This window comes from Enoplosus armatus, chromosome 11 (genome assembly GCF_043641665.1).
Source record: "Enoplosus armatus isolate fEnoArm2 chromosome 11, fEnoArm2.hap1, whole genome shotgun sequence".
Taxonomy (NCBI): domain Eukaryota; kingdom Metazoa; phylum Chordata; class Actinopteri; order Centrarchiformes; family Enoplosidae; genus Enoplosus; species Enoplosus armatus.
In genome coordinates, this window is record NC_092190.1 from 9,212,732 (window position 1) to 9,441,322 (window position 228,591).

The 228,591-nt window shown below is 41.4% G+C and overlaps 15 protein-coding genes across 21 annotated transcripts; 10 read left to right on the forward strand and 5 right to left on the reverse strand.

The window, feature by feature from the left end:
• Positions 1-51,666: 51,666 nt before the first annotated feature.
• Positions 51,667-74,857, reverse strand: arhgef7a (Rho guanine nucleotide exchange factor (GEF) 7a). 5 transcript variants are annotated; one of them, XM_070914084.1, is made up of 23 exons: positions 74,693-74,857; positions 70,906-70,989; positions 66,351-66,435; positions 66,053-66,186; positions 64,958-65,156; positions 64,585-64,590; positions 63,511-63,599; positions 62,433-62,527; positions 62,247-62,342; positions 61,864-61,986; positions 61,144-61,282; positions 61,011-61,070; positions 60,751-60,897; positions 60,214-60,300; positions 60,006-60,084; positions 59,784-59,923; positions 58,769-58,990; positions 58,576-58,669; positions 58,129-58,218; positions 57,481-57,660; positions 53,575-53,674; positions 52,795-52,849; positions 51,667-52,660 (listed from the first exon to the last, which is right to left on the reverse strand). In XM_070914084.1, the coding sequence occupies exons 1-23, from the start codon at positions 74,855-74,857 to the stop codon at positions 52,538-52,540; spliced, it is 2,592 nt and encodes an 863-aa protein (XP_070770185.1). In that variant the 3' UTR covers positions 51,667-52,537. The 5 variants fall into 5 exon arrangements, with proteins under 5 accessions (XP_070770185.1, XP_070770184.1, XP_070770188.1 ...); XM_070914083.1 differs by lacking the exon at positions 64,585-64,590; XM_070914087.1 differs by lacking the exons at positions 57,481-57,660; positions 64,585-64,590.
• A 6,037-nt stretch (positions 74,858-80,894) lies between these two features.
• aff3 (AF4/FMR2 family, member 3) lies at positions 80,895-97,432 on the forward strand. Its single transcript, XM_070915271.1, has 19 exons — positions 80,895-80,966; positions 82,951-82,995; positions 86,599-86,673; positions 87,116-87,149; positions 87,265-87,322; positions 88,310-88,361; positions 88,979-89,013; positions 89,187-89,379; positions 91,448-93,439; positions 93,555-93,682; positions 93,825-93,987; positions 94,081-94,184; positions 94,305-94,368; positions 95,198-95,334; positions 95,455-95,526; positions 95,644-95,737; positions 95,852-95,901; positions 96,407-96,609; positions 96,747-97,432. Exons 1-19 carry the CDS (start codon positions 80,895-80,897, stop codon positions 96,866-96,868), a joined length of 3,693 nt encoding a protein of 1,230 aa, XP_070771372.1. The 3' UTR covers positions 96,869-97,432.
• Positions 97,433-100,659: 3,227 nt separating this feature from the next.
• rev1 (REV1 DNA directed polymerase) lies at positions 100,660-109,886 on the forward strand. The gene is made up of 22 exons (XM_070914828.1): positions 100,660-100,752; positions 101,555-101,630; positions 102,609-102,741; positions 103,439-103,607; positions 103,687-104,238; positions 104,381-105,201; positions 105,315-105,413; positions 105,518-105,634; positions 105,748-105,874; positions 105,980-106,108; positions 106,194-106,348; positions 106,440-106,559; positions 106,659-106,879; positions 106,985-107,157; positions 107,258-107,487; positions 107,570-107,766; positions 107,856-108,140; positions 108,807-108,918; positions 109,016-109,218; positions 109,329-109,479; positions 109,573-109,675; positions 109,775-109,886. Exons 2-22 carry the CDS (start codon positions 101,565-101,567, stop codon positions 109,884-109,886), a joined length of 4,275 nt encoding a protein of 1,424 aa, XP_070770929.1. The 5' UTR covers positions 100,660-100,752; positions 101,555-101,564.
• A 2,571-nt stretch (positions 109,887-112,457) lies between these two features.
• txndc9 (thioredoxin domain containing 9) lies at positions 112,458-115,560 on the forward strand. Its single transcript, XM_070914803.1, has 5 exons — positions 112,458-112,501; positions 113,277-113,487; positions 113,801-113,919; positions 114,497-114,751; positions 114,864-115,560. Exons 2-5 carry the CDS (start codon positions 113,314-113,316, stop codon positions 114,982-114,984), a joined length of 669 nt encoding a protein of 222 aa, XP_070770904.1. The 5' UTR covers positions 112,458-112,501; positions 113,277-113,313; the 3' UTR covers positions 114,985-115,560.
• A 924-nt stretch (positions 115,561-116,484) lies between these two features.
• On the reverse strand, positions 116,485-118,488 carry mrpl30 (mitochondrial ribosomal protein L30). 2 transcript variants are annotated; one of them, XM_070915097.1, is made up of 6 exons: positions 118,447-118,488; positions 118,167-118,297; positions 117,613-117,699; positions 117,296-117,442; positions 117,135-117,208; positions 116,485-116,897 (listed from the first exon to the last, which is right to left on the reverse strand). In XM_070915097.1, the coding sequence occupies exons 2-6, from the start codon at positions 118,206-118,208 to the stop codon at positions 116,765-116,767; spliced, it is 483 nt and encodes a 160-aa protein (XP_070771198.1). In that variant the 5' UTR covers positions 118,209-118,297; positions 118,447-118,488; the 3' UTR covers positions 116,485-116,764. The 2 variants fall into 2 exon arrangements, with proteins under 2 accessions (XP_070771198.1, XP_070771197.1); XM_070915096.1 differs by having other exon boundaries at positions 118,167-118,478.
• Positions 118,489-118,862: 374 nt separating this feature from the next.
• Positions 118,863-121,853, forward strand: mitd1 (MIT, microtubule interacting and transport, domain containing 1). Its single transcript, XM_070915090.1, has 7 exons — positions 118,863-119,007; positions 119,114-119,215; positions 119,803-119,939; positions 120,718-120,804; positions 120,917-121,029; positions 121,237-121,297; positions 121,418-121,853. The coding sequence occupies exons 1-7, from the start codon at positions 118,863-118,865 to the stop codon at positions 121,511-121,513; spliced, it is 741 nt and encodes a 246-aa protein (XP_070771191.1). The 3' UTR covers positions 121,514-121,853.
• Positions 121,854-125,445: 3,592 nt separating this feature from the next.
• cracdla (cracd like a) lies at positions 125,446-131,326 on the forward strand. Its single transcript, XM_070915311.1, has 9 exons — positions 125,446-125,497; positions 125,804-125,948; positions 126,066-126,201; positions 126,306-126,467; positions 127,653-127,901; positions 128,002-129,118; positions 129,384-130,363; positions 130,916-131,036; positions 131,130-131,326. Exons 1-9 carry the CDS (start codon positions 125,449-125,451, stop codon positions 131,324-131,326), a joined length of 3,156 nt encoding a protein of 1,051 aa, XP_070771412.1. The 5' UTR covers positions 125,446-125,448.
• A 1,420-nt stretch (positions 131,327-132,746) lies between these two features.
• creg2 (cellular repressor of E1A-stimulated genes 2) lies at positions 132,747-135,600 on the forward strand. The gene is made up of 4 exons (XM_070914787.1): positions 132,747-133,233; positions 134,121-134,290; positions 134,833-134,946; positions 135,064-135,600. Exons 1-4 carry the CDS (start codon positions 132,823-132,825, stop codon positions 135,203-135,205), a joined length of 837 nt encoding a protein of 278 aa, XP_070770888.1. The 5' UTR covers positions 132,747-132,822; the 3' UTR covers positions 135,206-135,600.
• A 2,018-nt stretch (positions 135,601-137,618) lies between these two features.
• mgat4a (alpha-1,3-mannosyl-glycoprotein 4-beta-N-acetylglucosaminyltransferase A) lies at positions 137,619-164,911 on the forward strand. The gene is made up of 16 exons (XM_070914728.1): positions 137,619-137,712; positions 149,771-149,938; positions 151,063-151,203; positions 158,826-158,959; positions 159,077-159,123; positions 159,268-159,381; positions 160,438-160,513; positions 161,147-161,261; positions 161,746-161,876; positions 161,964-162,071; positions 162,167-162,241; positions 162,391-162,509; positions 163,655-163,733; positions 164,033-164,093; positions 164,571-164,683; positions 164,812-164,911. The coding sequence occupies exons 1-16, from the start codon at positions 137,619-137,621 to the stop codon at positions 164,836-164,838; spliced, it is 1,602 nt and encodes a 533-aa protein (XP_070770829.1). The 3' UTR covers positions 164,839-164,911.
• Positions 164,912-167,617: 2,706 nt separating this feature from the next.
• On the forward strand, positions 167,618-169,646 carry coa5 (cytochrome C oxidase assembly factor 5). The gene is made up of 3 exons (XM_070914464.1): positions 167,618-167,833; positions 168,967-169,050; positions 169,313-169,646. The coding sequence occupies exons 1-3, from the start codon at positions 167,732-167,734 to the stop codon at positions 169,352-169,354; spliced, it is 228 nt and encodes a 75-aa protein (XP_070770565.1). The 5' UTR covers positions 167,618-167,731; the 3' UTR covers positions 169,355-169,646.
• Positions 169,647-169,665: 19 nt separating this feature from the next.
• Positions 169,666-174,149, reverse strand: LOC139292223 (inosine-uridine preferring nucleoside hydrolase). Its single transcript, XM_070914465.1, has 7 exons — positions 174,079-174,149; positions 172,606-172,703; positions 172,196-172,383; positions 171,218-171,397; positions 171,019-171,130; positions 170,413-170,549; positions 169,666-170,287 (listed from the first exon to the last, which is right to left on the reverse strand). The coding sequence occupies exons 1-7, from the start codon at positions 174,138-174,140 to the stop codon at positions 169,940-169,942; spliced, it is 1,125 nt and encodes a 374-aa protein (XP_070770566.1). The 5' UTR covers positions 174,141-174,149; the 3' UTR covers positions 169,666-169,939.
• Positions 174,150-177,371: 3,222 nt separating this feature from the next.
• Positions 177,372-186,900, reverse strand: inpp4aa (inositol polyphosphate-4-phosphatase type I Aa). 2 transcript variants are annotated; one of them, XM_070914170.1, is made up of 23 exons: positions 186,801-186,900; positions 186,665-186,709; positions 185,277-185,395; positions 185,067-185,183; positions 184,838-184,917; positions 184,601-184,718; positions 184,296-184,386; positions 184,015-184,162; positions 182,864-182,994; positions 182,350-182,454; positions 182,126-182,234; positions 182,018-182,035; positions 181,703-181,889; positions 180,715-180,996; positions 180,473-180,620; positions 180,044-180,076; positions 179,753-179,925; positions 179,513-179,636; positions 179,033-179,300; positions 178,077-178,174; positions 177,851-177,963; positions 177,606-177,760; positions 177,372-177,504 (listed from the first exon to the last, which is right to left on the reverse strand). In XM_070914170.1, exons 1-23 carry the CDS (start codon positions 186,898-186,900, stop codon positions 177,372-177,374), a joined length of 2,895 nt encoding a protein of 964 aa, XP_070770271.1. The 2 variants fall into 2 exon arrangements, with proteins under 2 accessions (XP_070770271.1, XP_070770272.1); XM_070914171.1 differs by lacking the exons at positions 180,044-180,076; positions 182,018-182,035 and having other exon boundaries at positions 180,715-180,788; positions 180,852-180,996.
• A 5,945-nt stretch (positions 186,901-192,845) lies between these two features.
• Positions 192,846-204,299, forward strand: slc9a2 (solute carrier family 9 member 2). The gene is made up of 13 exons (XM_070914077.1): positions 192,846-193,281; positions 193,460-193,674; positions 193,772-194,020; positions 195,913-196,163; positions 196,253-196,470; positions 196,701-196,900; positions 197,450-197,539; positions 197,624-197,694; positions 199,640-199,807; positions 199,935-200,040; positions 202,192-202,308; positions 202,587-202,674; positions 203,264-204,299. The coding sequence occupies exons 1-13, from the start codon at positions 193,017-193,019 to the stop codon at positions 203,692-203,694; spliced, it is 2,469 nt and encodes an 822-aa protein (XP_070770178.1). The 5' UTR covers positions 192,846-193,016; the 3' UTR covers positions 203,695-204,299.
• A 126-nt stretch (positions 204,300-204,425) lies between these two features.
• On the reverse strand, positions 204,426-211,093 carry mfsd9 (major facilitator superfamily domain containing 9). Its single transcript, XM_070914078.1, has 6 exons — positions 210,807-211,093; positions 209,403-209,490; positions 208,641-208,684; positions 207,563-207,692; positions 206,273-206,482; positions 204,426-206,195 (listed from the first exon to the last, which is right to left on the reverse strand). The coding sequence occupies exons 1-6, from the start codon at positions 210,891-210,893 to the stop codon at positions 205,321-205,323; spliced, it is 1,434 nt and encodes a 477-aa protein (XP_070770179.1). The 5' UTR covers positions 210,894-211,093; the 3' UTR covers positions 204,426-205,320.
• Positions 211,094-213,528: 2,435 nt separating this feature from the next.
• On the forward strand, positions 213,529-217,703 carry tmem182a (transmembrane protein 182a). Its single transcript, XM_070915216.1, has 5 exons — positions 213,529-213,687; positions 215,255-215,378; positions 216,683-216,781; positions 216,871-217,008; positions 217,477-217,703. Exons 1-5 carry the CDS (start codon positions 213,529-213,531, stop codon positions 217,701-217,703), a joined length of 747 nt encoding a protein of 248 aa, XP_070771317.1.
• The last annotated feature ends 10,888 nt before the right edge of the window (positions 217,704-228,591 follow it).

Genomic DNA, 228,591 nt, shown 5'->3' on the forward strand with positions numbered 1-228,591 from the left:
CAGAAGGACACGGTAATTACAAGATACAGAGTTTAAGGTAGACAGCAGTGGTTAACTCAAGGACTGTCCTATTCCTGAAGCCGTAGTCATTAGGGCTGGATCATTATATGATAGATTTCAGGGCTATTTGCCTGGTTTTGTTCCCAGAGACAGTATTACGAGAGACACCCTGGGAATGGGACATACTACACCAATAGCTACCTCCGTGAGAAAAACATGGCAAATATCAATGCTCTGTGCCGAGCTGTGGGTGACACTGATGTTTTTACTCGCTTGCTTTCATACCACATTGTTAGAGATCAGAACACAGATTAATACAGCAAAAGAAAAGTGTTTACAGTATATGCCCAAAATTTTCAAAAGTTTTGTCTTTTGTTGGTAGCGTTTGAAATTACCCTGTTCCTTTTACCTTTATTACAGCTTATTATTATGTTACGATAACATTGTGCTCAACAGGTTCATTTACCTGAGATCTAGAAACACAGGGAAATTGCCGCAAATACATCCAAAGGGGCAAGAAACACGAGTGGTCAGACGACCATTCAGGTTGTAAACAAACCAATAGTTTAGCCAGATTATCTAAACCTCTTCATTTGGAGGTAAAACTAAAAGTAATGTCATTGCACAGGAACATTGGAGACTGTCCTTCGAAGAAAAATGACAGCATCAGCACGTCATAAACTTATGTTTTTCTATTCAAAAGATGAAGCCCTCTAGCAGCTGTTGTCATTATGACCGTCAGGAGCGAAGGCGGAAGTCGTTATTATAGAGCCACAAAGTCCGCAAAGGGAGGTGGCTGGTGCCGATCGATTGGTCAACAGAACGTGGGATTTTTCTACCCACAGTCAACAGTCAGTTTAACCATGACCATGATCATCTTGAACCTTAACCAAGTGGCTATTATTGTAACCATGACAACATAACTCCACTGACCTTAGCGAAGGACTAATTTTTACCCAAACCATGCTACTCTTTTCCTAACCAAGCCGTTTTTGTTCCTAAACTCACCGAAATCTTAACCACAGAGTTCAGTATCGGATCATTATTTTTAACGATGTTGCAGTGGTCCCGGATCTCAGTAATTAACTCTTAGATTATAATGTTATCATAATCAAAAGAATGAATGGCAAAAATGGCAGAAATATGATCCAAGCTGTACAGCCAGCATCGCTTTTTAGTCTCATCAGATTAAAGAATTTGTTTGAAATTACAGTTTGATTAATACACATTGATAATACCACGAATAAAGCTGCAAAATGGCTTGAGCACACACAAAAAAACTGTACACACACACACACACAATCAGGCAAGAGTAATAAGCTAATAATGCGATTAATTCCACTGATTACAAAATCAGCCTGCTTGAGACAACTGTGTTTCCATTTGTGGGTTTCTGATTGTGTGTGTGTGTGCGTGTGCGTCTATGTCGCTTTTTGCCGGGAAAGAAAAGAATACAGTAGTAGCCCTTGTAACCCTGCCCTGCCCTCCACCCCCAGCCCCTCTCGCTGTCACTGGCCATGTGTAGTGTGTAATAGGCACTGACAGTCGTTGTGCAGGTCAGTAACCCTGTGGCCCTGTCTAATTGAGGCTAAGGATCCCGGCTTGTCCTGCCATCTATAATTAACCACATCATCTGCAGCCGTATGAAAGATTCAGCTGGACTGGGAGTGTCCGACACATGATCCTGCTGTTGGTGTTTACTGCTTGTGTGTATAAATGTGTGTGTGTGTTAGTTAATGCGTTGTAGCTACAGTGACTCAGAAGAATCTTCTGATTTTGCCAACAGGTGTTTATATATCAAGGTGTGAAATAATAAGCATGAATGTGCTCTATTTAATTTACACGTGTGCATTTAACCCAAAAACTGTCATTTATGTCACCTCATGAATATTGCATTTGAATCAAGTTTGCAGCCAATCTTATCGTACTGCAGTCTGTTATGTTATTGCTAAATGAAAGCCACCTGCACAAACCCCCATGTATCCTTTCTACCCCCCCGTTCTTTCCCCCCTCACCAGCTTGATCTTTGGCGTGACAGAAACTTGAAATGTACTCTGCCCCTTCAAACACCTTGGCTCTGCCTTCCCCTGCCCTCACCTCACCTCACCTCCTCCTCCTCCTCCTCCTCCTCCTCCACCTCCACCTCCACCTCCTCCACCTCCTCCATCTCCTCCTGTTCGCTCAGGCTCACCCTACCCCACTCAGCTCCTCTCTCTTTCCTGTCGAAGCCTTTGAAATACGGCTTTCAAAAATGCTGCTTTTTGAATTAATGAATCATTTTTCGCCAGGTGTCGTTGGGGGAGGAGGGGGAGAAGAGGTTGGGTGGGGGCAAAGGGGAGGGAGAGGGGGCTAATAAATACAGAGTGGAGAGAGTCTCACCACTACCAATTCCCTCCCCTCCCTCCCTCACTCGACGCACCCCCATCCAACACACACACACACACGCCTTTGCTTTCCTCCCACAGCCCTCCACCCCCAGCCCTAGATGAAAGGCCTGGCTCGTTCCTGTACCTTTAATTTAAAGCTGAAAAGGAAAACGAGAGCGGGGGTGCGAAACACGCTTATGAATATGGAGAAAATTGAATGAGAACCGTCCCTTTGAATAAATCAGTATGAATGTCCCTTGGCCTTGTTGGGAGGAAGGTCGCAAGAGACCCTTGGATATACAGATGGAGAGGAGCTTGATGTACCAATGTGTGTATGTGCGCCTTTGTCATGCACTATATGTGTGTCCTTGTTAAGTGTATGCAGATGTTTTGAGAAGATTGGACCACACGTGATGTTTTTAACGTCCAAAACAAAAAACATTTGTTGATTCAACAGAGAAAGTGATCATTACACTCTCAGCCAGATGATTTGAATTACTGATCATATGGCGGCTGTAATGGCATATTGCGACTGTGCCCATGTCCAGATGCATATTGCAGATGGGATGCGAGTTCAGCCCAAGTGGCACATGAATATTACGATATTAATGATGTTGCGTCATGTCAACTTATTTCTGTCATGACAGGTAACTTCAGTAACGTGCAGGAGGTTTAATAACATGAACTTTCAAAGAAAAAGAGCAGAGGAGCTACATCCCACAACAAAGACCTTAGACCATAATCTCTACATTATCTGCGCGACGAGACATATCAGGATCTGATTCAGCTCAGGTGACAGTGATCTGATCGATCACATCGTATGTTTGCTTTGCAGTAAATGATCAGAACAGCGCGCGGCACCGCTGGGGAGCGAGCTTTTATAAGAAAGGAAAAGTACAGACAAACGTGAATCAGTCACAGTCAGGTGGGGATGCGAGTAGAGCTAAAAAGAATCCATCGACAGAAAATGAATCAGCAACCCTTTTTTGATAATTTTCAAGAAACAATGGCAAACATTTTGATGGTTCCAGCTTCTCAGATATTGAATGATTGATGACTGATGATCAGATGATTGAATGTCATCTCTGTGACGGTCAAATTACGCACAAAAAAGTGGAACGTTTCTTGAAAGAAACTGTAATGTTGTTCTGCTCATTAAGCCAATGATGCATTGAATTTAGGGCTGCAACGATTATCTTCTTAATTAATCAATGAATCATTTTCTTCATAAAATGTCAGAAAATTATAATTCCCCAGAACCCAAGGTGACATCTTAAAATGTTAATTTTATTTTAACTAGTCCAAAACCCTAAAATATTAGGCTTCAAATCCTCACATGTAAGAAAACAGATGTTTAGCATTAAACAATGAATCAAATTGTCAAATTGAGTCGCTGATGGACTAATTGATTCGTCGACTAATAATTTCAGCTCTAATTGATTTGTTTACCCGAAGCCAGTAATCTTCTAAAACACAGGTCATGCTGAAGTGTGTCTGTTTTCTTACTGCCGCCCTTTTCCTACATAAAAAAAATGAACAGCCTTGCTTATTTATCACCACAGATTATCTAAATCAAATCGTTATATTTGCTTCAACAGCTCAATGAGTAAAGCTGTGAATAAAAATAGTCGCCACAGTAGAGACAGAGAGAGAGAGAGAGAGAGAGAGAGATGGAGGACGGAGGGAGACTGAGGGGGAGCAGATGATTGTAAGGACACAGAGAAATTGAATTCCAAGCTACTTTGGTGGACAAGGAGACACTGACTGACACTCATGAGTTAAATGCTAATTGAAGGCAGCAGAGGTTTGGAGTTCTGAGAGCCCAGCCTGAATGGCACACGGCCTTGGACTGACAACACCACAATAGAAGGAGCTAAAAACGGTGTGTATACGCTTGCAACTAGTGGGTATATGGACACTCGTTTTTTTGTAAACAGAGACTTAGAGATGGATTCTATATATGTACAAAGATACACAGATGCACATAGATACTGGCAAAATCAATCAACCAATCAGTGTTAGTACAATGATCTGATAAATTCAAGCAAATAAACAAATGATTTATTATTTGGTTTGGGAGTGCATGTGTGGTGAGGTAATGAATGAGTATGAGAAGGACAGTTGTATAAATAAAATGAGATAAGATTTATAAATGCTTCCTACAACACCTTTTTTTTGTGTGTTTTTAGCCTTTAACTACTATTTTAATTCCTATATGTTGTATTGTTGATTTGTCTGCCACTGACCAACACAAACGAGTACTAAAGGTACTTAAAAAGTTTTAGTACTTGGAAATAATTGTAGAACTTTGAGTGTCAGGGACAAACATAAATATGGGCCTCATTTCCACTTTGGTTCCAACAAAAGTTGTCACCCTGAACACCTGCTGTTAATAACTATTATTTAGAGACATATCTAAATATGACACAATCCACAAATTCAGGTGTTGTAGGCAAGTCAGGTGACTTAATATAGAGCAACAAAGTTCATGTCGGGAGGTGGTTGGGGTGGATGGATGGGTCAACAAAACATCAGACCTTTCCACGGAGACAGCTGTTCGTATCTTGCTCCCAACTGTCAATGCTGGTTTCTTTTCACCGTGACCACAATCTTTTTCTAGCCATAACCACGACGTAGGTCCCTTTACAAAGTAGCCATTTTTAACTCAAACGATCTTTCCCTAAACCTGACCAAGTTGAATCTGTGCTTAAACCTAACCCACATCATGTCACATCATTTTGACAGTAATTTGAAACAGTTTTGAAGGAGCAGACAAATGATGTCGTCCTGCGAATAGGGGCGTCAAATCAGAAAACACTTCCATGTGTCATTCTAGAGGGCATGGACTAACAACGTATTTTATCATTTCATTTGGTGGCAGGTGGGAGGTGTTATACCAGTCATGTCTATTTTCTACTTTATAGACTGAAGCAAATAACAGACAGCGACTGATTATGCCACTTGTTGATTTTCTGCTTGCTTGTTAAAACCCCGTGAGAGTGGTTTCTAAGCACCGGCTTGTGTAGCTGAGTAAAAGGTTGGAGGAGTCTGAAGCCAGACGATGTAGAAGACAACGGCTCATATATTGCCTCAAATTTTCTTCAAATATGTTTGCAAGGAAACCCAAAGATAGCAGTGTGCAGATTAGACACTCCCACCCACAAGACATTACCTTAAACTGGCTATCATAACTTTGTCCCATGGGGATGAAATTTGATTATTCTTAACAATTTAATGCTCCCTTGAGCAACATTCATGAAACACATTGAATCTGTTTCATGTAAAAAGATGCCACAGACATTAAACCCCCCCCCCAGTATTTTACACTATATAGCTCTATGCATCCGAGATACTCTCCTAAAGAGTTGGAAACACACAGCGACAGAAATGTCCAACAAAAATAAACTTTAGGAGACTGGAAACAGGAGAAACATCTAGCCTGGCTCTGTCCAAAGTTCCAAAATCTGCTGGTAGGTCTAGATATGTGTTAGTTATGCAAGTTTGGATTTGTAACTCTTACATTTCTTGAGCTTTACAGAAATGGGGTAGGGTTTGTTTACTCGCACAACAGTTAAAAAAATCTCCCAGCGTGTGAATTCTTGTTTGAACACTTTACACTGATATGTTTCAGACTTTAGGTTAATATGTAGAATTTAAATGGTTCAGTGTTGAAGGATAAATCTGGAAGAAATACTCACTTTTGTGAGATAATGTGTAGATTTGTTCTACTTGTTGCTTTGACCATTTGCTCTAATGTGAAGTGATCCTGTAGCGGCATAAAAAGAGGATTTAAGGACTAAATTTCTGTGAAAAGAAACAAAACATGGAAAATATGCAGTTGCACTGGAAAAGGAAAGTCGTATTGTATATTTTCTTTCAACCTTAAATGTACGCTCCATAAATATGTGTCTACATATCTTTATTGATTCTCTCCTTTGTCAGGATGTAACACATACAGAGGTCTACTGGTATGTTGTTACAGCTAATGTCTGCACACTGTCAACTGTTCGTTTAACAGGACTTCTTACATTATAGCGGACCGAACTCCTGGGAGATATGCTGTTCATGTCATTTTAACGAGCCTCCGTGGAATTGTGTTGCATCTCATTGATTTGTCAGTGGCCCAGTGTTCATTCAATACACCTAATCTCTGTCCGAAATCTAATTCACTGTACTGTATTTCACTACTGAATTAGGGAGCAATTGTATACACTCACAGTATATCCGTTTATATGGATACTAGAAACCCGGTTACTGGGAGAAATTAGGTTACAGCAGGAAATTAAGGAACATGTATACATGTAATGCAGTAACCTGGTAACTGTAAAATCTGCATTTACATGCAGCAGGTCAGTAATCATATTTCAAGTGTAGTATACAGTAGTACACAACTTATTTTTAGTATAGTGTGATAGCGCATAGTTTTTTCTTTACATTGTGAATGTGTCTAAATCTTACAAACAGTTACGGACTTATTTAGACTTCTAGACGCTTCTGTCTTCATCAGATATATTGGTTCGTCTGATTTATCTGTCTGGCTCTTGTAAAGATTGGGAACATTTATTTCTCTGTGCTGTTGCAGCAGCATCTCAAGTGTTCCAGCCTTGAAGGCCGACCTGCACAAATCAATTCTCAACCTGTGGGGAAACGCATCTGACAAACTTTTTCTCCTGCAGTAGGTGACTAACATTAAGTAGTTTTGTTGTACAGTGCCCCCTGAAACTTTTGGAACAGCAGGTCCTTTATATTTGTACACTGAAAGCATTTCGGTTTGACATCCAGAGATGAATATGAAATAAGAGATCAGCATTTCAGCTTTTATTTCCAGTTATTTATATCTAGTTCTGTCAAACAATTTAGAAGATAGCACCTTTTGTTTGAACCCACCCATTTTTCACGTGAGCAAAACAATTGGAACATGTGACTGACACGTGTTTCTTGTCAGCCTGTGCAGACTGCATTTAGTTAAAAAGTTGTAACCAACATGAACACCTGAGAGCTGTCTGTGGGAGAAAAGAACGCAATTTTGAGGGTGAGAGAAGACAGAAAATCAATCAGAGCCATTGCACAAACATTGGCCATAGTCAGTACAACCATTTGGAATGTCAAAGGATTTGCAACTAAAAAATAAAGTCATTTTGTTCTTTTGCTCATCTCTTGTCTCACATTCCTCTCTCCCTCTTTTGATGCCAAATACAAATGTTTTGATTATCCATGTTGGATTTGTCGGGATCCTGAAAAACTATTAAAGTGCCATCAATAGTATGACACTGCAAAGTCACACTATGTGCAGATTTCTTGGTAATTCTTGCTGTTCACTGTTTATATTTGAGTTCACACTAAAGGCTACTTGCAACTTTCTGCACTCTTCAAACCTAACCCTCACATTTGGAACTTTTTAAATAGTTGTGTAGAATCGGATTATTATTGTTTGTGTAAAGTTACTTTACTCTGCCCCGCTCAACCCATGTGAACAGCAAGCAGTGGTTCAACTTAGCTGTCATAATAAAATACCAGTCAGACTCAGCGGCCTCTAGGTCAATTCATGGTCTTTTGTTAATTTATCCAACCTAATGCTACATGCCAGTTGAGAACCAGGTGAAAATAGTGAAAATTTAAACCACGTTACTGCCTGAACATTACTCCCTCAATAGCAGATTCTTCTTCTAAAGATTTGCCTACCCTTGGATTCACTTAACTTTCACCTGCCCTTTACAGGAACCTGATCCTATCTTTAGCTGCTCCCTCCTCTTGCCCAGACTAAAAGACTGATATTTTTCACGTTTTAGCTGCCACATTTCCATGGGACCTCAGGGGCAGTGAATGTGAGCGCAAGATAAAATGGGTTCTTAACTGCGTCCACTTTGCTGTGCTTATAAAAATGGATGCTATGTAGACCGTCGAAGACCAGTTAAGTGAAAGGTGAAACTGGAGGTCTACAACCAGCATTAGGGTTACAGCATTCATTAAAGTTTGTGCAACAAAATGTGAAAATTTTCCAACAACATGAGATACCACTTAAAGCTGATTCCACCTTAGCCGTTGTAAATGCTGTATACGTATCAGCTAGTCAAAGAAGCTGTGCACAGCCATGAAAGGGACAACGTGGCTCAGTATTTCTCTGTTTATTTCTATGTCACGCACAATATCTTGGTTACTGCTGAAACTGACATGATGCATCTCATTAAGTTTACCATTTCAACTAGGCACTGGCAGCACTCAGCTCAGTTTAAAACTGGCATATCAGTGATCTTTTATTAAGTGTCAAATTTTGACTTTCTGAACAGCAACATAGCCGTCTAATTTTTGAGGCTAATGGCCCTGATCACACAAATGTCTTGGTGTTGCCATGTAGAATCATGCAGTTATGCAGTAAAAGCACACCTTGAGCACTACACACACAGTCCACATACATCTCTACATACTGTGTGTGTGATGGTAGGGGTCGAGTGCTGCTACGCTAATTAGTTTTCTTGCAGAGTATAAATGAGACTATTTTACAGCAGAATGTTTTTAGCTGCGGGTTCAGGGCCATGGCCTTAATGTGGAGAGGAACAAGTCATTTCTTCCACCTCTCACTTCTCTGTCTTTCACACTGCTAAAAATTCATATCGACCTACCTTTCTCCTTCTGTTTAGTTGAAACTATGTCAAAGAGACACGGCAGTATGTTCACAAAGTACACTACTAATCACATAACAGTTGCTGACAAGGACACAAGAGAACTGAAATCAATTTCCCTTTGCTATAGGCACAAACGTTAGGCAAGCATTCAGTCGCGTTGAAGTCCAGGTAGAGAATCTGTGCCACATGTAAGTGCACACTTACATACACAGGTTACAGGGGAAAATGTACATTGATTCTGAGTGAAGCTGTACTTGCTTAAAAATGAGTAGGATTTTTTTACTGAGAAGCTCATCTCAGGGTCATGCAGCTCTCACTGCTTTGCTAAATACAACCTTATTAGCCAGGAAGGACTCAGGTGCTGCAGAATCCTTCAGTGAGGGACATCTGTGGCTGACAGTGCCTGGAAGGCCGTGTCATCCAGCCTCAATGGCTAATGAACAAACACAAGGATTTTCTCTCAGATTCATTATCGTCACAATGAATGATTTCCAAGTCCTTTTGATTGTTGTTCTCAGCATATTATCTTCCCATCAGCCTGTCAATCACCCTCAGCCCACAAACAAACCCCTATCTGCTGACACAAACATAGATGCACACTGTCAAACACATAGATACACCCAAACAGGCACAAAAGGCACACACACACCAACACAGAAAATCAGATCAGCTAATTAAGATGTGGCGGCTGAGTGGGAAGTAAACTCAAACAGGGCTGGACAGATGTCTCACTCTGGTGACTTCAAAAGGGAAATAAAGAACACAGGGCCATGTAATGTGATTTAGATATAATGCTTCCAGGTCAGGGGTGATGGCTAGCCCGCTGGGCAGTGGGAGAGCAGCTGACAAGCGTGTAACTAACCATGACGGATGGGAATTCAATGGACTGCCTACACTACACACTTTGAGCTAGACGGGAACAAATTACACGGCTGACCACCTTGTCGGCTTCAGCAGAGGAGAAGATTCATTCGTTCCCAGGATATTTCTTTTGACACGAGTATGGACTATAATCAAGTCAGACAAGACACTATTCTGAGGGAAATCCTCCTCTCTGACCCTGCAATAGTAATGTCCAGTCACAACAGAGTGATATAATGATTAATGAGAAAATAAATGCTCTTCTGTTCTTCCCGCATTCAAAATATGTGACAATAATGAGGCAGTTCACTGGTGAGTTGAATGCTGAACTCTAAAGCTGGTGTGTTTTAGTAAATGTGAAACTGAAATTTAAATTTGCTAATAAATCGGTATATATCCTTGGTGTTTGTTTTGACTTATTCAGTCAAAACTTTAATTACCAAAAAAAAGAAAAGATTCCGTGATAGCGCCCCATACATCAGTGTTTTCCAGTTGGTCTCCAAATTTGATTGGTGCAATATGCTGCGTGTCATGATTCAAATCACAGAGTAACAGGTTACAGAAGTTGTCTTTGCTATGAGCTTTGACCTGTCAGTCGCCATCACCATAACTGGACTCATGAGAGATATACATTTAACACTAGCTAGACCCCCCTCCTTTGTATAATGAACAGCACTGATGCTGCGTTCACGTCATATGGGATGGATGGTCATCATCAAGAGATATGATGAGTTGGTCGGGTGAGGATTTAAATACTGAGCATTGACAATATAACACTATATCCATTAAATTAGAGTTTCCCAGTAGTAATTACAACTTGGAGGTTGACACAAGCGCTATTTACATGTTGGAACTCGTAATTACGATAACTCCGACGTCACATGAATGCGGCATGAGTGTCCAGGAGGAGCTGAAATAACAAGAACAAAAAGTAATGCTAGTCAGTCTGACTTGCAAGTTAGTAAGCTAGTTAGCCAGCTTGTTAGCTTCCACTTTCCGCGTGGTCTACAATTACAATGAGTCCTTCCAAATGTTGAATGTTGTAAATACATCTTACATCCCTATTTATACATAACTAGCGCTATGCAAGCTTGTTGAAAAAAGTATTCACAGTAGCATTTTAGTAAACCTGTTAAACCACGATCAAAATAAACTATTATCCATGTTTCAATCGTCATTTCTCACAAACTGCCAGTATGAAAAAAGTATTTGGGAATCCTCGGGTTGTGGAGAAAAGCAAAAGACAAAGACATTTTTGAAGCTCAAGAGAAAATCAGAGGTGAGAACATAAGGGGTTGAGAGCTGAGATGAGCTACTAAAATACAAGGAGAGAATGCAGATGTCAGCAGGGAGGAGGTGAGAGAAGGAGTTAAGGCAATGAAGGGTTAAAACATTTTGCCTATTATGTTCCCACTCTTTCGTATGTGAAAAATTAATAGGAGAAATTAGCAAAGCAATTACCACTTTTAATTGGACTAATTCTTCTGGTCCTGTCACAGCTGCATCCAGAGGTACACTTCCTCGTACATGTCTTTTTCACCCTTTCACAAACACTGTTATTAATTTCACAAATTTCCGTGGACCGCTTTTAGCCTTTGACACCTGAGCCATCGAGGGTGAACTGCTGACAGCCTCCCCTCGATGATTATCTCGCGTTGGTATCTCTCTCTCTCACACAGACGCTCTACGCCCTCCGTGCTCCATCACTTCTTCTCCTCGGGTTATTGAAGGAAGGAAACAATGGTGCAGTTATTTGTGATGGAGGAAGGTGGTTGCAATTAACAAACGAGCTTTAATGTTGTGTACAAAATCTTTTGGACAAACAACCGCGTCACTCATCAACCTCATCGGCACATATGTTTGACCTTTTAAGTGCGACTCAATCTGCCTGAGCCACGTGAACATCAGAAGCTCATTTGTCTGTTGTAGCAATTTTTTTTGCACTGGACACACACTGACATAGATTCCATAATAAATTAATACAGGCGATTTCATTTTTCAATAATACACATTTTGGGTGCAAAAAATGCTTTCGTTGCTCAAAACTAGCCAGCCGAAACTGTGGCCCTTCTTCAACCATGACGAAATAGCCATAACTCTGAGGTCTATTTCCTTCATTGAACATGACTTGCTCTTCCGGAAAGCTAAAACCAAAATATTTTTGGAAGTGAGTTGAATTGAAAATGTATTAGTGGCTAATTACTAAGCTAAGGAAAACCAACACTAGCTAATGTTAGCTTTGTACCATTATGTGACATCTCCTTGGATCTCCATGGACTCTCAGCTACTGGGTCCAGGAGGTGCTGCAGACCCAACCGGAGGTTCAAACTGGACACAACAGTCCACACACAGCTGTTTGCTCCCACCTAGCCCCCACATCGCATTTTTAAAATATTCTGGTTGAGAGGAGCCAGGCAGAAATCAAAACCCTTTAAAGCTGGATTTATACTTAAGTGTTAAGAGGTTATACCTGCGGTGGCTACGAACTTAGTGTCCGAAGTGTGACTGGTGAGTGTGGGCTGCTTGTGTTACTCGCTGCAGAGAGTGTTCAGAGGGAATACAACATGAAGCATGTTAAAAGTTATTTTCTACTTTTCAGTAAAACACAAATAGCAAAGTCATTTCCAAACTTGCAAACCTGCTAATCGCTACTCACTGTCACAATGAATTAAACTTTCAGCAACTGCACAGAATAGTCTCACATATGAAACGAGGCGGACCTTCCCACTGTCGCTCATATCACAAGGTAAATGAAAAAATGCAAACATACTGTAGTTACTGTGGGGAATATACTGTAATTAAAGCACAATAAGGCCCAATCACATATGATATACCTGTTTAGTGTTTTGGTGGATGCTGATTATCAACTCTACAAATCAAAACCTACGCTGTGGGAAGCTATGGCGGGAATCCTGTTAACCCCTTGTATCAACTATAAATCCATCTTGTTAACAAACTGTGACATGCAAGCATGAAAGATTTGGGCAAGAGTAAGACATTATGCCACTGATTTCATTGTTTAATTTGACAAAAAAAATGTACCACAGGAGAGGAAGGAATGCCCCGTCCTACGCAGTGTCAGGAGAGACTCAGTTGCTGTTGCTCAACACTACCGTCGTAGTGATTCATTGATTAGATTGATCCTTTAGTGTTTCTCTTGAGACGGAGTCAAACTATTTTTCACACAGGAAGGAGAGACGGGAGCATCTGTTGCCCCTGATAGCTTTGACTTATTTGACTTTTCCTGACACAGAAAGATGGTTACCTGCTTTGAAGCCTCTCGGATACGTTAGCCACAATACGTTAACTCAGGCCCACAGCAGCGATTCCCACTGGGGCCACTCAGAATGTCCTGCCCTGATGGGCTGATGGGAATCAGAGGAAATCAATAAGCAATGATAGACTTCTGCTGTCCACTCAGCTAATCCTGTCAGTGATAGCTGTGGATTTAATCGAATGGTTGCACACACTACAGACACTCAGACACGAAGGCAAGTGTATGTGCGCGCACACACCTCCAAGTACACTTAACCCCATAACAATTCTTATGGATAAGATCTGTAGATCTTCCACACACTCTCTCCGCTGTCATTTTGTTGAGACAAGCAGCAATTTGTGAGACAATTCATTCGGCGGTTAGAGGAGAATCAGTCAATTTAATAAATCCTTTGCTCATAGTCCAAGTTGGACTAGATTGCGGGAACATTTTCATTGGAGCTGAAGACGTGGAATAAAGACACATTTTGTCCCTATGATCGTTCGATAAAGGATCTCTTTTTTGATATGGAGATCAGTATAATGCATGGCAGTGTATGGGAAGCCGAGCAGGAATGGACTTCCTTTGACAAAGACGATCTCTCCACATGCCGTATACATATCAAAGTGACATAAACCCTGATAACTACTCTCAATACATGAGCCACACATATGTTGCAAAGTATTTCTGGGTTAATACTTTAACCCCCTCCCCTCCCATGAGTGAATAGACATTATAAAAGCAGGCCCCAGTGGCACATGTTTAAAGGTACATTAAGAGAGCACATCAATTGTAGATGACATAATCCCCAGCCCTCTTTTCAGTCGCACTCTCACTTCCTTAATCTCTCCGTTCTTTAACCCTCATCTTCTAAGAGGCTGAAAGCTCCCTTCATCTTCTCCTCAAGCTAGCAGAGAAACCGCAAGCTGCCTGGGGAGAGAGGAGAAGAGGCATTACTGAAGTCTGATTAAATTAACACTGTGATGCAGATTTCTTGCCTTTTCCTCTCTCTCTCTCTCTCCCTCTCTCCTTGCCTTATCCGACTGTGTGGCGTCTTTGAAAATCAGATGAACTTGTTACACGAGGGTTTGCACATGTATAATGTGTGCGCTTGTGTGTATATGTGCATCTGCTTTTAATTAATTACTCTTGTCTGCGTCATTAGCAAGATCCATGACTTGGGATCCTGATTTGCATAGGTGTCTTTGATAAATAAATAAATAAATATATATAAGATAATGCGAGCTAATAAAAGACGAGAGTGTTCTTTCCACTCGTGCTCATCCACCCTCTCTAACCCTCTGTAACCTTCAGCCCGGCCCGGCTCTCCTCGAGGCAGAAAGCGGAACCATCCCCTGTAGAAGTACTTTAATTACAAGGTTCCTACATCCAAATAACAAGAGGTTTACATAACTCCCGCATGAGCTGCTCATTATTCAGAAACTATTCTTGCTCTCCTTGTCTGCCCCCTCTAATACTAATGGTTTACAACAATATGTGAGCTCCCACAATGCACATCCTATAAGTTAAAAGGAAAATTAAGAAAAGTTCACCTACTGTCTAACCTTACATCCAATTTACCTCCTTACATGTGAACTGAATTCCAGCTCGAGACACTGATTAAATTAAATCTATCTGAAGCTAATTAATCATTTCCATTGTGACTAATATTGTCATAAGAAAGGTGCTTAGTTGACACTCTAATTCACAGAATATGGCACCTCTCGTCTAGTGTGATCAGTACAAAATGCCAACAGTAGCAAGAAATAGAATTTAGCTCTTCGGAGAGTATTAATTATATTCAATATAGACATTGACCAAGACAGTTTATATGAAGATGATGGTGTGAAAAGGAACTAGCTTTAAATATAATATCACTTAACATTAAAGATGGTAGACGGGTTGGGAGTGTTCGTCAAAAATCTACCAGAGGAAGTCACCTTTTTCAAGTCCGTAACAATCAATGCTGTCAGTCGCAAATGTGGTCCTCCATGTACACATATGTGTGCTACAAACTTGTGACAAGCTGAATATAATTCCCACATCACCATGAAACCTTTCCTCCCCTCACAGAATTCTGCAGCATCTCCTTATATCACATTTGATCCTAATTTATCCCCCCCAATTTTATTACTTCTGGCCATTCAGTGCCTGAACCAGGGCCATTGTCCTGCTTCTTCTTCATTGACCCCATCCTGCCTCCGCCCATCTGCTCCAACAAGGTGATGTTTATCTCCAGCAGGAGGAAATTAAAGCCTTGCTTCATGAGCTGCAGATAATATGCAAATCGTATACAGTGCAAATAGATTGCGGAGCTCACACAGTGGACGGTGTGTATTGGGCCGCCCCATTGAGGCCCACTGATTTGAAATCCAAATCAAGACACGTGGAAGTCACACACATGTGGCTTCCTAAAAAAATCTGGACTTTATTTATTTTCCTTAATATCTCAAAGAGGAGAGAAGATGAAGAATTAATGGCAGACCTAGAAATTAAAAAACAGATTATTTATTCAGCTGGTCCATCAGGGTAGATATGGTTTAATAACTCTTGTTCGACCACAGGTGAACGCTTATCTGTAGCTCTGACATGCACAGCATGGAAATAAGTTCCTCTGATATCACCATTACATTGGATATGTATTTTCTTGAACTCACAAAATTGGAAAGTAATAGTGGCCATGCAAAATGCCTTGCAGTTGTCGAGTATGTAATTTTGATATGCATTAGTGTTATTGTCAGGAGGGGTGTATGGGCCGCTTCCTTGTATGATTGCAGGTCTGGCTTGTATTGTGGGAGGGAGGCACACAGGAGAAAATAGTATTAAACCTGTCCTTGCCATTCCAATCTGTCTGCATGTTTCTCTTTATCATTCTGCAGTTTCTATCCACTTACGCTATAATTAAGTTTCCTGACCCCTGCCTTGCAGCCTTAACTAGGCATTGGGAAATATACAGCCACTGCAGATCTCTTAGCCTGATGTGCTCTCCCTCTCCCTCTCTCTCTCCCTCTCTCTCTCGTCTACTTCCCTGTTTCTGAAAATCTCTCTCTCCCACCGTCTCTCTCTTTCTTTCTGAGTCTCCATGGCACAGTAATGGAATAAGAATTATTAATCGAGTAATTGTGTGGAACACATTAGTTTGCATTGAATTTCTCTCTCTCATTTTCGATGCTTGATTATCAGGCTGTTGGGCAGACTCTGCCCCCCCCCCTCACCTCTCTACCCACCACACTCCAAACACATAACACATGCCCGCCCACACACACACACACACACACACACACACACACAGTGCTAGATCACACTTCCCTAAATGGCACAATCTCCCCCTCTTTCTCTGTGCACGTGTGGACACACACATACAAACTCACACATACAAACTCACACTTGCGCACACACAATGGGTTGAAGTGTGTGTTTGCATCACACCTGATGCTTGATGTGTGTGTGTGTGTGTGTGTGTGTGTGTGTGTGTGTGTGAGAGAGAGAGAGGTGCTGGAGGAAAAGGCTACTGGCGATAGGAGATTTTTGTAATGTCCCTTTAACCCCAAACCTGTCTGATTTACAAAAAAAAAAAAAAAAAAAGACACGCAGAAAACAACCTCCAGCATATGTACAAACATGAATTACAAAAATAGAAAAAAAACCTAAAACCCTAAAGACACAGACGCACTGGCACTGACATTCATCATAAAAAAATCCCTCTTCAATCATAATTAGTCTAATTAATTTAAATCAGTGTTGGATGCCTATCTAAATACAGTGACAACACAAAATGAACATCCACCCTGCAGCACATAGCCTCAGCCCATACGTTCCCATAGTGAAACACACCCTCGTAGGATTAGAGCAGAAGAATAGGGGGATTATTATTTCATGACCTTTCAATCCGCTGCCTGTCAGGTTGAACTAAAGCCATATATGCTGCTGGAGGACTAATCTCCTTCTCCCTTTGTGTCCGCAAGGGATGTGTCATTTCTTTATCCCCTCTATACAGATTTACTCCATAAAATAAACTTCCTAGCCTGATCTGATAAGAAGCCATCTCCTTACCGGGATAAGGCTGTGGTGCCTCGTCTCCCTGCTTCCCCGTAGCCGTATTTTTGGGTGTCAGATAACTCAGACGGGGATGGGAACAGTCAGGAAATGCCACTTTGTCTGTCTGGAAGCAGGTGACAACAAAACGACAGTGACTCTGATTAGAAAACACCCTCCTTCTCTCTTCCACCACCACCACCATTCTCTCTTTCTTTCTCTTTCTAAAACCACCAAAATCACATATTATCAACACTTGCCAGGTAGTGTATAAACACAAATACATTATTTGCAGGCACACAGACAGACATGCAAAACTTGCCGCATCACAGACACACACTCATGTTGCTTTTGTTATCTTCTCATCTTAATTACTGGTAAGATATCACTGCTCCAGCTGTCAGTGTTGATCTGCTGATCTGACCGCTGCTGTCTGACTGTCCTGTTTCCCAGCCTCACTGTCTGTGTTTTGTTTTTTCTTCTTCTCTTGTATTATTTAATGGACATGACTCATATTTTAGCTGCTCCCTTAAAACCACCAGTCAGGCTCTGACTATTTGGCTGGATTTGAGATTTGATGCACACAAATATTTCAGGCATTTTTACAAAGTGTACACTCCTCCTGTTGCCTAAAGGTCACAGCCTACAGGTGGTAGAAATGAGTATTATGGATTGCAGAAGCAGAGGTTTGCAGCAGCCAGTGTAGTCAGCAATAAAGCACTGCTGTAAAAACACTGAAGGGAAAAATTGAAATGTATACCTGAAAAATTAAAAACATGGAAGCCACAATGACTGAAAAGGTACTTGGTGCTTCAAGGACTGCTGGATCAGAAGGTACTGAACCGATTTTGTTGATTAAGAAAAAGTTTTCTTTTAAATCTTTTAAATGACCATGCCTAATCACCGACTACACAGAGCCATTATTAGTCCACACTCCACAGCCTGAACAATAACAACAGAGGGGAAACACGTTCACCAAAAATAAAATAAATGCTTGCAGACAAAAATTCATGACATGCTGTGCAACAATCAGCAGCAGAGTCGATTTTCAGCAATTAAACATCAGTAAACAGGGACAGAGGTTTGGAGCTGTAGCAAGAATATATATTTTAGTGGCTATTTAAGTAGTGAAACAAAAAAAGGTGATGGAGGATATTGCATTAGGCCTGATCAAATCAAACCACCACTATATTCCTTTAACAGGAACTTACTGTCTATTCATTTGGGGTTTACAGAGACCATCTTGTTCTTCAGAATTTTTTTTTTTTGTATTATGATATTCGAGTTTGTATTATTTTTTGCTGTCGTACAGTTGCGTTCATGTAGTTTGTTTCTCCTGTAAGAGAGACTGTGGAGATTATTACCACCACTCAAATGTACCAATTTACCCCAAGTGCAAGTGTTGCAATTCATTGAGAGCCATGCAGGCGCTGAATTATCCTCCTGCTCCGGACCTTAAAGCAGCCATTCATGTGCTCCTTTTGATTTTTTTCAGGCTACTGTTCCTCCTTCGCTCGTTCCTCACCTCCCCAACTCTGCACGGCATTATTGCTCTGATTGGCACGGTGCAACATTTCTGCTCGTCTGCAAAACAGGATCCCCACACAGGCAGCAACGCCGTCGGTTTTTTTCTTCTTCTCCTCTCTCTCCCCTCCAGCACGACACAATTGAAAGGCAGGCTCATTTTCGGGAAGCAGTGGCTATTTACGCGCATACTGTATCACCAAATTGCTTTAAAAAAATAAGCGAATGCGACAGAATAAAAAAAAAAACTCAGGCTATCATAAAAGAGACAAAAATGTCTCTTTTAAAATGTCAGAGTTATGGTGATAAGAATCTGAGGATGCAGGGAGGACTTTGGTGAGAAGTGACTAATTACCCTGTGGACCGTCCTGATAGTGGAGAATAATTAGATTCACACAAAAGACCCTAAACCAGCATCTGAATAACAAGAGCAACATTTTCAATGGAAATTTTAATTTGATTTTGTTGCGAGTTTCCTCCGTGCACTCGAAAGGGAAAGTGAGAGAAAAGCATTATAAGGACAAATTAAAAAAAAAAAAGTCTTCCCGGGACGGTTTCATGCCTGATTTGGTTGGAAAAAAAGCTGACAAAACCCACGGTAATCAAAAGAGGAGAGTACGGCCTACACGGTAGCATATATATTCACAATTAGAGAGCGATTAGATAGCAAGACATATTGACTAAACATGGATGAAATTAAATAGCCTGGCTTATTATGAAAGCAATGACTTAAAGTTTTGTTATCGTTTGTTCTCAATTCATAAGAAAATTGGGTCACAATAAAAATAAAAATGTTATTAATTACAGAAAATAATTAGTGTCTTTAATGGATCTGACATTAAAAATATTAAGATTTAAAGCCAGTTCAGAAAAGGCAAAAATTGGACAGGAAGTGTTATTTGTGAAATAAAACTTAATAATTCACAAATATAAATTTGAAAATAATTCTACTGATCCGAAGGCCACAAAAAAGGAACATTAAACTGGATTTAACATATTAGATGTAAACGTTTAAAAAAAACCTTGTTCAGAACAGAAGTTGCATTACAATTTAAAATTCAATTTAAAACAGCCTCCAGTGGACAATTTGTAATCTAGATAGTGAGGTAGAAATATAACAAAAACAGGGTGAAATTGATGACAATATCACACAAGAAAATTCTTCTTCTTTGTGTAAAAGATCCGTTTTTATCACAGCCTATATAGACGGGCATATGCGAACTATGTAGGCCATGCTACATGCAAATGGTGTAAGAGTGCTTTAGAAGATTAGAAGATAGACACCCGGCCCACAGTGGGCTGAGAGGAGTGGGCTCTCTTCCAAGACTGTGTCCTATCTCCTCAGGACTGGAAAAAGCATCCTAATCCTTTACCTTTCATAGTGATCTAAAGCCGATTTAAAACTGTCACTACCCTAGTTTGTGTTTATTTCATGTTCATCTCCAGCTCAAGGCAATACTCTGCACACCCACTTATGACATGAGCAAAAAGATGTGTGTGTGTGTGTGTGTGTCTGAGGGAGATGGTGAGCAAGACTGAATAAAAAGAGAAAGAGAGAGAGGAAGGGTGCATGCAGCTACCTGACCAGCAGATGCAGGAATACCCAGTGTGTGTGTGTGTGTGTGTGTGTGTGATCTGACTCTACTAATTGTCATATTTTTCCTTTTTGTGTGTTCAGACTTTGTGCTTAGAGTCTCAGACATCCACCTCTTATTTCATGTCGTCTAACAAAACCAAGTAACTCAGCTTGAATTCACTTCCAAAAATACACACTCCCACACAAACAGATAATCCAGAAGACCGATGAGCAAACGCAGTCGCTCTCACACACATACACACAAACGCAGACCTATGCAGACCACCTTCCTCTCTCCCTCTTGCTCCTCAAGGCCTTACTGTATTATTCTGTAAGCAGCAAGAGCCCAGCATTGACAGAGCTAATCACTGGAGGCAAGGGCTCTCTCTCTTGCGCGCACACACACACACACACACACACACACACACACACACACACACACACACACAATGATTGACACACAATGGCAGTGAATCTATGCAGTGCCCCCCTGTCTTGCTTTTTGCTTTCTCTCTGCCGGCTGAAAAGACAAGGGGGGAGGTTAGTGTGCGGTGTGTGTGTGTGTGTGTGTGTGTGTGTGTGTGTGTGTGTATGTGTGTGTGTGTGTGTGTGTGTGTCTCTCGGTGGTGGGTGGTGGTGGGTGGTGGGGGGGGGGGGGGGGGTTACAAGGAGTGATGTCCAACAAACTGAGGCAGATCCAGAAGAGAAGTGAAGACGGCGAAAAGATGAGCTCGTGACTGACGCTGTTGCCATCCCTACTCCTAATCCCCCCCCCCCCACTCTGTCAGGTGCAGCAGCCAATCTGGAGAGAGTCTCAACCCCTCTCATATGAATATGATCCCTGTGCTGGCTGAAGCCCAGTGAACCACTGATCCTGTTATCATCTCACCGGGGAGAGGAAAGAGAGAAGGAGAGACAGGGAGAAAGAGAAAGGGAAGGAGGGATGTGTGCTGTTTATTCTTTACTCAGGCCTCCCGTGTCCTCCGCCAGCACTATACTCCTAAAGGGACCTCTTTTAATATGTAATTTATATTAGTAGCTCTGGGTGCAGCGTATCTTGCTACTAATTATAAAAGGTTGGTGGTTCGATCCCCTCAAGGTGTCTTTGAGCCAATATGAAATAAAAACTTTTCTGCTGAGGTTAAATGTTTATTTCATTTTATTTGTTTATTTAGCAGGGACCATGGACAAAAATGATGGCATCAAATGTTATAATTCAGACAGGAGGTACAGAGAATAAAACATTGCATCATGCAAAAACTAAAAGCACTTTCCATTTAAAACATTACATCATATAAAAAAATGAAGGGGAATACTCTATGTTTAGTACTTTAATGGTCACATGATTGGTTGTGTTTCAGCCATGATTTCAATTGTGATTTAAAACTAGAGAAGGTGGAGCAGTGTCTGGGTATTCTGGTCCAAAAGTTTGCAGCTCTAATGGAGAAAGCTGACTGTACTGTGCCGTACTACACAGTTGCAAAGAAATTCCCTGACCTTCTAACTAAATGTACAGCTGGGCAACACCGTTAAGACAGCGAGTAAAATCACTGGTGAGCAGCAGCTTTCTTTGTCAGACACTTTTAGCTGGAAATTGACACAGAAAGCTAATCTTTCATAGCAAATCTGGTCCATTCTCTCTTTGAGGAATTTGACATCCTCCCGTCTTGTCAGAGATTCAGATTTCCAAAAACTAGGTGCAACAGGTTCAAGTTTTTATTCACCACGTGTGCAATAAACGCTCTTAATTCTAATACACCATAAACTGGCTCTTGGCTGCTCATACAGCAGAGCACTTTATCTTTATCCCTATTCTTATTATTGCCGTTTGTCTTTGATTTTAACACATTAACCTTTATTTGTATTCTGTATCGTCAGTGCACCAACACTTCTATTGTTTTCAATTGTCTTATCATCTCATTGTGTTTGTGTTTACATTTTAAAGTTTATATGCTGACTTGCTTACACAAGAATTTGCTCTTGTGGGTTAAAAGATCTGAACTGAAATTGCTCCCCTTGTGAGTGTTTGGGGGGGGGGGCATCCATTAGGGTTGGGTGATAATTCAATATTATAGTTTATTGACTCAGAGCAGAATGATATCATGAGCAGAGCAGATACACATGAGCAATTTGTAACGCATAACAGTCAACATTAGTTTGATTTTGCATATTTGCCTAACAGTGATACATATAAATATTGGAAAATATCCTCATTGTTATGGTGATAATGACTTCAACCACTTCACCCAGCCCCAGCATCTGCCAGACTTAATGTAATGTAATCTTGATTTATTTATTATTGTTTTGACATTGTGAGGCCCGTCGTTTTCTGGCCGCCATGTGCTGGTTGCCCAAGGTGACAGGAAGCGGCGTTGTTAATTAAAGAGTGGACAGCACTCCAGACTCCACTCACACGCTCCTGGTATTGTCATAAGCACCACTCCTACAACACACTTCCTCAAGAGTCATTTCCCTCTGTTTCTTAGGACATGGAGGGCTGTGCCGCACACGCTGTGGTTGAGTCTCCCGTGGACACGTGCATGCATGGATGTGCACACAGCCGCCATTTCTGCATAGACTCATCCAGATAGCCAACGGATAACACTTTCAATTCAGCTTGATGTTATCGTTTTTCCTTTCTTAGAGAAATATGAACCTGTCACATGGGGGCGCCTTACAGATTTATTACATAGTTCCATGGTAGATAAATCCAACAATAGAGGCCAAGGCCTTGCCCCCTCTACATGCCCAGTTAGCAGGACAGCAGCACTAATCAGTGGGAGAGGATCACATCTGGCCTGACAGCAGCTGCATCACTGTTTAGAGGAGCTGCCAGTGTGAGAAACACACAGGTCGATTCCCTTTTCTCCCTGGACAGAGTGGGTGTTCTTCTCATTCATTTCTTCTTTCTCAGTCCTTTTCTTTGAGCTAGCCAATTAACCTGGGAGCAGTGCACTAATGAGTTCCCTCTGGTGGCTCTGCACCGCTCAATGGAGAAGAGGAAAGAGCAGGGTGAGCAGAGAGGAGAGGGGTCAGGGAGGGATAGCACAGGGCGGCAGGGGTGGAGAGGTGCAGGCATGGCAAAGGCAAAGAGGGGTAAGAGAGTTTTGAGAAAAGGGTGAAGAAGGGTTGATAAAGGGGTGAGGAGAGAGGAGGGGCGAGGACACGGGGGTCCAGGGCACGGAAATATGGGATGGGTTGATGCAGGAGGAGAGGGGACAGAGCACCATCCAGTTGGCCACTACGGGCCTATCACCAAGACATTGTCAACCAGACAATGGGCTTATCAGCCTCCCTTTCACACCAGTCTGATTAACTGGGAGGAATGGAAGGAAGAGGAGGGGAAGGGAAAGGGTACGTCCTTGTACCAGCCCAGTAAATGTCAGAGAATGGGCCAGGCACCCGGACTAGCCTCATGGTTTGAGTATACATCACTGAGAAAATGGGGACAAGCTTTAAAACCCACATCCTCCCCATATGCGTGTTAGCTGTGTTAGCATTGGAGGGAGGCTCTGACACAATTAATCTACAACCTTTGTCAATGTATCTCACCAACCAGATTAGCAAGAAAGTGATAAGCACCTTTAAGCGTCATTAGCTAAATCTGCGTGTTATCAGTCACAGAAACACCATAAAGCGCAGTAAGCGTAGATGCCAAGTATAGAGAGGATAGAAATAAAATGAGTACTTCTCAAAAGAATCAGCAATGCACATATTTTCACTTTTGTCTGAGCTGTCATTTTTCCAGCAAATAACGAAGGAAGCAGTAAAAGCATACATATTTAAAAGTCATTAAATAATAATGTTACCCCCTCTGCCCCAAATCTTACATTTAATACTCAAAATAAATCAAGTCACACCTGTGAAAAGGAAAAAAGCTAAAACATTAACAAAGGGATAAGAAAAAAAACAAAATTAAAAACTTACCTGATTTGTATTCCTCTTTTGGTGCTTTTCTAGAAATGATTAATTATGTATGAATTAGTATTGTGAATTGCAATAACATTACTTGTGAGTGACGCTGCTTTGTAGCTGCTAACACATATTTGATCAAATTGGCCTTGCCTGCCAGCCGCACTTTTCAAGCTTTTCAAGCCGTATAGACCAACAAATGACTAAGAGCAGGCTTCAGCAAAATTGTTTGTGTCATTGTTCAATTAGTCTCCCATATTGATCCCGGCTTGTTTGTTTACTTGCATACTGCTTTCTATTTGTACGGCCTTGACAGCCATCTGTCTCACAGAAAGACAGTGAGAGAGGGGAGGCAGGAGGTGACAGGAGGAGTGGGAGGGAGAGTGATTTACAATATGAGTTCTGAGATAAAGGTGGACGGAAAAACTTCCAATAGGTTACGAGGGGAGACTTAATATAATATAGGGGGAAATAAGGATGACAATGAGATCCTTTTAGATACAGAGCTTGAAATCTTTTTCAAAGTAAAGCTTTTTTGGGAATATAAATTCCTAATCCAATAAATCCATTAAAGCTTGCGTTCTTGTTGCTCAATGATGCCAATTCAATGGTGAGTGTTATAAAAGCAATACTTGGAGCAACAAGTGGTTGTACTCTTCTTTTCTCAAAAGAAAGGATGCAGTAATTAGAGGGTAGACCAGGTGGAAGTACACAACTCAAGAGCCCGGCGCTAGCTCGCCCTTTCCTCCACAGGAAGAGGGGAAGAGGGAAATGCAGAGGTGGGTAGAAGAGGGTGAACATGACTGGAGAGGAGAAAGTGGCAGAAGAATACGTCTAGGTAAAACGGGGGAGAGGGGGAGCAGCAGCAGGGCTTGGGAGCATATTGGGTCAAAGAAAATAAAACGTGTCATTTAGCCAAAGAAAGAAGATGAGAGCAGTGTGCACCACGAGGGGGGCTGGAGCTGGGACGGCTGGGCGAGGTGAAGGGGAGGTGGAGGCGAGGTTAGCTGTTAAATAAGGTGGGGGTCATAAAAGAGGGGGTGGATGCCCACCGTGATACAAATGAGGGTCTGCAGGCAGGGGGGCCACCCACAGTACAACTTGGCCAACAAAGCTGCTTCTGTCTTGGCCTCCCTCCTCCACAGACCTCCTTGAGTGGGCAGGATTCCATTAGCAAGCTGCAGAACCTGGGGTCTATTCAGCCGGCCGTCCGTGAGCACACGCAGACACACATGCGCATGCACACGTACATGATGACCCACACACGTGCTCACGAGCACACATGCATGCACTCATTCACAGTCACTCACTCACACACATACACAACACCGCTAATTAATCCTCAGATTACCCAGCCAATTATTACCACACTTGTACTAATTAGAAATTATTTAAAGCATTTCCCAATTAGGGTTTACATGCTCAGTTGGGCAGGAGTCTGCCTCGATAAACCAACTGGTTTTATAGTAGGGGAAAACGGCAAGCTCATTCATATACACATGCATGCGCGCACACGCATTTCTGGATCTGACTGTGGTAATCAGGCCGTCTCAACGAGTCCCTCTGTTAGGACGAGGGGGATGAGGACAGACAAGAGGAAGAAAGAGAAAGAAATAAAACAACAAAAGACATGCTCCTTCAGTGCAGCAGCAATACTGTAGGTCGCTCTTGTTAGGGCTGGGGACAGTGATTAGGAGAGGCCACAATAAGACCTGCCAGGAAACACATGCCAATTAGGTTACCAGGAGAACCGCAGGCCCTCATCGCTATGGGAAACCCACTAGTCTCTGCACCACACGGCCCCCTCACACACACACACACACACACACACACACACGCACACACGCACACACGCACTACCTTTTTCAACCCTTTGATTACATTATGACATGGATAAGGGGAGGCCAAGGGAAAAAAGAGAAGAAGATGGACAAAATTATTGTGGTGAGAGCTAAGGTTGAGGCAAAAAGGAAAAACAGAAGTTGATGTTAGAGATCAAAAGTTGGTTGCTAAGAGGGATAGAACTTTGAAAATCTCCCTGAGGATTAAAAGTGTGCCTTGTGGTCAGCCCAGCCTTCACAGACAATGATGCCGGGAGAGAAAACAAGAGAGGCAGAAACGGAAAAAGCAACAAAACAGACTGTGGTGGGATAACAGGGGCGGGACTCCAGGGAGAATTATTAGCGGAGAGAATTACAGGCTCATCCATGGGTGACATGTAAGCCTCAGCTACACACTCAAATGTTTACAACGCTGATATTTGTTCAACCGCGATGTTATCAGGCCTCGATGTAATACTCAAAGCTTTTGTTCTGACTTGCACGGCGACACTCACACTCATGTCTACAGATGCAATAACCAAGAAAGCAGATAGCAGCTCAATGTTTGCCAGCAATGTTGTCCTGAGAAGCTGTGACATGACCCAGGCAGAACAGAGAGAAAACTCACTCTGGAATATTTGCGCTGATGTGATGATGGCTGAGATGTTGATTAATGTGCCACGGTCCCCGTTATTAAATAAACAGGGTGAATACACAAAATATATTGAATAAATTAGAGCGTGAACCGATCTCCTCCGCAACATCCAGCTCATTAGAATGCATGAGGAAACGATGTTCTGATTGCAACAAGAGTCACTCATTAAGCCATGTTTGTCCCCTGCCAGAGCACCACTCCCTGCACGCTACCCCCCCCACCCCCCACCCCCGCCCCAAAACACTTACCCCTCATGCCTGCCACACACTCCACACCAAATCCCTCCCTACTGCACACTCTCCTGCTAAAAGCTCCCTGACCCCTTCCCAGTGGACGTCACCAACAAACCACTAACCCTCTTTTCACCTCGTCCCACCCTCCCCTACCCCCTGCACATATCCTTCATTTTCCTCCACACCTCCTCCTCGTCCTCCTCCTCTGCTGGGATCTGTGTCATCATTTTAATTAATTTCTAATCAGGCGAGAGTAAACTAATCAGGGGAGGCGTTAAACAATGACAGCTCTGCCTGCTCAGCCTCACACTGGGGGCCGCCAGGCTGCTCTGCATGCCGAGGGGAACTGCACATTGATAAACAACTGTAGACGGGGCTATCTACACCCATCTCCTCTCCCATACATGTTAATATGGACCACAACGCAATGCATATGTGGCCTATTTGCATTTGCAGATTGGACACATGGAGAGCTGTTGATTGGTACAAGATTAAATTACCACTATTTCACTATATCACTTTTATATGCAATGTAAAAATATTTGGATTTGTGACTGAATAAACATATCGGTTCATGGACATATGATGGAAATGCATGTAAATGATCAGAATGGACAAATAAATAACCTAACCCTGTCTGAATGGTACAGTATGTATCTGCTTAGAATGGGTTGCACAAAGACTGCAGTTATCTGTAGGCGGCCAGATCCCACCAAGGCTGAGCCATTGTGAAAAACAGACAGAGAGAGGGAGAGGGAGAGAGAGGAGAGAGAGCACTTTTGGGCAATACATTAACTGAGACAATGTAACAAGAGAGCGTTGATTAACCTCTTCCAGGCTTACCCTGTGCCTAAAATACCTTAAACCAACATAAGTGAATCATAATTGGCAAATTCTAACTATATGATTGCATGACAATGAAGCTGATGACAAAAAATTAGTTCATGACCACCATCACACCGGTTGGTGAAGTGACATATTAAAAAGGTGCATTTTGAATCTGGCGTAAGGGTGTGATTGGCATCAACGTGAGCGTTTAGCCTCAGCTACATGCAAACTGAGGCCGGCTTCACCGCAGGCTCTGACGGAAACAGCCTAGTTACAACTCTTGTGGTTTGTCTCGGTGTTATGAGGAAAGAGGCTTTCATGCCTCTCTCATCAAAGCTTTGTAACTGGACCTGATTTCTCCTACTGCCAGCGCCATGGCAACGGATGACCATCGACCTAAGGGCCAAAAGGACCATTGGCATAGTTACATGACAGAATCAGAGACATAGAAATAATCACTCACAGAGACACAATCTTTACTTTTTAACTTTGTGTGAAGTTGCAGCAAACTCAACACTACAGAAAAAGAAAGCTACAGTGAAATCAAAGTTTAAAATCAGATGCATTGCTGGAAATGACGAGGATATCCGAGTGAGAAAAACTACGCAGAGATGGAGTGTGCTTAAAAAGATTTATTTTTTTAAATATCACCCCCTCCCCTCCATCACCACCTTCTTCCTTGCCCTCTTTGCCAAGTATTAGATTCCCATGCCAACCGCTTCCCTGGGATAGAATAAGGATTGCGGAGGTGGGAAGCTGAAACCCTTCCATAACATGTCAAACAACGCTGGAATCCAAAACGCAAGAGGGAGAGAAAAAGGGTTAGAGGCAGATTTTCTACGGGGAGAAAGAAACTGTCACATCATCAGATTGGTTATTCTAAGTGGAGGGATGTGGGTATGGGGGCGGGGAGGGAGGGGCGGGGTGGCAGAGGCTTGGGCTGGCAGAATCTGGCAGCGATACACGATGGCGGTATTTCCACTAAAATAATCAGCCCCCAGGCAACGGAAGGGGGTGGGGGGTGTGGAGGGGGGGATGTAGGGAAGAGAGACACAGAGAGGTTAGGGATTGTAGGGGTAGGAGAAGGAGACGGGGTGGGTGAGGGAGAGGGAGGATATAAGGGAGGGAAATAGCAAGATGGAGAGAAAGAAAATCTGGGAAGCTAACCAAGGAAATCCTGCTTCTCAGATATGCAGCTGTGGAATTAAAATTGGTATAAAAACACGAGAACAAAAATATACTTCACACTTCACAAGCCTATTGAAGGGTGGGGGTGGGGTAGGGTGGGTGGGGGGGTGTGCCACTCTATGCTGGCACTGATACCTCAGGCACAAGGGGTAAACAGCTATTCTCCTCACTTCACTTCGTCTGGTGCAGTGGGTTCAGGGTGTGAGTAAGTGTGGGGTGGGGGGGTAGAGTTTGGTGCCTGCAGGGGTCTCATCAGGCTACAGGGCGAGCTCAAGAGAGAAGACAAGAGCCCCTCAAAGACCAAGAAACGCAAAATGCCCCATGAAACAATTTCTACACTTCTGCGTCCCCTCAAGCACATCGCAACGAACAGCGAGGCATTGATTCATGATCAAACGACCGTGATCGTCACTCAAATTCAATAATAACAACCTTCACAATCAAAAGCGCTCTAAATATACTGTACCTCCACTTCAGGCCAGGATTAGGCCTTTCTGTGCGCACATTTGTGTTGATGTGCTGCATTACGGAACAAAGAACTATCAGAATCGAAAACAACCATGCAAACACACAGATAAACGACAAATCAATTAATTTTAAACGTGGTGAAATAAACTGTACAAACAACACTGTGTTTGATTGCTGAAATATGAATGGTTATTATAAAGAAATTCTGCACAGGAGAGTAAGATTCCCCACTGTGGACAATACACACGAATACAGGCCAAACACAAAAACCAGGAGGTATCTGTACATATGCACGCACTCTCTCATACATTAACTGAAACATCAAAGGACTTTTTAAGTTGCATTTCACTCAGCAAGACCAAGCAGCTTCTTTCATGATAGAAAAAGAAAAAAAAAACAATTAATGACTGCGAGCTCTGAGAGTCATGTTATCAAATCCAGCCTATTGGAGTGTGACGCCACTAAAATAATACAATCATCAAGCATAATGAGTGAGTTAAGAACTTTCTCGTAATGCATCTATCGGAGAAAATGGTTGCAGCCGAGCATTGTGTTATTTCATCACTGTAGAGACTTGATCTTAATAAAAATCTCTATGTAATACAGGCCTATTCATGCAGCCCGCCTTTCCCCTCTAGTTCAATTAGCATGTGCTCTTTTGCAGAGATATTCAATTAAAAAAAGGCTCCTTCTTTAGTTTTATCAGAAAATAAATTTGGCAAAATATAAATAATAATGTCTAAACGCTGTGTGCATGCCGGCTCGGGCACGAGAGTTTGACTGTTTGACTTTGTCAAAGTAGAAGAAAGCTGGAAAGTGACAACCATTTATTTTTTGAAAAGATCAAATCAAATTATCAAGTAAAAGAGAAATTGGATATTTTGTATTTTATACTGTATTTATTCCTACAGGTTTTTGTTTTAATTAAGATATTCAATGAGAAGAACTCTCAATTACAAGATGAGAGAGGAATAATGGAAAAGGAAGGACAATTTAGCGACCATGAAATCATGAAAAGAAAAAGGCAAAAGGCAGACAGAGAAGCAAATCTACCTTATTCAGTAAGCAGTGTTTTTGTTGGAGTATTCTCTACTGAATTTGTTGGCTTTCATTTCATTTCTCTGACATTCTCTCTGTCTGACCATCCAAGTCCTCTCCTGAGACAGATGAGTGGAAGCAGAGTTCCAGAGAGAGCTATCAGGATTAGGATAATTAATATCATCTCATTTCACTGTGATCCTCTCCGCGGCCCACTGCACACACAAGGACAGGATGCAGCGAATATTGTGGCAAGAGTATCCAGTCGGCTGTCAATCTAGGCCGCAGCCCCCCCCCCTCACACACACCCCAACTCACACACATACACACCCTCCTCAGCGGCTAAATTGCAGTTTGAGAGACGACAGGGGAGAGGCAGCAGTGGCAGCGGTAGTGGGGGGGGGGGGGCTGCCGGGCCCGAGGGACGCCATACAATGGAGCGTGCTGCTGACCAACGTTCAGGTGAAATTGAATTGGAAATCTTCCACGGCTGGTTAGCATAACAAAGGGCCTCGTGGCTTTAGACAAAGGCTGCTTCTCTAATGCACAAAATCAATCTCTCTACGGGCTCGGTGCATTGTTCCCTCCCGCCATACAGGTGTTCCTTCAATGGTCCTTAATCAAAAGTGTCAAAACAAAGTTAAGAGTTATCTCTGCTCCTCCGCAGCTGCTTCTGCAGAGCAGAAAGAGGGAAAGAGACCAGACACTCAGGATAGAAAACAGCTGAGTGAGTGTGTGTATATAGGATGCTGAATGCATTCAGTACATTCTTCGCCATGGTCTGTTGGTGCTAAAGTTGAGCCACTGAGGAAGACTAATCTCATTTTTACCTGAGCTCGCTGAACAAATCCAGTCACGAAAAGGAGGCAGAAGTTTGTCTTGTGTGCTTATTTCAAAGAAGAGGAAGACAAGAAAGAGGATGTAAGCAACGATACAAGGAAGAAATCATTTTTGCAACATCTCATTTGTTACAGATACAGCCTCTGGTCTCCACCATCCATCTGAAGGCCTGGTTGGTAATATTGGTAGTCGCTGCCTTTCTCCCTTAAGGTTGTTTAACAATGGGAAAACACAAGTACAGCTCTTATGAGTGCCCCCCCCCCCCCACACCACCCAACTCCCTCATGCTCCAATACTATAACACTCGACCTGCTCTCGCTCCATTTCTCTGTAGGCCCAAGACCTTGACTTATTCAGGGTAGATTGAATGAAATAAGACGAGTTAAAACACTGAATAGCGACCTCAGCCTCTTTCTCTTTCGCTCTGTGTGTGGGCTAACTGATTCATCCACTAAGAGACGGTAAGTGTTGTTATCCCTCCCTTGCTTTATGTACTCTCTGTCCTGCTCCATGGCTTGTAACGTGATATTTATACACCTGAACTTTAAGTATTTTATATGACACTGTGGTAGCCATACAGAAAAAGAATGCACAAGGAAACAGATCCAGTATTAAATGCTATTCGTCCTTCAACTTGTGTTTCCTCCATTTTGTTCACGTTAGGCTCCTTCAAGCAATCCAGGATAGAGAGAGGGCTGTATGCATTATGCTGCGTGTATCATCTGTTCTATATGGCGAGTGGATGCATTTGATGGTCGTTTGTTTTGATAAGGTTAGAATCTCTGTCGCTGCTCTGTCTGTGGATTACCACGTAAATAATAACATAAATAATCTGTAGACTAATCCCATCGTCTAATAAGTAGCATCATAGACTCAACGCCTCCACTTTGACAGCCGCCAGACGACAACCCATCAGTACGCGCTCCCTTCAACATTATACTGTACCACGTGGTTTAAAATGTCAGCTGAGTGGCAGGGAAATCTTTATATAATACACTTTAAACTGACATTTTCATGATTGTATCAAGGGGGCATAATGTGGATAAAATCGTCTATCATGGTAGATGTAATTTAATATCAACAATAGCCATATATGTTGTGACATACTCTACTATTTTCTGGAAATAAATCAAATGTAAATGTCTGTTTTCAGCTAATACGTGAAAAATTAAATAATTGATTTGCAAAATCTCCTGCAATGACCTCATACAAGCAGAGATGCCAGAAGGGATAGTTATCTCAATCAAAGCAGTATAACAAAAAGCAGTCGACAAATCTATATAATGTCATGGCCCAACCCTAACTGTGACTTTTGATAGGGAGTTAGAAAAGTGATTTCTCAATGACGACAGTAGCAGCTTCCTAATCTTGCAGTAAAAACCTCAAGGTCAATCTGCTGTCTTCAACCATTGTTGAAAGTGTGTACACAATAAAACAAAGTGTAGGTAATCGCAGTCCGAAGGACGGGACAGAACAAAGGTTTACCAAGCTGAGACTCAGCAATGTAACCGGACTGCGTCTGTTCGGTTACGAAAAAGGACAAAAAAAGAAAGAGATTTAGCTTTTTCTTGTTGTTCAGGCACTTTAGCATGGACAGAGATCCAGACAACAACGGCCTGAAAACGCTAGTGTGGACATATAAACATAAATAGCTTTTTAAAAATTAGCCAGCTAACCCTGGACATAGTCTGCTTCTCTTCTCACCTCCACTATCTCCAGCCAGCCATCCACCAGCCCTCAGCTCAATCTCTCACAGCCTCTGCTGCTCCGGCCCTTGGGAGGACTCATGCGGACCAGTTGATTAAAAATCACTTAGTGGAGAACACAAACAAAGCTGTCAGGCTTTGGCTTGCCCTTGGGATTGAAGTGAGGGGCACAGAGGAGGGGTAGAATGAACAAGAAGCGATGAAGGGGAGGAAGAGGAAAAGAGACACTTAGTGGGTTGAGTTACATTTAAAAATATTAATAACTCACATTAGCCTATTACTGCATTAACATATACTGCACATTTCCAAATCTTTTGTAAGCAGCAGAAAGGGGTCACTCTAAGGTTTCAGTCACAGCCCTGATGTTTTCTTATTTGAAATCCAATCATATTTGCCTCTTTATGTGAAGGATGCTCGACTCAGTAGACTGACATAGAAATTGTAAGTAAAGGGTGATTAGGGGGCGTGGATGGGTTTTAATGTACTTTCAAATCCAATGACCCCTCATTTCCCAACTCATGCAAAGAATATTTGGTTGGATATTATTAGGTTGGATTCTTCCCCCGGATTTAATCATAACCATCAATTCAACTAGCTTGAAGTTACAACTGCCTAACCCTCATCTTAAACCCATTGAACGTTTTTCAGCTTGTTTTACGTAAGCCAGTAAAGTAAGAAGGAAGTCCTTGTTATTAATGACACCGGTGGCCCTTAAGTGAACGGCTGTCAGGATCCTGTCGCTCTCTGTTGGAATGAGCAAGCATCCTGGGCATCGGCCAAAACAGTGATATGACATACACCAGACTGATTTACTGGGATTTATAATCATATTTAGAATAACGTTACTATCTGTAATGGTACCAACTAGCTTGCCATTTGCAAGTTACTTCATCGGCTAGATCCATGCTGTATAACTAAGTTACAGCTAGCTGGCTAAACTTAACATTATCTTAGCTTAGGTTAGCTAATTGTCCACCCCTGCCTTGTTTCACTCTTGGCTAGCAGACAGCCATTGTCAGTTATACAGTAGGGTTGGGCAATGATGAATTTTTCCAACCGGCCACAGTCAGCCCAACAACCGGCGATTGCTGATATTTTCGCACAGGTGTGCATGTTAGATGCGAAAATATTCTGGCTCACACCGTTTCCCCCCCGCTGCCTCTCTCTGCCATTGCTGGCCTCTCTGGGTTAGCTTGCTGGACTCAACCAATCACCGATGTATTTGTCCAATCCTATTATTCACCTTTGCTTTGTACCATTACATCAGTTATTGCTAGCTAAAATCAACACTGTTTATCATAATCAGTTAGTATCATGGACCAACAGATCCACTAAAACAGTATTTTGTTAGCCATAATGTTAGCGAGCAAGCAAGCTAAGGTTAGCCAGCTAGCTGGATGGATCTAGCGTTGGTTGCTTCGTATCGTTAGCTGATAAAGTGATTTGCAAACGGCAAGTTAGCCAATTTTCCAGCCAGATTAGCCCTGGGAGTCTGGATGAATTAGCTGTCATTATCCACTCAAGACAGTGTTTTGCTATGTAATGTTCATCCGCGTTAGCAAGCAAGCATTGTTAGACTCAATGTTGTCAAATGTTGATGTTAGCGGACTCCATTTCTAAGCTAAAATCAGCTAGTGTTGCACACAGTTTGCGCTGTAGGGGAGCTGAACATTGAGCTGGAGAGGGGCTAAGCACTCGGGAGCAGGCATATAAGAAAGTCTGGGAGGGTCTCGTTTTTTAAGTGACATTACAATCCATTCACACATTGGCAATAAGAAGCGATTAATGCATGTAAATTGTTACATAAAGAACCTCTAAACTACTCCATTGTAGGAATGTTATTACAAGTGGGAACACCCTTGAGAGTTGGCTGTGCAGTGGCATTGCGGTTATGAGTTATGAAGACAGTAAACTTGGGCTCATATCGCGGCATCCATAAATGCACCAACAGGAAATGCTTTCAAAAGCGTTTCTGCTCACAACGACAAAATAAAGTGGACTGAATATTTGCTGAGATGGATTACTAATCACAGGAAACATTGACATCTCTGTCAATGTGCTTATTTATTTGTTTAATGAAATTAAAGGACATTTTCTAGATGTGGGGCAGTCCACTCATCCTAGCCTTTTTTCATGCCTCAATTTAACCATTGACTAACTTTTTGAAGTTGAAAATACGTGGCAGGGACACATCCAATTTGTGCTCACACAATCAGTCACACAATCCAGTACCCTACAAAATGTCGGCAAATAGGGGAAAATGCCCATCACATCATGCCCAAGGTGACATATTCAAACAGCTTGTTTTGTTCAACTAATCAATTAGTAGAGCAGCAGAAAATTAATTGACAGCTATTTTGATAATTGATTAATTGTAATTTTTAGAGCCAAAGTGCCAAACATTCTGTACTTCCAGCTTTTCAATTGTGAGGATTTGTTGCTTTACCTGACGTGATAGTAAGCAGGTTTTGGACTGTTGATTGGACAAAAGCTATTTGACATCACCTTGGGTGTCAAACTGGATGGGCTATTTTATAGACCAAATGATTCGTAGCCATAAATTAAATCAATTTTTATTTAAAATGCAAAAAAACCCCACACACAACTGAGCTGATAAGTTCTGTCACGTCATACAGAAAACTGAGCATTACACACAAGCGAAACATCAAGTTATGGCCGCTCCACAGCAATTACTGTACGAGTCAGTCAGAGGTTCACTGCTGCAGAACCACAGGAGGCAGGAACGGATCAGCTGGTTAGAAACTACATGTGTCAACACATGATGACCGTTACTGGTCTGATCGTATTGTGACACCCATTACAGCCTTAATTAGTGAGCACATGTGAGGGCGCACACACACACACACAGCTGCCACTGACAAGGGTAGGGCAGCACGGCTCCAACGGTCTACTGGCCTTCACTACCAGATGGTAGTTCCCACTGGTTCTCCTGACACACACACACACACACACACACACACACACACCACACACACACACACACACACACACAGGGTGTCCTTACACATTTAAAGGCCGTGAAGTGATGATATTTGTTATGTGCAAGTCCTCAATAATAACAGTCACATTGCTCATAATATTCTGGGTTAAAGGACTTCATGTTTAATAAGCTCTTCAGCACAAACTGATGCCAACTGCAACCTCCACAGTCCACACTTTGCTGACATTACTGAAGGAAAAGCAAAAACCATAAAGGCTTAGCACTTGATTGATTTGTATTATACCCCAATATGGACAGGGCCACACAAGAATACCTCACACCGACCTGTATAAACATCCTCAGCATATAGAAGCAAGGTGAGAAGTGTCCCTGAGGAAGAAAGTTGAAAGACAAATTGAGAGTACATAGTAAAAAGGCAGAAGTACAGACAGACAATGAAAGAGAGATAACGGGTATATGAAGAGAGGAAAAAAGGAAACAATGAATATGGAAGTCTCCCAGGCTGCAGGAGCAAAGTCACCCACTCGTTATCCCCACTGGGGCCTTTAAGGGTCAACTGAGAAGAGGCACATTGGTGTCCAGTACATTGCCTGTACAGGCGACTGGAGAATGAAAGAGACAAAACCTTGTTTGGTGAATTATACATACATTCAGGTTATACCCTCTCTCACGTCAACCCTTCTCCCCGCTGTTGTGAGTCTCCATCTTATTTTTGCTGACCTGTATGTGGAGGGGTTGACAGAGGTGAGCACACAATCTCCCGTTGCCCAAACACAGAGAATTGGATCACCCCTGGGCTGACCTCCTCTGAGCAACGCCTCGCCTATCTGCACCCCGTGCTGTCGGGGGGGACAGTTTAGGGCAGACGGTGACCTCAGCTTGGCCCCCGGGTCCGTGGCTCCTCTGCCTCGGCTGCCGGGCAACATGACAACCTATACAAGGCCTTGTCAAACACATGATTGACACGTCCCCGCCCATCTCGACCAACATTCACACTTGCGCCGGCAAATTACCCCAAAACCCAGACAGACAACCATATCTTGCTACCTATTTGCTCTCGTCATCTCCCATATGTTGCACACACACACACACACACACATATATATATACACTCCATTCTGTTATGGATTCATTGTGTCAAACAATGTAAAGCTGGCTGATACTGCAGGTAATAAGAATGAATGAATAAGATGAGTTTTATTTTCTGCATCAAGTTAATGCGAGCTGAACCAAGGCCACAGGACTGGCTCAGTTTAAATGGAAGAACAGGTTATGTGGTGACTAAATCAGAACAAATACGCTACATGTTATTTAGTCACTTTTACTTTTTCCATCCTATTGTGATTGATTTCGTTACTGCTGCAGGGGAGTCTGATCACGCACTGTTCTCCATAAACCACAATGTCTCCCATGCCTTTGCCGTACCTGCGGTGGAGATTGGCGCACACACAAACACTAAAAAATTGCAGGCGCACATACAGAAAACCCACACACACAAACACAAAGAAAGAAAAAGAGCTACAGTACCCCCTACATCAACAGTGGCCTAGATAAACACAATACACACAAAAGAGTCACCCCATGAAAATAACCCTCCATCTAAGCATCACTGCACTTATCTACTCATAAACATAGGGATAAATCAATTCAGTGAGAAACATATTTTTTTCTCTCATTTGAAATTACAGCTGCGGGACTAAAGCTAGCATGATAGCATAGGTCAAATTCACTAACCTCTTCTCTCCATGGCAACAGTCTACCTCTTCCAAAAAAAAAAGAAAAAAAAAAAAAAAAGAAAGGCTCAGTGTGGTTTGGTGAAGTCATTGTGAGATGTTTTTCCATGACCTGCGAATGTGTGTGTCATGAGTGTTTTGGTGTGTCTTCGCATGTGTTCTCACAAGGACACAGGAAGAATGCGTACATGTAGATGTGTATGTGCACATGTATATGAGTTCACACGTAGGTATATCTATCTGTGTCTGAGAGCGCATGTGTGTGTGTGTGTGTGTGATGACAACCCTGTTATCACGGCGTCTGTATTAGCATTGCAGCGTCTCACCGCTTTGTTTTACTCTGACCTGTATAATCAGTGTCACATTAGCAACACAACAAATCAAACGCTGCGAGTTTCCCCCGCAACCTCTCACACACACACACAAACACGCACAAACACACACACACACACTCACTCAGATGCACACCGCATGTCCTCCTTCATGCTCCCAGCTGGCCACCATACTGTGTCAAACAGTTGCTAATTAATATGATAACTAATGCCTATTACACAACATACAAAGCTCCAAAACCACTAATTTAATTTCTTCTTATTCAAAAGCAGAGAAAATCTCTACTTCCTGTTCATATACAGTTAATACAGCAAATATCTGAGTAGATAGTTAGACTTAAGTATACTTGAGGATTTACTACATTATAAAATTTAAAATTTCTATTATAAAAGGTTTCTCCTTTAACTACTATACTTGTCCTACTTGACAAATAAAACAACGTAATATGGTACAACTGAAATGATTAGTCAATTTCTTGATTAGTCAATCAACAGAAAAACAATCTGCTACTATTTTGATAATGGATTAATTGTTTAAGCTTCTAAATTATGAGGATTTGCTGGTTTTCTTTGTGTTATGTGATTTTATGTGTGTTATGAGGTTTTGGAGCGCATTTTAATGATGTCACCTTGGGCTTTAAGAAAGTGTAAAAGGCATTTTTCCACTACTTTCTGACATTTAATATAAAAAGGGATTAATCAAGAAAATAATCTGCAGATTAATAATCGAAATAATAGCTAGTTGCAGCCCAATAATATACTGATAATTAAAATTTTCTGAAAGCAAGTGACATTTTGTTAATTACTTGTAGAAAGGAACAAATACATTTTCGCTCATAAACGTACTGTTGTTTTGTCTCTTTGCCCAGTTCCATGTGAAGCCAAAGTCTTAAAATTTACTTAGATTTGGGATGTGGCACTTCACAGACATCAGGTTTTGTTTTTGTAACAACCCCACTTGATATATTTTCTTGCCGTTTTGACCTAAAATGACAAAATTCAATAAAAACAAGGTAATTAAACAATTAACACAGTTTTGGATGGCTGAAAGTGAAAGGTATTTTCTGTGCGTTTATTTCTCTTGTTGAAGATGGACTTTTAACAGACGTCAGAAACTGAGAAACATGAAAAGCTGCTTTTGCCAGCATTGGTGAAAAGTACAGTAAAAGCTCTACGTGGAGTGGACAATTAAATTTAAAAAGTACATATTGCCTTTATGTATCAGCAGCAATGCAGACTCTTGTTCTCCTTTCCTGATGTACGCGGAGGAAAGTCAGCATCCGCTCAGCTCCTTCTACTGTAAACCCTCCAGTGTTGAAAAAAAAAAGCAGAAGAAAGAAGAAGAGAGGAAGGAAGAAATTGAGAAGAGGGGAGAAAAACAGAGGAAGGAAGGGAGAGAAGACAGACGGAGACAGATGGGCAAAAAGACAAGTGCGGAAAGACAGACGGGAAGAGGGAGCTGAAAGGAGAAGGAGAGGAGATGGATGGATAGATTGAGCGAGGAGTTCTAAGGAGGCGTACTGTAGGAGATCCAGCTGACATTAGCGGGTGAGTTTATGAGATGTGATGATTAGCCAAATCCTGCTAATCAATGACACATTCACATGGGTTCCTGCTCTGTTGCTAAACACTAATTGCTCTATTCTGCGGCAAATAGGGAAATGCTGTTTCCCACTTCACTGTAAGCAATGCGAGATGACACGGGGGCACATATGGGCACACACACACACACACACACACACACACACACACACACACACGTGTCAAACGTTACTTGCATGCACATACTGTACATCTGTAGCAGATTCTGGTACATAAAAGGTCAAATTGAGACTGATTCAATTTGAGAGGGGATGAGGAGCAGAGGATCCTGCTCGACTCGCTCTAACAATAAGGAGAGAATGGGATCCTAGAGTGGGCCAGTTGAACTAGAAGGGGTGGGGGAGAAAGAGCCCTAAATTAAATTTCATTTTGTTGAGTATTTAGATAATGTCCCCTAATGTAATGCCGGGGCCGTGAGTGGATCCACAGTATAGCAGCGGCAGTCAGTAATCACAATGCAGCAGCAGCGCCACCACTGTCCGAGGACAAGCACTGCATCACTGAGCTGCTGGCTGAAATCACTCACCTGAAGACTGGATACAGGGGATGTACCTGGAGTACAGCTCTTGGAGGCACATGTGTCTAAATATTAACTTTATGTTTTTCTATTAAGATCATCTACTGAATCTACAAATTATACATATAAATTACAGTTGAATGTACAGATTTTGCAATAACATGTATTTAATATCCATCACTGTCAAATGTAAATCTAAGTAGATATTGCACATAGGTGTGTGTAGTACATGTAAGTACTATACATAAAACACTGTATAAACTACATATACATACACTACATTACATTACTGGAACAAAATGAATTCCTGCAGTCTTTGAACTTACACAATTTGACCTGTATATAGAAATTATATGATGTTTTTATTTATGTTAAGTTTCTCACTTGTCTGTATAGAATAGTATATATGTTTATCTTCCCTCAGCTTTGTTGTCCTTGTTTTGGCTGTATGTTAATGTGTATAAGTACATTGACAGCCACCAGACAAATTCTTCGTTTGTGTAACTATACTTGGCCTATGAAGCTGATCCTGATTTTTGAGCAGAAGTAAGCTCATAAAACCTGAATTTGTGGAGTTAAGTACAGATTGGCTGACTCCATTTTATGAAGCACTGACAGAATAATTTAGCAGTATGGTACTAAAAATTATCACAACCAGCCAAAAAAAACAACATACATATGTATTACTATTACTATTATTAGTGCATTGATTAGTCAGAAAAATAATCTATAACAATTTTGGCAATCAATTCATTGTTTAAGTAATTTTTCAAGAAAAAATGCCAAAGATTCTGTGGTTCCAGCTTCAACAGTGCTGTTATTTTCTGTTTTATCTCATTGTAAACTGAATATCCTTTGGTTTTCAACTGTTAGTCAGACAAAACAAACAGCTTTGGGAAATAGAACAGTAATTTCTGACATTTTATAGATAATAATCAATAATGAAAATAATCGTTAGTTGCAGTCCTATTATTCTCAGTATTTTCATAAATTACAAATATACATCACCTACTACAAAGCCTGGTATTTTCATAGTTTTCACATACACATCTCTCAGTCTCTCTCATACAGTACACACACATGCAGCACACCCACACCCACAACATGATGAGTAGACGGTCAATGTGGGGTGTATTCCTCTCTCAGTGAGTGCCGGTGGTTAACAGTGCTTTTCGGTGAAGAGGAGGACAAGAGGAGGGTTCACTCAAACACATGACTGTTACTACCTAAATATTAGTGCAGGGACTCTCCCTCTCCCTCTCTTTCTCTCTCTCTCTCTCTCTCTCTCTCTCCGAGTGAGCCTCAGTATGTGATAGTGTGTCTGTGTGCATGTGTGTGTGTGTGGATGTAATTATGTGCAGAGGAGAGGCTGTTTGGGGTAAATAGAGTTGCAATTATTCTTTTAACCTGTTAGATTGTAAGCTCCACTAACACACAGGGCCAGGAGGAGACAGAAAACAGACAGAGACAGACAGATAAGTACTGCATTTAGCGACAAACAGTGGCACACATTTAACTCAAAACGAAATGCCTAAATTTCTCTATGACATGCATTATCAGAAATGTGATTTTGTTTTTCAGTCAGAATGAATGGATTTTAATGATTATATGTCTGCAAAAAGAGACACCAACGTATGCAATTCAATATGTTTTTGTTGTTGTTTTTTTTACGACTCAAATGACAATAATTGTAGCACCTGTGAACAGATTAAAGTGAAAAGCAATGAATGGATGTATGTGAACATATTTTTTGTTGTTGTTACTTTTTGTCCGTATTTCAAAACCCAGGAGTGTTTAAAGCAGGTGTTAATATTACTGCTACAAAGTGATTTGATTGCTGTGTGTCAAGACATGATATTATTGAATTGATTTAATTTGCGATACACTTGCCGTTGACAGCTGTTTGACTGAACTGAAGTGTAATGCTCCATCAGCAGCAAATGGAGTAACCCATTCAGCACCAATACTGCCACATTAGAGACAGGAAGTACATTTTATTTTCCCTCAATACTTTCTAAATGGCCTAACAGAAAAACTGATGACTAGCTTTTGAATTATTACATTTTGCTGCAAAGTATTCAGGTGGGAGGAGAGTGTAATTCAGACCGTATGTTGGATATACTCTGCATTTAGCACACATAATGTCATTTTATCTAGTAAATAAATTAGACACTTCTTAACCAGATATTTTATAACATACAGATCACAGAGGAATCAAAGAAAAGCACATTCACTATCAACTGTTCAATTCTGGGTGATGCCTTATGATCACAAATGCATTTTCAAGACATATTCCAGCATTTTTCTCTCTCACTCTCTTGCTATATTTTGCACACACACACACCACAGGCTAATAATGTTATCTGCTCAGATCACCAACTCAGCAGATCTCAACCGCATGTCACCTACGATAACTCAAAGCATGCATGCACACACACACAGACACACACACAGAGACACACACAGAGACACACACACACACACACACAGAGTTCGGTGCCCCTTGTCAATAGGACGTTAAGGGTTTTGGCACTAATGACCAGTGTAGAGATAAGAGAGGAGAGGTTAATGTGTTGCTGTGGGTGATCAAGATAAGACCGATCCCTTTAAGCCTGTGGACAATGAGACAGTGAGAAAGTGAGAGAGCACACAAAAACCAGGAGGTACAGGCGGGGAAAAAAATAAAAAATACAGAAATAAGCAAAAGCCTTCTGGACAACATGGAACTTTTGGTGTAAGACTCTGTAAACTACTGTTTATCATATGTATGTATGAAAAAGTGGATTCATGCAGATTCTGTCCATCAGGGCTGTGCACATAAATATGCACACAGCACAGCAGAGCACTAAAAACTCAATTGCCACCACCGTCCAATCCAGCTTTTCACTGAATGGGTTATCAGTGCAGCTCAAAAAAAAAGCCAAATATACGACCCTGTCTCGCATTCAAAAGGGCTTCATTTGGAGGCTTTCTTTGTGCATGTCATGTGTGGACATGTCAATACAACATCTACTGTATGTATGTGTATCTCTGGTGATTTGTTTGTTCAGTGTGTTCTTAACAGGAGGAGGGGGTAGACACAATTTATTGTGATTGCTACTTAAGTACTTTTTTCAGCCTTAACAGACACTCAATGCATATATATATATACACATATACACACACACATATATATATACATATATACATACATACATACATACATACATATGTATGTATATACACACATACACACACACACACACACACACACACACACACCTTCCTCCCTGTGAGTGAAAGTAACATAAAATGGCTTCCCCCCCCACCCACCCCCCCTATCTGTGTGGCCGGCTGGGTTGGCTGACATTTGGACACTTGTCAATCATCTCTTTCAATAGCCAAGCGGCAGGAAAAATGGAGTCGGGGGGTCAGCAACTCAGTGCATCGTCATGGCAACAACTGCACTGAAGTTCATAGCCTGCTGGGACTGTAGTTCTAAGTGCGTGCGTGTTTGTGTGCAAGTGTGTGTGTGAGAATGTCCATTTTTGTTTCTGGTTCGAGTGCGTTTGCGTGCCTCCTTGTGTGTCCAATTGTTCCCCATCAGCCAGAGGCAAATACTCCTCCCATTTTAGCTCTTCCACCTCTCACCTTGCAACCTCACATGCAGCTTTAGCCTTTTCTCCCTCCTTCCCTCTCTCCTGATTTTTTTTTTTACCTCCCTCCTCTAACCAGCGGGTCAAGGAACAAGGCCCTGCAGGAAGTACAGCATCCAAAAAAAAAGTACTTAACCTTTAACCACCTTGGCCTCTCCCTCTCTTTGCCCTTCTGCCTCTCACCGTTTTCCTCTCCCTTGCTGGTCTGTGTTTCATTGTGATTTTGCACTTGCATCCATTCTACATCAAATTGTTTTCTCATCTTCAACAGTTGTGCTTTCTTCTGTTCGCTAGTGCTGCATTTGGACTTCATGTTGAGTGGGTGAGAAACGTGCATGTGTTATCCCATACTGTGGTTCACATGTACAAGCAGTGCTGTGCTCAGCCAAAGCACAAGAAAACAGGGTGACTGAGTGTGCAAACACAGCCACAACAAAACTATGTGTGAGTCTACGCCACTGGTGGTCTGTTTATGGGATGAATACGAAGGATAATTTGTGTTCTCAGTCAGGGAAAATAGCTCAGATTGAGCCTCGGAGGACAATCCACTGACCCGTTTACCGAACACTTATCGCAGAGAGGTTCACCAGCACTATTCATCTCCTGGGGCTCCAATAGCCACACTCAAGCAGGCAACTAGTCCCTCCTATCTACCCAGACTTTAATGACAGCACAATGTGCAGTGGCCGCAGCCACACAGAAATGAATTTAATACAATGCTCCAAATGGCATTAAAACCTGTAGCTCTGGGAATAAATACCTCTCATGAAAATGTTGACATACACAACATTCACGTAGCAGTTTGCTGCAGATTTTAGGGATTTGATGATAGTTTAGTTGGAGGGCTGGACGCCAAACTTCTGTTGCATTAGATTTGAGCGCAATTGTTTCTTTTTGGCACAACAAAAAATGCCTCTTGGAAAAACAAAGCACTGGCCGACTAAGAGTAAATAAATAAATAAATAAGTTCACCGGTTGCTAGATGTATGTTAATTTTGTGTCCTTCCTCTTACTGTAACTAGTGACTTTTATGAGTAAAATCTGCTGCTAATAGCTGTTTGATGTGGATTAACATGCTCCATTACCCCAATGTACCAACACTGCCAGAATCATTACAGAGCACACACACACACAGAAATACACGCTGCATGACACAGACACCAACACTGCTCCATCCAAATCTCCCCCTGACAACACGTGCAACACACACACTTCTTCATCCAACACTCTCCCTCTTCCCAGTCCCATCAATGGACAAGGCCTGACTGGAATGGCGTAATTCTGGGGGATAATTCATGGATAATTTTGGGATAATCTCCAGAAAACCATTCGGAGCACTGCCACCCAGTTTGCCCGCAGCCTGATTACCAGGCTCCGAATGCCAGCCACTTGTAGTGACCAGCACCGCCAGCAACCACTTTGCTGCATGCAAATGAACAAAACAAACAAGGACCTCCAGCAGGGAAACATCCAGCTCCGCTCGGACAGATATTCACATACTCACATCAATACTGCCGCTTAATGAAAAGACACACGTAGGATAGAGACAAACAAATCCAAAACACTAATGTAAAGACGTCTCGTTATATGCAAAAGCATATGCGTGTGGAGAGCATACACACCCGGACCCTTCCATGCCCCTGACACACACACACACACACACACACACACACACACACACACACACACACACACACACACACACACACACACACACACACACACACACAGACAGCTGAGAGGATTTTCATTATGTGTGATTGCCATCTCGTGGTAGGAGTAACTATATGATTAAGAATAAATGCATAACCTTTACTGTGAGATGCAATTAAATATTCATTGTTACAGTCTCACATTCTTGGCAAAGGCCAAAAAATAAAGGCAATTGTTCCGTTTTTCTTTCGAGGACTAATCCTCCTGCTGACATGAGGCCAGTGAAAGTAGTGTTATCATTTAGAATATTTAAACACTGCTAAAGCATTAACAACAGAGCATGAATATAAACTTAACATTAAAGGTATCATGCCACAGTATACAGTATATCTTCCTATTGTTAAGATCTATAATAATCTGTATAAACACCATGTGTACACACAGGCAAGTCAACTGAAAGAACATAAGCACATACCTTCAGCTTTATGCTGAATTTTGGTGTAATGTTGGAAATGCAAGAGGTGCTGCAACTGGCTCATATGCTGATAAATACTGACATCTAGTGGCTAACCTAAAACCTCACGGTGTCAGATGCCCAAGGATCACACATGTTTGGATTTAAGTAAATACTACCACCCCTTGGCCAATACACCCACGTAACAACAAAATGAGGACTAATTAAATGTTTTACAGAAGGTTTTGGTTAATAAATAATCAGTACATAATATAAAGTTACTCTAAGAACATTTACATTTTCCCATATTAATGGTAAGCTTGAAAAGAACCTAAGTCTTGTGCATTCTTAACAGTAAACAAGTGATATGTTAACTCTCTATATAACAAGTTATTCCCCACTGAACTTAATTTTCCATATTCGGCAATGCATTCACAGTGAGGCAGAAGGCTTCAAACAAAAAGCTGTGTGCAGTTTAAATATGTTAGTATATGTATTTAAAAATGCAAAGACACAACTGCACTGTTAAAAAAAATGTTCACTATTATCATATAAAGCCTGCCATTTTTAGTTCTCAGTCTTGTTCCGTTTCTGCATACCTTAGTGACTCCTTCACTGCTGAGAAGTTGCACATAGTGTTAACAAAATAACTTTTGGCGGGGACTTTGGACCACAACTAAACCAACTCACACATCACACTTAAATATTGTATTTTCCTCCATACTGTGTGCACATGCAGATCAAATCCTTCCTGTCTGAGCAGGAGCATGCAAACACCCCTGACACACTGAGTCCAAACAAGTCCACCGAAAAAGTGCCATTTCAGGTTTACTCACCATTAGTTAAGACCTGTATCTCTTTGAAATCAAATGGTGTTTACACTTTCAGTTTTGCATTCATATCCTCAACATGCTCTCCCTCCACTGTCACAAAACTCTGTCCAGGATATGCTGTTGGTCAAAATATTAAAAAAAAAAAAAAAAAAAAAGGATAAAAATTGGAAGACAAGGTTGCAGCACAGAGGAAGTGTTTTCCCGAAGCATCCAAAGGAATGGGTGTCTCCAGTCCTACAGTTTGTAAGAAGCGCTCCCCAATAAAATGGTAAAAAGCCTGTAAAATGAACTGTAACAGCTGCTAGGAGCAGATACAGGAAGCAGGGTCCCCCCTCAGTGAGTCCATCACTCCACAGAGCAGTTATGTCCAGCACTTTTTTGGTCCTGCTGATCGAGCATGTCAAAACAGAAAAAGTGACTTCTTTAAGAGTGCGTAGACTCAAGCTGAGGATCACCTCACAGAAGCAGCTTTGACCTGTACGATTACAGATGATAACAGTGAGAGATAATCCAGATAGGCTGATGCATCAAAGTGGCATGAAAGCTCACCTATTTTTCTCAGCCACCCATCGTCTCTCCAGGCGGTGAAAGCCCTCCTGTCAGTTTTATTCCACCGCAGACACACTGGTCTCCTCTCTCCTCTTCCCACCTCGCCTGTTAGACACTGACTGCTCTGCTCTGCTCTATCTCTGCACTTGACCAATCCACTCTATCAGCTCCACCACCACTCTCAACTCCACGCAGATCTGCACTGTGCAACCTACTCCATTTGTATGATACTCTCACTCACTTGCCTTCTCCCCCCACTGCTGCCAAACCAGTCACCTGTAGGCTTAGAGGCACTCAAAACCATTTCCCAATCTCCCGCCCTCCTCGCCTCATTCTTATCTCGTCTATCTCTCCTCTTCCTGTCACTTTCACCTAACTCCCACTCAGTTTTCACTCCTAGCCACTTTTAGTCCTTTCACTTCCTCTAATAAGTCCTCTGCCGCTACCCAACCATTACCAATTTTCTCTGACCCACTGTTTGCTATTAGCCCCTAGTCTTCCTCCTCCCCTTCCTCTTGTCCCTCCACTCTCCATCCCTGTCTCTGCCTATCCTCCTTATATATCCTCAGCCTTCGCTTTGCCTTCTCCCCATCTCCAGCAGCATGAATATATTATTATCTACACAATGGGGCCCTGCTTATTGTTTATGAATTACCAGCCTTGCGGCCAAACAAAGCCTATTTTCATAAGAAACCTCCATTTCATTTCAGCTCCAATTAGATTGGGGGCTAAAGAATAGGAGTCCTCAGGCCTCAGCCCCTAAGGATGGCAGGTCCATTCAGCTTCATTCAATGGGGCCTTATTGCTTTCCCATACAAAAGAGCACGTGGACGGGCTTTCAGACTGAAACACCAACCAAAAATGACTGGGAGACAGTACTGTACAATAACAAATCTTTAAAGAAAGGACACTGAGTGCTTATCCTCCCATCCATCAATTCATCCCTCACTCTTCGCTTTCTTCTTCTCCTCTGTTCGTATATTGTAAGACCTGGACATTAATGACAGACAGTTGAAAGAGAAAGGGAGTGAAAGAAAGAGAAGAAGAAAGAGGCAGAGCAGCTCAGTTTTTCACAATACATGTCAAGTCTAAATGATCACTGGCTGCTGAATAGACAGATGGAAGGGAAAAGAAGTGAGTCGTGTGTATGTATGTGTGTGTATGTGTGTGTGTGTGTGTGTGTGTGTACAGCTGATTGATTCTCTGCTTTGAAAAGAGAGAGAAAAGAGTGAACGAAAGAGAGAGGAAGACCTTGATGCTTATTCTGAGCTCCACAATAGTCGGGGGGTCTGAGCCGTATTGTGGAGCACCCACAGTGACAGGCTGTCACTCCATCCTGGTAGGAAGAAAGAGGCAGAGAGAGTGAAGACGGGCTGAGGCAGGTCAGAGCCCCGATAATACACGTCTGCCTCTTCAGTTCACAAGTTTCTCACCCACCAGACACTTGACAGGAAGAAGGCGGCTCTTAAAAGTTTGTTCTGGCAAAGTGGGAGTAGAAACAAAGGAAAGTATTACACCAATGTGCCTCCACCTGGAGAGAAGGTAACATCCGCTAAGAGATCCAGGTAAACTTCCCAGCAGCAAGGCAGTTGCTCTTTTCATGCATTATTGGGGGCTGAGTGGCAGTCGGCCAGCGAAACACTATGAGAGAGTCAGGCCAACAAGGTCAGAGCGCGGCAGGGCTGGCCCGGCTTTATCTGCAGAGATCTGCTTTGCAGGATGAATGGGAATCGTGCCTTTGTTACTATGAAGGAATATTCAACGGGAAACAAAAGGCAACTGTTTTCATTACTAATGAGTGGACAAGGTGAGAGTCACAGTGAAAAGGTTGACATCTGTGCTTATTCATCCAACAGCAGCAGGATGGGATCATCTCCCCCCACAAAGCTTGTCACAATTGTCAGCATGCAATCAATATCATTGCCATACAAACCTATCTCCTGCACTTTCGTATGGCTTTCATTTAACTCAAAATGCCACTATGTGTCATTTTCATTTCAACAGATTTCAACTTTCATTTTCAAAACTTCAGTTCAGTCAGCCGACTCATGTGGTCCAGATTTCTGAACACAGAACATGTATCCACATAAGTGATGTGAAACACTTAAAGTGAGAAACTCAGAGGCTCACAGGGAGATACTGGGGCCAAGATGGGACTTATGAAATGCTATATGAGCAACAGCAGCAGTACTGTAGGAGAGCTAAACAGACAGTAGGCAGACTTTTAAATAGACGACTTATGGCAAAGGCTGCATTGTTGCATCACATACATACAGAGATGACACCCAACAGCAAACACCAAGCTCAGCACAGCAGAGACAGAGTGCCAATAATAACTTCCACAACAAAACCATTTTAAATGACACTAGTCATAATGTGGAGCCACAGCAGCCACTGCCATCAGGCCCAGACACTGTTGGGCACCTCAGACCACCAGGGGAATATGATATCTGGAGAAATTAGAAGGATAAATCTAAATGCAGCAATCGGCTGACGTGCAACAGCAGGCTAAGACGTGTCAATTATGCAGCAGATAATCCAGGCCATGCATACCCACACAGGTGTTTTTAGTTACGAACAGCGTGTTCAGTTGCAAAAGTGGCCAAAAGTTCAGTTTAAGTTTAAACTTAAACGTTAATGCTTAAGTTTAAAGTTTAGTTGGACCTTTTTTTCCCACAGCAGACATTTTTTCTTGTCATAGTAGAAAAGGCCACAGCTGTAACTGATCACGTTAACAATGCCTCGGCTCCATTAAGTAAGCCATGACAGTGAGATAACATTCACATTACCAGGACCGTAGAACTGACACACCTAGATGGAATGCAGCTGTCATTTATATTATTAATTACACCTCTGCTTCACCTGCTAGGATATCAATATATCAAAATGACAGCTATGAAAAAGGTTCATTAAACTGACAATACTTCATGGTTTGATTAGCAGCAGTAGAGCAGTGTAAAGCCTCAGCCTCTTACTGGTATACAAGTACAAAATATAAGAAGTACAAAATATGAGAAGTACAAAAACTGTACAGAACCAAGATATACAGTTATCTGTTTGCACAAGCAGCACATACTTAGCTTGGGGAAGTGAAGCAGTTATCACAGTTTGGGAGTAGGTGGTGAAAGTCTCTTCTTCCAGCTTTGACTGACAGCTCACATGACAAATGTCTGAATCCGGAAATACCAACAACAGCAGGGAATGAACACACCTGTTCGTTAACAGGCATGCTTGTTTGTGAAATGCTACTTTAGCAGCAGCAGTGGTGTTAGCAAATAAACAGTGTAGCAGCAACATGGCAGACACAAACAGTTCAAGGAGGCCGCCTTTCGCGAAGGGTGCGTTGGATTTTCGTTGCAGTGAGTTCAATGGATCACGTGCGGGCAGAGTAGCACAATATGAGTTGTTCGGTCTGAACTAGTTCACCACCTGCTGGGTAAAACCTAAGGTAGGGTCAGTTTCAGCCAAACACTTTCTGAACAGTGCCTGATAAAGTCACTTGGCTATATTTTTTGTTCTATATTTGGACCTAGTTTAGATCAATTTGTTTGCAAGTTGACACTAGTCTTTTTCAGTTTAATTTGCAGTGATTTAGTGTTGTAAAATAATAAGATAGGCCTATTACAAAGGTCTAAGAGCAGGGTCAACACTAAAGACATGTATGACCAAATCTCGGGCGGTCACTCATATTCCTCGTTATATAATGTACACATTAATGGACCACATAGTTCCAAATATGGGGGTTAGGATCTCCAAGGGGTAAATCTGTGGGGTCACAAGATGATTAAAGGAGAAGGAAAAAAGATCTGCTACACACAATGTATTTTAGCAGGCTATTTGAAGTATTTCTTTTCTGTAATATTGCTTTTTTCTATAAAATACAGGAGACTCATGTATAAAGGGGTCACAGGCCAAAAAAGGTTTGGAACCACTGCACAAAGCCATCTAGTTTGGGAGGTGCTTTTCATGGCTGGATTAACCTGTTAGAGGACCTTGATGCATTAAATTGAAAAAAAATGTCTGGCCACTGTTGAGCACACAGAGACCAAGAAACACAATCCAAGTACTCCCAGGATGGTGTACTGCCTGGTTCTCTGTGCGTCAGTTAGTTTGATTGAACACAACATATTTAGGCACAAACTCCATGTGAGTACAATATAAACTAAGATAAATTCTAGATTTTGACACAGGGCCTCAACACATTTGCAATAAATCAAATTATGTACCACAAATTCATAGTACATATACAAAGGGGGGTCTGAGACCCCAGAGCCTGCTAGGCCAAGTTGGTAATCCAGCCTTGGTGCTTTTGTGTCTCTTTGAGTGTGTGTGTGTGTGTGTGTGTGTGTGTGTGTGTGTGTGTGTGTGTGTGTGTGTGTGTGTGTGTGTGTAACTGAGAGACAAAGACAGCAGAGTTTCCTTGTTCCCTAGTGGTGTTGGAAAAGATTTAGCACCAACTCAAAGTCATTCTTTGAAAACACATTTATTTCTCCCAAAGGACAAAGGCTCATCTTTTAGCAGTATTTACATTATACAGTACACGTTCCATATCTGTACAATTCCCTAGGATGCCTAGAAAGAACGTCAAACCGCAAAGTGGTCACAACAATAACAAAAAGGACAAAAAAGGCAAAAAAAATTAAACACGCAAAAGATGAGTTTCCTGGCACAAGCTTCACTTCAGGCTAAAAACACCAGGCTAAACACGTGTCAGGAAAGGAGAAAGAACATAAATCAATTTATAAAAAATTAAATAACATAAGAGAGGTTATGAAATGGCATGGTTTAAGTTCAGACTTTGTGAGCATGGACACCATTAAAGTACCATTTATGTACCATTGGACAACATACTGTTTAATGATTGTAAACAGAGGGAGAGGACTTCTCTCGACTTGTCTTCCAGCCACGCTGAACACTGATGATGGATGCCGAAGTGATGGTCACACCGAGGGTTAATAGTCCTCCTGTTATCATGGAATAGATGGCCAAGCCTGTTCAGCATCACACCACAGTGATTCCTGTCTTTTCACCAGAGGCGTAGTAATGACACTCCTCTTAGAGCAAACACACACATTCATCTCAAACAAGCACACAGAGTCACTCTAGTTCTCTCACTCACACACCCAACCTTAAATTATGTGTCATTGTGTGCATTTCACACACACACACACACACACACACACACACACACACACACACACACACACACACACACACACACACACACACACACACACACACACACACACACACACACACACAGTGCAAGCAAGTCCACACATACCATGCTCTCTCTTTCTCTTTTCAAAGCTTCAGGTGGAGATGGTGCGCAAGATCCTCAAAGGTTCGTCTCATCCCATGTTGGGTCATTCATGCTCTTTAACACTCTCCTCACAACCTTCTCCAGATCCTTCCGTGCTCTCTGCTCCTCCTCCAGTGACCTCTTTATCTTCTTGTTATCCTGGCAGGTAAAACATTACAAATATATTTAATTCCAACATTATGCCTACACTTACCTGAGAGTCAAACTAGCTAATTCTAACTGAAATTAGATAAATCAAACCATCATGCTCTTTCATAGAACACTTCATTCACCTGTTTCAGCTCTTGAACCTCATCCCTCAGGGCGTACACCACATCCACCAGGCTCCTTTAAGATGTTAACATTTACAGGTCAACATATCAGTGATGCCCACAACACTGGTTATTAAAGGATATGTTCACATCTTAAAACAACACTCACATGCCTATATGTACATTGCAACAGTTTTAGTTCGCGGACACATGAAACACTGTACTTAAAGTCTGGCGATATTTTATACTTTCTTTTTGTTAAGAAATCCCATGAAAAGAGCAAAACCAACAATTGATCGTACTAACAACTTGTCAGAGCCTAATAGAGCCTATTCCACTGTGTAATAGACCGTTGTTGTCCAAAGACTATTAAAAGCACATCAATGTGTCACACTGTTGCACTTAGTGACATGTTCCTTCATAACAATGAACGTGGGCTCTGTAGTGTATTTTGAGTCAGTCCAACATAAACTGTCCTTCTGTCGTAAACACTCATTAGAGCACCACATGTGTATTAATCCGCAGCTGAAAATAGTCCCAAACAAATGCACTATTTACTCCTGTTCGAGTAATGCCAGCAACAATATAAAGTGCCCAGCTGACATTTGTGGTACATACATTTGTGACCAATTTTTTCAGATTTATGTCTTCAGTAGGAACGAATGGGCTTCGGGCTAAGTGTCGCAGACAGGATATTAAAGTGTATTAACACATTGTTGGTTATGGTCTTTACATGGGGTTTACAATATGTAAAGACAGTCAATCAAGGCAAAGAAAAAGAAAGAGATTTGACAATCTTACTTTTCTTCCATTGCACTTTGTCCGTTGCGACTGGGATCCTCTGACAAGATTTTCTTCTCACCAGGGATGATCACATGCAGCCCTGTTTCCCTTCGCGGTCCTGTTTCAAAAAAGAAGAGCACTCAACAATTGGTACTTTGCTTTGGCTCATGTTGTAATCTAGTAAGGTCAGTCAGTACTGAGTCATCTTCAGTAAATTACTGAACGTCTTTCCTGGAACGAGTGACGGCATCGAAGAGAACCAAACATACACCACGATCTGTAGTAGCAGTGTGTTAGTCATGCACAGACCAGATATCAGACGAGAGCCAGAGGAAAGTGAAAGGAAATGAGAAGCTGTGGAGGTATCTGGCCAAAAACACACACACACACATTTATATTACATTTCTCTATCAATGTGAAATGAATGAGAACTCCACCATGTTCCCCAAATGACAACACACATCAAACACAACCAGATTTGCCGTTGTAACAAATCACCAGAATGCCAGCGTCTACCAAATGACAGATTTATTCAAAACTCATAATACAGCGTTTGGGACTTGGAACACTTCAGCAGTGTTGAACAAATACACCGAAGGCGCTGTTTGCTGATAAGACATGGTCACGTGTGTGAACTTAATACAGCGTTAGAGCACACAGAGGACAACGTTGGTCAAAGACAGTTGGTCTCTTCGCCCTGCCTGTCCCACATTTTGACTTAGTTTCTTAAACCACAGAATACACCTGTCACAAAGTATAGCACATGATATAAGGACAGTGATATTCTTAGATCAAATACTCATAGAAGGTAGAATGGATTTTTTTTTCTTGCTTCAGGACAACTAGTATTTACAGAAAGGGAAACTATGTGCTCTTATATTTCAAGTCCACTCTGACAGTATTCTGAGGTTGAATGAGTAGTTCACTAAGAAATGTTCCTGTATAATCACGATCTCGTTTTCTTTTTTTACCCTCAATGCTTTCAAAACACAGAAGGTGAGCATTTACACTACGAATGAGCATTTACTTTACAGTAACACTGAATACTCAAGTCTACCTGTAGGACTATATCATACACACTCTAGGTAGACAACAAAAAGTACAGAATTTAACAGATTCTATCCCCCACACCCACTGGCCCGTTACATGATTGTGCAAAATAATTCAAACACTTCATGTTATAATTTTCAGTGTAAACTTTGATACAGAGCAATAAATTGTAAAAAAGAAAACAAATGATTCTTCCAGGGATCATTTTGTAAACATTGACATACAGAATAAAATATAAATTAAAAAACGCCTGTATACAAAATAATGAATACAATAAAGAAATCATTTCAGACACAGTAAATAGTACTGTAACATGGACCAATATATTCCATATGTCGCTCACATTGCTAGCCGGAAGAGGAGATAGACTCTTAGAGGATGCCAACCTGTACTTTTAATACCAACACTGGAAAAATACTTCTTCATAAAAATAGTCATTAATGCAAGAGATAGCATGGGGAACCTTGCAAGCCAGACAACACAAAGGCATGTCTGGCTTATGAGGCCGTAGCATAGGTGCTAGTTTGTTGTTTTTGACAGTAAGCTAACCTGGTCACATTGTCAGACCCTGGTAACAGCTACACCTTAAAGGAAAAGTTCAACATTTTGAAAATTAGGCTTATTCGCTTTCTCGCCGAGAGTTTGATGACAAGATTGATACCACTCTCATGTCTATACAGTAAATATGAAGCTAGAACATGCAGCTGGTTAGCTTAGCTTAGCATAAAGACTGGACGCTGCTAGCCTAGCTAGTTTAAAGTGATGAGTTGTTATCTGTTCTCTTGGCACATAACTAGGAGACTGGATTAGGTGAAATTAGATTATGCTTTTTTGTTTTCTTTATATGAGTGAGACAAGAAAAACAATATCAATCTCATGTTTGTGTGTGAGGTATAGAGCGGGGTCGGGACATGTTTGGCCTAGCTTAGCAGGGAAACTGCTAGCCTGGCTCTGTCCAAAGGTTAAAATAATGCACCCATGAGCACCTCTAAAGCTCACTAATTAACATAATATAACTAGTTTGTTTAATTAATTCAAATAGTGAACTTTGGAGGTGATGGTAGCTGGATTTTGTTACTTTTGGACAGAGCCAGGCTAGCCGTTTACCCCTGCTTCCAGTCTGTATGCTAAGCTAAGCAGCTTCATTTTGAACAGACAGATCTGAAAGTGGTATCGATCTTAACACTCATGAAGAAAGAAAACTAGCATATTTCCCAAAATGAACTATTCCTTTAACTAGCAGAAGACATTAAACAAAAGCATCTGATTTGTATTACAGGTCTGTAGCTGTGTTAGGCTGTAGTTATAATAGTTTATAAGGGTTGGGCTGGTATGCTATGCCTGGTTTAAATTAATCTTTTTGTTTTGTTAATGCACTAACTCGAGGTTTAAAACAATATGAGTATAAATGCAACCCTGTAGAACCACTGACAGACAGCAACATTACTGGATGGAAGATCAGGTTTTAAAGGATGATGCTTAGGAGACTACACAATACAGTAAGATTATTCAGATTAATGACTTTAAGGGCCAGTTCCCCAAAAATACAAAAACATATATTTTTCACTTAACTCACTTAGAGATGGTATCTAGTGATGCAGAAAATTATCCAGATTTCCACAACATTACAATGTAGTTAACTGGAATTTAGTCTGTGGTGCTCACAGGATTTAAAAAAATAAATTGAACAGTTTCCATAGTGACACTTTAGCATGAAGTGGTTTGAATTAAACAGTTGACAGTGCAGTCTTTGGATTATCCAGAGTAATGGGGACACTGATCCTAGAAAGACACACTGGTGTTGAATTTTAAATAAATGTCTTTTTTCAAAGTTGCGAGCACCACAAGTAAAATCCTCATCACTTTGACTGTATTGGAGTTGAGGCAGAAATCTAAGAGAACAATATCTCAAAACGTAGGCAAAGAAAACTGTAAATATCTGCGTGGCTGGGTACAGCTAGAGGCAAGTGTGAAAATACATTTTTGTAAGTTGGGGTGAGCCGACCATTTAAATCAACTGCTCTTAGTGCACTAGCTTTTATCCAGCTGGAGAAAGCTTGACTAGAGATTGAAGTGTATGTGATAATCTCCTCTTTCTGTAGCAGTTATATTAAATAATAAACTGTGTTTCACAAGCTATTAAATTTAGCAAGGCTTTTGGTCATGTTGTATGTTAAATTCAATCCTGCTTAGCACTGGGAACATCATAAAAGATTCAAATTAAGAAAACAGCAAAATGTTTGGATATTTCCTTTGCATGCTGCTATATTATCAGGCAGCAGGGGCACATGTGCCTGAACCTGTGCGTGTGTGTATGGCATCTGTGCTATGTTTGAGCATACATACTCTAGAAACACATACCGGAGAGTAGTAGTACATGGTAAATAGAATACACTCGTTCCTGAATTACATCTGAATATCAGACAGGAAAAGCTCAGTCCCCATCTCTCCCTCCCCTGGTTATCCCTCCCCTATATTCCACTCCAACATCCCTGCACTCCCTGCGGAGAGGGTCCGCCACATTTATGGTCAAACAAGGGGAGTGGTCACATTCAAGATAAATAAACAAGAATTACCAAACACTTACTGCATGACAACTACACATAGAGAGGAGGCACATAAAAGGGAAAGTGGCAAAGGCAACAGGGAGATGCTTAAAACATCTTAAAACAAACAGCCTAAAAATAAATAAACCAAATAAGTTAACAAAAGAAATGAACAAATATATAATAGAAAATAAATAGATAAATTAAAAAAATCTAGTTTCTTTTAATACATTGAAGGTAAAAGAGGTAAGCGCGCTGTACGTTACATTGCAGCACAGCGTGGCAGTACTGTACGTTCTTTAGTTCTGGTGAGAGATGCAGCTCTTGCGCGGCACTGAACCCATCCTGTAACTGTGGGTGGTCCAGATGGAGTCATAGTCAGAGTCCTCCGAAAGGTCAGAGGACAATTCTGGCCGTGACACGCTGCTACGGCGGCCCGGCGAGTCCATACAGGACCGGTCCACGTCGGCCAGCACGTGGTTGTGCATCAGGTCGGTGCCCTGCCAGGCTGGACGGGCGAGCCAAGTTTGGCGGTGACGTTGCGAATGTAGAGGGAGGAAATGGTGGGCGAAAAAAAGGAGTGACGGGGGGCAGAAGGAGGAGGAGGTAGCATATGCAGCACGCAACAAATGGTAAATCATAACAACCAATGAGAGATGCAGGGTGGGATGATGGAGCAAACCAGATTATATGGAGAAAAAAATTGTAGTACAGTATGGAGGAAACAAAAATGGATGAAAAAGGAGAAAATGAAGGAACTCGAAGTAAACCAGAGCAATGCCAGAAGGTGAGGAGTGGAGGACAGACAGACAGAAGGAGAAGATACTGTTAGAAAGATCAGTTCAGAATACCAGTGTTAAAGAAAGGCATTGAGTAACAGAATACAGGTATAGCAGTAACAGCAAGCTCCAGTATGAACCTCTCTTCTTTTGGGCATGCACATGTACAGCGTAAGTGAGATTTTTGGTTTTCTTACTGGAGTTAAGAGTCTGCCTGGTTTTGGCACTGGTGCAGTATGCCTCAATAACTTTCAGGATCTGGGCATCTTCTTCCAGAGCAGCTGTACCTGAGAGAGAGAAGGAAAAAGGTACAAAAATAATTAATTTACATGCTCATCAGATGTCTGGTCACTGTTGCCCAACGCACAAATTACAGCATCTGCAAACATTAAAAGGACAGTGCAACATTTTGGGATGTACTCTTATTCGCTTTCTTGCCAAGAGTGAGATGATGAGATCGATACCACTCTCACAGCTGTTCGTTAAGTATGAAGGTAGATCCAGCAAACGTTCAGCTAGCCTGGCTCTGTCTAAAGTTTGTCACACTTACAGAAACAGAAATGTAAAAAACGACAATATGTGGTTTGGTGTATGTTGAGTTCATCACAAACTCTGGACGTAAATGGGAAAGATTTGAAACATACTCTTCCTCAAGGCAAATTCCTCTTCAGACTGTTTCCTCTCAGGCTTGCGCTTGGGAAGGAGTTTCTTCACACTCTTAGGACTTTTACTAAGATCCTGTAGATGGGGGGGCAGAAAAAAGAAGTGACAATTAGAAAAGCAACATAACAAAAACACATGGAGAAGTCTTAACTACATAAAAACATGGTCCCTCACCTCCTTGTAGCAGAGGGCTGCGGAGGGTCGTAAAGGGGGTGCGGGCCGCAGACAGCTCAGACTCCAGGGTTTGGGGGTGTTGGGTGGCTCCAGTGGGCCCCACATCAGGGTGCTGTGAGACGTTCCATGGGAGGAGGGGTGAGGCAGGGTGTGGTAGGTGGGAGCCACGGTCATGGCCCTCCCCTCAGCATGCCGGGATGGGGTGAGAGGGTGAGAAGGGAGCTGAGGAACAAAACAAAAAGAGCCAATGTAATAAGATTCATCATAAAACAGACAATTCTGCTCCTCCACTTAACTTCCTGATAAACACTCAGTAGATGCACCAACATATTCTGTTTAGTATGTTTTGATCAGAAAGAAACGATAGTCTTTGCTTACTTTGTAAAGCCGCTCTAATCAATATTTTTACAATTAATGAAATTGTTTTGGTTACTTTTGGGTAACTTTACTGTTTTGGTCGGAAATAGGCTGAATAGGTTGTGTTTACAGCTTGTTCCGCTGCCCCCTTGTGGCCAAAAATATTTAAGAACTATATCATTTGGCTGAACAAGGAGTGGGATAGATTGGAAAGATTTTTATGTAAAATACATTGAACACTTATTTTACATCTATTAAACCTAACTGATTCATAGATTTTAAAATTACTTTTCCGACAGTTACCTCTTGCCATGAAGCAGCCACCAACATGCAAATGGCCTATTGTAAATAAAGATATCATTATTGCTGATTGTTTATTCAAGGGATAAGGCTGAATGCTGATTGTTATGCATTTGTATTCATTTCATTGCAATGCAATCATGCATTATTCTACAAGAGAAATAAGCCACTTCACACAGGGCTACATAGTAATTTTAAATGATTGGTAGGCATTATGTGATCTGGCCTCTAATGACATATTGATTTTAGGGTTCACATGATAAAATGAACATATATATTTACAATGTTTACACCACATTAGGTATAAATGAATTGCAAGAAAATCATCTGTAAGTGGGTGTAATCATTAGCTCCTGACCGTGTGGCAGGGAACAGTGAGTGGTTTGTGGCTGGGTGCTGTGGCTGCAGTGTGTTTGATCTGTCTGGTCAGGTGCTCCACCCAGTCCTGCAGGTCCTGCTGGTTGGTGCACACCACCTGGAGACGGTCAAACATTGTGCCTGCAGGGATAGAGACAATGTTCTTGAAGGCGTTATGCGCAAATTAATTAATTACTCATCTCAGCATCTTATGTAGCCTTACCATTGAGCTCGAAGGCGTTTTTATGGGCTTCACAGTCTTCTAGTTTGGTCACTGTCATGCTGGCCAGGGGCAGTTTTCCCTGCAGAGGGAAATCATCACCTCAGAATCAAGACGCAACAGAGAGATTACCCTTCATCCACTCCATTAAGGTTAAACACTAGAGGGGGAATCGTACAGAGACTGATCTGGGGAAATGTTTATTACTGACCTGGAATATGAAGCCACTCATCCTGGGGCTGGCCGACAACATGAGGAGGACGTGAGGGAAGAGCATGAGGTAACGCTCACTCTTCTCCTGACAAATAGGAAGAGGTTCAAGAACGAGAGAAAAATAGAGAGGGAATGCAAGAGATGAGATCTAATCCAGTTTGTATACCAACAGTTCAGATCACAGATTCACAACGACATAAAAACCATTTCAGACAATCTCAGAGAAAAGTTACATTAGTGTGTGCATTATCTGGTGAGGAGAAATTGGCTGCTGACAACCATGCATCATCTTTACATTCATCTTGTTTGATGAACTTGAATTAAATACTAATGATGGTACCTATGGTTTTAACCCAAATGTGCTACAACGTTAATTTACTGTTGTAATCAAATAACTTTAGTTAAATGACAATAAAATGACTCATTTATACATTGTGATATTACATTCACAGCTTAAGTTAAGCAAAATGTAGTGTAGAAGCAATAATGATAGCAGTTTATAGGGGTTTATAGAGCAGGTAGATGGTGCTGGTACCTCTGAGCCAGGACTCTGGACTAAGACCTGGCTCATGTACAGCACAGAGCCCAGGGTCTTAATGTCATCCCCCTCCCACAGCCGGATGGACTCTGTGAGGATCTGCAGCTCCAGCTCCTTACGCTTCCGCACCTCCTGGCACTGAGCCTGACACAATGGAGACAAACACCTGCTTAAAGACCTGCTATGAATTTATTTCATTTCATATGAAGTCTGGTTACATGCTACGTCCGACAGGAGAGGAAGTGAGGTCAGCTTACAGACAGATTCTTGAAAGACGCCATGCACTTCAGGATGTCTGGCCGGTCAGGATGACTCTCCTGAAACAAACATGTCGATTAATAGACACACATCTTAACACAAGTGGCTCGAGACAGATGTTTAGATACACACCTCCATGTGCCTCTCCAGCTCTTTGAGTAAGTTGGGGTATTTGTCGAGTCTCATAAAGGGTTTACTGAGGCCTGTGGTCAGGGTGAGGATCCCAGGACTGACCGCACCCCTCCCCTCCATAAACTCCCCCAACACTTCACTGCAAGACGAGGAAAAGAGAGACAGACCGGGAGACAAAATAAATTATTCATTTAGCTCATTATGTAACCTCGACGACATACAATGATTTTTTCCTACCAACATCACGACCAGTTACTTCACAGCATTTTCAACCAACACACTGTTCAAAGAGAGACTAGCTGGCCTCTGTTTGACACACACTGCTAACTCTCTTTGTCATTAGGAAGGAAAATAACTTTGAAGTAAGTAAACAAAGTTATAAAAGACCAAATATACCAAAAGCTGTAAAACAACACTGAATGAAAGACCCTCAGTTGCCAGTTTATTAGGTACACCGAGCTAAAGCTAATGCAGTCTAATACAACAGCCCTGCAATAAATCCTCCTTTCATGAAGGGATAATGTTCCTTTTTTGTTTTAACTGTTTTAGAGAGTTGTTGCTTCAACTTTATGATCATTTTGGTGGCTGTTTGTGGTGTTGTTGTGAAATAACAGAAACACTTCTCCTTGAAAACAGGCTGAAAACACTTTAAAATTAGACTAAATGTAGTTGTTAGATCAGAAAATCAGAATCAGAATCAGATCAGATGTGTAAACGTACCCGTGCTGGGTTAGCACATTAACTGCAGAGGGGTGGTTGGAGCAGTAACCGGCATAAAGAGCCTTCATCTGTGGCATGAGGTTGAGGAAGAAGCCTCCCACCTTCTGCTGGCTCTCTGGAAGCCTGAAGAAAAACAAAAGATCACACACTGATAAAATGCTTTCTATGCAAACTCTTGTGCACAGATAAGAAGACAGGCCGGAGCAGAAGTATATGGAATGTGTGTTATCAGCTAAAAGCACAATATGTGATATATTCCCTCATCAATGGTTAAATCCAACCTCCCTGTAGTACAGTCTGTCCAACACTAGATGTCCCTCTGCTTATTATGAAACAGTGAGGATGCTGCTGCAGTGGGGCCGTGTGTGCGGGGAGGGACTAACTTGGTGCACTCCTCCAGCGATTGGACGAGCATCTGCTGGAAGGTGCTGATCTCCTCAAGGTTTCCCAGAATCAGAGCCACATCTGAGCTGCTCAGTCTGGAGGAAAAGACAGGACAGGTAAAGCAAAATGGTGACATGCAAAAAAGGTTCTGGTGTCATCGAGCTTTATTTGTGAAAGAGTCGTACTTGTCAACGCTCTGAAGAGGTCGCAGGTAATTCGTCAGGAGGCTCTGAAGGTCCTTGGAATATTCTGTCTCTGTTTCTAAAATGTTCTGCAACACCTGCAATAGAAAGTGAAAAAACAGTTTCAACTTAGAAAGTGTCCCTGTCTCAAGATTTGGAAGATCACAGTTTCTTTGTAGTTTATTTAATCAGTTAGTGCCACAAATCTTTAGAGTTAGAAATCCATAAAAAACATTATAACACGAAAATGTTAAAATGTAAACTTTAACTCAAACACCTAAAGAAACTACATAAACATAAGTTTTCACATATAGTGAAAACAAAATCAAAATATCAAAGTATAGCAAAGTCTAAGTTATGGGTTCCCCACTGATAAGAGTGACATCAACTACTGTGATAAACTTAAATCGTAACAAAGCATATTGCATTATATATTTCATATCAGAGGATGAGACTTGCTGGCTAATTGACAATGTTACATTTTGAAAAAAGGATCAACAAACCAAATATTTTATTTATTTAACAGTGACCTAGAGTCAGCCAAGAGAAGCCAATAAACAGACCAAAATAAATTTCCAAATAACAGTAATCATCCCACATGTTCCAGAGCAACCTACAAGATGCATCCTGCACTGTGTGTGTGTGTGTGTGTGTGTGTGTGTGTGTGTGACTATGTTTGAACTATATAAAATAATGAATTCACTTTGCTCATCATGCAGCTGTGATGACAGTCTTACAAACCACACCTGCGCTCAGCTGCAGTAACATTTTCAAGGCTATTCACAGAGCATTTTAGACAAGAGGAGATAAAGTATGTTAATGAGTTGTGTAGACGGAGCTGCGGTTGAAGAGGTCAACTCGATTTTATCCTGTTACTCTGTGTTATGTTCCAGCAAGAGAACAAATACTGAATGGAAAACGCATGGATACAGGCACAGATAAAAAACAGGCACCAATAAAAAACACAGACACAATCCTTTAATTTCAACATGTTGTTGTAGAGAAAGGAGAGACAGAGTAAGAAAGCAAAAAATGGGAAAAAAAGACTGATTTCAAATAAGTGGTTGAATTGCGTCCTTACCAAGTTATAGTACGTCTTGCTGATTGCAGAAGTGTCAAGGCCTTTAGGCGGGCTCTTCAGAGTGCCAGACTTGGGGGACACCTGTTTGTCTGTGGCCAGAGGCAAAATAAATATATTAGTGTTTAATATATTAAATGTATTTCTACCACGCATTATATCTAGTGTGACATGAAAATACTTTCAATAAGCACAATAGGTCATTTATGCAAGAAATATTATTATCATCATATAAAAGCGGACCAATAGGCAGCATTTGCTCTAGGACTGCCTCCCACTCACTTAACACTGCCACACCACTGCACATACATTGCTCTCACATAAATCACATTCATATCCAGCTGTTAATTCTGTACTTACACCTGCACTGTATATTTACACTTATACCTGCAATGCCTACTGCTGCACAGGCTGCATATATATGCAGCGAAGTGAAATGAGTATATTATATCTGTTAATACTGTTCATACTGTATATATCTTAGTGTATTCACATCTTCACTCCCAAATTAAGAAATTAGAAATATAATTGGCTGCATAAAAATATGCTATTGGCTGTAAACAACAGCAAACTCCCTGTCAAAAAAAGCGTTTTACAGCACATCTAAAGCACAAAACATCTTTACACTGCCATATCCACAGTAAATGCACATAAACGTATCATTTATCCCATGTGCAACAAGTGCTCTTCATTCTAATACGCCACAAACTGCCTCTTGTGTCCTCACATTGCTTAGCACTTCTTCATCTTGTTTTTATTCTTATTCATATCACTGTTTTCTTGCTTTTCTCAAATGAACCTTTATTGTATTCTATATTTCTTGTGTACTACCAACACTTTTATTGTCTTCAATGGTCTTATGTTTTTATTGTATTGCCTTTCTGCAAAAAATAATTTCCTCTTGTAGGACCATAAATATCCGACATGAACTAAAAGAAATATATCTATGTCGGTTGGGTGCTGATCAGAATCACAGATATCTTGATCATTGCTCCTTTTACTCACCAAAAATGATCATTAAATTGGTGGGTTGAGTAAATAAATGTCAGTGAAACAGAGGATCAGACTTTAAGCTGCCACCTCCTGCCACATGGCATCTCAACCTGTTTCACAAAAGGAAAAACAACAGACCACAGCAGGCCTGGAGAAGCAACAGATGTGGGGCTGTGTTGCTGTCACGAGGCCAGATGGAAAGGCAATGACAAAGGCAACTGTGATGTAGTGTGCTGGTTGGCAGTTTTTGCCTGAGAGGGATGTGAAAACGTCTGTTTAGCAAATTACTTAATCTTTCAAGCTGCTCTGTGATCATTAACAGACACGTGCAGGAGAGGAAGACCTATTTCAGATTATGTAGTTTGAAGGATCAAACTGACTATTTTGGAGGTTGAAACAAATACGCAATACTATAAATCAATACACTCCTGCATCGATGTTGTAATGAGGTACCTACCAGAGCCTTTGACCTCGCGGACATAGTTGCTAGGAAACCACCCAGTCCTGCCATTGAGCATCCCCTCCCACCAGCCGCCGTCCTCCTGACGAGTCACGCTGATGATGTCACCCTTTGTAAAGGTGAGCTCATCCTCGTTGGTCTGCTGGAAGGTGAAACGTGCCTTCACCAGCTGCTGTCCACTGTTTTCTGACATGTCCTGACAAACGAGGGACGGACGTCACGAGGAGGGAGAGAAGCGAAAGGGAAAGTGAGCAGAAACAGACATCAGGAGATGAACAGGTAGGAAGGTAGATGGTAGGAAGACAAGTGTCAACAAGAAGAGTTTTGCTACCAAACATCCGTTCATCAATCTTGTGAAACAAAGCTAACACTTATTGTGTAACATTTATTACTCATCATACTCTTTCCATCCCTCACAGATCTGACTATGTTGCAAACAAAACCTTTAAAGTACAATGCCACTGTGACTGCAGTTTTTGCTCCCTTTCTGCAGTGTTTACCATAACAAGCTTTATTTTCTTGTACATTTTACCATCTATAACTAGCTCTTGCTTTGACTGACTGAGTTGTGTCCGTAGTACTGTAGTGTATTTTATTGTGAGTGTTTACACAAAGCTTCCATGAAAATGCAAGTCTAAAGTGGGCGTCCTGATGTCCTTCGTGGTTAAGATGCATACCATACAATTGCAAAGTCTCAAACCTTTAACTAAGATGCCACGTTAACATTCTGCTAATTTCATTAGAGAAATTATATGTACATTAAGTGTACTATCCTGCAAGAAGAACTAAATTATAAACAGTTCTTGCTGACTTTAACTAAAGTAATTTCACACCCATGGTACACCCACAAAGGTATTTCAATTTATTGTGCCTGATTAGACCTCTTCTCAGGACCGTGTGGGCGTTGCTCTGCCAACCTTCAACATGAGCAGAAATCTAACCAGCAGGAATAACTGAAAACTAAATCTAATACATATAAACTTGGAAACAGTACTTGATTGTTACTACGTGTTAATGTTATTGTGTCTATCTTTTCAGTGACTCAGACTCATTGTGTTTTTAAACTATGCTGTTAGTGAGTGTTGACCTTACCAGACTGCGAAACTGGTTCTGCATCAGCTTGGAGGACCGGCCCAGTGAAGCCTGAGAGGACAGCGACTCAAACGACTTGATGCGAAGGGCTGAAGAGTGTCGGGCGCACACTGAATCACTGCCCACGCCGATATCTGGACAGAAAGGGCAAAATATAAATACACCAGACCTGATATCTGCAGTCAGCGCCCACACACTCTGTCATGACTGTCTTTCATAAAAAAAGAAAAGAGAAAAAAACAAAAAAAAAACACCCACAGGCATCATGTACACACACATTGCACACATTTTGACTAACCTGCAGTCACTTTATTCAGAGAAACCAGACTGCTCAGCACCTTTGAGAAGTTCAGTCCCAGCAGCAGATCACTGGCCTCAAACGGCTGTGGGTGAGAGAGGACAGAGAGAGGGAGAGCTTCAGCTTACGAGCCAGAGCGTCATCAGCAAGTGCATTTCCCTTTTAAAGCTAATCGCTTATCCCGGCGCAGTAGGCCTGTGTCACACTGCCAGCATTGAGCAGTCAATCGATAACTCTTGTTATCTTTGACAGAAGATGTGGGCGAAACACACGAGCTCAGCAGACACACATATATCTACAGCAGCTACAAACAGACACTATTTACAGCGTTCCTCCATAGTGGTTGAATTATGTGCATTACAAAAGATACTGACACAAGCTGAGTTCCCATGTCTACTTCATGAAGAGCATCGAAGGATAAGGTTGGCTATATTCTATATTTTTGACTTTATCCTACTAACAAGCCTTTGCTGTGTGGTCTGATATATAGGGTTAATTTGCGTGTTGCAATCCAATCATAATGCGGCCAGAATCAAGATAACAAGAACTCTCATCAATACCAAGTGTAAATGCAAAGGTTGATCAGATGTCATTTATCCAGACAACGGATACAGAAACATGCATTTTAACACCAAGTGTAAAATGGTGTGAAAGATCTAGGCTTGCAACTGACAATTATTTTTGTTACTGATTCATCTCTCTATTATTTGTTTGATTAGTCAAATTAATCATTCCATGAATAATAATGCCAGAAAATTGTGGAAAATGTCCATCCATCAAATGTACCTGTTTGAGTGGGGCTGAATGTGACCAAAGTAACTGTCAAGTACCACACGATGGCGTCATTGTCTGTTCAGGTGGGTAATCTTGTCTACTTATCATTTAGGTAGATAGTTCCTACTTGTTCTTCCTATATGACATTTGACGTTTGAGACGTTTGGTTATCTTTTGTTGAACGGGACAAAGGGTACGAAGTAAAAAGACATGTTTATATTTCTCAATGTAACGTCTCATTCTGGTATCGGTACAGAAACTCGGCAAGACTACTTAAAAAACATTTCAAAACGATACCCAGCCCTATGTTTGAGTTTCCTACTACAGTAACCAGCTGTTTTAGAGGAAATATGTTGCCCTTTTAAAAATGATAAACTGTTTATTTGTTATCTGTTTTTTAAGATTTATGTCATCATTTGGGACGAATGCTGCGTTTGCGTCATATGGGATGTATGGTAAAGATCAGACAACTTAAAAGGGATGATTGTAGGGTTGGTCGAGTGAGGGATAAAATTACTTGCATTGACAATATAAAGACTATATTCATTACAATTAATCACACTGAACGACGGACTCTAGCTGAAATAAGGCATCCCTGTTTGCTTGGCTTCAGGCACTTCCCGTATTATTAAGTCGGATATATTGGAGCTTTCAGAAAAGTAAAAAGTCTTTCCACAACTTGGATGTTGACGTGAACGCTATTTACAAGTCGGGGTAGGGACGTCATGAAGTGTCAACAAACAGACTAACGCAAGGAAGGCTTTGCTTTTTTCCACGGAATTTGTTGACAATAAGAAAAATGTAAAATAACACCAGCCTGATCCTAACTGCAGTAAAGAGTGTGAGCACGGTCTGTATCACTATCAGTGCGACTCTCACAGGCCTCAGTATGAATGGCAGTGATTGTATCTCTGTTGATGACTGTAGTTGTCCTCTCTCTTCCTGTGTAACGGCTTCATGTGATTAGTTACTCTCGCTTCAGTTATATTGAGGGTGAGTGACTGTGAGATATGAGTCTCTTTCATCTTCCGCTCTGATTGCAGATATGTCCTGAGGGAATATGTGAATGGCTGTGTTTGCAAGTATGTGTGTGTGTGTACAAGCTACTGAAAGACTTGCTGTCCTTAAGGAACATTCATGTGAAGGCACCCTCTTCCTCACCCGTCTACACTGGGACTGAAACTACAACTAACAGTCAGTGTTTGTACTTAACTTTTCTTTCCCACGAAAACTGCAAAAATGCTGGATCTTCCTCCATCTTAAAAAGTCATTTCAACAGATCCTCCATTAGGAAAAAAAAAAGCTACCAGCCTTCACAGCGAAACATTATGTAAATCAAAACATTCGTGCATGGAGATAATGAACATGACTAACATGACAAGCTTCGACACGTCCGCTCAGCCTCAGCATCACAGTCAGGTAATGACCCGTCAGAGCACGCTGAGTGCAACACCCCTCTGTGACTCAGCAAGCTGCAACAACGTGGTGAAACGCTCCCACACTTGACGTGATCAAGGAAATGAGTGTTTACCTGCACGGGGCATTACAACCAACTACTCCACGTACACTACAGTTAATGGGATATGGTTACAGATCACATTTCTTCATAAGAGAGTACTTAAATATACAAAATGATATTGAAATATTAATGCTTCTTCCCCTTACAGTTAGCATCCAGAGTAGTACAACTGACTACAGTGAGGACATGCAGTATGTAACGATACGGTTTAAGTGCTGACTTTCAGTTTTAAGGGTGATTGAGGGTGTTCACATCCATATTGGGTGGACACCATTGGACCTCTCTTTTTTTACAAATGGTCCTCCAATTTTAGGACAATATAACAGGACAATGGTCCTAAACATACAGACAAGGCAGCCAAGCATTTCTCTTTAAGGCCTAACAGAGGAATATTCTTCAACGGCCAAGTTAGTCACCAGACCTCAATCCAACTGATCATGTGTTTTAGTCCCTGAAGACAGAAAGCCCCAGAAACGAACAAGAAGTCAAGATCATAGCCCGACTGATGCTGGATTTTTGAGGCCAATATCGATATTTGAGAATTTGCAAAATCTGATTTGATGTATTGGCGCAGCCAATTAATTGATTATTTTGGTGGTAATGGATTAAGAGTCTCCTGTGAGTCGAGACAGATGGATCCGTGATTATTCTCAGGGTAGACGCAGGGTGAGGTTACTATTCCAGAGGGACCAGTGGGGTCATGGGAATGGGTAATGATCACTTCCTGTGGTCAAAGACATTAGGGGTTAAGGGTCAGCAATAGCAGCTGCCTAAGCGTCAGACGTGGTCTTGAATCTGCAAGAGGTATCCAACTCAGATCTAAAAAGATGAATCCTGCTGAAATATCCCCATTGGACGTGGAAACACAGCAAGGCTAACATGTTGATGCTCAGCCAAACATGCAGCTTAACTCCATTAAAAAGAGGTAGGTCAGGACTGCAAAAACAGAGCGACTATCTGTCTGTCTTTCTTGTGTAAGCGGCCACTGCTCTAATCTGCAGCCGCAGCTACCTGGGGTCAGAGCCAGCAGTGCTCTGGGCTTTGGAGAAGATCCATCTTTTGCTCTGCAGATGGTGAGCGGGAGGACTGCCATGTCCTTAACTACTTTAATCCTGCTCTGTCCGGTTCACTCAAAAAAAAAAGGTCACATATATTTGAACACACTCTTGCACGCAAGGAACACAGTGTAAAATAAATGGTGACGGTACTGAGTGCAGTATCTCCGCCAGTGAAGGCACAAATCAGCAAGACATAAAGGAGTAGTTATGATGGGGAACTTGACTATTTGTTACCAATAAAACAGCAGATTATTGCTAAACGCTGCTGCCAGAACCCGTCCCTGTAGTGAGCCAAAACAAACAGAGGCCTTTTCCAATAAAATCATGATGGATGCATTTTGTTTCCCTGGCGTTTCTGCAACGACTGACGGGCATGTTTCACACACTTCATATGACAACACTCTGTCTCACCCCATCTCCACCTCTTGTTCGGAGGCTGGAGACTCAGTCGGGTGAGGCAACACTGAGGAACACTGAGTTGTATTGTCAAACTAGGGTGGTTCAATGACCCTTCTATGCACTGGCCAACACACAGCCTTAAACAGCACACTGTCCTCCATTTGCTTGACATTATGGAGGTATTTTCACCAGCCATAACTACAACATAACCAAATACTTCTACATAGGCCTGCAAGGGTGAGGTGCTTAATCTAAGGACATGTTTAGACTTTACACCTTATAATAATAAGACTGTCATGACCTTGTTAGGACCTACTTACATAACCATGGTCCTATATTGTTCATAGCTGCAGTGGCAATTTGTTCTTGACGGCAAAATGTTTATATACGGGTTAGTGTGATGTGGTGGTGACAATAAAGCCACGAGGACAAAGCTCTGCATTAATTAGACAGCCTGCACATCACGCAGGCGCTTCTGAACGTCAGTGGGGAAACGTGAACAAGCTACAATATAATATCTTCATCACTTAGAGTTGCTTGAAGTTGCCAAAATGTGGCAAATGTATCGCCACTGGACGGACAGGGCGATCTCTCTCGGCCGGGCGATGGGTGATTGTTCCCGGCTTGCAGTTCACTCCTCCTCCCTCTGTCAGGGGCTCCATGAACCCATTGTTTATTGTACCAGTGAGTCCTCTTAAACACGCTAACTCCACATTTCAAACAGCACCTCCGGCTGTTAAAACAGCGTGGCAGAAACGCAAGGCAAGCCCAAATCTGGAAGAAGAAAAAAAAAAAAGGTACTTACCTCGACGCGAAACGATGTGCAGCCCTTGAGAAACTCCTTTATGTTGTTCAGGCACTCGCCGTCGTTTTTCGGTTCTTGGTAAATCTGGAGAGACGGAAACGCAGGTTAGAGATACACTCCCAGTTCACGCTGCGGGTTTGTGGCTTTTCACACTGCGGTTTTCCGAGAGTTCATTAGCCCTAAAAAAAAACGTATCTTCTTCAAATCTACACGCACTCTGTGTTTTGCACCGGGCCTGACCCTCCGGGAGGCTGAACGCAGATCCCGCAGCGGGGAAGTGGAGGAGGCTGGAGTGCTGGGTGGAGGGAAATGACGTTGACAAATAAGGATCCCCACTGATGCTGTTGCAGCCTATGGGTGCTTTGGTGTTTGATAATAACCTACTTCGACAAAGTGCTGAAGAAGAATTCATTCTACCCTCATTGATGCAGATAGGGTGGACAAAATATTAGAAACACCTCTCAGTATGAGGCGATACAAGTCAACAGCAGCACAATGCAGACTCCAGAGTTACCACACTGATCTTTTTGCCGATCTGTTGTATTGGACTTCATTAGTTTTAGCTAGGTGTAGGCCTACCTAATAAACTGGCAACTGAGTGTATTTCATGATTTAATACAGTATGACTGATACATCATTTGATTGATTTAGATTCTTTTTAACCAAAACATAACATAAACATTCTTAATAAGGATCCCTTACATTTGATCATTAAAGAATTGTGACTAAGATATGTACTGATCAAGATATTTTATAATTGAAAAATAAACTTGTCAATTCTCCCTGGTGGACAAACCTTTTATCTGCAATATCTGCAATAAGTTAACACTGGCTGATTCATCAGTAGCACTCTAAATACTACTACTACCTCTACTATTACTCCTACTAATAATACATAACAGGTTCCACATACCATGTGCCCCACTTTTTCCCCATTTCAGTGTTGCACTTATATAATAATGTGTATGGTGTCTCTAACATCCCTGGGCGAGTCATTCATTGGCTGGTCACATCGAGCCACTGTCTGGCCCAGATGTGGCCCTCATCTGGTTCTGTTTTGAGTTCCCATGGCCACACTTCAGTCACCACTCTGTGTGCACAGTAGAAGAAAGTAGATTCCTCCCAGTTCCATTTTGATAGAGAGATGCAAGGCCTTGATGTGAGGATGGTGGACCTGAGGAAACTGGTATGAATGCCTCAATTTCACCAGTATTGTTATTATTTTGTTTTTTTTACCAATGACAAACTCTTTTGGGGGCCAATATATAATTCCTAATGGGTTCATACAAAATATGGTACATAAAGCATGAAGTAATACTCCTCTAAACAGATGAAAAAATATCTGTCCTCCATTTAACTTACTGCACAGCTGTTTTTCCCTTCTCCACATTCCCACGTTCTCAAATCTAGGCTCAAGCACTTGTGAATTTTACTATGTTGTTAATATTTTCCAATTTTTCTCATATTTTGCATTTCCTCACACTTTCTTCTTCCATTTTCCTCAAAACATTTTGCTCGTATTTTCCTCCACTGTACTCACAATATTATCCATTCTCCAGCCTACACATTTCCCATGTTTCTCAATTTCAGTATTTCTTATATTTCCCAATTTACCTCTTGCTACTGAGAAGAGCTTGTTGTCTAAGTGTGTCCAGGGCAGAGGTTAGTCTAGGAAGCGTGCATGTAAGATTTAGAGATTTATACAGACTAGAACAATCAAAAGAGTGTGTCGTCCACCATCCTCACATCATGGCCTTGCATCTCTCCATCAAAACGGAACTGGGAGGAATCTAAAAGGCGAAGAGACCTGTTATAGCGAATTGTTAAGAACCGTGATACAGTATACACCATCTTTGGTCTATATAGCACTGATATCTACTCTGATAGCAACCGAGATCTGACCCAGCCGTGGTCCACATCTCCAACTTACTTCTACTGTGCACACAGAGTGGTGACTGAAGTGTGGCCATGGGAACTCAAAACAGAACCAGATGAGGGCCACATCTGGGCCAGACAGTGGCTCGACGTGACCAGCCAATGAATGACTCGCCCAGGGATGTTAGAGACACCATACACATTATTATATAAGCGCAACATTTAAATGGGGAAAAAGTGGGAAGCACGGCATGTGGAAAATGTTATGTATAATTATTAGTAGTAATGACAGAAGTAATGGTAGTAGTAGTATTTTGAGCACGACTGATAAATCAGCCAGGCCGAGATATCCAAAATACTCTAGGTTAATTAAAAAAGTGTCATCATTACATAGTTTGTCCACCAGAGAGCGGATACTTGGAAGCAAATTAATGGGATCCTTATGAAAAATGTGTGTTTATTGACCGGTATATCACTTTTGGACTTTTTAAACTCTCAAATATCAATATCTTTATCAACCTCAAAAATCCAGCATCTCACTGGCTGTAGTATTACCATTGTAATCAACTCATTTTGTTTAGTTTTGTCTCTTCAGATCTATTAGAGACATTGTTTTGCCTCTGGGGCTCCATTGAAGTGGCCACTGGTCTTAAGAGTTAACTTCAGAGTTACAGTCTTCTCTGACCAGGAAGGGAAAATATTTGTATTGTAATTAGATTTTTGCTATTTCATACTATTTGGATTAATGTATCATAACAATAGTTAGTGTGATAACATGGACATATTGTTATGGGGCAGGGCAGATGCATTAAACCCATGACAGTTTTACCAGTTATATGTCAATAAAACATATTAAATCCTCCCAGAATGAGATGGCAGCATATTTAACTGAATTCAGATCAGCAATATATTTATTGTCTGATTATGCCACACAGGATGAGGCACCTATTTCCTAGTTGTTTCCCCCCATGAGAGTACTTCAAATACAGCAATTTAGAGAGGCTGTCTTTTAACCTACATGAAATCCTCTCATGTGCACAAAATGGTGAAACATCATTTGGTCATGTCACGGAAATTAAACAACACCCCATTGTCAACGGGGGGGGGGGGGGGGGGGTAAAACCTGTTTTGCCATTGAACAGGCAAATGTCTCACACTTGTTGTGGAGGTGCAGGCAGCCCCGAGCAGAACATCCTCTTTTCAGGAAAACATTGCCTCCCTTAGGTGGCTGCCTACACTGGCTGACGCTATACATTGACAGGCACAAACACTGCGCTGTTTCTTTAAATGGGGAGAGGGTCCATCTCTCTGTCTGTGCGCCTTTGCAGTCAATGGCGGCCCACTCTTATTGCTGTGGTCTCTGTGTACAGATAGCTAGTCACCCCTGGCTGATCACACAGTGTGCATCAAAACACACGGACATACAAGCCACATCGCCCCTGGATTAGAGAGGAATTTAAAACGGGGGCTTGAAACGGTAACGCAGATCTGCTGAGTGTTCAGACACAGCATTGGAAGCATATTAAAGGAGGCCTTCATTATTAACACCATAGCATTAGTGGGTCTAATAGCTCCCTGATACATTAGATCAATTTTCTGTTTGCCGTGATGCCGCCGTCTTTAGAGCAGATCAATACGCAGTGGAAACATCGGCCTTTCTCTTTACGCACGCTGACAGTCGTGTGTGCCACCATATAGGCTGGTGCTGTTTTCGCAGACAATAACCCGGGCCGCCGTGACCTACAAAAGAAATCGCCTCATGGACCACTGGGCAGAAAGAGAAGCCAGACAACAAACCGCGTCGGTTTCACGGATCTGGGCAGCACACAGACACGCCGACGGGGCGGGCGGTTGGTTATGCGGAGGAGAGCGGGTGAGGGGTGGGGAGGGGGTGGGGGTGTATTGCCCTTACTTTCTCCGTGGACCCCGGGCTGAGCCGCTCCAGCAGCCTACACAAGACCACCCCATCTTTCAGGGAGGTCTGCAGAAAAGCTTCAGGATCCGAGATGGTCTTCTTCGGCGATTCCAGCACCCCGAGCGTAATCAACCACGTAACCGTCTGTTCCGCCGAATTCATGTCCAGTCACAACAGATCCTATTCAACAAAGCGGCTGTGTTTGGGTATCTTAACAGCTTGCTGCCCCGGTTACGCTGTCATCTGTGCGTTAGAACAGAAACACAATTAATCCCCCCCCCCCAAAAAAAGAAAATGATGCAGGAGATGTCGATGGGAGTAGAAACCCTCTACCTCGGGTGGATGCGGATGACGGCTGGCTGGTGGATATTCAGCAGGTCTGGTTTCCTCCCTTGAATGGTGTGTTTTTTTTCCCCCCTCTAACCTGGCAAGCTGTCAAGAGCGGTTCGCTGTGATGCGTTGAGGCAGTGGACTGCATACATGCGCATCGCAGCCGCCAGCCACTCATCCATTGGATGACATCACACAAGAGGGACAAGCCAGTCCAAGCAGTTGTTAGGGCACTTCAGCGTGACATGAAAAGGCTTTCTCTGCGTGGCTTTGCATATCCTGCTCTTTTTATCCGTTTATTATGACCGCGCCACAGGCTGTCTGTTGTTGTCTGCTGTAAACTGTGGTGTTTCGGACAGGCCGATTCAAAAGGGGAAGTCAGATAGATATAGAGCACCAGCTGCAATAATGGCCCTATATTTACATTTGGCTACATAATAAAGACATCATTTATCAAATGGTGACAAAAAAAACAGGCAGAACATTTAGTCAAGACCGCTGGATTTGAGCTGATTATGAGTAATTCTTTCTCATGGTTTTCAATCTGCCCCAAGAGAAGTGATTCCCAACCTGATAAATCTGAGGGGCCACAATATCTTTTAATTATGATCAACAAAATCATGTTCGTTTTTGACTTTTCTCTAATTGTTTGTTTCTTCTTCTTGTGAAATACTGGATACTTTCACATCTTCAGGCATCTAAATCCTTCAAATGAAACAATCGAAGGAAAAATGTGTCCATGCTGAGGCTATAACCATTATTTTTTCATGAGAAATATCATAGCATTCATTCTTTTTATGTATCTGATATCTCAGCCTGCCCCAGCTTCTGAGTCTGCATAGGATGAAAGCCACAGAAACACTCTGCTTTTCTTCGTCTTATATGATTATAAACTGGATATCTTTGGGTTGTGGACTAATAGCTGGACAAAACAAGCAAATGAAAAAAGAAAATAATCAGCAGATTAATCAATAATGAAAATAATCGTAAATTGGAGCACTAAGACATATTATATCACATCATATCATCATAGTCACACAGCCGAAATCAAGGGGGGCATTGTTTGTGTACGTGTGTGTGTGTGTGTGTGTGTGTGTTGAGGAGGTGTTATTAAACGAGCACATTATCAAGCCCTCTCACTGTGTTTGTCCTGAGGAAAAAGGAAAAATAAAACATTTATACATGAAACTGTAATGCAGGAACTGGCAGTGTAGCTTCACTCCTCACTTTGGCCACATGGCAGCGCTCTCTGCTCACTGTATACTGATCTGATCATCTACTCATCCTGTGTTGCATGGATGCTGCCAGGGTCATAAGGCACCTCTAGGTGGCCTTTAACTATATACAAACTGATCAAACTGCAAAGACAGCAACAAGCCAGTTATCTCCTGTAATAATCTCTATCACCTTTATACGAATGGTTGCTTAGCATTCAATGCATTTACCAGAGGTAACAGGAGCCTTTGGTTGCAAAATTCAGAATCAGAAATACTTTATTGATCCCCCAGGGGAAATATATTAAGAAGGCTAATACTAATGAGACAAAGAAATATCCCTAAAAGTCATATTTCAAAAGTACTTTTGCATATAAAGGTTTTTGCAGTTTATATTTAGGCTCTGCTACCACTTTCTAATAAGGCACTATTATTATAACCCTACTATAAAGGGTTTATTGCTGGCTTATTTATTTACTGATGCTATATAAATCACGTATAAACTGTCAATAAGAACACATTTTGGGTTGTCAGGTTGTGGCCATGCGGTGTTTATCCTCCCCTTCAATAGACGACCACTTAAAATACGTGAAAAGGCTGCAGAACATCGGAACCAAAATACATTAATAACAACTTATTAATATTTAGATTGATGTAAAAATTCTGTAGTAATGACTTATTAACATTTATAATTCCAGATGGCTCACTAAAATTTGCTTTGGGCTCATTAGAAAGAGAAAAACCTTTATTAACCTTTATTAAACCTATTATTAATGACTTTATTCACATTTATAACTGCAGACGTGTTGGATTAGATAGTAAGAGTGTTTTTGAGTGTTTTACCAACATTTGTTTTAGTACCAGCCTAATTTTTCACAACCTGACGACCCAAAAGTATTCCATATCTATACAGCATTCATATATGATTAAAAAAGTTACATTAGAGCTTATGTAGGCCTTTATAAAGGGTGTCTTACTAGAAAGTGGTACCAAATTGTCTTCCACTCTACCTGCAGGAATCTGGCATACCCACAGGATCTCCATGGCAACCAAAGCAAGCTGCAGGGACAGACAACTTAGCTCAGGCCCACCCGTTCTCTCCCAACACGTCTCCATCTCCATCTTCCTCGTTTAGGCTGCATGTGAGACAGAGAAAGAGGAAGAGAGTGAGTGTGTGTGTGTTGTCAGGAAGGCTGACTCTTGAGGCCAGTATGTTCTAAACTGGCAGCGTCGAGGGATGCCATAGTGCCTTTGAGGTCCTGTCGCCATGGGTCTGTAACCAAGGGTGCTACTGTGTGGCTGTGGAGACTGGCCCCAGGCATTTCTTATCCCTCCATTCCCAGTTCATCCCTATGTTTTTTTTCCACTCTGCTCCACAGGAAAATGCTGTTGTTTCTCTTTGCTTCCTAGTTTTGTGGGGATGCATTAGAAAACTGAAAGATTCAGAGAAAGAATGAGAGTTTGTGTAACATCAGGACCACATGCTGTGAGTCAATCCAATCCAAAGAAAAGAGCAGACAGAAAGCCATTTACACTCTGTGGCCACTTTATTAGGTACACCTGTACAACCTAATGCAGCAGTTCTGCCCTAAACTTTACTTTAATGATGCCTATAATGTTATAAAGGTGTTAATCAATGAGGTCGTAGTTAGTGGTGGTGTTGTACTGGACTGCATTATTTTTATGTATGTAAATAGAGAAACACCTGTCTTACTATCATGTATGACAGAAAAGCATCAAATCCTCACATTTGAGAAGCTGGAACCAGCAAACGTTTGTGTGTGTGTGTGTGTGTGTGTGTGTGTGTGTGCAGATGTAGGCCAAGTAAAGATGTGTTCCTTTTTTTCATCGTCATTGGTGCATGAAGACAGAAATATTCAAATTGTGCTGACACATCTAACATCTTCCTCCATATCTCTCCTCAGCTAGAGCATGTTCCTAAAACAACATTTACTGATTTTTTATTACTACTATTGCTCTAAGGATTTATCATAATGCCTCAAACCTGTGAGATAATTGATGCTGAGTTCCTGCTGTTTCATCAATGCCTTGTGTTGTTCTTGTATTGACTTTAATGCTGTGTGGTGAGACTAACTAACTGCCTAACTACATAACTAACTAACAAACTAATTCCAGTATCTAAATTGTGAGAATTTCACAGTTTGTCACCAGTCAAAGAGAAAGCTTTACCCAGCAAGAACGTCAGGGTCACTTATTGCCAATGTCAACACCCAAAAATGCAAAATATGTCCGTTTTTATCTTTCTGGTAAGTGCAGGGCTCATCTTAACTAAACACTTCCACAAGTCAATGCACATGAAACAAAAGACACATACTGTAAAGAGTATATGAAACTTCCCTTTGAAACACGGAAACGCAAAAGCCACAGACGACAATATGTGCGCCTACACAAACACATACTAGTCTTAGATGGACGAAGAAGAATTAATTAATGCCGTGAAGTTAGGTTTAATTATCTCCAACAAAAAGATAAAGGAGGTCACAAAATCTCCCGTTATTAAAGTATGTGAGCATACTCCTCTGATCTCTTTCGTGAGGATGTCAAACCCATGAAAACTTTCATTGAATAAATGAGTTTCTACATCAGGACTAGCAGCCATCCACATGGGCAAAACTCAGAGTGTCACACGGTTATCTGGGGCTGCCCCTGTGCTCAATCTTTGACAGGTGTCATAAACAAATAAGGGGCACTGTGGTCTCAGGGGTGTGCAGCACAGAACCAAATGACAGATATAATCAATTGAAAATGATGCTTCTGTTTTAGAGGGGGAAGATGGTGCCCTTCAAATCAATGCAGTCAATGCTCGTGTTCGTCTTTCTCTCTTCTCTCACCCTCCTCCCCGAGCCATCAGAGCCAGCGAGACAGCTCATATTTTATCATGACAAGGCAAAATCCACGCAACCCAGAGCCACTTCACAGGCCAGAATGCATTACGCAGAATAATGGGTGGACTAGACAAGCACGCAAGGCCAAGATTTAGGAAGGAGAGATGATCGGACAAACATTTTCTGAAGAGGGACGTGGCCCAGGAGCAAACAACCTTAATAACATCATGAGAGGGGCACAATACAAACAGTGAACAAACAAAATAGTCACCAATAACTGGTGTTTGGAGCTTTTGGGCCTATCAAGCAGTCCTCATGAGCGCTGAGTTTGCTCACTTGCCTTGAACCACACAAACAAAACAAAATCAATCCAAGGTCCACTTACTGGCTTGTTCTGCAAACCTGATTTAAATGTGGATTTTGTAAAACAGTTTTTTTTTTTTTGTAAAAAAGTCCCATGCTGGGTCCTGGACCTCATTGGGAACCGCCGACTTAAAAAGAGCAAAGCAAAACTCAAGATTAGATTAGAATTACACAGCTGATCAAGTTGTGAACAAAAGTCCCTTTGTGAGCCTAACAGATATTTGTAACAAGGCACACAGGGTGTTTGACTTGGCTCAATACCATCAATATATGTGAGCCCTGTATGTTTGCTTTGTTAAGTTTTTACCTGATATAGTATGTTGACATATGACGCGTTCAGATACAGTACCAGAGAATATGTTTGCCCACTTTTCATTGTGTTTTCTCTTGCCTCTGTATGTAACGTAAATAGTGTCTCGTGGGCTACTCCCCCTTGGATGTATGACGCTTGAAAAGTATGTAAAAAGTGCAAAGATGTATTTCTAAACCACGTTTTACAACATTGTTTACATTATAAAATGTGTTTTATTTGCAGAATAAAGAGCGGCTGACATGCAGGCTAAATAATGATATTTAAATAGTATGAAGATGCAATTCCTTGTTCCTTTCCACACATCTCAATGGGTGTTAAAGCTGCTCTAATCATTTTTTTTTTCATATTAACAATGTGTCGAGCGTCAAAAAGTAATGTGAACGGTGTTGCTCATAGTTTTTCACTCTCACTGATCTCATCGTGTCGTTTCCAGCAACAACAGGCAGTTGTTTTCTGCAAAAAGCTCTGATAAACTCTACCAGCCCGACACCAGACGACGTTAGTGATTAGCTGTTAGCTGGTTAACATGGTGGATACATTTAGCTAGCCAAAAAGACCAAAAAGGAAAATGAATATAGGAAGTGAATGAACATGAATCTTGATATGTGGTAACGTAGCTCAGCGTCTTTTAGATGTGAAGGCAACTGTTTGCTAACACGTTAGTCATATCAAGAATATAAGGAGATGCTAGGCTACGTCAAATGTTGTTTACAGCTTGTTGGATGCCCCCAAGTGGCCAAAAAACTAACTAATGAATGCAGGTTTAAAGACTCCACAATTCCCAGCTTCGCCCCTGTAAGTTGGACTGGATGTCTTAAAACTCTCCTTGTATTTAGCAGCTCTGAACAAATGTGACATCCTAATTACGCGTTTGAAAAAAATAGCACCGGTGTCGAACATCCACTCTCTGAGTCGTGATCTCCTTGCGTGAGCTGCGTGTGTGTCATCTCTGACGTTACCGGCCCGCCCACATCGCCCTGTGTCTCTCCCGCTGTGTCACACAGACGCTCCCGCAGCTGCACGGCGGATCCACGAGAGGAGAGCCGGGTCGACCACCGCATCCGCTGCTCTGAACGCGAGTCGTCGCTCGCTGGCATGGACACCGCAGGAGAGCACTGACCAAGCCAGGAACCATGCCTACTGTCCTCGGTGGCAAAGGGAAACTTTCCGCTGTCTGTTTTCCACTCCGATGCGCATATTCTCAGGTGAGAGGCTGCACGGAGTATGTATGTAAATATAGCCTGCTTGTAACAAGACTGAAGAGTTGTGGTCATGTTTGGCAGTATAGAGAGCCATAGATGGATCACTGACAGCTTGAGTGAGTCTGTGATTGTTGTTCTTGCAGAAGACTAGTGCAGCATGCTTCAAGTAACCGCTTCGTACACAGAGTACCTGCAGGTTATTTGTAAAGAATGACACTTCTCTTATTATGAAATAAGGGGAAGAGTTTTATGATCCTATCTTCATTAAGATTCAGTTTGCAGATTAAAACTCCTTTCAGGTTTTGCTTAAAGGCACTCAGCACAGACGGAAGTGCTGAATAGAAACTGAAAATGAGCATAACTTCAGTAATTGCCGATACTTTAAGAATGTAACAGGTGTACCAGGTGGTTAAGAGTCTAGTTGGCTTGCTGCTTATTGCAGGTGTTGTGATGGGTTGTGGTTTGTTTGGCCCCGGGGGATTTCACTCATCAGGGTATTGCACCAGTACTGTAGCCTGTGATGCTAATGGTTATGGATGTGTGAAACACATGATAATATCCATACTAAAGGACCTGTTAGTGTAAACTGAGGAAGCAGACCTGGCTTATGCTTGTCCGCCACAGGGAGATAAAATACCGTCTGTATGTGTTTATGTTTTTCATGTAGTGCCTACGGCCTCATAACTGCCTTGTGGCTGTAATAATCAGACGGATTTCACACATACTGTTTTCCATCCGCAGGCTTAGAGTCCAGCCACTCAGACACTGACCTTAGTGAGTCATGCATGCAAGAAGAGACTGTTTCGCACACACGCTTGCACGCTGCACTACACACACATTTTCTACTGTGCATACTTATGCTGCGCAGATGGCACAGAAGACAGAGTGGGGCATGGAAGTAAGAAGCAAATCAGGAAAGGAAAGGAAATGTTAAAGAGATTAAATGTATATAACCAAGTAGGAAGACAGTATAAGTGTTCAGCAGACGAGGTCCACAAAGAAATTCAGAACGATGAAAAAGTGAAACAAACACCAAACCTGACAAATATAATGAGTTTGATATCTATTATAAATGACAAACTAAAGGAAGCAATATTTTTTTAGGCAGCGGGATCATCTGTTTTCAATCAAAAGTCACAATCAGAATGACACACACTCCCACATAAATAGAAAGCACCTACACACACTTGCACAGACGGGGAGGAGCGAGTAATGTTCAGTATTTGTGCTTTATCTTAACGTTTGAGCAACATGGTTCTCGTCTCTCACGCCGACAAGTTGAATTTGAATTGTGAGCTGGATTGTGAAAAGGGAAGAAACGTGGGGGAGAGAGAGAGAGAGAGAGAGAGAGAGAGAGAGAGAGAGAGGGGTTGCCTAACATGGATGGAAACAGAAAGTTGCTTGCAACAGAATCAGCATCCGTCTGATCATCTGCACCTGTGATATCTAAGATATGAGTCATCAACAAGCCTCCTCTCAACTCTCACTATTACTGTGTGTGTGTGTGTGTGTGTGTGTGTGTGTATGTGACTGTATGACTGTAAGGGTTACAGTAAAGGGCTGCACTGTGTTGTGAATGTTACGGCAAAAAGGCGGGACGCAGAGTGCAGAAGGTGATTTATCTTAGTGTGTATGTATTTGTGTGATGGAGATATTAATGTTCACATCTTGAGCAATGACTGGTGAAAGAAATCAATCTATGTAGTGAGTCTATGTAGTGGATGTGTGAGTACATGAGCACGGCTATATTTGTTGTTGAACTTGCGGAAGTGTGTACTCAGTTTGAATTTGAAAACACACTGCACTTTACTGTAGTTTAGATGCCCAAATATGGTTTGTGTGCACAGTCAACAACAGCTCTTTCTCCGTGCGCTTGTCTACTTGATAACTGGACTTGTGTCTGTTGTTCTGAAGTGTTACAAAACTCCCTCTGATTATCTGTCTGTCTTAACTTCCTGTTACTTCCTCCTCTTTTCTGTTTGCACAGGTAACAAGAAGCCAACACAACAGCTGTGCCAAAGATATTCTGGAGGTAAGGAATTACTTTAGATAACGGTAGCAGTAATTAACTTTGAGCTTGTGCAATAAGTCAGACTCATGTCTTATTGTGGGTGTTATTTTCTTTCTTTTTTTCCAGGTTTGAGCCATTTGAAACAGTCTTTAGATGAATAGAATAATTGTTTCTTAGAGGATGAAACAAAGCAATACATAAGACATAGGGCTGCAACTAATGATTATATTCATTATTGATTCATCCTTTTAATTTTTTCTAATTATTCGATTAGTCCTATACACTATAAAATGTCAGAAAATTGTGAAAAATGTCCATTAAGTTTCCCAGAATCCATCTGAACAACATCTTCATTTTGAAATAATATAAAACAAAGAAAAGTGGCTAATCTTAACATCTGAGATGCAGGAATCTAATAATGTTTGGAATTTTGCTTGAAAAAATTGCTTAAACTTGATCACTTAATTGACTAATCTTTTCAGCTCTAATCTCACTCAGTCTGTGCTCAGTTGGTGTGAGGTTTCTACCTATTTTTGGTGTTTTAGGTTTTACAATTCAGATGCTCCCTGTGTCCTGCTACCATTGTGGGACAGATAGGAGGAGCGCAGGAGAAGAAGAGGGATGCAGAGCATGGGGTGGGGAAGGGTGGGAGGAAGATAGCAACACATAATGCTCCACCTGGGAGACCTTGTTGTTGTTGGTGGAGGAGAGGGGTGAGGACTGGTGCTGTGTCCTTGGTGACTGAGGGAGGAGAGATAATGAAGTGGAAGGATTTGCAGAGAGACGAAACACTTGCCCACCAGGGTTTACTGTAGAGGGTGGGAGGAGGGAAGAGGAAGAGCAAAGCTTTAGAGTCTCCTGCCAGGTTAATAAAAATGTGTCATCTCGTGTCTTCGGATTTGAATGAATGAAACTGGGAACATTCTTTCCAGCAGCCTCCCATCAGGGATAAACAAATAGTTTGACATTTTGGGAAATACGCTTATTTGCTTTCTTGCTGATGGTTAGATGAGAATGTCAATACCACTTTCATGTCTATACGCTAAATATGAAGCTACAGCCTAGAGGCTGGTTAGCTTAGCTTAGCATAAAGACTTGAAACAGGGAACAGCTAGCCTAGCTTTGTCATAAGGTAACACAATCTGCCTATTACTGTAGCACCTCTAAAACTCACCAATTCACATGTTATATTTAGTTGTTTTTTTTATGCGTACAAAAACAGAAGTGTAAAAAGTGACTTTGCTTAGCTAAGCTACGCTAACCTGCTACTGGCGGTAGCTTCATATTTAGCGTACAGGCATGAGAGTGGTATTGATCTATTCCTTTAGACCTCGACAGCTCTAGTTGAGTTCGGTGTCTGTTACATCTGTTAGATCCTGATCTGCACTCAGCCCACCGACACACAAACCAATCCTCAGACATCCAAGCTGATAAAACGTGGCCTTTTCCAGAGCTTGCTCACTGTTTCAGCAGTCAAGCAAATGCGTACATTACACACTGAACCCTAGTGCTTCCACATTATGACACAGCTGAGGAACCAGATCATGCTAAAATGATAAATGAATGGTACAAAATCAGGCAATTTTGTCAGCATCCATGAGGTCTTGTTTGTCTGAGTGTGACTGCGGGCAATCTAATCAGCAGAGATTATAATCAGAGCAGGAGCAAAGACTGTACTGTGGATGCAGAGCTCTCTGTGGCTGGTTTCCTCTCGAGCGCCGTGCTGAGAGAACAAATAAGAAATGGAGTACATTTTCATAATAGTCCAGGTGTATAATCATGTGTAATCATCACAGACTCTTCCATCTTCCCTCAGGGTGAGCAGCGACCCGTGCACACATGCACAAACACTGAGCTGTGGGCATCTACCACATGAATTTTGAAATATGTGAAATATGGAATAATTACCTGTGACTAATTTGTAATTTTTTATTTATCATGATCATCTCAACTCAAAAGCACTCAGATCATACACACCTCTACCTACATTATCCTCACATTATTTCACAGCAGGATTTAATCTGTATCAAACAACACAAAGTAATAGACAATCATACTGATTGGAAGATGGCTGACTGGGAGAACTGTGTGAGGGAATATTAGGCATTTGTTAAAGGATGGAGTGTGCAGAACAGAGAGTTAGACTAATGACTAGAGAGTTATGGCCATAGAAATGTATCAGGTTGCTATAGCGCCACCTATAGGTGGAATACCATCAACTTGGCTGTAATCATACAATTCGTTCAAGAGTTGAATAACTGTATTTTGGGGTGGTTATGGTTGCAGATAACAATAATGTTCACAATAAATGAATGTATTTTATTGAGGATTCAAATAAAAACTAATCTTTTAGTCTGTAAAATGTCAAAAAGCGCAAATGTCCATCACAAGTTAACTGAGCATGAAGTGATGTCTGCCTAAATGTATTCAATTAACATTCATAGGAAATCAAGAAAATCTTCACATTCAAGAGACTGCAAACAACAAATTATCTGTATTTGTCTTTTATAAATGGAGAAAATTTATAATCAGTTACCAAATATGTCTTGAATAATTTTCTGTTAAAAGATGTCTTAGTTTAGTTGACAAATCATATCAGCACTATCAGTGGCCTGTAGTATATACACCCATGTTCAGTCCCCATTGGACAACTTCTTAACCATCATAACCAGTGACTCAACAAAGGACCTGTAGACATTTCATTTCCTTCCATCCGAGTTCTTCTTAAAAATGATCAAACAATTTAACTCTGCAAAGTGATTCGTAATTTCCACCTATATTGTGCAGTTTTCAGTTGGCCATTGTACCCCACAACTGTGCTGTGATTTTAACTGTTGCACTGATGATTACTTGTTGTGGCCTGAGCCACCTGACGTCTTTTACGTTCATATCCCCGGGGGCTGCCTTACAACCAACAAATGTTTTGATGAGCTGTCTTGTGTTCTGGTTTAATGATTGCACGCCTTTGAGATTGCCTCTTATGAAAAGCTAAGAAACTTTTCAGTCTAGTCGTACTCAGACTAGAAAGTTTATTAGATCACATTTTCTGCCTTTTCTGTGTAATTGGTTCACAAACAAAACAAATGGAGCTGCTGTTGCATGCGCCAGAGCAGTTGCTGTAGCGATGCATGAGCTGGAGAGCCAGGGTCTTTAATTTGCTCACTGAGTGAACACAGCTGTAAACAAATTCACTTTCCAAAAGAGAAAAAAACATAAACCCCCCCCTCCAAAAAAACCCAAAACAGATCAAAACTTTAGCGGATACTTATAATGCCTGGAGAAAGATGCAGCTGGAGATCAATCAAAAAGAAACAGAATTATTGCACAGAAATCTTGACAAGACTTCAAAGTGCAGCCAACACTGAGACTAACTCATATTTACACCCAGTCACACTCCCCCTGCTGGGGAGGAACAGTGCTGATAACAAGAGTCAGCTGTGATATGAGGCTCTCTGCACTGTATGTGTGGAAATGGGAGAGATAAGTTACTCCTAAATGAAAGAAAAAGGCAGAAAGTTCGAATGACAGATTTAGGATGTCTGGAGTTTCTGTGTGTGAAGACCGTCAATCACAATGGCGTCTCACAATTCACCTCTGACCCCCCCACCCCCTTCTGTTGCACAGGACATGACTCAGTCCTGGACGTCACAGCAAGCCTTAGGGGGTGACCAGGCCCAACGAATCCTCTACAACCCTAAGGTATGTGTGTGTTGTACATGTGTTTGTTGTTTATCTTTGTAATTAAAGGGGAACGCCACCAATTTTGTATGTTGTATAAGGCCTTTTGCAGCTCTGAAGAGGTTTGAAAATGACTAAAATCTGGGAATGTGGAGTTAGAAAGACATGTACTTACCAGACCTCTGTAGCTCGAGGCTACATTAGGCGCTACTAGCTAACACACCTGAATCTCTAAAGCAAACTGTCTGCGGTTTCGTTGCATTGTGGGTAATGTAGGCGCCAGGTTTTGACAAGGAAGAGGAATGCGTGGAGTAAAAAGGAAGATATCTCTCCTGCATCTATAAACTGTCCATCATGAATCTGACAGTTATTTTGTAGTGAAGTGCAAAATCTCTGGAGTGCTCTTTTACCCGTATAAATACAGATTTTTGCTCACTATCTTTTGTTCTCCCTCCTTCCCAAGGAAGCAAAACTACCGACCACACAACAAAGGCAAAGTACGTGTTCACTGACTAATAAGATTGCTTATCTGATGTGTGCAATCACTTACACTTGGTTCTCTATTAAAAGATGGGGTTTATTGCCTGGTTTTAAATATCTTTTCTCTTTAAGGTCGGGGGGATGTTCAGCTGCGAATGACCCGTCACCCTCGCATGGCACCTCACAAATCGTAAGTGGGACATGAGGAAACCTGATCCACCGAAGGTCATCAAACCTGACCTGCCGCTGTGGCACGCACACAGATGATATAATATATCACATGCACGTAATTTATGTTTTCTTCTCAGCAACTTTTGTAAAATTAGATCCAAAACCATGAACATGACTGTCTGCACAGCCACAGGGAAAAGCATTAATGATAGAGAAAGAGAGTGAAAGGAAGTAGACAGAGTCAGTCAACAGTGTTTCAGGACACATAACAAAGGTCAGGTCAAAGGTCAGTTAACATTCTTGAAAGTTGTCAGTGGAGACCGATGTGCTCCTGTTCGTTACCTCTTTGCATCCTCTTTTTAGTGTTAAACACATGTTCAGTGTTGTAAGCCAACTGCATGTTCCACATTATCATGCAGCCTTTGTTATGTAACACAGTAGTTTTATGACAGATCACATTTCCAAAACATTTGGAAGAAGTCAGACAGCAAGCACAGTTTTCCACAATAAATCTGTAAGGTACATTAAGAGTCTTAATCCATACAAGATACTGAGATTTGAATAAACTTATACTATTTATTTAAAAAATGATTGCCAGTATGAATCTTCATTGGCTATTTTTGTTATAGGTCATCTTAACACCCGAGATGCAAAATTTGTTAGGCTTTGAGAATTGAAATATGTCTGTTTTTGAAAGATAACTGGTTTACAAGTTTTATTTGAGGTTCAAAACAACCATGTTTTACTGGTGGAATAGGGCTATATAGGAACAGTTTCTTGGTTTGATATTATCACATTTTCAGTCACCTACAGAAGCATACTGTGTGGAGGCTGACCAAGTTGAAAACACTTATTTGTTATTTTAGTGTGTTTGATTTTGATGAAAAGGAATATTTTCAGGAAGACTTAAAAGTGTTGAAAACTAGGGATGCATCTCTAGCTAGCCCTAGCGATTAAATGCACACCAGTGTGTGATTTTTCTGACTGTGTGTTTCTTTGCGTTCAGCATGCTTGCTGATGACCTGAAGTTAAGCAGTGATGATGATGACACTCAGAGGGTAGGTGATACTCAGATAACATTTCCATATTGCTTACCTTGTCTTTATTATTAATAGTTAATAATAATAATAACATTAGTATTATAAAAACTGTTTGTAAATATGGCCGATGCACAAAGACTGAGTTGGCTGTCCACAAATTAACATTAAAAGTATCCAGTTATAAATAGATCTAAATATGTTAAAGATGTCTTTTGAAAGTATATAGAAGTACTTATAATGTTGTAACTGAAGATATCAGTGTCTCGTATGTTTGTTGTAGTGTCTTGTTTGGCATGACACAGAAATAAAAACTAACTAGTTAAGTTGTAGTTTTGACCTAAGCTCTACATGTCTTCATTGTGTATGTTTGAGGAGGCAGACAGACAGCGAGAGAGAACGTGAGAAAACAGAGAGAGAAAGTTTAAGGAAAATCAAAACTATGATTATGATTGGACTGTTTGGCAGCTCCTGCTGAGGGATGCCTGTTTTTCTGGTAGTGTTTAATGGTGTACACACACACACACCCATATTCAGTTTTGCACAACTGGCTCTCAGTCAAGAACTGTGTCAGAGTTGTTCACTATGCTACTTCTGTGGATGATAAGTTTCAGTTTTTTTGTTTTGTGTCCCTGAAGGCAACTCATGAGTCAGCTTCCTGGGATGGACACAGGTACTCGATTACAAATGTGTGCATATTGTGGATATGAGCTTTGGATGTTTGAGTGTTTGTCTGTTAAACTGTGTGAATGTCAACAGTATCTGTCTGCCTGTGTATGTGTGTGCGCTCCACTCGGCCATGTACGTCTGCTGACCCCTCTCTGATGTTTGTGTGTGTGTTGGCAGCCTGTCAGCACAGCGAGCGCACACACATGGCAGGCGGGTGAGACATTCCAGCTCGGACTCGTCAGGCTCAGACTCCACTGCTGAGTCGGACAGCAGTAGCCTTCACTCCCGGAGCCCCAGCCGGAGCCCAGAAGTTCACCCAGATCCCGCGTCGCCTGCTGCCAACACACAGCCACCATGCAGCAGCAAGGAGGTACCAAAACGCTGGAGCCACAGTCCCCTGTTCCGCTCTCTGTCTTCGCTGTCCATGTCTCGCTTGTCTGTCTCTTCCTCTGGCTGTGTGCCTTCGGGTGAATTCTGTACAGGGAGTGGTGGCCTCGGGGCAGTTGATGGCAGGTGTGGGGAGGGAGAGAGGAATGAGGAATGCATGTGAGTTGGAGAGGAGGAGGAGGAGGATGGGGGATTGGTGGTGGAGGGGAAGAGGTAGCTTTGGGAATTAGTGCCTGGGTGTCATGTCAACAGGCCCAGTCTTAAAGAGGAAAGCCCTCAGGACGTGGAAGTCATCAAGACTTGAGTTCATGTTGACATCTGCAACGAGAGTCACCATCTCTTTCAAAACAACAGTGCACGCAGAAAATGTGGACTACTTGCATGTCATTATGTCAGATGAATATTGAATGGGTGCTGAGGTGTAGAGCGTGGTAGGTATGATGGGCTTTTGGAGGTGTGGGGCATTGTGGGGGTTGGTTTGAGACGGCTGCTATGTGGGGAATGAAGGGGAAACCTGCTCCTCTTTTATGAATGGAAAGCCCTGTACGACATAGTGGACTGTATTACTAAACATGCACTACATTGGGCCCCTATAGAGAGGGAGGGAGTGGAGTTTGTGTTTGGGGGGGGGGGGGGTGCACACCATGTGTTTTTCATTTACGTGGACTGTTTAAATGTCTCCCAAGGAAGAGATGGGGGTTGGAGTTCTGGAAGCAGCGAATCCAGAGTTCCAGGTAGTGAGAGAAAGAGGGAGGGACAGAAAAGAAGGAGGGAGGGCAGCCGAGACGATACAAGAGATGCAGTGTCTTCTCTGGAAAAGAGGGCGAGGGATGTGGGGAGGGGGATCACTGTTTGACTTGAGGAGTAGAGGTTTAATTTAGCTCCTGGTCAGCGAAAAGAGAACGTGAGAGAAAGCAGTTTGCTCTTCAGCCGTGAGTATCCTCTTCGTTTTTTAAAAATTTTTTTACTTGAGTAAAAACTCTCTCTGTCTCTGGTGTTCTTCTCATTCTTCACGGTTACCAAGCCAGTTGTTAAGCAAACATTCAGTGAGTCATTTGGCATAATTGGATGGGGGTTGAGCTACTGTAAGCACAGATGTGGACTGTGAGACCAAGTAGGCTGTTGAAAGGAGGTTATAATGTCAGCTGGAATTTTTATTGAACTAACACTTTTTAGGCATGGTTCATGAAACAGATTTGCCTTTTGGAGTTTAAATTATTTTAATAGCAGCTGAGTCAGTGAGGTATTTGTTATGTGCAGTGAATGTGGAGCATTCTAGGTGGTTCTATTGCAACATGAGAATGTTGTGGTATGTGCACACTTGTTTGGGTATATGTGTCATTCCTCACATGGTTAAATGTAACGCTAAGTGATCCTGTATTCTCTGTTTGCATGAAGTTATCTCTTGACTAGTACCTAAAAAGACATGTACGGTGGTGGAATTCAACAACGTACATTTACTCACGTATTGTACTTAAGTACAATTTTTAAGTACTTTTATTTCCATTTTCTGCTACTTCATACTTCTACTTCTCTACATTTATATTTAGATTACTCGTTAGTCTACTAACTGAGATTTCTCAACTTTCAAGTGATCACCTTTTAAATTATGATGGATATGTTCCTGGCAAAAATGTCCTTCTTATCAAGTCATTTTAGTCTATAATTGAGTTCTAACCCCATATTTCCAAAAAACAGGTGGAAAAATGTTTTCGCCTGTTTTCAATACTAAAAGACTCACCTTCTACTTTCTTGTTTCAAGACACAGTTAGTTCTTTAGACAGGTTCATTCAAAAAAAAAACTGGTTGGCATAGGAACCAATTATAGCCAGAATTGTCTTCGATTGACCAGTTGCAGCAATAAAATGCTACATACACATTAATACATAAGTAATGCTAGTCCAATAATATGATATATATATATATTTATGACATGGAACATTCTTCATCCGCTGCATGTGTATGTGTAAAGACTCACTATTAGCAAAGATTCATTTTGAATGGATCTAGTTTATCATTAATATTTGACATCTGTTTCTCTCTTTCTTAAGACTGATCACCCCTCTGCTGCCCAGTGGCAGTTGGATAAATGGCTGAAGAAGTCCCAGAAAAAATCTGCCAGCAGTGAACAGGACCCCTCCCAGAGCATTCCAGGACGCCTTCCCTCTCCCCACACCCAAAGAGCCCCATCTCCAGCCAGATCCTGGGACAGCAATCAGGAATACAGCCCTAGCCAGAGCCCTATTCCCAGCCCGCAATTCAGTTACAGCCACAACAGCCCCCTACCTAGCCCTGGTTATAGCTTCTGCCCTAGTCCCAGCCCATTCCCCAGCACCTGCCCAAGTCCCAGTCCTAGCCCGAGGCACAGCCCGATCCCCAGTCCGGTTCCAAGTGTTTGCCCCAGTCCATGTGGGAGCCCGAGAGCCAGCCGTAGCCCTAGCCCTATACCTAGAGACCCTCCAAGAAGCCCTAGTCCTAGCCTACCTACTCCTTCCAGGGTTCGTCACTACTCTGAGGTTCAGAGTCAGAACCAAACACAACCTAGCATAACAACCAATCCCCACAGGACAAAAATTAGGTCATGGACTGCTCCATTGCCTAATGCCGACACCAAGAGCAAGCCCACAAACAGTACTAATTTTCAGCCAGCTCATCAGCACAGGCCCAAGACTCGGCCCACACAGGACCAAGACCAAAGCCAAAGCAAATCCAAGGCTTCTGCTGTTTTAAACTCCAACCAGAGTCACAGCCACAAATCTAGACCCAAGGCTAACATTCATCCAAGTTTTAAACAGCTCGCTGAGGCTCCCAAAGCCAAACACACATCACATTTTGAGCAAATCCAGAGCAGGAGATCTAACCACAACTCCAACCACAAGCCCAGACCTCCGTTTCAAGCTAGTGCAGAACATAGCCCCTCAACAGCAAAGCACTTGGTTCCCACTAGTCGTGAAACAAACACTGGTCATTCCCAATCTACCTCTAAAGCTGCTACTAATGCTAATAGTGGGTTGAACTCTAGATCAAACCCCAGTCAAAAACCTAGAGCTACAGCCCCCACTCCTGTGCATGTTAACCAAACAAAAACAATACAGAGGAAACCCCAGTCCAAGGAACAGGAGGTGGAACACAGAGGAGATCATCTGACCCAAGCAAAGGGGAGAAAACACGAGAGAAAAGAGGGCAGACATAAGGAAAAACAACAAGGCAAACAGGAGAGAAAGGAAGACAGGAGGCTGGCGGAGGAGCAGCTACTGAGACGTCCCTGGATCCAGAGTTCGGCAGAAGAAGAGGACGAGGAAGAGGAGGAGGAGGAGGGAGTGATAGAGAGGCAGAGGAGGAGAGAGGAGACAGCAAGAGGGGAAAACAGGAGGAGGAGGGAGCAGCAACATAGCCACGAATGGCAAACGGTCCAGGCCAAACAGAGACTGCCTACCAACACCGAGCGGCACAGCCTTCAGCACGACTCACACCACCAGGAGAGGACAAAAAAGGGAGGGAGAAGTGAGGAGGAGAAGGAGTTACAGCCAGACCCATCACCTCCCTCGCCACGTTCCCCAACTCCTCGTAGACCGTTCTCTTCAACCTCTGCCTCCTCCTCTTCACTGTCAGATTCGGAATCTGAATATCAGGCTCCGATCACCACCAAAGTTCCAGCAGACTCTACCTCTCACAAGAGACCCACCAACAGAGGCCCAGGCAGACCTGACGCCAACAGGCCGAAGGTGGTGCACCCCAAAGGACCCACCTCATGTAATCCAAGCGAGGGGCAGCAAAGTGAGGGGAAGCAAAAACTCTACACCCTGGTCCCGTTCGGGCGAGGTGACAAGGCTACAGCGTCTTCCCAGCGAGGGCTTAGAAATCTGGTGGTGCAGATAGACCTCTGTCTTCTCAAAAGAGTCCCAGACAGCACTACTGGTTCCCCTGTTAAAAAAACCTCCTCTTCCTCCTCCTCTTCATCAACCAAGGACAAGCAAAGAGAGGCTATGAAACACCTGCATGTCCCTGAGACTGTGACGAAAGACAGCAAGAGGAAGCGCAAGGTAGACAACATGTGTATTTACTTTTCTTCTCTGATGTGTGTCTGTACACCATTTTTTTAGCATCGATATAGGCTTGTTGTTCAAAGCACGAATGTGTGTGTTTGTGTGTGACCAGTTGGAGAATGGTGTGTCACACAGAGAAAGCAAGAGGAGTATTCCTTTTTCAAATGACCTCTCAGGCGGCACAGAGTCCTCAACTCACACAGCTGAGCTCAACTTTGTGACTGAGACCACACACAACGGGTAAGAAAACACCAAACATACCACTTTCTCTCTTGTATGCTTTTACAATCATACTGTGGGTACAAATACAACAAGTGTATTTATATTTACATCTAGTATTGTGCGTGTCAATGTACATATATGTGGGTGTGTGTACTTGCAGGTATTTGGAGGAGTACTTGGACAGCAAGAGGCCATTGTCTCCCCTGTCTCCACTGTCCGACAGCCCCGAGTCCACCAAGCCTCCCCCCAAAACAAAGACCTCAGAGCAGCATCACGTCCATGTCCACAAGAACAGAGACAAGAATAGAGATCCTGCTCTAAAGGTAATACAAAAAAAGTACTTATTTAAATCATCAGCATCTCCATTGCTTGCAGCCTTTCGGTGTATTTCACCTCTTTTTGACCTGTACTCTCAGCCTAAGATGGAGGTGGAGTGTGTAAAAGTGTCAAGACAGCCCCAGCCGCCATCTGAGTCCTGGGGCCCTGCAGGACACAGGGGGACCGTGCCAAACCATGAAATGTGAGCAATCATCGGAAGTCCACACAGTGCATCACTGCATAGCACTGCTGCATGTTTGTCAGATACAGACTCGACCGAGACACACACACACACTTTCTTTCTTTCTTTCTTTCTTCCCAGTCCACACCATGCTGAGTACTACTTACATGAAGCTAAAAGGATGAAGCACCGTGCCGATGCAATGGTGAGTCCTTCGATTGAATATTAATTGCAGACAGTGAAGCTGAATTGGGATGTTGAACAATCATTGAAGAAATACTCTGACCTTTTGGGGAATACAACCATTTGCTTTCTTACTTAATCTCTCTGTGCAAGTAAACAAAACTTTATCTGAGTGAAGATACAAACTGCTTCACAGAGAATCACTATGTACTGTATATACATTATATCTACACATTGTGCCTTGGTCAACCAGAGGGCCTGTGTCAAATGGCCTACATTTTTGATTGGTTAATATTGGATAAGCAAGTGAGAGAGGTGTTGTGGAGCAAGGCCTAAAAACGTAATACTTACTAATAAAAGTAAGCCAAGTAGTCGACCCACAGACGGGAGGATGCTGTATTAGTCTAACAAACACAAGATAAATGTATGTATACGTTTTGTGCATCTTCTTGAGACAAGAACTCCCTTATTGTAGATTTATTTGTTATGTTGGTGCAGAGCCCTGGAACGTAAAGACAGAATAAATGATAACACGCAGAATTCTTGACCTTTGTGGTATTTTTCAGGGAGAGAGAGGCTGGCATAGACTAGACTTACCATACGTGAACGAAGAAGAGAAGAGCCACACCGTTGTTAGAAAGCACTTTTGATGGAGCTAGGTTAGCTGTTTCCCCGTGTGCAGTCTTTGTGCAAAGTTAGGCTAAAAAGGTCCTGGATAAATCTCTCTACTATAAGAGTTGAAGACCTTCTCAGCTCATTCCTACTTGTTTTAGACACTAAAGACTAAAATGTTAAACTATTCCTTTAATATTTTCTCCCGTCTTTACCTACGTTGGATGTCTTTTTTCCAGGTGGACAAGCTGGGGAAGGCTGTGAATTACATTGACGCTGCTCTCTCCTTCATGGAATGTGGGAAAGCGATGGAGGAAGGGCCACTGGAGGCAAAGTCTCCTTATACCATGTACTCAGAGACAGTGGAGCTTATTAGGTGAATTACACATTCATGCAAAAACAGATACAAGTCGTTTGGATGTGGACATCCAGGCAGACACTCACACATAAATATACATGAACTGCAGCTCCATTGTTAACAGTCCTGTGTCTTAAGGTACGCGATGAGGCTGAAGAGCCACTCTGGCCCTGGGGCGAGACAGGAAGACAAACAGCTGGCGGTTCTGTGGTGCGTATGTCATCTCCTCTGTTTATGCCACATCTATCATCACACTGAAGGACCTGCATTTTGAGGATGATTTGTGGTCCGTCTGGGTCTATTTGACTTCCGCTTGTGTGTCCACAGTTTCCGATGTCTTGCCCTACTTTACTGGCAAATGTTTCGTTTAAAGAAGGACCATGCACTGAAATACTCCAAAGTTCTGCTGGACTACTTTAAGGTACATCTAAAAACTGATTTTCCATTTACATAGAGGATGAATGTAATTGTTTTTGGTATGATGTAAACATTTGGGTTTGGATGACCGTTAGTCTTATTTATTGTTTCATTACAGAGTTCTCCCAAAGCGCCTTCTACACCACCCTGTTGGAATGACTCTGGGAAGTAGGTGGCTACACTGGATACACGTAACACTAAAACATCCACTTCCCTACGAATTATAAATTATATATTTACACTTTAAAACATACACTGCGTTTTAACATGTACGTATCACCCATATTTAAATCCTGCACACTGTATATACTGTATATAGACATGTAAACCTGCATATACTGTACACTATTACCTGTTTGTATTTGTTTACAACCTACAGAACACTTGACTTATATATAGACATTGTATGTTGCTGTTCATTGTTGCTTTTCATATATATATTTATAGAAACACCTATGTTTCGCTTACTTGTAAGTATATAATAGTTCTATGTTTGGTTTAACTTAAAACCGGAGTCATATTCCTTGTATGTGTGCACATACTTGGCCAATAAAACTGATTCTGATAATAACTTTATATTACAGGCTCTCTGTTTAATTAATTTGCCTTCTCTCCTGCCACTGAGCTGTCATTGATCACCGTCACTCTTTTGTACATGTGTTGTCACTCCCAGGGGTACAGGAGGACCCCCTTCTTCGCTCTCACCCAATGCCAAACACCTCGGACGGGGTTCACACGGGGCCGCCTTCTCCTCTCTCATAAGCATTCCACAACGTATCCACCAGATGGCAGCAAACCACCTGAACATCACCAACAGCGTCCTGTACAGCTACGAGTACTGGGAGGTGGCAGACAACCTCGCAAAGGAGAATAAAGGTATGGAAGCTCCTCTGAGCCGTACAGACACCCCCAATGTATATAAAAACATTTGTTTACAGATTTACATGAAAATGAGCCACATGTGTCCAATGAAACAGAGGTTTTAAGAGCACTGTCTTCCTTTTTCATTACAGAGTTCTTCAACTACTTGAATACTTTGTCTGGACCACTGACTCTTCACAGTAGCATCGCTCACGCAGTCCAATACACCAGACAGGCTCTTCAGTGGATACGCATCAGTGCCAAACTTAACTAGCAAGGAGAGGATTTACTTTAACCTGCCCACTGGATCTTGGAAGAGACAAAACTCTGGATCTCTATGCAGCTGACAGGACAGCACTGATTCCTACTGAGCTGTGTGAAATGGAGCTGGATGAAATCCCATGGAGCCTGATCGTCCTCATAGGATGCTGGAGGTGTTCACCGTCCGGGTCTTACTCTGTGCAAAGCCTTCTGAGGGAGCAGTCTTTTAACTTCTCACAGATGAACTACATGCACCTTCTTCTTCATCATTGGATTAAACTGAGTTGCGCGTGCGATGGATTTGAAGTCTTTAATCATTTGCCAAATGTCCGATGGTGACAGAAACAGGACTCTCATACAGTTGTGTGTGAAATTTCACGTGTGAAGCCTTTTTTATTCTTTGAAATTGATCATTATACAGTGGACTGTTTCTCTGGGGCCAAAACAGGAGAAGATGTTAAAAAAAGAAAAATCATATACCACTTTCTGCAAAGTAGACAACCTGTCTGCATCGTTTTATAATGAAGGTTTTAATGACTCCTCTTTTTAAATCTCTGATATTTTCACTTTTATGTGTTTTTACTGTGCAATATTTGATGGATTATCTGTTTTTAGAAAAAAAAAGAAAAACAAGAGAATAAAATGTTGATGAGTCTAGTTGCCAACATCCCTTTCATGCTAAATGTATTTTTGTCCCTGTTTTGAATATGGGATTATGTAATTGAATGAATAATGAAGTTGAAGAGGTCACTCTTGGTAAATTCACTGTCTTGGGTCTGGTTCAGGAGTATGCATTTTCAATTCCCAGCTTTCTTACAGCATGGGCGACACAGATAACATAGCATCACTGTCAAGGTGATTATGTTTTAACTTCAACTGAAGGATTACTTACTGTCGTCTGAGGGCCAAAACATTCTTCAAATCATTAGCCTGTGAAACCCTCTAGATGATGGCAATAAACTAAAAAAGTGTGTTTTGTTTTACCCCATGAAAGGATTAGTCTGACAACCAAACTGAATTATATTCATGTTTTAAAATATTTGAATTGCTCAACAAATAACATATGTGGGCAGTGATTCAGAGCTATGAACATTTTGCAGATACAGACATACACATACAGTAAGCTACTCTGGTGATTTTTGCATTATTTGTCTGTAATTATTTATGAACAAGGATGCTTCAAATACACAAAGTGATCCTGTGTCCTCCGATGCCTGTAGCAAACCTGGTCTTTACATCACAATGCAGATTTCTCCCTGAGGCTGGAAACAATTAACAATACTCACCCATCAATGTTTGTGAGAAGCTCCCGAGCATCTCACTGAACATCCTGCTCTTATTGTCTCACAGCGTCTTTTTTATTTCACTGATCGTAACGGTGTTCAATCATTCACGTGTTAATGTATTGATGCATTTGTCTTGGAAAGGAAGAGGACCCTAGAGGTTGTTCCTCTCTTTCTCTGGCTTTCTAGCTCTCACTGACACACAAACACAAACACACTCTGTAGGCGTGAGAGAGTGTGAGTCAGACTCATTAGTCAGTCTAGTTGTGCAGAGTTGTCCCTCTCTCTACACACTCACACATCACTCTGACTCTCAACATCATAACTACTTCCTGCTGCACCAACGCAGAAGTCGCGCGTGAAACTTAAGCATCTGATGTCTGGTGCCATAGCAACAGAGGACAACCAATAGGGGAGCTCCTCGGGACACGACAAGCCTTGGGTCAATAGCATTCTGGTTTCTTTGATTCTGTGAAATGTGGTATGTTGCAAACAAATCCAATTTTCTTTCCCTGGACTATGACCCACTTTATTCCACTGTCCTTAACTTGAAGGTGACTGTTATTTATATTTAAGTAGGTCAATAGATTTGAAGTCAAGTTAATCAATCTGTTGGTGCTCTTTTATAATATTTACCCATTGCTGCCTTAATTGATCTCAGTACGCTATTAGATCACGTGTCTGTTAGTCAAAATCAAAACAGACAGTGAGGACATAGATAATAAGAGATAATTATACTGACACTTTGCTCTCATTGTACCTTTTTTGCAGGTATTCTTTTCTGATGCTGGATCAGTGTCTGTCTGACCTTATTTCACTCCATGATAATCCATTCATTGACCTGGAAATGCACAGCAGGCGTGACATCAGGTACAAATGTGCTATTTTTATTCTTGTACAGGGTTATTATTATTGCCTCCATGTGAGGCTGTCGGAGCGGACCACCATGTTCACAGGCTGCCGTTACGCTGCTGGCTCGCTCAATCCGCACGTGCCTCTGCGTCACTGTCGTTAGTGGCTGTGTGCCGGGCCGTCTGAGGACATCCGTGCCCGGAGCCAGACAGTACACACACACCGAGAAAAAAAAAACCTAGACTGCTCTGGATCGACAGTCTACCGCAGGAAAGCATGCGGTGTGGGCGCTTTAGCCAGTGCACACAACCCGTCCTGATTCAAACCATAGAGACACATTTCAGAGGTGAACAATCTGTCAGAGTGCGATAACCAACGGCTACTGTATCAAACAGCTTCGCACCAACGGTTCTCCTGCTTATGCAGAGCCCATTGGTGTGAAAGTATCAGAGTGGGTGGTTTAAAACTGTACAGAGCGTCCAAAAGCGATTGTACGGTCATTTCAGGTGACATGCACTCGGTTGCCCGCATAGTGGCAGCATTACAACACAACTTGAGGCTAAAAACAAGAAGCCGGGGATGAGCTGGATCAAGCTAGCTAAGAAAAGCTGCGAGGAACCGGAAGTGGTGCATATTTTGTTTTTGAAAATAAAAGACAGTTTGAGTTACTTTTCATAAGTTGACTAGCCGAGGGGAAGTGTAAGGCCAAACTGGTGTGAGGATAGATACAAAAATATACATAATATAAGTCATGTATTTTATTATAATTTCAAACACAAATAGTTAAAGTTAAGTATGACGAGGTCTCACTTGTATTATGTAGAAACAAGAATTTAGCAATGTAAATAATACATTTAAATGAGAAAGTAAAGAGAAGACAGAAGCTGAATCTAGAAGAGGACTCTTTCTGACTATCCTGGAATGTCACAAGGTTAAAATCCCACATTCAGATAAATACCCCATGCATTCCCACATCCATAAAAGACTGTTAAGATTAGCATTTTGTTGTGACATGTAATTTTGTGACAGAAAATGCAAAGAATAATTGAAAGATTCATAATGAATTGAAGTTGAAGAAATAAATTGAATAAACTGTCAACATCCTCTAATGTATGTATAAAGACACTGAAATTCTCTAACAAATCTTCTAAATCTTTCCAGTTTATGAACAAGTGCTGTCAAGACTCAGTTTTTACATCACAAGAAGTACATCTTGTTCTGGCATCAGCAATATTTAGAAACTACGTCATTACAGAGGTGACACCTCTTCTATTTTATTGGTTATTAAAGCTGTGACTTCAATATGCTTAGTGCTGACTGGGTAGAAGGAAGCTACAAAAGCACATTTATTGTGGCTTACTGCCTCTGTTCACGCACCTCTACAACATGTTCCCTTGTCATCGAATGTTTTATTTTGAAAATGTTCTCCGGAACTACCTGTCTTGCTCGCTTCAGTCTCTCTGAGAAGGGAAAGCAAAGAGATCAGGCGGTAGAAATGGAGAGCAAAAGGACTGGGAGGGTGAGCGAAAATGTTGAAGAGACATGGCGTGGCAGTGTGACAAAATAAGGGGATCTCAGTTCACCAACAGGACTTCTCTGAAGAATAAAGTCAAGGTAGAGGAGTCGAGCTAACTGTCAGGAGGATTTTCTTTTCGCTTTGCTTTTGGTCTTACCTCGTAACCAGTGCGCACACAACGTTTGTGTTGGGCAGTATCTGCAGAGAGAAGTCTGTGGCGAACAACCCAGTCTGACAGGATAAAAGGTAAAAAGCAAGTGACTTCTGTTAGCGAACAGTCACTCAGGACTGTAGTTTGTTTACAACCGTGATTACCCCTGAAGTTACGTAGTCATATACCTTATCCATTGTTTGGTAGCTCATTCTGCCAGCATTGTTAGCGAGTGCAGGCAACACACTTATACTCGTATTTTTGCTTGCTTGGACTGACATGATGTTACAGCCGTGTCGTGGCGCAGCGACATGCATGATTAACTAGCTAAGCATCGCTTAGAGTGGCTAGGCTAATGTTAGCTGCTTACATGAAAAATGTGACAAAAGTGCCACATGGGGCTCTGTTGTAGCCTACCTGTCAATAGCAGAAGACCTGCCCGGGCATGCCCTTGGCCACAAAGCTCTTTCCCTGAGCATTTATGCTGAATTGACATCAAACCCCAATAATAAATTCACAACACAAAAGCTTTAACTGTCAGTTGTTGACAGTGTCCTTTGGTCCTGACAAAGCTTTGTAAACTAGCAACAAAGCATCACTCAGGAATTGTTGACTTCTCCAAAATGTTATAATTTAATCTTATTCACCTGATCAATAAGCTGGCTATTAAAATGATTGACACACTTATCTGATTATTGTTTTCAAGTAGTATTGATTTCAAGATGTCTGGTAAACGATTTGTGTGCATCATAAACACATTAGTCCATTTCTCCTCTAAATATTTTTATAAATAACTTAATCAATACCTAAACACTAAACTGTGTACAGTCTGGTGTCTGAATCCAGCTTAGACTTGCATGACCCGGTATTGATGAATTGCTCCTCTTGTGCTTTCAGGTAGCTCAGTATGAGTCGAGATGCTTGGACAAAGAAGAAAGCCAATGCCAGTGGTGACAATGGTTGGGCTGAAAGGGTGAGTATCATTTCATCATAATCAACTAAATGTGTAAAATACAGATATTACCCCAGTATGAGGACATGCCCATCCTAAAAAGGGTTAGGGTTAACAGTAACAGTAGGCAATATGTCTGTCTGAGAAGTGTAAAAATGATGTAGTTGGTTAAAAGGTATGACATGGTTTATGCATACTGAGTTTCACATTATTACAGGTAAACTGGAAGCCAACCACCCTGTTCTCCTTTACTCCCTGCAATTTCATTATAACATTTAAGAGCCTGCAGCACATCACTAGTCACTATCTAATTAGGTAAAGGCTAGACTGCCAGGCAAAACTTTAACACAACCGCAAGAGCTGCATGTAGCCCGTAACGTCCCATAATAACAGTAGTGTCACCGTACAGGCAAGACAGTAATTTGACAGTAAGTGAACAATATGTAATATTTGTGTAGCTGAAGAGGAAAGATGACTCCAAAATGGCAAAGTATTTTTTAATCTATAGCAACATGTACATTCCTTTTATTTAAATGTCATACACACTGATAAGGTATGTAGTCTATGAAGGACAATGCACATGGTAATTCAGCTTTGTAATCTGTGCACATGAAGCATGTTAGAAAAGAAAGTAACAATTTATTTTTAAAAAATGCATACATATATTGTAAAGTCTATTCTTTATACATGTAATTAAAACAGTGTTGTGTGAGTGTATATATAGATACTGTGCCCTATCATACTCTTACTAGCATATCAAGACTATACATACATATATGTATCATTTATAGATATATTGTAGCCACCCATCACTTTTTGGGGGTTAGTATATAAACCACAATAAAACTTGCATACCATGCTTATGTGTCAGACACATGACACAATATGTACAAATTCCCATGGTGGCCATTTCAGCACTGCGACTCACAGGCACAGTTGTTGTGAATGATTTTCCAACTGTGATTCACCTTGTTCTGTCACTGCTCTCCTTGTCTGCAGGGCGGCTATATGGCTGCCAAAGTGTCGAAGCTGGACGAGCAGTTTAAACTTGATGCCCCCAGAGAAAAACAGAAGGAAGGTGCATGCTCCAACATTTTTAGAGGAGTGTCCATCTATGTCAATGGATACACAGGTAACACTATGCTACAGTACATCCACAATTTTACATATCACTAGTTTGTCTCTCGTCTCCCCCTCACAGTTTCTTCAGTCGGTCTTTAACAGTTGGAAGAACAGAATGGTAATGTAAATGTTCTGCAGCAATGTCCCAGAGGAGTGAGGGAGAAAAACAAGCAATCTGCATGCAATTCTTTCCTCTGCTTTTTGACTTGTATTTCTTTTCCTCTCACATGAACTAATAACTTCATTTTCATTAAGATAAAGCTCTAGCTGTACAGAACCTTATTATAATGCTCTGGTTTCTCTAATGTTTTTAACAACATTGTCTTGGAAATACAGATCATGGCTTAATTTGGGCAATACCAGTAAAAAAAAAAATCCAAATGAGCCCAACGTAAGTGCAGATTCTTTCACATCTTGTACTCATGTATATGTTTCCTGTGTTTGTGATGTTTTGTGCAGATGTGTAAGTAGGACTTTTGTCTTTTATAGATTACTTGATTGACTATTGAGAACAGGTAACTGGTCAGGTGGCCGACTGCTCAGTTTTCAATAGAGTTGGCATTGTTTTATTTTGCCACTGTCAAGCTACAGCTAAATATTTTACAGAAAGATGATTCATAAAATAAATCAACTCAATGGGGGGGTTCTCAGTAAACTGACTCTATCATTTTTGTTCATTTTTGGTTTACCGTTTTAATTTTTTGCAGAGCCAAGTGCAGATGAGCTACGCAGACTGATGATGCTGCATGGTGGCCAGTTCCACATCTACTACTCTCGCTCCAAGACCACCCACATTATCGCCAATAACTTGCCCAACTGCAAAATTCAGGAGCTCAAAGGGGAAAAGGTCATCAGTCCAGAGTGGATCACTGACAGGTGTGTTCAGCATTTAATATGGTATTGTGAAATATTAGCTGAAAATCTCTGTGTTTACTTTATCATTTGTTTAAAACAGTATCAAGGCTGGGCGTCTCCTGCCTTACCTACAGTACCAGCTGTATGCCAAACAGAAAGGCCCACTCTTCCCTGGCATGACTCTGCGGCAGACGTCAGAGATCGCCGGACCCAGCCACGGGCTGCTTCAGCCAAGCGTCCATCAAAAGCTTCATCTGCCACAGCGCAGCATTCAGCACTCCGTCCTCAACCATGAGCAGCCCTCATCCAGCTGCCAGAATAACTCCACCCCTAACCCCAGCCACAGTCGACTTTACCAAGGCAACATCCAACCTCAGTCCATCCAGCACAACTCTGCTGCTCACTTCATTAACCCCCAACCAAGTCACTTAGCATCCAGTCACCTCAATACAGATCCCAGGCACAGAAGTCCTTTACACACCTTCCCGCTGTCTAACCCAAGCCCCACAAAGCACCCACACAAGCCCCCACAGTCTAGTCTTCATACACCTCATCCTAATCTCCTGCACCAGAGAGCTGGCCAACCACAACCTCAGATCAACTCCTCTTGCAACAGTGCCCGCAGTGGCTACAAGGAAGTGGAATTAAAAATGTGAGTATGCAAAGCTCATAAGTTGTTTTTATTTTATTTTTTTTCTTTTAAATTAGAACATTTTTGCATGCACAGTTTAAACATCATGTTACATTCATTTTTAATAGATAAGACATCTCTTCTTGATCTCTTTTTCTCACAGAAACGGATTATTGCAGACCTCAATGGATTTGATGAGCCATTCAAAAATGAATGAAATGCAAGAGTGTGGCAAAGAAGATCCTTTCCTGCAGGTGGTGAAGGAAGTCCCCCTGACCAACGGACACACTCACCTTGCTAATGGTGCCTTAAAGCCAGAGGATCTGTCCCCTGTTACAGATGGACCCTCTGTTGACAAGGAATGCAGAGTCAAGAGTCCAGAGGATAAACCTCCAAGTTCTCCAGTGCAGTTTCAGACCAAACCCGACCCGTATGAATTTCCCCACAGTCCTCCAAAGCAATCTCCTGTTTTTCTGGAGCAATCCATCTCACAAGGAGCCAATGAGGAGAGACCTAAACCTCCACCCCCCAGCTACCAGGAGGCTATAAAAGCCACAGAAAGCCACCTACTCCCAAAACGGCTCCAGCCATCCTGTCAAGTTGATTCAAATACTGAAAAGACTCCTCTTTCACCTGCATCACGCTGTCTTTCACATTCTCCAATTCGACTTAACGGAAGTCACCACAATGCCTTTTCATCTGACTCTGCCTTTCCAAACACAACCAACGTAACAGCCAAACCTCATCCTCCCACTGAAAAGTCACCGTCATGTAAGTCTTCAGCGCAGCTGCTGGCACAGACAGGAGGTTTGATCTCTGAGTTCTACTCTCACTCGCGTTTACACCAGATCTCCACATGGAGGTCCTGCTTTTCTGAGTATGTCAACGAACTGCACAGCAAACGAAAAGCAGCGGGTGGAGCCTCCTTTCCTGGGAAAGACCGACTGAGAAAATCTGTGGCCCAGCGTTTTACAGACAGTCGAGGTAGGAAAGGTGTTTTTATTTTGTCAAAGAAGAGTGTATTTGGGTGTCATCGTGGCTCAGTGTCCAAGAAGCAACTTTCCTCTGATCTGGTATGTATTTATTTGTGTGGTCAGGCACGTCGGCACCCGCAAGTGTTAAATCTTGTATTCTTCATGTGGACATGGACTGTTTCTTTGTGTCTGTGGGGATTCGACATCGACCAGAGCTCAAAGGTAAGGCACCTTTTGTCTGCCAGTGAAACATGTTCATATGTAACGTTCATAGGATAGTCTACATTCAGTCAGTGCTCCTGGTTGAGTTCATGGTATTCTTGCAGGTAAGCCTGTAGCTGTGACCAGTAACCGTGGACAGGGCAGAGTGCCCCTGAGGCCCGGGGCCCACCCTCAGCTGGAGCTGCAGTACTACCAGAGGAAACAAACTCATCCTCCAACCGGTGAGATTGTCATGCCCAGCCTGTTTTCCTGGCTCAGTGTATTTCCTGTATTTTCCTGTACATGTCTTACTTTATTGTAGCATGCTTGACTAAGCCATTGTTCTGCCTCTCAGAGAGGGCAGATGAGGATCTACACAGAACTCCTTCACAAGAGAGTCCTGAGTCCCATGCCAACGGAGTGGACCAGGATGCTGCTACTCTCTCAATGGCAGAGATTGCATCCTGCAGTTATGAGGCTAGGTAAGATATACACACACACACTCATGGACATTTCATTTATATTAAACGGCACAGATCAGTATTTTGCTCTAACCGCAATGTCAATAAATCTGTTGTCTCTCACAGGCAGGTGGGCGTGAGGAACGGGATGTTTTTTGGCAAAGCAAAACAGCTGTGTCCTTCCCTGCAGTCAGTCCCATATGATTTTGAGGCCTATAAAGAGGTGGCTCTCACCATGTATGAGACTCTGGCAGGGTAAGAAGAACTACCTGGTCACTTCCCTGTCCTTTACATGCAAAATGACCTAAAGCACATTTTCTCATTGATTTCTTCTTTGCAGTTATACCCATGACATTGAGGCTCTGAGCTGTGATGAAGTGTTGATAGACGGCTCGGCTCTGCTAGCTGAGTTGGGCATCAACCCAGAAGATCTGGCCAAAGCAATCAGAGCAGACATCAAGGAGAAAACAGGATGCTGTGCGTCAGTGGGCATGGGTGAGTTTATGTTTGTTTTATACTGTAAAATAGATCAAGACAGTGTTCCTATTTTACAAACTCATCTGCATCAAACTGCCCATCTATTCAGGGTCCAACATCCTTTTGGCCCGGCTGGCAACCCGTAAGGCCAAGCCAGATGGGCAATATTTCTTGAAGTCTGAAGAAGTGGATGATTTCATCAGGGACCTGCCGGTGACCAGCTTACCAGGTAGATACAGCACCACCTGCTGGTCATGGCCTGCAGTCTTTAGTCTTTCAGCTTTTTTCTGCTAAATATTTTGATTGTCTCTTTTTTTTTTTTTTCTAGGCGTTGGGCCTGTTATGGGCAGAAAGCTGGCTGCTATGGGTGTGAGGTCATGTGGGGACCTTCAACAGATGTCTCTGTCTCAGCTGCAAAAGAAGTTTGGACCCCGGACTGGACAAACCCTGTTCCGCTTCTGTAGGGGTCTAGATGACCGGCCTGTCCGCTACGAAAAGGAAAGGAAGTCTGTCTCAGCTGAGATGAACTACAACATTCGCTTTACTAAGGTTAGACCTACTTTCTTTCTCCTGTGTCACCTCTTCTTTTGCGTTTCCCACCTATCTCTCTCATAGCTAATAACTCTCTAACTCTCTTGTTACCTCTGTGACCAGGTTGATGAGGCAGAGTGTTTCCTGACTAACTTGTCCATGGAGGTGCAAAAACGTTTACAAGAAGCAGGGCTGCGGGGCCGCAGAGTTACCCTTAAGGTCATGGTTCGCAAGGTCGGAGCTCCACTGGAATCTGCTAAATACGGTGGTCATGGCATATGTGATAACCTAGCCAGGTAAGAATGTTACCAGTGATTGATAATGTTTTCTTTCCGTTGCTTATGCATGTCATTGTCTCTCTGTAGACTAATTTTTATCGGTCTCTGTTTCTCTCAGGACTGTGATGCTCGCTCAGTCCACTGACAGCGGTCAGCTGATTGCTGCTGCAGTCATCAAGCTGTTCCATGCCATGAAGCTGCAGGTTCAGGACCTCAGAGGAGTCGGCATCCAGGTTCAGCTTCTTGAAGGAAATCACACTGTCCCCCAGGACTCCATGGGCTCCCGGAAGCGCTCCATCAAAGAGATGTTGCTAGACCAGGCATTAAGTGCGAGATCTAGTAACAGAGGTTTGTGTAAAGTCTTTGTGTTTCAATTTATGTCTTTTGTTGTCGTCTGTGAAATCAATTGAGTTCAAGATTAATGTTACAGATGCTGCTGACAACAACAAACAGGAAAAGGAAAAGACTTCCTCAACCGCAGCCACATCATCTGGCTCCTCTCCACATCTTCTGTCTCCTCCCGAGCCAGTCCCAGGGACAAGCAGAGACCAGCAGGCATGCGGACAAACTCCAAAACATTCTCGATCACGTCTGAACTTCAGTATTGAGGTCCCCTCCCCTTCACAGGTGAAGACTTGAAGAAAAATCAGATTGATTACAGAAGAGCTGAACAACAAAAATTTTTCAACAACTTGTGTTTCTTTATGATATCCAAGGTGGATCGTTCTGTGTTGGAGGCCTTGCCCGCAGAGCTGAGAGAACAAGTGGAGCAGTCGTGGACTAATCGGGATGGGAGACCAAGTAACCCTCAGTCACCCAGTCCACAGCCCCCTGCTCCTCTTCCACAGCCTCCCTCTCTGAAGTCTCATCCAACCTCCCCTCCTTGTCATCCCACCCCTGGTCCTGCACTGTACACTCCACCTGTTGGCACGTTGGTTTTACAGATCCCAGACCAGCCAGACAGTCTGGGAATTGTACTGGAACTACCAAACTTCTCACAGGTAAGGATGCAACAGTTTAAGATTTTGCTATTTGATTTTTACAATTATTAACTGGTAATTTAATTATACAACACAAACATCTGTCCTTTGTTTTTCTACCTGAGTTTTCTTCACTTTTTTCACCGTTAAAGGTTTTTTTTGGGGGGAGTTTTTCCTCATCCAAATCGAGGGTCTAAAGATAGAGGGTGTCGTATGCTGTACAGATTGTAAAGCCCCTTGAGGCAAATTTGTGATTTGTGATATTGGGCTATATGAATAATATTGACTCGACTAGATATCTATATTTCCCTGGTTATGTCCTCCCGCTCCAAAGCCAACACATGGATGCATCTGAAGGCATTAAACAGCAAAGAATCATAGTCAAAAGACTGTACTGCTTTTAAAATGCTTCCAGTTTGAAAACTGTACCTTTTGTAAATAATCCATAAGTCTGTCAGAAGCCAGAAGTTGTCACAGATGATAATGTTCATGTGGATATATTTTCTATGATTTTTCTATGTTAAAATACATAAATATATATTCCTCAAGAGGCACCTTTTTATTTGAAGGTCAAAAGCTTTTCTCCAAATGTGCATGTTAGTCCCCAATTGTACAAAGCTGATTTCATTTAATTCATTTGTAACTAGACGTTCAACGTCATTCAGTCTCTCGGCTTTCTGACTGCAGGTTGACCCGGATGTATTTGCTGCTCTTCCCAAAGAGCTCCAGGAAGAACTGAAGTCTGCTTACAACCGCGTAACAAATGTCCAGGTCCCGGCAAAAATGTCCAAGACCCCAGGTGAATTAGTTGTAAAGGAATGCGTTTTGCTTTTTTAAAATACTACTATCAGCATGCATATTGTCTTTAGCTCATGCTTTTCCTCTTGGCCTCTCAGCAGTGGAACAGAAGAATCCACTGTTGCAGCTAAAACAGTCAGGAATTGGCATTGGTCGGTTGAAGCGGCGCTACAAGAGAAAAAATGCAGTGAGCCCTGTTAAAAAAGGTCCTTCCCCTGTGAAGAGGCGTCACACGACGAACAGCCCTGCCAAAAACGTACCATCTCCTATAAAATCTCGGGAACCAATGAACATACTGAAGGTGAGCCAATAAACAGTTTCATACATGAAGAGGAAGGTCTTTTTTGTATGGTGGCAGTATGAGAAGGTAGACAATTTATGGCACAGTTCTCACCCGTTTTCCCTTCCCAGACTGAAAACGTTCCCTCCACATCGACCTCAAAACCGGACATCCCAGAGTCTCTGTCCAAATTCATTCCTCGCCCTGCTCCAGCGCTGGCCGGAGCCTGTGACCTGACGGACATTAAAACACTCCTACGGGAATGGGTCACCACCATAACAGGTATACAGTGTCATAGTGCAAGATCCTTACATTGCCTATTTTGTTGTGTGTGGGGTTGCAAAAATGTTTTAATCACTTCTTACTTTTTGTTAGAACCCATGGAGGAGGACATCCTGCAGGTGGTGAAGTACTGCACTGATCTGATTGAGGATAAAGATCTGGAGAGACTCGATTTGATTATAAAATATATGAAAAGGTAAGTAGTATAGAGTTTAGCCTCCTCCATTCCTCTATTCGTCCTCTTTCTTTTTTTGTTTTCATTTATTCACGTTGCCTGTTGATCTTTCATCTGCAGACTCATGCAGCAGTCCGTGGAGTCTGTTTGGTGTATGGCTTTCGACTTCATCCTAGACAATGTGCAGGTGGTTGTGCAGCAAGCTTACGGTAGCACCCTGAAGATACCATGAAGAAGGAGGGTTTTCACTGTGTGTCACCATTACACCGCCACTTCTTGTTTTGCTACTTTCACAAGGTCATCTGCAATACAAATTATGACAATGAAGTGATGATTTTCCTCCTTCTCAACTGTGACACCACTCCAGTATCTACCAGAATGCTCTCAGTGACCTCCTGAGAGTGAGACACAAATTAATGACTTCACCACTACACCTCAGAGTACGTTATTTTCTGTACTTGCTCTTTAAGGGACAAGTAACACTAATTGAATGGCAGGAAATGTACTTAGAATCTACTCACCAAAACTCAAAACAGTGATAATCGTAGCAGCTTTTTGCAAATTCATCCAATTTTTCATATGGAGTTCTTTTCTAAGTAATGAAGACTCATTTTCAAACGTATGTGAAATTTTATATAAAGCTTTTTGCAGGCAGTGTGTAACTATTTCTTATATATCCAGTCTAAGCCAGGCCTTATAAGATTTAAAATTTACCTCCTCCTGGTGAGCGTTTTCCATCTGATAAAGCAGTTGACTTCCCTTATGTGTTCCTAAGGTTTAAATAGTGTTACACGGGCACATTTTTATGTTTTATTAATTTATGCGGTTAAATCAGTCCAGGTTTAAAATAATGACTGACCTTAAACACAATCATCATATTCAAACGCCAAGCATCTTTTAGCGGTTTTAGAAGCAGTCAGTCTTGTAGCACTCCTCAGACATCAGACTTATAATAATCCCAGAAATAGGATATCTTATTTTTCATCAGTGTTTTGTTGGTGCTCCATGCCACTTTTTACTGACCTGTGAAATATCTAACTAACTGCTGTGTCACAAAAAAAGCGAACTAAACATAGTCTGCTGCATACAGTAGTATCTTTTTTTTTCCCTGTCTCTTGCAAAAAAAAGTGCCAAAACTTGTTATTATAGTATGTAAATAATGTTTTTAAAGACACTTCTTCAAAGTTTTAAAAGAAAAGATGTATGTGGAGGGTTTACCTCTTGTATTGTTTACATGTAGTGAATTCTTAGTAACTGTCTTTAAATTGTAAATCTTCTCACTCTTTAATTGTTTGTAAGTGTTCCAACATGAAAATCAGAAGCTGGCCAAAGCACTTCATGTGAGGTTAACTGTTGATTCTCAGTAGCACTCTGACTTGGGAGGAGGTTCACAGGGGTTATGGCAATCAATAAGTAGCCTATGCATTTCTTTTTTTTTTCACTAACAAGTGAGATGTTCCTTCAAGATAATGTAACACTTCATAGAGCCTTTGTGTCTGGAGTAAATCTTGGTTTTCTAGTGTGTTTCCAGCCTAGTTACCCGTTTCACAAATCTTAATATTGAAATAATGCTGGATTAGCATAGGAACAGGTGACCTGATTTTTAACTCTGAAACCCGTTGTATGTACTTGTGTACATACATTTGTATGGCTTGTGGCTACATCCTTGTATTTCTGTGAAGTTGACTTTTATGATTGGTGATTAGAAGTACTCAGCAGATGCGGCTGGCTGGCTGGCTTGTGATCTCACCATGCAAGACATTATGTGTGTGGTTGAAAAGTTTGTTTAAAAACGGTATCCCTATATGCAAACCAAATCAATCTGTCCATTTACTAAACTTGTTGAAATGAATGTAATTCAGAATGTGCAAGTCTCCACTCACTTTCAAGATGTTTGCTTATCTTCAACTGTCTTATCTTTCTAGAAGGGAATGGCCAGAAGTCAAAATTGGCCAGTCTTGTTTTCTCTAAACTGGCTTGTGCCTGAAGACCTGAAGCTGTGAACTTGTTTGTAAGTTTTCTAAATCTTGGTAATAAACTGTAAACTCTGTATTAATTCATTTGTTTTTGTCATTTTTTATACTTACAACCTGTAAAAACACTATAAAGGTGTCCCATCAAGATAATGTTGGTTCTGAAAATAATCTTTGAATGGGGAAAATTGCATTTTTCCCCTTCTGATATATATTACAAACTGGAAGTAGTGAAGGATGTCTAATCTTGACTGATCAGGGCTGACAGACCGCGAGGAGCAAATAAATACAGTATTATTCAGTACTCCAATACTCAAGACCTTTCTTTTTTTTATTGTGTTTGCAGTGTGCTTGCAGGCATGAAATTCACTACTTTGCAAACATGCTGAAATATTGCCTGTTTGTGCCAATAACCATACTGTGGGGTCAACAATTCTCTTCCATGTAATATGTATAAGTGTAGAATGTTATATTTCTGGTAAGCCAAGTTGTTAATATAATTTTGTTAGTTATTACTATATACAAACACACACATATATATATATATATATATATAATAACACATTATATTGTGCAGGGTTTACATACAGAAAGGTCAGGGTTTACTCATCCTAATTTCGTTTGAGATTTTGAGGTCTAAATAATCAATAAAATAATAATTAGAAAAATTACTACAGCCTAAAATGATTGTTTACTTTTAATTTAGCTAAAAATGTAGCCTTCTTAAAGATATCACAAGTTTTTAATTTCTGAATTGCCCGGATGTAGGTTGTTAAACCCGCCTACTGTGACGTTACATCCGCAGCATCTACGCGCAGCCTCCGTTTACATTTCGCGCACCATCTGAGTTGACGAGCGTCTGTAACCCTATCAGGTAACCCAATAACTTAACGGCAGTGTGGTTATGAATTAGCACATGTTTATTTTAACGCCACACATCATTGATGTTTATTATCATTATCTCACATATTGATGAATTCTTTTTCCGTATCTGTGTTAACATCTATGAAACTCCCAGGGCTAACGTTAGCTAGCTTAGCAGGTTAACATAAGCCCTAGCTAGTATTGTCTAGATCCCTTGATTACTGGCAAACGTTAGTACCTGCCTACATTTCTCGATTAACTGGCGTGTATTGACTACGGAGGGAAAATGGAAATGTCGAACAAACCGACAACCATAACCACGTACGTTAACGCAGCTAGGCTAACGCTAGCTAACAATCTGCGGCAACAAGGTGTGCCCAGTTGTCACCATGGCTTTGTCTCTAACGTTACCTAGCTAATAGACGCTGCTTTTGGCGTAACGTTTTTCTCAGTGACTTGACAGTAACGCCAGGGCCTTCCTTACACACTTGATTATGCACACAAGTGGTTGCTGCGTAACAATAACTCATGTTTGGGCAAGTGGCAGCCATGCATTGATTACAGATAACAGTTACGTTGAGTTGCCAGTTTATTAGACCCTGCTAAATCTAATGCAGTCTAATACAACTTCCCTGAAATAAACTCTACTTTCATGAGTGTTATAATGTTCAGCATTGAAAAGTTATTGATGATGTGGCTGTTATTATATCAATGTTCAGGCAGCTGTAGACAGTGTTATCGGGTGTCATGTCTCAGCTTACATTATCTGTTCTTTACCTCCTCAGATTCAGAGAGAGAGAGTTTCACACTGAGCAGGCAACCATGGCCAACCAATCAATTGATATCATAACAAAGGTTTTGGAGCAGTCAGCCAAGCTGGTGGAGGATAAGGTGGATGCACAGTTGAGCAAACTGAATGAAATGGATGAAGATGATTTGGAAAGACTGAAGGAGAGGCGATTAGAGGCACTTAAAAAAGCCCAGAAACAGAAGCAGGTATGTGGGACGTTTTCTTTTAACAGTTTTATGCTTTTGTCTGATACAGTAAATTGTACTATTTTACTGCATAATACTCCTAAAGTAGATGGAATTATCTGGGTCATTTAGTAAATTTACTTGTTACAGCAAGTGCAACATTTATATCACAACATCAGCACCCTCTGTTCATGAGGAAAATGGCTTGATGTTGTTCACATCCTAAATCAGCCAACAAAATAGACTGCATGTTGTCATTGTGAATGTAAACTCCAGTTTTTCTACTTTTTGAGATTCATTGTTCTGGTACTCACCCGAGTTCTCTGTTTTTAAGGAGTGGTTGTCTAAAGGCCACGGAGAGTACAGAGAAGTCCCAAGTGAGAAAGACTTTTTTGGCGAGGTCAAGGATAGCAAGAATGTTGTCTGCCACTTCTACAGAAATTCCACATTCAGGTGAGTCCATTGCTGCTATTTATTTATATCCATAAAGACCCAAAGTGATAGAGCGACAGGTTGAGATGTTGAATCTAGTGCTAAAAAGATTAGTCAATTAATTCAGTCAGTCAACAGAATATTAATCTGCAATAATACTGAGAATCGATTAATCGTTTCAGAAATTTTCAGGCAAAAATGATAAACATTCCCTGGTTTCAGCTTCTCAGATGTGAAGGGTTTTTATAATTGTACATCTTAGAGTTTTTACATCTTTGTTGACCAAAACAAGCAATTTGTAGACTTTTTTTTTTACTATTTTCTGACGTATACTATGATGAAAAAAAAAGAATCCATAATGAAATCTTTAGTTGCAGCCCAAATTTAGTCACTTTTATGCATAAGCATTCCACTTCCAGGAGTCAGTGCAGTAACTTACTAGCACTCAGTTTTTGGTTCATTGTGTTATTTTAGTATTGTTAACATGATCTTTCTTTTTAATGTTAGATCTCTTCTACAAGTTCATTACTTTGTTTTTTAATTTGAGTGTCATCAGGCTGCTGAATGTGTAATTTTATCTTTTATCCTCTACGTATAGATGTAAGATCCTCGATAAACACTTGGCCATCTTGGCAAAGAAGCATGTTGAGACCAAATTCATCAAACTGAATGTGGAAAAGGCCCCATTTCTGACAGAGAGGCTGCGGATCAAGGTTATTCCCACGCTGGCCCTGCTATTAGACGGAAAAACAAAGGACTACGTGGTTGGATTCAGTGACCTGGGAAACACAGACGAGTTTCCCACAGAGATGCTTGAATGGAGACTCGGCTGTGCGGATGTTATTAACTACAGGTGAGACAGACAGTAGACTCCCTCCTTTACCTTTTAGGCTTTAGTAATGTGCTGATGAAAACAATATGTAAATTCAACCTGATTTTAACATCATCCTTTTTCCCTGTTGTAGTGGTAACCTGATGGAGCCTCCTACAGTGACGCAGAGGTCAGGCACAAAGTTCACGAAGGTGGAGAAGAAAACCATCAGAGGGCGAGCTTACGACTCAGACTCTGATTCTGGAGATGACTGAAAACCACTGACAGTCGTCTGGTTTTCTCTCTCAGGGCTACCTCATTAAAAAAGCCTAGCAGACAGCCCGCATTCATTTTTCCATCTCCCCTTCTCTATGTGACTTACCCATTCATTACAATTTTGCATATTTTAATTTACAATATCTTAAATCAAATTACTTTATAAAAGCAGTTAGCCTTATTTAATGAATTGTCTGTCATGTTTTGTATTTGACTACAAAGTACTTCAAGAACAAGGAAACATTACACGTCAAATTGTAGAGGATACAGTATGTGTCACTGAGCCACTCATGTATGAACTATGTAACTTGTATTGTTGTTGATTTGGTCTCTTAATTGGCTGAAACCTTGAAGATTTGTTTTTGAATTACAGGCGTGCTCATTTAGGTATTTCTGTTTATTTCATGTGTTCCCTTGTAACTGCGTGAGTCTAATGTTAGAACAGAAACCATGATGCATGAGTGCCAAGATCATCTTTTAGCATCAGAAGACATTTTTACATGATATTTCCTTGTAGCAAGAGTTTGACTTGACTAATGCAGACTTAATAAAAAACTATAAAAGGATTTGAAGAATGTGTGCTCCTGTGATTTTTGTATAGCTACTTGTGAGAGACGAATGAAAATAATAGATGTATCCTGAGTTATAGTCGCTAGTATGGGTGAAAACGCTGGTTACTACAATTCCCATAATGCGACGTGCTCGTCAAGTGCCCCTTGATATTTGGTTCCGACTTTCATCACAGAGACTTGAGAAAGCCATGTGTAAATCTGAATTGCTTTATTGAGGAGTCAAAGGCCCTGTACACGTACAGGTGTCTTCAGTTATTCTGGCTGATTAGAGCTCTGCTCTGCAGATAAAAGTTGGCTGGGAGATAAGTGAGGTGACCAAATTCAACATACCAATAATAATAATAATAAAGTTGTTTGACAGGTGCAACAGACAGTGAGGCATGTGTGGATCAAAAGCAGCCTGTACACGCCAACTTAAGCGAACTCCCAAATCCATAGTACCCTAAAAAATAAACCAGATTTTTGGGTGTACTGTTGATACAATATTCTCATACAATGAACAAAGGAAATTACTTGGAAGTTTTTTTTTTTACATAATTTCCACTTAGTCAAGAACAGTGTACATTGGGGCAGATTAATAGTAAAAGGGTTCTGGGTCCAAACCTGCTGGGGCCTTTCTGTATTACATGCCAGTTAATTGGTGACTCTAAATTGCCCATGGGTGTGAATGGCTGTCTTTCCTTTTGTGTCATCCCTGTGATTGACGATTGGCGATCTCTCCAGGGTGTACCCTGCCTCCTCGCCCAGCTGGGCTCGCCTCCAGCCCCACCACGACCCTCTAAAGGATAAGCGGAGAGTGCTGATGGGTGTATACAATTAGCATGCATGGAATTATAATAAAACCACAGTCCTGTGAGGTGTAATCGTTAAAAAAAATAACACTTAAATGAAAATGGATTACGATTTTTAAATTTAAATTGACATTTATTGATGGACACACAAAATAAACCCACTTGTCTGGATAACTTCACTGAGTAAACCCAGAAACCATTCAAACCTGGAACACAGACGGTTTTTACTCAGATAAACTGGTAATGCTGACAACATTTCTCACATTCATCTGGACTCTAAAGTCAAATTACTCAAAACGCACACTGTGTCAGGCTAAATTGAAGTCCGGCTAATGCCACAGCAGTTCCTCAGTGTAGTGGAATCAGAACAGGAAGCCAAGGAGCAGAAGTTTCTCCATGATATTTGTAAAGCACAGCTAAGATTCGATAGCCTTGGGGTCTACAGGTTGGAGGAGGCGACGAACAATCAACTCTCCTTTGCTGTTAATGTAGGTGTCGGCCATGTCCTGTTCAGCAGGGAGTCCATAGGGAATCCTCAGCGGCTCAATCCTGAATGATCCAGGAAAGAGCAAGAAATCATACAAACAGTCTCTTTAAATGTCCCTTCAATGACCCGACAAATAGCTTTAATAGGTATTTATTGAAAGTTCTTAAAAAAGATAACTCCTCGTGTCACTCAAATCGTAAATCTACTTCTGCTGTCATCAGATTTTTAGCCCATGCTTTAATGATTTGCAGAGACCATCATTTAATATATGTTACCCCCTTTTTGTACATTAATCTTACCTTACAAGGTGCTTGACAAATTTCAGTTGGCTGTTGACTGCAGGTGTATTTTTATGAATCACAGGTACATGTGCCTAAATGCAAGACAAAGAGAGAACAGAGTTGGTGCAAAAAGACTGTGAGCGTTACAAGTCCAGAAGAGAAGGGAACAACATCCTTACCTTTTCAAGCCCAAGGTGTTTCACCGTCTCTTTCTCCCAGTACGGTCTTCGCATCACACTTTTGACTCGTGTCACTATATGCAGTTTATGAGGTTGGTCTGGATCACCGCCATATTTTTTATGTTCTTTTGATCTCTCTGCAAAAAGCTGTGAAGAAAATCACAGCGCCTTTGAACACTGACAACGGAGCAAATGAGCTGAAGTAATCATGACATTGTCCTTTAGTGTTGTGAATTCCATGACAAATGTGCAACTTATTAAATTACGTCCAACTAACTGGCCTACAGTGCACCTGAGGCTTTTGCCTTGATTCTTACCTCTTTTGGGATTCTTGCTTTCGTAAATTTGCTGCGTGCCGACACAAACCACGGGCAAGGTGACAGAATTGTAGCTTCTGTCAGGATCTGTAAACATACACAAATAGTGAAGTTAAAACCAAAGCGTGGTAATACACCATAGGCCAAGAGGCAGATTTGTTTAATAGGAGCACACAAATACAGTGTGCTGCAGGGTTAGACCATATGACGTTTGTCAACCATCAGACTTTGCCATAATGTTCATATTGTGGTGGCTATCACTTAATACTTCTGGTTTTATTCAGCCATTGAGGGAAATATTTTAAGTCAATGAGCAGGACCCAGTCGTGTCCTCTATCAACAATTTAATGAAATTAAATGTAAATTATTCTGGTGCAAGTCAGATTTCCAGTCGAGTCTGAACTTTCAACATAGCCAAAGTTTTGGCAGGTAGAATTGAAAAATGTATGGAACAAGACAAAAATATTGTGAGATCACATCGTTTTTTTAATTTAATTTAATTTTATCAGACAGTTCAAGTTTGAAACATGAAAAATATGGAGTGATGTTCTTACCTTGACTGATAGAGAGCTCAAACCGCGACAGACACCTGACATGTTGTATTTTTCAGTGAGATTACCGTTAACAGCCAATAGCTCCTCTTCAGTTATAAAAAACTACAGTCATTCACGCCAAGGTTACAGCCCTGCTAACCGCAAAATAAGCGCGTGGGTCAAACGTAACTAACCGTTATGAAAAAAAAACACAAACTACTACAAACTACATTCATATCATATTCACCAAATGTACACGAGCAACATTAATTCAACAGCTGAAAAACAACGGCATACGGACCGACACGTTAGTATCATGACAGTTTAGTTTCCTCCATGTATGCTTCCACCGGAAGCTTGGAGGAGTTACCTTGAAACTGCACCGATGTGACAAACGTTCCTTGAACAAGGTTCCGAGAGTTACTTTTGAAGTTTATTTGAGATTTTAAAAAGAAAATAATATTCTGTTTAAATTTAATGAGATGTGATTAAAGTATAGGCGTTGTAGCTGTATGTTTTTGTTAAAACTGCACCCGCCTTGGAACCGTGGACAATTATTCCATCATTTCTCGGGGAATTATTTTTGTGGCGTACTTGTGTATCTGTGAAGTTGGGAAGGTGGTACGACTCTTTTCAGTGACTTTCCTGACGGTAGACAAGCATGAATACCCTGTTGTTTTTCTAAAAGTACTAAAAAGACGAAGGATAGGCAGAACAATGACACAAAATCATGTGTCAGGGATAGAGACTTCCGCCATCTCCGTCCTGAAGCGGGCAGTGGAGCTCGACCAGGGCGGCCGCTTCCAGGAGTCTCTTGTCTGCTACCAGGAGGGCATCCAGCTGCTTATAGACGTGTTGAAAGGTCTCTATCTCCCTCTTTCAGACATATACACAGCAGGGGCAACATGATGAGGACAAAATGAACCATAATGTCTTCTTGTTTCCTGTCTCCTGTCTCCTGCATGCAGCTGTGAAAGATGACTCAAAGAGAGGGCACTACAGGGATAAGATCAAGGGCTACATGGACAGAGCAGAGCAGATCAAAGTTCACGTGAACCAGATGAAAGAAGGTAACTAACACAATCCCTAAAGACTGAATAAGGAACCGGGCAAAGTGGTAATTTGGCAACAGACTTAATTTAGGAATATATGAACCATGTACAATTTAGACACAGGGCCACTGTGTCAACAAGCAGGTAATAATGTAGAATCTGCTTAAAGGCCCTCAACAAATAAGCTGATAATGTGCTTTAGTGGTGCATATTTCCCCCCAAAGAAATCTGGTTAATTAGATTGCCCCACAAACCAATTGACTCACACAAGCACAATTAAAAACTAAAAATAGTAAAGACATTTTTACCAAGAATGAATACCTTTTATTATTTCAGTTGTACCCATGTTATAACGTTAAACAAATTTGTGTTTTATCAAATTATCACAAACTACGTGACATAAAGAAAACGTGGGGCAGCGTTGTATTTTAGGGTAGAAATGCTGATTGTTTTTTGGGATTTAGAGTAAAATAGGTGTAATATAATATAATATAATATAAATGTAATGTGCGTGTGTGTGCGTGTGTGTGTGTGTGTGTGTGTGTGTGTGTGCGCCACCTCAAACATCAATTTCTTGTCTCTTTCTGTGTTCCCTTTCTTGTCAGATGGGAAATACCATGAGCAGATTAGAATAGCAGAGGATGCTACTGGTTACAGCTATGATGCTCTGTTCAAGCCATACATCAGCAGTTTACTCACAGAGGTCTGGGTAGAGGACCCATACATACGGCACACCCACCAAGTAAGATCTTTATTTTCATCAATGTTTTATTTTGTGGGTTTTTCCCTTTTTGTTTCAAGCTGGATTTGGCTTATTTTATTTTGCTTTGTTTAGGGGTTCAACTGATTATGTTTATTATCAATCAGTCTATCACTTAAAAAGCCCCAGTTTTACTATGTGGAAGTTGTTAAGTATGATTAATTGTAACTTCATTTGGGTAAATGGGAATATGCACTACTAAAACACAATATCAACTGTCATGAGAAGAGCCTTGAGGTAGGTTGTGCTTTATTACCGTATCTTATAGGGTCTCTGTGTCAAAATGTATTTTTAAGATCATCATTATTTCAACTGATATGTTGCTTAAATGCTGCACATTCCTAAATTAATTTATGTTTAACCAGGTTACATAAGTGATGTCTTCAAATTGATAACTTTGTCTGACCAACATTAAAAATGCCAAAACTATCACATTTACAATGATATGCAACATAGGAGCCAATCCTCATATTTGAAAAGCTGGAACCAGCAAGTATTTGGTATTTGTTTTACATCTTAAATGATTAATCAGAATCATTATCAGAATTTAGCCTATTCAACTTACTTATCAGTGAATAGGCATTAATGGAAAACTTTATTGCCTTAAATTTTGAATTTTCTCTCTTGTTTCCATTTTCACAATGTGCAAAGCACTCTGTACCTTTTTATAGCGTAACACAAAATTTTAATCTCAACATAAAACTGTACCAAACTCACCCTACCATGTCAAACAAACTCTCCCTCCTTCTCTCCACTACAGTTGTACAACTTCCTGCGTTTCTGTGAGATGCTGCTAAAAGCGTCCTGCAAGGTGAAAAACATCCATCTCCTCACTACACAGGATGAAGTAGGTTATTTAACTAACGAGGTCACGCTATGTAGTGAATGCACGGCAGCCATAGCAGTCTCTTCTGTAAAGTTTGAGCTGTTGTTTCACTGCCGTTCGTCCTGTCCTGCAGGCGGACAGTCGCCAACAGAGCAGCGCTCTGGCTGAGGTGAAAGAGAGTCTCAGTGCTCAGGGAGTGACTCTGGATCTGCAGTACTCCTCCACTATACATGACAGGGAGATCAGGTACAGCTGCAGCTCACATCTGAAGGATATCAAAACATTACACTGTATAGCCTAAAAATAGTTTTCAAATGGTGGTTTCTTTTTTTGGTTTGTTTTAAAGACGTTCTTGCTGCAGTACGTAGTATTAACTTTCACATTAGAGTGGAGTGCTCTCTGTGATTGCAGCTTTATTTTATGGCAGTAATCCAAAATGAATTGTGTTTTTAGGTTTGACAATGGTTGGATCATCAAGATAGGAAGAGGGCTGGATTACTTCAAGAGACCTAAAGTGAGACTTCATACTAATTAATATTCATCCTTTTCTATTGCTGCCAGTGTCAGAGTTACTGTCTATGAATCAGCATTTCGAGTTCTGGTTGTAAGAAGTGTTATTTTATTTATCTTCCAGGGACGATTCTCTATTGGATATTGTGACTATGACCTCAGGCAGTGCCAGGAGACCAACGTAGACATTTTTCACACCAAACACACAAAAACACTATGAGATTCATAAAGCTTGAATTTCTCTCTTTTTTTTTTTTTTTTTACATCTTAATATACTTACCTGCCCTCAAAACACACAGGCACATCTGTGTGTTGTTGGATTTGCCTTAACATACAGGTGCATGTGATCAGCCTTAAAACAATTTTGTAACTGACCAATTTTACAACAAGCTTTCTTTCACACTGTATGATTCTGCGCTGTATAATGATTTCTACATTTCTGTGGGATATTTATTGGACATTTCTTCAGTCTTATGTGGAGTTTATGCAAAGGATTTTTTTTCTAGTAAGGGTTCTTTTCTATCACCTTTTGTTACTTTTCTGTTATAAATTGTTGATTTATAATTGTTTACAGGAAATATGCTTTTTTTCATGCCACCATCAGATGGGGAACAAAAAGAAATTAAAAGTTTTAAAATTGTATTAAAAGTGCTTTATAATATCCTACAATGTCTCTGTGATTTATTATGTGATTTTAATCACATTTCAAGCACTCACATTTAAAATATACAATTCAAAATAAATAAATAATTAATTAAATTATTTTATTCTGTAAAGTTTTATTCTGCTGCTGCTACTGGCTCCAGGCACACTGTGTGTAAAGGGTTGAAACTGCCTTGGGATATTTGGCAACTAGCAATGGATTCCACAATGACATATAGTCAATGGTTAGTGTTAAAATCTAAATTATTAAAATATGATATCTGTAATGTTACGTGAATCTAAAGCTTTGTGGATTTGGCTGTATGAGAAAACTCAGGCTGTGGTGGCAGTGATTTGGTGTATCTCACAGGGGTTCACATATTGGTCAATATGTCAGATGTGCTGGGATGAGTCCAATACAAGTCCAATGAAAATTTAATGACAAAAGTATTTTCCTCATAAAAAAGCAATCATGGGAAAAAAATCTCCCTCATTTAAATGTTCATGGGAAACTTGTTTGTTTGAATGAATGGCAACCCGCATGAGTTCAAACAGCGCCGTGGTGTGATCGGATTATCTATCGGCCTTAATCTCGATATGCACAGTCCTCATCTGGGCTCTGAGGGGAAGAAATTATAATCCATCAGGAAACCACATGAACCAGAGATGACCGTGACAGAAACAAACGTCGGTACCTTGGTTTCCCATGAGCGGAGAGGAAAAAGGCTGCAGTGCAAGAAGAAGTGAGCGCTGTAAACATGCAGTTTCAATATGTGCATGACTACACATCAGCTGTAATCACATTGTCAGATAAGATAATCTTGCATACATATTGTCCCTTATGTGCAGATGACAGACAATAAATCCATGAATGGGGGACTTCAATAAAACCACATCCCAGACTCTTACGTCACTGTGGTCTGTTAACATGCGGCTTGTGGTTGGTTGCATGTAATCCAGATGTCACCGGCTGGGTTTATATTCTGGTGGAAAGAGATAAGGATTTGTGTGATGAGGAGCCTCATCAGAGGAGCTGTTCAGCCACACACCCAGACACAAAACAAATGTGGATGCAAAGGTTTGCTTTGCACTTCCTGCTGCCCTCCCTCTCGCTGATTGTAGCCCAGTGGCCTAGATAGTGCTCCCGTCCCTGAATACTATCCTAACGTGTGTGGGAGAGATATCTTTGTCTCTTTTACTAGTGTCACTGAAGGAGTCACTTTTTTATTCTTTTAACATTATATTTGGACTTCATTAGACAATTTACAGTGGAGATATAGAGGAAAAATGCAAGAAATGTTCACAGCTGGATTCAAACCATGGACATTGCAGTTATATGGTAAACACCTCAACCACAACGCCGTACTATTTGTTTAGTATTTATTGAATATGAGCAATCATTTGTCCATTGTATGCATGCAAACATGATTGACTAGTAGTGTGTGGACATGCAAATGCATGTATGCATAAAAGCACAAATATCTCTATGTAACTACTGAAGAACACTATAAAAGATTATTTTAGCTCCAATGTCTGGTACATTTGGAGTAGAAGTCTGGATCTCACCAGGGATTTTTAATTTTTAACTTTCTAAGACACACCCATACATAGTGTGAATGCCCCTCTGTGATTGTCCGGGGGGGTAAGCAACCCGGTGTAATGAGTAAACAGTCCTATGAGCCGTAATTTATGTATGCCTGTCCTCTTTCCAACTGGAGCTTTATTTTTTTCCCTCTACTCTCATTTCTGGGCCTAAAATCAGGTTAGCGTTTTATAAGAAGCTTAGCGCAGAGGGCCACAGTGTGCCACTAATGTAATAGAGTATCTCTCTCTCTCTCTCTCTCTCTCTCTCTCCCTCTCTCTCTCTCTATCTCTCTCTATCTCTCTCTCTCTTTCTCTCTCATTCTCTTCTGTCCTCTTTTCTCTTTGTGCATTCGCTCACTCTGTCATGGAGTGTCCTTCTCTCTCTCTCTCTTTCTCCCTGCCTGTTTTTCTCTCTCCTTCCACTCCCCTCGCTCCCTTCCCTCTGCATCTCCCTCTGTCTGCAGTTCTGGACGACGCAATCCTGAGGTTTAAACATTAGGACATAAGTGACACAGCCGAGATAAGACAACTTGGCGTAGAGAGGAGGACAAAGAGGTGGAAGAAAAGCAGAGGTGCCGCTGTTAGACGTCGGGTAAATTCACTAATTTTTGCACTGAACGGCATGTGAATGTGTGTGTGTTTGAACAGGTTTTCACACTGAGAAGAAGTACTTCTTCTCAATGTGAAAACCTGCCCTGTGAATGTCAGGTGAATGTTGTGCTGCAGTAGGTGGCATGAGAAGTTGTGATTAAACTGTTGTTGTGGATTATGGTGCTGTGGAATCTTACATGGATCCCTCTGCAATGTCAATAATCCACAGGATTATCCTCTGTTTCTGTTGGGACCATAGCTTGGCTCACTGGGTGACAAAACTCTGAGGTATCGCCTAATTCATGAGCACTTCACTTTCATTCAGGGCTGTAGTGGTAAATCCAGACAAGTTGAAATGTATTTGTAGGGCAAAAATGTTAAAATGTTGTGTGAGTCAAACGTGACATCTCATGCAACTTTTCTTGTGTCCTAGGTTATTCATACGCTTATATCATTTTCAATAGGGTGTGCTGGTCTTCTGAGAGCAGGCTGGGCGATATAAGAGGTGCAGTGTGGACTTTGCATGTTTATAACCTGACACATGCCGTCTTATCAGGCACTCGTACTGCACTACATTGTGCTCTGTGGACAACAGTTCCTAGGCTACGCAGGGAGAACAGCACAATTCACAGGAAATGGTGTATGCATATCTCAGAACAGAACAACAGCTTCAGGGCAGGGTACAAAATAGAGTCTGGGAAACAAAGGAAACAAGCACTCTGCACTGAATCTTACATCCAGTGACACATCAACCCAATCCGGAGGTTTGTCAGTCAAGTGTTGCATAAGTACAGCTGCCTGAGAGCAAGATTTTAGCTTTGACATCCAGGCCACACTGCTTTGTGACAGCGTGGTATTCATGTATACTCCTTCTAGTGCAATGTCATATTAGAAATCGTAATCCCTCCTCTGTAACCTACATGGTGTGTTTCTTTCTTGATGACACTGCATTTGTTTGCATGTGTTTTCTTCAGAATATGGTCCTCTTGTAAAAGCTTCTTATTTTGTTGATCATAAGGACAGAGTTTTCTCAGCACGCCCCACCTAGCTCTAGTAAAGGTTTGTACCATTCCTGATAATGCCAATAAACCTTTGAACCTCAAGTCCGGTGTTCCATCTTCAGGCTATCACACATGTGCATTAAGTGCATATGTGTGCCTGCCAGAGAACACACCACCGGAGTATTCACACCACGTTGGATGCCCGCCGACATGCGACAACAGCCTCTAAAAACTGAATGCCTGAGGTTTTCGTTGTGACACTTGCTTCTCATTATCGGTGTCTTTCTTTACACACTTTCCTGTCGTCTGTTCTGCACTTCTTTCAGGGATCAGACCGATGGAGTCTTTCTCTGGAGATACAGAAGAAAACACTGAGGACATTCCAGGTGAGATTGTCGTGTAGTTTTACATAAGTGAGTGTTTTGGTGAAGAGAAATCAAGTCTTTGACAAAAATTTGCTATCAAAATAAAGGACTTTGTCAGCATAACATTGAAGTACAAGACCAGCACACACCATTGACCATTTATTGCCAATGACATGTCATAATCTACAGCACGGGTTGGCATATGTCTGATGTAACAATAATCATCAGGGAATATATTGGGTGTACAGAGGAGACTATGTGAGTTCTGCGCATGTGTGTGTGTGTGTGTGAGCTGCTGTGACCTGGATCCATCTCAATCTCTGTTAGGACGTAAAAAGTCCAAGCTCAAGTCTCTGAAAACTCGACTCTTCGGGAGGAGTAAGAGAGCAGGTGGAGAGGGAAACGCCAAGCTCAGTCAGTCAGAAAGTGACATTACAGCAGGAAAGGCCCTCGGATCAGATGAAGACTTGTCGTAAGTGTCTACATGAGAATAAACCTTGCAAATGTTTGCTTTACAGCTCAGTTTCTGTTCTGATTTCTAGTCTATGCCTTAACCCTGTTGTCTGTTTTCCCCGTCCCGCTACCACAGATGCTCCCAAGGGATGATGGGATCACGGGCATTGTCCCATGACAGCATTTTTCTGGCTGATGAGGTCCTGACAGATGCTGAACCAGCCAGGGTCTTATCCCAGGAAAATGTTCACAGCAAGATCAAAGCTCTGCAGGTATAGTCTTTTATTCTACACATTTAGTTGGGAACTGGGCCATTATAAATGTAGTTATTTAAAAAAAAACAAAAAAAACACACACCTGTGCTCTGGTGTCATAGATGAAGCTTCAGCAGCAGAAGATGCATTTGGGGCCGCCACCTCTGGTTCTGCCAATCAGACGACCAGAGGATCTGGGAAGCCGCTCCGAGGATGACGGTCTTCCCCATAGCCCCTCTGAGATCTTAGGAGCTGACGTCACAAACCAGGGAGCCCTCAGCAAGGTGATTTATTATCCAGCTTAAGTGAGTCAGTTATCGGCCAATTTGATCAGTTTGTTCAATTTAGGAATATTTGAGGGTACGTTTTTATGATTTTGAGAGTTCCTCCTGAGGGGATTTATCAAAACTCTAGATGCATAGCCTGAATGAATTGGCTTTACTTCTCAACAAACCATTTGGGCTCCAGGAGCCATAGCACTTTTAGTTTAGCAGGGACAGGAAGTGAAGAGGAGGAACAAGAAGGATCCTCTCAGTGTGTAGCAACCTTCATGCACACATTTTGCCTCTGCCTGCTTAGCAGGGCAAAGTTCAATACTTGTGTGAATGTGTCCATTTGTGTATCTTTGTGTGCATTTCTGTCTGTAGTTATGTAAACCCAACACCCTGCAAGGAAGGAATTCCTCTAAATTGTGGACATTTTGCCAATCCTAACTTCTTGGGGGGTTCAAGTCTTAGATTAGATTTGGGATTCAGTTTACTTTAAGGTTGTAATGGTTAAACAAATCCCATGAATAGGCCAAAACCAACAATACTTTAGTCTGTCTCTCAATATTTTCCCTACCCTGTTTGCTGCCCCAACCAAGCTCATTTATTCCTACTTAAAGAGTAAATCTTAAAAAAAATGGGTCACAAATACATAGAATCATTTTAAAAAAGGCACAATAATCCCTAAACAGCTGGGCACTGCAGTTTTTGGTAAACATTACTAAATAGTAAATAGTGCATTTGTTGGGGACTATTTTCAGAAACAGATTAACACGCACTCGTGAGTATTTACGGCAGCAGGACAGTGTAGGTGGGATTATAAACTGGAGTACCCGTGTTCATGGTACCCATGTCACCCAGTGATGGTGCTGCTCATTGCTGTGTATTTAATAGTTTTTGTACAACAATGGAGCTCTATGTTACAGAGGAATAAACTATATCAGGCTTTGGCAACACAGGAAATACTTGTTTGTAACATAGTTGGTGTTGGTCTTTTCAGGGGATTTGTTTACTATAAATGCAGGATATAAGCCACCCTTATCTTTTAAAGTCAGGGATGTAGGAGATGGTCATCTTGGGGTTAGGTATTAGGGAAAGTACCATTAATAAATGATACAAAAATTATATATTGTGTGATCATTTTGTGATTTTTATGTCTTCATGTTCACCCTTTGTAATAATATGATTTTCCTTTCTTTTCAGACCATATCCCAGCCACCCTCTTGTCCACTCTCACCCATTCCCAAACCTGTACCTACCAAAACTGTGCCCCAGACTCCATCCCTCCCTTTGCCTCTTTCTGTCACCTCCAAGTCTTCTGTTGTTGAGCCCCCGTTGGACTTCAGTTCTCCAGCCCAGTTCACCCCCTGCCTGGATACCTCTGCTGCACGCCACCGAATGTCCGTCAAGCCCAGAAACCAGAGGGCCAGCACCAAGAAGAGACCCGCTGCAGTGAGTGAACATACTAATTTTTTCACTTTATATATTGTTTGTGAAGACAAACACACTTCATGCGCTTCCATTACCTTCTTTCTATCTCCTTCTTTCACAGGATGACTCTAGGTCTCACTTACACACCCTGAACAACATCAACCACCCTGAATCTGTGAGAGAAGATGAGCGACGTCTTAGTACACAAGAGGAGGTGACATTGGAAACAGAACAAGGAGGCTCTGTCACTCCTATTACAGCTCAATGTCTTCTGGCAAAATCCCCAGAGGTGGCACCAATCACATCAGAGGCAGCATCCAAATCATCCAGCCTAACTTTTTCCCAACAGGACCAAGCTCTTCCTGAGAGAGTGCCCTCTGTCCCCTCTCAGGTACTTAGAGTTAAGCCTCACAGACCAGCAGATGTAATGTCCAGCGAACGGCCACGTTCATCCTTTATACAGTCAGAACTGAAGGACAAACGAGAGGGGGACTTTGAGATACAAGTAATGCCCCATGACAAGAAAAATACCCTAAACAAGGCTGGAATGGCTGAAGTGTCGTTGGCGTTCAGGTCTTCCTCTGTTCACCAGCAGATTGAAGGTGAGACAGAAAGCACACGAGGAATAAAGAGACCCCCTCCAGGATCTGGATCCTTCCATTTCTCCATTACCACTGCCAAAAACCGAGATGAAGAAAGACCCCGATCAGGCAGTTTTGTGGGAGTGCTGGAACAAACTGAAGCCAGGCACCAAACAGAGGATAAACCCTTTTCAAAGGAAGAACTTAGAGACTTACCGCCAAGAGGGGGTCCCTTTGCTGTGGGAAGACTTAGACAGGAGGGAGCTCTACATAAAATTCCAGTTCTTCCATGGGACAGGAGGGACAGCCTAAAAAAGGTGGAATCAGTGACACCATCTACAAGTGTAACCACAGATACAGGCACTGCAGAGGTGGTGAGCAGCCAGGAGGTGGTGGAAGAGGCAGTGGAAGCACAGGAGGTCGAGGAGGAGGGAGACGGAAAGACAGCGTTTGGTATTAAACTGCGTTCCACATCTCAGTCCACAAGATTTCGTTCTGATGCCTCTTCTAACCATAACCCAAAGCCACCAGTGCGTGAGGAGCAAGGTGACAAACAAAAAGGACAGGAAATAAGCAATAATGCCAGTTACATGTCAAAAAAACTGTCAACAAGCATCCCTTGTACGCCACCCACCTCTGTAGACCTCCGACTGACTGGTGAGTCTCTGAGAAATCTTATTAATTTCACCATGTAGAAGATGTTTAATCTCTCATCTTTTCTTACTCCATACTGTGCTATTATCTTTTCCAGTTCCCTATAGGGTTAAACATTGCACAGATACACACTGTAGTTTTGGCAATAATCACTCTAGAGTGATAAGATTTTTACTGATCACAGGGGACCTTTGTACTTTAAAATACCACCCAGGCTAACTTTAACAGTGCTGCCAAGTGTGTCTAACTGAACTGTGTCACTCTTTAGATCCAACCACATGCGGCCTCTCTCTTCCACTGAAGCATAACCTGCCATCTACCGGCAATCCTTACATAATGCCAACAGAAGTCCAAACAACCTCCTCAAACCCCAAAGAAGTTGAAACTGCCCTAGTAGCGCCTCAAGATCCCCAGCCTGCCCCCCAAACAGCCTCATCTGAGATGTCCTGGATGAGCTTGGCGATGGAAAAGACCAGAAGCTTCCAACAGCTTTTTACCAGTAAATTTCCCAGAGATTTTACAGGCGGGCAGACAGCAGCTCGACCACAAGCACAAGTGCAGACTACGAATCAAACAGAGACACCGACTGGGACAATAATACAGACACAGACTGTAAAAATACAACAAAGTGCAACACCACTAGAAGCTGCAAACCAACCATCAACTGATGCAGTCATAGCAGAAACAGTACAAAGTAGAAGCCAAGCACAGGCTGCCAAACCATCACTAATGGCAGTGCAACAGAAGACATCAACGGCATCTCCTGCTCAGTCAATCATCTATAGAGAACAACAAACATCAAAACAAACCAATGAACCCCAGTCACACCCATATTCAACTCAGTCTGCGGCTATACAGGCCGACGCACGGACAACCCAGTCTCCCTTGTACTCTTCTACACAAACAGAGACCTCATCTCAGTTTGCACAAGGGAGCGTCACACAGTCTCTTGCACAATCTTACCTTGCCTCGGGCCAGCAGCAACCCCCCTGGAGCAATCGAGGTCTTCCCTCCACCACCCAGCTCAAATCCACAACTTCAGCTCTAACTTCTGTCTCTACCACCTCATCAGCTACAGCTCCTGCTCCAGTTTCTGCCTCGGGAAGAGGGGAAAGAGAAGCCACCATGCAGGAAAAAGAGGGTGCATCACTGTCAGGAAGACGAACAGTTTGGGCTGGGTCAATAAGCGAGAAGGCTGCTTTTTTGGAGAAACGGGCAGAGTGGACCACTCCACCTGGAACCAAGGGGGTTTGTGGTACTTCTTTGTAACTGTCTTTCATACCGCGTTTGACTGTTAATCAAGCTGGTGATGTTCTATATTTTTCTTATTGGCAACAAATCCCATGAAAAGTAAAAAACCAAGAGTGTGAGTCTGTCTCTCAATACTTTCCTGCCTAGAGTAGGCAAGTCACAAAGTCCTTCTGAGGACGTATATCTTATATATCAGGTCACCGGTATGTTTTCATGTTTTAAAAGGGCTCCGTAACTGTAGTTTGTAGCAAATATTACTCAAACAGAAGTAAATAGTGCATTTGTGGAGACACTTTGAGTTTAGTCTGCTAGTATTTACAATAGCAGGACGTTGTGTGTGGGGTTGAGTAAAAAAAACCCAACTACATTGTGACATCATCATCAACTATGTTGAGGCTCACTGATGTGTTTTTAATAGACAACAATGGAGGTCTATGGTGCAAAGGGAATAAGTTATATCAGGCTTTGGCAACACAGATAATTCTTGTTATTTATTCTCCAACAACTTTTTTTCAGACAGCAGAAGGTCTAACTCACAGTTTTTCTCAGGTGGAATTGAAGAAAGCTCAAAGAGAAGCACAGACATCAGGTGAATCCCCTGACTCAGCCAAAACCACGCCTTTAAGCAAAGACACAAAACAAGAGGGAAGACAAGGGGTAAAACCTGCAGGTGTGTTGACACACATCAATTACCACTGTAGAAATAGTAAATTAGGATTCAGTGTCCCCATGTGCAGCAACATGATACAGTTTTTTCTTTCAGAGTCAAGTCCCTACAAAGTTCCAGACAGGCCTCGTGACGACAAATGGCTGCGGAAAAATGTGCCGTCATCTTCATCACCCTCATCGTCACCTACAATGCCATCAGTGCTGCAATCCACATCTGACAACGGGCAGCCGTCATGGATGGAACTGGCAAAAAGAAAATCAATGGCCTGGAGTGATAAGTCCATGGAGTGAGACAGAAAACAGACAGACATGTTGATATGAACATACAACAGCCAGGCAGACAAAAGTTATGTTGAACTTTTGGTGAGTCTGTCAGAAAGGTGTTGATTCAACTATGTTTATATATTGAATTGTAAAGTGTTAATGTTATATTGACAGAGAGGGAGTAAATATTGAAAAGGCTCAACTTTGTTATAATCCCTCTCCACCACAAGCACTTCAAGATAAATGGTATTTCTGAATAATGTTTTATGTGATTCAGTATGTCACTGCTGTTAATAGTTTGTTAAGTAATAAAAATTCTAATGTTACGTTAATGTGTCATTTGTGCATTAATGAGAGATGGCTAAGGAGAAGATAAATGACTTAATTAAAGTATACAGTAATTGACTTCATGCTCCCTCAACATCAGATATGAACATAAAAATGTTTTTACTAAAACAACTTTTTAACTAGTTGTGATGAGGCAATAAAGAGTGAATGTGGAACAAGACCAAAATATAATTGTAGCATTTATTCAAGACCTTATGTGGAGAGTGTGGGTCGAGACTGAAGTAAGTGCAGGGACGTTTAAGTCTGTGACTGTTGTCCCAGCCTTTCCTTGTGGGGTAAACGTAGCACTAATGTACCAGTTTAACATGTGACATCTCACTAATTTACCTCCTGCTGGCCTGATGTTGACCCTGTCCCAAGCTGTACATCATTACTGGACCTCTTGCCTGAAACTGTAAGGTCTTTACGTGGTAGGTTACACTGCATATGATTAATGTAGTTTTTAGCTTGAAACCAGAGCATGTATTGAACACATTACCAGTACTTAATTGTTTGGGTGCATAACCACACAAAAAAATCCGGAGGGAAATTGTAGTGCAGCAGTTGCAGCACAAAGTAGGAAAGAGTGCAAATATAAAATATCAATAAGATGCAAATCCATAATATACACAATGCCAAATATAGCTATGTATGCACACTATCAAATCTGCAGTACAGGAAAGTGTATATGGTTAATTCATTTAATTTAATAACTACATGTGTGACCTTGGAGGTCCTGACCCTCAGGTTAGGAACCACTGGTTGACCTTGCAATGCATAAACTCATCATTAGGTTTTTCATGTAAAAACAAAATAAAGTGACCCTAGATGGGAAATAAACTGCAACATTTCCCTCTAAAATCTAGTAGAGCAGAAGTATATAACACGTAGGTAGCCTACTCATACTTGCATAAATACTTTACTAAGTATTCAAACTTGTACTTGAGTAAATGTACTTTTACTTTCCACCGCTATTTAAACATACGACCTTTCAGTGTCAACGTCAGGAAGTTTAATGAGTAAGGCAGGTATACAAAGTGGATTCATTATAAAATGAATTTCCGTGTTTGGTCAGTAGGGGTCGCTGTGAGGCTGCCTTCTGTTACAGAACCTCCTCGTGTTACGACAGCGCACACACGTGAGGTTGTCAACAACAGAGTGGATGAGGAGGGCGGCCATTCTCCAGACTCAATGATATGAGGGGGGCCCGTTACTTTCCCCTGGCGCTGCTTGCCAATGTCCTCTGCCTGTGTCAAAGTTACACCCTGAGGAGCTCGGTGTCCTGGGTCGTCTCCTCCAACGATGTGGTGGAGGACGCGGACCTGTCGGAGGAGGTCGCCCCGGCGTTGCTGGTGGACGGTGCGGGGCTGTGGAAGCAGGCTTACCCGTCCTCCAACGTCCTCGGAGACGGCGTGGAGAGCCCCGGAGACCTAGTCAAGCCGGAGAGCGACAATGTGGCGCAGCTGTCCTCTCGCCTGTTTTCATATCGGCTGGAGAAGGTGAGCAGCAGCGGCCCCCCCCCGCACCAGGAGACCGCCAGGACTGCCAGATACATAGCTCACTACAGTGACTGGGGACATCTGGCCACCATTTCAACTCAAGACAAGGTAACACACACAGGGGGTGTGGTCCTCATGTAATATGTAAGTCTTCTCGGGTCTGGGACATCCTAACATTATTACTATGTGAACACAGTCAGTGCATTTCAGTGTTTTAAACAGGACTAGCCAAGTAACAAGCTTCTCATAATGAACTAAATGGACAGTGAGAGGACCTCAGTAGAGCCATTTACTCAAGAGTAAGTACATTTACTCAAACACTGTACTGTTCAAGTGTGAAGTACATGTACCTGTACTATTTCTGTTTTAATCTACTTTACTCTTCCACTCCACTACATTTGAGAGGGAAATATTGTAACCCCCCCCCCCCCCCCCCCCCATTTGACAACTGTAGTTACTAGCTACTTTGCAGATTCAGATTATTAATACAAAATATAATTAACAAACGAATTACTATGTATTATTATAGATTAAGCAACTATGCAGTATATCAATTTGTTAAAATTAGCTCCACCTTAACCAGCTGCAACAAAAAGCTTTGTTGGGATTTATGCAAGGTCAGCATGTACCAATGAGAATGATGTAACTGGTCCCACAACAAAACTGACAAGAAAGTTGTACTTGTTGCACATGATAATAACATATTATTATCTTGTGCATAAGATTAAAAAAAACTTGGGGGCTGCATAATTTAACACTCTGAAAGGGACCATTCTGCATAATGAGACTTCTCTGTCAAGGCAGGTCTCAGCTTTCATTTCATAGCTTTAACAATCTACCACTTTGAGATATTTGCATGTTGAAAATCTTTCAGTTTGTTATTAACATTGAAAGAGAAAGATTCACACCAAGTTAGACTCTTCTGAAAACTCATGTGCATCACTGACTTTTCTCTGTAACAAGATGTCCTTGGTAATATCCTACTTCTCACACAGATCAAGGGTCTCCCCTTTGGGAACATCTTCTCGGTCAGTGATGGACCGCTGGACAACAGCACTGGAATCATCTATTTTTATGTGACTCCGATGGACAACACCGTCTCAGACCTGAAAAGCAACCCCTATGCCTCTCTCACATTCTCAGAGGCTGAGGGAGAATTCTGCAGGTAAGCCCCAACTTTTAATGAAACTCCCCTGAACTCATGACCAGATTCACCAGAGTCCCAAGGTAAACAATTGACTACTGGGTCCCCATTAACCCCCAGTTCTTCCCACACTGTAGGCAATATGTACAGTTTTTCTCTGTTGAAATACTACCTGGCCCTAAGGTTAGCTGTGTGGTAATTTGACTAAAGAAAAATTATTTGAGGAAAATGTAACAAATCACAAAACTTAAATAAATAAGGTCTTTAAACTAACTAACTTAAAACAAGGGTCCTCTCAGCACGGGCCTCATGATCAGGTAATAAAGCAGGACCCACCTTTAGGACTTTATCATGTCAGTTGATGTTGTGCTTTAGTAGTGCTTATTTTCAAACAACATATCAATATAATGAGTACAAACCAGTTGACACAGTAAGCCTGGAGCTTTTGGGGCTGGTGTTCCAGTCGTGACTGAATTAAATGACTGCATGGTACTGAGAGGCTCAGAAAAGCTAGTGTGTGTGTGTGTGTGTTACAATGGTAACATGGTCTTCTGTGTTTCAAGGCAAATGGTGTACGATCCAGAGGATCCAAGATGTGCTCGACTCACACTAACAGGCAAGATGGTGGAGGTGGCCCCAGAGGAGCTTGTGTTTGCAAAGGAGGCATTGTTCTCAAGGTACTTCAGCTAATGGAAGATGCAGTAGCGTATGAATACTTGTTGGCTTCCTTCAACTCTGAGGGAAACAACAATATCTGGCACACGTATCTTCATGTATTGCTCTTGTTTTTGTAGACATCCTGTGATGGCAAAGTGGCCAGTGGGACACAAGTGGTTCTTTATGAAGCTGGAGTTGATCCAGGTCTGGCTGCAGGACTGGATCGGTGGCATATCACTCATTCCACTGGAGGACTACTTTAAAGCTACGCCTTTCTGAGAACATCCCTCCCTCTGCAACATGTCTGCCTATACAGATCAATTCAGCTGTCTACACCACAGATGTCACTCGAATAAGGGGCAAGAATTCCCAAAGCAGCAATGTGCAAAGAATACTTTCAAAATATTTTTCAAATACTGATGCTATTTTAATTTGTGGAAGTGAATATTCCTCACCTTTTCTCTTTTGTCCTTCAACTTGGCTTGTCACACAAAATCAGTTTCCTATGTTTGGTGTGTGAATGTATTTAAAGTCAATAAGCTAGTTAAATTTAATGGTCACAGTCATCACAGCTGGCATAGGAAATTCTATGTCATTTAATATATTCTCTATAAACATTGATTTCTATTTAATGGGTTTGCATTAAAACGTGTGCTGTTTGAAAAATAAATGAATGTCAGAACACAATTATTGTGCATACTTTTTAAAGAAAATATTTATTTGTTGTGTTCAGTTAGCATTTAAACCTTCAAAGTTGCTTTTCAATTTGAGACAAAAATGTGTGGTTTTTAAGAATCTAGTACCTGTAAAAAACGGAGGTTGACATCAGTTGATATTAGTTAGACTGTATGCTTGATGACTGTTCTCAAGGTCAAGAATGAAATCTAATCATAAATTAGCAATATGCTTTGATACGGTGTGCATACAGCTGCTCAAACAAAGCATCATAGCCTATCTATAGTGTTTCCATGAATCATAACTTGAAGCATAGTTTTGCATGCATGCATAGTACAAGCCAAACTCCAATACAAAAGTACCATTGGTAACAAATATTGAGTTTTAAAGTTTTAGTTTTACCAACTAGACCTATAAGAATTGATAGGAATTAGTACTACTCTCTTTCCACATTTGTTATCGGGAGTGGCCCTTATAACTGACATTTAAACGTGATATCTTATCTTCAAATGTGATAATGTTTGTGTTTAAAGGCTTATCGAATGGTGAGGGCGGGCTGTGTTCTTGTTATCTATTAGGAAGTGCTACTGGTTTTAAACAAGTAGATAATGCAAATATTATGTACTTAACGCAGTGAAGGACAAGGCCGCTAGATGGCGCGCTTTCTACTTGTAAAATGAATAGTTGCTGCATGGTGGTCTACAGAAAGTGTTCATTCTAGAGGCTTCTGGTGATTTCATGGTATTGCCACCTCGAAACTTACTTAGAAAAGTAAAATTACTGAGAATGGCCCATTTCAGAATAATATAAATGATATCACTTGATTATAATGAGTGATGCATTAATGTCTAAGCATCACTAATGTTGCAGCTGGTAAAGTAGCATAAAATGAAAATACTCAAAGTAGAAGTACCTCAAAATTTTACTTAAATACAGTACTTGAGTATATGTACTTAGTTACATTCCACCACTGCATACAGCATGTGAGCTAATAGGAAATAAACGAGAATCCCAATTTAACGTCCTGTTATTCTGTGCGTGTGATGTGTTAAAACAGGCAGTAGAATTAGCTCTTTAATATCATTAAATGGTTAAACTGATGTGAAAATGTTGCCTAAGTCTTCAATGGCAAAATTACAAGTAACCACTAACCCGCCGTGATACAGGCTGTGAGAGAACAGAAAAAAACTTATTTCTCACTATCATTACTTTCTTGAACTCATCGCTGTTTTCTCTATTTCTCTGCTCCCTTTCGCGCACCAGGTGCCAAATATCGCGGGAGCACGCAGCTCGTTCCGTTGCAGTTCTGTTTGAATGAAGCCATTACGTTAACGTGAAAGTTACCTGCGTATCAACGACAAAATCTCGTTACTTTAACAGATAGAAGAAGCCAGTAGTTTTACATATTCCACGTCTGAAAATGGCGTTAGTGACAACGTTGAAGAGAACGGCAGGTTAGTTAGCAACACGCTGCTTTTATTTTATTTTTAAAATTCATCTGTTGCCAGTTGGGTTAACGTCATTTGAGGCGTTGCCTTTCGGCCACCGTCATAGACCCAGCAGCCTATCCCAGAGGATCAACCGTTACACACTCGAAATGCCTCCTACTTGTAACTTGTAGCTAACGACTGCCTGCACAAATTACAATGGATTGTATCGGCAGCTAGCTTGTTCTACCTTCACCGGCCATGTAAGCTGTCTTGTCACGGAAGGCAGTTGACTCGTGACTGATCGCCGTAGGACGGTACAGGAGGAGCCAGTTACAGCCCTCCTAACAACGACAAGGAAAGACGCACCGAGATTGTGAGGGTACATCCGAGCACTCACCTCCCAGCGCAGAAGTCCGTGTTCACAGTCCCGTTAACTAGAGCGTTTTTATTTTTTCACCGTCTGACGCCCCCATATGCCTGCGCCTACACCCGTCTCAACACCCTGAAGGCAGAGAGAGGAGGGAGGGAGGCAACGGCAGTTCCGGGGTCCCCGACACTCAGCCGACGGGAGGCATCGCTGAAATGAGATGAGGTTCAGAAATGGAACTGTGGCCACTGCGATTATTTTCTTCACCTCTTTCCTCAGCCTGTCCTGGTACACAGCGTGGCAGAATGGCAAAGGTAGGTTGGACATTTTTTGTCATCATACCAATATAAGATGCGACTGGCTTTTAGAAGAAGCGACTGTTGGAGGGCCTGCTTGGCAAGCTAGCAGACATCAAGCTGACATGGGTCAAGCGGCATGTCGTAGGACGGCAGGTGTTGCCGTTCACTTGGGACCCCATCCTGTTTCTATCCAGTAGATTGATATTAACAGGCAACCTGTCATTCCTTACATCGTCGTGGTGCATCGTACATTAAACAAGGGACTCCTATTGTAATAATTAGCCTTTCTAAACTCGTTCGTGTGTTTTTGTTTTTGAAGTATTACTACTGATGAATGCGTTTTCACAGTTTGACAGCATGGCAGATCTGTAGTCAGCCCTCACAGCTCATTTCTCATCTCCACACTGCTCTGTTTCCATCCAACCTCAATCAGCTAGGAATCATTTAGTATGAATTTAAAGCACCAGGCTTCTTGATGATCTAAAACCATTCAATGCCATTTCCCTTCCTGCAAAGACATGAAGACATCTTTCATCTGGACCATATTTTATATGTCCTGTCAAACATCTGGGCAAGGGCCGAGTGCTTACTTGCCATGGTGAACCCAATCCATGTGGGGAGGGTTGTGTGGGCCTTAGTGACTTATTATCAGCAGAGTGTAAATAATTGCAGCCTTTAGATACATTCCAAGCCAAGGGTTCATGTTGTGATTACTGTGGGGCTTATCAGCTTGATGAAATATTTTCCTTTCAATGGAGTCCAGTGAGTACCACTACTGGAGCAGGCCTGAGACTGGTCCATGGGTTGATGAAAGTGCGGGGGTGATAAGCAAAGGTTAAGTGACTGTGACCTTTGTTGTGTCTGCTACACTTGTTGATACAATCCAGTAGGTCTGTAGTCAGAACAGGGATATTGAGAGCAGACCCCTTCTGTTGAATTTCACACAATTGTTACAAGATACGAGCATGATAACATTGGCTAGTAGTTTTCTGTAAGTTGGAAACAAACACCCTTTTATCTGAAGGCCTACCTCACACTTGTCTCTACAGTTGATGATATTGGCATACGTTCAAATGTAAAACATTTGAAGCATTAAAACATGCAGTGAAACACGTTTGATCCACTGATCATGAAGGAGAAAACAGTTTGACCTTAAATTGCACTGTATATCAGGATTTAGAAGATGTTTTCCTCCTAACACCTAAGCAACCTGAATTCTCAAGGATGGTCAATAGGCCATTTTTACAGCAGACATTTTGACTTATCATAGAAGGATAAGCACATGTATTACTAATAACATTAATGATGGCTCAGTTCTATTCAAGTGTGACAGTGGGTCAGTATGCAGAATACCAGGACCCTGAAACTGAAGCAAAAAAAATTGAAATCAGCCACCATCAATTTTATTAAAATGTTTGTGCTTTTCCTTCTGTGACATGTCAAAATAACTTAATTGAAAAAGGCCAATGAGCTTGCCTGTACGGTGGCCGAGAGAGCTCAACGCACTGCAACTAAACTAAAAAAATTACTAAAGAAAACATTGTGCTTTGCATGCTGCCTATATGTGGTCACTTTTGACGTCCCATATCATTTCTCCCTACGTCGATAGATGGCCTCTCTTGATGCTGCTCAGCGTGGGTATTTTAGAGAGTACTTGGCCTCAGACATTGAGACGTTCTGAACATCTTCAAAGCCTGTTGTGCACAGGAAACAGGCTCATGGCTGTGTTGTATGATACAATTTTTAAACAGCACATTTTCCAATCTGACCACGCATGTGCAGCATAAAGAAATATGCTGCAAATACAGTCTGCAAGTCATACACAACAACAGAACCAACAGCACAATAGGAATTTACAAGGGATGCTAAAAGACTAGCAGTGGCAAAGGGCAAACAATGGCAGGCATATAGACACTATCTCCAAACTAAAAACTAAAATAAACATTTGCAAAATTTTCGAACACCATAGACAAGTGGTCAACATATTCATCATTTTTAGAGTAGTGTGATGTAGAGTTGGACTTTATGCCACGTAGGTGTTGACCAATTTGAGAATGTGCTCCTTAATTTGATTGTATTTTGCTTATTTGCAGCATTTCTTTCCTACATGCTGCCTATGTATTGTCAAAGATGTTTGTTTATGTTTTGTGTATTTGTTTTGTCTATGTTTTGTCTATGAGCGGCATAGTATTGCAAACAGCAAGCCTATTTGTTTGAATCAAAGGTTCATTTCAGTTTGGACCACAAAATGTGTCAAATGTTCATGTTCTGGGGGTAAACAGGGTGCGAGCAGTAATGAAGATCTCTTTTTGGCCTTGTAGTGAAAGCAAGAGTATTGATTTATACCATAAACTCTGGGCAGCATTAGTTTATGTGAAGGCCACTGACACAAATAGCTCTCATTCTTTGCTGAAAAGTTGCATTCTTTGTGCACAACGCTGGGGTTTCTTTTTGTGACAAAGATCAAACATAACACTAAGTATCCTAGCTGAGGGAGGAGGACAAACGAAAGAGGTGCAGTTGGATCTAGACACCAAATGCATCTTTCGAAGGTACCAAATAAAATGCGACATACTCCCATGCACACTTGAATTCTTGCAGGAAATGGTTTTGTCACTTCAAGATGCCTGAAAATGATTATTTATAAGAGTATCAATTATATTTTCAGTTTATATTTCAGTATATTAATCCCAGGGTACATAAAACTCTGATTAGTGTATTGATTTCAAGTGCAGGCTTTACCTGCATCAGTAACATCACAAGCTTTATTCATGTACTTTACCTTGTATTGCACTGGCTTCCCACATTTTGTTTTAATACAGCTTTTCTTTCTTTTCTTTTCTTTCTTTCTTTCTTTCTTTCTTTCTTTTTTCATACACATGAGCCTCTTTGATGTTCCATATCATTTCTCCCTACGATGATAGATTCCCTCTCTTGATGCTGCCCAGCATAGGTATTTCAGATGGTACTTGGCCTCAGGCATTGAGACATTCCGAACAATTTCAAAACCTGTTATAGTAGTTGTACACAGGAAACAGGCTCATGGCTGTGTTGTATGATACAATTTTTGTAGTCTTTAAGACACAGTTGGTGGTTTTGTTTGGGGGGCTACTGGGGCAGAGAGGTAATCTTAGGTAAAGTTTTTACTTTTATTCTTTTGCCTAACCCTTCGCTTCCGACAGCCTGTCTTGTTCTTGGTCACTTGACTGCTGTGAATGAGAACTGTGGCAGTCAGCTGTCCAAACACTCCATGTTGAATGACTCTCCAGAATGTGTACTTCCCTGTCAGAGTCTGCCCCACCCCCTAGTGAGAGACTGCTCTCTGGTATCTCTGTGGTTACATCTCCGATAATTAGCAGAGCTTTTCTTCTTGATGTCTTCTCGTATTTGCGTTTACCATATTAATAATAGTAGAGTGTAAATGTAGCCTACTTGTGGTGCACAATTAAAACAGATGAGTGGGTAGCAGGGAAAAGCAGATTAGAGAAGTACAGTCTCAATATCACCTCTCACAAGCTTGATAAAGACTACACAATGTACAAGAGCAGCCTCCTGACGGAAAAGTACACTGGTGGCAAAGCAAGCATGCATTAGTGACCTTGTTTGTTGTCAACCTTAGGTGAAGAAATTAGCACTGACACACAAAATGTGTTTTATTTCTGCTTCAGGCATAGTTAGTTACGTACTTAGCTTGTTTTATTCAGTAAGTCTCATGGCAATGAAGATGTCTTTTACTTATTATGTTTGTACAGTATCACAACAAGACGAGTCAGTCACACAAAGCAGTCATCACACGCACACTAAAACAGTCACAAATATTAAAATATCAGTAAGGATGACTTTGAGTGTCCCTGACTTCAGTTTGTTTTGCAGTTCATTACAGTGGTAAGTTTAGAGCTGGTATGAAGAACTTTTAAAGCAAACCTAAACTGTGCTCTGGTGTTGTGGTTGTTCCCTTTCAACTTAACGAAGCGACTTTTCACATAACTCACAGTGGTGTGTGCTATAAATATCTTGAGTAATTAATCGAATGGCATGTCATGTGTGTTTTCCAGTTATCGTGTTAGAGTAATTATGAGTTTGTATTTTGATAATGCTATAGTTGTGAGCACCATATTAATACTTTCTCTGTGATTCCCTGCCATGGTCTGAGACAGCTCTAAGGTGCTTATGGTTTCAGCAGATTTGCTGAGATTTAACAGTTACCAAGCACTGTACACTCTTCGCTTTTGCAAATGCAACTTCCTCCTTGCCTTCCTTGAACCCATGCACTCCCCTTCCTCTGTGTTTTTTTTTTTTAAGGAATCGTTTTCCATCATCACATTTCTACAAACACAATGGGCCAAAAATAGCACAAGGGATTGTACTGAAGGGGGTAAATGAGCCGGCAGATGAGGAGGGTGGTAGGCCAGATATATAGTTTATTAGTTGGAATGGGAGAGAATATGGCTTGTACATTGTGTTTTCTCATTTGTAGTGTCAGGTTATATGTGTGTGTATACATTTAGCTTGTGTGCACTCACTGTGAGGTAGGGCAGTCTGCCAGACAAATCCTAAGTGGCCTGGAAGGAAGAAGAGAGTATAAAGGCCAAATCTTAAAAGAGAGAGGATGAGAAGAGCCTGAGGTGGGCAGTATGATGGAGAGAAAGGATGAGAGTGCTGACAAAGCAGTGGGACAGTAGGATTAGTTATTTTTTCTGTGTTTTGTGCCCTACTTAGTCACACACGCATACCAACAGCCTTACTCTGTCTAAACAGGAACAGGCGTCTTCAGCCGTTGACATTCATCGTTGTTTCCCTCCTCGTGCTTCAGCTCCCTTCCTGTATCCCACACTGCTATTCATTCATTCAGGTTCCTTCTCTGCTTCTGGACAGAATTCCCTGATGGCACACAATTTCTCCTCCAGTGTGAGGGAGGAGAGATGGTGGTTGTTGGGTGTTAACATGTTGCTATTTCTGAATAAAAACCCGTAGACAAGCTGTCCAAGAGTCAGGACTGAGGTAGGCCTGGCCTGTTTATTTTATTTCAGGACTATTAGAGGCCTGAAAAATGCGACTACAAGTTTCCGTTTTGTTAACCTGTCGGCTGTTTTTGATCAGTAATTAGCATATTACAAAAGTCTGGCTCCTGTTTGCTAGGCTATTTATTTTAATAAGTTATAAAATATTTTTCTACATGGGAGATCTAGGCTGTTATGCCTACTAAATGTTCTGTATAGCGGTCTCAGCAATGTGAGAATCCTCATGTTCTGTTGTTGTTTGTGCTGCTATTGCACCCTTATGGGAAAAAAAGGTGTTTTTAATGGGTCACAGACATTCGTCCAATCTAAATAGTACATTTAAATCTTGTCAGTTAAGGGTTAATGATCAGTTAATCCCTAGTGGTGATGCATACCTACTAGCATCATGATGGCTGTGCTCAAGGTCTTTGTCATTTTCCAAAAACGAGAACCAGCTATACTTCAAAGGAATTCATAAACTCTGTGCTGTACACAGCAGTGCAGACAGCAGCCCACGCATAACCTCACTGACATGGGGAGATGACGACATTTTTATCATGCAAATCCTCGTGGCCACGCAGATTTGGAAAGTGTACTCTGGGGCTTTAGATTTTAGTTTATGGGCAAATGTCCCCCAGTTTTTTAGAGCTGCTGTAAAAAAGGGTGAGACGTTATGAATGACAGCTGTGATTGACTGTGGTGTGCTCACGGCTCCACCCCCAATCGCTACTGCGCTGGCTCTGGCTCCAAATGACATCACCAGCGCAAGATGGCAACAGCTTCATTTTTGTACAGTCGTCCATCTTTATATACAGTCTATGCTCTGAAATCATTTCAGACAGCCACATCAATGTAATGCACTGTCACCAAGAAAGAAGACAAATATATTAAGGTTTTGGTAAATTTTGACAGAAAGTATTGAAGGCTCCAACTGTGTTGACTATTTTCTCGATTAATTTATTAATTGTTTTGCTTATAAAATGACAGACTGTAGTGTAAAATTCTCATTGTAATTTCACAGAGCCTAAGGCAACATTTACCGATTGCTCATCTTTTTCTAACCAACTGTGCAAAACTCCAAGATATTCAGTTTGCTATTATATTGACAAAGAAAAGCATCAAATCCTCACTTTTGAGAAGGTTGAAACAGAAAATGTTTGATGTTTTTGCTTTAAAAAATTACTGATGATTATCAAAATAGTTGCTGATTATGTCATTTAACTAATTGTTAAATCAACTAATCGTTTCAGTTCTGAAATTAGTTTTTGTAGTGGACTCTGGATCTCGTTGGATATCATTAAGCAATTGATTGGTGACATCCCTGAAAGTGGAGTTTCCAAAAAAAGAGCGATAGCCCTGGCTGATCGTAGCCTTACAGGAGCCAAGTGGAGCCAGAGGAGTGAAGGTAAGCAGAGCGGGGCCACGCGCTCAGCATAGTGCTTTCAGACAGCATGCCCTGCCACAAAGAGAGACAACGGGCTGCAGGAGCTTATCGTGACTTACAGCACAGGAGAGGAAGAAGAGTGGGTGGAGGTCAGTTGAAACAATGCGCCCATGGTGAGGAGGCAAAATTGGGAAAGTTGCCAAGGGGGCAAATGGAAGACTGGCTTCTTCTTCTTCTCAACCCCAAGTCAAGAAGTGACAAGAAGTGTCTCTTTCTGCAAACTACATGGAGCCGTTCAGGGAGTATCACTCGCCTACTCATGGATCGACCTGCACTTCTCTTCAGGGGAATACCACCAAAAAAAAAAAATCAATACTACTACTACTCTGTGCGTGTGCAGTATTATTTATCTGTGTTGGGGGTGTGCTTGATTTTTTTTTTTTTTCTGTGTGAAGATAAGTGTTGCATGATTTATATCTAATGAGACTGTTTAACCAAACAAGTTAAATGTGTATCACTTAAGAGTAACACATGGATCTGATCTTTTCTGCCCAATGGATATGAGGTGTCACAGTACAGTATGATTCTTCATATGGTCAAAAAGAAGTATCTTCTGAGTTTTCGTATGACTTATGGATTTAAACAGACATGTTAGATCAATGTTGGAGCATCTGTGAACTTTTAGATCTGCCCCCTATTTGAGAGCAAAACCAACATCTTATAACTATTCCTGTTTTATCCTATTAATCTCAAGTTTATGTTTTGCACCATCTGTCCTACTTATGAGATAACAGCTTTGTTAAATACCTTGTTTTGCACATAGCAGCTGCAGTGTAGAACCACATGGCTAGCAGGTGCACCACTTGAGGGTGTTCATACACGCATAATGCATGTGGACATGTTTTGCATGCTTCTTATTCCTATGTCTGGCAAGTGGAATCTGTAGCTGCAATTCCGTAAGAAATGGCACAAAACAAGGGCTATTAAATGACTCAATGAGTTTAAGGACTGTTAAATTTGTTAAGGTTGCAGATTTTACAGTGTAATGTGAATAAAAGCTGAAGTGCTTTTGAGGTAAATTGGCTTTCAGAGACACTCTGCTGAGATTGAAATTAGAGGGGAAAATCATTTTGATAAATGGGACTTCTGGCAAAGTGCCTGATTCACAGTTTAAAAAGGGTTCATTAAAAGGAGGAATGACAAAGAGTTTGAGTTAACATGCTTCACATGATTTTAGCTGAACATCTAGTAACTGACTTTGTATAAATAGAAAATCAAAGTGAATGTTGCCATGTGCACAGTGGTACCTTCACCAGCCTTACAAATGCAAGGCCTGTGGTACATGGTGGTAATGGTTTGCTTTTCTTTAACTATTTTATCCAGTCCTTGCCAGGTTTTGTGTTACTGAAGTCTGGGCACTACAGGAAAACTCCATAGGTTAAAGGAAAAGTTCAATATTCTGGGAGATGTGCTTTCTTGTTGAGAGTTAGATGAGAGGATTGATACCACTCTCATGTCTGCACAGTAAATATGAAGCTGCCGCCAGCAGCTGGCTAACTTAGCTTCGCTCCAGGACTGGAAACGGGTGAATAGCTAGCCTGGCTCTGTTCAAAGGTAACAAAATCCTCCTCCCAGCATGAGTGTTAAAAACGACATATTGACATTTTACGGGGAGTTGTGTGCCCTGGAGACTTCAGGATGAATGGAATTTATGTTTGAAAAATCTGATTTGGAAAAACTCAACATTTCGTCTTACCAGAAACGGTGTATTAGGATAGTTCAGCTCAAATCAGTTCATGATAATCACAATGAAAATATTTTCAAGGGGACTGTTGTTTCTGTAGAAAGTAGTTATAATTTTTCAGTGAAAATTGTGGTCTATTTTTTGTAAAGGCACATTGTTGTAGAATTCTTCAAATGTCAGTTTTCAGTGAGCACCACAAACAAAAATGTTATTTATTTCCCTTGTGTCAGGATGGCAGCAGAAATCTCAAAGAGGGATATCTCCAAACCTCAGCATATAAAACCAAATCCATGGCTAGAGTGGGGTTTTTTTTCATAGTGTTAGTTTTTGTGTGTGTTGTAACTTGGGTTAACTGACCGTTTTAAACACAATTTCCTCCGAACAGCTGGTGTTGAATCATCTGTACTTACTGACTTGTATTCGAAGGAGAATTCACCACCACTTTTTTCTCAAAACAGGTAGTTAACAGTGATTATGTTGTAAGAACAAACTCCTTCGAAATATATAGGTGAGGTTTGATTTCTTTTTCCATCTAGAAACTAAATGTTTTGAGTACAGTAGACCAGGGGTCAGCAAATTTAGTTGACAGACTGTTAAGTTTTTTTCAGCGCTGCTCGTTGGCCAGCATATAGCCTACTGTGTGTATGGATTTCCTGGTTATTTGTTCAGACATCATTTGTAATTTGATTGTTAATTCAGGCAGTTGTGTATTTCAAAGTGAAAATGTGTTGGAAAAGTGAAACATTGCTTCAACAAGGACATCTTCATATTATGTGCTGCAACTCTCTCACTCATGCAAACATAAACTGCACAAGTCCCTTATCAGCACTCATGAACTGGCAGTCAGCAGCATGCATCAGCAAGGGAGAGTGAGGTCAAGGACAAGATCACTGAGAGGGCTTTTGATGAGCTAACGGACTGACTTAACACTTTCTGTAAAGTATTTCCCAGCACTAAGATCATCCTTGTCCTCTCTTTAACTATGAAGTTCGGTAGTTTGAAGATCTATGTCTGTCTGTCAGCTCTCTCTCTCTTCCTGACATCCCGTCTTTAGATACAATTACTGAGGTCAAAGTGAGTAAGCACAGTGTCACAACAAGTGCAACTGTCATGTTGTGACTATGACTCAATAAGTGCCTTTAAACATTGTTTACAAAGGAGAGCTTTGAGTTTTCAAAGGATGAACTAGATGTTTAATGTAACTCTTCTGATGTTGGATCCCATACATTTGTGATACATCCAACAGTCAGTTCATGAACACTTTTACATTTGATGTTCTTAACACCTATGTTCCTCTTGAATATGTTGAAACGTCAGCTTGAAACAGATGCAGTCATTACATGCAAGCTACTTGCTAAATAGGATTGAAATATTTTTCGTCATATATGCCCATGTCAACGTTTATTCATTTGCCTCCGTTTTTTTTTCTGAATGGCAAATTAAAGGACGTCCAATAAGCTTATTTAATCGATTGTAGCATCAATACCCAAAACTAAACTTTTGGTAGATGACAATGAACATAGTAACTTCAAATTTGCTGAATGAAAGATTTTATAAGGAACAGCATATTTTTGGCCAGAAGTGTGTGCGCGCTTGTCTGTGAGTGAGTGTGAGGCCTTGAGTCTGTTCATTTTAAAGGCTAGTTGTTGAGCGTTCAGCATATATCCAACTCCCCATTCCTCCCATGTATCTCATTAATAAATCGCATAAACTGAGCAAATGAATAAACGATGACCTGTCAAGGCAAAATATCATCGGAGAGGAGGGGCGATTGGTACAAGGAAACCAGGAGAGGAAGGAGGAGGGAAAAGACAAAAGTGTATACCAGGATGGAAGTGCAGATAGTGTGGATAGCTAGACAAATATGGGACTCTAAAAAACATTGAAATGTGAAAAATTGTATGATATTAGGAGGAAGGGATGAGGGTTAAGAAAAGAGGTTGGATGCAAACAGGAGGAAGGAGAGGAGAGGTTGTTGAGCTCGGAGGCAGAGCATTGCCACTTAGCCCTTCCCCCACTACTCCTGGTTCTAGAGAGTGAAGAGAAGAATAATGAGATTGTATGGATGTACTCCAGACCTCATGTAGGTCTAATTGTTTAATGCATTTTGTTTACCCATTCAGTCATCCAGTGGCTGTATACCAGTAGAGTGGGTTCACCGTTCACCCTATTACTTGAAAGTTATGTTGAAACCACTTGATTTGTTAAAAATGATAATAATTAGAACAATAAGGTTCTCTGGGGGTTTTTTTCAGATCAAGCAATGTTCTTATGTGAAGTCAAGGTCAAACGTGGTTTTACAGTAATGAAAGTATATCAAGAGTGACATTTCAACTGAAATGTCAGGAGACTTGTGTAAACACTGCTCAAGGTTTGGGCATCGACACTGCTCACATTCTCAAAAGAGAAGGTGTTATTATAGTTTCACCACCTAATACATCAGTGCATGGGTAACGTTTAGCGAAATAGAAACCCTATCTACTTATTGTTTCTGTTTCTGTGGTGCTCTATGTGCCTTTGTTTCTTTGCACAGTGGGATTACAGGTGTGGTTTCACCTCAACGGGCCTGGAGTCCTACAAAGGACTGATGTGAAGATGAAAGTCTGTTTTTAGTTTGAAGCTGCCCTTTTTCATGAGGTTTGGGCCAAATGACAGCATCTGTCTGTGTGTCTTAGAGATCAACATTCAGGAGGAACAACATGGTTCTGTGAGGAAGAGGAGTCAGGGCCGAGTGGACAGACAATAGCTCAGCCAGAGAGAGAGAGTGATGGAGAAGGGAAGATAAAGGGAGTCTGGGTTTTGTTGTAGTGAAGGGCTCTCCGAAAGGGCACAATAAATATCCCCACAGAGGGAGATCAGAGACTGGCCAAACCCATAACCTCACCTAACACACACACACACACACGCATACACACACACACACACACACATACACACATACACACATACACACATACACACACGCACACCTGAGATGTTCTTTGTGCTCTCCCTGTAACCTCATGCATTTTGGAACCAAATCAAGTCTGTACATTAACACTTGCTTTTTAGGGATGTCAATGAATGCCACATGTGCTTTCTTTGCTTTTGCTTTCTCTTACCTTTGTTCAGCTTTGTTGTCCTTGTTTTTAGCTGTATTTCTATTCTGTGAAAGTACATTGAGAATCAAATTCCTTGTATCTGTACACATACTAGGCCAATAAAGATGATTCTGATTCATCATCATCCATTCCCACAACTTATACAAAACCAAAGCAATAAAACAGTCAGGTAAAAGACAAAACAAAAAATACTAAAATAGAAAAGAAACAGAATTTAACACCAAAACAACTGAAATAAGATAAGCAGGAAGACTGACTCACTGTGCGTGCCCAGTTTATTTGATACATCTATGATCTCAGTCACAGAACAACAGACCATAGCTACTCCCCTTTTCATAGAATTTCACAGCCTCCTACACCAACTGCTAAACTTACGTTTCCTGATAAGAGCTCACCACAGACAGGTTTCTTCACATGGCGGCCACTAAACCTCAAAAGTATTTCCAGTGAAAACATGCAGCAAGTATTGCCAGTAAATGGCTGCTCCAGAGTGCTGTGTCATTATTGACAATGTCATCTTGTGGGTCTGATTTGAATAGCAGGTTTGCAACAGTGCTGTCAGTCCTTGTCCAATCTTAGAAATCCTGGGCAGGAAATTGAAAAAGTCACTCTCTCCCTTCCCTCAGCAGCTTGTCTGGAAGTACTCTACAGATCTCAGAATTAAGAAAACTGTATCCCTTATGAGGTTATTAGGGATATTTAGGCCAATGTCCAAGTGACAACTGAGTTTTTGGTGTGGATCCGAATAGGGAAAAACATTTTTTTTCAATTCCTGGAACTTCACACAGTGCCTGTTGTCACCAGCTAATACGTCCTGCTTTGCATCCTCTTTTTTCCTTTATAGAGAAGCTGATAGCTTACCAGCGGGAGTTCCATGCCTTGAAAGAGCGCCTTCGTGTGGCGGAGCACAGGACGCTGCAGCGCTCGTCTGAACTCAACAACATTCTCGAGCAGTTCAGGCGCGCCATCGCTGAGACGAACAGCAGCAAAGATGCCCTCACAAACTTCTCAGGTAGGTGACACATACGAAGATTCATTAGCTCCCACTGAGCTTCTACACTGTTAAGTAAAGACGTTTTTCAGTCATTTGTGGACAACAGATGTCGTAGTGCTGTCTGTGAATTCTGGAATATTCTAATTTTCATCTAATGGCATGCATTGGCTCTGTATCACCTGTTGCATAGGTTAAAATCACAAACATGCAGGGCTCCTAGATGTAACAAAGGCGTTAAGATTTCTAGACATTTTAACACAGCGTTCTAAAGAAGGCTCCCATTCTTATTAGTTCAAAGAAAATGCTCAGGGGCAGTACCTTTCCAAGAGCTAGCTAATTTCTAATGAAAGTGAAATCAAACAAGTTTTTTCCATGGTCATTTTCAGACTGGCAGGATTCTCACAGGTTTCTGTTGTTAAATCTCTGTCAGTCAACCCTCAAAACCACTGGGTTCTGGTTATAGAATCCAGTTGGCTGGAACACACCAACCACAAGACCATTTCACTGCTTAACACAGCTCCTAATTCAAATAAACCTTTACAAATCTGGTTAATAAGTCTAGTTTAGTTTTTAAGCTTATGTTGCACATTGTCTGCCTATTTAAAAATGAAATAGTACATTTCATGTTCAGTTTCATTATCAAAATGGCAGTGTTGTGCTTTTGAAATTGAACATTAACCATCCATTTTATTGTATTTGAATTTCAGTTATGGCTGTTATTGTTATTATTGTCATGCATCATGTAAACACAAATGGAAAATGAAAATTGAATTTGATTATATGATTTTGTCTTATTATTGGCTGCAGCGGACAAGTACAAAACATCAAGAGTCCTGCAAAAGGGAAATACAGTATAAACCTGTACACCATGTAGTATGGTATAAGTCATAGCATAGACAGGGCCCTGTAGCCAGTGAGTATTCATATATTTGGAATGATGAAAGCTTTTCTACTGTGAGTAAGTCGGTGTATAGTTGAATATTATATTCAATGATTCAGTAGTTCTAGCATCTCTGTTCTACCACAGCACTTCAGTGTTAACAGGTGGTGCTTTAAAAGTCGGCATAATTTCACTCCTGTCATCATTTGGTGAAGCTGAGAGGAGGATCCCATTTAACGTGTTTCTCTGTGCCTGCTTTCAGATGAGACACAGAAACTACTGAAGGAGCTGACTAATAGGAAACCTCTCCAGGTGCCAAATATCTACCACCACCTGCCTCATCTGCTCAACAATGAGGGCAGCCTGCAACCTGCTGTGCAAGTTGGGCTCGGCCGCACAGGAGGTGAGAAGTGAATGTGCAGGCTGCAAATTCCGTACGACAGTAACTTCCCTGATTAATGAGGCTATTTTTCTCCAGAGTATGCACGCTGGTCCTACACAAACACAGTAAAACCTCCAGAGATCCTCATAACACCAGGGAGAGAATCAAGTCTCAACAAGTTTTCAGTTGATGCCTAGTTCACAACAAGTATCCCCTCTGGACTGAGCCTTGCAAGTGTAGCGTATGTTGCGGTGTATGTGCAGTATAATTCCCTGTTCACTTTACAAGTTATATATCCTACCTCTTAGCTTTATCAAACAGGGATTTCCCTCTTCCTTTCCTTTTCCTTTTTCTATCTGACATCTACTTGAACTTTATGTGGTCAAGTGCTTTTCTGTTGAACTTTCTTCTTCCCTTTATTGAAACTGAGAGGTACACTTTTTGAAAAATGCAATACAAAGAAAGTTTACATTGGGAACATAAACTGAAGACTCTGACATGTTCTGTCAAAGCTGCTGTCTGTCATTAGCTTCCCCTTTCATATGGATTATTCCTCTTTCACCCTACAAGCAGCAGCAATACAGCATGACCTCTACTATATCAAGTTCTCTCTTAGACGATTACTTATCTGGCATTGCAAATGTGATAGGTGGAGTGAATTTAGGGCACAAGTTTAGGGGCTGAACAGCTCAGATGATGTTTCCAGACTCCTAATGACAGTGACGGAGGGGAAGAACAGAGGCCCTAGACGAATTAGAGGAAAGGAAGGAGGGACAAGTCGGGAACAAACAGGGGTTTCTTGTCCCTGGCCCCCATAGTCTGTTTGATCAATGAGTACAAGGTATTCCCTCAGGAACCAAGAAAAAATACAAGGCCTCATTGCCACCTGTGAGTCACTGCCAGTCTGTCTGGTTTCACGACAGGTGGGCAGGTATCTGTTGCCTCCAGACAAGACTTTAAGACTGTTTTTGACTTTCTCTTAGAACTCTTGGAGAGAATGCCTAGCCACTGATAATGCAGAGTTTGTCTCTGCCTACTGCCTTCTTCTTGACAGCTTCCCACCCTAAAACACTATCAGTTGTGTTCAGTAGAATGCACAACAATGCTGCAACTATTGCTACTGGGAGGTGATCTCTGTGGTGGTGGGTCACACGACTGCCTCAGAGAAGTTTACATGCCCCAGTAATGCCTTTAACCTCCCTTTTTTCTATCCTATCGTTACTTTACTGTTTTTCTTGGCCTACCCCTGTGTCTTTTTTACTTCACCCCTTGTTTCTCTGCTCGTCTAAGCATATCTGACATTGGGATATTAATAGCTGTCCAAATTAGGACATCATCCCACTTTAAATTGAACAAGAATTATGGGAAGAAACCGTTCAGAGAACCTCTGATACTGAAATGGTTGGAGTCGGGCCTCACTGAAGCCTCTTTCAGACAGAAACCAACAAAAGAGCATTATTGTAAATACAGCCTTGCTTGTTCCATGCTTGCCAACTTTTGCCCTTTTACACACAGTCAGATTATTGCCAAACACTGTCCAGCTATTAAACTTGCTAGAAGCTACAGTTGAAGATCTCTTTTACCCCCCCCCATTTTCTTCCCAATTTTGAATTCCTTGTACTTTGTCGATGCTGACTCTCTTGTTGGCCCGAGGAGAGTGAAGTCAGTCATGTGTCTGCTCTAATACATGCGGTGCCAGCTGCTTCTTTTCTTCCAATTGCAAAGAACCTCACTGCAAGGGCTGAACACGCGTAAAGGTTCACACAGTCTCCACCAGATCCCACTGCTCTCCCTGCAGGGGGGCCGACTAACCAGTAGCAATCGCCAGTGCAGTGACAAGAATATGATCCCTCACCGACTTCCCACTCACTGCTGCTAATTGCACTGCCAATTGTATTCGGTATGATGCAACACTGGTTTTTGCCTCTGTGTGAAAGAGGCATGAACATCAGAATTAACAATTGATATTAATATAAACCTAATTTTTGCATATTTTGTTGCTTGTTTCTTTGCTGGCGAACCTGTATTATATTTCTTTGAAATTTGTTATGCAGCGAGGGTTCACATAATGACAGAATACAACATAAACAATAAATCACATCAGTTCAGGGAAATGAAAATTCATACCAAGTACAAATGTGCAAGTGTGCCAGGGTAGTGCAAGGAATTCAACCAGAGTGCTAATTGCTATTAAGCATATTGATAATCCCCTAATACACCAAGGACTTGTCTGACCTGTGGTAGAATATTGTATATCAAACTTCACCCTATGGGCAGACATTTTGGCTGAAGCACCAAACATGAGCCAAAGCCTTCAACCACCACCGTTTTCTCTTGAATCTCAAAAACGACACTCTTATTTTGTTTCAGTGTGGGCCCTGATTGGTTGGCTGCAACGCTGTAATGCAACACTGAGGGAAAAAAATAGGACATGGCTCTGTTTTCCAGCTGCAAGCAGTAACTCATGTTATACCAGCTGAGCTTTGCACGACGTTTCACCTGATATGCCTGCACCTAGGGTGATGATCAGACCTGATGCCCACATGTTGCCGACATTGGAATATAATGATCAGGTTCGTTGTTTTCCCATGCCTAAGATGTGGGCGTTTTGGGATGCTTTTCAGACAGTGTGTCACATACATGTGTGACCTCTATATTCACCCTACACCTACAGGCTGGGCAGCTTGCACCTCTGAATATTTTGAATTTCTTCATTTAATTGGTGAAACAGTATTGTGAAGTATTAAATTGCACATGAACAGAACCAAAACAACAAGGAGTATAATTACTGTTTCTGCAAAGGTCTATAAAGCCATACATTGCTGGTTGGATAATGCAACCTACAGTGCATCCGGAAAGTATTCACGGCGCGTCACTTTTTCCACATTTTGTTATGTTACACCCTTATTCCAAAATGAATTAAATTAATTTTTTTCCTCATAATTCTACACACAACACCCCATAATGACAATGTGAAAAAAGTTTTTTTGAAATTTTTGCAAATTTATTAAAAATAAAAAACTAAGAAATCACATGTACATAAGTATTCACAGCCTTTGCCATGAAGCTCAAAATTGAGCTCAGGTGCATCCTGTTTCCACTGATCATCCTTGAGATGTTTCTGCAGCTTAATTGGAGTCCACCTGTGGTAAATTCAGTTGATTGGACATGATTTGGAAAGGCACACACCTGTCTATATAAGGTCCCACAGTTGACAGTGCATGTCAGAGCACAAACCAAGCATGAAGTCAAAGGAATTGTCTGTAGACCTCAGAGACAGGATTGTCTCGAGGCACAAATCTGGGGAAGGTTACAGAAAAATTTCTGCTGCTTTGAAGGTCCCAATGAGCACAGTGGCCTCCATCATCCGTAAGTGGAAGAAGTTCGGAACCACCAGGACTCTTCCTAGAGCTGGCCGGCCATCTAAACTGAGTAATCGGGGGAGAAGGGCCTTAGTCAGGGAGGTGACCAAGAACCCGATGGTCACTCTGTCAGAGCTCCAGAGTTCCTCTGTGGAGAGAGGAGAACCTTCCAGAAGGACAACCATCTCTGCAGCAATCCACCAATCAGGCCTGTATGGTAGAGTGGCCAGACGGAAGCCACTCCTTAGTAAAAGGCACATAGCAGCCTGCCTGGAGTTTGCCAAAAGGCACCTGAAGGACTCTCAGACCATGAGAAACAAAATTCTCTGGTCTGATGAGACAAAGATTGAACTCTTTGGTGTGAATGCCAGGCGTCACGTTTGGAGGAAACCAGGCACCGCTCATCACCAGGCCAATACCATCCCTACAGTGAAGCATGGTGGTGGCAGCATCATGCTGTGGGGATGTTTTTCAGCGGCAGGAACTGGGAGACTAGTCAGGATAGAGGGAAAGATGAATGCAGCAAAGTACAGAGACATCCTGGATGAAAACCTGCTCCAGAGCGCTCTTGACCTCAGACTGGGGCGACGGTTTATCTTTCAACAGGACAACGACCCTAAGCACACAGCCAAGATATCAAAGGAGTGGCTTCAGGACAACTCTGTGAATGTCCTTGAGTGGCCCAGCCAGAGCCCAGACTTGAATCCGATTGAACATCTCTGGAGAGATCTGAAAATGACTGTGCACCGACGCTTCCCATCCAACCTGATGGAGCTTGAGAGGTGCTGCAAAGAGGAATGGGTGAAACTGCCCAAAGATAGGTGTGCCAAGCTTGTGGCATCATATTCAAAAAGACTTGAGGCTGTAATTGCTGCCAAAGGTGCATCAACAAAGTATTGAGCAAAGGCTGTGAATACTTATGTACATGTGATTTCTCAGGTTTTTTATTTTTAATAAATTTGCAAAAATCTCAAAAAAACTTTTTTCACGTTGTCATTATGGGGTGTTGTGTGTAGAATTTTGAGGAAAAAAATGAATTTAATCCATTTTGGTATAAGGCTGCAACATAACAAAATGTGGAAAAAGTGAAGCGCTGTGAATACTTTCCGGATGCACTGTATATAACAGGTAGTAGGATTTATGATGGCTCTGACTGGTTGTTGATGATAAGACTTTTTTTTTTTTTACCAGGCCCCTTGTATTATAGATAAAAAGTATTGAACGAACCACTTAAGTAACAAGATGCTATAAATTTAGAGTGTGAGAGATGGGAAGGATTTTTAATAGGTGGTCTTGGTTTAAAAGGGGTATGACTCACTTGGGCGCGCACCCACATGCACGCACGCACGCACGCACACATACATAGTGTCTTAGGCTTTGTCAGACCTTGAAAGCTTAAAAATCTTATAGAAGGTTCAGTTTTTGTCATTAATATATTGCCCCCAGACAACTTAGGATGCCTCTCATCCCTGGCAGCAACACTTCTCTTCCTGAGGAAAACACTGTTAGTATTTACTTTGATACAGAAGCAGTTGTAAAAATGATAATAACAATGAGACCTGTTGCCTGAATTACCCCAAAGTTGTGATTTTCTTGAATTTTGCCGAACAAGATTTTGATTCTTTTTTTAATTAGTTCATGTAATATCAAAAACAAACATATGTTACAGTATAGATACAAACAAAAGAACCAGGACATAAAAGCTCCCAGCTTCAAACAAAACTAAAACAAACTCCCCACCCTGTTGTTGAGAACAGAGCAGATGGACAGCCATATGCAAACGCCACTATGACCACATTTGTTTGTTTCCCTTCATCGTATTTGTATTTTATTTCACTATACTTATATATTATTTAATTCATGATTTTTTTTTATTCCAAAAGCAATATGATAAATAACATATATTCTCTCTAAGTATAAGAAATATATTTAAAAATGTGTGGTTCTTTTTATTAACATGTACTTGTTCTTAATAACATTTGAAAAATCACATAATTGACTTAAACCTAAAACATACTGATGAGTCCTCAAGTAAAAGTGAGTGTGAGTATTTGCTCGAACACACATGCTTGCGTGATTATTCACACTCTAAGCAATGATCCAATGATGTCTGTTCCTTCATTACCCTTAGCCCTAAATAATGTATAGCTGTGGTCCCTCGTCAGTCAAATAAAAACATTTACATGCTACGTTTAAGCCAAAGATCAAGCGTCATTTTGCTGGACATTACAAACACAGCCGAACACCAGCTCCTTTTATGTACATGGCATGCCAAATCAGTCCTTTTCACTGATGTGACAGAGAAGCGGACAGAAATCTAGATTGTTTTGCTTTTCCTGAAGGAGATGAAAGGATGTCAGCGTGAAGCGGGCAGGCTGATCAAGGGACGTGGGGAGGGGCAGTCTTGGAGTCGGTCCTGCTCACGCTGCACTTGCCTGCATTATCACTCATTCACTGTCTGCCACCCTCCCTTATTCTGTCACTCTCTGTCTCTTTTCCTTCCTCCCACATTCTCTTTTCATCCTCGACCTACTTTCTTGGTGGTGGTGGGTGTCGCTATACGACACGGAGCTCAGTGTGAGAAACACAAAGCAAAACTGGGACAGATTCTCCACGCTGCACAGATCACTCTGTAGGATTGCACCCTTTCTCAAGTCCACTGTGCTGCTCACTCATTCTGCACCTCAAGTTTGTTTTGTGCCTTTGTTGGGGCCCCCTGTGCCCCCACATCAGCTCCGTTAGCATGCTTCCCCTTTTTAAACTGAACACACACATGCAAACACGTGCATGCATTAGCCTGGGTACATGTACTTCACAATCCTTACTGGCTTTATAGGACAAGTTGTTTGTAACTTCCATTAAGACAACACTTTAACTTGTTTTACTTTTCCCTGGGAATGCTGCTGTCTTGACTTATTTCCTTTTAGCATGAGGAAAACACTGATTCAGTGTCAGATAACCGGCCTGATAACTTGTTCATCCTCGTATTTGCTGTCACACCAGTGTGGGCTTGCTGTATCCTCTCCGCTCTCTCATTCCCTCGCTCTCTCTTTCTCTAGTGAAAGTGATCCTTGTATCCTCGCAAATAAAATGAACTGGTTTTATGTCCGTAACAGGTTTTTCTTTCAGTCTGGTGTACTGTTAAGGGACCCTCTCCATACTAAAGAAGAGGCCGTCTGTTTAGCCACAATCACTCCAAGCCTCACACAATAGGAGCAATAAAGAGATGACAATAGCCACTGTCTTTTCCTCTCTTCCATGTCTTACTGTTGTCTCACTCCATCAGCCTGTCCTCAGCTGACTGTAATATCTGCTCCTACTTGTAACCTTTGTTAGCTCAGAGATGATTATCAGCTTCATGTTTGCGATCAGCGGGTGTTGCTGACATGATTAATCGCTTAGTTGATTGACAAAATTAGTTGATGACAATTAAGGTTGATTAATCGTTTGTATCAAGATAAAAACTTCAGCTATTTTCAGCTTCTCAAACTCTAGGATTTGCTGTTTTCTCTGTTTTTATAACAGCGTCATATTGTTGGGATTTTGGACCATTAGTCAGACAAAACAAGCAGGTTGAAAATATTTGTAGGGGGTCTGGTAACCTTTTGATATTCTATAGATTCATTTTCAATAAATTGATTGGAAAGAAATGACAGATTCATCAGTAATAACATTTCAGCCCCTCTCTGAAACTCAGTTCTGCTCTCTAGTTTTTCTTTCTCACTGCTGTTGCATGGCTTTGTTTGTTTTAGTGGGTAGGAAAAGCTCATAAATTAATTGATCTACACTTGCTGATCTCTGGAGAAAGAATGATGTTGAGTAAATGCCAGCTATGATAAATATTTGTTACTTCTGTCTTAAGTCCAAACATTGTTTCTTCTTGATGTTGAGTGTTCAGTGACTCTCTAATCAAGTTTTAAATTCAAATGTTGTATGTTTTGGAATAAATTACTTACATTGTGTAAGATTGTCGTTTGAAGAGACATTTCTTTAATAACATGCAGCATGGTAGTGCAGATGCATTACAAACTACCTCCATCAGTCATCCCTCCCACTGCCATCTGTCATTCTGGGCATGGATTTCTGTTCTTGTGGATTTAGACGATGTAATCTGTCGTTGTCGAACAGCAAAGATTATTTGATTGATTAAATTGCCACCCCCGCAACCTTAGACACTTTCTGTTCTCACCTCACACTTCTTCTTCTTCTTCTTCGTCATTTTCTTCTTCTTCTTCGTCATCTTCTTCATCTTCTTCATCTTCTTCTTCTTCTTCTTCTCAGTTACCATGGTGATGGGGATCCCCACGGTAAAGCGGAAGGTGAAATCTTACCTGTCAGAGACGCTGCGTTCCCTAATAGACAAGCTGTCACCAGAGGAGAAACTTGACTGTGTCATTATTGTCTTTGTTGGGGAGGTGAGATCTCACATTCATACATTATGAGTCATTGCTTGATGCTTCTGCACACTAAACTCAAAAATGTTGCGAAAGAGTCTGTGTGTCTAACATGTCTTCCTCGTTTGACCTCTTCAGACTGACGTGGACTATGTTCACAGCGTGGTTGCTGGCTTGGAGAAAGAGTGAGTATACTTCTCTGCCTCCTGACAGACGCATAAAAAGGTGGAAATATTGTGAAGGAGTGAAAAGAGGCTGTTAACCCAGAGAAAAAGTGTGTGTGTATGTGTGTCACACTGTCGACTTCACCAATGACCTTCTTTCTTCAGGTTTTCTATAGAGCTGAGTTCAGGCTTGCTGGAGGTGATCTCCCCACCAGCCACATATTACCCAGAGCTCACCAACCTCAAAGAGACATTTGGAGACTCCAGAGAGAGAGTCAGGTAAGCAGTTCACATAGGCAATGACATCTGTGTTATCTGTGTGTTCAGTGCTCTGACATTTGATTATGAAAAATGTGATCATTATCATTATGTATCATTATGTAAATCATGGAGAAACCAGCCCCAAGAAAAATGAAATGGGAAAGCTGTGATGAGGATTGCAGAAAAAGTAGAAGGATGAGTCAGGGGGAAGGTGGGAGGGAGGGAGGGAGCGAGTGAGAGCTTTTAGGTAGGCTGCTGAGGTACTTGGTATTCCACAGGCATTTCTCAAAGTCAGATCAAGGTCATCACCAGCAGCACCCTCTATCTCTATCTCTCTGTAGTGCTCCCTCGTATTATCCTCTGTACTTATCTTCTCTTTGTAGTCCGCTAACAACTGGACTCATTAGAAATCTGTTTATGGTGCAGTTTGTGCCAGCTACTTACAGCTTGTCCTCGGATAATAGCCTATAGGTCCAGAGGGCTATGTGTTGTGTGATGTTTGTACGTGGGTGTTTGTGAGCACAGATGCTTCTGATGGCAATCTGAACAGTTAGTATCTTGTTCAACACGGGCCATGGTGTAAAAGTGTTATATTTTAGACACTTGTTTTGTGGGTGTGTGTGCGTGGATCCAAGTGAATGTCATATTACATTCCCTCACTGTTGAAGCTGCAGCAACACTCAACCACCTGGCTGAGTTTAAGTGGATCGTGCATCCACACCCACATATTTATGGTGCTGAGTGTTACAAGTTTGTGTATTCTTGTGTGTGTGTGCCACCTGCCCTGTGGAACACCTGTTTCCCTTGGTGAACAGCCATGAATCAGACTGCAACAAGGGCAGATCATTCAGGTCCAACAAGTGTGACAGCACTGGTTTATAAATAATTCAAATAGAGTCAGCTGTTGTCACATTCAGTATACCTGGAAGCACAGTTGCACAGTTTTACCTGTGAGGCTGTGTGTTCCACAGGTAAAATTTCCCTGAGCGTCCTTTAAAAATACAGAAAGATGGATTCACTTTTCGTGTGTGTGTGTATAGTTTTATTATGTGTGTTGATTTCTGCTTTGTTTAGATGGAGAACCAAGCAGAATCTGGACTATTCCTTCCTCATGATGTATGCTGTGAGCAAAGGAGTTTATTATGTCCAGGTATGTCCTATAAATACATAAGAATAAATAAATAAACAAATAAATGTTCCAGCGTGAAAGCCTGTTTCTAGGCTAACACTGGGTTGCTTTTAGTTTGGAGCATGTCATACCAAATTAAAACATGGCCACAACTTAAAGCAAATGTGTGTTGTTGCAGTTGTTCGTCAGAGCCAGTGTTGTTTTTTCAGACCGGAGCCAGTTTCATTTATTCTTAGCCTAATCCTCTTAAACTTCCACAGCACTTATCTGTTTCTTGGCTAAACTAGGCGTCCAATTTGGGAATGTTTATATAAATGTTTACTCTTAGCAGATTTGAAGTGCTAACACCAGCAGTGCACGGTTTAGTTTCATTGTGTTGTTAATCTCTCATCTTTCTGTCTTATGCATGCGGTGTGTCATTTCCATTCTCTGCTCTCACCTGGAGGGAAGAGGTATTGCCTGTCCAACATCTACTGCTACTCTAGTTTAGTGTAGTGACGCAGAAGTGTTTGTTAGCTCAGTTCAGAGTGTTGTTCTTGTGTGAACTTGAGTCGCCCTCCTGCTTCTCACTCTTTCCATCAACAATAAACCCCAACTCGTAGAGTGGTTTCTTCCTTCCTACATTTTGTTCTTTCTGTTCCTCTGTTCCTCCAGCTGGAGGATGACATTGTGGCCAAGCCCAACTACTTTTCCACTATGAAGAACTTTGCCCTTCAGCTCTCGTCAGAGGACTGGATGATCCTGGAGTTCTCTCAGCTTGGCTTCATTGGTACGATCCATTAGGCATGTGATCAAGACTCTGCATCCACCAGGGGTCTGTCAAATGAAGCAAAATCTGCATAGTCAGCTGATTGCAAAGACATTCTTGGCTTAATTGTCTCTCTAAAATGGGTATTAACTCATTCTCTTAACTCAGGATTTTAAAATCCACTTGGCAAGACACTCACATAGTGTCAGACTTGTAGGGTTTTTATATAACAGTCAAATCCACCGTGGATGGATCCGGAGCAGCCAGTTGAGAAAAAAATGTAAATTAAATTGATTGGTGTTGAAATTGAGTCATTGTATAGTAATATGATTTGGCAGGGGAAAGCAATATGTCCTACAATATGTAAATGAGGAATGGGTATATTTTTAGTCCCAGTGAAACAGTTTTTTCCTGTTTTGCTTTTGTTCAGATTAATGGTTTAATCATCTTGTTGCAAATAATGCTTAATGATGCTGAATGCTTCTCTCTCTTTCTGTCACTATAGGAAAAATGTTCCAGGCTCCAGACCTAAACCTCATTGTTGAGTTCATCTTCATGTTCTACAAGGAGAAGCCCATCGACTGGCTGCTGGACCACATTCTCTGGGTCAAAGTCTGTAATCCTGAGAAAGATGCGGTATGCACTGTGATTACTGTAGAGATATGAGGGTCAATGTACGGGGAATGAGTCTCCTCATTCTTCCTCTTTTCTCTTTTTTTAAAGAAACACTGCGAGCGGCAGAAGTCCAGCCTACGTGTACGGTTCAGACCCTCCCTGTTTCAACATGTGGGACTCCATTCTTCTCTCGCTGGAAAGATCCAAAAACTCACAGTGAGTCTCACCCCCTCACAGTAATTTATTTAATATAACAGTAGAGGCTTCTTCCTGCGTTGAAATGTTGGCTTCCCCTCTGTCTGTTTCTGTAGGACAAGGACTTCCTGAAGCCACTGCTCCACAAGATGCATGTCAACCCCCCAGCTGAGGTTTCCACTTCAGTGAAGGTATCATGCCAGGGTTTCAGGATCTTTACATTGAAGTTATATATAATCTGGTTCATACAAACAACTATGAAATTACTTTAATGCAACACCCCCAAACATCAAAATTAGTGATCAAGGTGGTACAAAAACATGTGTATTGTGTCACACAGGTGTATCAGGGTCACACACTCGAGAAGACGTACCTAGGAGAGGATTTCTTCTGGGCCATCACTCCTACTGCAGGAGACTACGTCCTCTTCAAATTTGACAGACCTGTTAGCATAGAGAGGTACGTATGAAAGGCGTTGACTGTTAATGATGTGACCATAACATTTGCAGATACAGGCGTATGTATCTTCCTGCTGCCTTTCAGGTTTAGTTTCTGTGTGTGTGTGTGTGTGTGTGTGTGTGTGTGTGTGTGTGTGTGTGTGTGTGTGTGTGTGTTTGTCTGTCTGTCTGTCTCGGGGGATCGGGGTGAGCTAATGAGAGTGCTCTAAAATAAGCATTCTCAGGCCAGCCTCCTACTCTCTGTGGAGCCGAGGTAGAGAGGGAGCAAGACGGTGAATATAAAGAGAGCTGATAGCGAGACTGACAGCTTGAATCAGAGCAGACCTGAAAAGGATTTTAACATTTGGTCATGTGGAGACTCATTTTGTAGTGATGAATGTATCCACTGCTCTTGTAAAGATGATGTTGGGAGATCGAGACAAGTGTGTGACTGTCAGTCACTCGGCAAGTAAGTGGCAGTGAGTGGGAAAAGGGCCATTTAGTGTTCCACTGTCTGAAGTGTTTTGTCTGCTTTTCAATGACACCAATTACACTGGCTCAGGCTCTTTTTCCGTGCCGATTATACAACATCTCATCAGCAGTTGGTCAAGAGATACAGCATTCTTTATGATCTGTCACTGCCTCTGCCTCTGGCTATTAAACATTTAATACAAGTTAATACAGTGGCACCCACTAACTTAAGTGAAAGCAACCTTGTTTCAGATAAAGTAAAAAGGAGCATTGTTTACTTCTGCTTTGAATTTTGCCAGCCTTGAACCCCAAAGCCACAAGTGAAGCTCATATTCCACACTGTGCCCATGCTTTGTGAATTCAAATCATCCTGCAGTTGCTCTGAAATCTACTGAGATTGCTCAAAAATTTTGAAGTTCAAAACCTGTAGCTCTGGCCTGAATATGAGATCTAAGAAGCATAAGCTTTTTGATCAATTATATCCCACTGACAGTTGAGACCTGATGACACAAGGGGTGTATATTCTTGTGCATACCCATTCTTTCATTTCATGGACCTAACTTACCTAACTAACCTAATATCCACAAGTCACTTGATGGACTGTGTGTATCTGTGTGGCTGCGACCCAGGGGAAAAGTGCAAGACTGCTTATCTGTGGATAGAAGTATTAAAATGAATGCTTGCTTTGGTTGGCAGGTTCCTGTTTCGCAGTGGTAACCAGGAGCACCCAGGGGACAAGATCGAGAACACCACAGTGGAAATACTGCCTGTCTCGGTAGAGAAACATTCCCCCACACACACACACACGCGCACGCACGCAGTCTGTCACCCTTCTGTGGTGTGATGTGCAAACGCTTTTGATTAGATTACATTGAGTGGTTGCTCTTAGGGACGTAGCATATTGATTATTGACAGGAATGTGAGCGTGACAGAACCGTTCGCTCTGCCAGAGGTGATACATTCTGACATTGTGATTCACACTTCCTGTGTAGGCACAGATGCTAGCATCTGTTCAAGTGCTGCTCAAATGAGAAATCATTAACATTTTCATCTTTGACTGCGTTCACATGTTAGGAACCTGGACTGCAGACCAAAGAGAAGTACAAGCGAACTGAAGACCGCTTTTACAGGATCGGTAAGTGGATTTGACGGTCTCCCAGTGCTATATGTGTGTGAGTGCATACAAACACACTGAAACATCGTGATCAGATTACACACTCACACTGATGGTGCCTACAGTGATAGCGTAAAAAAAAGTGTGTGAAAATTCTCAGTCACAGCCTTTTTCTCTTTTTATCACTTCTAATTCTCTTCTGAAGTTTTCTGCTCCTCCTGTAGCCATTTACTCTTTATTCGTTTGCTGACATTTTTTCTAATTTAGCTTTTTGTTATATGGAAAAAAAGAGAAAAAACCTGTTGAGGGCCTCGTGTGAAACATGATGATTGAATAAAGTCCATGTTCTTCCAGTGAGTCAGTTAATGTTGCCACGTTATGTTTCACAGCTTTTATTTTTCTTATTTGGGCACTGAGTTATTGGCAGTGCACATTCCCTACAAATATGATTTAATATAGTACTTCACATGTTCTTTTGTGTGTGCTTAACAAACAAAGGTCAGTTTGAGAAGGGTGTGGCAGAAGGAGCTGTAGATCCTTCCTTCAATCCTGTCCTGGCACTTCGGCTTTCAGTCCTCAAAGACTCAGCTGTGTGGGCGATCCTCAGTGAAGTAAGCCAGTCACACACCACACCTGTTAATCTCCTGTCCAAACTCATGATAAATACCACTTGCTCCAGATGCCTATTGCGTCCCTGTTTTTATCCAATAACACATGTAATGCTCTGCTCCTCTTGCAGATACATATAAAGAGGATAGCTGGCTGACTCTTCTGGAAGCAGGCACATGAATCATGTCCCCAGAGGGACCAAAATCTCCTAGACTGCTTACGCAGGGCCTCTGGCACCTAGCAACCAGCAGTGAAGTCATTAGAGCCCACTAGAGTTGCTCGTCTGAGCTTGTCTGAGGAACGCCACCTCTCTGTCCCCGCTCTTCCTAATGTACTTTATTTTGCTTCCCATCGGTCAATTTCTCACTTTCTTTCTGCATCTTTCCGTCACTCTTGTGCTCTTAATTCATTTGTGAGAATGTCAATACTACTGTGTAAAGAACAACAGTGGAGTGTGTGAAGACATCTGTTCTCAGCTCTGGCTGTCAAAGTGATTGTGTTGTTCAGCAGCTTTGAACACAATCAGAAAACGCTCGGACAAATGCGGACAAATCATCACATCTGGGGAGAACCAGTCCCCTGGCCACTGGTGTAGATGCTGCCAAATCCTTGTCTGTTACTCAATGCTGCCACCTTTGGGCAAGCTGGGGCATTGCACTGTCACTACCGCCTCAGTAAAGCCCGTGATGATCAAGAATGTCATCACTAATGGCCAGTTGCTCTCTGTTCTCGACAGAGATGACGGAGCTATAGATCAACACCAGCCCAAACAAAAAATGTTTCCCTCACTCCCTGAGTATTGTCAGTCACACTCAAATACTCCACTAGTCCTGAAACACAAACTCAGGATGATCTTGCTGTTCTAAAATCCTGCCGGTAGCCAGTCAGTAACAACGTTGACCGTAGGTCGTGTGCCGTGGTAACAACCCCGATCCATCAAGAAAATAAGTACCATGACACCATATCTCTCTCACCTCCTGTCTGACAGGCTGTGTATGACCTCAGTGTCCATTTATAGTAAACTAATCAGACATTGCCTTGGCGTCATTTTCCCGAAGGAATATATTGTTATATTGATATATTATTACAGCTATGACGATCTATGAAGGTGACTTAATTTATTTGAAATAAATCTTTAATTTGTACAAGAGGTAAAATATATTTTTATTCTATTAAGAGATGTTTATGGTAGTTCAGAGTCTGTTTTTATTTGTGTACTTTGTTATGTTTTTCTTTTTTGTTTTTCTAAATTGCTATTGTACATTTTATTTTCATTATTACAGCTACTTGCGAAGTTGCTTAGTCTGCTGGTGCAAGTAGCTCGGTTATGTCTGTACCACTTTCTTTTCACTTGAAGCGAAGTATTACAACTAAAACGATTAATTTTTACTGCTTAAAAACTGAATGGTAGGAGAGATGTGAATAGATTCTATTGAAGTAGTTGGGGGGGGGTCAAAATTGGAAAATTGTGCCTTATGTCCAGGTCCCTTGAAACAACATTATTCCAATCTGTTCCCTCTCACTTTTGCCTACACTTTGATTGCTGGATATACTAATATTTTTAAAATAACACACACTATCCAATTAGTGATTGGATGTTAAGAACAATATCTCTGTGTTATGCTAAGTGAAAGTGGTAAAAAAAAAAAAAGGGGGGGGTACCAGATTACCATCTGAAACAGCCTGATTTGCACTGCTTTTTCCACTATTTTTTTGTTACCATCACACCCTTCACCTTCCTTAAATTTTCCATCTTCCCAATCCATGATACGATTTATTTTGTCCAATCAAGTACGTTTTTTTGATTGAACAGAATATTATGACTACTGATCATTGCAGGATGCGCCTTTGTTGTATGATTTGGCTGAGGTTGTGTAGTACTTTCACTGATTTGTAAATATATATAAAAAAGCAATGAACATTATTTCTCTCTTTCCCTCACTCCCTCTCTCTTCTGCCTCACTTTGTCATCTATTGAAATTCACTTGACATGTTTTGCATTTGTGTGTGTGGCCAATGTTTTTTGAGTGGAAGCTATTTTTAAGTGAAACGTCACTCATTTTACATTGTAGTGGTTTATTCACGGGGGGTACTGAAGTGCCTTTTGGTGGACTTGAATATGAGAACAGGACAATTTTTGCTAATCATGCTTGTTCACGTGCATGATTATTATTTCTAATTTATAAACAGTGTTTTTTTTGGTCAAAGCAGGCTCCTCCACCCCCTGATCAAACCATCCATGCTAGAGCTGTACTCAAGAAAACTGAAGTAGCTTGATCGCAGCCTCTTCATCAAATTATTTTTGTTATTGGGAGAAGATGAGAGCAAGCCACTTTAACGGTGGAACATGTTTTAAAAGACACTGCTAACAGGATTGGCTTCTCCCCCTTGTCCTGCGTCTTCATACAAACAGAAACTGAATGCATGAAAACCGCATGAGAGGTTGTGTGATCCTTGTGATCCCCCTACTGTATTTGTGGGAAGTGGACAGGAGACAAAAAGAAAGTGAACTCTTCCCCCTGCTAGACAACCCCATACACCCATCAGTTCATGTGCCTTCATCAAGTACATGTGTATGCCTGCCACAGATGTTTTTGACATCATTTTTCATGGACATCTTTGAAATAAATGATAAAAGTTGTTAGAAGTCATGGCCATTTGTTTTGTGTGTTGTGATTTTGTTCTACTTGCATTACTCATGCCATCTGCATCACCAGGTTTGATTTCAGAACAGCTGTAGAATAAGGTGAAAGCAAAGTAAATCCAGACATGACCAGAAAATTAATTGGACAGATTTTTAACTTTTCACAAAAGGAAGATGATCTGTCTACGTTACTTTCAAACTTCCAAACAGAGCGTACATTTAAAACTACAAACCTTCCCAGCATGCACTTCATTGTTGCAAGTACTTCCGGTTTCCCATCATGCCGGTTTAGAAACATGGTGGCTAAAAGCTTTCATAACATGATGTTACTGCTGTTACCTAGCTGATCCTTGCACTTGTGAGTTTATCAATAAGGGAATATTGGTGTTTAAGTGGATTCTGCACAATGCCGAAATATTACGAGGATAAAGAGGAAGATAACAGAGCCTGCGCCGGTATCAGGGAGGACTTTAAGGCATGTCTCCTTCAGCACGACTGCGTAGTAAAGGTAAGTGAAGGTCCTCTGGTCATGGCTAACAGCTGAACTACAGGTGTGAGGCTCTGCTATAATATTGGTGTACAAAAGCTTAGTTACCTAAGTCGAACTGCACATGGAAAAGTAAGAGAGTGAACTTTATTTCGACACACAACCTGACATTCGGCTTGCCATTCTGTCGTTCTACGTCACGCCAGACTCCATTGTAAAAACTGTCCATTTAATATTAATATAATATATATATCGTACATTTGTGAGTTTAACGAATCGATGGGAGACGCTGTTAAATTCGGCGTCAGTATAATTAATTACAGTTTATATAGTTATATAAACACTTCAAGTTTAAGTAGCTAACAGCGAAGTAAGAGCTAACTGCTCTGTCACCTTCGTGGTGGACCAAATGTATGTAATTGTTTCACTGGTCTTCACCAGGATGTAGTTAATTGAATGAATGGCGGATGATAGCGTTATCGGACCTTGGGACCGTTAGACCACCCTGCCCTTTCTTCCGTTGGAAGACGTTGACTTACAGTTGAAACCACGAAGATTGTATTCATCATTGTAGATTTTACTGTCTGCTGACGTTTATTATTTGCACTGTGGATCAATCCACTTTTTCCACGTTTACCATGAAACACGAGAAAAGATTAAGCATTAGGGAGCTATCGTAAGGTTAAGTTCTTGTTTTTGGACATGGTAATGTGATTCCCTTTTGTTTTTAAATTTAAATTACATATTATGCTTCAAGATTTGTAACATCTGATCAGCAGTCAAAACAATCAAAAGCACCAGTGGTATGCAACAGTGAAAAGCAAGCTTGACTTACTTGATAAATTGCTAAAGCATTTAATCCTTAAACAAAAAAATATACATTTTGTCACTTGACTGCTGGTTTCAGCACTACACACTCTTACTTATTAGTTCCTCTACTTTAGGTAAATAGTATTATGCTGTCATTGGAAGATGGACACTATTAAAGGCTGCAAATTAATCGGTATGTCCCTGTGGAGTTTAGTGAGTGCTGTGCAGTCCCAGATTCAGACAGGACTGGAGGCCACTGATTGAGGCTCTTGTTGGGGAATGCACATTTTGCTCATGGGGAGGACAGAGTGTATTCTAACTGGTTTCTTACTGTAATTTGCCAGGAGGGGAAGATGCCCAGTGAGTGTTTGAAGGAAGGCCACTGCAAAGCCCTGCAGACGTCATTCTTTGAGTGCAAGAGGTCATTGGTAAGTCTGTGGTCATTACATTACACGTGATGCAAATAGGAACAGGTGGGAAGTTGAAGAGTAAAGAGAACAGGGAATGTTTTATCTCTTTCCTGATGTGTCTGCAAGCGGTGTTTTCCCACAGTGACCAGAAGCATAACAGAAATGTTATTGAAAACGAATGGCTGAACATGTTTATGTTAAATCATCTTCTGTCTTGTACAAATATAACTCTGTTTTAAGCTGTGCTGCAGACTAACCAATGTCTGTCCTCTTTTGACAGCTGGACACGAGGTCAAGATTCAGAGGAAAGAAAGGATATTGAGGAGACACCTGAATGCTGATGCTGTGAATCCTGGATGAGAGCAACTGTAAATACTTAAGCTTAACAACCTCCTCTGAAAGCACACGCGTCACAAGTGGGGTGGCAAAGGACTTCCAAAAATTAAAAGAACAATGCACACTGACACACAAAATGATTACCAACTCATCAGCAAAATGTAGCGCTGACAAAAAAAACTGGCGCTGTCTCTGGCTGGAGCCTTTTCTGGATGAATGAGCGTGTGTGTCGTGTTATGAAAACACTTGTAATAAAATAAATAATGGATAAAATTAAAGGTTTTTATAATGGCGTCTTAATACAGTTGAGGTTTACACATACAGTAGTAACTCTTCCATAAGCTTCAATATTGCATTGTATAAAATGAGTCCTGGTCTTTCCTGCTATAGACAGTGCAAAGTTACAGTTTGCTGTTAGTTGCACAGCTTCACAGTGGTCTATTTGTTGTACAGTATGTTGGCTTATTACTAAAAACACAAATAGAATTGATACACTCTCAAATACCCAAAATATGTGGACGGAAACGGTGACATATTGGTAACTAATGCCTCCTTAGTATGTTCAGAGCTGCTATTTTAAAGCAGCCATCATCATCTGCTCGAACTTCTCCATATCCACCTTCTTCATGATAAAAGCCTTGTGAGTCTTCTTCAGGAAGCCCACAGTATCCACTATCATCATGCCTCTGGTGTGCGTGCCAGTCAGCTCTACACTGACTGGATAACGGTCACTTTCTGTGATGAAGGAATCGTCCACGGCGGCTGCCATGGCGTATGAGTCGCAGGAAACAAAACCTGTGCCGGCGACAAACTCCTTCTGGAGGCGCTCGCTTTGTGACACGTCGATGCTGTGCTGGAAGATCCGTGCCATGAAGCGAGCTTTGTCGGTGTCCTGCGCCAACCAGGCATCACAAAATTCCTGTCAACATCAGGGGAAGCGTCATTCTCTGATGACTTCATTGATGCATTAACTTATTAGAGAGGTTATGTGCTGTTATTAGTCTTAGGAAACTATATGTGACGATGTATAACAGGACGCCTTACCCAGGACAGCTTACTGTAGCAGGTGAACTCCCAGCAGGCCAAGTAGGTGGGACACTGGTAGTCGTTCAGTACAATGTACGCAGCTTCTGGATCAGCAGTAAAGTTGAACTCGCCACACACTGTGGTGTTTCCTCGAGCTAAAGGAGACACAGAAAACACAGAAAACCACTGATTGCACTCTCAACTATTACAGGATGTAGATAGAATAATGAGAACACTTGATTTCAATTCTGAAGTAATTTGATTACAATTTCAAACACAGGGATCACAGAGTATTTTCATTTTCGATTAATCCTGTCTTTTGATTAATCTTTGTCTTGATAATACCAGATATTAATGAAAAATGTCATAATGACATTTTCAACAAACCCCAAATATTCCATTTATAATCTGGGAAAAGCAGAAAATCCTCACACTGGGGAAATTGCAACCTGCAGTTTTGCTAGAAAAATGACTGATTGTGATTAATCAATTATCAAAATAGTTCAATTAAAAGTTGCACTGGTGAAAGAATTGGAAAATTATTCAAATAAGTTATTTTTCTCACAGTGCATTATTGTGGCTAGCCCCTTCACCACCTAACTAGATGTTCATGATTCTACTGACATTCAGTGTTGCCTCCCATGATGTAGAGCCCTTGGAGTTTGCTTGGTAGAGATGGATCCATCCTCACAGCCAGAGCCAGGTTGGTAAGGGGTGCTGTGGCAACCAGAGATACCTGGGGAATAAACCCAGACTTGAAAAGACCTGAAAGAAGCACATATACACACACACATACTGAAGAGAGCTGTGTCACAGCTCTCACCTGCCCTGGGTTCTCATTGACGATCCTGATCATAGCTGCCACAGCGCCCTCCTTCTGAACCAGGTCCAGTCCGGGAGCGTTGGGGTCAGGAGCGTCTCCCAGCCCGTCCTGCCCGTGGAAGTGTCCCGCACTAATGCTGTTCCCAAGGATAGGCTTAGCTGCACCTTTAAACACTGGAATCTGGCACATTTAAGAAGAGCACACCAGATGAAACATAAACACCATAAGAGAAAATGTTGCTCTGCTGTTATTAACTGATTTCTGTCTATTTATGCATCATTAATGTTCCTAGTTATAATTGACAATTAATTAAATTTCTGGAAAATGAACTACAGCATTATATACTGAGGATGTGACATAATGGATAAGTCTACTGGATTATGGAAAATTAGAATGTCAGAAGCAAAGGGAAAATATGAATACATATGAAGTTTCAGATTCAACTGAATGTTCTACAAATAAGTATTTTCATCAGTCAATAAAGCTCAGTTTTGAACATTTCCATACATATTTATAAAAGTTGCTTACACTATGCTGATTTTTCATCCAAATACTAATTATTTTAATAATTAGTAACTAATACATTTTTGGGGACATTTAATGCCTTAAATAAATACAGTAGTTGACAGTAGAGTGATGGGGAACAACATGAAATAAATGCTCTCCAGCTGGACTGGGGAAGCTGTGGTTCATGGTCAGCATCCTAAACCTCTAGACCAATGACTAGACTAATGTGCTCATGCAACTTAAACTTTTCTACTTAAGCTAACTGAGCTCATGTGGCTCAAGGAAAACAGAAAGTCATTGTTGGGCAGTTTTATAAACAGCATCCTTACCATCCTCACATGATGCCACTAACTTTTTGTCTGGAAACACTTTTGACTCTTTAGCAAGTCAAAAGAGTCTAAAAAGACACAATATTCATCAGCAAATAATGCACTGACCACACTGTGTAGAGAATATCAGTGCTACACCCACCTCGAGTTTATTGCAGGCTTGCAGAACTCGCAGTGTGTTCTTACACACGTTCTCCACCGTGGTGTTTCCGTGCACGCAGGTGATGCCCAGGAGCTCCACGTTGGGGGCAGCCAGCGCCAACATGATGGCCTGAGCATCGTCCGTCCCACAGTCTACATCCACCAGCAGCTTCTTACTCATCGTGGATCCTAAGAAGCAAAGATTTTAGTCCAGTAAGAACAAAACACTGCTGTCCTGACTGTTCATCTAACTCTTTGGTTCGTAATTTACTCCTCTAGTGAATTAGTAAACTGAAGATAGCATTTCTCCTACATTACGGTTATATTTAAAGGAGTGTTGAGCTTTGTTGGTTGTTTAATTCAGTGAACCTGTATAAAACAGAAGCACATATTTCACCACGCAACACTTACCTTTAGCTGAGCGTGAGAAAGATAAACTGTAGTGTCTGTCGGCTGCTGGGACTCTTCCTCTCACAGACTGGAACCAGCGATGGTCAGCTGCAAACAACCTTTGATCAGCAAGAAGAAAATCAAAGACTGAATGGGAGGAGTTACATAGGAGGAAGCAGAAGTTAATGATAAATCTGCTTCTCAAAAGAAATAATCAGTTATGGAATAAACACACAACCTGGTGAAGCACCGTTTCTCTTCTCTCTCTCATTAAAAGTGTATTTACAGTGTCTATCAAAGGTGAAAATATTACTACTTGGTAATATTAGTAATACCACAGTGTAAAAATAGTCCATAACCATTGAGTATCAATATGGAGGTCATAGTCCTAAATTTTACTTCAGTACATGAGTATTACTTGCAAAATGTACTTACAGTATCAAAAGTACTCATTATGCAGAATAATGACTTTCCAGTGGTGGAAAGTACATTCACTCAAGTTCTGTACTTAAGTACAATTGTGAGGTACTTTACTTGAGTATTTCCATTTTCTGCTACTTTATACTTCTTCTCCACTACAATTCATTGGAAAATATTTGACTATTATATTTATTTATTAACTTGAGTTACTTTGCAAATTCAGATTAAGAATATAAAATATAATCAACAAATAAATTATGATAATATTATATCAAAGACTTTTTTTGATCCCTAGAGCAGAAATCACAAGCCACCAAGCAGTAGATAAAGTTACATACATGTGTATATATATATATATATATATATATACACACACACACATATATATACACACACACACACACACAATGCAATATTAAAGTGATGTACATACTCACAATCCAATAATATAATATACATTATTCTGAATCGGGCAAAAATTAGTACTTTTACTTTGGCTTTTGAATGCAGGACTTTCTAGGACTTCTACACTGTGGTATTGCTACTTTTACTTGAGTAAAATGTCTACAATAAGTACCACTGCCCCTTACACAGTAACTAGTGAGTACAGCTGTTGAATGTAGTGGAGCAAAAAGTTTCCCTTTGAAATGTGGTTAAGTATACGTATAAAGTAAAATAAATACGGACATAAAGTACCTAAAACTGTGCTACAGTACTTGAGTAAATGTAAATGTTACTTTCCACCACTGGTATATGTTTCACTGTTGTTTGTGCCACTAAATATGACGCTTCAGTATCACATGGCGCCAAATCCGACAGTCTGTGACTAAAAGTTTTTACTATCTCAAAGGGAACACTGAACACTTCTCATGATGTGTTTAAATATAGTTACAAGGAACATTTCTGCATTCAAGAGCATGCAACTGCCTTTCACGCCTTCTCTGATGTATATAGCGTCAACGTTAGTCAACAGGTTCTCAGAAGCTAGCATGACGGCTATCAGAGAGAAATGTGAATACGTAGCAAATCTCTTGAGTTCTTGTGTGCTGGTGTGAACGTGCAGCTTCGCCTCACCTCCCCACAGAGCGGCTGAAAATTTGAGATGTCTTAGCAACACTTCGGACAATCACCGCCATGCAGACAAACTGAGAGCCGACAGGAGGACGATGAACAGAGCTCTCACTCTGCCGTCATTTCTGAGCACCACAAACTGCACCGAACCGACGCCAAACTGTAGCGGCAGAGCGCATGCGTGAGATTGAACGCCTATATATTTTCAGACTAGTCATCATGGATTATACCTCCATGCTGATCATTGTTTGACTGTGGATGTGATTCTTCTTCTTCTTCTCGAAACAATCTATGGCGCGACGTCACTTCCGGAAATACCCTTAAAGGGAAACAGGTTTGTTTTTGCGCGACTCCCGAACAGAATATTTACATTTTTTAAATTTCAGTTTGTCTACATTTTTGTTTAAATAATTATTTTGTTTTAGTTTTCAATGTGTTCTTATCATTTTGTATGCACTTTTGTATTTCAACATTTTTAGAATAAAGTTAGGAAAACACAACCTCACTAAAACAAGTAAACAAACCAAAAGTTATGAACAGAGTCACTGAACAAGACAGTCGATCCATCAGAAGCATGGCCGGATAAATCCACTTTGGGGCCGTGGGGCAAAAAGAAGCCACAACCACCCCGTACCACCTCCACCACCATCTCTCTGTGCATTGTGTATGCATAAGTAAAATTAAATTGAACCAATTTCTATAGGAATTAATTGTGCACACAATATGAACTTGAACAATGTCAGGTTTAAAACTATTTGTTGACATGGGACCCATCTATTAGACAGGGTCTGAAAGGCCCTGCACACTCATGCTAAACCCATTTAGATGATCTCAATTATTTTGACTGACAGGATGTTTTCACATGTTGCCAGTAGAAGTACAGGTGTAAGTAATCAAATGAATGATGGCTGAATTCCATTTAGCTGCTTCAGTTTCAGGGTCCTGGTGTGGTGCATGCTGGCTCACTGTCACACTGTCATGTCTTACTGGGACACTTGAAAACCATCATTAATGTTACAGTATTAGTAACACATATGACAGTTGTGGGTGAACAGGGCCTTTAAGATTAGATAATCATGCAGGACATTCAGTCGTGCATAAGCATACTTGCAGTTACCCACATTTCCACAAACCGAACACACAATGAATCTGGAGAAGCTCGTCACTGTGGACCTACTTTTTGAAAATGCTTCTTTTTGAGGCAATTTGCATGAGGCAAACCTAAGAAGACGGAATATTTGCTGCTCAATTCATGAACCATAATGTCTCATTTAATTTACCGACACACTCATTTGGCATTGACAAGCCTTTATTCATTATCCAGTTTCACTTCATACCTTTGTGGGGGTGCAGGTGTCTTCCAAACTCCCCTGTCCAACCTGTGTGTATGTACAACTGATCAGAACAAGGTCATAACTTACTCAATAACAATGGATCAAACTATAACAGCATTTGGCAACAACAGCCATATCAACATAAATACCTGTAAGCAAAATAACATTTTCAAAATAAAATCCACTGTCTCTGTAAGTTTTGTACAATAAGGTACATCGGAGCCCGGAGCTGGTAAACTGTCAACAGAAGAGGTGTCGTTGAGGTCGGCAGAATAATGCAATATGCATTATTTCACTTCAGTCTAAAAACATCCATCAAGTGCTCATGTGTACTCTTAATCACAACAGAATACAATTGCAATAGTATAAAGCAGTATGTTTTTTAATTTTCATGCAGGTTAATTAAATTAAGTCTTTATCCAATTTCGATTCACAAAGTTCTGCATAATTCAGAGTGCTGTAAAACCGAGAACACACACTTTTAATAAATAAAAACCCAAGTTTTTAAGGGCTATTGGACCACTATAGTGCTGCATATAACCTGCAGAAATGTCCTAAATATCTGTAGATATGTTACAATTATAGAATAATGTGATGCACCTCTTCTGAAGCCCACAATTTGTGAACAAGTTCCCCATCAATGCTTCCAGCGTAGCATCAGAAGAACCTAAGAAATCACATTAGATGAGACATCATTGTAATACAAATGCCAGGGAGTACTTTCAGATATGGACTTCTTACAGATCTGTGCTCGTTGTAGAGAGTGATATGGTGTTGAATATTTATGTGATCCAAGACGAAAGATGAGAGTAAGTAGAGACAGTGGGAGGGAAACAGGCAACAGGCTAAAAACAGTTAAACAAACCAAATACGTGCTTCGACTTTAACAGCTGTCATTCTGCAGCGCAGTTTAGGTCCAGATGAATCTTACATCTTAAAAGGCATTTGTTTTTGACAAACCTGATCTGATCGTCTAATCAAAGCTACACTCTGCAAAATGTAGGCAGCTCCAAATGGCAGCAAAATATACAGTAATTTTCATAAAAACATACTTTCAATACACGTTTTTCAAGAAATCTTTTCACATTTTATAGTCTCCAGACAATCACACGCTTGCTTTCTGCTGTTACCTTTAGCTTAAATGTGTCTAGTGTAGCCTTACAGGTGAGGCTGGTGTTATTCTTTATTTTTCTTATTATCGCTAAATCTCATGAAAAGACCAAAACCAACAGTGCGTTTCGCAATAGAATTCCTTACTGTCCTTCCTTACCCATTTTTCCCCCCTGAACATTTGTTGGGGACTATTTCCAGGAGCGGATTAACACACATTTGGAGTGGTAGTGAGTTTTACAACAGCAGCAGGATGGTGTATGTGGGACTGACTCAAAATAAACCACAGTGCCTATGTTCATAATGGAGCTCTATAACACAGAGGAATAAGCTCTATCAGGCTTTGGCTACACAGACAATACTTCTTAGTTGGGTCAATTTATTGCTGGTTTTGGTCTTTGCGTGGGTTTATTGACTATAAGGAAAATATAGACAGCCTTATCCTTTAAGTGACAAACTGATAAAAATAAAATCAAATAAAAGCAGCAAGGACAAGGCTGAGACATCTGCACATCTTATTTCTAGGGACACAAGTTAAAGTGACTCATTGTACGCTTCCTGATGCTACAACTGGTACAGCAGCCTGTTGTCTGCACACTGGCTACGATGCAACACAGAAAGCCACATCTTTACTTTAAGTGTGTGATTCTAGTACTACTAGAGGAAGAGGAGGAAGGGAAACTGCTATAAAACAATCTACAGTAGCACTGGCACTTGGACATTACTCATCAACAGTGGCTAAGCACAAAACAAAGGGCTGTTGTTCCAGTTTGTGTTGGTATGTTTGTTTGTGTGGTGCTATCATCATTATCCCCTTCAGTCTTTTGGTTTCCTCCAGATACAGGAGTCCACTTAGGTCTCAACTTTCCCGTATGTCCCCTCTGGGGGGCGATATTGTTTGGGGAAGGCCTTGAGCTGAAGAGAGTTAAAGGCGTATTTACGACATCCCACATTCTTCATGGTGTTCTCTCTCCTGCAGCCCTCACTGTGGAGAAACAGAAGCTGTGCATTATTAATTTTGGCTAATATATTATTTTTCTAATGAGATTTGGTGCAGGGGTAATAACATCTTCATCATCAGCTGACCTGCGCATACAGTCCAAGGCCTGGTAGAAGACCTGTGGGGCGAGGGCGTGCTCCTGCTGCAGGACCTGACACTGCTCCAGGGTCAGAGACATGGCTGTGCGGTCCTTGGCGCTCTTACAGCTGGTGAAACGCACTCCGTTCAGCCGGCGACACGCCTGCAGAGTTTGGAGAAAAAGATTAGAGGAGAAAGACAAGAGCTTTTGAATTTGGGGGCTGCACCGAGAAGACATGAGAAGCTAGTCTACCTCGGCTGCTTGCCACAAAATCTCCACGTTCTTGCTTTTCTTGGCGTTCACATTCTGGCTCAGCAGTTTAAGCAGCTCGGGCAGACCGATGGTACTGCGGGAGCGAGGCAGGCCTGACGAGAGAGCAGAGGAGGAGTGATGTGGTGAGTTAAATATGAGAACAAAAAGACAAAAAGACATTTTTCCTTCTGTTAAAAGTGTTTTTTATTCATGTTTGCAAACTCACAGTCTTCTGGCAGGACTTCTTTAAACTGGTCGTAGTATGAGCTGAGGCGAGTCATGCTCTCCATGTTGATCACCTCCTGCAGAGACGTGTCTCCAAACCTGGACACACATGTAAGATATCAGAGTTTAAATCTTTCCTGTTAATATCCTGCTGCCTTGTACTTCAAATAGGTAATGCAATAGCAAAATATCTCATCATTCTACTGTACAACCTATGCAGGTTTAATGTGTTATCCAGGGAACTGAGCATACATGCTTTTTAATGTCATATTCACAGCCCAGTTTTAAACTAGGGTTCAGTGGTTTGCCACTGGGGTTTCAACCAGCAATCTTCCTCTCATCACTCCATCTATTTAATCCTCATTCAAACCTCTTTTTCTACTTTTTATTTCCTACATTTTCTAACGTTCTCCTCGTCTAATATATTGAGGAACCAACTTCTTGACTGAACAGGTCATGAATACATCAGTGTTATGACTTCTTTTCATTTTCTTATGTACACCATGAAATTGGGTGATACTATCTTTCCCATTTTAAGTGCATATTTGTTTATTCAGTGCATTGTCTTTCTATTTCAACCTCTGAAGGGGTAACTAATTGGTTATTTACACTTTTTAAAAATATTTTGGACCCCTAACAAAAACTCAGCAACAACTAACAAAAGACAAAAGCTATTTGAATAATTGCACCATGCCAAGTTTATATTAAAGTGTGTTTTGCTTTGTGTTTTATTATGTAAAATCACTTACATAAATACTATAGTAAAAACTATGTGGAGTTGTTTTTGATGATTAATTGAAATATTTTATTTGAAAACTATAAAACTGACCAAAGTATCTAAAAATGGACCTATCCAGCCAAAACTGACATTCTTTCTCTGGGATGCCCTTTCTCCTCTCCTTTTCTTTCTGTCCTCCAGCCCTCAACCTTTCCTGTCCTCTAATCTCAGTGACTCACTTCTCAGCCAGCGTCTGCTGCTCGTTGATCCCCACATTGAACAGGACGGGCTGCACGCGCAGCAGCATCCCGTTCTGGATCTCTCGTGGCAGCGTGTCAAACATCACCCCGGGCATCGGAACCCTGACGTTAAAGCCGTTCCTGTTTCCTGTGATCACCGGCAGCATGTCCGGGGCGAAACCCGAAGTCGCTTGGGTAACTTTAAACGTGACGTTTCTCAGGTCCATCACTCCGACACTCATATCCTCCAACATGGCCAGCTCCTCACCTTTAAGAAACAAGGAGTCATCACAGAGGTTCATGGCGATAATAATTCATACAACCCTAATTTAATGTTTCTAAACATTTTAAAATAACAATTTTACAGCCTTGGTAGAGGTGTGCACTCTCTTAGGCCTTTCTATTTTCTGTGTGATGACAAACTGCTAAACAAGCATACATGCACACAAACACTCGCACACATCCTCACACACAGGTTACCATAGGTGCTGAGCAGGCCCTCGTACTGCACCAGTAAGCCGATGGTGTGTAGCTGCCTGAGGAAGCCTGAGTCACAGAGACAGTTCCTCAGCTTGATAATGAAGCCGCAGATCAGCGCCGTCAGCTGTAAGCAGCACAACTCATATCAGTACAGCGATGAATGGTCAACAAGTAATTCTCCAAAACTACATATGTATGAAAGACATAAGATCTAGAAGGGCGAGGTAGAAGCTGACAGACCGTCTGGCAGAAGACGACGTCGCGGCGGTACTGCAGGGTGAGGCTCATGGCGATGGTGGGGGCGCTGTCCTGCATCAGCAGAAACACCATGGCCTTCTTGGCTTTGTCACTCATCAGAGACACACAATCCGTCAGTGTGGTGAGGAGAGGATACAGAGCGTCACTCCACTCACCTGCACACACACACACACACACACACACACGTTAATTTAATTCACAATCTTAACGTTTATTGTTATGAAGAGAGTCTAGCACAGACAGACAGACAGAATTTGTTAAGGAAATTCTCACCTGGGGACGTCTTTTCTACCTCTGGGCTGGTATCTACGAGTGAGCAAAAGTAAAGCATGTTTAGATAATAAACATTTTAGATAGATAATTATATTTCACATCTTAAACATCCAGCAACACTGAAGCAGTTAACATGATTATGAGAATGAACCTACAGATGAGATCAACAGGATGTGAAAGACATGCAGTCTGATGAGAGAATGATGATGATGATGGTTGATGATTTTGTGGTGGATGCGAGGAGGATGATGATGATGATGATGATGGTAAATCCATGCCTTTATGCTCAGGATGTATCCAGAAAGCTTCTTGGCTACTATGGATTCCTCATGAGAGTGACACATTCATATTAACCTTCTGATCTTCGTACGATTGAGCCTCATTCACGCACCATGCAGCAAAAAAAAATGTCTGTGTTTATGTGTGTACCTTTCTTAGTGTTACACGGCTCCTCGGTGGCGAGCAGGAAGACATCCTCAGAGCTACTGTCGCTCTGCAGTTTGTCTCGCTGCAGCAGCCTGTCCACCCTCTGGATCACACACTCCAGGCTCTTATCAACATTCAGCCAAACCTTTCCCTGCACACAAACACACACACACACGCAAATGGAGTTACAACCAAAAAAAAACACACAAACAGGCATCAAAGAGGCAGATGGACTCTCCTCTTACCCACTCCTCCTCGTGCAAATCTGCCTGCAAGGAGGCGCGCTTGTTTTTGCTCCCTTCGCTGCCCTCCGGTGGAGCTGCATGGCGAGAAGGCGAGGTGGCAGTGCGAGACGGGGAGGCTGGGTGGCGGGAGGGGGAGCGTGATGGGGAACGAGAGGAGGGCGAGAGGGAGGAGGAGGACGGGGACGGGGTGCCTTGCTGAGTGAACTCTGGGCGGGCGGCTGCCAGGGCGAGGATGGCTGAGGACAGCAGCTTGGAGTCGCACACGGTCACCAACTGACGAGTCTGCAGGAGGAGAGGGAGAGAGACCAGAGAGAGTGGTGAAAATGTGGTTACACTGTGAATTAAATTAACTGTGACTCGGGGCAAAAAATGCTCTTTAAAGTTCATAAACCGAGACATTAAAAGTGAGGGAGAAAGGGCTTGTGATGATAAGAAATACATTTTTTAACTTTATTTTTTGTTAGCAGTTTGTGACTTTGGGAACTTTTTCCTTTTCTGCCATTCTGTTAGGCAACATTTATTTTTGTTTAGCATAAAACAGCAAATCATGTTATCTTGTCTATGTTTTGATACATTAGCTTTTAGATTTGCAACGTAACTGTATATTTCACTGCTCTACAAAGGTGCCAGCCACAAACGTAATTAAAAATGTAAACAATGGGACTAAAAAGCAATTTAAATGAAATGAAATTATTGATCTTGGTGTGTCAGTGTTTCTATAACTCGGAGGTTTGATGTACAAGACTGAGAACATATGCTGTTTTATCTGTTGTATAATAATATTAGTCCTCGACTGCCAGAATTTAATTTAAAGACATTTTTAGCTTGCAAGTACGGATCATTTCTATCAGGCAATAAGAGTTGAGATAAAAAGTTGAGAGGTCGAGGAATCAGTGAAAGCCAGAAGGAGAGAGAGAGAGTGAAAGAGAGAGAATGAACTTGATAACACTTGACTGACACCCTCCTCTTCCTCTGAGTGCTCTCTTACCTTCTCTGTTAGGATGGCCAGGGTTCTCTCCAGAGCGTTGGCCGAGCGCTCCTTGGCAGCTCGAGACAGACGCTCAGTGTAGTAACACACTTGTGTCTTCAGAGTGTTAATTTGACCAATCAGCTCCTTCGCTTTCACAACATCCTGAGGCTGGTATGCCATTCCTTTAAAGCCAGAACCAGCAGAGCTGTGGGTGTGTGTTGATGTGTGTGTTAAAGACATGAAAGAGAAGATGAGTTGTCAAACAAATACAGTTAAACACAGCAATAACAAAAAACACACAAGGAACGTATAATACACCACAAGTAATCTTACCTTTCCTCCTCATAAGTACTGATTGAGTAAAAAATCACAGAAAGAAAAGATGAATTAATCACTCATAAAATCAAACACCACCATGAAACTCTGCTTCGCTCTACTCACTGTTTCCTGGCCTCTTCAAGCTTGTGCAGCAGTTTTCGGAGGCCGCAGCCTTTAAAGCCTTGATGATGTGCCGCCGGAGCACCAATAGTCACAACATCGTACGTCCGGTCTGAACAGAGGACAGTAATAAAGAGGATGAAGATACTGAATAAATTATTAAAACCTTGGACACACACATGGGCATACAGTACATGCAAACATACAATGTGTGCACAAATACCTACCATAGCCAGACTCTCCCTGTACTCTCATCCTCTGGATGTGCAGGTTAGTGGGAATAAACTCCAACTTCCTCTCAGCTTTCAAGGTACTAGACTTAAATGAAGGACCTGGGAGGGAGCAGACGGGAGGAGAGAGGTTCTCTGTATCTGTGTATAATCGGGTATAAGTCCTAATGTGATATCTTACATGAAATATAGATTATAAGATGTTGCACTGATTATATTGTGCAAATATTTTATGTTTTACTTTTACTTCCCTAATAGGGGTCAAGCTCCAAAAACACTGGATCCTACACTTCCCATACTGAAACTTCAAAGCACACTTTCCTTAGACCCTTTCTGTCTGGTAAATGCCCACATCTTTTAAACTCAAATATAAATGTGTAGAATCTGAGCCCAAATTGAGAGACCCTGGCGATGTGATTTTCTTGGACTTGATAAAGACCCACATAGCGGCCTTTACAGGCTGTGCAGTGCTCCCTGTGACTAACTGACATGTAAAATTGGTGGTTCTAACCTTTGTATTCGTGCAGGTCACTTATGGTCTCCTGGTAGGTCAGGATGATGGTCTGATACTGAGTGATGATCTGCCTCCTGAGGTTCTCCCAGCATGGAGACAGCTCACCCAGTTCTTCCAGCTCACACACCCTGCACATCACACAAAAGCATTTTACGATCATGACATCCAGCTAAGGCCCTGATGATCTCACAGCATGCAATTCATGTAGATAGTTCAATTAAAGTCTACGCTATAAACACAACAGCCGAGCAGGTCCGACTTCTCAGATTACACAAGCTATTATAAGAATGGCAACAGTGGGAGTCGTAATGATTCTGTGACCATATGATGATGATACAATAATAGATTATACAGTGCATGATTTATCACACAAAGCACACATGAATTTCAGTTTAATGTCTACAAGGAGGCATGAAAAATACTTTTCATTCCACATACAAACTGATGCAAAATGAGGTTGTAATATAAATATAATAAAAAAATAATGTAAAAAAATTGATTAATAAAATTGGAAATTATTAAAGAAACATTCTGCTGCTCAAATTATTCACCATATTAACCTTTTTTTATTGTGAAACATTGAATAGTTATATCTCTTCAGGCTGCTAAAAACTATTCAAATGAAGGGGACATCCATCACTCTTTGGTTAAACTGTTCACTACTCTTTTGCAACCGACAAAGGGCAGAGCTGTAGTCAAGACCGAGTGAAGTCTGAGTCCAAAAATATAATTTTCCTAGAAATAAAATATTCTTGCATAATGTTACAAACTAACTATGAAAGTCTCATATCTTTCCACACATTAAACTACACGTCAAAAATGAGGATGCTTGGTTTTTACAAGACACTTTGTGGAAAATAGGAAAAAGATTTGCACTTGTAAACGACAGCACAGAGCAGTGCAGGAGATATTAAAGGGAATGATTGTAAAAGGTGAGACTGGTGGCTGAGACCAAGACAATCCGAGTCAAAACAACCAAGACAGAGACAAGTTGGAAATTGTCTCAAGATTGTACTAGAGCCTAAACTAAAGAGGAGCAAGTAGACATTGCATTACTTTACAGGCCACAAAAGGTTGAGAACCGCTGCACTACAACACCCTGCTGCTCCTATGGCCAGATGTTCAATAATATCAAAATAAATTGTTACCTGACGGCATCTTCCTCCAGCAGCAGTTTGACAAACTGTCGAGGAATGTGCAGGGAGAGCGCGCTCTCCGCCATCTGCTCCAGGATCCGGAGGTGGTTGCCGTCCGTGGTGGGGAACCGGTACGTTCGCGACATGACGCCCCCAAACACTGAAGCAGACCGAAACATACTATCACATCCGTGAATCACCATGACGTGGCTAGCAATCCAGATGTCACCTGTTAGTAAACTCTCACTCAGACATACAGGAGGCTGATATTTAGTTCATGTAGACATGCTCACCAGCCTTTAGCAGTGGGTCTTTACACAGAGATGAAGACCTGGATTTAACGCCCATGGATTCAGTCAGGCTTTCATCAACAGCGAGAACCATCTGACACAAACAAACAAATGATGATTGATTTATATTTTGTTTTAACAATCTGAATCTGCAAAGAAACTACTAACTAATGCTGTACAGTACATAAGACGACAAAAAGCATAAACTGGAACTGAGGAATTGGTTTATACTAGACTAGACTAATGAAGTCATCGACTAATCATTTCAGTTCTAATACTAATAATAATGAGACCTCCTGTTCACTCACCCTTCCATTAACAGTGTCTCCTCTCTGTAATCTTGCGACAGGAGCTCTCTGCTCGCGCTTCTCCTCTATCTGCCAGGCGATGACGGTGATGTTCCCCACGCGCTCGTTCTCTGCTGACCTGACCCACAGTGTCAATCAAGTAAAATAAACACCCCTGAACCCAAATCCAGCCAGCAGTGGTTATCATTTTGTCACTGACAGAGGAACAAGGCACAGTGTGTTGTGTTGGTCTGTTACCTGAGAGTCAGGTGCAGCCTGTGGTGTTTGTCCTGCAGCAGCTCTTTCACAGAAAACATGGATGAACCAAGCATGTACATCTGTCAGATAAAAGCACGCACACACAAAGGATTTAGAGGATTTCACACAGATAAGTGTAGACTATAAGACTATTGACTTCCTAACAGGAAATATGAAGACGGTGGAGGCAAGTGGTTTTGCAATAAACGATTCTTGGGTTGGGACTTACCGTGCCCTGGGAGCGGTCCTTTACATCATAGACAGACAGCTTCACCTGAGTCTGCTGAGTGATCAGAGAGTCCTGAAAGAACGCTACACTGCTCAGGAAGATAGGGTTACTGGTGCCCTGAAGACGGAGAGAGACAGAGAGAGACAGGTGAGATGGTTTTGAAGTCTCCAACAGAAGTTAGGAATCAAGGGCAAGCAAGCGGTGGTGTACCTCTATGATTTCAGTTTGAGCGTGCTTGGTCCAGAAGGCCTGGGGTGGAGTCGTGCAGCTGACGGCGACAAAGCTGGTTGGCTTACGGTCCAGAGAGGGAGTAACCAGCTCACTGCAAGCTGCAGCCACATATAAACACAGGAAGAGATTACAAACTGCGGGGTTTAATAGTGGGACGGTCACTAATCCTTGGCCATGTTCGGAATGTAATACAGTATTTTTGAGTTGTTAGTACTTGATGAGCAGCAGTTGTTTACACTAATGCTTTCAGGTTGAACAAGGGATAAAAATTAAAAATGTCGTTCCACACAAGAGATGTAGTCGCCTCTTGAGCCAATCACTGACAAGACACATTGATCTTCAGCAGCATCAAATTATTTTTTGGGCCAATTGCGGGCAGCTGAACAAGCTGTAAACGCAACATTGATATATTTTCACCCTCTAAAATTAATCAATTAGCATAAAGTGAGTTTATCGAAGCTTTTCACTGAACATATCCTGCTGTGTCTGAAGAAGACAGACAACACTGAACTATAACAGTACAGTTACGGGCCGTGAAACCAAAACAATCAACTAAAAGATGCTGATGGTGATAATTCTTTGTCACTACCAATGACCGCTTTCCCATGACACATAGTCATTTATTCATATGAAAATATCGATTAGTGCAACTTTAAAGGATAGGGCTGGTATTGTTCTATATTTTCGCTTTGTCAACAAATCCCAGGAATAGACCAAAGTTAGTAGTCAATCTCCCAATACTTTCCAACTCCCCTCCTTTGTCTGTGGCATGCAGCCCATTTGTTCTTACTGAAGACATAAATCCTTAAAAATGACTCACAGCTGGGCACTGTACTTTTTAGCAAACGTTACTCCGACAGAAGTAAAAAGGGCATTTGTTGGGGACTATTTTCAGCTGTGGACTGACTTAGTTTAGTGTTTTCTGCGGCAGGTTCATGTGGGATTGACTCAACATAAACTACAGTGCCCATGTTCATCATAACGAAGGAACATGTCAGCCAGTGGAACAGTGTGGCTCATTAATACGTTTTTAATAGTTTTTGGACAACAATGGAGCAACAATGGAGAGGAATAATCTATATCAGGCTTTGGATACACAATAGACAATATTTGCCGGTGTAGTAGTTGCTCGGATCAATCAATTGCTGGTTTTGGTCTGGTCTTAAGATTTGTTAATGATCAACTATCTTGGCTCTCATTAGGCTTATTGGTGTAAATGAAACAAGCTCTGTCAATGAACGGTGTACAAGTACGGACCTTTCAAAGTTAAATATTTTGACCATTACTAATTAAACGAGTTGTAGGATGAGGACACACACAGTCTGACCAGTGTGCAGCAGTGTGTCTCCGCTTCCTCCTGAACTTACCCACGCTGAACTCCAGCACAGGCTCATCGGGATCCTGACTGTTGCCTGTTGGACAGAGAGAGAAAGTGGGGGGGGTGCTTCTTTATTCATCATCAATGAAGTAAACAGGTTACCATGGTAGCAGTTACTTAGTTACCTGAGAGAGCCAGCCCCATCATCTCAGCTGAGAGATCAAACGTGTTGGCCCGGTAGACTGACCATGGCCGATGGCGGGGGCTGCGCTCCTTCCCGGACATGGTGGGTTCACGTCGGGGCTGCGGATGGATTTTAGAATAAAAGGGCTGAAGAGCAGAGCAATGTCGAGCAGACTCAAAATCAAAACTCGTCTGTCGCGTCACTTCTTCGAGATGTGTGTTCGTTGGTCGGTCACACGCTTGTCAATGACAAACCTGAAAGAACGACAGAAGAAAACCACAAAGCGATCATCTGCCGTCCCCATAGAAACAGCTGAGACAGACTGGACATCTTCAACTCTCTGGTACTGATGTCGTCCTTTCATCAAGATGGCAGCGGAGCTCACAACAAAATAGACACAATTAGAAAACTGCTTGTAATTATCCATATAAAGGCTGCTACTGGCTGCACACATGCTCAGCATCACATTACAGTCTTCAATTCACAAGGTTAAAACACTGAATATCTCATGTAAGTTGGCTGTGTGTCGTGCCACGATGCTCCACTCTGAGACCAACAGCGTACGAGCGGCTGTGTAGTTTTCCGTCAGTGCTCGACTCCTCTCTTTCCCTCTGACAATGTGCTAATATAAACAGCGGAAGAAATTACTGAGGAGAGAAGTGTGACTTCTCACACAGCTGCAGCAGACTGAATCTTCACCTTCTCTCTCCTGATGCTATTTGTGTTTTGCTGGTGTTTTCTTTCTTCTTCTTTCAGACAGACTAATGTCAAACACACACGCACAGACAGATAGATACTGAGGTAAAAGTCTTTATTTTTATAAATCAAGCCAATCTACTCCAGACATAACAGATAACCTTATCATAGCTAGCTTCTAGGACACTGTGGGAAGTAGCTAAATTTCAGTATTTTATTGCCTTGTTCCTGTATAAGAATATTTTTAGTATGAGGTCTCCTGTATTTAAACAGTGTGTATGTTGTTCCTCCCGTGAAAAAACAACAGGAAGTCATTCAAATGAAAAGGGTTCATCTCATCCAAGGAGCATGAATTTTTTCTTTAACAGATGTGATGTTATGCCTTTATTAGACAGCGGACTGTAGAGATCTGACAGGGAATGAGGAGGGATGGGGATGATGGGGAATAACATGCAGCAAAGGCCCGCTGCTTGGACGAGGGACGTCGCACTGACATGATCTGTGCCTTAAACCCCAAGGCCACCAGGACGCCCCTACATTTTTTATATTTCCTGAGTATAATTGGAAACTTTGGCCTCAAAGGGTCACATAAATGTAGCATAAAGGACAACACAAGGGTTCATCATCATATTTTTTCAAGATAACATGGACTTGTGATCATCAACCTGCCAGTGTTGCGACACAAACGGTCTTGGGGCCATGAAAATCACCAACAGTCAGTGGTGTTAGTGAGATATACTGCTCTAAAACAAACTCTCCATATCTAACATCTAACATATGAGAATTCAATAAAATCTCTCCTTCATGATATAAACTAATGACCTGTTCATGGCAATCTGATCATGTGCACACACTTTCACTTTAACCACAAACACTTAGCTATTATCATCTCAACAATTATCATTCCACAATACTCAATAAGCACTTGTGGTAATACTCATAGTGAAACCGAGACTTTCATTTGTTACGTCCGCTACACAACGGCTGCTCGTGTTGAACACTGCACCTGCCAACACGAGGTGCTACAGTGAGAGGACAGGAAACTAAGGCACACAGTGGCTGCTGAGAGGAGATGTAAGAGTGAGAATCAGTAACAAGACAATCACGCTGTCAGAGTTTTGATTAAGCTCCTGCAAAGCAGAACTAAGCACAAACATGAAGCGCAGAGAGACACAGAAGAAGAAATGGAAAACAGAAAATGTGGTTAAGAGGAAACGGAAAGGAAGCAGCAAGTGGTCTGATGACTAGCCTGAGCTGAAAGCTGCTTCAAACGGCTGTAAGAGGTAAAATTTCCTGTGGCACGTCAGACTCGGTTAACACTTCCTCTTTAGTACTTGTGTGTGTGTGTGTATAATATACACAGACCTGGTAGACCGAGGTGGATATCTGGTACTGTGAGTGTTTGTCTGCCTTGTGTGTGTGGATGTAACACCACTCTGACAAAAGTGTGTGTGCCACTGTGCATTCATGTGTAAGGACTTCCGCAATGGAGGTCTATTTTTACACCTGAATCTGTTTTGACGTCACACACCACGCACAAATGAAAACACCGTCTCCTAGTGACACACACACACACACACACGCAACACTCAAAGTCATCTGCATAGTCACACACACAAAATCCAGAGTGTGAGGCTTGTTGCCAGTTTAATCTCTGTTTTGGCTCCTTCGTGTGAGACCAAAACAGATGATAATTACAGCGAGGATGCTCTGCCTCATTAGGCTGTGTGGGAGTCATTGTCCATGGGAGCTGTCTTTTAACGTGCTGTAATCTCCGCTGCCTGGAGCACCATGGGAAGCTCTCTAGGAAAGCCACAGTGGATCTAATGCAAAGCCACAGGAAGCATCGTTACATCTGTCTGACAGTCATCAGCTACTAGGGAGAAGGGAGACAAAATGCCTGGGAGCTGTGCTGAAACGACTTGTCAGCTAATTTATCAGTGGATGGAAAACTGATTAACAACAATTTTGATAACTGTGTAATCATCAATCAAGTGATTTATCAAACAAAAATGACAAACATTATCTGATTCCAGCTCCTGAAATGTGAGGATTTGCTGTTTATCAGCTTCAGCTCTTACTGACAGATGCTTGTTGGTTGCAGTGTGGCTAGTTTTTGATTACTGACGGGTGACCTCTGACCTTAATAATGAAAAACAGGTCAATGTGGAGACATATTTTGGTTTTCCAGCGTTAAGGGAAGAAGAAGAAGAAGAAGAAGAAGAAGAAGAAGAAGAAGAAAAGACCGTATACGAGCAGCGAGGAAGAAAGTGAGCAGTGTGTAGAAGTAGAGAGGACCGAGAGGATTCATGTGGCCCTTCAGGTGGACAGACAGTCCTCTGGGGCGGCCTGGAGACAAAAATGACCCAGTTAGAGAGGCTGGCGGCACACAGCTGCCCCCCTGCAGATGCTGTCAGCACCGGCTGCACTGCAGTAGCTCTCCCGCTCAGATATCCTCTTCCTTAACTCACCTCCTCCTCATCCCTTTAAATCTCTCCCAAATGCCTCATGACCCCCTTTATTCTGCTCTGTCATCAACCCTGTCTCCAGCCAAATACCCTTTCCTGCGTCCCCCTGTAACCCCGGTGTTCCTCTCAATTTCAATCTATCGATCCTGTTTCAGTCCAGAGCTGAGCCGTGCCCATCTGCCGTCCCTTGAGTCTGATCTACAATCGTCAGCTTGATGTAGAAATGTCTGTCGTAACCACGGACCACGTGGGCCGTCTGACTCCATCCACAGCAACTGATCCATAAATTGCTTTCCCATCAAAGAGGGGGAGAAAACGCAAACCAGTTTAAGAGGAGAACACTTATCCACACACACACACAAACGTGAAGAGGAGGTAACGCCATGCATAAAGAAGCTCTTGTTACCCAGACAGCAGTAAACTGAGCATGTAAGAAACCTTTGAAACCTTTGTGGTGATGATGAATAAACTCTTCTTACTGATGCTATAGGAGTTATGCTGTAGGTGGATCCTTATGGAGAAACACTCCTTTAACACAACACTCTGCAGATGGGCAGGTGCAGAAGTCTTGTCCAGGTTTATATCTCAAAAACACTGGAGCACACACAGACACTAGAGACATTTAAAAAGGAGACAGTTGGAGGTGAACCACAGAACTGTGATCTAGTCCCCCCTCTGTTATGAAAAGAGTGATAACTGTGATTCAACAGATCAAATCTAATCCTTTACGCTCTGTTGGGAGCATCTGGGAGGCCTGCAGTGGCGTGGCTTTCAAGCGACACATCCGGTTGTAGATGTAATATGTATTTGAAAAAAAAGCCCAAATATGTAACATTATTCTCCATAATCCCACATCAACACGCTCCCGGCCTTTTACAAACCTGCATGAAACAGGGTGTCATCCAGTGTGTGGACATAAACACACAGAGGCCAGAGCTGCCCGGGAATCTCTTTATGGCAGCACTGGCCTATAATATGGTGATTATACTTCAGTGTGGATACATGATTATTCCCTGACAGTCGGACAATAACAAATATTGCGTCATGATATCTGCTGATGCTCATTCAGCGAGGCTGCTGCCGCTGCATGATGCTGCAGGGTGTTCACTTCGTTCTGCACTATTAGATAAAAACCGGCCATGAATAAAAACAAGACAGATACATCGACATTTGAGATCTGGCTGTAAACATGTCTTATTCTGATCCTGCTGTGAGGTGCTGGTCTCTCTGCACGCCAGCATCTTTCACTGAGAGCAAACGCCCTCGACAAACCGACAGATGATGACATGTCAAGTGAGAAACAAGCGGGAATATAAATATCTCATACCGTTTAGAGAAATGCGAAGGTTTCTTTTCATATTGATGCGCATCCTGGTTGCATACTCGACGATGTCTGCAGTCAAGACTCGCCCTGACTCCCTCTGACACATCGAGACGTAATACCTCCGCTGAATGCAGCTCCTCCTCTCTCCACTAGGAGGCGCTGCCGGCCTGCTCTGCAGGGACCGCTGCTGCTGTAGGTGGAAGTCTGTACGTGGATGGAGAAAGCAAAGGTAGTGGTGGAAGAAGTACTCGTTCAAATTCTTACTTAAGTAAAAGTACATACAGTATTACAGCATGAAACCAAATGTACTCGTAATGCAGAATGGCCCATTTCAGAATCATATATATTACATCACTGGATTATAATTAGTTAATGTTGCATTAATGATTCATTTTAATGACGTTATATGCTGCTGGATAGCTTAATTCATAATAATACATCAGCATTTATTATATTATTTATATTTTATATTAATAATCTGAATCTGCAAAGAGATAAGTAAGTAAGAAGTTAGAAATTATTCCATATATAATCATCATATCTATTCCAAAATGGAGCATGTCTGTATTTTCAACATTTTGTTGTTTGTCATAAACACATTATTTTGAGATTTTGGGGAAGGGGATACTAAGAGATACTAAGTCAAGATACTGAGTCGAAATTTTGACTTTTAAAATTCAGATTTCTTATCTTTCTTGAGATAAATAAATAATAAATAAGTTTTCATTAAATTAAAGTTATTGTGATACCAAAGTGTGAATGATACAATGAATGTGATGGTCCAGCGTGGTGAAAGGTGTTCAGGACATCCATGAAGGTGACACTCAAAGTTATCATGTTGGCTCAGTATCTCGTCATTTTGATTTTCCATGGGCATTTTGGAAATGCTGCCTTCTTATCAGGCCTTCAAAACAAGTTTAACATAGTCAAGCTTCTCTCTTTCATGCCTCTCTTCAGGCCAGCTCTCTCTTTTAAAAGAGATGACACATCTCAAGAGATTAAATGAAGAACATGTTTTGTCATTACTAACTTTTTGTCTCATATTTCTTTCTTTCTTGGTGGAAATGGGCTGAATCAGAGACCAATTGTCCAATGATGCTGTAGCCTTTGTTGGCAGAACTCACTTTTTATGTTGTAATCAGTATTGTATTTGAGAGGTAAATTGGTTAAATATGGCATCTGTAAAGGAAGAAAGTAATTTAGCTATTTATTAGCTAGATTCCTGAAATATGTTATAATTGTTCACACCGATACACCTTTGCGGTCTGTAATTCATAAACCACTTTAGATAAATCAGGGACACTGTTTGTATTACAAGTGAAAGTTGACACTAGTGTCGTTCGGGAAACTGGTGTCACCGAAACTTAAAGAGTGGCCCCTGAATGGCCCGCAGAAACACCGCGTCCCCACCCTTTTTTTTATCTTCGGCCGAAGCCCAATCAGAGCAGCGCTCGGGGCCACGCCCAGCCTGTATCGGAACTCGTGGACGCGCTGCAGGTAAACCACAGGTGCGTTGTCCCGCTGTTTGAAGGAGAGTCGGAAGACACAACCGTGAGCTGTGAAGAAACGTTCATTAAAGCCTCGCTGCTGGAGAGTGACAACATGCGAGGAAATTAACTTTGATCTCACCTCAACTGGTTATTTCTCTTTTCGACTCTGCAGCTGGATGGAGTGATTTATATTCACATCAGGTTGGATTAGTGTGAAGGGGCTGTGGGTTTTGTGCACAATGAATTTAAGCCTCACCACACGAGCAGGAGTTTTACTCATTATTTTCACATTTTCAAGCCTCCTCAATGGCTCCAGAGGAGAAATCCCACCAAAACCAACCAGCGGTGTCACGATTTTGCCCCCAGTTAAGCCCGACAATGGCCCCCAGGCCTATCCAGACGCGGAAAAGGCAAATTTACCAGTGTTTACAATGGATTACCCAAGAATACAGATACCATTTGAGATCACTCTCTGGGTGCTACTTGCTTCTTTCGCAAAGATTGGTGAGTAGCTGCTGATTTTACTGACACTGAGATGGGTTAAGATCCAAATCTGGGTGATGACAGTAATAGGTGTGTCCCCTTCATGGAGGATGCAGGTAAACTGTTTACAGGCAGAGAGTGCTTCTTCCTCATCAGCCCTGTTCCTGTTTATGAACTAAACTCACATCTCCTTTCTCAGGTTTCCATGTGTACCACAAGATCACCATCTGGGTGCCAGAGTCGTGCCTTCTGATCACCATTGGTCTGATTGTGGGTGGCATCATGCACTCTGTCAATGAGGAGCCCCCCGCCGTGCTCTCCAGCAATGTCTTCTTCCTCTACATGCTGCCCCCGATTGTCCTCGACTCGGGCTACTTCATGCCCACCAGGCCTTTCTTTGAGAACATCGGCACGGTCCGTTACAAGTCAGCCACAGTTTCCCTTATAACAGATCCAACTTCTTGCTCTAATATAAAGACGACTTGACTTTTTCTTCCTGTGTTTGCTGCAGGTGTTGTGGTTTGCGGTGGTGGGGACTCTGTGGAACAGCATCGGCATTGGCATGTCTCTGTTTGCCATATGCCAGATTGAGGCGTTCGGCGTGCAGGACATCAACCTCCAGGAGAACCTGCTGTTTGCCACCATCATCTCGGCCGTGGACCCCGTGGCAGTGCTGAGCGTGTTTGAGGACGTGTCTGTGAACGAGCAGCTGTACATTGTGGTGTTTGGGGAATGCCTCTTCAACGATGCTGTCACTGTGGTGAGTGGGCTGAGGCAGAGAGTACCCAAGTGTGTATGACTTTGTGCAGGTTAGTGGGCCATTTTACACCCAGCTGAGACTTGCTGCGGCACGTTGGCCAGCTCTGGATACCTCTGGGCTACTGCTTGTTATGAAAACATGCTGAGCAGCGAGGAGGGTGCCATTACAAACTGTTCTTGCTGCGTTTATGGCATTGTTCGGGATGATGTGGCGTATTTCAGTGACCGAATACAACTTGAGGGCGCACTCAGGGGAAAGTGCTGCAACAAATTGTCATCTAGCAGCACAGATAAACTAAAAAACAAGCTAATTTACTGATTGATATGGGTCCCACAAAGACAACATATTTTCAGAATCACACACATATAGTTCATTATAGGACAAGACTATTGTGACCCCGCCTACCATTTGAGAACCAGTTTGGACCCTTAATTTCAAGACTGCTATTATATGCAATGACAGATCCAGTATCGTTTGTTGTCTGAAGCTTTTCTATTCTTTCTCTAAAGCCTCGGCTCAGATTTCGCCAGATACTTTACAGTTTGTTCACTCTCTTCCCTGGGTTAGTTGTGCATGTATGAGAACATAATGTGTGGGAGGGAAACATCTGTGCGCTGGCAAGATTGCTGTAAAGATACATTTTTCTAAAATGGAAGTGAGGGAATGTTATTAGAGACATGAAACAGACCTGAGCCGTGTATCTTTTGGGAGCTTGTTTATTCAGATGCAGCCAAACCAGTTTATGAGGTCACTGTTGCATTTGCTTGTATGGGAGGAGTTAACACACACACACACACACACACACACACACACACACACACACACACACACACACACACAACATTGTCTGAAACTTGTCTGAAGCGAGCTCATGTTCAAATTCCCTCTTTTTATTGTGCTCAAACACACCCACCCACCTACATTAGCCTTGGTGTGGTGACCCTTTTGTTTAGTCCACAGTAGCCGAGCTGATGCAGAAAGTGAAGACAAACATTTACCCAGGAGGCCGGGAAAGCTCAGGCGTGGTCTGTGTAGAGAGCTTTGTGTTGCAGAATAGCACCAATCAAACAAGATGTAATATTTACCAAAAGTACAAATACTTCCGATGAGCACTGCAGTCACTAGTTAGGTGGAAGGTGGTGTCCGTTGTTGGGGGCCCAGATGGTGAAAAGGACCCACAAAAATTCCAGCCGAAAAAGCGGGGACCCAGAGTTCCTAGCTCCGGCCTTGACTGAGAGTACCAGATTATCATCTGTATCCTTGATATGCAAATTTAAAACAGGGAACTGTTGCTGCCTCACAAAAAAGTATTTATGCATATTGAGGACTTTGTCAACACTGTTTGTTGCTGGGAAACTTTATTCTGCATAGCAGCCATTTGCTTGAAAACATCCTCGATCCAAATGAGACACCACAATTTTACCTGCCAGTTAAACTGTGACTGAGTGAAAGAAAACATTAAATGTGCTCTATGTTTGGTATCCTGTCTTTGCCTTAACCTTTAACATAATTTCCAAAACAGGCACTTTTCTTGCTTTCTCTGAACACGTACTTTCACCGTGAAAACAACAGTAAGATAGAAGTTGTTTATTGTCGGAGGTAAAGGCAGAACAGGAAGAAAAGGAACAAAGCCGGTTGCTCTGGCAAATGCTTCTTTTCCGTGAGTCATTCGGTGTGCTTGGTGAAATGAGATTATCAAATTGCAAACAGTGCAGAGTAAATAATATATTTCAATAAATCACTGTTATCTGCCACTGTGTCATTAGAGGCCACAGCCCCCAACACCAGCCGCGACCTCTCACTGGGATGTGTGGGATGTTTGTGCACGTGCATGCATGCGAAGTTACACAAAAAAGACTGCGTGTTTCAGCATGTGTGTGACATGTTTTCAGGTGTTGTACAACATGTTCAACTTTGTGGCGGAGATGCCGGTGGTTGAGCCAGTGGATGTCTTCCTGGGAGTGGCGAGGTTCTTCGTGGTCGGGCTCGGTGGGATGGGCTTCGGCATCCTGTTTGGCTTCGTGGCTGCCTTCACCACAAGGTTCACCTCCAAGGTCCGAGAAATCGAGCCGCTCTTCATATTCATGTACAGTTACCTGGCCTATCTGGTGGCCGAGCTCTTCGCCATCTCATCCATCATGGCGTGAGTAGATTTTAACATTTTTTTAACTGCAGTTTCAACGCTGCAGGAATACAGCAAAAAACACAGCTTTGTTTCCTGTTTCTCTGCAGCATTGTGACCTGCGCCCTCACCATGAAGTACTACGTGGAGGAAAATGTTTCCCAGCGTTCCTGCACAACCATCCGCCATGTGGTCAAGATGCTCGGCTCCATCTCCGAGACCCTTATCTTCTTCTTCCTGGGCGTCGTCACCATAACAACAGACCACGAGTGGAACTGGGGCTACATCCTGTTCACGTTGCTGTTTGCTTTTGTATGGAGAGGTCTGGGTAAGTAGCGGGCAGCAGGTATCTGTGTCATGTTAGAGGTCAGGTTTTGTTTGACTTGGCATCTGTAGGCCTTGTTCCCATATTAAAGGTGCCCCTGTGGAGTTTTTGACCACTAGTAGTGCCACATAGATTCATTGATAATATAAAAATATTATTTAGTGCAGCTTTAAACTTGCTAATAATACAACTTCTGACAAAATAACAGCAGTTTTTCTACCCTTCCCTCCCAGGCGTCTTGGTGCTGACTCAGATCATTAATCCTTTCCGCACCATCCCATTCAACTTGAAAGACCAATTTGGTCTGGCCTACGGTGGCCTGCGAGGTGCCATTTCATTCGCCTTGGTCTTCACTCTTCCCGAGAACATCGGCCGCAAGCAGCTCTTCGTCACTGCCACCATTGCTATCATCCTCTTCACTGTGTTTCTTCAGGTAAGAGAGTGTCTTCGTAGTTCTATTCAAAACATTTTACACAGCTGTTTGCTGCAAATCATTTGTCTTTGTAACTTAGATTAGTATGATATATATTAGTGTTTTGTCTTAGTAGTAGAACTAGAAGAATAAAATAGACTTTTATAGACTTAACAGACTTCTTAAGTTTGCAGGTGTAGCGGTAGAGTCTCGGGCAGAGAGAAACAGAATAACAAGGTTAGGTTTTCTTTTAAGCTTAGAGTGCATCACATGATCGCAAGTCCAGATCAGAACTGATTTTGTTATCTACTAAGTTGTGCAGGTTAAGGACATATTGATCTTGGAGTTGCCAAACAGGTCTTTAAGCGTTTAAGAGCTTTTTGCTGCTGCAATAAGGACTCATTTTTAATCCTTGCATCTTGCAATGTGACACGTGCAGCTCTTCATTGTCCACCTTTGAATGTTGTGATTATTATTTATTGTGTGATGTGTTATATATGTTATGTCTGCCTGTGTGACACTGTGAACTCAGTTGAGATTTAAAAAAATCTTTCGTCCTCTTCCCCACAGGGCATCAGCATTCGACCTTTGATCGAGTTCATCAATGTCCGCAGAACCAACCGCAACCTTGACACCATCAACGTAGAGGTTCACTGCAGGGTATGCCGCAGATTGTGATCGTTGTAAATGTGGTAGACGGTATGTTTCTGCGCACAATGTTAACAGGTGTCACTCTGCTCTCAGCTCATGGAGCACACCATAGCTGGCATAGAGGACCTCTGTGGACAGTGGAGCCACTTCTACTGGAAGGACAAGTAAGAACTTTCTCTCTCGCTTATGTACATTCATGAGTAGCCTCAAGTGAGTACACATTACTCACTTGATCTTAAACTACTCAGCTGCTGCATATCCTTAAGTTTAAAGAGAAAGAATCTGAGGTGAAACTGGAGGAGAGATGGCAGTTTTAGTTTCGCTGCTCTCAGTTTCTCTCTTTGTAGTTTTGTTTGACAATACTGTTGTTCACTCTGGGATTGTGTGGGAGTGCTGACAGCTAATCAGAGTCCGTGTTCAGTTTCCGCCATCAGCAGCGACTCTGATGTTTGTCTTCCTAAAGCTCTGAAATGTTTTATTTAGTTCCTCAAAGTCAACTCTTTGAATCACATCAGGTACACGCCACTATTGTTGTAAGATGGCACCACATTTAGCTGTGGTAGATTAGATATTTACTTTCATGCATTATATTACAACAGTATTCTAGTAGCTTTGTGTTTTGGTGCATCGTTACCTGCTACAGCAAACATCTGTTTTTTGTTTCTTTCTACTCCGTCTTTGTACAGTGCTGTCATTTATAACTTCTAAATAATATTAATTTTGTCATTACTTAAAAAAAAAACCCAAATGAGGTTGTAAATGAGTTCACGTCCACACTGTAGTCTCAAGAAGACTGATGTCTGTGAGAGAATGTATTCCTTTTGACCTTTTCTCACCATAGAAAATTAACATTACTTGCATCCACTGTGACAAACTTACAGTACTGTGAGTATAATCTCTGTGGGTTTTACAAACACACTGATCATTCATTTCAAATGAATTACAGTTGCTACAAACCAACAGCATGGCATAAACCCATTGATATATTATACAGTCAGTCAGTCTGTGTTTACTTCATAGTAAGACTGCACACACTTCCCTCCTCTCCACTGCTCTCACCTCCCCCGTTATCCCAAGCCTCTTTTTTTCTCTTTTTTCTTTTCTTTTCCTCGTTTGTTAACACACTCGTCATGCTTGTCTTGTGAGACGGGTTCCTCGAGTCTCAGAATGCAGATTTTAAGTTTGATTTCACTCGTCAAAACATGCTGTGAGCTTGACTGTTACACACAGAGCAGTCAGTGAAGTGTTTGTTTTGGCTTCGTACTCCGGCTCATTGCATTTACAACGGAAGGGTGTTTGAGGTTATTCATATCCATATTGGGTGAACAGTGTTGCCCTTTTTATGCACTGTTCCTCAATTTTAGGACACTTCAGCAGGACAATGATCCTAAACCTACAAATACCTAAACAGTATAGGTCACTCACAGGGCCTCAATCCCACTGATCATGTGTTTCAAGACCAGACTGAATGCAAAAAGCCTCTAAGACGAGCAAGAAGTGCAGGTAGCTGCAGTGCAGACCTGACAGAGCATTAGCAGGGAATATACGAAGTGTCTGCTGGTGGAGGTGGGTCAGAGATTTCAGCCAGTCAAAAAACTGTAAAATGAATTCATCCCTTGCAGGCAGGTTGAGGTGTCAGCTGAATTACAAGAATCGATACATAGTTTGGATAAGTAACTTTTAAAAACTAGAATATTATATACTCTTCTACTATATACAAAATAAAGCACAAACAAAATAAATGGTGATAAATACTGTATACACTAAACATAGATAGTAACTATAACGTGTAAACTAGACAAAAATAGTCACAAATTGAGTAAGAAGTTGCAATAAAAATGAAAAGCAAAAAATTGCGCTCAAACATATTAATATTTGCAAAATTAAATAAGACTTTTAACTTGTCCTGTTACTTCGTGTCCTGTAGAATCGGTGGTCTATTTATAAAAAGGGCTACATTGCACTGATTGCAATTTGTGAATTTTTCCTACTAACAATTTTTGTTTGTGTAGCCAAAGCCTGAAGTTTGAAGCACAGAGCCTTCACAGATATCTCTGTTTCACATAAACTGTCCATAATCAATGAAGTCCCCTTTCTTTCCATGTCCAGGTTTATGAAGTTCAACAATCGAATCCTGCGGCGGATCCTGATTCGGGACAGCCGGGCCGAGTCCAGTATTGTGGCGCTGTATAAGAAGCTAGAGCTGCAGAACGCCATGGAGATCCTGGACACGGTGTCTGGAGACATCAGTGCTGCTCCGTCCATCGTCTCTCTCTAGTAAGAAGCCTTCATCATGTCTTTCTGTTGCTCTGACGATCACACCACCTCCCTATTGTCTGTTCAGATCAAAGGGGTCGAGAGAATAATATTTTTTTCTCTTAATATCTGTTTATCTGTCTTTTAGTGAGGAAAAGAAAAACTCTGCTAAACCTAAGAAGAAGTTCCTGTCTCATGACCTGAAGAACATGCACGACATCCTGTCCAAGAACATGTACAAGATCAGGCAACGGGTGAGATATTATTAATAAATCTTGCAGGATGACAGCTGTTTGCACACCACTCTGCTTTTTTCCATTTCCTTTCTGGAAACGTAACTTCAAACACCATATTTCAGTTTTGAGGCATTTGTACTTTTGTAGTTGAGCATAATATGCTACTTTATACTTCCTCTTCACTACTTTTCAGAGATAAATATTGTATTTTTCACTCCACTACATTTACTTCATACATCTGACAGGTGTAGTAACTAGTTACCTTTCAGATCATAATTTGACATAAAAAAAGCCCTGTGATAGTCTTATAAAATACAATGTAATAAAAAGATTAACCAGTAGTTTCCCTGAATACTTGTCACATTTCAGTTCTCATCTGAGTTCCACCAAGGGAAGATCTCCTCTCTAAACTTCTCAACATTCTTCTTCTAAACATGGTTTGCTTTAAATAACTGTTTAAGTCTAAAAGAGGTAAATATTCCAATATTTCACAAAAACGACTGTAGAAAAATCAAAAAATGTATACAAATTTGTGCGTGACAACTTCGATTCCTCCTCTTTCCTGTCTCATTAATCATCTTACGACCCCTCAGATTTATCTTGTGACCCTTTTGAGGGATGCTGACCCTTAGGTTGCTCCACCTCAGATGGCTACAAGAGTAAAATGCTGCTTACACTTTGATGCATCTGTGTTAACAATCTAATAATGTCATGTCATAAAATCTGTCACGGAGTACTTTTACTTTTGATACTTTAAGTACATTTTCCTGATAATATTTAAGCACGTTTACCTAAGTAGTATAAATCCACGGCTTTTGCATGTAATAGAGTATTTTTACATTGATGTGTTAGCACTTTTACTTAAGTAAAGGATCTGACTACTTCTTCAATAGTTACTACTACAGCAAACACGAACAATACGCAGGAATTACAACTCCCATAGACACTGAATGATTAAGTAAAAGCAGAGAGCTTCCTCCAGTCTTCATGCATTTGCATTCTACTGTTGTTGTAGTAAACTTTCAGTTGCTGACAGTACATGCAGTAGTGTGAAACTTGAACTCTTGTTTGTCTTGACTACATGGATCAACAAAGGCAGCCCAGTCACAACAATTTCAAACTTCTAAAATGAAGCCGCGTGCATCTCTTTTTCCAGATACGGTAGTTGTGATATCCCCTTTGTTTTTGGCATTAGAAGCTTGAAAAGAACACAGCATAAAATTATTTTACGTAACATCTTGTGATCTCTGTTTATTAGACCTATGTGTCTGTAATCTGAACAGACGCCAGTTTCCTAGTAAACTGGAAACGCCTTGCTCACACACGGTGATGTGATCACTCCAAGCACTGAAACTCGGTGCTGTTTTGCATAACCACAGACTGGCCGGCAGTACTTTTCCATAAGTGACATGACATCACCCTTTTAGGGAAGCGCACAGACGCTTTGATGTGTAGACAAATAGGGAGCATGTGCTTCTGTTCTTAGGTAGACGAATTGTCTGATTATCTTAACAACCCGTCTTTTGAAGTCTCTCATCCCCTCTTCTCATATATCACATATTTATAGTTCTGTCTCTCACACAAACCCTGCGTCACCACTGTTTGTGGTGTTATTTGTTTTACTGAGTTGTCGCATTTATGACCATGTTGACCTCTTGTGAAACAGATAGGAGCCTTTTGTTGGCATGAGTACAATGGCAACCTTTGCAGTGTGTGAAAGGCGGTTAGGTTGGTTTTAAGTCTAAATAATAGCTGCAGGACAGAAAGAACCATGTTGACAGTGATGGTACCCATCACTGTCAACATGGAAGAGGAAGAGGTGCATGGAAGAGGTTAGCGTGGCTACGTCCAAAACTTGCTCAAACAGGTGTGGCCAGTTTTGGTTGAGTAATCTGAGCTTATAAGAATGCTGTGTCCTCTCAAAGCATCTTAATGGTCTATTACTCTCAGCCTTTGTCATCTCCGCAGTCAATGGATGTCATTGCCCTAAAGGCTGAAGCTTTGTGGCCGCCTGTAGGCTGACTTTATTACAGGTGGACATGTCCAAAATGGTGGGACCTGTGAGCTGGAAGCGTCCACTAGTGGTCTAAATCTGCTGTGTGATGTTGTGTGTATATAATGTAATGTAATGTTGTATCTTGTACCTTTTTTTTTGTTTTCTTTAACCAGACGGTGGCATACACACATAAACATGCCCTGCCAAACGAAACCCACAGCAGAGAAATATTGATAAGACGACACGCCAGCATCCGCCGCAGCCTCCGACCTGGCAGCTTTCAGTCAACGGTAAGCAGGAATGCTCTGTAACTATGGCTGGTATTGACTTGAGGTATTAGATAACTCTTGTTCTCAGCCTTTTAGTTAAAGTACGTCTGTGAGAGCAGAATTGAACCTTGTGAGAAGCAGGTTAATTATCTCTTGGCTATGCTGAGATGAAAGAATCCAAATCAAACATGAGGTTCACTTTCTTAATCCCATCCCTTGTTCATCATTCTCCTTTTTCTCTCTTGGCATTGTTCCTCTCGACTTATCATTATGCTGTTTTATTCCCATGTTATTCTCAGGCGGTGCCAAAATCTCATAAGTACTTCTCTCTTCCTGCTGGGAAAAGTCTGGACTCAAAATTTCCTCCTGGCAGGCTGAGCTATGCAGGTAAGCTTCTTAAACTGCCTTTAACCCCTTGACATCCAGTTTTCCCTTTAAGTAGATTTAATGTTGGAAAAATCGCTGTGCTTTTAACCGTCTCTCGCAGCCTTTTTTGGAGCAGACATTCATGTCCCCCCACAAGATGAATTTTACTTTTTGGATTCTGACGTCTCCTCTAGTGTCATGCCAAGTCCAAATTTCTATTTGTCCAATACTTTGGTTTATTACCAAATACTAGCAAAACTAATGACATTCCCATCAGCCTCACCCGGGCTTCATGTTTAGTCCTAATTAGCAAATGTTTGCATGCTAACAAGCAAAGCTAAGATGGTGAACATGATAAACATTATATCTGCTAAACATCATCCTGTTAGCTTTGCCAATGTGAGCACATTAGCATGCTGATGTTAGCATTTAGATCAAAGCTGAGCAGCCTCACAGATGTCAGCACATTAAATAGAAATATTCTAGTTGTTCTGTGTATCATTTTACACACATTTCCCAAAATATTCATCCTGACATGTTTAGTATTTTTGGGAATGTTTGGATCTCCATTAGAATTTCAAAATTTTACCATTTTCTTCACCTTCCCCAGATGATCAGGAAACAATGTCAGAGGTGGCCTACCCCTCCAGACGCTCTCGGTTTGGCCAGCCCGCACGCTCCTCCTCCAGAGCCATGATGCCTCTACGCAGGTTGGACACCCTACAGGAGGCGCCCTCTGTTGACATTCTGGTTGAAAGCACAGGGGAGGAGAGAGGCAGGACAGACCATGGCATGTCCAGAATAAACTCCTCCTCCAGTGATTCCCGCATTCCTGCCCCTCGCCGCCACTTGCACTCCTCCGTTGACAATGAAAGCGACTCAGCTGATAACTTTAGAAATGGGCATCATGAAGCAGCAGCAGCAGAAGAGGAGGAGCAGCAGCAGCCTTCGTCTCCACCTTCTGCCTGGGCTGCTGAACCCAGAGACAACGCAACACGAAACCCTCTGCTCAGGCGGCCTCAGTGGAACCCGAAGGTGTAAAAGTCTCCCTGAGCTTTCAAGAGCAGCTGGACTGCCATAGACTGAGTCTCAGGTTCTCAAGCAGCTCCAGGGTCTCTACATGTCACTGTGTATTCATACCACGTAAATGAACACTGGAGGTCCACTGATTTCTTATTAGAGATGAACAACCCTCAAAAATTAGCCAAAATGGACATTAATACCTTGAAGTCAGAGGTGCCACATCAGAAGCACAGTGCACTATAGTGAAGGAAATGTATATGACCTGTGGACACTAAGTCATTTGCCAGTTTTATCTGAGTAGTTATTTCAACCATTTTTTTAAATGTTTAAAACAGTGTAATTTAAACTATTTTATTTGTAGTAATTATTTCTTAGTTACATGTACATATTGTACTTTTGTTTTTTATTGCCTATTGTGTGCGACAGTTGTACAGTATGATTGAGGATAGTTTTGCATCTTGGCCAAATTAGTTTTACATGAGGAACTATTGCTGTGCAGTACAAAATACTCTTGGGACTAACTGGACGCCTTTTGTATGTCTGTTACACTGATGGACCTCACAAATCTGGGCCCACTTCATTACTTTTTCTTTTTCTGTAATAAATTTTCTATGCTGTTGAAAGCTGTTATCAAGCATTGTCTATGAAACCATGGATGCAATGGAAGTTTATAAATGTGACACTGAAGGCACCGCCCATAAAGGAAGAGAAGATGGGAAGTATGTACATGAATGTATGTAGATACAAACTCGCATACAAAATGTTGTTTATTCCTTGTGAATTTTTGGCATGAATCTGGCATGTACTTCATGGATTCACTTACTTCTTTACATACATTTATACAACTTTAATCCTTAACCAGGTGGTCTTTGGGTCTTTAAACAGTGGTGCTCGGTATACAGTTGTAACTTAAAAAAACAATTTCTTTAAATCTCTATTTAAACATATCCTAAAGATAAAATAACAAAATGTAAAATTCAGAGACTAGAGCAAACACTTGCCACCATTTTTAATGCAGTGCATTAAGAGAAACTACTGGCATTGAGGTAAAACGTGTTACACTAATTATGGCCAACTTGGCTACTTCAGAAGTACAACAGTGTAATCTACCTTGGTCAGGCAGCCCGATTTCCCCACAGCAACTATAGGTTCAGCCCATTTATGAATATATTTGAAACATTACTGCCTGGAGCGTAAAAGGAGGATCACCGTGTATTTTGGTGAAGCAGTAGAAGTTATTTCATCAGCAGGCCGACATTAACTCCAGGGACTTTGTAGTGGAATTACATTACAAATAAAAACTGGCCCAAGTAGTATGTGCCAACGCAAGGCCCATTTGTTTCTGTCTGATCAAACTTGAGCACAGCAGGAAGCAGAGTTAACTTCTCAGCCCTGACTTCACCTCAACGCTACGCTTGAGGTTTGAAGCTGCTCTTCCTGAGAGAAGGACTGCAGTGCTGGTGGAGAGGAGCCATTTTCTGACCCTGTGATGTCGCCGCATCTACCTGTACGGACGTGTTTGAGCAGGAAACATCGTTCCCACTACGAGTCTGCTGTTCATCTCCACAGCTGGCCTCCTACAAATAAGAGCACTTCTCTGTGTGGTAGATTTGCATTGATTTTCATGATTTCAAATTCATTCAGTTACTCAGAGTTTCCGAGTTTGGCTATTTTTGTCATCCCTCTCCCGTCCCACTCGGGGATCCTGATGAGCAGTAAACCTACAGCTGCAAGAGCTAGGACCACTCCCAGACTGGGGGGACCACAGGGGCTGAACTCCTGGGCCAGACCAGAGAGGAGAGGGGCCAGGACTCGACCAACGGCTGTAACTGACTGCCCAGCTCCGATCAGAGTCCCGCTGGCCTGGGCCCCTCCTCTCTGCAGCTCCAGGTCTGTGATACATGTACGTCCAATAGTGGTGGAAATGGAAAAGAAGGTGGAGGTGAGCAGCACCTGCCACACACTGGGCGCAGCGGCATACAGGAAAATGAGTGAACAGGTGAGCACTGTGGAGTGAAGCAGCAGAGCGGACATGTTGTTCCCGTACAGCTGGGTGACCGGTCCCACCAGGAACCCAGCCAGGGCCCCTAAGGTGCTGCTATAGCTGATCAGATACCCCGTCACCTTTGGTTTGAGTGAGAAACGCTCCTCCATCGCCAGAGAGAAGTTACTGTAGTAAAGCATGATAGCTATAGCCATCAGAAGACGCACCAGGAAGAGGTCCCACATGTCAGAGCAGGCCACCATGTGGATCTTGGAGCCCACTGAGGATAGCTGTCTCCAGGCAGGCTGGAGCAGTGACACCTCCCTCCACCTGAGACCACCTCGGTGCGGCCCTGGAGCCCTGGAGCCCGGGTCAGTCTCTGCTGCCAACACTGGGTGGTGACTATTTGCTTGACAGCCATTGTGAACCGTCTTATTGCAGTTGTTGTCATGACAACCTTTACTTGTGTTGTTGCTGGAGTTAGTGTCATTACGGCGAATTAGCGTCTCGCTCCATGGTAGCATCCATACCAGCCCTGGAACGATAAACACATAACGTTAGATAAATACTTCAGATACAGGCTTAAATCTATTCTCTCCATTTTCTACCCACCTGCATTAATAAGGAAGATGGCAGCACAGGTAAAAGAGGAGGTATAAAAGCCACCTTCATGCTCCGTGAGGTAGCCCCCCACCACGGGACCCAGGATGAAGCCAACACTGGAAGCTGCGTTGAAGTGTCCCATCACCAGAGGGCGCTCTGAGTCAGACACCAGGTCCGACAGCAGGGCTCTGCAGATGGACAGGGAGTGCTTGAAAAGCCCTGAGAAAAGAAAACAGTCAATGCATAGTGAGAATCAGAAGCTGACTGATCTTTGTGCAAACTGTGAGTGCAAACTCTGAGGCCCTTTCTGTAACGTTGATGGGAAAGGGAAAATAAAGCAGGTAGCTATTTACCATTTCCGCTTTTCCAAAATTATTGAAATTGACAGTCAGACAATTTTTTACAGCTTAAAAATACACATTGGTGCATTTAGCAATGCAAAGCTTGGTCAGTAAAGAACATATGCAAGCTAATGGGCTAAATATTTTGTTTTATGAGTCTGTGGTGGCCAGTGCTATCCTCTATGCTGTTGCATGCTGGGGCAGCAGGCTGAGGGTGGCGGACTCCAACAGACTCAATAAACTGATCCTCAAGGCCAGTGACGTTGTGGGGGTGGAGCTGGACTCTCTGACACCATGTCTCACATCCTCTCCATGATGTGCTGGTCAGACACAAGAGCACCTTCAGTGGGAGACTCATTCCTCCCAAATGCACAACTGAGCGCCACAGGAAATCATTCCTGCCTGTAGCCATCAAACTGTTCAACTCCTGTCCAACACTCAGAGGGAGAAACAAGAAACAAACTGAAAATCTGGACCTGCTCCTACACATATTACCTCATTATTATTTATTCTTTAAATTTTCAGAGCAATATATATATAGTCATACACAACAGTGCAATACATACATACATACATATATATATATATATACATACATATATGTTGTTATTGTATATATTTATTTTTCACTTAAATATTGTAAATGTGTATATTTTTTATTTTCTATTTCTTATTTTTATATTTTCTACATACTTTTAGCTCTATATTTTTGCTGCTTTCTACTGTTGAATGGGAACACCAGTACTGTACAATTTCCCCCCGGGGATCAATTTCTGATTCTGATTCTGAAGACATGACAGTGTGACAGTGAACCAGCATGCACAATATCAGGACCCTGAAACTGAAGCAGCTAAATGGAATTCAGCCATCATCAATTTGATTATTTACGGCTGTGATTCTCCTGCTGTGACATGTCAAAGTGTCTTCTGTGAAAAAGGCAGACAGTTTAGGGACTTACCCACAGGTATCCGTGCGAGGACAAACAAAGCGATGCTGGTGGACATCCCGAGCAGGCCGTAGCCTAGAGCACTCAGCAGCAGACAAGTCAGCAGAGAGTACCGCCGCCCCACCACATCACTCCAGCTGCCCTGCCAATCACACACAAGGAAATGACACACAACCACAAACAGAAATCAAACCAAATTGTCCGTTCTCTAGAAGATGTTTAGAAGAGAGATTGTGGATCTTTGTACAGCCCTATGAAACATCTCTACTTCACTGATCTTGGATTAATGACAAATCCCAACAAATGGAAAAAAGTATCTTGTGTATGGAAAACTCTTTCCTCTCAACCAAGCAGCTCAGGCCGTTATACAAGCCTGTACTAGATTCTCACCCGGCCTCTCTCTCTCTCTGTCACACACACCCATCTGATGGAATAATGAAATTAGGACCAATTGAGTTTGCTGTGTTCTGGATGCAGCCTGGTGGGATTATCAGAGACCCAGCTGTTCACGCATCCCTACGTTTATCAGGATTCAGCCGGTCTGCACGCAGGAACTAACAGTTGACTCCTTATCTGTTTAATTTGTCGCATGACCCCTGAGAATTAAACCAATTTCAGGAGCTGTGGGTGGCAGGAGAGAGACGTGGAAAGCTGAGAATCTTTTGTCAGATGCCAGATGCTTATTGTAGAGTACTGTGCAGTAATGTCTTAACACTTTGGGCATGGTTTTAATCATCAAGGCTTTGGTTTTTCGTCATACCGTCCATAGGTTGGTTCACTGATAAAACATCTCCTCAGTGTGAAGTCAGGGGGCATCAAAGGGTAAAAAATGTATTTATGTGTAAAAAGAGTCATATTTATGTGTATGCAGCTAACCAGGAGTAGCTTGTGTGTGTGAATGTGCAGAGACTGGGAGTATTGTATGACCACAACCAACCTACAACTGCCAGTGTTTATTGTTTTCATGAAATACCAGAGATGACATGGAATGCAACCATTTTGGCCACTAACTGTGAGCATGCCTTGTCAAGCAAGAGAGGCTGAAAAGAGGTTAGAGACAGAGAGACGGAGAAACAAAGTCAGTACTTACAACTATTGTGCTTGAGAAGAGCTGTAAGATCCCATATGTAGCTCCTGCAACAAACTTGTTTCAATTCATATTTGTAATATAAAGCACAGAGCAGACACCGTGTGTGTGAGTCTAATATGATACAGACAAAAGAGTCTTGCAATCAGACGCTGACATACTGTTAAGACTTAACTGCCAAACCTCGAAAAATAACAATTACATCACAGGACAATGGGATATGTTGCTTATTCCACACACACGGTATACAGTAAGTCAAACCTAATTAAAGCTTGGGGGCACGTTCGTTTTCAACATTATATTTACTAAGGCTGCAATGAATTATTATTTTCTATCATCAATGTACCTCTTCATCATCTGTTTTATTTGCTCTGACAGATTCGTCTGGTACCCCCTCCCGATCAGACTTCGGGTCGGGCCAATCACAACCGTTTAGTTGGTTCTGTTTTATTGTTTCTGTATTTGGTTAACTAATTGCCTCGTGAACTTATAGCACTAATATTTACAGCTGGAAACATTATGTGGTGTTTTGTGATTGCAAATGCTCTGTTAGCAGTTATGTGTCCTCCTGACAATCATTAAGAAAACAAAAGACTTCATTAAACTTTAGATTATTTGCCTCTCTGTCTGCGCTAACTCTGGCAAGCAGATAATTATTTGGTCGGTCATTTAGTTATAAGATTTGCATGCACTCTGGCTGACCCTAGAGTACATCTGCTACGATGTAACTTGAATAGATTATTTCGTGCAATGGACACAACTTACCTACAATACCAGCCACAGTGGGACTTGCTCCAAGAGCTTTCACATGATGGCTCAGCAGCGGGATGATCATGCTCACCCCAAACAAGTCCTAAAGAGAAACAAGGAAGTGAAGGAGAAAGGAATGAGGAGCAGGAATTAGCCCAGAGGTATTCAGCTGTTATCATTAGCAGGATTTTATCACACCAGAAACCTCTGAACTGAAAGAAACACAAACAGATAAGCGTCCAGTATTCAACACAGAGAGTTTAAGGACAGTTGACGTTCCTCCTCATCCTGTTTATCTGCATTACTGAAACCAGAGCAGCTCTAGCCAAACTCTTGATTGGAGTCACACAGCAGTTCATACAGTGCTCTAACACACTCATTACACTAATCGTTTAACTTTCAGAAGAATTATTGTCCCCAGTGGCTGCCTGTGCAAAAAAAATCTGAGCTGCCTGGATTCGTTTAGTCACCTTTAATTAGATGATCATCTCAGCTATGCAGGCTGAAATGTTAGTTCTCAGATGCAGGACTGCAGGTCAGCTCTTAAAACAACATGAATATTTTTGAAATACAAAGACTTGCTTATACATTAACTACAATATAACATCAAGCATTGGGTTTCACCATGTCCTTAAATTTAAGGAAGCACCAGTGCAGTTTGCAACATATTTAACTGACAGTGATGCTTTGAAGAGGCAACACTCAATACACTCAGAGGTGTCAAAACAAGCTGCCATGTTCTGTAATCTCCCTTATTTAGTGGCTACACACCTGATTAATTTAGGGTGACATATTTCAAAACATACTATAGTATTTATATGTATATATAATATTCATTTGTTTTTATTTTCAGTGGCAAGAAAGCATTTGTGATGTACTTGCAGATATGAGCTATCTGATCCTCTATGCTGAGTTTATACAGGCCTTATACTTGATATTTTTTATATTATTATTTTATGTATTATGTAATACATAACAGTCCTAATTTCAATCAAAAACGTTTTCTTTATATAGGTTTAATATCTCTGTGCAGGTAGGTATGACATATTAGTGTTTTAGGGGTCAGTGCAAGGGTAAGATTTAGGTTGAAGGGAAAATAGGCTATGAAAGTGTTGCTGCTGAAGATGTTAATACATTCTAAGAAAATCAGAAAAAAATGTTAAGGTTATGGTAAACCCTCATCCTTTTATATTGAATAGAATTTCAGCACTTTAAAGACCTGCTTTGTGAAATCTAAAGTATTACACTTGAATTTTAAATCATCTGCAAACACCCTGCAGATACCTCCGTCAATAGTTTGAACATGAAGCACATCTCTAACTGAATTGTGAAATGTAGTTTTAACATCATGCCTTTTGACTTATGAAAGCATAACCTAACAGTTCACTCAGTCTGATGAAACCAGCACCGTCTACTTACCATGAAGCCCACCACATAGATGCATTGTATGATCGTCGTCCGTCCTCTTGGTTTCTGAAATAAAGTGCTACATCTCTGGTTTATCATCCTCCCGCTGTGTCAGGACGGCTGCAGCCAAAGCGGAAGCGCTCATCCGCTCGACTGTAAGTTACTGAAACAGAAAAAGCGTCTCTGTCCCGGCGGAGGTCTCGCGGTCAGGGGGTGGGGGGTGGAGATAAACTGACCGGGTTTAACCATCTGTCCAGACGCGGTGTGTGTGAACAGTGGCGGGTTTTAAAGACAAGTGTTCCCTTTATATCCTGCAATGAAGCTGACTGTTCGACTCGTTTTGATTTCTCAGGTGTTGAACTTCCGTGTTGTCTCGTCTGACCCCCCCCCCCCCCCCCGCGGCTGCTCTGACAGTTGGTATCGCCCACTGACGTCACTAAACCGAATCGCGAAATTATTATTCATAAACTAATGTTTTATTTATTTTTTTGGCTTTAAATCATTATATTAATTTATTATATACAAGAAAAATTTATTTTCTTCCTCTATGTTCACATTTTAGTATTTGCTTTTATTTGACTTCAGTTGTTTTGTATTTATTTATCATTCTATTTTATTTTATAAATATTTGCACACTTTAGTGTTGAATATGTTATCACCCGAGATCATGTACTATTGCTGATATATATACAGTATATATTTTAATATTAATAAACAAATTGAACGAAACCAAACAAACAAACAAAAACACACAAAGCAGTTTTTGATTTATTGTATTTAATTAATTCATCACTATGTATAAAAGCCACTCATAACTCATATAGAACACATATTGATTTTTCATGGGCTAATAAAATGAGCATTTTCCCAAGGTACATCTGCAACATTTAGACGGACTGAGATTTCAGTTACTTTTACGCCACCTGCTGGACAAACCGGGGCATCCGAAACATTATTAACAGGACAGGACAATTTAAGGAGGATTTTACAGCAATTTACTGGCTACAGTGCTGCCATAGTCTTTATTTCTGTTTTACATAAAAAACATTGTAACACATTTAGACTTACAGTATAAAATCATCTCTACATATGTAATGTAGTACTTTACTGTAATTCATACAGCACTTAAACAGTAGTACATTCACTACCACAACTACTCAAGTTTACAGTGTTTACAGCAACATACAGTATTTGAGTATTTATTGGATGATGAAATGCAATAGCTATACAGTTAAAACTACAGTAAATGCCAATTTTATAATATATATAATAATAATACTGTAATAATGAAACTCATACGTCACTCTTATTTTATCTCTCGAAAACGAGTCTGTGTTTCCAGTCTAATGATTAGTCCAGTTCTCTGGCATACTGGTTCTGTTATGTTGTGAAGTTGCAATGGTACTAAAATAAAGAAAGTAGTAGTAGACATTTAGACACTGACACCTTGAAGAACTTCAGCAACCTCTTTGTTACTCAAAACTGGGCTGATATGTTTTATTTATCACCTTGAATGGTGGAAAAATTAAATCTTCAACCCATGAATTGTATGGGGAAGCACAGTTTGCTATACTTGAATACAGTTTATTTTGTCCCAAATACATGAACTACAAACATATTTGTCACGCTCATGTTGCATGCTCGATGAAGAACTCAACAGGATTAAATCTGTTGTTTTACATTACACATGATATCTGGAGCTTTAAGGCTAAAATATCCAATCAGTCTGAGAAACAGTGGTGGATGGAATATATTACTCACCGGCCTCTAAAATCCATCAAAAAGTAATCAAAACTGTTTGGATGTTTTTTCAGGCAAGACACAAGTTATAACTGACATTTTCTCTCTCACACACACACACACACACACACACACACACACACACACACACACACACACACAGACACACACACTACAGAGCGGTGGATGTGGGTGGAGTGCTTCAGGCTGAGGGAAGCCTGGGTCACATCACTGTGTAAATTTGTCAGTGTCTATATGTAGGTTCACTGCTAAATATGCCCCTTAGACGCTAATAAACCAGCGGTTCCCTTCAACTCACACTGACTGTTACTAACCACAAAATCAGACTTTAATACAACTGAAAATCCCCAAGAAGTAACATGGTGCATTTGCAGGAAATTATTCTGGTGTATATATGTATATATGTATATATGTGTGTGTGTGTGTGTGTGTGTGTGTGTGTGTGTGTGTGTGTGTGTGTGTGTGTGTGTTGTCCTGGTGGGGCAGAAGCTTTGGGCCTGGTGTTGTGGGGTACTTTGCTCCTCGTCTGTCCTTTCAGTCTCACCCTGCTCTGACATTCCCGTGCAGTCGGTGGGTGTCCAGTTGCTGCCGGTTATTTCTGCGTTGATCCCCACCCTTCACACTCCCCAACTGCTTTGCACACTCGGCCCCACAGTGGAGAGGAGCAGCCGCCCTCAATCAGACCCCAAAAATAGCCCAGGGTGTGGGGCGGGTGGTGGTGGGGTGGGCTGGCTGCAGACCCCAGCAGGGTCCAAAGGAGTCATGTGCTCAACTTTGTCCTCCCATAACACAGACAGAGGGACAGGAGACATAACCCAACATAAACCAGCTGGAACCAATCTTACTCAGTGGATGTACTACAGTGCAGGAGGAGTGACTGTTGCTGTTCGTCACATGCGCTCACTGTAGTTGGAGGGGAAAGTCAGACTGAGTGTGGGCATCCAGTAGCAGAGTGGCTGGTCAATCCTGGAGCATGAAGCTTAGCGTGGCGTTGTTTTTCGCAGGGCTCTTTGGGGCGTTGGCAGCTGTGTTCATCCTCCTCTCGTTTGGAACCGATTACTGGCTGCTGGCCTCAGAGAGTTGCCAGCCAAACCCTGCCGGATCTGTTGGCCCGGGTGGTGTGACCGTAGAGGTGGGTGTTGGACTTCAAACAGCAATAGATCAAGGAGGCTCAGAAGGTAGTTAGTTATCAGTTGTTATGTCTGAGTTGAATATTAGTTATCATGTGTTTATAGGTTGAAAAATGTTCATATTCGTAACCCCAGGAAGTAAAGTTAGGTCAGTTCTTGCTGTGGGTCCAGAGACAAGAAATAATCCTTATAAGTCTATTAATTTGTAAAGTATTTAATCTTTAAATGGTGGATGGTGAAGTTAAATACTTACAAGGTCTAATGGTGGGCCTTTGATCAAGAATCAAAGTCACTTCTTCTATTTTGGAAACTATGATCAGTTGCTCCGATCATTCTCTCAGTAGATGGACTGCAGGGTGGAGAGGCATCCCTGCAGGATGTAATCAGACACTGTTTAATGTAGTGTGTGTGCAGCTATGCAGTGATTGAGACATAGCTTGTGCCATGTGCCCCCATGATACCAGTGGTCCCAGTGGTATGGTACTGTTTCAAATATCACCGACTAGAACATACCTAGGTTTTCATAGTGGGCACTGACACTGGAATCGAGACACGATATCACCACAATAAAAGCAAAGTCGTAACATGTTGTACATACAGTAATACAATGTGAATATATATACATATATATATATATATTTCAATTCTGTTATTATTACTTTACTTCCATTATTACAGAGAAATAATATAATGTGCATATGAGGAAAAGGTGATTTAACTCTTTAGCGGACAGTTAAGTAGAATTAGCATCCTTTAGCACTGCTTCTCAATTTTCATGGCTTGTATTGCTGTAAAACAGGCCAACTTCTCCCTCTGTGACCCCTCATCACAGGTTTGATATCAGTCGACCAAAGAATTGACTTATCTCAAATCTCAAATCATTTTGTTCAAATATTTTTTGAGGCCCGAAAGGCTAAATCTAATTCACAATAAAAAAGACATTTTTAGAAGGAAGCGGCCACTCAGATTTATCCCACCACCCGTTCTTTTGGGTCCCTGACCCCCAGGTTGGGAGCCACTGTCCTATAGCATTGATATGAGTATTTTCTTTTAAAGCAATGCAATTGTTCGACTAGGCCTTAAAAACAACAACAACCTGATTAGATTAACCTTGACTTAACGAACCTTGGAGGTTCTCTACAGCCTTCACCTTCTACTCTCATTTTTCTGAGAGGTATTTTATGGATGATGTAACAGGCAATTTAGGATGTTTTTTTTTTTTGCTCACGTGCAAAAATAGTAGCCCCCAATGATGAGTGTTTCCTGAATGGGAACACCCTTGACCTGCACGCTTGCTCGGCACCAAACCAAACCTGCGTGATAGATGTTGGTTAGTGGGTGCTTGCTCAGCTCAACCCTTGACCTGATTTAGCAGCTGCTCTGTGCCACTGTACAGCTGCCTCACGTGATCCTGAGACTCTCTAACTTCATCAATGGATAACATGGAGTGCATCCACAATTGTGCTTATACAAACACTATTCTGCAGACTTTTTAAAGTCAGAATATATTAACAAGTAATAACAAGTATAGTAACAAGTCATTATTCTTTCTTTTATTCCTTCTTTCAGCTTGGAGACGTGGTGATGCAGGACAACCCTGGTGACATCACTCTGTACCATGAGGGTTTTTTCTGGAGGTGTTCGTTCAGAGGCAACATGGGTGATGACAACCTGCTATGGAAGCTCTGGTTCAGTACGTGAGACAGAAACATGATGTTGTTCCACTTGCAAAATCAACTACTTTATTTCCTTTAAAGATTTTGTTTCTTTTAAAACCCAATATGGATAATAAGTGTTGACGTGGTAACCCTTCCCTTTGCTACAAACGGCACATTTGAATTGGAAATGACCACAGTGCATGGTTATTTTATAAGTTAAATGCTTTAACAAATTCCTTTTTTCAAGAAGTCATTCACAGACAGTATTGTACAGTATGTTATCCGACATTGTGATGTTACTAATGTTTGGGATCAGTCAGACGACAGAGAGGTCAAACTAATCTGTTCTTCAATCTTATGAACAAACTGTTATAAAAAACCAGCGACATGAATCCAGAGAGAGGTATTACAGCATAAACAGTACTGTCAACACCAATCACAGATGTAGAGCATCAACCATGCTTTACAGCTAATACATCGCTTTCAAAATCATGTTCATAAGCAAGTTAAGAAAAGTCATGTAGCATCAAGATCATGAAACAGAGTGTTTTTTTTTAGCTGTTAAAGAGGGCTCCATGTAGCTGTTTTAAGATACAAATAAAAAGGAAAAGGAAGAATGGCCCTATTCTCTTCTGAAGGTGATGATTGGTGAGTGCTGAAAACCATTCTCCTCCACAGAGTCACATGGCAGCACTACGACTCTGCTGCAGAATAAATAACAGATTTTTGATTCGCTGCCATTATGTCTATAAAACTCGTATAACGCCACAGTGGTAGAAACCCTCTCATGTGACTGTTTAGAGGCCGGGCCATGTGATGTTATTCTGGTCGTCTGTCAGGTGATTGTGTCTCGTCTATTTTCTGATGGGGACTTTGAATGGTGGGTCATTGTCAGAAACAGCCTCCAGCACTGAAAGGACCTTGTGAGGATCTGTGGAATTTCACATGGTGGAAGAGGAGAGAGAGGAGAGAAGGAAATAATATAAAAACACAAGAGGAAATGTGTGGAATAATCAGAACTTTTTGTTTCTCTGTTATAAAAATTTAGTTATATCCCAAACCATGAAAGACTGACAAAACAAACAAGTTATAAATTTCAAAGCAATAAAGTTAAGATTTACAAGTTAAATGTGAATTAACAATGTGTAAAGAACAAACTTCTCTTTTTTTTGCAATATCTTATGCAATTATCTTTATGACAATTAAACATGTTGTGTTATTTGCTTCATAATTATATTGTACTTGTAAGTGATGTCCTCTAATTGCCACCTGTGTTTGTTTACTTGTAAGATTACATTTTCGTTTATTTTCTGTGTTGATTTATTCTTTCTCTCTCCAGCAAATCAGCCTCACTCCAAAGTGTGCATGCACGCCTACCTCTTCCCATTCCCGGTGTCTCATCAGACCCACAATGCCACAGAGTATGACTCTGCCATAAGTAAGTGTCTGTTTATCTATTTACATTTGCTTCTTGAGGTCATTTTCTTCGGTGTAGATACAATTGGCTAACATTTCTATTGTCTACAGTCTACAGAGGCTTCTGGAGCATCTTTATGCTCATTGGTGTGGCAGCTGTGGTGCTCGGTGGGTTCATCATCATCTGTGCTGCTCCATTCGCCAGCTACCGCTTGTATAAAGCAGGAGGCGGCCTATTCCTGGCATCTGGTGAGGTTTTGAAATGGTTAAATGGGAAGTACACTTACATAAGTACTGTACTACAATTTTGAGGTACTTGTACTTCACTTGAGTTATTCTCCAATTTATGTTACTCCACTACATTTATTTGACAGCTCTAGCTACTGGTGACTTTTCAAATTAAGATTTTACATTAAACACATGATAATTAGCTTAGTAAAATCCATCCAAATCCATTGTATTGTTGAACATTCATTGTATTTAGCTAATAATACTTCTGTACTTTTACTTAAGTAGGATTTTAAGTGCAGGACTTGTAATGGTGTACTTTTACATTGTTGTGTTGGTACTCTTACTTAAGTAAAGGATCTGAATACTTCTCCACCACTGGTTAAATATTCATTTTATCCCCTGTTTTGGATCCATTGGTTGATGTAGAAAGTATGTGAGTGAGTGTCAATCATCACAGTCTCATCTCTTCGCTCTTCTCTGCTCCAGGTCTTTTCCTGCTGTGTGTGGTGGTAATGTACGTACTGTGGGTGCAGGTGTTGGATGTGGTGGATGTCTACGTAGACCACCAGCGCACTGCAGTGTGTCCAGACTTCCAGCTGTCCCTCAACTATGGTTTGTCCTTCATGTTTGCCCCCATTGGCATCTTCTTCTGCCTCCTGTCTGGCCTTCTCTTCCTCCTCATTGGCCGAACCATCCAGATTCACTACCACTGACCTTAACCAGCAGCAGGTTAGAGGAAGAGTGGAAGAGTAGGGGCTTGTCTGTCATGTAAAAGCAGGACCCTGTAGATGCTACGTGGCAGCTCTAAATGATCTGACAGTCTTGAACACTTTGTTCCAGGATAAAAACATTGCAGAAATGGCATCATAGTCTCTCCACCATGACCTACTTTGAATTGAGCTATGTTACAGTTCTGTGCTGTCTGTAGGTAGTAGACTATAAGAGGAATTCTCAACAACATACAGTATAAATACCTGTCTTGTATAACACTTTAGTTTGAATCGCGTGTGTTAATGTTATGAATGTGAGGGTTATGAATGTCTGTTCATGAAATTAAAAATTACCAGCAATCAAATGTTGATGAGCAAAAATGTTGTTCATTGAAGCATTTTTTTTGTGTGCTTGGGAATATGCTGAAGAGGTAAAAACAACTGTTGAACAAGTATGCAAATATATATTTTACTTTGTTTAGTGTTTTTAAAAAAGTGCACAGTAAGACGCTTTTTATTCTGTATAAAAAGTCATAGGAGCTTTTTCTGCATTCAATTTATAAACTAAGGCTGATGATATATTTATGCTATTGTCCACAAATCCAGGGAAAAGACCAAAACCAATACTTTCCAAGATCACAAATATAAACTTTCATTTTTTATTAAAAGGCTGAATAAGTTACTGAAACATCTGGGCACTGTAGTTTTTAGCAGATGTTACTCAAACACTAGTGAATAGTGCATTTGTTGGGGACTATTTTTAGCTGCGGATGAATACACATTTGGTGGTCTGGTGATGGCAGAATGGCGTATGTGTATCAACTCAGCTTAAAGGACGGTGACCTTGTTCATCACGATAAAGAAACATGTCACTCAGTGCAACGGTGTGGCTCATTGATGTGTTTTTAGTAGTTTTTGAACAACAATGGAGCCCTTTGGCACAAATGGATAATCTAAATCAGGGTTTGGCTACACAGCCTACATTTGTTAGGAGGGTCAATTCATTGTTGGTTTTGGTCTTTTTGTGACAATAAGAAAAATGTAGAATATCATCAGACTTATCCTCTAATATAATCAAATATTCATATTTCACAGTGTATCATGCTCAATTTTTTCAGCTTTTCCTGCAGTAGGATTTTATTATTTCTGTACATAGCCTGAAACTCTGCTGTTATTTGGTCATATTTTTCCTGTTTGACCAGTTTCTTGGTTCAGCACAGTTTATTGTATTTATAAGTGGAGCTTGAAGCATGATTGGCTTTTTTATGTTGAGTTTATGTTACTGTTTTATGTTTATGTTTAGTTTTTGTTGTACATGTTTTTACCATTGCCACGTGGTTCCTCTTTGAGTTGTTAAGTGTGTTGTGACATAACATCATATCTGTCCAAATAAATGCTTTTTTCTTTTTTTTTTCTGTGATCTGTTTGACAATAAAATGATGAGATGAAGGCAAGCTCTGATGTCTGAAATTAATCATTGTTTTCATTGTAACAAAGTCAAAGAATTGTGAAAGGATCGGCGCTCTCTCAGGAGAACACCTTTTGCACGTGGAATAAATTGATTCTGGCAAGTATTCTATGAACTGGGATCATTGTAACAAATGTCTGGAAAAATACACTAAAATACCTCAAGAGGGCACCGTTGTCTCACTTGATTTACACATCAACCTTCACCCAGAGAAGCAGAAATCCGATTTTGCTTATCTAGAGTCTATGTGGAGTGTATGTGGCGTTATGCATTTAATCACAACTTCAGAGGTAGGATCTGTAGATGAAAGAATTCACACCTTGGCTGACAGACGGATGGTAATTTCACTCATGAATGGAGCATTTGATCAGGATCTGAATGGACTCCTGTGTCGATTCTCATGTGTCTGTATCAACCCTGTGCCTTTTTCGAGCTTTATAATATACTTATCATACATAGGGAAATATGGTTGCCTCAGAATGCAGGAGGGAGCGACACAATGTAAGGCATTGATTACTTTTGTGAGATTGACTTTGCCTTTACAGAAGACAGGATGGAGATTCACACTTCCAAATTCCTGAAATTTCAAATTGCCGTCCACGCACTGAGAGAGTAGCCACGGCCAACTTCAGCTCAGCCATGTGAGAAGCTACACCATTGCAGGTCACAAGACGAGGCCGCAGAGGTTGGCAGATGCTAATAAATTGTAAGATAACATCACCAGGATTTGTCTTGTTTCAGGTTGGAGTGGTCCCTTCAGCCAAGTCTCCTCTAGGAAAGAGATTTCTTATCTGGTGGACTTCCTGGTTTAAATAAAATCATAATAAGATAAAAAAAAAAGAAAAGAAAAAACGTTTAATCATTTCTCATCCATATCCAAGTGAAAGAGGTTCAATGCAGGTGTGGAGCAGGCTACCTCCAGAAGAAGCCGGGCCTTGCAGTCAGTAATGTCATCAGAGTCCCAGCTGAATTCGGCACTGTTCTGCATGATTGCCCATGATAATTGTGTGTTGATAGGGAGCGCCGGAGATGGAGTATAATTTCCACCGAGAGATTCCTAAACAAATACCTGTGCTCAGCAGAGGGATGGAGTGCAGCAGGAGGTGAGGAGGAGAATTGCGGATGAGGAGAGATAGAGGATGAGAGGGTAACACTTCCAGAGGAGGAGGGGGAAGAGGAGGAGGAGGAAGGACAGGAAGCAGCGGTCTGACTGCAGGTCCTTCCAGTCTGTACACACTGCAACCAAAGCAAGGCCGAGCAAGACACTGCAAAATAAGAATGAAAATCTATCTCTGCACTCCCAGAACAGACAACAACAGAACAGAACAGAGCAGGACAGGCCAGAATATAACAGAACAGAATAGAACACAATAGAACAGAACAGAACAGAACAGAACAGAACAGAGCAGAATAGAACAGAATTGACACAATCAATGATCACTCATGCTAAGTATCTTCCTCATGTCTTCGGCCAAAATAATTACTAAAATTAGATCAAATAAAAAAACATGAAAGAGAAAAATTATGAGTTGAATACTAAAAACAATAACCTTCATTTGTTTCGCACTTTTCAAACTGAAGCTACATTGTATTTTATGTAAAATAAGACAGAAACATACCAATAAAATTATAGAAATTATTGTATTTTGACAATATAAAGAAGGATATAAAGATTTCCACCAGACATGTTTTGAGACACATAAACATACTTGGCTTTCGACAATAATGTGTCTGATGAGGCTTTTCCACAAAAAAGTCACCAAGTTAAAAATTCTTAAAGTGACATCTACTCTTTCTCCATCATTGAAAAATCCAGAATCTATAGATATGCAAATATTCACCATATCAATAAACTACTGGACACAAAATGTCTCCTACTTCACTGAAAAGTCTATTCTCAGTGTTTGTGCACTGGAGGTTTCAGACTTGAAAAGTGACAGGGGGCACAAATAATAATACATCTTATTTACAAAGACCACTTAATGCAGAAACACAAGTTTATAAAAGTTTAGTTAATAGAAATTAAAGGAAATCAACGAGGAAACAAGATGAACTTCAACAGGAAGGCTGTTTAGAGTTTGGAGGCCCTGACAGAAAATGCACATTTAGTTTAAGTCTGACAGGACGACTGCTAGCAGAGTTTCATGGCAGGATCTGAGGTTGAGTGTGTGTACGTACTGTATGGACACAAAAGCTCATGAATGTGTCCTAATTTAAAAATCTATTTATAAATGACATTAAAGATATATGACTGCAGTAGCTTTGGCATCTATGTAAATATACAGTCTGTGTGCTGCATGTGCTGCTCATGTGAAGGGATCAGAGTCCACAGAGAAGCAGAGAGACGATGTGGGACGACATGTTGAAGTCCTTGACTCGTCTGGTCGAGAAGAAGAAGGAAGTTCGACTCTCAGTCAACACTTGTATATTTAACCTTGAGGGAGGTTTAAGTTAATTGGAAAACACTCTTTGCCTGAGTGCTCTCACCTCATAGCACGAAGTGTAGTTATCATAGCTTATCTTCCAAATGTATCGTAATCCCGCATGACACGCAAGTCAGATTTCATTTAAATCTGATTACTTTCAACTCTCAGAAAAAAGCAAAGTATTTGAATTGCATGAACAATATGGCAAGTCATATTACACGCTGCTTTCCTCTTTAGAGATAGTTTTACATAATTTCCCATTCGTTTTGAAATAATGAATAGACAATGGGCTGAATAATTGTGAGAATTTACAATTCAGAGGACTACGTCGTATAATCACCATGCATAATTCAGAGAGTTGAGCACATAGGTCACCGGTGGCGGTGGCACCAAAAGTAACTCGGGTCATCAAACAAACAGTCGAAAATCAACACTTTTATCGGCGCTCAGCTTCAAACATTAAACAAAATCTCTTTGATGAGGCCACATATTTCTTCAAGATCGTAGAGGAAATATGACAAAAAACGTACAAGCAACGCATCCAATTATCCATATACCTCTTATCGTATTATCTTTTCAGTTTCAATGGAGTCTGTAAGTTCAGAGGAACTCACTGGTGTGTAAAGAGGCACTGGCAATATAAAAACGGGTATTACATTGTTGGCCAGTGAAAGCTACACCTGTACTGAGTGGATCCTTTCTGCCCCTCTAACATCCTCTGGCCTCACACCTCAGTTTGTGCATATAAATTACATTCCAAAGTGTGTATGGATAGCCCTTGTTCATACTCAAGGTCTCTCGTTTCAAAGGCATGCTAATGTCTTTCACAGAGAAACTCCTCTCAGCGGCCCTCTTTTGACTGCCAGAGCAACTGTGTAGGAGATGATTGGGACTCTTCAACCATCTTTCCTCTTGAATATTCATACATTTTTAATGGCACATGTATATCCACAAATCCTAAACAAAGAGCGATTTCGCTCAAGACTGAGTTTCCTATCAGAGAGGGTTTCAGGGGCTTCGTTGCGTTTTTTCCCCCACTTAAGTTATTGTTGTATGTGTCTGTTAATAGTTAAATAAATTAGTAAAATCTTTCAGTACGTACATCCCATGCTGTTTGAACAATCCATACTGAGTTAGCACCCTCCAGTCCCGATTTTCTCACTTTTTAATGCTTTCTTTGGGATTGCTGTGTTTCAGCACTGAGCTCTTCAGCTCCTTATTTGGGTATAGCTTCCCCTCGAGCAATTAATTAAGGCTACAGTGCAAACAGCCGATGGATTTGGTCATGAATATTCAAATATACCTCTTGCATATCATTGCTTATGCAGTGTTGTAACACAGTGCGTCAGTGAGGCGGGCATCATGGCTTCAAAGCCAGTTGGGGTTTTTGTACTGTACCTATCTGTCCCCATCTGAACAGTGAGTCAGTCCCCACCTTTATATGACACCTTTATATTTAATGATATTATTTTATTATACACTTTATTAGATACATCTGTAAAATCGGATGCAATACAATACAACTGTTCTGCTAAATCTACTTTTGATTCCTATAATGTTCAGTTTTTCTACACATGGAGGTGTTAATTCGATGTTATGTTTTAGCATTGAGGTCATAGTTAGCTGTGTTGTTGTCCTGGACTACATTATATTCCGAGGTGTTTCTAATAATCTGCCCTCCTCATGTTTGTAAAGAGGGAGGACTAAAATTCGAAACACCATCTTTAACTATGATAATGATAATAAACATATAAATTAATTTACACATTTACGACAGAGTCAACAAAACATTATAGATGTTGTAAAGATAGTTGTATTGGACTGCATTAGATTGTACAGTACCTAAATAAGTGGCCACTGATTATAATTATAATAATTATTAATTATAATAATCTATCATAAATCTGTGGTCCAAAATTCTTAAACAGCGTCCCTTAATTAAATAACTTTAAAATATGCAGGATCAAGACTATAAAAAGGTAATATATTTTCAAATATTTGAATAAAGCACCAACAATTGTTTATCCTATTTGCACCACAATTTTGAGCTATCAGACGTTTTACAAAAGGTTTTATTCACATTTGTGAAACTTTTAGTCTTTTCTGAAATACTTCTTAACTTTTAATAAGTGTATTTATTAAGTCCCCCCATTCTCTCCAACAGAACTAATTAACTCATATTACAGAAATCTCACAATCTGACCAGAAACAAGGAAACAAAATGTATTTTTCATATCCTCGCTCACAGGTTCACCTCACGCAGCTTTAAACCTTTGAATCTCCTTCCAGCGCGTCTCAACGGTACAATAAAACTGTTTGTTGTTCCGTTCTGCTGAACCACAATTCCTCAGTTTGTCTTAATGTTACACATGTTTATTAATGCCATTTTACAAGAGGGCACTGTCATATCTGTTAGTCCTAAACATGTCAGTGTGTGTAATGGATTCACCAAAGGCACACAGGCATAAGCACTGTTTACCATATTTAATGGAAAAAAATATACAATTCTAATGTAACTATTCAAATGATTTATACTCTTTTTGTTTCGCTCTTCATGTGTATTCATTAGAGCTGCTCCATATGCAACTTCACTTCATTAGAGTAACATTTATGAAAATTATGTATTATGTATTGAAATTACAGCAAAGCAAACACGGGCCTATTATTAACACTTGAACTACATCTGTACAGACATTGGAGTCACATGGCCTGGATATTAACGTAGGTGACGTCTCTCTAAAGTTACAACAGAACGACACAAATTAGACGCAAATGTACAACAACTCAACAACATCGGTTGAGGTAATGTTTATATACAGGAGAAGAAATACATTGCAAAACGTAGAGAAACGGAAGCTAAAATTACAAAATAACAGGTTAGTTTCACAGTGTTTGAGCTGCAGTAGTTTAAGCACTATCGTGAAAACAACCCTGTTAAATGTTATTGTTAATATGAAGTATACAGTTCTCAGGTATTCAGCAACACAGAGACAAAAACAGACAGTGAATGTCAAATTAAAAGACACACAGAAAGCAACACAATATAAAGCAAGAGAAAAGAAACAACAACAGTAACAAATAGTCTGTTCAGACACAGACTGAATGCTTTACCTGCTGGTTTCCTTTGAATTGTTGCAGCAGCTTTGACGACAAACAAAATCCTTTTTATTCTTTGACGTTTCAAATAAAAGCCTAATGTTAGCAAGAGTAACGTTTTCTTCACCACTGCAACAAACAGGCTTCATGTGTGTCCTCATCCTGTGGCTGCTGCTGTGCTTTTATACCGGTTTCAACTTGCAAAATTATACCTTTGACCCCAAGTAGGGCTGACATTCCTTGAAAGTAAAATGTTGTGGTGTTTGGTTTTGCAATGGTAAGAGTAGACTTTGTATTAATTGAAGTATAATGATATCGCTAGCTTGGATGTTGGGGAAAGGAGAAAGCAGTGAATAATGTATCTCCATGCAGATGATAAATGAATATGTTCATATATTCCTTTATTAATTCATACGTTTGAATTGCAATTTAGATTGCCCTTATATTTCCATTACTTAGTTGTAAAACATCTCTCCTTTAATCTGCCATTAAACATATGTTTGGTTGTACACCATTGTGATAATTTAAACTTTGAGAATGCAAGCAGCATCTCAACATCTCTGTCATAAAAAAAGGAAAATGTTATACTCAGATTCTCTGTTGAATATTTATTTATTTCCTCACTTTGTCCTTTACTTTCTCCTGCTTGTGTGAACTTTTGTACAACGTCTTTACTGCATCTCCTTCCTTCATTGCACCCTCTCTCCTTGTCTTTCGTGTTCATATCTGAAGATGAACTGAAGAGGAGAGAAGCCTCGATAAACACGCCGCAAAGTTCTGCAAAGTTTTACAAAGTAAAAAGGAAATGCCAGCTGAGGAGACACTGCCGGGCTTCAGGCGGTGGAAGTCACATGCCAGAGGGACCATACGAAGGCTGGTAAATGTTACTGTTAATAAATAAACATTATTTAAAAGATCTGTCAGCTCCTGTTAGAACGTGGCCGTGGTTCATTTGTTTCGCTGCTTTGAGGGTATAAGGAATATTTAATCACTCCTCTGAATGATATGAATAATCACAGATACCATTTTCCAGGAGCCACAAGCAAACATGATGACTTGTGCACTGAAGTTTAATATTTACATACTAACAATTTAAATTTGTGTGCATTTAAAAACAATAGGAAGTTTAAATGTTACATGCTCTCTCAAGAACAATCGGTATAAAGCATGACAGCTATTGTTCAGATAGAGCTAAAGTCAATAGTGTTAACTAGGTGATGGATCTTGTCAATAGAATAATTTTTTGCTGCCTAAACAGCAGATATTCATGCTTTTCAGTCATGAATAGATGTCACTCCATAAGAGAGGCGTTAGGTGTGGTGCTTGTTTATCTTTCAGAGAGGTTTCAGAAGACACATTTAACATTCTAATAAACAATTTGAAATACGCAAATAAAGACTTTATTCTTTTTTTGAATTTTCCATTGCTAAGACCTCATAAACCCAGACAGTATGACATCATTTGTGTACCCTAAATGAAATTTGATTTGGACATGGACTTGTCTGCCCAACTATCCTGTGTTATGGTTTCAATGTGGATCTTGTAGTTTTCATCCCCAACACACCCACTAAAGGGAGCTCAATGGCTGACCTTTGTGTTTGTGTGTGTGTGTGTGTGTGTGTGTGTGTGTTGTGTTCTCCCATCACTGCATATTTGTATGCAGAGATGGAAGAAGTATTCTCGTCCTTTAAAATGTATTTTGCAATACTTAATGTTAAGATTCAATCAAATGACTCCCAGATATGTAAAAAGGCTGCTAACGCTGTTGATCCCACTGAGAATCAACACCCCAGTGTGCAACTCGATCAACACCGTAAAGCAAAATAGCAAAATTGACGTCAAATGGACTGTTACTTTGCCGCTCTGTTTGTATCAACATGTGTTTCTGTTTGTAAAAGCCTGTTTTTCTATTTGTACTAGCCTGTGTCTCTGTTTGTATTAGCCTGTGTGTAACTCCGGTCCAGTCCCTGCTCTGCCCCTCCACACTCATGTGGAAGATGACATGCTCTTGCTCATCGGCACACAGGACACCTGCTTGTTGGCATGGTGATACATCTGAGCCTCTGGGACGAGCAAAAGGACGTCTGTTCAGCGGACAGAGGCGCTGAGCGGGTCGCACATTTCATTATTAATTTAATTCTTCAGAAGCTCTAAGATATCCAAGATACTTCTTCTGCTGTTAAATAGATAGTGTTTGTCACCCTGCTAACGCACATAAAATAATTTAATTAATACAAGTTTAGTGAAGCGTTTTAGTGTGATGTGATTTTTTAAAATACTTAAAAAACCCAAATGCAGAACTCTACACACATCTGTACCGGTTGAAACTGAAAACACAACCACCAGTATGTTGTGTATTTACTGTGAAGAGATTCTGCGTCTGACCTGTCTGCAGCTTTTCTTGCCTCTCCTCATCCCTTCTTGTTTGAACTCTTCCTTTACTGCCTTGCCATCTGTTCCTTCAACATGTTCCTGTTGCTTGTTGTGAACATCTGCTTGGTTTAACAGCCTTGAACTTTGCATAATATCAAATTTTTATCTATTTCACTTTATTTTAGAATTAATTGAAGTACAAAATTTGATGAAATATGATCAGTTACTGTGGATTTTGCTCAGATTAATCCTCATGCCAAGATAAACTGGGACTTATAATGATTGTTTACAGTGCACAGTGGACAGACTGGCTGACATTGTTATAATAAAATTAACATCCTTCTGCATTATTACAATAATGATTTACACTCTTCTCCCTGTACACCAACAACAGCTGCACCTCCAGTAAGCAGTCCGTCAAGCTCACATTTGCGGATGACACCACCCTCATTGGGCTCATCTCAGGTGGGGACGAGTCCGCCTACAGGCGGGAAATTGACCATTTGGTGACCTGGTGCAGACTGAACAACTTGGAGCTCAATGCTATGAAGACAGCAGAGATGGTAGTGGATTACAGAAAGAACCCAGCCCCACCCACCCCCATCATCCTGTGTGACTACCGTCATCACCCAGGACCTCAAATGGGATCCGAACATCAGCCCCCTCACCAAAAAAGCCCAGCAGAGGATGTACTTCCTGTGGCAGCTGAAGACTTTCAACCTGCCAAAGACAATGATGGTGCACTTCTACACCGCCATACTCACCTCCTTCATCACCACCTGGCACGCTGCTGCCACTGCCAAGAACAAGGGCAGACTGCAGCATATCGTTCGCTCGGTAGAGAAGGTGATTGGCTTCTATCTGCCCTCCCTCCAGGACTCTGAGGTGGGCAGGGAAGACTGTGGCAGACCACCCCGGACACAAACAGTCTGAGACATTCCCCTCAGGCAGGAGACTGAGGAGTCCTAAACCTCACGGCACAAGAACAGTTTCTTCCTATCCACAGCTGGCCTCATCATCAAGGCCTGGGACCACCACTGACAGTGATGCAATACATATACCATGCACAAATATACCAAAGCAAATTCCTTGTATGTGAATACCTACTTGGCAACAAACCTGATTCTGATGTTATTCTCCATTGCAGCATGTCATCTTTTAGGACAAATTTATACACTTTTGTCGCCAGTTTCAGTAAATAAAACATACATTTGGTTCTGATGGAGTTCCATCAGAACATGAATGAATATTTATTCTCATTGTCAGGTTTGAAGGTGCGTCAAATGCAGTCTTCTCCTTTTTTTAACCTTCACTAAATGCTTAAGCAGCATTTTATTCTCATTTCAGTCCCTGGGAATACATTTTCTCAGACTGAGTTTAATATCTTTTTTTGCATTTTTGTGGCACAATGATGGATTATCTTGATTGTAGATCTGAGCATTGACAAGGGAGAGTGGGGCAGGATAAACTGTCTTTTGGTGGCATTTGTCCAACTTCGCAGACCCATCAATGCAGGACAATAAATCTT

What these genes read in the sequence shown, in the direction of transcription:
- arhgef7a (XM_070914084.1), bottom strand. Translation starts at nt 74,857, where the DNA reads ATGAATTCGGCGGAACAGACGGTTACGTGGTTGATTACGCTCGGGGTG. An exon ending in GCAAGACGTACTATAACTTG is followed by an intron (nt 62,528 to 63,510) that starts GTAAGGACGCAA and finishes TTTCTATTGCAG; the next exon opens with GTGTTGCAGAACATTTTAGA. An exon ending in CAGCCCTCTGCTACAAGGAG is followed by an intron (nt 58,670 to 58,768) that starts GTGAGGGACCAT and finishes CCCCATCTACAG; the next exon opens with GATCTTAGTAAAAGTCCTAA.
- aff3 (XM_070915271.1), top strand. Translation starts at nt 80,895, where the DNA reads ATGCCTACTGTCCTCGGTGGCAAAGGGAAACTTTCCGCTGTCTGTTTT. An exon ending in GACCACACAACAAAGGCAAA is followed by an intron (nt 87,150 to 87,264) that starts GTACGTGTTCAC and finishes TTTCTCTTTAAG; the next exon opens with GTCGGGGGGATGTTCAGCTG. An exon ending in ACAGCAAGAGGAAGCGCAAG is followed by an intron (nt 93,440 to 93,554) that starts GTAGACAACATG and finishes GTGTGTGACCAG; the next exon opens with TTGGAGAATGGTGTGTCACA.
- rev1 (XM_070914828.1), top strand. Translation starts at nt 101,565, where the DNA reads ATGAGTCGAGATGCTTGGACAAAGAAGAAAGCCAATGCCAGTGGTGAC. An exon ending in CTGTGCGTCAGTGGGCATGG is followed by an intron (nt 106,349 to 106,439) that starts GTGAGTTTATGT and finishes CCATCTATTCAG; the next exon opens with GGTCCAACATCCTTTTGGCC. An exon ending in ACAACATTCGCTTTACTAAG is followed by an intron (nt 106,880 to 106,984) that starts GTTAGACCTACT and finishes CTCTGTGACCAG; the next exon opens with GTTGATGAGGCAGAGTGTTT.
- txndc9 (XM_070914803.1), top strand. Translation starts at nt 113,314, where the DNA reads ATGGCCAACCAATCAATTGATATCATAACAAAGGTTTTGGAGCAGTCA. An exon ending in TACAGAAATTCCACATTCAG is followed by an intron (nt 113,920 to 114,496) that starts GTGAGTCCATTG and finishes CTCTACGTATAG; the next exon opens with ATGTAAGATCCTCGATAAAC. An exon ending in GCGGATGTTATTAACTACAG is followed by an intron (nt 114,752 to 114,863) that starts GTGAGACAGACA and finishes TCCCTGTTGTAG; the next exon opens with TGGTAACCTGATGGAGCCTC.
- mrpl30 (XM_070915097.1), bottom strand. Translation starts at nt 118,208, where the DNA reads ATGTCAGGTGTCTGTCGCGGTTTGAGCTCTCTATCAGTCAAG. An exon ending in AAGCAAGAATCCCAAAAGAG is followed by an intron (nt 117,443 to 117,612) that starts GTAAGAATCAAG and finishes TTTTCTTCACAG; the next exon opens with CTTTTTGCAGAGAGATCAAA. An exon ending in TTTGTCAAGCACCTTGTAAG is followed by an intron (nt 116,898 to 117,134) that starts GTAAGATTAATG and finishes TGGATCATTCAG; the next exon opens with GATTGAGCCGCTGAGGATTC.
- mitd1 (XM_070915090.1), top strand. Translation starts at nt 118,863, where the DNA reads ATGACACAAAATCATGTGTCAGGGATAGAGACTTCCGCCATCTCCGTC. An exon ending in CGTGAACCAGATGAAAGAAG is followed by an intron (nt 119,216 to 119,802) that starts GTAACTAACACA and finishes CTTTCTTGTCAG; the next exon opens with ATGGGAAATACCATGAGCAG. An exon ending in ATTACTTCAAGAGACCTAAA is followed by an intron (nt 121,298 to 121,417) that starts GTGAGACTTCAT and finishes TTTATCTTCCAG; the next exon opens with GGACGATTCTCTATTGGATA.
- cracdla (XM_070915311.1), top strand. Translation starts at nt 125,449, where the DNA reads ATGGAGTCTTTCTCTGGAGATACAGAAGAAAACACTGAGGACATTCCA. An exon ending in AAACACTGAGGACATTCCAG is followed by an intron (nt 125,498 to 125,803) that starts GTGAGATTGTCG and finishes AATCTCTGTTAG; the next exon opens with GACGTAAAAAGTCCAAGCTC. An exon ending in ACAAGGGGTAAAACCTGCAG is followed by an intron (nt 131,037 to 131,129) that starts GTGTGTTGACAC and finishes TTTTTCTTTCAG; the next exon opens with AGTCAAGTCCCTACAAAGTT.
- creg2 (XM_070914787.1), top strand. Translation starts at nt 132,823, where the DNA reads ATGAGGGGGGCCCGTTACTTTCCCCTGGCGCTGCTTGCCAATGTCCTC. An exon ending in CCATTTCAACTCAAGACAAG is followed by an intron (nt 133,234 to 134,120) that starts GTAACACACACA and finishes CTTCTCACACAG; the next exon opens with ATCAAGGGTCTCCCCTTTGG. An exon ending in GCTGAGGGAGAATTCTGCAG is followed by an intron (nt 134,291 to 134,832) that starts GTAAGCCCCAAC and finishes CTGTGTTTCAAG; the next exon opens with GCAAATGGTGTACGATCCAG.
- mgat4a (XM_070914728.1), top strand. Translation starts at nt 137,619, where the DNA reads ATGAGGTTCAGAAATGGAACTGTGGCCACTGCGATTATTTTCTTCACC. An exon ending in GACTCCAGAGAGAGAGTCAG is followed by an intron (nt 159,382 to 160,437) that starts GTAAGCAGTTCA and finishes TGCTTTGTTTAG; the next exon opens with ATGGAGAACCAAGCAGAATC. An exon ending in AAGGAGTTTATTATGTCCAG is followed by an intron (nt 160,514 to 161,146) that starts GTATGTCCTATA and finishes CTGTTCCTCCAG; the next exon opens with CTGGAGGATGACATTGTGGC.
- coa5 (XM_070914464.1), top strand. Translation starts at nt 167,732, where the DNA reads ATGCCGAAATATTACGAGGATAAAGAGGAAGATAACAGAGCCTGCGCC. An exon ending in AGCACGACTGCGTAGTAAAG is followed by an intron (nt 167,834 to 168,966) that starts GTAAGTGAAGGT and finishes GTAATTTGCCAG; the next exon opens with GAGGGGAAGATGCCCAGTGA. An exon ending in TTGAGTGCAAGAGGTCATTG is followed by an intron (nt 169,051 to 169,312) that starts GTAAGTCTGTGG and finishes CTCTTTTGACAG; the next exon opens with CTGGACACGAGGTCAAGATT.
- LOC139292223 (XM_070914465.1), bottom strand. Translation starts at nt 174,140, where the DNA reads ATGGCGGTGATTGTCCGAAGTGTTGCTAAGACATCTCAAATTTTCAGC. An exon ending in TTTCTCACGCTCAGCTAAAG is followed by an intron (nt 172,384 to 172,605) that starts GTAAGTGTTGCG and finishes TTTGCTTCTTAG; the next exon opens with GATCCACGATGAGTAAGAAG. An exon ending in GCTACAGTAAGCTGTCCTGG is followed by an intron (nt 170,288 to 170,412) that starts GTAAGGCGTCCT and finishes TGATGTTGACAG; the next exon opens with GAATTTTGTGATGCCTGGTT.
- inpp4aa (XM_070914170.1), bottom strand. Translation starts at nt 186,900, where the DNA reads ATGTCCGGGAAGGAGCGCAGCCCCCGCCATCGGCCATGGTCAGTCTAC. An exon ending in GAGACACTGTTAATGGAAGG is followed by an intron (nt 184,387 to 184,600) that starts GTGAGTGAACAG and finishes TGTTTGTGTCAG; the next exon opens with ATGGTTCTCGCTGTTGATGA. An exon ending in TGGCCATCCTAACAGAGAAG is followed by an intron (nt 180,997 to 181,702) that starts GTAAGAGAGCAC and finishes CTCCTCCTGCAG; the next exon opens with ACTCGTCAGTTGGTGACCGT.
- slc9a2 (XM_070914077.1), top strand. Translation starts at nt 193,017, where the DNA reads ATGAATTTAAGCCTCACCACACGAGCAGGAGTTTTACTCATTATTTTC. An exon ending in TCAACGATGCTGTCACTGTG is followed by an intron (nt 194,021 to 195,912) that starts GTGAGTGGGCTG and finishes ACATGTTTTCAG; the next exon opens with GTGTTGTACAACATGTTCAA. An exon ending in TGGCAGGCTGAGCTATGCAG is followed by an intron (nt 202,675 to 203,263) that starts GTAAGCTTCTTA and finishes CACCTTCCCCAG; the next exon opens with ATGATCAGGAAACAATGTCA.
- mfsd9 (XM_070914078.1), bottom strand. Translation starts at nt 210,893, where the DNA reads ATGATAAACCAGAGATGTAGCACTTTATTTCAGAAACCAAGAGGACGG. An exon ending in TCTATGTGGTGGGCTTCATG is followed by an intron (nt 209,491 to 210,806) that starts GTAAGTAGACGG and finishes GTTTCTCTTTAG; the next exon opens with GACTTGTTTGGGGTGAGCAT. An exon ending in CATCTTCCTTATTAATGCAG is followed by an intron (nt 206,196 to 206,272) that starts GTGGGTAGAAAA and finishes TTATCGTTCCAG; the next exon opens with GGCTGGTATGGATGCTACCA.
- tmem182a (XM_070915216.1), top strand. Translation starts at nt 213,529, where the DNA reads ATGAAGCTTAGCGTGGCGTTGTTTTTCGCAGGGCTCTTTGGGGCGTTG. An exon ending in CGGGTGGTGTGACCGTAGAG is followed by an intron (nt 213,688 to 215,254) that starts GTGGGTGTTGGA and finishes TCCTTCTTTCAG; the next exon opens with CTTGGAGACGTGGTGATGCA. An exon ending in AGAGTATGACTCTGCCATAA is followed by an intron (nt 216,782 to 216,870) that starts GTAAGTGTCTGT and finishes TATTGTCTACAG; the next exon opens with TCTACAGAGGCTTCTGGAGC.